Source organism: Apodemus sylvaticus, chromosome 2, assembly GCF_947179515.1.
Source record: "Apodemus sylvaticus chromosome 2, mApoSyl1.1, whole genome shotgun sequence".
NCBI classification, from domain to species: Eukaryota; Metazoa; Chordata; class Mammalia; order Rodentia; family Muridae; genus Apodemus; species Apodemus sylvaticus.
Window position 1 is genome coordinate 147976444 of NC_067473.1, and position 288358 is coordinate 148264801.

A 288358-nucleotide genomic window follows, 5' to 3' on the forward strand; every position below is an offset into this window, starting at 1 on the left:
TTGGAATTTCTGCAGGGTATCGTAGTCTGGGCTGGCCTGTGGTCTCTTAGAGATTGTGAAACATTTGTCCAAGCCCTTCTAGGTTGCAGAGTCTCCACTAAAAAGCCAGGTGCTGTTGTGACAGGCTGGCCTTTCTGTGACTTGGGCTTTGCCCTTTCAGGTTCTACTTTCCTTCTCTTATTCTGCACATTTAGTGTTTTGGTTATCACCTGTCAAAGCGAGTTTCTTTTCTGGCCCTGTCTATCTGGTGTGGTTAGTATCCTGTACCTTGATACTCATCCATTTAGACTTGGGAAATTTTCTTGTATGACTTCATTTCTGTGCCTTTGACCTAGGTTAGGTCAAAGGCCTCTTTTCTTCTTTATAGGTTTGGCCCTTTCATAGTGTACCAGATTTCTTTCATGTTTTGTATCTGGAGTTTACTGTTTTTTTTTGTTTGTTTGTTTGTTTTTTGTTTTTTGTTTTTTGTTTTTTTTTTTTTTTAGATTTAACATTTTCTGTGACTGATTTATCCATTTCTTCTGTCTTCAAGGCCTGAAATTTTCTCTTCCATATCGGTGGGTCTTTTTTTTTTTTTTTTTTTTTTTTGAGTGTGTGGTCTTACTTCCTGAGTATTCCTGTTTTATTCCAGTTTGGATTTTCTTTAGCAATTCTAATTTTGTGTTCATATTTCACTTGGGTTTTTCATTTTATTTAATTGTTTACATTTTTATAGTCTTCATTCTGGCATTTATTCATATTTTTCTTAAGGTCTAGGGACATAGTCATAATTGCTATTTTAAAGTCTTAAGATTCATTTAAATTTCTTTTTTATATTTTATGGAATAACATGAGTGTTAGTTCTTCTTTGAAGATCTGATAAAATTCTGCTTTTTTATCCGTGTGTCTCTGGGCTTTTTCAGTTGGATACTTTTAATTACTGCTTCTATCTCATTAGTTGCTATATATGTCTACTTAAATTGCTGAATCTTGATTTCATTTTTACAGAATATATACATTTATATATGTACATATATGTATATATATCTTTTATCTTTCATTTTAGTAAGATATAGATTTTGAAGGTTGAATTTCTTCAATATCTATTATTATATTTGTCTTTCAATCTCTGGTTTTATGAATTTGATTTTTGTTAATCTTTTCAAATAACTATTCCAATCACTTTTTTGATTGTTCCTTTTATTTCTGTTTCATTAATTTCAGCTCTGATTTTGATTTTTCTGTTTTTTAAAACTTTTTATTGATTCTTTGTGAATTTCATATTATGCATCCCAGTCCTACTAATGCCTCTGGCCCCTGTATCCACTCTCTGCCCTTGTGATCTCCCCCTCAAAAGAAAAGAAAAAAGAAAAGACATGTGCTGCTTGGAATATCTTGCCCCAGGGAATGGAAGTGTTAGCATCTGTGTCCTAGTTGGAGTGGGTCTGGCCTTGGTAGAGGAAGTGTGTCACTTTGAGAGACCTTCCTCCTAGCTGCCTGGAAGCCAGTCTTCTGTCTGCCTTCAGAACAAGATGGAGAACTCTCAGCTTCTCCAGCACTGTGCCTGCCTGCACACTGCCATGCTTCCCGCCATGATGATCATGAACTGAACCTCTGAAAATATGAGCCAGCCCCAATTACATGTTGTCCTTTATAAGAGTTGGCTTGGTCATGGCGTGTTTTCACAGCAATGGGAACCCTAATTAAGACAAGATAGAATAAATAGAATAAAAATAAATCTTGTCATGGAAGCTGTGGTGTGTCACAGTATGTCCCACAGAATTCCCTTTTGTCCACACATTTACTTACAAATGTTCATTGCAGTGAGTCACTGATCTATTTTAAGGTCTCTGGCTTCTGTTACACTATCAATACTGGATCCTCACTGGGACTTCTCTCAGATATCCTGTTGTTGCCCTATGTCATGGAGATTCTGCATCTTTGGATCTGCAAGGCCAGCCCTTTCCCACACTCTAGCAGACAGATGTGGTAAATGTTGGGGTAGCCCAATTCAAAACCCTGAATCTGGGCCTGGGAGGTTGATCAGCCTGCCAGCTCACTTGTGCCTACACCACCAGGGCAAGCTCTGGAGTACTGACCTGGCTAGCTTACCCAATGCTGCAGCTGTCAAGGGCTGGCATAGCTCTCCTGCTCTTATGATCTAGGGGTGGCAGCTCTACTGTGCTGCCCAGGCAAGGTGCAGTGCCTGCTGCAGCTGGTAGGGGCAGGGCCAGCTCTTCCACACTCATGATCTCAGGGTTAGCTGTCCTGCCTGCCCCAAGCAGCAAGGGCACAGAGGGCACCCCCCCTCTCTCTCCCCCTCCCTCCTTCCCTCCCTCTCTCCCATGCCACCTTCTAAGATTTTTGTTTAAGGTTTAACATTTTTTTTTTTGACTGGATTACCCATCTCCTCTACTGTTGTCTTCAACATCTGATATTCTGTATTTCACTTGGCCTAATCTGCTTTCCAAGTTTTTTATTTGGATTTTTATTTCAGCTTGACTTTCCTAAAGAGATGCTTTTTTAAAAATTAAATTCTATTTTCATGTTTTGAATTATTTTTTATTATCTCAATCAGGTGTGTTTTCACAGTCTTCATACTGATATTTATTTATAACCCTCTTGATTTCCCAACTGACTAGGGTGCAGGATGCCATGAGGTTCCCAGGTGGTCTGGTGGGTGGGATGGCTGGCAGTAGGGTTTGACTCAGTGGGGCTAATACCTTGTGTTCAGGGCTACAGGGTATGATGCAAGCAGAGCTGGGTGGCTGGCATGTGACAGACTCACTCCTAGAATATCAATTTTACTCTTTTTCAGTTGTTATAACCTTCATTTGTTGAAAAAACTGTTGTTCCCCATTGAATGGTCTTGACAATCCTCTTGAAAATCGTTTGACCATTTTGATGTAAAGCCGTATTTCTGATATATGCTATTCGAGTCCATTGGTCTACATGTTTATGTTCATGACTGTATGACTCTGTTGTGGTTATTATCATGTATCCTCTTTTTCTGTTAGAAATGTTATTTTCCCTCAGCACACTCGGATCTGTCCTGCCTGCATCATCAGTCTCTGTGAGTCTCTATGCTGTTGTTCTCGCTGACTTGCCTGTGCTCCCAGCACCATTGCACCTTCCCTCCCTTCTGCTCTTCTGACACTGCTGCTAAGCTCAGACCCAGCAGGGTTTTTTGCTTTCATTATCCTCCTGATCCCCTTTTACTCCCTGCGTGATACTATGACCAAACTCAGGGCTTTGCTTCTGCTAAGCACCTGGTTACCACCACATTATATCCCAGGTCTTGTCTATCATTATGGAGCAGTACTTTTGTGTAGATTCCTTTTTGTTTTTATTTGCTTTTGTGTTCTTCTTGGCTAGGGATCAAAGTCAAGGCCTTGAGCATTCCAGGAAAATACTTTAGCAGCAAGCTGTACCCTAACTCCTTTATTAAAAATCTGTTCCTTCTGTACTGTTTGTAACAATCCTTTCTGTCCCCATACAACATTTTTGTTATTGATCTAATTTGTATTTAAGGCATCAACAATCCATGATTCCTCAAAGTAGAGCATGTGACACCTGCTGCTGTTTCCTCTCAGAATAATACTGCTGTCATCCTGGATACCTAGGAGGATCTGTGTATCTTTAAAATAAATTATATATTCTTTCGCATATTCTCTTCGCTATCAGGGTCCCTTAGATGTTTTACCCATTGTGTTAGTTCTAGTCATCAGCTTCAGACAGCTGACTATGGAGCTTGCATTTGGAGCATTAATTTATCACCCTTTGGATTTCTGTTGGGTGAGTGATTATTGCATTAGAGCAAATATTAGCTAGGAAACATGAAAGGAGTTAGCTATTCCAAATACCTTTCATCCTGTTGGAAAGGTAGCTCAGCACCAGAGAATTACCTCACTTTGTTCATGTTTGACACATGGATGAGAGAATCTAGAGAAGGGTAGAGAGTGGATAGTGTCTTACAGGACAAGTATCATTTTACTAGAAGAGGAAATTATGGATGCTGTTTTATCCAAATGCTTAAAGTGGTAAATGCCCAGGAAATGACTGTGGAAAGTTAGCTTTCAATACCAATTAAAAGAATCCCAGAATGGCACATATTAGTAATGACTCTAAGCATGCAATAGATGTCTAATGCATAGTTTATCACTCAGTGGCTAGAAGCATCCACAGAGACTTCTCACAGAAGAGAACTGCCATTCTGTTTTTGTGCCTCTGTTTGCTACAACTGTGGTTTGTCTGTGAGTAGTCATAGAAGCACTTGATGACAAAAACTAAAAAACCCTGAGCTAAGCATTCTGAAAGAAAAGGATGAGCATGTGACTGTTCTGAACCAAGTCATAGCAACGGTCAGTTAGGAAAGAATGGGACAAGCCTGAGATTCAAAATCAGTTGCCAGTCAGTAAGCTCCCATTTGCTGTTCTGTAATAGATCTCCATGTCCTGTATAGGAGCCTCTTCATCTTCCTATTTGAGAGCCGGAGATTGAATATGGGATCATATGAAGGCTTAGCATGTGCTCTACCACTAAGCAATTCCCTCTCTATTTTTTTTAAGAAGTAGAGATTGTTTTATTAGAGTAGAATAATTTTGATATTTCCAATGGCATTTGAGGAAACAGCTTTCATGAACTACATCACAGGTCATTCAGTTGGTTGATTTAATTTTGTGTGTCTAACTTTATGTAAAACCTAGGAGTACCTTTTAGATAGGTAATAAAACAGATTTATTTTGCTAGGCTTACAGCCATCCAGTCTATGCTTTTAAAAAAAGAAAAGGCAAAACATCCACTAATTGAAAATCCAAAATATGAACCCATAAAAGATCTCACAAAACTTTAATTACAAATCAATATTAGATTCCCATGCCCTTTTATGTGATGTAGAAAACGCACCGTGGTCAGTGTCCTGCCCAGTCCTTGTTATCGCTGTCTTTCTTCCTTGGCCTTTGAATACTACCAAACATTTCTGTGCCTTTGTATTACTCTGTTTAACAACTATGAACAGCTGCCCTGAGCCTCTCTGCTAAAGAACTAGCATTTATTAACATCTGGTGTATTTTAAAACTATATAACTTGGCAATTAATGCTGAACTTCTTTCATTATAACAGATGTGCTCCTGTTTTTAAGCCAAAATGTCAAATTGTTACAATTGTATAGAATTTAATAAATATATTTTGAAAGCTAGTACTATGGAATTAAGCTAAATATATCCACTCACTAGTGATAATATATTTTATATAATTATAACACATTTAGAATGTTCAGAGACAGCATGGTGGCACACACCTTTAATCCTAGCACTTGAGAAGCAGAGTCAGGCAGATCTCTAAGTTTGAAGCCAGCCTGGTCTACACAGTAAGTTCCAAAACAGCCAGGACTATGTAGAGAAACCTTATCTCAAAACACAAAACAACAATAACAACACAAAGAAAATAAAAGAAATTGTTCAGAGGCTTTGTAACAGATGTAAATGGAATTACATTTAAAGCACTTAAAACATTGTTTTATTAGTATCTCTTTTAAAGAATTTTTTCTTTATTTTTGAGATTTTTGTGCTTGGATACAATGAACTACAATCATATCTATCCCTTCTTGCCTCCAACTACCCTCTCAGCAGGGACCTCTCCCATGAAGAATAGGGCCAGGATCTTTGTCCTTTTTTTCCTTTGAGAAATAGGGGCAGGCATACGCCATGGTTGAAGTCAGAGAGTTGTGGGATTAGTTTTTTTTTTTCTTTCTACCACTTAGGTCTTAGTTACTGAATTCAGGTTGTCTTTACATGCTAGGACCTTTATTCTGTTATTTTTAAAAGTAATCAAAGTTTTGAAAGAAATAAATAGCTTGTTTATTTGTTGTAAAATTTACTCTCTGTTGTGTAAAAGATCAGTTTCATGATATTTTGGTGGTGCTTCTTCTTTACACACAGGATGATTATATTGCTTCAGGAGGGTTCATCACATAGGATTTTCCATATTTCTCCTTAGCGTTTGCTTGGCTGTATTTAAGTTAGTTACCCTTAGGTGTTATCAGAATGGTATTGATTTGCACAAAAATTGTACAATTCTGTGTTAAAAATCCAAGTTTTAGTTAATAGAAACATGATACACAAAACATCTACTGCCACTTCATTTCATAACTTATTTTAGATATAAAATATTACAAATATAAAAATAATAATATTAATAATATAAAATTTAAATTTGTATAGATTGATAGTAAGACAGGAATGCTTAATAGCTGTTCAAAAGTACAATTTTTTTGTTTGTACTAATAAAGTGTTCTTTCTTTAAACAGGAGAAAGCACCCACCACCTTCCACCTGTGAAAGCCCCTCTTCAAACAAAGAAGAAAATAATGAAACATTGTTTTCTTTGTGGAAAGAAAACAGGACTGGCCACTAGCTTTGAATGCAGGCAGGTGGCCAGCTGGAGAGGCTGACAGGCTTTCTCCGTGGGGACTCAGCATGGTATAATACAGAATAAAACAAATTTAAATGATTATTTATAACATCCAGATGATGTTCTAATAGCAGCCCTCAGATGAATTCCTAATTGGCTAGAGAGAGATAGATAACTCTAAAACATAAGTTTCCAAAAAGCATAAGTAGACACTACACAGTCATTGAACTAGGACATATAGGCTGACTCATTTGTTTTACTAGTGCTAGGGAGAGCCTTCTCCTTTTGCAAACTGTACAAAACTGAACTCAATTGGCAAATAGTTTACTATGCATTTCCACATTTGGTACAGTTATTTCAAAACATATGGATATATATTTTTAAACATTTTTCTTTTTGTAAGTATGTCTTACATTAACATTAACATCTTCCATTTATGTGAGGACAAGCATTGAAAAGAATTGTGGCTTTTTATTCTGTTCACATAAAATAACATTTTGTGGCTGGTCATGTGTTTTAAGTTCTCTCGTGGCATAGCTTTTTGTTGGTTTGTAGGTTTTGTTTTTTTGTTTCTTGTTTTATTTTTTATTTTGAGTCTCATGATTTGCCCCAGTTGTCCTGGACCTTGTTGTGTATACCAGACAGGCCTTGAATTCACAAAGTTCTTCCTCTGCCTCCTGCTGGGATTAAAAACAACAAACTATGTCTAGCCTTACATAGCTAATTTCTATATCACCTAATTTTCTCACTAGACTTAATTTCTTAGAATTCAAATTTTCTAACATAAGAGATATGTTTACCAGCTTTTAGTTTTTCACTTCAATAAGATATATAGCTGTCATTCATGAACAATTATCTTATTCTTCTGGGGGGCTTTATACTGATGTGTGGAAGGGAGGAACTGTTGGTACTGAAATTGCTAAGGAGCTCCAGAGGGCTTTGTTGGACTACCTGAAATCAAGCTAAAGAGATGAGCGCTCTGTGGAAACGTGACTATTCACATAACTTTTTTTGTGCTTTAGATGTGGAAACAACTTCTGTGCATCTCATCGCTATGCAGAAGCTCATGGCTGCACTTATGACTACAAAAGTGCAGGGAGGAGATACTTGCAGGAGGCAAACCCTGTGGTCAACGCACCAAAACTTCCCAAAATCTAATTCTGCTCTGCGCTTTACTGCTTTGCCTGAGGAATCGATTATATTGACAGAGAAATATTGTTTAGACTGCATTATTTTTGTTCGACTCCAAAAGATTTGCCAAATAACAAGCACACATAGTGTGCACTGTTGGAGACTGAAAATGCCTACTGTATTGATGTCTTTATTCTTTGGTGAATCAAAAGTTTTAAAAGTAGTTTTAAAAACTTTACACTATAATGATTTTAGTTTTGTTATTGCATGTCTGTGTTAAGTATTTTATATTTGAGATTGGAATTATTAGACAAATCTTCAAGAGATGCACTTTAGGAGGTTACTATTGGCCACATAACTGGGCTTCCATGTTGTACAGCAGCGAGTGGTTCCATATGGCTCTGTTCAAACTGAGCACCTTTTGCCCTTTTTTCTTTCTTTTCTTATGGGGATGGGATAAATGGGATTTTTTTAAAAAAAATAAATCCCACATGTGACAGTTTATGAGGTTTACCTGCAAGTTCTTTTTAAAAGAACATTTGTTTTTTTAAAACGTGATTTTTTTTAACACATATATTTCTTCCATATTCAGATTGGCATTCATATATGTATCCATTCTGTAGAACACATCATGTTAATATAGTATACATTTTTTTAAAATACTACTTTTTAAATGGTAGTTTTAAAATAACAGTATCTTACATGTTGCCATTGAAAAAAGAATCCAACTTTTTACTTTTCAAAAATGGCTATATATATTTTTAAAAGTCTCACAAACTTGGTTTATTTTTCTTACATATTGAGTGCTTTTACAGGGAAAATTCAAATAAATATTCAACTTCACTATGACTTTATTTGATTATTTACAATACATTTTCTTTTATAAAGTACTTAGATAAATAAGTGATTTATTATACTTGGGGGAAATGACTGGCAGTATAAAGGTATTATTTTAAGGCCTAAGGATTTTGTTCTTAGGTATAATGAATTTTCTATTCAGGACTTTGGAGGGCCATTGAAACTAATGTTGAATGTGAGGCAGCAGCTGCTAGGTGACCAAGTTAGGGGCTGCACCCTGGTCTCCTACAAGGGCTCCCAAAGGCCATTTTGGTGCTTCATAGACCACTCAGTCCACTGAGTGTTGCCTGGAGAACTCCTGATGCTCTTGTCGAATTTCATATAAGAGACTGAATATGGATGGACAGAGAGATGCCATCAGAACTAAAGTAAAGAACATTGGTTAAAGAGTGATAAAAAATTTAAAAGTGTAAAAGAGGAATGAGCCTTACAATTAAAGATGGAGGGCATGCTTTTGTTTGTTGTTTTTATTTTTTGAGATAGCAGACAGTAGCTAAGGCTGCCCTTGGCTCACTGTGTAGCCAGGCAAGGCTTTGACTTTTCAGCAGCTTTTAGGCCTCAGCCTCTCTTGTGCTGGGATTATAAGCTGGTGCTAACACTCTGCTGAAGACATGCTTTGCATATGTGGTGCATGAGTGGATTTGAAGGATACATGAGGCCAGAGCAGGATATCAAGTGACCTGCACCGACAGGTTGTTCTAAAGGTACAGGGGTCCTAAGTGAGACAGGTAAGATGAGAAGACGATAGGAAAATTGGGCTCTGGAGATATTATGCCAAGCAAGCTTATCATTAAGAAGTACAGCATCTTATATTCTTTTTCCACAGGAGAAATAGGACAGAGTTAATAGAAACTATCGAATAATAGTTCATGGGATGAAGTTAGCATGAAGCCAGTCCAACAATGTTGTACTAAAAGGAACACAGGCTTTCTCAAGTTCATCACAACAGAGCACATAGTGGCCTTAGGACTGACTACTCCAGCCTCTTTAAAGGGAAAAGCCAAGTTTCTAGGAACCAAAACCTTTTACTCCTCTGAGGCCCTGTCCCTAGAACCAGCCTGGGCCTTGCCAAGTCTACTCCTGGGCAAGACACAGAAGTAGGTTCCCTTTGTCTTTTTACTGGGGCCTCTGAGAAAGTCCTAGATCTGCCCATCCCTGAACAGTTAGGTGTCTGTCTCCTTCTCTCCACCGAATTGCCTTTGGACAGGGTTTTGCCATGTTGGCTAACTGGCTAACCAGCTCCTGGGCCTTGCCCTTCCCTGCCGGTGGTAACCCTGTCAGTGTTGTCATTGGGCACTTGTAGCCATGCCCAACTTTTTACACGGGCACTGAGCATTGGCACTCAGTTCCCCATGCTTGCTTGCAGTGCATGCACGCAATCACTGAAGTGTCTCCCTAGGCCCTGAAAGGAATGCTTTTAAAGAGGAATAAATAGAGGGTAATGACATGTCTGTGAGAAAAGCTGCCTTTCCTCTCTTACCAAGTAATGAATGTGGGTTAGAAATATAAAAAAAATGCCAGGATGAGGTAGCTCATGCCTCTAAATCCAGAACTCAGGAGGTAGAGACAGGCAGATCTTTGAGTTTGAGGCCAGCTTGGTCTATACAGAAAAACCCTGTCTTGAAAAAAAATACAACAAAACAAAAACAAAGAAAGATAAAAATTAAAAATCTGTATGTATAGGCACTGAAAAATGAACCATAGCATATTTATTATATAAATATGATGATGCAGGTCAGGCTGGATATATGTTTTTCATACTTTTAACTCATAATTATTAGTAGAAATAAATCTTTAAGTTCTATGAATGATTTTGGTCAAAGTTGCATGGTTTTGTCTGATACTGAGGATGAGACCATAGCCTAGTCAAGCACTCTGCCACCAAGCCACACCCCAGCCCACAGGTGAGTTACTTTGTATTTTCTGAGTCATTTAGAAACGAAACACTTTAGTTAATTTTTTTTAATCACTGTTGAGAGGAATTTCAGAGACTTCAGATCTGTCTTTGTTTCAGTGATGAGGAGTGTGCGCTAGCCCTGGGTAACAACCTTGAATTGCACAACTTGTGTAAATTACAAAATTATTTTAAATCTCAGTGCATTTTATACCCAGTTTTTGATTTGTAAAAGCTGCACATATTTGGTTTCACAGCACTGAATGTCTGCGTATTCTGAAGTTTTTGTTGTTTTCAGGTGGGATCACAGGATGGCCTGAAACTCAGTGTAACCTTGGCTGGCTTCAAACTTAATGGTCCTCCTGCCTCAGCTTGTCAATATTTTAAACTTTTAACTATGTAGAGTATTTCAAGTTATCTTTAGGGTCCAGGGACGAGGCTCAGCTGGTAGCGAGCTTACCTAGCATACAAAGCCACAGAACTGGGTGTGGTGCTGCACACCTGTGATCCTATATGTGGACTGGAATCCATGGAGAAGCAGAGACCGGAGGGTCAGAAGTTTCCAGCATCCTTGGCTTACATATTCAGAGGCCAACTTGGCTTGATGAATCTGAATATTAACTATAACAACAACAAAACAAAAACAAAACCCAGAAACATTTCATGCAATTTAATCAGACATTGGAAAATAAAATGCTTATATGCTTTATATTAGTACTGATGAAGTGATTTAATTGTAAAATAGAGACAGGAATTTTCTCTTAGAAATAAAATGGTTTTAATTCTTCATGATAAATCAGGTTTTGTATCTAGAAATACTTTTCAAAGTGTGGCCTCTGTACCACTACTGAACACGAGATGGTTTTAAGATGTTTATGGATGGATAAAACTTTAAAATAATTGGTTTCAAAATAAAACTACAAAATGTTTTAAATTTAAGAAATGAAATAAGTTGATTTAGAATTTTAAAAAGCTGAGTACAAGTTGCTAGGACACAAAACATCTGAATGACTAAGGAGATGAAGGTGTTTTAACTTTCCTATAACACTGGTAATTTTCAATTTCTAGTGAAAGTAATGTATATTTAAAGTTTAAAGTTTATATATTCATATAAATATATTTAAATTAAAAAACTATATATATATATGTATTTTAGAAAAAAATAGAAAAGTCAAATTTTCATCAAACCTGATTTTTTTCTGTTAACCTCTTTTCCTCACAATCACCATCAATATATATAATAATAATCAACATAGGTAGATACTCTGTCATTTTGCATACTGTCACTGGTGAAGACTGTGAGATGACACATTAACTCAGTACCCCCATTTTTTTCAGCATAGTGGTCTGCTCAAGTTGTCAGAATAAAATACCACAGACTAGGCAGCAAGAGTGGCAGTTGTGTTAGGACAGTTCCAGCACCCAGAAATGCTATGTGTAGGTCTAACAGGGTCCATTTGTAGAAGGTTCTAGCTTGCATATAGGCTGTGTTCTTGTTAAATCCTCACACAATTTTCATGTGTATGTGTAAAATTGAGGTAAAATCACATAGGAAAGGAACCAAGAATGAAAAAATGAAAACTCTGCAGTATCTCCTCCTCCTCCTCCTTTTTGCTTTATTGCAATTTTCTAGCCACATGTTACCTTTTCAACATCTTGCTCTGCAGCTTCCTTTGCCCGTTTTGCTCGCACAGGCCACGCGGAGCCAGTGTGAAAAGTGTGAACTTGCAGCTGGACTCCTTGGCGCTGCACGTTGGCCTGCAGTGACTCAGTGGATGTGTGTCGCCTCCTTGTGTCCACAGAGATGCCAATGGTGTGTGCCATTTTCTTGTGCATACCAGCCACTCTGTGTTCTTCCAGGCTGAAGCTCCTGCCAGCCTGGACTTTGGTGTGGTATCTAACTATAGGGCACCTCACCATGGAACTGATGGGGCCGGGTGCGGGACGAGGAGCAATGCGGCACGCTTTGTGGGCTGGGCCTTGAATCTGGGGATCTTGCGTGCCTGTTGGTTGAACCAAGTGTCCACTCACTGCTGCCAATCCTTGTGGAAGTGGGGTTTCGGGATCATGCCATTCCGGCTGAGCGCCATGGCTACTTCCTATACAGGAGGACGGCTGAGCAGAAAGGCTGCAGTATGTCTTCTAATGAAGATACTAAACTAGTCCAAGCAAAGTGTAGGCCCCTTGTGACCTAATCTAATCACAGTTATGTCTTCCACCTAAGGAAAGCACACTGGGGCTTAAGGCATCAATGTGAATTTTGGTCAGAGATATAAATTCATTCCACAATACTCCACTGTTGGTCCCACAAATGTATATTGTTATGTGCAAATGTAAATGGAAAATTCATTTTTATCCCACAGTCCCACACTCTTAATTTGTTTTATAAGACTTGATAGCCTATTCTTAGATGCCATCCACATCAGGTGTAGGTAAGACTGAGTCTGATTCAACCTGAAGCAAAATTCCTCTCCAGCTGTAAACCCGTGAAATCAGAAAATGTTATGCTTCTAAAATCCAACAATAGTCAGTCATAGGATTGACATAACTACTGCAAAAGGGGAAAGCAGTAAGGGATGACAGTTCCTAAAGTCAGTCCCAAGCCTAGCAAGGCAAACCTATCAGGTCTTACTGTGCCAGAGATACCCTTTGTGATCACATGTCTTCTCCAGGCCTCTTAAGATGCCATCATCATCATCCTTACTGCAGTACATCCTGGTCTTGTCCCTGAGGCACGAGACAGTGGTTTGACAGCCTCTGGCATGAAAATACGTGATCTTTTCTATGGAGCAGAGACTGAAGGAAAGGCCATCCAGAGACTGCCCCACCTAGGGATTCATCCCATATACAGTTACCAAATCCAGACACTATTGTTGGTGCCAAAAGTACTTGTTGACAGGAGCCTGATATAGTTGTCTCCTGACAGGCTCTGCCAGTGCCTGACAAATACAGAGGTGGATGCTCTCAGCCCACGACTGGACTGAGCACAGGGTCCCCAAAGGAAGAGATAGAGAAAGGACCCAAGGAGCTGAAGGGGTTTGCAGCGCCATAGGAGGAACACCAATATGAATTAACCAGTACCCCCCAGAGCTCCCAAGGACTTAACCACCAACCAAAGAGTACACATGGAGGGACCCATGGCTCCAGCTTCATGTGTTGCAGAGGATGGCCTTGTTGGACATCAATGAGAGGAGAAGCCCTTAGACCTATGAAGGCTCCTTGCCCTAATATAGGAGAATGTCAGGACAGGGAAGCAGGAGTGGGTGGGTTAGTGAACAGGAGGGGGGTGGCATGGGGTTTTCAGAGAGGAAATGAGGAAAGGGGATAACATTTGAAATGTAAATAAAGTAATTTTAAAAATCAAGATGGATAGAGTAGGAAAAAAATACATGACCTTGGACATGAAGGAATAATAAACTTTGAACCCTGAGCACATGGTGAAATTAACTTCCTTGTTGACCAAGTCACATTTTTTTTAATTTATTTTTTTCAGTGCTGGCATGGAACCCAGGGCTTTGAGCAGGTCAGCAACACTCGACTACACCACCGCTCTTCTCATTTTGGAGAGTTAAACTGTACCTAAGGCTGGAATTCCCAATGCTGCTTCAGATTTCCATCACTAGGATCATGAGCATGTACTCACTATCTGGTGTGGTGAAAGTAGTCTTCTCTTTAAGAAATAGGCTTTTCCAATAAGCCCTAATGAAATAGAGCAGTCACTAAAAGTCTCCCAACCCCCCCCCCCCCCAAATCCCAAGACCAGATGGATTTAGTGCAGCATTCTACCAGATCTTCAAAGAAGACCTAATACCAATATTCTTCAAACTATTCCACAAAATAGAAACAGAAGGAGCACTACCTAATTTGTTCTGTGAAACCACAATTACTCTGATACCTAAACCACACAAAGACCCAATAAAGAACTTCAGACCAATTTTCCTTATGAATATTGATGTAAAAAAACCTCAATAAAATTCTCCTAAACTGAATCCAACAACACATCAAAACAAGCATCCATCATGGTCAAGTAGGCTTCACTCCAGGGATGCAGGGATGGTTCAATATAAGGAAATCCATCAATGTAATCCACTACATAAACTCGAAGGGAAAAAAAACCCACATGATCATCCCATTAGATGCTGAGGAAGCATTTGACAAAATCCAACACCCCTTCATGGAAAAAATCTTGGAAAGATCAGGAATTCAAGGCCCATACCTAAACACAGTAAGTGCAATATATCACAAAACAGTACCAACATCAAACAAAAATGGAGAGAAACTTGAAGCAATCCACTAAATTCAGGGACTAGCCACTCTGTCCCTCCCTATTCAATATAGTACTCGAAGTCCTAGCCAAAGAAAGCAATTAGACAACAAAAAAAGGTCAAAGGGATACAAATTGGAAAGGAAGAAGTCAAAATATCACTATTTCCAGTTAGGATAATATACTTAAGTGACCCCAAAAATTCCACCAGAGAGCTACTAAACCTGATAAACAACTTCATCAAAGTGGCTGGATATAAAATTAACTCAAATAGTAGCCACCCTTCACAATAGTCACAATATAGAATACTTTGTGACTCTAACCAAGCAAGTGAAAGATCTGTATGACAAGAACTTCAAGACTCTGAAGAAAGAAATCAAAGATCTCAGAAGATGGAAAGATCTCCCATGCTTATGGATTGGCAGGATTAATATAGTAAAAATGGCCATCTTGCTCAAAGCAATCTACAGATTCAATGTAATCCCCATTAAATTTCCAACTCAATTCTTCATAGAGTTAGAAAGACCAATTTGCAGATTCATTTGGAATAACATAAAACCCAGGATAATGAAAACTATTCTCAACAATAAGAGAACTTCTAGGGGAACCAGCATCCTTGACCTCAAGCTGTATTACAGAGCAATAGTGATAAAAAAAAAACTGCATGGTACTGATACAGAGAGACAGGTAGATCAATGGAATAGAACTGAAGACCCAGAAATCACCCCACGCACCTATGGTCACTTGATCTTTGATAAAGGAGCTAAAACCATCCAGTGGAAAAAAAAAACATTTTCAACAAATGGTGCTGGTTCAACTGGCTGCCAGCATGTTGAAGAATGCACACCAATCCATGCTTTTTTCCCCACATTCTGTCAGTTTTAGGGTTTTAATTATTGGGAAGATCTACTTTTATTATTCTAACTGCAGTGCACAGATCATCATCAAAAGCCACTTGGGAAAATGGTTTCCTTCTTTTTGTATTCTAACAAAGGTGGGAAGCCATCTACTGTATAGCATCAATCCTTGAGGTCCAATAGGAAGGAAATGGCTGAGCCTTTCCACCAAATATTGCACACCCTAGTACATCTTATAAAACAAAAATAACACATGACATAACCCATCCATTGAAACAGGGAAGAAAAGATCATTCTGTTGGAATATCTTTGGACTCTGCATCAGTTTGTTCCAGCTCATCTTCCATGATTCCTGGGATAGCTATGATGGGTAACGTGCTTCTTATGTCTGCTGCAGGCATGGCTGCTTCATTTCCGGCCTCAGCAGGCTCACCTCTGGACTTGTCTTCAATGTTCCTGGTTTCATATGCTGTTTCACAGGTCTGCTCTTCTAGTAGCTTTTCCATGTGGGGTCACCCCTGGCCTCTGCTGTGTCCACTGGCCCTTCCACTGCAGCGAGGACTTCCTTATGCTCTGCAGCCGCTTCTCCATCCCCCTCTACAGCCCTCACTGCTGCTGTGATCACCTCTGCCAAGACTTCTGCAGCTGCTTCCTCTCGTGTCTCCTCCTCTTCTACATTTTCATCTCCTTCTGTCTCAACATCAGCAGTTTCATTGACAAAAGTACCCTTGAGGTATTTTCCCAGCATCTTCACTATATGTTTGCTGTTCAAAATACTCTTAGCCACGTGGAGACTTGTTTTCTAGACCTGCTCAGCCGCCAACCTTCGATCATGGTTATGGTCAACAGAAAGCAGCTGCTGCTGGAGGGGCTGGTGCTGTGCAGGAATCAGCATGTCACAGGCCAGGCAATATGTGGCTTCAATCTTTTTGAAGAAATGCTCCTGGCCAATCCCTTTGAATGGATCTGGTTTGCGTTTAGGGCTCTCCTTCTCCAACAACTCCTGACGCCATTTCTCAATTTTCTTATTCCTGGAGAAATTCTGTCTTGTCGGGCAGTTTGGTACTTATAAATCACAAGGTCTCTTTGTGAAATTTACTTTGCAGATGCTTTTGAATTTTTTCATGTTCAAAGCTACGAAACTTGCAAACAGAACAAACTGAATCCTGTCAGCTGCTCGGTCCCGCATTCTGTCTCTGCTCCTTCATTTCTCCTGTCTCTTCTTCACATCCTCCTCCTCCTCCCCTTTCTCCTCTCTGCTTTCTGGAGTCACAGAATTCATCCTCCCCCCTGAGTTCTGCATCTGTTAGTTGTAAGTCACCAGCTCTCCCATCATCGTTTTCAGATAGAGCTTCTTAACTGTCAGCATGGGCCAGTTTGGCATCAGGTTCTTCATACAATGTAGCTTCATACAAAGCTGCTTCTTCCTGCCCAAGTTGTCTGGTCCACAGCATTCAAACCCTCTCCTTCTGGGCCATTCCCGTATCTGAGTCTGAGACCGGCCACATCCATAAGGCATCGTGCTTCCAAAACTGTCCACCCTGTGCATGCCATCATGCTGTAGCCAGGGGCCATGGACTGGGAGAAGAGGGAAAGAGGTGGCCTGTTGGTTGAGGGCCCACCTTGACCATGGACACCCATGTAGCTCAGCTCATTCCAGGTGGTGGATAAGAGTGGCATGAAGGGGTCACTACACAGGAAGGTGCTGGAGTTGCTCCAGTCCTGAAAGCGGCCCTGGCCCAGGTCCCAGCCCCTCAATAAACCATCAAGGGAGTGTCACTCTGGGGTTGGGTCCCGACAGTCATTGAATGTCCCACCAAAGCTACCATTACAGTCATTCCCCAAGTCAAACTCATAATCATAAGCGCTAGGTGTTATGCCTAGGTATACAGGGCCTGGAGTCCTAGGACTCATACGGCTGGATGCAGAGGATTTGTCTTGATCCTGCATGCCCTTCCCACTCCTGGTGATGCCCGGACTCCTTTCTTGGACAGCATGTCCAAATGTTGAATGATCTTGGCAATGAGTGAGTCAGAGTTGTTGGTACATGGCTCTGGGACAAAGGAGGCCACATGCATGGCCGAGCTCCCAGCTGCCAGGCCACCATCTTGGGTGTTCCTGCAGGGACACTGGTGTTCTGGGTATTGTGGTAGTTGTACTTTTCATAACCTTGCCAGCTGGTCATACCATTTCAATATGTACCTTGGGTGTTGGCAGGTCCAGCACTCTATGTCACACAGTCTCCATAGCCTTGTTCCATCACTTCTATCCATTCTTATCTCCTTGTATAATGCTCCAGTCCAAGTGGATCAAGGAACTCTACATAAAACAAGATACATTGAAACAAACAGAAGAGAAAGTGTGGACAAGCCTCAAATACGTGGGCACAGGGGAAAATTTCCTGAACAGAACACCAATGGCTTATGTTCTAAGATCAACAATAGACAAATGGGAGCTCATAAAATTGCGAAGGCTCTGTAAGGCAAAGGACAATGTCAATAGGACAAAACAGCAACCAACAGACTGGGAAAAGATCTTTACCAATCCTACATCCAATAGAGGGCTAATATCCATGTCCCATAGTCTCCATAGCCATACACACACACACACACACACACACACACACACACACAAAGAACTTATGAAGTAGACTCCAGACAATCAAATACGCCTATTACAAATGGGGTACAGAGCTAAACAAAGTATTCTCAACTGAGGAATATTGAATGGCTGAGAAGCACCTAAAGAAATGTTCAACAGCCTTAGTCTTTAGGGAAATGCATATCAAAACAACTCTGAGATTCCATCTCATATCAGTCAGAATGGCTAAGCTCAAAAACTCAGATAACATCAGATGCTGGCAAGGATGTGGAGACAGAGGAACACTCCTCCATTGTTGGTGGGATTGCAAGCTGGTACAACTACTCTGGAAATCAGCCTGGCGGTTCCCCAGAAAATTGGACATAGTATTACCTAAGGACCCAGCGATACCACTCCTGGGTATATACCCAAAAGATGTTCCAAGATGTAATAAGGATACATGCTTCACTATGTTCATAGCATCCTTATTTATAATAGCTAGAAGCTGGAAAGAACCCAGATGTCTTTCAACAGAGGAATGGATACAGAAAATGTGGTACATTTACACAATGGAGTACTACTCAGCTATTAAAAACAGTGACTTCGTGAAATTCTTAGGCAAATGGAAAAATATCATCCTGAGTGAGGTAACCCAATCACAAAAGAATGCACATGTTATGCACTTACTGACAAGTAGATTTTAGCCCAAAAGCTCAGAATACCCAAGATACAATTCACGGAACACGTGAAGCTCAAGAAGGAAGACCAAAGTGTAGGTGCTTCAGTACTTCTTAGAAGGGGGAAATAAAATAGTCACAGGAGGAAATACGGAAACAAATGTGGAGCAGAGACAAGGGAAAAGGCTATCAAGAGACTGCCCCACCTGGGGATTTATCCCATATATAGCCACCAAATGCAGACACTATTGTGGATGCCAAGAAATGCTTGCTGACAAGAGCCTGATATAGCTGTCTCCTGAGAGGCTCTGCCAGTGACTGACAAATACAGAGGCGGATAGTTGCAGCCAAGCATTGGACTGAGTATGGTACCTCCAGTGGAGGAGTTAGACAAAAGACAGAAGGAGCTGAAGGGATTTGCAACCTCATAGGAAGAACAATAATATCAACCAACCAGACCCCCTCAGAGCTCCGAGGGACTAAACCACCAACCAAAGAGCACACATGGTGGGACCCATGGCTCCAGCCACATATGTAGCAAAGGATGGCCTTGTTGGGCATCAATGGGAGGAGAGGCCCTTGGTCCTGTGAAAGCTCAATGCTCCAGTGTAGGGGAATGCCAGGGGGTGGGGAGTTTGAAGTGGTTGAGTGGGTGAGCACCCTCATAGGAGCAGGGAGAGTGGGGATTGGATAGGGGTTTTCCAGGGGGGGAAACTGAGAAAGGGGGTAACATTTGAAATGTGAATAAATAAAATATCCAATAAAAATTAATAAGCTTCCATAGTTAAGTGGCCACATTGTGATATCCCAGAAGTACCATGGTCTTTTAGTATTTTTTATTCTGTCCCTTAGGTGATACTGAATGTATATGTGCCTCTTTGGGTATATGCAAGTAATGTAGATAGGATCTCTGTACTTGTGTGGATAATGTTGGATTCACTTCTTCAGATTGTAAAATAGTCATTCTAGAGAATATTGATAGCCACCTTTAAAATGGTTGTTTCAAAAAAATTACAGAAACAAGGCTGTTCTCTGAGTTGAGTTACTGTAAATGGGGTCTCTGATGAGACTCCTAGAAAAATGGAGATTTATAGCTGTGAAGGAAGGAAGACCCTAAGTAGTCACTGAGTTCAAAATCTCAAACAAGCAACTTCACCCATATAATGGGTGAGTAGGTCTTTTCTACCGTTTCCATACTTCCTTGTATTTCTAGCCTTCTTGATTTCTCTTCTGATCCTTAAGTGCCTCAGAAGGTGGAGGCTCCACCTCTTATAGTTGCTTTAGACTTACTATGGACGTTGAACATACCCACTCAAATATCAAAGAGTCTCTGTCTGGACTTATGGGATGTCTTAGTCAGGGTTTCTATTCCTGCAGAAACATCATGACATAGAAGCAAGTTGGGGAGGAAAGGATTCATTCAGATTTCATTTGCACATTGCTGTTCATCACCAAAAGAAGTCAGGACTGGAACTCAAGCAGGCCCGGAAGCAGGAACTGAAGCAGAGGCCATGGAGGGATGTTACTTACTGGCTTGCTTCCCCTGGCTTGCTCAGTTTGCTTTCTTATAGAATCCAGGACTACCAGCCCAGGGATGGCACCACCCACAATGGGCCCGCCTACCCTTGATCTCTAATCGAGAAAATGCCTTACAGCTGGATCTCATGGAAGCATTTCCTCAATGGAGGCTCCTTTTTCTGTGATAAAAAGCTCCAGCTTGTGTCAAGTTGACACACAAACCCAACCAGGACAGGGGGTATGATCTTGCTTGGAGATTGGTAGGCTGTCATTTGAAGGAAATCTAGAAAACAGATGTTAATACTCAAGACATCAAATCACATAAACAAGAGCAGATATATTCAATTGTCATGACTAGGATTAGCACTTAAAATAGCAAGGCCTCTTTATCATGAGTGTGTGCTTACCATGATGTTAGTGAATGATTAAACAGGGCAGAATCAGACAGATTTAATTTAGGCTTGTAAATCTTAGTGAATTGAGGACACATTGTTCTTACACTGTTGCCAAAGTATTGAGTGTGATTAGGTCTTGTGATATAGCTGCCGTAATCTTAAGTTTTGAGTTTAAAAATGATGTCCTAAATGAAAAAACACCATTTAAAATACTGAAAGCAATGTGTCTTTTATTTTTAGTTCATTTCTTCTTATTGGTAATAACATTTCATTGTATGTCTGTCTTGTAGTTTCTCTGAGAAAGCCTAGAAGACATGGTACTCTGGTAGTATGCTAGGATGCCTCATGCCCAGATCCTGGCACAATTTCCCAGCTCTCTGTGGGACAAGGCTTTATAGGAAATGGCAGGCAAGCGAGGGGTTTCATGCTGGCGAGTATCTAACTGTATGGCTATTGTATGCTGACAGCTGAGAGAAAGCAAAACCATGAACCGTCACAAACTGGTCTGAAAGTACATCTGAGACAATCAGTCTAATCTTTGACTGGTGATAGGAAGTAGCTAGGGAGTAACTCTGGGCTATGGTTCAAGGACAAGTGATGAGATTTTCCCTGATACTTGGGTGTATCTTGGGTTCAGCTGAAGGTCAAGTTTTTCTTAAGATGGAGGCTGGTCCCAAGATGGAGTAGGTTTGATCTCTCACTTCAATAATGATGACATGCCAGAAGGACACTAGTCACATTATTGTGCTCTAAGTGGCCAGACCTCAAATCTGTGCAAGAAGATATCATTGAGTTAAAACTCAAAGAATGAAACTCTTCCTAAGAGGCATTAAGGGTTAGAACTTCAACATCATGAATTTAGAGGATAGACTTTAGAATTTAACAGATACCAAATTATGCAGTGGTTTCAAATTAATCTCTGAAAACTGAGTTGTTTGATGCAACAGAGTTTATTTCTTACTCATAAAACCCAGTAAGCTGAGCAATTAGGCAGCTGCCCAATAAAGTAGCTTGGACTCAGGCTGTGTCCCCACATAGCTTCCCAGTGCTCATGAACTGTTGTGGTTGCAGAAGAGAAGCTGGAGGGCTGTTTGTGTACTTAACTGTACTTATCTACATACGTAAGTCCTCAGGCCCTTGTTGTTCATCAGGGGCTGGAATATAGCACAACCCTGGATTTACTGCATAATTGCAACCAAAGAAGGAGATCCAAAGGGTCAGTTATGTGACACTGTCTTCTCAAACAACCAGAATCATGTTTATTAAACAATGAAAGAGAAACTCAAAAATTCTTATGCACCCAACAACCTCCTAAGATCTGCCCTAGCTCACTGTCAATGATTGCAGCAAATTGTTTTAAGATTTTAGTTGATCATATGTATATGTATATATTACATATAAATATACATATATATTTGTGCATACACACACACACACACACACACACACACACACACATATATATATATATATATATATATATATATATATATATATATATATATATATATATATATATATAAACCATAGACAGATAGGATAGATGGATACAGTGTCTTGTTTTGTTGCTCAGGCTAGCTTCAGGGCTTGATTCAACTCGGTGATCTCCAGCCTCAGCCTTTGGTATAGGTGGGGCCACAGGCATATGCCTCCATGCCCACTTTTGGATTTTTTTCTATTCTAGAATTGTCTAAACACCTTATTCTAGAAGAATGAGTCTTCTGCTGAGTTCAAAGAAGTTGGCTTCATAAACAACAAAAACAAAGAAGGAAAAGTGTCCTGTTGTCTAGGACTGGACTCTCTGGAGCCATGAGCCACAAGAAACCTTTTCATAAGCTATCCAAGGTGTTGCACTTGTGGGAAGCTGTCCAAGACTTAAAATCGGGATGTGTGGATTCAAGGGCTGCTTTTCCACAGCATAGGTAAGACATAGCTCTTTAGCTCTTGTTTCTGTTATTCCTCACACTTCAGATCCACTGTGTTCAATGCCATTATGATCATAGACACTAGCAGTATATTTTGTCACCTTTTGTAGGTCAACTATGTAATCTAGGCTTGCCTTTAAGTTCATGATCTTGGAAACCTCCCAGGGGCAGAAATTACATGTGCTCACTGGCTGTAACAGCATCTTTTGTTTGCAACGAACCCGTAAGTGGTAAGTCAGTATGTGCTTCATGTACTTAACCATTTGGAGAGTTGGGTGTGACTAGTTCTAGGGTAACATTGGTCTCCTCACTTATGCCTCATTTGTCATGCCATAATCTACAATCTAGGAGGGGAGTCATCCCCATTAGCATAGACAGGATTTTACCAAAGGTCACAAGGCTTCTTAGATGGAGTATATCGTTACCTCTAAGCAATTCTTTTTCTTTCTTTCTTTCTTTCTTTTTTTTTTAAAGCAGCTTTACATTCTACGTACAGAGGCTTCTTCTCACTTTCGGTTTGTTTTCTTGTTTGGACAGATGCAAGATTTTGGTCTCAGGACTCTGAACTTTGTTTTAGATGAAGAGAGGCTTCAGAAATCTCTTGGGTAGTGATCCTTGAGTCAGGACCCTCTAGCTTTGCCTAAATAATAATAATCTTCCCAGCTCCACAACTACTCAGACACTTCTAAAACTTGCAAGTCTTTGTCACTTCCTATAGGATGGCAGGCTTCCACACCCCCAGTCACTTACTGACTCTTTTTGCTCATCAGCTGTGGGCATATACTACACTAACACAAGTATTATCCTGTTTTATAGGAACGCCTCCTGCCACCGGGGTGGGAAGATTTTCGCTGGTTGCAGCTGCCACTTCTCACAGCCAAAATCTTCATGAAAAATTTCACCATTGCATCTTATGTATGAATGTTGCTTTCAAGGTGATTTACAGGAATGAACCCATTTTTGCTTTGCTGAATGGATCCAGATGTTTTGTCTCTTGACAGTTTGCTCTCTAAACAGCCAAGTATGCAAAGCGACCAACATATTTGAGTATGCCGTGTAACTTGATTAGCTAAACTAACAGTCCTACTTCTAGACCACAGAAAATTGTGGAGTACGGAGGGGATTTCCTTACAAATCTCTTATGAATTAAAAAAAAAAACAACTTTTAATGTACCGTGTAATAAAGGCTATTGAATAAATAAAACTGCCAGTGGCCGAAACCTCTCCTGTAAGGTATGACTTAGAAACATTTGAATGGTAAGAGATAGTAAACGCTAAGAATGAAACTCAGTGATAGCTTCAGTGAGAATCCCTGGTCCAACCAATGGTACTGGGGGGGAACAAGTTACAAAGAACACCAAGGTACAGGTATAATCAGGGAAGAGTTTAATGTAGACAAAGTAGAGTCAAATATTTACTTACACCTGGCCACATGGACAGCAATATCTTTATAAAAATTGTTATGAATATCATTTTTACATATCCACACCATATACAATCAGAATCTCTCTAGGGTAGGGTGTTGAAACAAAAACAAAAAAACGAAAACAAATCCCCAGTTTGCCCATACACGCGTTTTTTACGGCTTAGTTCCCGCCGCTCCCACTTTCACGCACCAGAAGGTTCACCTTTCTCCACACTGAGAAGGTGAAGCCAGGCGGAGTCTAACAGCCTCGCCCAGCGCCAGTCTCCCTGAGCGCCGCCGCCACCCCGCCTTCCCAGCGCCCCAGGTCGCCGCAGCAACGCTTTTGCCTGAGGCGCGACGGGGCACGTGACCGGCGCGTCACGTGACCGGTCAGTCGGCGTCCTCTCGCTGGGTGGTGTAAGCTGCGCGCTGACCCGGCGGCCCTGCTGCGTCCGGCCTGTGTCATGCAGGAAGCGGGCCGCGCGTGGAGCTCCGCGCCCACCTGAGCTGCTTGCACCGAAGCAAGGCGCGTCGTGGCGGGGCCCCGCGCTCCGGGCCGCCAGGGGTGTGGCCGCGGGGAGGCCGCGACAGGTGGGTGCGCGGAGGTCTCGGCCCGGGAGAGGCCGCGTGCTGCGGGGCGGGGTCCGGTCACCCAATCCGAGGGCGGCCGAAGGTCTCGGGTGCTCGCAGGTGAAGCCCTGCCCTGGCTGGGGCCGCGAGGGCGTGCGCCGAGCAGCCCGCCCTGCCTCTGCCTCTGCCTGCGCTTCAGTCTCCACGGCCGAGATGGAAGAGTGGATTCCTGTTCCCTGAGTGCCTGACGTGGCGTCCGGAGGGTGCTGCTCAAGTAGAAGCGCTGGAGGGAAAGCGTAGGTAGGCTGCTTTGCATTTTAATCGCCGCCTGGTTGCTTGTCTTTAAACGTGTTTTTCTTGGCATCAATTTGGATACTCCGTCATCTGAGTCAAGTTTTTAATAGAGAACTTATTAGGGGAGAATCATAATGGCTTATGTTCTTGTTCTCACGCTATCTTTAACGCGACTAAACCTCCCTTAAAAAGAAAACGCGCTTCTCTGAAAGCCCATTTGAGAGAAAAAACAAAGGAAGAAAGAAAGAAAGCCAGCTCTTTTTTGCCTCATTGTCTCCCCCACGTAAAGACACACGGTGGTCATACAGTTGTCAAGATTTATTATGGAGTGGTTTTGTTTTTTTGTCGTTGTTTGCTTTTTTATTTTTGCTAATTTGATGATGTCTCAAGATACATATGAAGTATGGCCCTTCCCATTATTTTTTCTTTATTTTGTTCGATTGTATGTTATGCAATTAGAGAAATAATAAGTATATAACTTATCTCCTGGAAAAAGTACCAGTATTTCTGATCAGTCCCAGGAGGGATTGCAAGTGTGTGTTTATATAGTAGACTTCACATCTACTTGCTTGGTTAGTAACTCAAAATGAGAGTGAAATATTTAGAATACTTCATTTAGAATACTCAAATCACGTTCTGTGAAAAAGAATGTATGGACTACACTTGTCAGAGTTATGGAATACCATGGACACTTTAAAAAAAAAACAAATATTGAACATCTGAAGCAAGGAAATTTTGAATTTTGAGAGATTCAGTGTGTGAGACCCTATGTTCAATAAAATCAAACAAAATATCCCGTTTGCTACAGTGAACGAGGGTATGCAGTGTGAAATTACTGAGGAAGCTAAAATAAAGAGCAGTGTGCGCCTTCCTAACCTTCTTGGAGATTTTATTGATAAGAGGCTTACTGAACTTTGCTGTCAGCAGGGAAAGCTAACTGTGGTGCAGGCCTACAATCCTGGCAGTGGGACGGTAGAGGCAGAAAGCACATTTTCAAAAGTTCATCCTCTGTGAGGGGACTGGCAGTTGGTAGTCTAATGTCTGGGCTACCCAGGTGTAGTATGTCATCTTTTCCGAGACAACTCCTTCGTTTACCTTCGCTTTAAGTTTAGGCAAACTAGGCTTTTGTCTGTTTGTTTACTGTGGCTTGGTTTGGTTGTTAGATTCTTCTCTGGGTGGGGAAATTGCGTTGCATGCCTTGGCTACATCCAGGATTGTCAGATAAAATATAGGATTCATAATTAAATATGAATTTCAGGTTAACACAAAATACGTGGAACATACCTAAACTAAAAACAAGTTTTAAGTACAGTGTTTTAAGTCCAGCATGCTTGCGTTATTTAAACTAGCACTAGGAAAAATGTAGTTCAAGGCCTGAATAGGATGGAACAGATTCTCTTGTTAAGCCTCCCTGTTGGGGGCAGCAGATGTGGTTCTGTAGTAGGGGGAATGCATAGCACACATAGGGCCTTTGTCCAGTCTCCAATACCAAAACAGCCAATGGGAGTGCAAAATGAAGAGCCCTCTTTACTGTCAGATGAACCATCTACTTGAAGGGCATCTTCTATCACAGGGGTTCTGTCCCTCCTTTTCCTCTATCATGTTCTGTTTCTTCACTTTTCTTTCTGAGGATTGAGCATAGAGTCTCACACAAACCAGGCAACTAACTGCTCTGCCACTGTTCTGCAGCCCACAGCCAGTTGTATTTAATATCATACTTGTATACTGTATTGACATCATCTCCTTGCTCTCTCCACTCTCCCTGCGCCCCCACAGCTCCCTCTGGAACACATGGCCTCTTAGCCTCTTATTCTTTATTATTGTTTTACACACACACACACACACACACACACACACACAACCACTTGAGATTGGAGTAACCAGTCAGGGAGCTTATCCCCAGAGAAGATTGATTTGCTCTCTCAGCAGCGATTGATTGCCTGTAGCTCTTCTCCCAAGGGTGGGCCCTTGTGAGCTCTCCCTCATCCACAGTGTCATATCAGAAGTGCTGCCATTGTTCAGGTCTCCCTAAGAAACCATACTGATGAGATTTTGTGGCCACCCCGTCCCTGTCATATACAGAAGACACTGTCTTGTAGCAGACATCCTGGGCATCTGGCTCCTCCATCTTTGCCCTGTCTTCTGATGTGTTTCTTGAGTCATAGTGTTGTGTTGTAGATCTCTCAGTTAGAGTTATTCACCCAACAGTCAGTTGCTCTCTGCATTTTCTCACCTTGTACCTTTCTGTAATGGTTCCTGTCTGTCACAGAAAGAAGCTTCTTTGATAAGGAGTATGACCTTATTTGTGGATATGAGGATAAGTATTTACAATGCAGTTAGAAATTATGCTGATTTACTAACGCAGGTTTTTCTCTAGGATCAGAGATATCACCAGTCAGGGGTAGTTGGCTAGATTTATAATATGAGACATTTCCTCCTCCTGTTGTGCTGGCTCTAAGTCCAATTAGATGGTTATTGGTTACTCTTAGGACATAAGTGCCAGTTCCTAAGTTACTTTGCTATTGCTACTGAAAGACATCATGACAAAGGCAACTTGTAAAAGAAATCATTTAACTGGGGGCTTGCTTACAGTTTTAGAGGGTGGGTTTGTGACCATCTTGGTGAGGAGCCTGGTAGAAGCTGAGAGCTTACATTTGACCCACAAGCACGAGGCAGGGATGATGGGGTTGGGGATGGAGGCTGTGGGGGGAATAGGCAGTCTGATTGACTAGGTCTGGTGTGGGCTTTTGAAACCTCAAAGACCAACTCCATTGACACACTTTCTCCAACAAGGCCACACCTCCTAATCCTTCCCAGAACAGTTCCACAAGTAGAGACCAGACATTCAAGTATATGAGCCTCTGGTGTCATTCTCATTGAAACCACCACATCTCTGATGCACCTTCTGGAATATCTTGTCTTTCTGGTCATTGCTGTGTTTTGTAGGTGGCACAGCTGGGTAGAATTGTTGGGCTTTTCCCTCTATTGGCAGATTGCATGGCGTTTTCCACTACTGTAAGAGCTAGTCCTTAAGGAAGACATTTTCAGGTCATATCCAGCCTAATTCCTCCAAGTCCTGTGTCTGAAATATGTGATTTCTTTAGCAAAAAGGAGTTACCTTCAAACTTTGGGAGGCAACCAAGAACAATGGCAATAGCCTGTATTGTTTTGGTAGACTCTGGCTCCCCTGCCTAACCACTCCAAAGGAAGTCTTCCATGACTGGCCCTGGAGTTTTTGATAGGTAGTCTGTAGCTTTTGAGGGGGAGGGAGTGTTGTTATCCCAAGTGGCATAACTTTGTTTCAGCTAGTACACACATATGCACATATATTTCTATGTATTCTATCTGTTTTAAGTAAACAAAATAATCTGCTTTCCCATGGCTTTTTCAAAGGTCCTTGATGTGATTTATTTCTCCTCCCTCTGTGTAGTGTCCTTGTTTTTCCAGGAGCGTTTGTTGATTTTCTCTTTTTTTTACTATTGATCTGCATGTCTGTTTTTGTGCCAGACTCATGATGTTTTATTATGATAGGTCTGTAATATATCTTGAAATCTGGAGTGGCAGTCCCTTTGATATTGTTCTTTTTTGCTCAGGATTGCTTTACTATGCAGGATTGTTTGTGATTCACAAGAATTTTAGGATTCCCCCCTGTTTCTGTGAAGTAGCATAGGGACTTTTTATTAAGATTATACTGAATCTGTAAATTTCTTTTGGTAGCATGGTCATTTTCACAGTATTAGTTCTACCAATATATTAGTATGGGCGAGCTTTCCATTGTTTAGTGTATAACTCATTCTCTTTATTCAGAGATTTGCAGTTGTTATTGGAGAGATCTTTCATTTTGTCAGTTAGGCTTATTCCTAGACATTTTATTTTGTTTGATAATGGGATTGTGCCTATAATTTCCTTTTCTAAGTGTTTGTTATTGGTGTCAGAACAGCTACTGAACCAAGAAGTGGTGGCGCATGCCTTTAATACCAGCAGTGGGAGGCAGAGGCAGGTGGATCTCAGTTTGAGACCGACCTGATCTACAGAGTGAGTTGCAGAACATCCAGAGCTATACAGAGGAACCCTGTCTTGGAAAACCAAAACCAAAATCAAAAACACAAAAAACCCAAGCAAACAAAAAAGAAAGGCTGCTGAATTTTGTAAGGTGATTCGTATCCAGCCATTTTGCTGAAAGGGTTGATTATTTCTAGAAGTTTTCTAATGAAATTTTGAGATCTCTTATGTATAGTGTATCCTCTGCAAATGGGTAATTTGACTTCTTTTCCTCTCAGTATCCCTTTAATGTCCTCCTGTTTTATCGCTCTAGCTAGTGCTTTGAGCTCTATATTGAAAAGGAGTAGAACCAGTTAGTGGGTAGGCCTGTCTTAGTCTGATTTTAATGTGCTGTTTCTATTTTTTCTCCAGTTGGGGTTATGTTGGCTTCTGATTAATTTTAATTGAAGTCTATTTTGTTTTATCAGAATAGAGACACTTGCTTGCTTCCTAGTCCCATTTGCTTGGAATGGTATATTTGTTTGTTTTCTTTTGCTGTGATTAGCCCTATGACATCAAACAAACAAGCAAACAAAAAACTTCAGGAGAAAATGGTTTATTTCAGCTTATGGCTTAAAGTCTATCATGAAGAAGAGTCAGGTAGAAACTTGAGGCAGGAACCTGGAGGCAGGAACAGAAGCAGAGAAGCCATAGACAAAAGCTGCTTACTGGCTTGCTTCCTGTGGCTTACTCAGCCTGCCTTATTATAGTATCCAGGACCATCTGCCCAGGGGTGGCACTGCCCACCATGGGCTAGGGCCTCTCACAGCAGTCCTTAATCAAGAATATGCTCCACAGACTTACCCACAGGCCAATCTGATGAAAATAGTTTTCTCAATAGCGGGTTTTCCTCCTAAATGACCCTAGATTGTGTCAAGTTGACAAAAAAACTAAGCAGTGTATATATTTTTCCATCCTTTCATTTTAAGATGGCTCCTGTCTTTGAAAGTAAGATGTATTTCTTGTAGACAGTAGATAGGTGGATTTTGTTTCTTAATTCACTCAACAAATCTGTTTTCCAATTGGGAACTGGGTTACTAATACTTATAAAAGTATTTGTTGATAACTGCCATTTTGGGGAGGGGTTTTCATTTGGTTTATTTATGTCTTAGTCCTATTTTGTGTTTCAGTATTACAGCTTCATTTGTTTTATTTCTATATTCTTTTGGATGTGCGTACTTATTTATTCAGTCCTAGGGCAATTCTAGGGCTAATTTGTTGGAAATGAATTTATTATTTATGTACACTGTGTATGTGCCTGGTGCCTGCAGAGGCCAGAAGAGTGCATTGGATCCCTTACACTTAGAGTTACAGAGAGGTATGAGTCACCACATGAGTGCCTGCAATTGAACCAAGGTCTTCTGGAAGAGCATCCATTCTTAACTGCTGGGCCATCTCTTCCATCTTGGAAGTAATTTCTTTAAGCCTAATTGTATAGTAGAAAGTTGTTCTTTGTCCTTCAACCCAGACAGTTTTGCTGGGTACAGTAGTCTAGGTTCTCATCCATGGTCTATTAGAACTTAATCATTGCCTTAGGCTCCAGTGGCTTTAGAAACTTTCCATTAGAATTCAACCATTGCTCGGATGGGTTTTCCTTTACATGTGATGTATGCTCTCTCACCCCACCCCCTTTCCCCCAGAGCTCTCTTCTTGTTGTCTATTAAATACTTCTACTATAATCTGCTGTGAGGAGTTTCTTTTCTGGTCATGTCTACTTGGTTTGAGTGTGCCTTCCTCTATTGTGTGATCTTATTGACGATCTGGTCTGTGTTGTCAATCTAGAACTTTTGTCTTCATCTGTGCCTATAATTAGACAACTTTTCAAGGTATCCAGGTGATTATGTGTTCTTTTCATTTTTTTTAAAACTTTTCATAGTTTTTGTTTGAGTAGTTCACATCTTCTCCATCTTCAAGTCTGGGCAACCTCCTTCTCTTTGATCCCTACTTCCCGGGCTTTCCCCCAGTCATGTCACTGAGTTTCATTTCAGATCATGTTCTCTTCAGTATTTTTAGCTCTTTACTGAATCCAGCTTTTAAATCCCAAATGTCATTGTCATTTCATTTAGTCATATATTTACATTTTCTTGGCTACCACTCAGGCATATATTAGAATCCTCATTAAATTCATGGAACTGCTCTTTCTCTATCATTTTTAAACTCCTTGAAATGTTTGGTAAAGTTTGTGATTGTTCTTTTAAATTCTCTCCTGAAGTCCATCTAGGTAATTCTCACTGGATACCTCCATCTGTATCTCTATCTCCATCTATATCTGTCTATATTTATATCTGTATTTATCTGGGTGTATATATATATATATACATATATATATATATCTCCAGTCCATCAATATATGTATGTATGTATATATATATATATATATATATATATATATATATATATATATATATATTTGGATATATGTATATACACATATACACACACACACATACAGACTGAAGGAGGACATAATGTTTTGGCCTTTCATATTGTTTGTGTTTTTTGTTATGACCTGAGCACCTGAGCATGTAGACTTTTTTTTGGTTGTATGTCTGGTGTGAGATTGTAGCCTGATGCAGAAACTGTTTGAATGGAGCTGTGCCAGGGTCAGCCTGTGCCTCTTGATTGCTGAGTTATGTTTTCATGCAGCTGGACTGTTTCACTTTCCTATTAGAAGTGTCAGAGAATTTCTGTTCTACTGCCTGTATGCTCACCAGTGTTTAGTATTTGAAAATCAATTATCTAATGAGGGTCCAGGATCAGTGTGCCTAAAGAACTCTTCTTTCACATCAGCAAGAGTAGTAAGTACTTTACACTATCTGATTCCACTATTTGCATGCCAACCTAACAATGTAAAGAGAAAACTCAACCAGAAGGTAACAAAGGAAATAAATGGGTATTTCTTCAGATAGAACAAACAACTGACCAGTAACTATAGAAAAAATATGCTGAAGGGAAACACAAATAAAAATTACAGCGAAGATCTAGGATGTAATCAGAAGTCTAACTTGGGTCGTAATCACAAGGCCAAGAGTTCATCCCCACCCCATTTATAGTGAAATAACACATCACATTTACTAGAATTACTAAATATTTTTTTAAAAAGATATAAAAAGTGTTGGTGTGGCTGTGGGGAATTGGGATCTCCATATCTGGTCAAGGGAGAATGTGCAGTAGTATCAGTTCTCCAGTGCTTACATACAGTGATACACCATGGCATTATAGTTGCATTTCCAGGCAATACACCCATGAAGAATATAAATATGACCACACCAAACCTTACACATAAACCTGTGCTTTAGAATAGCTTAAATGGAGAAACAACTTAAATTTTTCATCTGATGGGGGTGGGGGGGTGGGTGCAGGGTGGTGGGGTGGGTGGTGGTGGTGGTGTGTTTGTGTGTTTGTGTGTGTGTGTGTGTGTGTGTGTGTGTGTGAAACTCAATGCCAGCCTGGCCTCATAGTAAAATCTCATCTCGAAGGAGAAAAAAATGTGGCAAAAAGATGGTGTGGATACTTAACTCACTCATGTCTTCCTCTATTGGTAGGCATTTAGTATGCTCCAGTTTTTCCCTTTTATAATGGTGTTGCAGTGGCCGGTCTTGTATAGAGATATTTAAACATTTGTGGGATGATTATTACATTATAGAGCCCTGAAAATAGGACTGTTGAGGATTTGTATTGGGTAGTGGAGTTGTTTGCCTTTAGTGAAGCTCTGCTTCCATTAATGAAATGTAGGTGCTTCATATATCACGTTTTAATTTCCATACTGGAGGACTTGGCCATCTTAAACTCTTCAGTTACCTTTCCTCTACTGTTGAGTTTTGTTATAATCTTATTTTTAGTGAAATCAATAATTAATATTTAATCAGTGACTCATTGTTGAGTCAAAGAGTCACTTAGGAGTCTGTGACTATATCCCGTCTCACTAAAAAATTTTAGTTATCTAATTTTTCCTCTATTTAATTCTTCAAATGCAAATTTTAACTTTTTTCCTGATGTTTACCATTTGTCATCTGTCCTTTTCTGGGAAAGCTTTTTCTCATCCCAGACCAATGAAATAGGAACACAGTGATTTATTTACATCCAAAGTTTGAAAAATGTCTATTATATGGTATTGTAGTGACAATAGCAACAACTACATATTTTTGTAATGCAGAATCCAACACAAGTTGATCTTATCTCCTCCGTTTGTAGCTATGCCAAGATGGCAGAGAGAGAGAGTTAGGTGGAGGGTCTCAGGTGAATGTTAAAAGACATTCCAAGCCAGACCTGAAAGTAGCTGATATCATTCCCCTACAATGTAGTGACCAGGGTTTACCCACATGACATCCAACATACTTGGAAGGCAACGGGAAGGAACCATCTTCTTGATGGCTCAGGAATAGTGAACTCTAGTGAGTGGGAAGCGCTGGCACCAGCTCTTCTCATCTCAGACCATCTCATTCTTCCTGGGACACACAGCACACAATACTCTGTGTGAAGACGGCTGTCCAGAGGCCCTTCCAGTCATGGCTGTCTGCTCAAAGTACAGATGTCTGTCTTGTTCATGGCTGTTAGTTCAAAGTTCAAAGCTCTGCCTTGGAAGAACTTCTAGGAAATGCTTGAGATTATGAAGCTGTCTTTAACTAGGTTTCTCTCAGTGCTTCATGCCATAGCTGAACTTATTTTAAGTACAAATACTTTAAAGAATTACTAGAAACCTTAAGTTTAACACTGTTGTGACAGTTGTAGGGATGTTCTAGGATTTATCCAGATGTCAGATGAGCTTGGAAGGATGACTAGTGTCACTGGTCACTGTGATTTTACCATATCACCTCTGACCTGGCTTTGTCAGTAACATGTGGATTATACTCCTTCCATAGGGGCCCTTGTGACATTAACTGAGTTATTGTAGGCTAGAATCTATGTATAAGAGCACACACTTGCTATTGACATTTGATCTCGGCATTTATTGTAGTGAAGAGTAATTATAAAAATGCAATAGAAGGGGGCTTACGGGACTTTCTGGGAGTGGGGGGCTAGAAAAGGGGAAATCATTTGAAATGTAAATAAAAATATATCGAATAAAAAATGCAATTTATCACAAAATGGGATTTTTAAAAACTTACCATTTTTTAAAAAAAACTTCACCACAAAACTTTGAGAAACTGCAGTCCTGTTACATAATATTTTAATGTTTGGTACAACTCTGAGGCAGGGCCCAGAATCTCCAGTTCACCTGCAGCTTTCCAAAGTGGCTGCTTGGGCACTGTCAAGCTCTTGGTTTTCTTTCTGCCTCATTGTGTATGTGTACCTGTCTATATGCCTATGTGTGTATCTCTCTGTGTCTTTGTGTTGCACCTATGTGTGAACCTATATGTGTATACCTGTGTATATGTGTACACCTGTGTGTATGTATCTCTGTCTCTGTCTGTCTCTGTCTCTGTCTCTGTCTCTGTCTCTGTCTCTGTCTCTCTCTCTCTCTCTCTCTCTGTGTGTGTGTGTGTACACCACGGTACTCTAATGAAGGTAAGAGGGTAGTTCTCATACCATGTCAGTTCTGAGAATCAGACTCAATGGTCTTGTCATCCCTTCGTAATTGTATGACATAAAGGGCTAGGTATAACACTATTCAGGACAAAAGGACATTTTACAACCTAGAGAAGAGAAAAAGGCTAGGAGTTGGAAGATCAAATGAAGTGAGAGAAACTTCAGGGCTGATGTACTGAGAATCATTATATTTTATTCATATGTTCAGATTGAGGGAGCCTCTATTAGTCATCACAATGAACACATTTCTGTGTTTTTATTTCTTAGCTGTGCTGGAGATTGGACTCCTGGCCTCAAGCTGGTGAAACAAGCACTTACTTTATCAACTGTTCCGTAGTTCCTCCAGCTTCATGTTTTATTGCTTTTTTTCTTTTTTAAAGACAAGATGGAGTTTTGTAGCCTCTTCTGGTCTTGAGCTCCTGCCTCAGTGTCCCACTGCTAGGAGTAATGTATATAATACCTTGCTGACTTTCTAAAGGGCAAGTTTCTAATGATTCTTCCTGTTTAGTGTTGAAACGAGCCACTTTAAGCTGTTAGTACTCCCTAATACTGGGGACAAAAGTTAAGTTAGATATGCAAATGATGTTTGGCAGATAGGTCAGAGTTATTCAAGTCTTAGGCAGTCTGGGCACTAAAGGATTTCCCAGCCATGTGGCCTTTATCAGAGGAATTTTTGGTTCAATAAAAACAAAATAAGGAGGACCTGCTGTGTGATTCAGTAGTCATGGTACTAAGCTAGGAGAGCTCTTGAGTGTCATAAAGCTAGACATTAAACTAGAGTGTTCTTGAGTGCCTTCTTGCTTGCATCTCGTATGTGTGGAAGTTCAGAAAGTGTGATGTTACAGTTTGCACAGTTCCACTCCTATAGATCTTTTGTCCTTTTTGATGATTCTCCTGGAAACAGCACTGCTATCTTCTTCATGACTAGCCTTCAATACTTGCTACCTTTCTCCTGACTCACTAAAGCTGGGCTTGTGCGTGAGTCCTTCTGTCCTGATGAGATACTCAGCTTAGCTTGTCATCATTCTGTGGGTCTTTGCCAGCTCTGCAGGAGGTGTTTGCCTGCCTGGGCAGTTTTGATAGTTGTTATCGTCTTACTGTTGCTGCTCGGAAGTAGCATTTGAAGAAACATAAGATAATGCCAAGAGAAGGCATACATACCACTCTTCTTGTGTTTCCCGTGCCTGAGGTAGAATATTGGTACCCAAAGGAACAATTCTCCCATCCTGTTGTAATATCTAATTTAGAGGCGTGTGTGTGTGTGTGTGTGTGTGTGTGTGTGTGTGTGTATTTTAGAGGTCCTAAACTACACAGCTGTCCTAACCCTGCGCTGTCTTTTTCCTGATGAATTGGAATTGGACACTGCCATGATAGTAACTTTTCTTTGGGCAGGGAGCTTCCTTGTGCATTGTAGGATGTCAGTAGCATCCTTGGCCTCTTATAAACTGCCAGCAGCACTTTCAAAGCTGTGGTGAGCAAAGATACCTCCAAAAGTCACTACTGTTGAAGACCACTGATGTACTGATGCCTCTCCCCAACTCTTTGCTAAATTAAGGTCATCCTCCTCCTTGTCTGGTTGTCAGTGTTCCCAGCGTTGCTCCTCTCTTCTGACCTCTGTGTTCTGCTAGTGAGGTGGAAAGTGTGCAAGTGGAAGTCAGACTGAGTAGGTAGGGCAGAGCTGGCGCGGCAGCACACAGATGGGTGTGTTTTGGGGTGGTGGCTAGTGATTAGATGTTAAATGTCTTTTGACCTGAAAGTGAGCAGATGACACTTCACAGAACATAATTAGGTACGTGCTGTCTGTACCATTCAGAGCCGGCCTTGGGGGTTTGGGTTGGGAAAGAAAACTTCAGGGATTGTTTGTCCTAATGTTTTTATTCTAAAGAAGCTGGAAAAATATGAAACTTCTATTTGATAAACTGCCATACTTAAGGTATCTTTAGTATAATAGCTGGAGTCCATTTCTTTGGCATGTAAAAAGTGATGTGGATGCATGGGTAAATATGAAGCAGCCAGTGTTTACTAAATGTAGCTGAGAAAGGTGTAGGCCTTGAGGCGCTGAGGGAGCAAAACGGAAGGTGGGGAGGACCCCCAAAGTGAGAAATGTTAACTTTGTCTGAGCTGGGTAGAAGGGATAAGCAAATTAGATCTCATAGCAGACCAGATTCTCACCCTCATTAATATTTTCATCGATTGCTCACTTCTAGTTCTTAAAATCTAGACTTTAATGAGTTCCTTTTTTCTTAAGATCATCCAGAATACTCATTTTAAAAACTTTAATCTCTTGACATTTTTGTTGCAACTTTTTTCCCATTTTAATATCTTTTAGTGATAGGATGTTGATGTTGTGGTTAATTTTCATATTGCAAACATGTAGATTGTGCTGAATAATTTTACTCCTATAAATATCCTTTGGTGAGTGTCTTTTGTTTTTGGAGTGTGTCCATATGTAGGTATGTGTATGAGTGTGTGTGTGTAGCACGTATTTCTCCCCTCCTGGGGGCTAGAGCTAGAGGAGGATGTCGGGGTCCTGCTACATATGGTCTCTTACTGAATCTGGAGAGATCTGTCCAGCTGTCGTCATGCTTGCACCACATGTGTTCTCTCCAGCTCCTAATGCGTGGATCTGAGTGTGAGTTTCAATCCACAGTTGAGATGATTTCTGTAAGAGAGCACAGACTTAAATGATGAAGGTATTTTTATTTTAAGGTTCTTGATTTATATTGCTGAATCACCTTCCTGAAACTGGCTAGTTAGTTATTCCTCCTCCTCCTTTTTTGTTTCTGTTTTTTGTTTTTGTTTTTGTTTTTCAAGACAGGGTTTCTGTTTCTCTGTGTAGCCCTGGCTGTCCTGGAACTCACTCTGTAGACCAGGCTGGCCTCGAACTCAGAAATCCGCCTGCCTCTGCCTCCCAAATGCTGGGATTAAAGGTGTGCGCCATTACTGCTCGGCTTATTCCTAATTCTAATTTCTGTCGGATGGTCATTTAAGGAAGTCTTTGCCAATTTTTAGAAAGAAAATTACTGATTATGAATAAAGATCTCATTATTGTGTACTTACTAGTGAAGCTGACTTGTTTTTCTTTTTTCTTTGTGAAATTTATAATTTTGTTTTATGAAATGCCTACAAATTGACAACTTCCCATTAATCTGTTGGGCATTGGTATTTTTAAAACTTTTATTTACACAGTGCTTCTTCTTTCTTTTCTACTTTTTTCATGGTAGGCATCAAGCCCAGGGCATGGTCTAACTTCCACTTCCAAAAGCTCTTACATATTAAAGTTTTTTTTTTTTTTTCTGGGGTATTTATTTGAAATATTTTTTTCTGCTTTTCCGATTTGCCTATTGCTATATGATTTCAAGCTTACAGAAAAGTGTAAGTGTATAAGGATCTGCCGTCTGCTCTTTGTTAGAGTCCACTTGCTGTAGTTTACCAGGAGTCAGGCCCTTCTCTTCTTTCTCTTATGAATTCTCAAGTTGTCTTCCTGTGCAGTGGTGACCAAACTCGATGTAGCAAGTCTATGGTTGTCCTTCTGGATGTGGCAAGTCCACAGTTGTCCTTCTGGGTGTAGCGGGTCCATGGTTGTCTTTCTGGTGCTTTACTCTTCTCTCCGTCCGTATCTAATCCACAGTCATCCTGGATTTCACTGTCATCTCAGACCCTTGACGTGCAATAGTTCCTTAATCTCTCTTTGTTCTTGACATCAGTGCCTTTGAAAGGTACTGGCCAGTTATTTTCTAGAATATTTCTACTTGAATTTCTCTGTAAAAGCCTCATGGTTATATTCAGTTTTAAATTTTAGACTGTTAAGAAAAAAACAAAAATATTTCTGTTTTTTACAGTATACCATGGTAGTATCCATGTAATGGTAGTATGTTATATATTAGTGATGACATTGGGAACTTGGGGTGAAATTGGTGCCTGCCAAACACTGCTTTTCTCTTTGAAGTTAAACTCTTCTGTACCTCATCAGACTTTTGCTCATTAGATTTGAATTGTGGGTTTTTTCATCCAGATTTCTTTCTGTATTAATTGCCTTCTATTGTGAGGAAGAACTTCCCCTCCTGCCACCTCCTGCTTGTTTATTCATTGTTATTTATTAGAATGATATATATTCATATTCTTTTAGTAACATAATTATTATAGTTTATGTAGTTGTATACGTGTTTTTACACACATCTATATTTTTGTCTTATGAATCTTCATTTGTTAATCTTTCTATAATGTAAGATTAGGTAGTTTATATTCAGGAATATTAATTTTTCCAATGGGTGTGGTGCTGAGTACCTTTAATCCCATCCATCAAGGTAGATGTAGCTTTATGAGTCTGAGGCCAGCCTGGTCTGCACAGTAAGTTCCTGACCAGATAAGGTTACATAGGGAACCAATGACCCTGTAGTAGTTTTGCTTAATACATTCTTGGTCCTTTTTTTCTCTCTCCAGTTTTCCTAGCTGTCTACCTTTTAATTGGAACATTTATGTAGCCTCTTCATATTTAATGATTATACAGCTAAGCCATATTTTTGGCATCTGAAAAAAACGCAAGATTGATTAGTAACCCTGCAATCAATACTTTTGAAGTGCTTTTGATATCTCTGTTCAAAGCCACTGTCACCTCAGTTCTTACTCTGCAAACAGCAGCCTTCCTGCTCTACCCAGCACTCTTTACAGTTAGTACCTCCCCTCCTCTCCCCCTCCCCCTCCCCCTCCCCTCTCCCCCTCCCCCACCAGCACTCTTTACAGTTACTACCTCCTCCCTCTCCTGCCCATCCCCCTTTCTTGAGACAGAGTCTCACAATATAGCCTTCATGGCCTAGTACATGCTTGTGACCCTTCCACTTCGGCTCCTGAGTGTTGGGATTGCAGACGTGTGCCACCAACCTGGTCTACAGTGTGTACCTTTTTGGTGGTGGCTGGCTCTAAATGACTCCCAATGTTAGGGATTTGCTATAGTGTTCCTGAGTGCAAGAAGATGTGATGTGCCTGAGGAAAAATATTTGTATACATAGAGAAAGAAAGAAAAACTAGGAGTCAAACAGAAAAATAGCAATGTAGATCCCTCTATACACAGATGCTATGCCTGTTGTTTTCTGTTTTCTTGTTATACTTTGTAATATTTCTCTTTATTTCATTGTTTCTCTATATAATTAAAAACTATGTTTAATTATATAAATTATATAGTTAAATATTATATTATTTATTTATTTATTTTACATGCTGACCATAGCCTCTCACTCCCCTCTACCCCCATCTATTTCTCCTCCATTTTTCTTAGAAAAGGGCACGCCGCTGCCCCCCCTCCCCTTTGTGGATATCAACCAGCCATGGCACATCAAATTGTTGTAAGACTAGACACTTCCTCTTCTGTTAATGTTAGATGAGGCAATCCAGTAGGAGCCACAGGTCCCAAAGGCAGGCAACAGAGTTACAGAGTCAGAGGCAACCCCTGCTCCCACTGTCAGGAGTCCCACATGCAGACCAAGCTACACAGCTGTTACATACGTGCAGAGGGCCTGCATCAGTCCCTTGAAGGCTCCCTGGTTGGCAGTTTCGTCTCTGTGAGTCCCTGTGAGCCCGAGTGAGTTGATTCTGAGGGTTTTTCTTGTGGTGTCCTTGACCCCTCAGGCTTCTACAATCCTTCTTCTGTAGGATTCCGTAAGCTCAGCCTAATATTTGACTATGGGTCTCTACAACTGTTTCCATCATTTGTAAGGTTGAAGCCTCTCTAATCTTTGGCCTAGGCACCAGTCTATGAGTATAGCAGAATCATTTCATTGACTTTTTTTTTCCTATTCGTGTTAGGTTCTATCCTATGTCTCTGGACTATCTAACTTCTGGGTCCTGGCTCTGCAGGCAATGTTGGGGTGGGCTCCCTCTCGTGGTGTGGGTCTCAAGTGGGACCAGTCATTGATTGGCCACTCCCACAGTTTCTATGCCATCTTCACCCCAGTACATTTTGTAGGCAGGAAAAATTATAGGTCAAAGGTTTTGTGGCTTGGTTGGTGTCCTAATTCCTCCACTGGAAGTCTTGCCTAGTTACAGGTGATGGCCAGTTCAGGTTACATATATCCCATTGCTAGGAGTCTTAGCTGGAGTCACCCTCATAGATTCCTGGGAGTTTCCATTGCATTAGGTTTCTAGCTTGTCCCAGAGATGTCCCCCTCCATTCTACTTGCTTCTCCTAGAACTCTTTCCTCCATCCTCTCACACCTGATTCCCGTTTCCATCCTCATCCCACACCGAGCCCCTTCCCTGAGCCATTTGTGATGTCTTTTCTATTTCCCCTTCACTGTGAGATTCATGCATCCCCCTTTGAGCCCTCCTGATTACTTAGCTTCTCTGGGTCCGTGGATTATAGCATGATTTTCCTGTACTTTATGACTAATAGCCACTTAGAAGAGAGTACATACCATGTTTGTCTGTTTGGGTCTGGGTTACCTCACTCAGGATGATGTTTTTTTCTAGTTCCATCCATTTGCCTGAAAATTTCATGATATTGTTGTTGTTTAATTGTGTAAATGTATCACATTTTCTTTATCCATTCTTAGGTTGAGGGACACCAGGTTCTGACTATTATAATTAAAGTTGTTGTGAACATAGTTGATCAACTATGTGTCTTTGTGATATGGTGGAGTGTATCCATAGATTGATTCCCAGTTTCTGGAAACCACCATATTGATTTCCACATGCTGCTATTTTCAACATTTTCAGTGTTCTCGTTGTCATTGTCGTCATCGTTGTTGGTGGTGTGTGTGTTTGTGTGTGTGTACATGCATGCTTTGCTGGGACAGTAGTAATATCAGTATTTCATCTTCATTCTTGAATGGTAATTTTACTGGCTATGAAATGCTAGTCAACAACTCATTTGTCATGCTGTCACCTGGGTTTTCTTATTGCTAGTGAGATCCAGTTGTAGAGATCACCTGTCTTTTGGCTATTTTTAAATCCTTTCTTTGTGTTTATTTTGAATTTATCATCGAAAGTCCATGTGTAAAGTTTTTTCTATTTATACTGCTTTGTATGTATTGTGATTCTTTAATTTAGAATGAAATCTTTAATCTGTTTTTTTATTTTTAAATCATTTTCTTTTTAAAATAAAAACATATTTTCTTGTATTGTGTGGGTGTTTTGCCAGCATGAGTGCACCACTGTGCACCACTTGCATGCTTGGTGCCCAGGGAGGCCAGAGGACAGCATTGGATCCCGTGGGCCTGGATTTACAGATGCTTGTAAGCTGCCTCATGGGTGCTGGGAATTGAACCTGGTTTTCTGGAAAAGCAACCGGTGCTTGTTACTGCTGAGCTATCTTTTTGGCCTTTATTTTTGAAAATGCCCAGTGTTTTATGTCTTTACATGTAGCTTATGTTCTCTGTTTTTCTGGTACACAAATAGTCTTCAGGGAACCCATGCCATTTTATTCTATCTGCTTGTCTCTCTTTAATATTTTTCATTTCTTAATGATGAAAAAATTCTTTAGTGGTCTTTTGGCTATGTTAAATCTATTTCATTAATTTAGTTTTGTTTTAATCATTCTTACTAATTTTTAGAAGTAGTGTTTTCTTGTTTAAAATTATACATATTTGTTTATTCTGTGTGTGTATGTATGTGTACCCTATCACATGTGTGGAGTCAGAGGACAGTTCATGGAATCAGTTCTCTCCTTCCATGTGAGTTGGGGGACTGGAACTCAGATCACTAGGCTTGGCAGCAAGTACCCCATCCCATGGAGCCATCTTATTGGCTTTTATTCTTTTTCAAGCTGCCCATTTTTGGTATATTTGTTGTTGTTTTCTCATTTAGTGCTTTTATTTAAATATTTAATATTCTCTGAGAATTGCATTTTCTGAGAAAAGAGCAAGAATGGCTTATGTAGTTTGTGTTGTCTAATGACCCTACTTCATAGAAATTTCTCTGTGAAAATGGTATTTTTATGTTTTCTTTCAAGCCTTAATCTATAGTGATCTAAATGACTTTAAAGAGAGACTATCTGAATTCTGCCAGAAAATCAAGAGCACTTTTATTATGGGTGGAATCAACCACTTAGCAGAGCTCCAGTCCTCACTTGTGTCCTAATCTCCTCCATGGCTTCCTGTGCGAGGGCTTCAGTAGAAGATGGGGAGATAAGACAGGAGATGAGAAGTAATTAAAAAACAAACAAACAAACAAACCTACCCACCTGGACTTTTTGGCTTAAATCAGAAGGAAAAAGATACTTTCGGGACCAACACTGGGCATTTCATCTTGAAATTCAGCCTTAGAAGAGGATAGGCAGCCCCCGAGTTCACCACTCCGCTGCCAGTTCAGGACCGCAGGCTGGGAAGCATTAAGAGAAGAGGGCTGAGATGCCACAGAGCTCAGGGATGCTGGAGAGCTCAGAGATGCTGGAGGTTGGTTCCCTGTGGCCCCGCTTTCGCTGTAGCAGCAGCTCTGACTTCAGCTACGTGATAAATTCCTCCCTTGTCCAGATCTTTCCTTCCACCTATTAACGGCATGAGATACTTCATGAAGACTTGCAGTCCTATGGTGGAAGGCATGTAGGAGGCTGCTGATTGGCTGGATTTACATAGTATTGGGACAGACTATTGTTGTGCTAGGCAGACCCAAATTCATTCTTGTTGGGGATGGCATTCTTTAGAATGGAAGTATTTTTGTTTGAAATAGATTTTCCTGTATAGTACAGGCTGAACAGGAACTTGGAATCTTCCTGCCTCAGTTTCCCAAATTGTGGGAAATTTATGGGCTTAGCCCACTGTGCCAACAATAATTGTGTTTCAAAAACAATTGATGATGCCAGTTATTGTGGGTTGGCTGTGTAGCTAAAGTGTGGGTACAAAAGCAGAGCAAGGTGGGAGACTATCTAGTTCAGGAGGCACATCCTGGTGATTACCAATAGTGTACCAGTGATGACAGCAGGTTCTGCAGGTTGAGCCCAGTTCTGGAGTGACATTTCTGGTTCTGGGCCCATAGGTTCCTCAGGTAAAAACACTTCTTTGAAGCTCTCTGCATTGAGAGGTTACAGCTTTACTTTTTAAAGATGCATTGGGTTGGAATGTTTATTTTATTGGAACAAGGTGAGAATTACTCTGTGTAACTTCTGTGTTAAATTTTATTGTTTTTATCACATATTTCTTCCCTTTGAACCTTAATGTGTACTTTACATATACTTTATTCCTTTCAAAATGGAAATTTTATTTCATTATAACACTGTAAGTGAAGAACAGTTTATATAGAAAAAGCAGAATTGTGTGGTGATTTGGGTGCAGTGTTGGGAGTCTCCTGCTGCAGTTAGTTGATATCAGGTGCATTTATACATGAGAGTGAGGCAGCTGATGTGGGGGCAGAGGTGATCCCTGTGCCACTGCCAGAATGTAGCCTCTATTGTCAGTACAGACATCCTGTGCTGACAGAGCTACTTCCATAACTATGACAGCCAGGGTGGTAATTATCACCCATGCTGCTGGTAGGCCTGTCCAACAGCTGCTGTTTGCAAAGAACTCCAGGTACATTTCCAGTGCTGAGGGAGCCCATTTCTTTTCATCACATATGATAATGTCATGAAAGGATTGTCACCTGTGGATAAGTTCATAGGCCTGGTAGAAGGAAACTGACAGTAAATATGTTGACACACCAAAAGTGCCTGATCCAAGGCATCTTAGGGTTTCTATTGCTGAAAGAAACACCATGACCAAAAAGCAAGTTGGGGAAGAAAGGTTTATTCAGCTTACACTTCCAGATCATAGTCCATCACTTGAGGAAGTCAGGATAGAACTCAACCGGGGCTGGATGCAAGAGCTGATGTAGAGGCCATGTCAGAATGCTGCTCAACCTAATTACTTATAGAACGCAGGACTACCAGCCCAGGGATGGCACCACCCATCCTGGGCCGGGTCCTTTTCCATTGATTACTAATTGAGAAAATGCCTTACAGCAGGATATTGGCGTTTTTTGTTTTTTGTTTTTTTAGCTATTTTATTGGGTTCTTATACCTCTGTCTCTCTTCCAACCATTATTCCATCCTTATCCCTTTCAACTCCCAACACTAGGTAGGAGAGAAAGAAGGTTAGAGGGGAAAGAGGGCATAGACCTCTTTAGGCTATGTCCTGCAGATTAGGGGCTTTGGGTTCCTTGGGATAAGTCCAGTCTTCCTTGTCAGAATATTCAGCAGTCCTGCAGTCCAGCAATAGTAAATACAACAGCAAATGCAGCAACAGGACAAACCAGCAGCAGCATGGGGAGCAGCAGCTGCCACAGGCCCTCTCAGGGCTCTGCCACTTATACCCTTCTCCAGAGTCCTCAGAATTAAACTATCCCCAGCCGGCAGAGATTAGCCTCTGCTACTGTACAAGGCAAATCATAATCGACTCCTGTGAAGCAGCCTCTTATCCCACACCAGATATTTATAGTATGTGTTACTAGACAAGCATTGCTTGTTCCTGACTATTTACTGTCTGCCTGACGTTGAAAACATATACAAGAGGCTAAATAAAGCTTATTTCTGTAATTAAACTACAAGTTAACAAGACTACAAGTAAGATTTATAGGTGACTAACTACTGTCTTGCATTTCTAATTACCCTTTTGCAATAGTAGCTTTCATAAGACTAGAATGTCAAATTACATTCAAATGAGTTACATATGTGCAATACATTAAGCAAGAATTGAACAAAATAACCTTAAATTTTTATCACTATACAATAATCCATACCAGTGCAAAATGTTTGAGACTAGTAGATTCATCTTTTATACTATCATCTTATATCCACTCCCCCCCTTTTTTTTTACTGCTTTTATCATTCCATCTCCCACTCCTTCCCCCTAACACTAGATAGGAGAGAAAGACAGGAGAGAATGAAGGGTGGATGGGAGAAAGAGAACAAGAGAAAGAAATCCCTGATTCCAACCTCCTTTACTTTGTTTCCTTTCTGACCATGACCAATAACAACTAGTAACCAACCCTCTAAAATAACAACAAACATCTATAACTCACCAAATGACTAGAACCCACCTACCTCACTTCTTGAGAATAGGGGCTTCATGTTCTTAATATTGCTTCTAGTTGTCTGGGAGCAAAGTTATCTTTTGGGGATACTAAGAAAATTGGGATGTTGGCCAGGTTCTGGGAGAGCTAGCTAGATCTTTTGCTGTCCAGTTTCTGTGGGACAGGAAAGCTTAACTGAAGACCTGTCTGAAACAGGTTGGACTATGAGGTTGGACCATTCTGAGGCGGTCAGTGAGGCTGGATCAAATATTCTACTTTGCTTTGGGTTTGGTCCTTTTGCTCTGAAAACACAAACTTTTAAAGGTAATATTATAGGCGTTTTCATATTAACATATGTATGGAATGTGCCATGTGCACAAATCAGCTAAAGATGATTTTTCTGCTCTTATGTTTGAGCAGGTGAAAGGCATCTATCAACTTTCTAAGTCTGTTTGAACTGTGTAACCAAACTGTAATATAAATCTCCATCTATGCCAAATTAAAGGTTGGCATGTAATAATTAGTCATGAGGACAGGGTAGCCAAAAGATTCATTGGCTATGCAGAGACATTCATGCCTCAGGTAGCAGGAGGTCTTCCCTGGTTAAATCTAACCTTTATAAGTTTTGATGGTTACCATATTTTTTTCATTTCCTGTAGAAATGAGAACAAACTGCATCCTTATCACAAAACTATTGTAGGCTTCCATTCTGATGTCAGCACATCCTTATAGTGTATAGGTTGATCTAATTCCAGTTTTTTTTTTCTATAACCCAGTATCTCTTAGCTGCTGCTGTTCCTTCATTAACATTGAGAAAATTTAAAGTTAACAAAGCACTATTTAATGTGTGCCTGGGGTGTTTACTCTTCCTTTTTTTTTTTTTTAAATAAGCATCTCTTTTAAAGTGAGATTAGTTGTCTGCAGACAACTGCTTATCTGTAGGGTTGTGTGGTATACTGGTATACTGTGATGTGCTTCATATTATAATATGTAAAGAATTGGTTCATCTTATTGAACACGTATGCAGGGGTATTATCAATCTTAATTTGTGCAGGTATTCCCATAATTGCCATCATTTCCAGTAAATGTGTAATTACAGAATCAGCTTTTTCAGAATTCAGTGCAGTTGCCCATTGAAGTCCTGAATATGTATCAGTGGTATGGTGTACAACCTTTAGTTTTCCAAATTCTGCAAAAATGTAACACATCCATCTGCCAGATTTTGTTTCTTTTGGTACTCCTAAGGTTACTCCCAGGAGGTAATGGAGTTTGGTTATACAGAGAACAAGTAGGACATCTTATAAGTTCCTTGGTTTGTTACCAAGTGATAGAAAGTTTTTTTTTTTAAACCTTTACTGTTAACATAGTATTTTTCCATGAAATTTTGAGACTTTTAACACATTTCCTATTAATAATCAGTCAGTTTCCTCATTTCTTTGTGCCAATGGATCTGGCAAACCTGTGTGAGATTGAATATGAGTAGTACATAATGGATATTTTCTATATCTGATGGCCTGTTGCAATTGTATAAATAACAAAGTTAACTATGAATTACCAGGAATAAATTCAGTTTCTATTCGCAAAACAACTCTATATATTGAGAGTCAGTAATTATAGTAAGAGAGATATTCAGGAAAATCTAATAATTCCATAAGAATTGCATACAGCACTGATTTTTTATTTGATATATTTTTTTATTTATATTTCAAATGATTTCCCCTTTTCTAGTCCCCCACTCCCCGAAAGCCCCATAAGCCCCCTTCCCTCCCCCTGTTCTCCCACCCACCCCTTCCCACTTCCCTGTTTTTCCCTATACTGCTTCACTGAGTCTTTCCAGAACAAGGGGCCACTCCTCTGTTCTTCTTGTACCTCATTTGATGTGTGGATTATGTTTTGGGTATTCCAGTTTTCTAGGTTAATATCCACTTATTAGTGAGTGCATACCATGATTGATCTTTTGAGACTGGGTTACCTCACTTAGTATGATGTTCTCCAGCTCCATCCATTTGCCTAAGAATTCCATGAATTCATTGTTTCTAATGGCTGAATAGTAAGTACTCCATTGTATATATATACCACATTTTTTGCATCCACTCTTCTGTTGAGGGATACCTGGGTTCTTTCCAGCTTCTGGCTATTATAAATAGGGCTGCTATGAACATAGTGGAGCATACAGCTCTGATTTTTTTAACTGAAGTCTATGGACTTTGGAACCTATTTGCTTTATTTGGCTGATTTATAGCCTGCCACTCCCACCTCATTTGCATCAGTATAGAATGTAGATGCTTCAAGAATTGACAGTCCCTTTACAATACATAGGAGAACCAAATTAGTTCTTTTTATAAGCTGCAAATGCTTGCTTTGGGGATATTTGTTATTAAGTTCTCTCAAATAGTTACTACAAGTTTTTTGCCAATCTTCATTGATTACCCATGACATGATCTTAGCATTAGTAAGAGGCATTACAATTACAGTTTCAGCTGGCTATTCCTGACAACTGACAATCCTATTCAACCCTTTACAACGAATTCAGAAACCTTTTCTATGTATGTCTTAATTTTTTTTTTTTACTTTGTTTATGTGCTAAGAAAACTCGTTCCATAACTAACTTCCCTTTGGATAATGAGACCAGTAGGAGAATGAGTTGAAGGCAAAGTAACCAAAATATAATCAAGGTTATGATCAGTTCCATCCAATTATGCATCTTGCAGTCTGTGGCCTACCAGAGTTAACTCTCTTTCTGCTTCAGCTGTTAATCATCTTGGATTGTTTAAGTTGGAATCTCCTTGTAAAGCCTGAAACATTACTTAACTCATGAGTAGTTAATCCAAATGATGGCTACTGCCAATGAGTATATCTCATTAATTTTTGAAAATTGTTAAGATTTGCAACTGATTTCTTCAGATCTGTACCTTTTGTTATCAGTTTTTTTGTTGACTTATTTTATAACCCAAATAGTTAATAGAATCTCCTCTGTATTTTTTCAGGAGCAATCTGTAACCTCCAGCATGGAAGAATTCTTTGTGTTTCCTTAAACATCTTCTCTAAAGTATCTGCATCAGAATCAGTCAACAAAGTCATCATTCATGTAATAATAAATATTAGAGTGAGGAAATTGTTTATGAATGATTTTTAGCAGTTGTGTACAAAATATTAACATAAAGTTGGACTATTTAATATTCCATATGGATGACTTTTCCAATTCTCTTTTTATTGGACCACTGTTGTTATAAGTAGGTACCTTACAACCCCACCAGCAGTGGAGGAGTGTTCCTCTTTCTCCGCATCCTTGCCAACACCTGCTGTCTCCTGAGTTTTTAACCTTAGCCATTCTGACTGGTGTGAGGTGAAAATTCAGGGTTGTTTTGATTTGCATTTCCCTAATGACTAATGATGTTAAACATTTCTTAAGGTGCTTCTCCGCCATCTGAATTTCTTCAGGTGAAAATTCCTTGTTTAGCTCTGTATCCATTTTTTAATAGGGTTATTTGGTTCCCTGGGGTCTAACTTCTTGAGTTCTTTGTATATATTGGATATTAGCCCTCTTTTCCTAGTTTGTTGGTTGCCGTTTTGTGCTTTTGACCATGTCCTTTGCCTTACAGAAGCTTTGTAATTTTATAAGATCCCATTTTTCAATTCTTGATCTTAGAGCATAAGCTATTGGTGTTCTGTTCAGGATCTTTTCCCCTGTGCCCATGTCCTCAAGGGTCTTCCCCAGTTTCTTTTCTATTAGTTTCAGTGTGTCAGGTTTTATGTGGAGGTCCTTGATCCACTTGGAGTTGAGCTTAGTACAAGGAGATAAGAATGGATCAATTTGCATTCTTCTGCATGCTGACCTCCAATTGAACCAGCACCATTTGTTGTAAAGGCTATCTTTTTTTCCACTGGATGTTTTCCGCTCCTTTGTCGAAGATTAAGTGACCATAGGTGTGTGGGTTCATTTCTGGATCTTCAATCCTATTCCATTGGTCCACTTGCCTGTCACTGTACCAATACCATACAGTTTTTAACACTATTGCTCTGTAGTATTACTTGAGGTCTGGGATACTGATTCCCCCAGCAGTTCTTTTACTGTTGAGAATAGTTTTAGCTATCCTGGGTTTTTTGCTATTCTAGATGAATTTGAGAATTGCTTTTTCTAACTATGAAGAACTGAATTGGGATTTTGATGGGGATTGTGTTGAATCTGTAGATTGCTTTTGGCAATATGGCCATTTTAACTCTATTAATCCTGCCAATCCATGAGTATGGAAGATTTTTCCATTTTCTGAGGTCTTCTTTGATTTCCTTCTTCAGAGACCTGAAGTTCTTCTCATACATACCTTTTATTTGTTTGGTTAGAGTCACACCAAGATACTTTATGTTGTTTGTGGCTATTGTGAAGGGTGTTATTTCCCTAACTTCTTTCTCAGCCTGCCTATCCTCTGAGTATAGGTAGACTTCTGATTTGCTTGAGTTGATTTTATAACCAGCCACTTTGCTGAAGTTGTTTATCAGCTGTAGGAGTTCTCTGGTGGAGTTTTTGGGTCACTTAAGTATACTATCATATCATCTGCAAATAGTGATAGTTTGGCTTCTTCCTTTCCAATTTGTATCCCTTTGACCTTATTATGTTGTCTAATTGCTCTAGCTAGAACTTCAAGTACTATATTGAAAAGATATGGAGAGAGAGGGCAGCCTTGTCTAGTCCCTGATTTTAGTGGGATTCCTTCAAGTTTCTCTCCATTTAGTTTGATGTTGGCTACTGGTTTGCTGTATTTTGCTTTAACTATGTTTAGGTATGGGCCTTGAATTCCTATTCTTTCCAAGATTTTTAGCATGAAAGGATGCTGAATTTTGTCAGATGCTTTTTCAGCATCTAATGAAATGATCATGTGGTTTTTTTTCTTTGAGTTTGTTTATGCAGTGAATTGAATTGATGGATTTCCTTATATGAACTATCCCTGCATCCCTGGGATGAAGCCTACTTGATCATGGTGGATGATCGTTTAGGTGTGTTCTTGGATTTGGTTGGCAAGAATTTTATTTAGTATTTTTGCATTGATATGCATAAGGGAAATTGGCCTGAAGTTCTCTTTCTTTGTTGGATCTTTGTGTGGTTTTGGTATCAGCGTAATTGTGGCTTTGTAGAATGAGTTGGGCAGTGTTCCTTCTGTTTCTATTTTGTGGAATAGTTTGAAGAGTATTGGTGTTAGGTCTTCTTTGAAGGTCTGATAGAATTCTGCACTAAAGCCATCTGGTCCCGTGCTTTTTTTGGTTGGGAGATTTTCAATGACTGCTTCCATTTCTTTAGGGGTTATGGGACTGTTTAGATGATCTATTTGATCCTGATTTAATTTTGGTGTTTGGTATCTGTCTAGGAAATTGTCCATTGTCTCCAGATTCTCCAGTTGTGTTGAGTATAGGCTTTTGTAGTAGGATCTGATGAGTTTTTGAATTTCCTCAGTTTCTGATGTTATATCTCCCTTTTCATTTCTAATTTTGTTAATGTGGATACTGTCTCTGTGCCCTTTGGTTAGTCTGGCTAAGGGTTTATCTATCTTGTTGATTTTCTCAAAGAACCAGCTCCTGGTTTTGTTGATTCTTTGTATGGTTCTCAGATTGTAAGATGGTACAACAACTCTGGAAGTCAGTCTGGTGGTTCCTCAGAAAACTGGGCATAACACTTCCGGAGGACCCGGCTATACTACTCCTGGGCATATACCCAGAGTATTCCCCAGCATGCAATAAGGACACATGCTCCACTATGTTCATAGCAGCCTTATTTTTATTAGCCAGAAGCTGGAAAGAACCCACATGTCCCTCAATGGAGGAATGGATACAGAAAATGTGGTATATTTACACAATGGAATACTACTCAGCAATTAAAAACAATGAATTCATGAAATTTTTAGGCAAATGGTTGGAACTGGAAAGTATCTTCCTAAGTGAGGTAACCCAATCACAAAAGAATACACATGGAATGCAATCACTGATAAGTGGATATTAATTAGCCCAGAAGCTCTAAATACTGAAGACACAATTAGCATATCAAATGATTCCCATGAAGAAGGAAGGAGAGGGCCCTGATCCTGGAAAGACTTGATCCAGCATTGTAGGGGAGTACCAGGACAGAGAAAAGGGGGGGGGTGATTGGAGAATGGGTAGAGAGAAGAGGACTTATGGGACATATGGGGAGGGGGGGGAAATGGGAAAGGGGAAAGCATTTGGAATGTAAACAAAGAATACAGAAAATTTAAAAAAAGGAAGAAAAAAATAAGTAGGTACCTTATTATGCTTATGCAAAGGGATTGTGAAAAGGCAATCTTTTAAATCAATTGTTATTATATTAGGTAACAAAGAAGGTAAAGGGATTCCAGGTTATAACAGATCCATTGGTTGAATTACTCTATTCACTGCTCTTAAATCTGTAAGCATTCTTCATTTTCCTGATTTCTTTTTATAACAAACATGGGGGAAATCCAAGGGGTGGATTTGCCTTGGAAACCCAGTATATTGAGCCTCCAGCTGTTCTTGAACCAAGTGCCTGCAGTTTTTCCTTAGTTAAGGGCCTCTGTTCTATATTCACACAGGCTTGTCTGTCAGCTATTTTAGGGGTAAGGCTGTTGGTATTTCAGCACTGGTTCGTCTTATAAATTTGAAAACTTAATCCCTGTGTTGTCTTATATTTGCACAATAGGCACAGATTGTTCTTGTTTTTGATGACACATATTAATACCTTCCCCAAGAACATCTACCATTTCCCCTCTCCTTTCTTCATAAGTGGTCTCAGGGATTGCAGGAATATTAATCTGAGTACCCCACTGTTATAAAAGATACTTTCCCTATACATTTGTGGGTATGTCAGCCACATATGGTCTCAACTTACCTGTTTGCCCTTCTGGTCCAACACATTTAACCCACTGTACACTTTGTCTTATTTGAAATAACTTAGTAATTTCTGTATACTCTATGCAAACCTTCTGAAGTGGCCATTCTGGATTCCAGGATTTTGGAAAATGATAGTCACATCAGCCCCTGTGTCTACCAAACCTTCTATTTCAGTATCATTCATGTGTAGTTTTAAATTGCGTCTCTGATCATTAACCACTGTTTGCCAGACAACACCTTTTCCAGTGCTCCCAAAGCCCCGTCCTTTCTCCTGCAGCAGCTTTGTCCTTAATGCTGGGAGACTGAGCAGTTCTATCCCCAGCGCTAATTTGCATCTCTTTTTTTACATGTGCCATAATTTTAATTTCTTCCTTGTAATCTCCATCTATAATACCAGGGTGCACAATAAATTCTTGGATTTATCGGAACTGCTGGATCTCTCAGAAGCATTTCCTCAGCTGAGACTCTTTCCTTTCTGATGACTCTAGCTTGTATCAGGTTGACACAAAAAACCAGCCAGTACACAAGGCATATGGACCTATGTAGGGTTTTCTCTCCCTTGGGAGAGTGATTTGATTTCCTCTGGTGAAACACAGACTTGTGTTCTGTATTGGAATATTCCTTTTATGATCATGACTAAAAGAAAAATACATTTACTAGTAGCTCTTGTTTATTATTTTCTGGGTTGTAAAAGATTACGGTTCCTGCCACAGACATCTTTCTAGCATAGCCCAGGGACACACATACTGAAAAAAAAAATCCATGTGAATACTAGATAGCTCTGTAAGCACTGGCCTAATGCTCAGATTTATAAGCAGTGGGCAAATAAGTATCAACATTCCCTAGTCTGCCTTGTTATAATGCCACTGTTTCCTTGTTTCCATAGTTGCATTTTGTGAGAAGCACACAGACTTACTTCTCTTAGAAATAGTATGGCATGAAAATAATGGTAAAACTATTTTATGTGTAAAATAGAAAACACAGTCTTTATAACCATTAGCCTTGAGAATAAAATTCAGATGTTGTAATAGCCTTATGAAGAAAGGCAAACTGTTTCTTTGATGCACATTGCTGTTTTTAAGGAGAAACACTTTTCAAAATATTAGAAGAAAGGCTAAAAGTTTAGAACAGAAAGCAAATCCTATCTATACTGGTGGTGAACATCTGCATCCTGCGAGTGTGGCTTTTATTTCTGTAGAAGTGAGTCTCGAGCTTTGAGAGGCTGCCACAAGCAGTTTTAACAGACCTAAACCTTATGCAGTTCCTTGTTCTCACTGATTATTTCTGTTGCCAGCCTGTCTACAAAAACTCAGAGTTTATCCTTATCTAAGAATACATTTTTTAACTTTAAAACTTGTCTTTACCCAGATTTCAGTGGGATCGCTTCAAGTATGTCTCCATTTAATTTGATATTGGCTGTTGGTTTGCTGTATATTGGTTTATTATGTTTAGGTATGGGCCTTGAATTCCTGATCTCTCCAATACTTTTAACATGAAGGGGTGTTGTATTTTGTTGAAGGCTTTTTCTGCATCTAAGGAGATGATCATGTAATCTTTTTTTTCTTTGAGTTTGTTTATATAGTGGCTGATATTGATGGATTTTTGTATATTGAACCATCCCTGCATCCCTGGGATGAAACCTACTTGATCCTGGCGAATGATGGTTTTGATGTGTTCTTGGATTCGGTTTGCAAGAATTTTATTGAGTATTTTTGCATCGATATTCATAAACAAGATTGGTCTAAAGTTTTCTTTTTTGGTTGTGTTCTTGTGTGGTTTAGGAATCAGAGTGATCGTGGCTTCATAGAATGAGTTAGATAGTGTCCCTTCTCCCGAACAACAGAGAAAAAAAATCTCTTTGTGGAAACTGTAGTGTGTCACAGTGTGTTTGTCCACACATCTTTGCTTGCAAATGTTCATTGCAAAAACTTGTTGGTCTAGTATGAGGCTTCTGGCTTCTGCTACTCCATCAATACTGGAACTTCACTGGGACTCCTCTCAGGTATCCTGTTGTTGCCCCATGTCATGGAGATCCTGTAGCTTTGGATCTGCAGGACTGGCCCTTTCATGCGTTCTAGCAGCTCTTCAGTGGGGTAGATGGAAGGGTGGGCCAATTCAAAGACCCGGGCTTCAGCCCACTGGCTTCTCTGCTCTTTACACCCTTGGGGCCGGCTCACCAGCAGCCCTGAAACCAGAGGCAGCTCTACCCTGCTGCCCAGGTGAGGTACAGGGCCTGTTCGCCTGACCCCTGGGCCCATTCTCTCACCTGCCATAGGAGACAAGGGATGAAGGTCCAGGGAGGGTGTCTTAGTTAGGGTTTCACTGCTGTGAACAGATGCTGTCACCAAGGCAACTCTTATAAGGACAAAATTTAATTGGGGCTGACTTACAGGTTCAGAGGTTCAGTCCATTATCATCAAGGCAGGAACATGGCAATATCCAGGCAGGCATAATGCAGGAGCTCAGAGTTCTACATTTTTATCTGAAGGCTGCTAGCAGGATACTGCCTTCCAGGGAGCTAGGATGAGGGTCTTAAAGCCCACACCCACAGTGACAAACCTACTCCAAGGCCACACCTACTCAACAGGGCCACACCCTCTAATAGGGCCTCTCCCTGGGCCTAGCATATACAAACCATCACAGAGGGCATCTCTCCCTTGACATATGGCAGACAGATTTGGGGGCCAGCTCTCCCATGCTCACACCCTTGGTGCTGGCTTACCCATACCCCTGCCATCAGGGTCAGCTCTACTGTGCTGCCTAGGTGAGGTCCAGGGTCTGCTGTCCCAAGTGCCGCAGCAGGCGTGGAGCTGGCCCAGATCTCCTGCTCTCATGACCCCATCAAGACCAAAGGAGGGGAAAAGGTCTCTCCTTTCCCCTGACTCCAGCACACAGCAGACAAGAGGCAGGGCTTGCCTTCTCACACTCATAGCCATGGGACCAGCTCACCTGAAACACATCCAGGGCCAGCTCTGCTGTGCTGCCCAGGTGCAGTGCCCACTCTTGCACTGTGATGGTCTCAGGGCCAGCTCTCCTGCCTGCCATAGGTGGTGAAGGGGTGTATCTCTCCCTTACCCATGACGTATGTCACAAGGCAGACAAGTGATGGAGCCAGCTCTCTCATGCTTACATGCTTGGGACTGGCTCTCCTGGACCTGTCGCCAAGGTCAGCTCAATTGTGCTGTCAGGTAAGATGCAGGGCTGCTCTCCCAAGTGGTGCAGCTGGTGACAGGCCAGCTTGCATGCTCTCATGACTCCAGGGATGGTTCTGCAGCAGGTAGTAAGGGTCAAGAGAGGAGGAGGGTATCTTTTCCTCATCCATGCTTATGCATGGGAGAGTAGTAGGACCAGCTTTCCCATACTCTTATCCTCAGGCAGGTTCACCTGCAACCCCTACGGTGTGCGGGCTGCTCTTCAGTACTGTAACTGGCTGGGGATGGAGCTGGCTCTCCTGATCATCTGCCTCCAAGGCCAGTTCTCCTAAGACACCCAGTTCTGCACAGCCCTTGGCCATCAATTTGTACCTAGACAGCAGTCTAGACCATGATGTCTGCCTAGCATTTGGTGGTTACAGACTTCTGCGGCTGCAAGGTTACTGACCCAGACATGGCTCCCAGTGGTAGAATAGGCCAAAATCCCACCATGGTCTCAAGTGGCATCACCAGCTACTCACACCAAGCTGTTCCTCACTATCCTTGAGTCTACATTTCTGCCTCCCTTCATTGGGCCTACATCTTTCTGCTTCTCTCCTGTTTTCTATTTCTCTACCACTTACTTGTTCCTTTTTGTGGTGTTCAGGATTTCTGAGTGTCTAGAGTCATTTCAGGAGTGGTCTCAAGAGGTCTGCGCTCCCATGTGCATTATGGCACTGGGCAGGGGTCATCTGAGGCATGTCTGCCCTCCAGGCCTGTGCAGTCCCACACTGGTGGTCATCTCAGGCTAGCTCCCTGTCTAGGCCCCATGGCACCTGTCTGGCAGTTGTCTAGGGCTTGCTCCTTGCCCAACCTGCCCAGAGTGCCCCCTTGTGATGGCCATGTGTTTTGGACTGATTCTGGCCAGGGCCCACAGTCCCAGGCAGGGTTCCTCTAGTTTCTGGTGTGCTTCTGTCTTGGGAGCCTGTCTGGGCCTGCCTGACACTGGACTGAGGTTGTTTCAGTCTTGTGTTTTTTTCAGGGAATGTTAGGCTACTAATCGTTCAGATGTTCATAGGTCAGAACACTGAACATAGTCAAACTTCTTTCCTCTCTGTCACCTACTGGTGTGCATGTGACACAGCAGCCACACCTGCAATGCCTCTAGGAGCAGGGTTGATATGTGTTTTACCTTGAGAGCATACTTTATTATATTTCAGTCATCAAATATACTTCAAAGTATGTTTACTAAGATTTTCATTGAAAATTCTTAATTCACTTTGACATTGTTTTCTGTTTCTTGTTTTCTTGCTGTATATTGTCAATAACATTCATGTTATGTACTTTACAGAAGAATTTATTATTGATTTTTACTTTTATTTTTTTATTTATTTTTTAAATTGGAAACTAGTATAGTCTTTATTGAGATTCTATTTCAAACACAGATAGACAAACAAAAACATTATTTTTGGTGAAACTCATTATACCAACAAATAAACTCCTGCACCACATACAAGATTTACTTTTCATATGAGGGAATTACTTATTCCTTGTCCATAAACAACTGCCTTTATGCAGATTGATGGCTATGGATGATATTGTATTGATAACTTTGACCTATGGTTAGTCAGGCATTGAAACAGGCATTAAACAATTCAATTGTTCAGGAATATATTCCATACTTTTACCATATAATATTTTTATTTTATATCTATATAAATATTATTATATTTGCCATAATTCCTATCTCTGTATTTAAATTTTTCAGTGTATTTTATTAGTTTCTTTAGTTACATTTCAAATGTTATTCCCTTTCCTCATCTCCCCTCTGCAAACCCCCTATCCCATCCCCTTCTTCCTGCTCACCAACCCACCCACTCCCAATTCCTTGTCTGGTATTCCCCTATACTGGGGCCTTGAGCCTTCTCAGAACCAAGGATCTCTCCTCCTTTGATGTCCAGCAAGGCCATCCTCTGCTACGTATGCAGCTGGAGCCATGGCTCCCTCCATGTGTACACTTTAGTGGGTGGTTTAGTCTTTGGGAGCTCTGGGTGTACTGGTTGTTTCATATTTTTGTTCCTCCTATGTACTGAAAACCCATTTAGCTCGTGCACCATTTCTCTACTTCCTCCACTGGGAACCATGTGCTCAGTTCAATGGTTGGCTGAGAGCATCCATCTCTGTATTTGTCAGGCACTGGCAAAGCCTCTCAGGAGACAGCTATATCAAGCTCCTGTTAGCAAGTACTTGTTGGCATACACAATAGAGTCTCAGTTTGGTGACTGTATATGGGATAGATTCCAAGGTGGGGCAGTCTCTGAAGACCTCTCCTTGGGTCTCTGCTCCACATTTTGTCTCTGTATCTCTTCTCATAGGTATTTTGTTCCTCTTCAAAGAAGGACCAAATAGGTCCACACTTTGGTCTTCCTTCTTCTTGAGCTTCATGTCTTCTACAAACTGTATCTTGGATATTCTGAGCTTTACTAATATCCACTTATCAGTGAGTGCATTCCATGTGTGTGGGTTGTGTGTGTGTATGTGTGTGTGTGTGTGTTTGCATGTGTGTATGTATGTATGTATGTGTTTGTGTGTGAGTGTGTGTGTGTGTTTGTATGTATGTGTGTGTGTGTGTGTGTGTGTGTGTGTGTGTATGTTTACTCCGGATGATATTTTCTAGTTTCATCCATTTGCCTAAGAGAGATTAAGGCTTTGTTCTAAGATTGTTGTGAGTGTTAAGTTTTGGTTTGAGGTAGGTTTTTGTTTTTGTTTTTTTGTTTTAATCAAAGATTTTCCATTACCGCTTTTTAAAAGTCTTTAAGATTTTGTGGTGATGGTGAATTTTATCATTTGTTTGTAGCACTTTATAATATGAATGACTGATTTTACAGATGTTTTTTAGAAACACCTGTATGTTCATAATAACAAATCTGATGATTCTTAGTTTGCATTGTGAACCATCTTGGGTTTCTTCCTAGGCCTGTAAAGTTCAGTGTTTCTGCACTTGTACTCTCTGCTCTTTTGTGCATCTCTTCCTTGATTCTTAGAATTGATGGAGTGGTTTATGGTGCTACAAGAACCAAACCTTGAGACAAAGGTGAATAGAGTCAGGTGAATCCTTCTTGGGGTGAGGGCCGGGGGGCTGAAACTAGCATTGTTGTCTTCTGATTTCTGAGTTGTTATTTTTAACTCTTCACAGGACATGATTTGAATGAACAGAATCTTGCATTTATCCTGACCATCTGGAAAGTAAATATAATGGTTGGACTGTTAAGCCATGCTGTGTGTTTTCAGGACCAGGCCATGGTACTGATGCTCTAGGCTGGGTATTGTTCTTGCTTTTCTTTCAAGATGTCAGAAGGATTGGAGGCCCAAGTTTTATGAGTTTTAAACCTAAGAAGAAAGGTATAGCTAGTGATGGAAAGACAGAGTGTGCCAACAGGCAGATGGGAAAGCCTGCAGGCAAATGTACTGCATAGGCCTGTGTGTGCGCACATGGAGACAGACACTTGATTTTCATATTAACCGCTTTAACTTCTGAGGGGTTATTACCTTTTTACAGACAGGAAATAGCAGTTTAGAAGTTCAGCATTGTGCCTTACCTCTCATAGTTGGTGACAGGACTTGAACTTTGATTTCTGATTGCTGATTTTCTACTCTTTCCCTTGTACATTGAGGTAGAAGGGAAGGAGAGCGGTGTTCTTCTCTAGGCCTGCCGGGAAAAAATGACTAGGTGTAGCACAAAGGGAAAATTAAAATGCTTTTTTATAGTTCACTTATTTGCTTATTTTATTTATTTATTTATTTTGGTTGTTTGGGACAGGGTTTCTCTGTGTAGCCCTGGCTGTCCTGGAACTCACTCTGTATAGCAGACTGGCCTTGGACTCAGAAATCTGCTTGTATCCGTCTCTCAAGTGCTGGGATTAAAGGCGTGAGCCACCATTGCCCAGCTTTTTAATTTTTATTTTATTTTTTTATTTTTACAAAATAGCTTTATTGATCTGGTTTACATGATCTGGTTACGACTCGCTGACTTCAGTGGGTGTGATTCTGAAGCTTTCATTGCTCATGGATTGTGTGACTTCACCATAGACACTTTTAGATCATGTTAATCACTCTAAAGAAAAGTCCTTCAAGCAATCACACCATCACATTTACCAGCTTTCACCTTGACAGACCCAGATGCCTGCTTTCTGTCTGTGTATATTTATCTATTCTGGATATTTCATGCAAATATTATCAAATATTAGATGGTCCTTTCTGACTGGCTTCACTTAATTTTTTTCTAAGTTCTTTCATATTTTTTATTGATGATTATGGTTCAAGTGAATGGATATGTACTATATTTATTTACTTATTAGCAGTTGATGGATTTTTGAGTTGTTTCTACTTTATGCTGTAATGGATAATATAGTAGCATGAATAAATTTAGGGGCAATGTTCATGAATAGGGCAGATATTTTGATTTCTTTTGATGTGCATTTCCTAGAACATATTGGTTATATGATAAAGTGTATTATCTTGAGGGAAAATTAGACTTTTTCTAAGCAGCCTTATGCATTCCCACCAGTAGTGTATGAAGGAGCCAGCTTCAGCATGTCCTTACCAATGCTTGTCTATATGTCTTCAGTTAGGAACATACTTAGAGTGGTGCCTATGCCTTTGATTTGCATTTCCTGATGGCTGATGATGTTGAGAAACTTTTCATTGAGTACTTTTTTTGTTATTGCATTGTGAGAAATCTGGGTATCCTAGGTACAGGATTATTGCTAGATATACAATTGGCAAACATTTTCTTCTATTTTATGTTTGTTCCTTTCTCCCTCAGTTTCTCCTTTCCCTTGTTTTGTTTCTCAGAGAAAAGGTCTCTCTAAGTATAGCTCTTGCTGACCTTGAACTCATGATCCCCTGCCTCCCTTTGTGCTGAGTTCTGGGATTTAGACCTCCCAACCCTGGTGTGTGTGTGTGTGTGTGTGTGTGTGTGCAAGTACACTGATGAGCTGAATGTTCAGCCCCACTTCTCAATTTCATCATGGCGGCTTTTGAAATATGCACACAACATTATTTTGGTGATTTCTGGTTTTTCTATTGTTTTAGTGTGAGGAAGAGATCCAGGTTTATTTTATTTTTTGCATGCAGCTGACCAGTTGTCCTGGCACTCATTGAAAAGTATATTCTTTCCCCTGTAGAAGTGGAATCTTGTTATTCTATTGAAAGCTATTTGACTGTAGATAGATGAGTTTATTTCTCAACTCTTAACTTGTGATCTGTTGATCTCCAAATCTGAGTTTCAATACCAGTCTTCATTACTGAGCCTTTGAAGTAAGTCTTGAAACTAGCAATTATAAGTGCTCAGACTTTGTTCTTCAAGCCTGCAAAAGCAATCTGAGTTCCTTTAACTTGCATTTTCATTTTGGGATCACTTTGTCAAATTTGTGCTAAACAGTAGCTCAGATTTGATAGGATGACTTTGATTCTGAAGAGAACTCCTCCTCCACACACACCCTTGACGTGGCAGAGGTGGTAGGGATCAAACCCATGGCCTTCCTAATACTCAAAAGCATTCTGTCATTGAGGTAGAACTCAGCCTGTGAGAGTTACGATAGTGTGCACTCTCCTGTTGATGAACTTGGTGTTTCTTCTTGACTTAAATTTTAGGAGGCCAGTTCCTCTAGATACAGATGTTTATTTCAGCTGACTTTGATTTATACCAGTCAAATTCAAGTCCTCATCTAGATGACCAGGCATAATGCCAAGACTAACTATCCATCATTAAAGATGAATTGAATTTATATAAAATAGATACCTGTCTTATGCTTTCTTTCATATGATCCTTCATGTACATAGCAACATAGTCTGTCTGACTGTGTGTAAATGAATGCTTATTTTAAATAGTTTTGCTTCTGGCAAACTTTCAGGTCCATTACCAGGAAATGGTGATATGCATCAGAGCAGCTGGAGTGACTGTAAAGAAGGGGTGGGCTTTCAAAGTTGCAAACATTCTGACTCTCTTGGTTTCTCTTTGGCATAGTCTTCCAAGGCTTGCCATGAGCACATACTAATGATGTGATTATTGGTGATTATATCAGGAGCACCGCAGATAGCTATTGGCATGATAGGTAGTGGGGCTTTGGGCATGGTGAGTTTAACTACTTATTCCAGCAAGTCACATGGGATTTGTCATATGTGACTTTAATGTGTTAGTGATGAAAATGCTCACCACTGTTGTGATATTTCAGAGCATACACAACTTAACAGTAACTGTGTGCCTCTTGTGTGGAATAGCGCTTGGATATAAACATGCAGAACATTTGTAAGGCACAGTGTTACTTCTCTACCAGCTTCATCAGGGCCTGAAGACCAGTAGGGGAAGTGTAATGCATAGATACCGTAATCTACTCTATTTTCTTATTTTTTGATTCTCAGTGATCATTTGCCTATTATAAGATGAAAATTTCTGAAATAATATCCTTGTAGCTCATTTTCTTGTGAGTGTTGGTCTGTCGCCATTCCTCCTTCCTCCCTGTTGCTTTATGATCTGATGTGTGTGTAGGCATGACTCAACCATGTGCAAGTCCCATATCTTCTGTCTGGTTACTGACACTGGTGGAGTTGAGCAGTCCCACAGACACTGCTGTTCCAGAGAAGAGTTTTGAGATAGGTGGGACAAATATTTGTCAAATGAGGCCTTAGGGTGCTCTGGTCTTGTTGTTTACCCTCCCCACTCACCACCACACGCCCACCACATGGTTAACAAATGAAGGACCTCAAATTAGAGACATACTCTTTTGGTTTAAAGCTCTGTTCTGCCAGCATTGAAATGGCATCATAAAACATCATTACCATGGCATGGAGAGCTTGTATGGACCTGTTTCTGTGGGTGGCAGCAAACAGAATGGGGAGGAGAGAACCCATAATTTGATCACTAGCAGTGAGAACATATAGAAAATAAGCAGGGGCTGTGGAGATGGCTCAGCGGTTAAGAGCACTGACTGATCTTCCAGAGGTCCTGAGTTCAATTCTCAGTGACCATAGGGTGGCTCACAACTATCTGTAATGGGATTTGATGCCCTCTTCTGGTGTGTCTGAAGACAGCTATAGTGTACACATAGAAATAAAATAAATAAATATTTTAAAAAAGAAATAAGCAAGTATACTTGGCTATGTAAGACAGCTTATATAGACATTGTTATTTTACATAAAGGCAGCCTCCTTAGGGATCTCAGGAATGTCCATGATGACCCTATCATGGCATGATAGGTAGTGGGGCTTTGAGCATGGTGAGTTTAACTACTTATTCCCTGAGAATCCCTGAGAATCTTCCCTGAGAAGCCCTTTTTGAGCTGTAAGTCATGGGCAAATCTATCCTGCCACCTGTTTTTGCAAATATAATTTTATTTATAAATGATGTCACAATTTATTTTGTTTTACCGTATCAAAATACACCCAAGATTGTTTTTTTTTTTTTTAAAAAGGTTTGATTAAGTCACAGTTCTAGAGGCCTATGAATAGGACATTGGCCTTGACTCCTGGTGAGGCCTCTGGCTGCACTGTAACAGGCTAGATGGCATTACAGGGGTGGGAAAGGAAGTAGTGAGGAGAGAAGGAAAGAAAAAAATGGAGGGGAAGAAGCAGGGTGTTCTTGAACTCACTAGTGAGATAACTTCACTCTTTCAAGAAAAACATCTGTTCTCAAGACTTATTCTTAAAGGGTCAAACTTGCAGTGGGTGAGCCTTAGTGGACAAGCCAGATCTAAACTAGAACAGGTTACCGTTCCTGTTCATTTACCCACTAACCAATGGCTTCTTGAACTCACTAGTGAGATAACTTCACTCTTTCAAGAAAAACATCTGTTCTCAAGACTTATTCTTAAAGGGTCAAACTTGCAGTGGGTGAGCCTTAGTGGACAAGCCAGATCTAAACTAGAACAGGTTACCGTTCCTGTTCATTTACCCACTAACCAATGGCTGCTCTCACAATACACAGAGGAGTCAAGTAACTAGAACAGATTTGGCTTATAATGCCTGAAATATTTATCTTTTCCTTTATAGGAGAAATTGGCAAACAGCTGGTTGTAGAATCTAGACTTTTTGGAAGGTTATGCATGAACCATAGATAATTTGAATTTCAGACTTTTAAAACCCCAGTCTTGCCATTTTATGAATTTGAGGTCAGGTAGATGGACTGACTGACTTCCTTCCTTCCCTCCCTCCCTTCTTCTATTTCTCCCTCATCCATACTACTTCCCCCTCTGCTTTCTTGCTTTCATCATCATCATCATCATCATCATTATTACTATCATTATCATTATTATTATTATTATCATTATTATTAAGCTTCATACTAGGGATTGAACCGGGGACTTGGGCATATAGGTAAGATCTACCACAGAACTATAACTTAACTCTAAGAACAGCAGTGGTGACTTTGCTCTTTTTGTTTGTGTCTGTTTTAAAGTTTGTTTTGTTTTGTTTATATAGGATCTTACTATGTAGATCCAGGCTAGTTTCAAGTTTGTAATCCTCATGCCAAAGGCAGTAGTTTCAAGGAAAGGTTATTATATCAGGATGAGGCTTGATATTATATATGAGATGAGGTTTGATATTCAGGGAAACACACATACACAGGAATACTTGCTCATGAGCAAAAGTTTAACTTCAAAAATAATATGATAAGACATTGTTCTTTTATAGTTAAGAGGACAACAAAAGACTAATCTGTAACCCTTTGGCTTCCTTATCATACTAATATACAAGAAACAAATGTAATTTTCCCTAGTCATTTTCTGTCCTTTTTGAAGTCCAAGTATTTGGTCAGAATAATTTCCTCAAATTAACAAAGTACAGTCTTACTGTTGGAAATTAGGTTATTTTAGCTTAGCTTTGTTTCTTTTCCTTTCTCTCAGCTTGAAGTCAATGGCCCAAAATGACTCTGCTAGAGGAGACTCACTTCCATAAGGAGGAAGACCAGGTCAGAGGCTGGGATGAGCATGCCACTGCACCAGATCTCTGCCATCCCTTCTCAGGATGCCATTTCTGCTAGAGTCTACCGAAGCAAGACCAAAGATAAGGAGCAGGTAATGTGAGCACCTCTTCAGTGCCTTCCTGGGGGTTCTTTCCTGGTAGCTGTGGCCAGGTGCTGGCTGAGCCGCTGTTTTATTTTGAGGGCAAAAATATGGCAGCGAGGAAGCTATGGTGTCAGGAGCACGAGGTGGTTGCAGTCTCTTCATTTCTAGGCAGGAAGCAGAGAAAACATTGGTGCTTGGATCTCTTCTTTATTCTTCAGTTGGTTGTCCCACCTAGGTTAGCTCAGTATCTAAACTCTGTCACAGACACACCAATAGCTTTGTCTCCTAGGTAGTTCTAGATCCTATGGAGTTTACAGTCAGTATTAACCACTATCACAAATACATTATTTGGATACTTATTCACATTGAATTATTTTACATCTGTACTAATTCACATGAATGGTGTGGGCATGCCATGGCCCACAAATAGAGGACAGTGGACAGCTTTGGAGAGTTGATGATCTTCCCCATGTGGGAACAGGCTTGGTGACAGTTGCCTTACCTAATGAGCCATCTCCATAGCCCCAACCATTACAATTATTTTATTAAAATTTCACCAGCTGCAATCTATAGTATATTTTCTAAAGGGCTGGTTCCTCTGGTGATGTGCTAATGAGCACAGTTGACTGTGTTCAGAGGTGATTGTCTTATGCAGGTTTCTGGGTTCTGAAGTTTTTGGCATAGGCTTATCAGCTTCTTAACTATAAGTGACACTCTGGTCTCAGTTGACTAAATCTCCTGAGAGGAAGTTCTTCAGATTCCCAAAACAAGATGCAGGGTATAGATGTATTTGAGCAAAGATTTAGGGGTTTGGTACTGCATGGAGGAGGTCTTTATAATCAGTTGATCTCTGTTTTCATGCTCTGATGGTATGCCTTGACACATATAAACATTAACCGGATAAGGTCAATGATGGAGGAATTTCAGCACTTCCTGTAGAAAACAGGGATTATGTGTAGAGCTAGAGTTAAGGGGAAAGAAGGCAGAGTAGCTCAGGTTGAGGAAACCACAAGGTCCACCCAAAATCTTTAGATGCACTTTGTGACCTGCCTGTGCTGAGAAGTGAAAGAGAAGCTCTGCAAAGGCTCCTCCTGCTCCTGCTCCTGCTCCTGCTCCTGCTCCTGCTCCTGCTCCTGCTCCTGCTCCTGCTCCTGCTCCTGCTCCTGTTCCAACTCCTGCTCCTGCTCCTGCTCCTGCTCCAACTCCTGCTCCTGCTCCTGCTCCAACTCCTGCTCCTGCTCCTGCTCCTGCTCCAACTCCTGCTCCTGCTCCTGCTCCTGTTCCAACTCCTGCTCCTGCTCCTGCTCCTGCTCCTGCTCCTCCTTCTCCCCCCTCCCCCCCTCCCCGAGGTTCTGGGAGCTACAAAGATAAGGTCTTTATCTTGGGTCATACCATAAGGTGACTTTATGAACAGTTCTCTATGGAGTGTACTGCATGACTATAGATGGTAGTCTGTGGCTTGCTAATGACTTGTACTTTGCTATACTATCAGTGGGTGAAGATGGATCTCACTTTCAGTTACATGAGAACTGCCCGGAATACTTTGTAATCCATAAAGGATTTTCTTCCTATCACTTATGAGTAGATAAACTTTTCTTTAAATGGAGTGCTGCTTTTAGGTTTGATTTATTTTTTGAGACAGGGTCTCAGTATGTATCACTGACTGTCTTGGGATTTATTTTGGTCTCATAGAGATCTACCTGCTTCTGCTTCCTGAGTGTTGGGATTAAGGTCATGAGCCACCATAGGACTTTTTAGATTTTTATAACACTCACCCATTACTTTTCAGCCTTTAGTCTCTTTTGGAAACCTGAGTTGGTTCATTTAAAAGCATTGTTTTTCATCTTAACTGTCTTAGAGAATACATTCTTCTTCTCTACATTTTAAAGTTAGTAATATTTTGCTTCAAGGCCTATCTTAAAACAACTTTATGTGCACTAATGTAAATGTAATATAAAAGTCTAAAAGTTTTGTAGTTGGTCTTCAAGTCAGTGTTTGGAAATATACATTTGTTTGACAGTCACTTTCCATCTTAGGACAATATTCCACTTTGTAGTCTTATGGTCAGGATTCTAGGACACACTGTAAATAACAGCAACCTTTCCAAATTAAGGAGAAAATGTTACTATAGAAGGAAATGCTTCTCTGCATACCTAGAAAGCACTGGTTCCCAGTGCTGTGATCAGGAGGCAGTGAGTCACAAACGTTCAATTGCTGCGTCTTGACATTGCCACTATCTTTATTATGACTGAAAAAAAAATGACTCTACTGTGACCAGCACTGCCACTTAAAAACTATTGGCACTGGAAAACACCCCACCACCTTCTGTTGAGAGAGGTTGAGTATGCACTCTGTTGTTGTCTTTTATCTGCCCAGAGGGTAAAGTGGACCCGGGACAAATAGGTTCCATGGGTCTGGGTCCCTCTGGGAAAGCTGGAAGTGTTACAGCTCTTAAAAGAAAAGCGAGAAGGTCTGGAGAGTGGTAGCGGTGGCAGTGACAGCACCAGTGGCAGGGTGGGAGGTGGGGGGTGGGAGGTGGGGGATGGGGGATGGGGGATGGGGGGTGGGGGGTGGATAGCAACTGCAGCCAGGTGGGTGGGTACAAAATCTAGTGATGAATGCTTTGGGAGAGAGAACTCTTCCCCAAGAGTTATATTAGTTCAGTAAAAACAGCCACTCTTGTGAATAACCTCAGTGAAATAACCTGTGTGCTTTATTCCGTGTGGATAGGGATGGTATAAGCATTGCAGAGTAGAGTGGGACTTAGGGGAAGATGCTTCCTATTGGCTTAGTTTGAGATGTTAGTGATGCTCTTTTTGAATGGGAAGGACTCCAGGTGTTTTCCCTATGTGAATGATTGGCATGGTCCTCAATGGGGGTGGCATGGTTCCAGAGCAGGTAGAGGGAGGAAGGGATTCTCCAGGGTCTAAGCTCACTCAACTGTACCAGTTCTGTCTGGTGGCACAGTTCACTTGCCACACACTCTGTAGCCCAGGCTAGTCCCAAACTCCATCCTCTTCTTTTGGCCACATGTGTGTTAGGATTCCAGGTGTGTGCTACTGCTCCTGGTGTACACTTCACTTTTGCCAAGGCTAGCCAAGCTGAGTGGATGCTGCATGTTCTGCCATCTGCCCCCATGCCCTCATGCTCTCCTCTGCACATCATCGCACTCCTGAAAGCGTCATAAAGAAGCTGACCCATGGTTGGTGTGTGTTTAGACAACGACATAGAAAGCAAAAGACGCTTTCCATAGTGTTAAGGAATTCTAGTTCTCACACCATTGCTTTCTGCATCTTCCTTTTGATATCAACAGGGACAATTTCTCATGAAGCATCAGATTGATAGTGATCTAAACAAATTTCAGTTTGCTCTGAAAGTATATGAATGGAGAAAAATGTAATACAAGGAAATAGATGCTTTATATACATTTTATATAAATTATATAATTCCCTAAGTCTATGTTCATCTGTACTTGGCATCTGGAACAAGGGCCTCACAGTAGATGAGTTGACAGCAGTATTCTGAGGCGTATTCGCTGTACTGCACCTCTGAACTATTGTTACTTTAATATACTGGGTAAATAATGAAAACCTACAATAACAACTTGTAGAAAAATCTGAGCTCTAGTATTCTAGACTCTAATTTCCAGCTTAGTGCTGGACATGGCTTGTGTCTCAGGGCAGCCTGTGCTCAGAGCCTCCTCGGCTGCTGCTCCCCCCCCTCCACTTACTGCTCCCTCCCCCTCGCCCTCCTTTCCTGTTTCCTCCCCACTTCTTCCTTCCTTCCTTCCTTCCTTCCTTCCTTCCTTCCTTCCTTCCTTCCTTCCTTCCTCCCTCCCTCCCTCCCTCCCTCCCTCCCTCCCTCCCTCTCTCTCTCTCTCTCTCTCTCTCTCTCTCTTTCTTTCTTTCTTTCTTTCTTTCTTCTTTCTTTCTTTCTTTCTTTCTTTCTTCTTCCTTTCCTTCCTTCCCTTCCTTCCCTCCTTCCCTTCCTTCCCTTCCTTCCCTTCCTTCCCTTCCTTCCCTTCCTTCCCTTCTTTCCTTCCTTCCTTCCTTCCTTCCTTCCTTCCTTCCTTCCTTCCTTCCTTCCTTCCTTTCTTTCTTTCTTTCTTTCTTTCCTTCTCTTCTCTTCTCTTCTCTTCTCTTCTCTTCTCTTCTCTTCTCTTCTCTTCTCTTCTCTTCTCTTCTCTTCTTTTCTTTTCTTTTCTTTCTTTTCTCTTTTCCCATTTCTGTTTTTGCCCTTCTCACATGTCTCCCAGGATAGCAGCATTTGCTAGCTACCACACCTGGCCTGCCTAGGACTTTCAGATGTGTGTGTGTGTGTGTGTGTGTGTGTGTGTGTGAGAGAGAGAGAGAGAGAGAGAGACAGAGACAGAGACAGAGACAGAGAGACAGAGGCAGAGAGACAGAGGGAGAGACAGAGAGAACTATTAAGGACCCAAGGTCTCTTATCAACACAGTTTCTAGTTTTCTCTTATGAGCAGCCCCACTCTTTACTCCCAGGAACTGTAATTTTATTGTGCAGAATAAAAATTGCTTCTTCTGTATATTATAGTTTTACATGTCAGTGTTCAGCCTACTATTTTGCTAGTTCTTGGCTTCTTTATAGAGGCATAATTAAGTGAAGAGAAGTTTTAGGGTTTTTACTGTAAGTTGCCTCCCTGTTCCCAGAAATAATGACTCTGGGGCTTTATAATATTTACAAATACCTTGGCATAAGCATTGGCTTGTTCTCTGACTAGCTCATAACTTAATGTCCTGTTTATCTAATCTAAGTTTTGGCATATAGATGGTTACCTTTGCTCAGGTTTCATGTACCTGTTTTTTTTTCATGCTCCAGGGTGAATATTTATGCATTTGGCTCAATCCCAGAATCCTGTATGCCCACCAGATGTTCTACCTTCTATCCTACCCTTTACTATATAGCCCATAGTGTTTCTTTATTGACAGGTGAAGTATCCATACACTACACATGATTCTTTCTACATAGAGATGAATATGCAGTTTTGAAATACTAAGTTAAATCACTGTCAGTTAACATGTCACTACCTCTGTCATCATTTGTGTGGCTCTTTGAGTTATTAATTACCTTTTAATGTGATAATTTCAGAGCATTAATATTTGCCTCAGCACAGTTTCTGTTGCTACAACAGAATCCCCAAGACTGAGTATATTTAAAAAAAGGCTTATAGTTGTGTAGGCTGATCAGCTTCTGGTAAGGACCTCTTCATGTGCCATGCATGACAGAGACAGGAGGGTGTGAAAAGGAGAAGCAAGTAAAGAGGGGATGGAGTCTCTACAGAGGCTTCACATAGCAACCAAAACGCTTTCCTGGAAACCATGTTCATCCTTGTATGATGGCAGATCCTTCATAACTACATACTTCTTAAAGTCCTACACCTTTCTGTACATTGGGGACAAGGGGGCCAACTATATTCATACCATAGTAACAGTCTCACATCTGGAAATAGGGATCTGTTTACTTGTGTTTGTGGGCCATCTGTGTGACATCTTTCAAATCTGCCTCCCAGAGTGCTTATTCTGTTTGGTAATCACAGCTAGCTAGCGTGGTACTGCACTGGGGGCTCTCCTAGTTTACTCAGCCATATATGGGAGCTTGTAGCCTGCTTGTCGTTCACGAACCAGGAACCAGAGATGACTGCCTAACTAACTGCCATTTCCAACCTTACTGTTGACAGGATGATGAGTTCTGGTGGTTTCCTTGGAGACTGAAAAGGGGGGAGGGTTCGATTATCAAACATGAAATTCAGCTCCGCCAAGTTTGAGCTGTTTTGTCTTTTTCACATGCTTGGATCTTAAAGTATTGGCTGTTTACTTCTTTAGAGTTGAACTCTGGGCATTGGTCTAGGGAGGAGATTTTGCTAGAGTTTACGTTATTTAGATAAAACAGTCAGAGTATACTGTAAGAGAAGCACTTGGCTTCATATGTTGCATATAAATTGAGTGAAGGTGATAGAATTCATTAGTCAGGTTTCACTAATGAGTATGATTTCTTGGCTGTTGCTACCTTCTTGTAGCTGTTAATGAGCCAGGTGGCAAGTAACTTTACAGATATTCTTTTTTTTATTGGATATTTTCTTTACATTTAAAATGTATCCCCTTTCCCAGTTCCCCCCTCCTGGAAACCCCTATCCCATCCTCCCTCCCCCTGCTTCTATGAGGGTGTTCCTTCATCTACCCCACTCCCACCTCCCTGCCCTTGATTCTCCTATGCTGGGTCATCTATGGAGCCTTCATAGGACCAAGGATCTGTCCTCCCATTGATGTCTGACAAGGCCATCCTCTGCTACATATGCGTCTGGAGCCATGTATACCCCTTGGTTGATGACTTAGTCCCTGGGAGCTCTGGCGGGGGGTGGTCTGGTTGGTTGATATTGTTGTTCTTCCTATGAGGTTGCAAACCACTTCAGCTCCTTCAGTCCTTTCTCTAACTCTTCCATTGGGGACCCCGCCCTCAGTCCAATGGTTGGCTGTGAGCATCGGTCTCTGTATTTATAAGGCTCTGGCGGGGCCACTCAGGAGACAGCCATATCAGTCTACTTTTAGCAGGCATTTCTTGGCATCCACAATAGTGTCAGGGTTTGGTGACTGTATATGGGATGAATCTCCAGGTGGGGCAGTCTCTGGATAGACTTTTCTTCAGTCTCTGCTCTACACTTTATCTCTGTATTTGCTCCTGTGAGTATTTTGTCCCCATCTCACAAGAACCCACACTTTGGTCTTTCTTCTTCTTGAGTTTCATGTGGTCTGTGAATTGTGTCTTGGTTGTTCTGAGCTTTGGGGCCAATATCCACTTATCAATGAGTGAATACTATGTGTGTTCTTTTGTGATTGGGTTACCTCACTCAGGATATTTTCTAGTTCCATCCATTTGCCTAAGAATTTGGTTTTTAATGTAGAGATTTCAGAAAATAACACTGTAGGATACTGTTATAGTATTCTAAATGAAATTAGTGCTTAATTTCCTTAAATCCCTTAAGGAAATAAAAGAGAACATGGGTCAACAGTTAGAAACCCTTAAAGAAGAAACACAAAAATCTCTTAAAGAATTACAGGAAAACACAAACGATCAAGGGAAGGAATTGAACAAAACCATCCAGGATCTAAAACTGTAAGTAGAAACAATAAAGAAATCACAAAGTGAGACATCTCTGGAGATAGAAAACCTTGGAAAGAATTCAGGAGTCATAGATGCAAGCATCAACAACAGAATAAAAGAGATAGAAGAAAGAACCTCAGGTGCTGAAGATACCATAGAAAACATTGACTCAACAGTCAAAGAAAATGCAAAATGCATAAAGCTGGTAACCGAAAACATCCAGGAAATCTGGGACACAATGAGAAGACCAAACCTAAGGATTATAGGTATAGATGAGAGTGAGGATTTACATCTTAAAGGCCCAGTAAATGTCTTCAACAAAATTGTAGAAGAAAACTTCCCTAATCTAGAGAAAGAGATGCCCATGAACATACAAGAAGCCTTCAGAACTCCAAACAGACTGGACCAGAACAGAAAGTCCTCCTGGCACATAATAATCAAAACACCAAATTCACTAAACAAAGAAAGAATATTAAAAGCAGTAAGGGAAAAAGGGCAAGTAACTTATAAAGGCAGACCTATCAGAATCACACCAGACTTCTCACCAGAGACCATGAAAGCTAGAAGATCCTGGGCAGACCTCATATATAGACCCTAAGAGAACACAAATGCCAGCCCAGGCTACTATACCCAGCAACACTCTCAATCATCATAGATGGAGAAACCAAGATACTCCATGATAAAACCAAATTTACACAATATCTGTCCACAAATCCAGCCCAACAGAGGATAATGGATGGAAAATGCCAACACAAGGAGGGAAACTACACCCTAGAAAAAGCAAGAAAGTAATCTTCCAACAAACCCAAAAGAAGATACCCACAGAAACATAAAAATAACAGAAAGCAACAATCACTATTCCTTAATATCTCTTAACAACAATGGATTGAACTCCCCAATAAAAAGACATAGACTAACGAAATATTTCTCATGTAAATCTTCAATTTTATCAGAAAATGTAATTCCCCTTTTAATTAATTTAGTAATTTTTTTATGTCTACCATTTTATCTGTATTATTTTTCATGATAATCTTCATGAAATGAATGTCTATATATTTCCTCTATTTTATCAGAAATGTTTTCAATATAAATCTTTGATTTTATTACAAATATTTCTAATTCCACCTTCAATCAATTTAGAAAGAATTTTTATATCTACCATTTTGTATGTAAAATTTTCCATGAAATAGTCAATCTTAATGCATTTGTCTATATATTTCTTGAATTTTACCAGAAATATTTTCGATGTAAATCTTCAATTTTATCTGAAAGTGTTTATAATTTCACCTTCAATCAACTTAGAATTATCGTTATACCTATCATTTATAATTTCCATGATAATCTTTAATTTTAACATATTTTTCTATATATTTTTTCAATTTTATCAGAAATATTTTCCAGGTAAATCTTCAAGTTTATCAGAAAATGTTTATAATTCCACTTTCAACTTAGGAATACTTTTATGCCTACCATTATTATATGTATATAAAATTTTCCATGATAATCTTCAATTCTAACACGTTTTTCTACATTTTTCTACAAATTTATCAGAAATATTTTCCACATAAATCTTCAATTCTATCATAAAATGTTTCTGTTCCATATTTCAATTAATTTAGTAATGTTTTACATGTCACCACTTACTCATTACTTTTCCATGAAAATTGTCAATTTTAACGTGTTTATCTAAACTATTTTCCATGTAAATCTTTAATTTTATCATAAAGTGTTTTTACTTCCCTTTTCAATAAAAAAGGGAAAAAATGTAGAGATTTCAGAAAATAACACTGTAGGATACTATTATAGTATTCTAAATTAAATTAGTGCTTTTGAATGCCTGGCTTCAGCAAGATGACTGTCTCATCTCATACAAGAATAAACAGATCCCTCCCAAATGTTGTCGAAACTTGAGTTTTATTATTTCCCATGTTTCTTCCAAAATAATTTCTTGCAGATGAATATAAATATACTGCACACATTTGTTTGTTCATTTGTATAACTGTAGCAACAGTGTATTGCGTCTTAGAACGAATCTTTCCCTTGGAAAACCTGTGACAGTATACTGTGATAGCTGTCTCAAAGTGCATCAGAGCCTGAGCTATTGATCAGTGATGAGCCTTTCTTGGGTTCCAGAATGCTCTCTGCTATTGTTCCCAAGACACCGTCATTTGTAATCCCTCTGCCCCACTCCTGTGCACTGTGTTCTGACTGTCACCATAGTTTTCTTCTGGGCTCAGTTCTACCTTTATTTTTAATATTTTTTAAAAAATATTTTATATCCTTACAATGTATTTTCCTTTTTATGTTTGTGAATATATAATTATAACCTAATTAGCTCTAGCTTGTTTAATTACTTTTCCTTTTTTTGCCACTGATAACTGTCTTGCATGTTTTGAGCATGGAGAATGCTTCTGCTAAGGGTTTAAGATTCCGTACCAGATGTTGGTGTTGGGCCATGTAAACAGCACCATCTTCACGTGAGCACTAAGAACAACACACTCTTGTTGTTCTCTTCTTTTTATAGACAAGCCTTAGAAAACAGCTGGCATGGTCTCTGTGGTAGTCGGTGTAGGTGGAATTCACATGCACTCTTCACAATCATACTCTTTGCTGGCTACTTAGGCTAGCCTCTGTCCTCTGTGAGGACCTGGCCTGTCGCTACTATCTCTGATTTTGTGTGTTGCTAAATTGTCATGTGCTATTTACACTTACTATGAAGTTGTCTCTGGAAATGGGCTTCCCTATCCTCTCACTTCAAACTGAAGCATGTTTGTCTCAAAAATGACAAGATTCCCTGCTCCTCTTCCCCCAACTCCACCATGGGGAGAGAGGAGATAACTAGAATGGAAATAGTTTCTGACTGCTGTTGTTTATCCTATGATATAAAAATGATTGCAGTGGGGAAACCCAAAGCCCAGCGTTGGAAGCTCATCGTAGAGACCTCAGTCGAGAACTCCTGCTCACCACCCTGTCTTCCTTCCCTGGGGGCTGGATGTCTGTAAGTCCAACTTGAGATGTTAACTTCTGTTTGCTCTCTCAGTCCAGATGTTCTAGTTGTTTGTGTTGGATCTTGCAAACTCTTCATATGACAATATTCTCTGCTGTCTGTCCGCTGCTTGTGATTTCATCTCTGTTTGGATACTAGAACTTAATAAGCTCACTTGTTCAAAACCAAAAGTGCTGCTGTCATAGATCATTTTCTAGATTATACACAACAGTTTGCTATAATGAGTAGAATTTATTTTCACTGGAATTCAAAGGGTGAAGGTGGGAAATAGACAAGGTTGGAGTGGCCACCTGGAGGCTGTGAACACTGAGAGAGACGCCAGTACTGAGGTCAATGAGGTGAGTTAGTTCCCTGACTCAAGGCCCCTTGAAGATAGTCTACCAGTTTGTGTGATGAGACAGTGTTGCTGGGGTCAAGAAAGACTAGTTGATTTCATGAAGATGGACAAGAGGTAGGCTGAGCAGGGCTGGGTGTCCACACACTGAGGTGGTCTGGAATAGATGATCTCCAGTCTAAATAGTAGGGTCACATGCACTGCCATAGAAGCAGGAAAGATGGCAGGTATAACTGTGGACATGGAAAGTCTAATGTTATTGGCTGGTCCAGTTATGGAAACCCAGAATTCAGTTGTATTTGATCTTTAGAGAAGTCCAAGTCAAGCTTTGCTATAATCCCAGCACTCAGTAGACTGAGGTAGGAAAAGCTTCTGTTCCAGGACATCTAGGCTGTATAGTGTGTAGTGTCGCTGTCACAGTGAAAGATATTTTGGAATATAAAAAGCCTGAGGAGTAGGTGAAATTACCCCGCAAGCTGAATAATCTAAAAGAATGATGTGTGACAGGACACCAAAGGACAGTGGTCACTGAGTCATTGAGAACACCTTTCCTACAGTAAGGATCCTTGTCCTCTTGAAACTTTCTACAATTTGGATTATTTTAGTCCACTGTTCTATCCTTTTCAGTAGGGGATAAAATATTTTTTTAATTTATCTTCCTCTTTCTGAATTTGGGTATTTCCCACTTTTAGCAAAAGGAATTCAGTTTGTCACATTTGAGAAGCCTTTCTTAAATCAGGGCAGTGACTACAGTCGGAGTCACCCTATTAGGTATGGTGAGAAGAGCTGGTGGTGGTGTGGGATAAATAGTATAAGGAAGTCCCTCAGATTTCTGCATGAGACACCTGGGATACACTGAGTCCATCATCTGTGTATCAGCTCCCAGGAAGGCTTGTTATAGAAATCCTTAGTCTGAACTTGGGTAAGATTTAAAGTCTTCCTAGAGTGATTCTGTCTGTAGGAATTGTATTCTCAGTGTGTGGAGATACTTAAGAAAAGTAGAGGATAACAGCTTAGAGAGAGGCAATCGAGAAAAGAAAGTAATAGCTTAATAATTTGGAACATATAGGAAATATAGACTAAGTTGTTATCATCTTCTACTGAAAGACTAATCCATCACTTATAGTTAGTATTCCTCAGCAGTCCTTTCTGTTTAAGGTTTGTTTACCCCATGGTCAGTCTGCTAAGGACATGAAGATACAGAGAAGTATTATGACAGCAGAGAGAAATGTGAAAGGAGATGTGATACAAATCTCACTGTGTCATGTTTTTGCTTCTTGTAATACTTATAAGCATTTCTTTTGTTATTTTTGTGCAAAAGGAATTTTGGTTTCAGACCTAAATCAGTAGACCTAGGCCCACATACATGTTTAGCATTCAAGGTAGGACCTGTGCAAGTCAACACATTTCTGCCAGTGAAAAATAAGTTTGTATATTCCTGTCACATAAAAATCCATGCTTTAGGATTTGAGATATTTTTGGAAAGCATTTTCTGCTTCCTATGTTTGTAAAATTGTTTCCCCAGTTGTCAAGATCCTTGAAGAAGTAGTTGCGTGGTAGAGAATAGTGAACGTGGTAGACGACACAAAACTTTGTGGCCCAGTTTGTTCAAATTCTAACGTATTGATTTGCAATGTGTAGTCGGGTGTTGTAGAGAGAAGAACCAAACCCTTTTCATTGACTAGTTCTGGTTAAAATTGTGGGGTTTTTGGTGGATTCGATTGCCTTGTGAGTTGACTTCTGAGATTCTGAAAGTCATGGTGAAAGTCTGGTCTGAAAGACCAGACCAGCAGCAGAACACCATCAGGAAACACAGTTTGGTTTTGATGCAGGTCTGCTGAGAAAGGCTTTGCAGCATCTTAGTCCAGTCACTAAATGATTGTTACCAGGTATCAAATATAACCCACCTTGTGTCACCATCTGATCAAGTAATGGTTTATTGTAACTGTGCTGACTAAAAGGAACATCATGACTGATGCTTTGTCAGTTCCTGAGGCACCTGCCCAGCCTGGTCACCATTCCAGCTCGCTTCCCTCCTGCTCTACATTGGCCACTTCTCCTTGATTGTAAGAGGATGAGCTTCCATGGCTGCTCTCAGCTGGGCACTTGTCAGCTTCAAATGGCAGCCACTACACTTTGAATCCTTTGAAAAACTTCCCCAGCCACCACTACATTTGCAAGTTGAAGAGGTGTTCCTGGTCAGATCACTGATGATGGCTGAGAGCTGTCTTCACTGCTTTATGGCCCTTTGAAACTTAAAACAGAAAATCACTTGATTGTCTAAACTTATCACCACAGATAAAGTAAATATGAGATAAACAGGAAGTAGTAAGTCAGTAGGAAAGAAAAAAACAAAAAGCTATAAAAAATGAAATAACTGTTAATGATGACTAACATAGCCACATTTTTAAGAGTGTGCTCTAATATCAAACAGCAAATTACAGCTGAGAAGAATTGCAGTTATTTTTGCCCTGACTCAAGAGAAGACATTCTTTTTTTATGTTACTCTTATTGTCATAACCCAATCATAAAAGAACACACATGGTACACACTCACTGATAAGTGGATATCAGCCCGAAAGTTCAAAATAAACAAGTTACAATTCACAGATGACAGGAAGCTCAAGAAGGAGGAGGACTGAAGTGGGAGTACTTTGGTTCCTCTGAGAAAGGGAACAAAATGCACATAGGAGCAATAATGTAGACAAAGTATGGAACAGAGACTGAAGGAAAGGCCACCCAGAGAGTGTTCTACCTGGGGATTCATCCTATAAACAGTTACCAAACCCTGACACAATTATGGACGGCAAGAAGTGCATACCAAAAGGAGCATGTCATGGTTGTCTCTGGAGGGGCCCTGTCAGAGCCTTACACATACAGAGGCAGATGCTAGCAGCCAACCATTGGACTGGGCATGGGATTCCTAATAGAGGAGCTGGAGGGTGGACTGGAGGAGCTAAAGGGGTTTGCAGCCCCATGGGAAGAACAATGATGTCAGCCATCCAAATGCCCCAGGACTCCCAGGGACTAAACCATCAACCAAGGGGTACACATGGTTCCAGTCAAAAAGGAATGCCTTGCTGGGCATCAGTGGGAGGAGAGGTCCTTGGTCCTGTGAAGGCTCAATAGATGCCCCTACAAAGGGGCATATACTTGGAGATGGGGTGGGAGGAGGGGTTGGGGGTTTTCGGGGAGGGAGAAACCGGGAAAGGTTTTAGCGTTTGAAATGTAAATGAAGATTATATTCAATAAAAAAACATTAAAAATATAAAAAAGAGAGAGAGGAGGCCCTGAAGCTTGAGAGAGCTGTATGTATCTGTAACCCACAAGGAAGGCATTTAATCCTATTTAAATGCTGATTCATGGGCCTGCTGTTGACTGTTAACTGATGATCTGTGAAACGTGTGTCCACACCATGGCATGCTCATGCCATATTTATTACTGCAGCTACCACTGAGCTAGACCGTGACATCCTTTGAATCTGCTTTACAATTCAATATTTCCATTGACATTTTAAGGGTAAAGTATGAGCTTGTTGGCAACTATGGATACTTTTATTTAATAAATAAATATTTTATTTAAAGCAAAGTGGATAGAACTAGCTGTGTGGGAAGCTGGCTGGAGAGTTGCTACTGGGAGAGCATTGACGGGGAAATAAGTATGGCTATGAAATTAGAGGATGAAGTGGCGTAGGTCCTTACTGGGTTGGACTACACAATATTTATATCTTTGTTGTTAGTTTTCCTTTGAGAACAAGGTTTTGATATATAGCCCATATCATCAACTCATGATCTTCCTGTTTCCGTGGAGTTGGACTCACAGGTATGCTACACTTTGCCCCATTTTAGGTCTCTGTTAATTCTGAGAATCATTGATTTTTCTAAGTATTCTTGGCCATATTTGAATCCTTTATAATGGTTTTGAAATTGTATGCTAAGGAAGGCATGTTTTGCTTACAGTAGTAGATGGCTGTCAGTAGCATTCAGCATGGCCCTTGGCCTTGTGTCGGGAAGTGGAATAGAAGAGAAGTTTCTCATTTTCTTTGTAAGGATAAGGAGGATGTTTTCCAGGGGTCTCTAGCAGCTTTCTCATTAGGAGCTTTGTAAAGTAGGCTCCTGCTAGCCTGGCATACTCAGGGAGTAGGGGTGTTGGTGTCTCTTGGGTACAGAGACAACAACACAGAAAGAGAATATAGAAGAAAACGAAGAGTTGAGTTGAGGGGGGAAGAAAGGGTCAGCAATAAGTAGCTGTCTCTCCACTGTAGTCCTTGTGTTCCGGTACATTTTGATATTGTAAAAAGGTGTGTGTGTGTGTGTGTGTGTGTGTGTGTGTGTGTACGTGTACTTGTGTATGTATGTGCATGTGTGGGCACACTTGCCACAGTGCACATGTAGAATTCAGAGAAAAGTTTTGTAGCATTGGTTCCATGTTAGCACCAGTCTTACTCAGGCATGGCCACTGAACATGCTTTGGGCAATCCCGCAGTGGATATTCCCCCTCAGGTGACTAGGCCAGTGTCAATTTGACAATTAAAGTTAGCTTGGACATGTCACATAAAGAGTAAGAGAAAGGCAGGGGGAGTCTTGCTTTGGGAGAATAAAGTTCAAGTGGCTATGTTTGGTCTTGGGGAAAAGAGAATTTTAGTTTCTGTAATCTGCCTTGGATGATGAAGAGGTGTTTCTAGGCTCCTGGCTCTGCCATTCTTTGGATTAAAGAACCATGCATCCCAAAGCTCCATACTTTGGGTTGTTGTTTTCTCATTCCCAACACGCAGGAGCTTCTTACCCCGGCCTTCCTTTACCGCCTTCCATGGACCCTCACCATATAATGCATGTATGCTGCAAGATTTAGCTCTTTATGTAGGTGGAAAGGAAAGGTTTCCCTGACCACACAGTAACACAGAAAGGCCAGAATGTTGCTGTGGAGCTTGGGCTGATGAGGAGACATGTTGGAATCTTTGAGAAAGGCAAAGGCTTATTAATATGTTCTAGAGTAAAGTATTTGTAATAAAGTGAGAGTGCTGGAGTGTAGTCAGCAGGTAGAGTGCTTTCCTCTTAGGCACAAAGTTCTGGTGTGCAACGTGTGTCTGTAATCCCAGCATATAGGAGGTAGTGGCAGACAGATAAGAAATTTGGGGTCATCCTCTGCTAAATAGACTTGGAGCCCAGTCTGGGATACATGAGAACCTACTGATAGAACAAAAACAATCAGTCCAAAGAACAGGAAGAGACTTCTTGAGCACTACTGTGGAACAGACTAATAAGAACTTGAATTTGGCAGCTGGAAAGGTGGCTCAGTGATTAAAAGCACTATTGTTCTTCCAGAGGCCCTGGATTCAGTTCCCAGTGCCCACCTCTGACTGTTTACAACTACCACCTAGTTCTGGTTCCAGGAGATCCAGTGCCCTTTCTGGACTGTGACCGTAACCACAGTCTTATGCACCTATGCTCACATGTATACACATAATTAAAAAATAAAATCTTTGGAAATTTTTGTTTTATTATCATTTTGTTTTGTCTATGTGGCTATTTTGCCTGCATGTATGTCTGTGCACCATCTTGTGCCTGGTGCCCTTAGAGGCCAGAAGATGGTGTGGAACTGGAGTTACAGACAAGTTGTTGGGTCCTCCTGAAGAGCAGTCACTGTTCTTAATGGCTGATCTATCTCTCTAGCTTCTAAAATTAAACTCTTTTTTAAATATCTATCTATCTATCTATCTATCTATCTATCTATCTATCTATCATCTATCTATCAATCTATCTATCTATCTATCTATCTATCTATCTATCTATCTATCTATCTATCTGTGAAACAGGGTCTCTATATAGCTCTGGCTTGTCCTGGAATCACTATATAGACCAACCTGTCCTCTAACTTATAGAGATCTGCCTGTCTTTTGCCTCCCAAGTACTGGGATTAAAGAATGAACCACCTAAGCATACCACTATGTCTAGATAAAGAAATCTTAAAAAACAACAACAACAACAACAACAACAAAATCTCTTAAATTTTAGAAAGCATAAACTCAGAAGTGATAATATAAAGTAACAAAATAAAATGAAAGACTCAGGGCCAAGGAGATGCATTGAACAGCAGTTTGCAAAGCAAATAAGTCAGAAGCAGCTAGGAACAGAATACTCTCCCCTTCCCCCACTAACTGATAGATAACTCAAACATGACCTGTGTGGAGTGAGGAACAGGTGGAGAACAAGACAGGAGACTAGCAGTCCTAAGGTAGGCTAGAGGGAGGGAGGGGTCATCCAGTCCTCCAGTTCAGGCTTCTCTTGGAATTGTGTTCGGAGTAGTTTTCAGATGCTTCGGGCATTATTCATTTGTAAATATGTAAGCATTGACAGGTTTTGGGAAACAAATGTTCATCAGCTTCCTTGAAGAATAATAGTGAGATACAAGGTTTATTTATAGCCAGAGAGCAGGAAAATCCCTCCTTGAAGCAGTTGTTTCCTAGCATCACTGTTCAGAATGCGCCTCCTCCAGCTAGCATGCTGTCACGTCCTCTGCTGCTTCTCCTACAGCTCAGCCCCAGAAGGACAAGTTGGTGGAAGAAAAAAAATATTGTTCTTTTAGATATCCGTGGTTAATTATTTACCCTTTCAACCCTTTTTTAAAAGTCTCTCAAGTAAGTCTGGGTGATAGGTTAACATACAAGAGCAAACAGATCCAGGACCATTTACTGCCATCGACGGGAAATTGAACTTCAGTTATTTGCAAGCCAGCAAGTATACTTAGAATCTTTATGTTGCATATTGTTGTAGGAGGGCCATAGAACAGAAGGAATGAGATTGGTTGCGGGAAAGGACTTGTTGTGAATTATTCATTAACTACCTCATTCCTTGGAAATCAGCTGGAGGAAGTAGTTAGTTCAGTTTGAGCACAGGAATGTTGCACTGAAGTCCAGCATTAGAGCAGTGTGGTTCTGCTGGCTGCTGCAGGGCAGCTGCAGTTCAGGCACAACTCCCAACCCCTCCCCGCCTCCCCACGGGCAGGCGCAGGGTACAATGCTGCTGGGGAGAGCTGTATTGAGGACAAGCCCATGCATTCCTGGTGGAAGATGACGCTTCAGGTAAGAAGTGCCCTGTCAGCACTGCCCAGGTTGCTCACTGACTTTAGGGATGCCATCCATAACAAGCTCTGGAACCAAGGGAGCCTTCCCCGGAGGCACTAAACAGTAATCCTGCCGTTCATATTGTCAGGGATGTACATTGTAATGGAATTTATTCTAATACAATATGTCCCTTGTGTTTGTTGAACATATTCTTAAGACAATAAACATTTAAATGTCATGTATCAGTTTTTGATGCTATCTTTTGATGTAAAAATATCTTTTTATTAATTAATGTTGACTACTCAATTTCGAATCGTGGAGTTTGGCTTTGAAAAATCCTGAGAATAATAATTTAGTATTGAATCAATAAAGCTACAGATTCTTTTTCTAGAGGAGGTTTTGTTTGCAGAAGCCACCTCCTTTCTTTGTGGAACAAAGGGCCTTTGTTCTGATTGTGGGAGTTGTTACCATATATCCATGTAAGCTTTTGTGTGTGTGCATGCATTTGTATGTGTTACCATGTGAGCATATATACACTTGCAAACTAGACATGTAATTTCATTTGTCAGGGCTGTTCTTGGCTAGTGCTGTTCGCCCTGTTGGATTGTGTATGGTGATGCTTTGTTTGTTGAGACTGTGGGATGTTCCAGAGCTGTGGGACACAAAATTACACAAAGGGAATTGGAACCAAACTTGATAATTCTCTTGCCTTCTCCTGTGTTGAGAAAGAGTTTTGCTGCATAGTTTAGGCTAGGCTTGAACTGATGATCCTCCTGACTCAGCTTCCCAAATACTGTGATTATAGGCAGCTTTCCTACTCCATATTATTAAACTCTCTGAGTTTGAGGGTCTTTGGTTTATTTGCAACTCCATTCTTAAAGACCTTAACAGTACCTGGTTTGTAGTAGCTAGTCAATATGTATGTTTCTAAATTAGTTCATTCTTAACTAAGACTTCTAATACCTTGGGTGCTCCATATAGAATAGAAGAAGTAGTATAATTTCAATAATTTTATAGTAAGTGAATTCTAACTTGCATTCATGTAGATTACTTTAGCTTTAAGGTTTTACATTATTTATTTCATATATCTTTTTAAAAAGCCACTAAGGCTTTTTAAGATTTATTTTTATGTATATGAGTATTTGCCTATATATGCACCATATGTGAGCCTGGTCACAGAGGTCAAAAGAAGGCATCAGATCAACTGAAACTGGAGCTACAGACAACACTAAGCTGCTGTGTGGGTACTAGAGTGTTCTTAACTGATGAGCCATCTCTCTAGTCCCTACATATAATTTTTAAAAAAACAGGAATGTTTATTCATTTGGTTGTTTATATAATTATTAATAAAAATCAATTATGAATACAAAGAAACTTAGTGGAAAATGCATTGGAAAAGATTATATTTTTCACTACATTATTACTCTAGTTATTGTTATCCTAATTATACCATATTATATGTCACAATTTGAAAAGCGTTTGTCAATCTGTGTCACAGAAAACTATTTATTTATTTATGATTTCAGGAGTTTTAAACTGCGTGTACATGCTGCTTAGTGATAATAAGGAAAGTGATATGTTCTATTAAGACACAGTGTTTAGCTGGACCTGATGGTACGTGTCTTTAATCTAAGCACTGAGGAGACAGAGGCAGGCTGATGTCTGAGTTTAAGGTCAGCCAGCCTGCTTCATACAGTACGACTTTGTTTCTTGTTTTTTAAAAAACTACTCAGAGCTTAGAGTTACTACCAGTGTCATCTCCTTTAGTGCATCTCTCACTCATTTTTTTCTTTGATAGTAACTTTTATTATTTGTATGGAGCTCAGTACACAGTCTGTTGTTCATTTAAGATGACTGTTCACAAATATAGCATGTAGTGCAACTTGAGCCACACTGTATTACACTCCAGAAGAGAAAAAATTACATACAAAACCAATATATTTTAAAATTTCAGATAAGGAATTTATCCCCTCACCCATTTGTAAAGCTCACCGTGTAAAAGAGAAAGCTGGAGAGGCTAGAGAGATGCTCAGCTCCCTGCTCTTTCAGGGGATCTAAGTTCAGTTCCTAGCTCATATCACGTGGCTCTTAACTGCCTATAACTTTAGCTCCAAGTGACATAGCTCACTCTTCAGGCCTCTGAGGGTACATGAATACACATGATATTCACATGGACATATCCATATACATATAAGAAAAAGTTAAGTTGTTAAAAAAATGAAAAGAGAAAGCTGAATTCTAGAATCTAGATAAATGGACCCCAAACAAATATTAGCTACTCTGTTGTATGTTTTGTCATCTCACCTACTTTCTGAATGCTTGTCACTTTATTATGACTTGCTTAAAGCTTTAAAATGAATTAAAAAACAAAAGTAAAACAGACAGCTGCATGACTGTTAATGTAGATTACACTGCCTTAAGATGCCTTAAAATACTGATGGTGTATTTTATCTCTAAGTTCACCTTAGTATATTTGTTGAATGTAGTTTTTAAATTACACTCACGTCTCCTATTTGTGTGTGTATGTGTGTGTGTGTATGTGTACATGTGTGTATACATTATGCTAGTGTCCATATATTAAGGAGAACATGTAGTTTTTTCTTTCTGAATTTGTAAGTTACCAATTATATCTTTTTCTTTCCTTAAATGTTTTTAAATTTCAATTAAAGCAGGGTGCCCATTCATAATCTATAATTCTGTTGTTAGGAATTCTCATTTAGCACTCAAAAAACAATACAGACATTGAATGTTCCCCATTTCTTTAATTAAAGCCCCTACACAGTTTTGAGTTGAATTAATACGGTTAGCAACAAAACCAACTGGAGTTAGAAAAAAAAAACTGTTTTTATAGCCATTTCCTTCATCCTTGAATTAGGTTTTGGATGAGTGGCAGGGGAGACAACAGTGTGTTAGCCCATTAACGAACTGAACGAATGCTGGTAATTAACAGACTGAATAGTACCAGTGCTAGTGTAGTGATGCATGCCTTTAATCACCTTTAGTTCCAGCACTCAGAGCTAGAGGCAGGAGGATCTCTGTGACTTTAATGTTAGCCTGGTTTAGAGAGTGCCTTCTAGGACAGCCAAGGCTACTTAGAGAGACCCTGTCAAAACAAAACAAAAAAGCAAACTGAATGTTTGGAAACCAAAGTGCTTTCAGAGTAAACAAACAAATGGCTATCTTAAACCAAGAGCCCTGAAAGCAAACCATAAAAGGTAGCCAGCAATTAGAATCCTAAACATCCATCTCAGAATAAACCACTGAACCAATAACCAAACCAGTGAAGGTTTGAACATCACAAGGAATTCACCAGCCTCCACTCATGACGCCAATGCCATGCAATAGATACAAAATGAATGAAAAAATAAAATAAAATAGGAAGAACATGACTGCTTCTAAGTATGGTGGATAAGAAAGTTTATTGTAGGTAAAAGGGAGAGCATAGCCAGAGGCAGGGACATTTAGGAGAGTCCAGAGGGGACATGGCTAGGTTGAGACAGACTATGTAAGGAGAGGAAAGAAGGGAGAGGCCTGGGCCAAGAAACTGGCCAAAAGAGTAAAGGGTAGACCAAAAAAGGATAGGTAGCCAGAATGTCTGAGTTAGGCAGCCTAGTCTCTGGGCTGGAGACGTGTTTAGGGTAGGGGGCAGCGTATGCCAGCCATACCCTGTAATAGGTAGGGACTAAGGGATTCTGGGAGAACCAGGCATTCAGGTCCAATTTGATATGCTAAATAGACTCTTGTCTAAGTTTGAGACTTAACACAAGGGATCAATCCTGGTACCTACCTCTGATCTGGGTGACTTCTGTAAAGATGGCTTATCCTAGGAGTTCCATATTAAAAGTACCATATAACTGAAGATGCAGCAAACACAGCTCCCCTCTCAGAGAGGGTGAGAATGTTTATTCTGGAGCCAAATTTGAGTGTCTGTGACCCAGGAACACAGATTTATGTTATCCCAAATACCATGTTCCAATATGGTAACAGTTTCATGAAATTTTATAGTAACAAAACATAATAAATTATGACCTTCAAATACATTGGTGGGAGCATGAGTCAGGCAAGAGACATCTGCTGTAGGCCTCAGAGCCTATCTGATGACATTTTTAGCTCTGGGTAGGGAAAAGCTATGAATCTATACATATCAAAATATATGCCTGGTAGTCACTGTTAGATAGACTTTAAGATGGTGGTTCCTCAGAAATCTGGGCATGACACTTCTGGAGGACCCTGCTATACCACTCCTGGGCATATACCCAGAGGATTCCCTGGCGTGCAATAAGGACACATGCTCCACTATGTTCATGGTAGCCCTATTTGTAGTAGCCAGAAGCTGGAAAGAACCCAGATGTCCCTCAACAGAGGAATGGATACAAAAATTGTGGTATATTTACACAATGGAGTACTATTCAGCCATTAGAAACAATGAATTCATGAAATTCTTAGACAAATGGATGGAGCTGGAGAACATCATACTAAGTGAGGTAACCCAGACTCAAAAGATCAATCATGGTATGCACTCACTGATTAGTGGATATTAGCCTAGAAAATTTGAATATCCAAGACATAATCTACATATTAAATGATGTCCAAGAAGACCGGAGGAGTGGCCCCTGGTTCTGGAAAGCCTCAGTGCAGCAGTATAGGGGAATACCAGAACAGGGAAGTGAGAAGGAGTAGATGGGGGAACGGGGGAGGGAAGAGGGCTTATGGGACTTTCGGGGAGTGGGGAGCCAGAAAAGGGGAAATCATTTGAAATGTAAATAAAGAATATATCGAATAAAAAAAAAGACTAGAATGGAGAGGAGGCCCCAGGATGAGAAAGAGATGTGGTCTTTCTTTGGGGAGCTGTGTTAGCAGTCACACTGCAGACAGGCTGCACAGAATAGTCAAATTCTGAAGGAAGAGAAGCTAGGTCCCACCAGAGAAAGCAGGGTGCCAGATCTTCATGGTCTCTAAGGGAGGAAGAAGAGCTTAGGTTAATACATGACCCATATTGTCCAGGTACCTGTGGGATGAGAGTTTGCCAGGAACTTGAAGCTTGATCTGTGAGGGAGCATCTGAAGGGTCTGTGATCTAACAGACAGGGGGAGTTTAGGTCACATACGGCAGTGGGTAATGAAGGGCTTTAGATAGTTTGGCTCTGGTTCTGCAATATTCCAACCTCCTCACAACCACTGACAATCAAATATCAGCCTTGTAGAATGTCTAATGTAGGTGTGGTTTATTTTGGGAAACTTTAGCTAACAAAACAAAGGGGCCCATCCAGTAACCCTTCCCTCCAATTCCCCAGTGTGTCTTGGGGATACTGGCAGTGAGGTTTCTGTTTAAATGGGTGGAGAACAAGTGTTATATTTAGGGAAGCAGTCCTGGTCAAGCTTGGTGTGACCCATCCATGACTGACTCATTAGTGTGTGGTTAACTTGTTAATCTGTTACTTGTTGTCATAATGAGGTCACTAGTCTGCTTCCTTCCTGTAAGATGACTGAGTCTTTGCCAGGATCTCTCGCATACCCTGTGGATTACTGACCTCTTGCAGGGGGCAGGGGCTCTATCTTGGAAGGTTGTACTTTTCCTGGGATTTAAGGTGAAAGGTTTAGCCAAGGTAAAGGTGAGAGACACAGAATGAAGGTGGAGACACCAGCCTTTCGTCTTGTTGCTCTTTAGTTACCTCTGGGCCAAAGTGAGGAGTCAGTCACTTAGTAAAAGCAGCTTCTAAGTGCCTGTTGTAGCTTGGAAATATTCTGGCAGGAGTGACTTAATTACAGAATGTCCCTATTCCTCAGCAGAGACTGTTCTTTTTTTTTTTTATTCAGTTATTTTCTAAGTCAGTGCAATCGTTTATTTTAGGCCTCTTCCGGCACAGAAAGGAACCTGAGGAGAAAGAAAGGCTGGTAGTCGCAGGTTAGAGAGCTAGGGAAAGTTTGAGTTGAGGTGTGGGTCGGAAAAGTACCAAATGAAGGATGAGGTTGGAGGGTGGCTAAGGTCCTTCCAGCCCCACTTACTTACCCACAGTGGTAGCAGCTTCAGTCTAAGCTCGGTAGAGATCGAAAGCCCGGTGGCTGGGGCTGCCCCACTCCGGGTGAGGGGGCGCCGGGGGGCCGAGGGGGCCAGCAGAGACTATTCTTACCCTGGCAATTTGACAATTTCTTACATGAATAAAACTTACCTCTTTTCCTTCAGGCCATAATATTTCCAATATGCTTCATGATTTATGTGTATTTTTGTAAGCTCACTGTCATTTTTACACAGTGCCTTCCTTCCTTCCTTCCTTCCTTCCTTCCTTCCTTTCTCCCTCCCTCCCTCCCTCCTTTTCTCCTTCCTTCCTTCCTTCCTTCCTTCCTTCCTTCCTTCCTTCCTTCCTTCCTTCCTTTTTTTTGTCACCTCAAACCAAAATTGAGAAAAATACCTCTATAAGATTGGCCTGTAGTCAGATCTCTGTGATATTTTCTTGATTAGTGGTTGATCACTGTGGTCCTGGTTGTATAAGAAATCAGCTGAGCAAGCCATGGGGAGCAAGTAAGCAGTGCTCTCCCATGGCCTCTGTGTCAGTTCCTGCCTTGAGTTCCTGCCCTGACTTCCCTCAGTGAAATGGAAGTGTAAGCCAAATAAACCCTTTCTTCACCAACTTACTTTGGGCCATGGTGTTTATACAGCAACAGAAAGCAAAATAAGAGGTGTAGAAATTTACTTTATAGCAGTCAGAGTTTGCCTGTTTACAAAGTGAACCATAGCCTTTATGGATTGTTTTGGAATAAAGCTTGCACCCCAATGCATGTTCTAGGCACCTGTAGTAGCAGAGTAACCTTGGAAGCTTATTGGAAACAGACTCTCTAGGCACCTGAAATCTAGCAAGTCACAATCTGCATTTCAGCAAGGTCCTACCTCAGCAAGGGCACAGAGCTTGAGAAACCCTAGTGTGATAGAGTGAATAGTAAGACAGGATGCTGTCTGCTAGGGACTCTCATGTTTAACATCTGAAAAGAGCCTACCAAACCAGTGTGAAGCAAGGGGAGGATGTGGCATCTCAAGGAAAAAGGAAATGAACAGGAACTTTCCTCTTCCCTGTGGTCAAACATGTTGGCACAATTAAGCAGTGACTGTGTGTGTTAAAGATCTAAATAAAAAGAAATTGCCAACTTTTTTTGGCAATTATTTTGGTGTGAAGCTTAGTTTGGGCTCTATTTTTATGTCACTGATGTTAGACAAACTTTCCATCTTTAAAAAAAGGGAAGGAAGAAAGAAGGAAAGAAAAAAAGCATGGAAGGAAGAGAGAGAGAGAGAGAGAGAGAGAGAGAGAGAGAGAGAGAGAGAGAGAGAGAGAGAGAGAGAGAGAGAGAGAGAGAAGAGAAAGAAAGAAAGAAAGTCAGACAGACAGACAGGCTCCATTCTGTCTATATTATATACTCTACAGGGTACACTAGAGTCATCCACTCTGTTCAGACGTCATTTAGGGATTTTACTTTTTTATGCTGTTCTTCAGCTTTTCCATAGTTTTGTACAGTCTTCATCAATACTCTCTCTCAATGCCGTTTTGTGGTAATATTACCATTAGCCAGGCTAGGGGGAATATTTATTCTCTATCTAATGCAGGCATGTGTAGTAATACCACAGTAAATAAGTGTGGAGGGAAGACGGCTTTGAGTGGAGGGCCAGATTTGGTGTCTAGAAAATAGCTCTGTTGTGCTCCTACTTGTTAGATTCTTCTGTTGTATGCAAATCCATGGACATTAAACAGCAGTGCTTACAGAGAGGTAAAAGAAGCAATCCTTTTTAATATTGGAGAAGCAGCCCTAAGTAGTGAGGCTCAGCCTTTACAATACCAGAGCATTCTGGATGTTTCTATAGATGTAAACTGTTCACTGTTTTAACAAGAAAACAGAAAAAGGGTTTGCATCATCAGATTAATTTTTTTTCTTTTCAAGTCTATACTTTTAGTTTATTATCTTATACGTTCTATCTCTACTGCAGTTTCCTCTTCTTCCTCTCCTCCCAGTCTTTTCCTATCTACCTCTTTCCTTCCTATCTACTCCCCCTCTGTTTTCTCTTCAGAAAAAGCCAGGCCTCCTAGTGATATCAACCGAACATGGTACATTACATTGTAGTAAGATTAGGCACCTCCCTTCATACTAAAGCTGCACGAGGGTCCAGAGAAGGACAAGGGTCCCAAAAGCAGGCAAGAGTATCAGCAACAGTGCCTTCCCATTGGGAGTCTCACAACAACACCAAGCTACACAATTACAATAGATATACAGGACTAGGTTAGACCCATGCAGGCTTCCTGATTGCTGGTTCAGTCTCAGTGAGCCCCTATGAGTCCAGGTTAGTTGATTCTGTGGGCTTTCTTGTGGTGTCTTTGACCCCTTCTGGCTTCTACAATTCTTCCTCCCCCTCTTCTGCAGGATTCTCTAAGCACCACCTAATGTTTGGCTGTAAGGTCTGTGCATCTGCTTCTATCAGTTTCTGAGGCAGCCTTTCTGCTGACAATTGGGCAAGGCACTAATCTATGAGTACAGCAGAATATTATTAGGAACCATTTCATTGACTTTTTTCCCAGTCATGTTTGGTTTTTTCCTAGGTCTGTGGACCATCTGTCCTGTTTTTTCTTCCTTCAGGTAGTGTCAAGGGTGGGCTCCATCATAGTACTTTCGGCTTGTCCTGTTTCCATCTCTTCTTAGAAGACCACCTCTGTCCTAGTAACCCTGACAAGCCAGGCTTGGACACCCATCCTCAGTAAGCTAATTGATGACAGTGGTGAAAAGCAGAAAGAACGTATTCCATGTGGCTACACTGGAAGCACGCAGAAATCCAGTGGTCCCCTCAAGTCCTTCTCTAGGTCCTCGTAGGTTAGGTGCTTTATGCTCCAGAAGGAGGACAAACTTGATAGAAAAGATGGGAGTTGGGCATTTGACAGAGGTGGGGTCACACATCCCACCATCTTCCCCATCTTTTCAGTGGCCTTTCATAGCATGGACCCTATAGACAGGATATATAGGATTTCTCACCTCTGAACTATGAATTTGAAAGTGTCCTAAGACAGTTGCTGTGGCTTTGTTTTTATAGTTCCAAAATACTATTCTTTCCATGATAAGTTCCTTTAGGTCAGAGACCATTGTTTTATTTACTTTTGCCTAAATTTCCAATGTCTTAATACCTAGGAATGTATATCTAATAGATTGGTGTGTGCTTACTTACAAGAATAATTTCTTACTAGAATAATTGATTACTTGTTCTTTGCATATTTTTAATCGGAGCTTAATTGCTACCTGTTTGTCTTTCTTACAGAATGAGAAGACTTTGGGACATTCCATGAGTCATCCAAGCAACATTTCTAAGGTGAAGTGCCACCAAAATAAATTATTTATATCTTGGAACTTTTGTATTCTTTGACTTTGCATGTTAATTCTCATGTTTTTAAAGTGTGTATGTGTGTGTGTGTGTGTGTGTACACACGTTCCTGTGTGCGTGTTAGTGTGTGTAACCTGGAAGCCAGAGGTCACTGTTAGATCTCTTCCTCTATTCCTTTCTACCTCATTGTTTTGAGACCAGGCCTGTCACTGAGCAAGACTGACTGTGATCCAAGCTCACATCCTTGTGCTTAGGAGGCATGCCCTCTGCCACCTGAGCCCCTTCAGCCTTCCTTTCTTGATGCATTTCTACAATCTACTCTGGGACCACATAATATATTTTTCTAGTGAGGCAACTTTGAGTGTGTGCTAGAAGAGATTACTTATGGGACAAACTCTGTCCTCAACCCCTGAAATTATACTTTTCAGGCACAGAAATCTCAGGTAACAGAATCTGCTTCTCCAGTTAGGGATGTGTTTGGCTGGAAATGGATTTGTATGACTCAGGTGACAAGATTTCAGGAAGTAGTCTAGGGCCAAGTTGTTGAGAGATGTTTCCAGGTTCACTCTTTCTGTCTACCTTTCTTTCTATGTTGTCACCATTCTGCTGTGTGTCAGAGTCTCACAGTGCATCTGTGTTTCCTGCAGTGTGTTTATATAGATAGCTTTCTAGAAGCACATTGCCTGCTAGAGTCTGGCCCAGTAGACACCAGCTTCCCACACAGCAGTCTTTCTTTTGGTCATAGTCTCAGCCCAACATTACTCTCTGACCCACATTCTGACACAGTCTTGCAGATTACCTTACAGGTCTGAACCTTTCCCATGGCTTTGTCATGCAGCCAAATAAACAAAACCACATGTAGTGGTTAGTTAACTGATCAAGGAATGGACACAGCCTTTCAGTGAGTTCTGGACCAGTGCAAGCTCTGCAACTCCGGGCCTAGGAACTTGAAGCAGATTCGGCCCCACTGTGCATGGTTCCTGAGGTCATTGGGAACTGCTAGTCAAGAGATTATAATTTCTTCTACACACCAGTATTGCTACAACAGCTGTAGAGCGAGAAAAGGCATGGTGGCAGGACCAAGGGCTCGGTACACCATGGATAGAGAGAAAGGCCAGGGATGGATATGACCCTGAAGCAGAGTTCCCAGCGTGTCTGTGGGTACCAAGGAGCTTCCAGCAAGCACTTTTACCTTCTCCCTTGCTCCAGACCAGTGCTGGAGAGAGACAAGCTGAAGTGGTTCAACACATAGATTAAACGACAAGCACAGTATACCGTGAACAGGGATTATCAGGGCCAGGGGACTTGGAAGCTGAAGTGAACTTTAGGGTACCCTAGAGGACACCCTCACTGTCACATTATTGATGATGTGGGAACCCATGGCTATACAATTGAACTAAGAGTTGTTTGGTATGTGAAACATCTGTAGGAGGGAAAAAGTTCAGAAACCTATTCACTGAAAAAGGAAATACTCACTGGTGTGATGATTTTTTTTTAATCTATATATGAATTTTACTCAGCTCTCTGTTTTTCTTTTGTGTTTTTATGATGCCCACCTAACTTTTAAGAGCCATACTTTAGTTTTGTATTACTCAGGGTTTGGAACTGTTCTGTATGCTTTGTACTCAGAGTTGTATTCTGTACTTTTTACTGTTCTTCCCATCCACAACCCATAGCTGCCTGTCTCTCATCTCTACCCCAGTCTTATTCTTCCTCATGCCGTGTATACACACGCATGCTTGTGTATACACGCATGCGTGTGTGTGCACGTGTACATGTGCCCACACAAATGCAGATATGAGTGACGATGCATATGTCCCATGGCACAGGAGAGGAGAAAGAAAACAATCTCATTTGTCAGTCCTCACTGTCCACCTTGTTTGCCTGAGAGTTTCCAGGGCTCTCCTGTCTCCACCTCCCAACCTCCCAACCTCCCATCTCCATATCCCAAAGCTTAGATGTATATGTTTACACACTCCTTTGCCAGTTTGTGGGGGTTCTGTGGATTCAAACTGGGGTTCTCATGCTTGTGCAGCAATACCTTACGTGCAGCGCTGTCACCCTGATTCCTTTACTTCTTAACTATAACCTTCCCTATCTTTAGTTTTTAAATTACCTGAACCTTAACTATATCTCAGCTTCCCCATTCCTGCTACCCTCTTCTCATTGCTCCCTCAGCTGACACAATACTAATCCCTGCCACAACCCAGGCTCATGTAGCACTGGATGACCTGGAGCTCACTCTGTAGACCAGGCTAACTTCAAAGTCACAGAGATCCTCCTGCCTCTGTCTCCTGAGAGCTGGATTAAAGCATGAGGCACTATGCTGACAAGTAATACTGCTTACTGCTTACAAGTAATACTCCTTACTGCTGTGCTCCTTTTTCCTGGTAGTTATTGAAGTTAGAAGTGATGAGTTTTTTAAATCCTCAACAATATTATATTTTCACAGTGGGTCAATCTAGTAGTTGTGATTCTACATTCTGAGGCAATGCAGGATATTAACACTTAGTTCTCAGAGCATGGAAACTGGGAATTTAGCTAGTGAACTACTATAAATGAACTAGTCACACCTGGACATTGCAAATAATATAATAAATAATATTCAAAAATATATATAGATGATTAAAAACCCAGCCAAGAAAATAATTCCTGATGTTCAAGCCCCAATACAGAGATATAAGAAGCAAGAAAAACTATATGCCTCTTCTGGTACTGGATTCCAGTGCAAGAGAATTAGATGAAATTCCAGACAAAGAATTCAGAAGAATAATTGTAAGAATGTAGAATAAAATCAGAGGACACAAACTTTGGAATGAACTGAGAGAATACAAAGAACTGAATGAAATAAGGTCAGAACAGGATATGAAAGAAGAATTGATCAAAACTACAGAAATACTGAAAAATCAAACTGAAATTTTAGAAAATTTTAGAAATGAAATACTCAGTTTTAAAGCTCACCAATTTAGAATGGATTGAGTGAAAAATAGAGCATTAGGAATGTATGATAAGGTAGATTGATTAGAACATTTAGACATTGACACTAATAAAGTAACAAAATAAAAAAGTATAAAGTTTAAAATGCAACATATGTAATGGATACCATCAAAGACTACTGTTATGAGCCATGGGTATCTTGAGCCAAGGAGAGATCTTCAGGCTAAAGGTCTAAACATATACAGAAAAAATCTTAGCAGAAAACCCTCCAAATCCACGAGAAAAGACTTAGTTTGAGTCAAGGCATTTACAGCTTCAAACAGACAAGACCAGATTAAAATTCTGGAAAGTGAAGGACACTTCTAGGTCCCATGTGAAGTCCATCAGGATTGCTAGGTACAAAAGGAATTGTGTTTCAGACCATGATCTTAAATCATTATAACTAGGCTCAAACACATGTGTTTTAATCAAAGTAGGAAGATTACAGTAAACACAAGAAATAACTTGTTGAACATTATAAAACCATATATATTACACTCAGTGTGGACCTTAAAATGGCTGGTTTTGTTTACCTCCTTCAGACTCACCTGACTTTGGAGTATCAGGTCTAGTTTAAGTCCTGTGTTCTCATTGTCAGCATTCTCAGCCTGTGGTTTAATCTTGAAGTTGTGTGCCCCTTGAACTACATCTAGCAAGACAAGGAGCTTGTACAGAAGCTCTCACAACCTGAGAAGGGTGGGTGGGGCTGTCCTGTGGGAAGGGGTCTGTCCTAACAGGTGGGACCTGTGGACTCACTGTGTGAGTCATCACTGACAGGCCTGCAGAGATGAACAGTCATTGTGATGCTGTACGTGACCCTCCTGCCTTTCCTCTGCTTTTATTTGATCCTTGCAATAGGCTTATGGCTTGACTTGAAAATTAATTTAGTGTGTGTGCACACTTCCGTGTGTACAGTGTGTGCATGCACATGTGGAATTTGCATCTCAGAAGCTATCTACCTTGCTTTGGAAACAGGGTCTCCTACGAGCCTGGAACTTGCCAAGTAGACAGGCTGGCTGGCAGTGAGCCTTGGGGCTGCCCGGCCCCACCTCTCCAGTGGGACTGGAAGTGAGCACCATAATACCAAACTTCTTCCCACCAGCCACAGAGGCTCTAAGAATGCAATTCAGGTCCTCAGATTTGGTTATCAGCAGAGCTGTTTCTTGAGATCCTTAATCTGATGTTTAAGTGATTAAACTCTGCCTGGTGGTGTGTTCAGTGCAGTCCCAGAGCACAGTGACTACTCCAGAGTCAAAAAGCCTCTTTTGCCACCATCCTAAAACTCTGTAAGAATTATTTTTGGTAGGGAAAAATTAACTATTTAAAGGAAGTTAAAATAGTGAAGGGTCCTTTTGAATGATAGACAGATACAGACACAGACCTTTGTGTAACCCATTACTGATGATTTTGAACCTTTATATGGTCACAACTTTAATTTCTGTGTCTCTGAAGACTTCTTTGCTCAGAAATTGTTGCCTTCCATATTCTTTGTTCTAAACATGCATTATTTTGTTGAGACTCCAGCTGTGGTGACTTTAGGAAGGCAAGTCTTAAAGCATTTCTGCCTCAGCTTTCCTACTTGATACTGTGCCCTGTGCCTCTCATTGTACTAAAGACATACTGCTGTCTGCTTGACTGGACGCCAAAAGGCCAGGAAAGAAGAGAGCCCAGTGTTTGTAAGCCTTGCTAGGCAGCATTGAGTCATTTGTAATGCAAATACTTTTTGTATTCAGTAGTTCTTTATTATGCATTCTCTCTCATGAATTCTATATTGTATCTATTTACTTGTAATGGCCAGATTAGTTGATTGTTCTTGGAGGCTGGTTCTTGGCACGGCCTTCCAGCAAGAGCCACAATGCATGTATTAGAGCAGCCACAGAGCGACCTGTCTTTAATTGTGGTTCACTGTTTAGGTTGGATACAGCTGGGTATTTATTTATAGAAGGGAGCAATGGCTTTCCCAGAGTAATTTCACAAAACTGCAAGTTTTCTGAGACATAGTCTCAGTCTGCATATCTCAGTGACTAAAACACCAAGTGAGGCATGTCTACTTTATGAAGTCAGGTCTACTGAGAGGGTGGTGAGCGTAAATCACTACCTTTTAGTTTGGAGTGGGAGGACAGTAACCTTTAGTAACTTCCTGGGAAGGAAACACAAATTAAAAGGTACTCTGATAAACAGGATTCCTAAAATACCATGCTGCAGTGTGTGCCGCCCTGTCTGTGTAAGCATGAGGGGTTCTCCCATTGTCATACAGCACAGCCGCCTTTGAACAGAGACAAGCTTGGACTGTACGCGTGGCCTTAGTGAAATGCTGTGAATACTTAAAAGGAGAGAATTTCCATGAGGGGTCACAGAAAGGGAATTTAGAGTCACAGCATAAGTGGGCCTATGGTAGAGGAGGGTTGTGAGATGGGACACCCATGTGGCCTTGAATGGTGAGCAGCAAACAGTTTGGGTTCTGCGTTTGAAGGACACATTCTACAGAATGACATCCTGTAAGCATCCATAATGAGTGTGAAGCTGCTGTTCCAGGGCAGCGAGCAGAGACTGCTATTACTGTACCCAGGGCTCCTAGGGGGCTGTGACAATAGACTTCTGTAGGTGTTTCTGTTGTCATCATTGTTTGGGGCTGGTTTTGCTTTGCTTTGCTTTGTTTTTACTCTTGCTATAAAGCCCTGGCTGTCCTAGAACTCATCCTCCTGCCTCTGCCTCTGCCTCCTGAGTGCTAGGATATAGGTTTGCGCTACCATGCCCAGCTGATTTGTAATTTTAAGCCACCAAATTGTTTTGATTTGTTGCCCAGCCAAAGGAATCTCACATAGGTGGTAAGTGTCCATGTGGAGGAAAGACTTTTCTCCCTGGGAACTGTTGCCACTCCCATCTGAGGTTTCTTACTGACATCATAACATGATTCTTTTACTCAAAAAAGAAAAAAAAATCTTTTTTTGTTTTTTTTTCTTTATAGAAATAACATTCCTGTAGTTACTTTTAGTTTGCTTTGACCATGGTCTGTAGTGAGATATTTTACATTAAAACGTAGTTCATACACAGATACAAATGAAAAATAACATTGTTTCCAAACAATGTTTAGTCCTTATTATTTTAGATAGTTTTTCTTTTATTTTACTATGTCCTGTTTTTAAAAGGTGTCTTCCTTACTTTTCTACTGCTGTGATGAGGCACCATGATGGAGGCAACTTGTAGAAGAGCTTATTAGGACTCTTGCTCCGAGGGATGCCTTCATGCTGTTATGGCGGGGTGTGGGAGCAGGCATGGCGGCGTGGCACAGCAGCAAGAACTTACGTCCTGACTCGTAAACGTGAGGAAGAGGCTAACTGGGAATTCCGTGGGCTTTTGAAGTCTCAAAGCCAACACTTCCAAGGCCACAACTCATAATCTTTCCCAACTCTTCCACCAACAAGGGGCCACACACGCAGGCCAGACCTGACTCAGCAATAGCCCAACTTTCTGGTACCGGCTTCTGTATTAGTTTCTTTTTGTTGCTATAATAAAATACCATGATGAAGGAAGTTTATTGAACAAAGTGTTGGCTTTGTGGATCCAGAGAGTTAAGGCGACGTGTGGCTAAGCTGGCCAGTAGAAGCTCACAGAAGAAGAGAGCACGTGAAAACGGACCAAGGTTTTAGCTCAAAGGCCCACTTGCAGAGACACTTCCTCCAACAACACACCTCCTGAGCTTCCCCAAGTAGCTCCAACAACTCGGGACCAGATATTCAAATGCCAAGGGTATGGAGGATACCTCATTCAAACCACCAAAACTTCTGGACTTGAGAATCCACTGGGGAAGTGTTAGGAGCTACAGGCTTCTTTTTGTGGTAGTCATACTGTCCTCTGGATACCTGTTAGAGAAATGGTGGATTTTACTGAGCTTGATGCCAACAAGAAGTCAGTCTCTTTAAAAGCATTTTGGTAACTGATGTGTTTATAGATTGGTCTTCAGTTTTTAAACATATGCTCACTTCTTACTGGATTTTCATGTTTTTATTGGAGGAATAGACATCTGTTGAAGTCATTTATGTATAACTAAGTAGGTTTTAATTTTTTTCCTTCAACGTTCTTATCTAACAAGAACATGCATGACAAGCATTACAAACCCTTGTCTTTGGCATTTGGAAGCTTGTTGAGGCTTGGGTGTCACCTGCTGCAGACCAATTAATAGAGGACTGTTCTTCTTTCCTAACTAAAATGTGGCCTTGAGCTTTGCCTCCATGCTTTCCCTGTCTTGCCTTGCTCTTCCTGGTGTCTGCTGCCACGCATGCACAGCACTTGGTGAGTTCTCTGGGATGTACCTGAGATAGAGGCTGTGTAGGCAATGCACAGGTCCCACGGAGTCTCGACAGTCTGCTGCTTCCTCCGTGGCTGAGGCTCTGTCGGCTGCCAGGCTCTACTCTTTCTCTATCCTTCTACCTCCCAGCCTTGCCCCATGCCCTCACTCTGGGTATGCAGAGATAGAGCCATTCCCTCATCAAGCCCTTTTGACATACTTACTTGAAGTTGAGAGGAGAGTAACAGGCATTTTCTTTTAGCTTCAGCTTCCCAGATGAAACCTACCTCTTCCCAGGACACTGATGCTGGTTGGGCACAGATCAGACTTTATCTTCCTCCACATGAGTTACCTTCCTTTCATGATATGGAAAAGTAAATTTGGTTCCATAAGGATTCTGTCTTGCTAAGACAACAGGAGGCACTGACTAGGTAATTCCTCCTGTCTTCTGTCCTTTGGATATGGTGGGTTTTCTTCTATACCTCAGTGCCACCAAGCAATTGAGTTTGACACACAGCACAGAAGAGGTGGTTAATAGGGTGTGAGTACACATTCTGCCAAGTTTTCGTGCCAATGGGGAGAAAGGATTATACTGTGCCATCAGGATGGATTTTTGGCTTTTCCTGTGGCAGCTAAACCAAGCTGGATCATGAGGGTTTTCAGACTCAAAGTGGTTTGGCGACTAGAGAGCAGAGAACACCAGAGTTTGCTGGAGTTTGGACATTGTACGATAGGTCTCACACTGCCTTCCTGTGATGGACAGTAAAGCTTGGTGCCAGAGACCTTGTGTGCTTAACCCAGGATAGCAGGAGCACCCAAGGAATGGATGCGGCCTCTGCTGGCTGCTGTGGTTGAACATGCTGGAACAGAGAAGGATGGTACATGTAGATAGGCCTGTGAGATGTGAGGTACAAACGTGAAGAAATATTGTCCACCTATGTCCTGAGCCCCTCTCACTGTATTTCAGGAAAAGTTCTGAGACGTGACAGAGGCTACTCTGGGACTGTGGCCGTATATCCAAGTAGACCAAGCTTTAGATTCTTGAGAACTCTGTCTATTAATGTGTTTAAAGAATATGGCCTTCTTAGTTTATTTCATGTTGCTGTGAGAAAGACCATGACCAAAAACAGCCTAGGGGAAAAGGTTTGCTCCATTTTACAGTGTACTGTCCCTTCTGAAGGGAAGCCTGGACTCCAGCAGGGCAGAGACCTAGAAGCAGCAACTCAGGCAGGACTATGGAGGGAACACTTTGACTGGCTTGCCCTCTCAAGGATTGATTGCTCAGCCTGCTTTCTTACACAGTCTGTACGACTTGCCCAGGGATGGCTCTTTCTACAATGGTCTGAGCCCTCCTGTATCAATTATTAATCAAGAAAATGCCCTTGCAGACTTGCTTACCAGCCAATCAGATGAAGGCATTTTCTCAATTGTCAATCCTTCTTCTCAGATGACTTTAGCTAGTGTCAAAATGACAAAAAACCTAGCTAGTACAATTGATCCCTTCTTAATTTGACATATAAACACATCACTACTAAACTGTAACCTTTCCTTTCTTTTTTTATCCTCAAGATACCATGTTACTATTGTATTAATAAATTATAGTGTATAATTTTAAGAGTCCTTTGGTCTTTAAAATGCAAACACATTAGAAGTTCAATCTCTTTAAAATGTTCAAGTCTATTTAAAATACCTATTGAAACAAAACCCAAGTATAGATGTTTCAGCCCAATGTCTGAAATCTGGAACTCACAATCTTTTTGGCTCCAAGGGACTTTGTGCTGCTCTGTGTCTCTGGCTTTGCCATCATCAGCATGTGCAGCTTGTTATATAGACTCGTGCCAGTTTCTTTTCCATACCTGCTGCTACTCTTATTAGCCCTCCCGTAGTCCTGGTATCTCCTATATGCTGTGGCATCTCCTATATGCTGTGGCACCCACACTAAAGGCCTCATGGCCTCCCTTTGGGATCTTTACCATGCCACATGTTGCTATAGATTTTCCCCATGCCTCCTTTAATCCTGGGTCTCCTCTGCAACTGAGAATGTACTTTCATCAGTGGCCTCCTGGATTTACACAATGTCAAGCCTTGACCCTTTTAACTCTGTAGCTTTCATGCCATCAAAACCTGTACCATCTAGAAGATTCTTATTCAGATACTAGTCTGAGTTGCAGCCTTGTCCATCTCTGCACTACAACTCTGTGTACTCATCATGAGAAAATGCTTCCCCAAAGCTTTACTTTAGTGATGCTGGACTCTTTAATCCTTGCTGATTTTTTTTAAGCTCCAGCATTAATTGTCCCAGTAAAGCAGTAGTTTTATTTCAATAGTTCTGGTCTCTTGTGGATTACAGCTTATTTTTCAGTCATGGCTGACCAGAAAACACAGATTCCCAACTCAAAGTGTACAGTGAACCATCTTCTGAACTGATCTCCGCATTCTTTTAGCTCATTAACTTATAGTACTAAATGGCTTTTCTATCCCAAAGCTCCAAACATTTTCACAGTCCTCCCCCAAACAACATGGTCAGATCTATCACAGTAATACCCTGTGGTCCTAGTACCAATTTCTATCTTAGTTTGCTTCCTATTGCTATGAGAAAGTCTATAAATAACCATGCAACTTGGGGGAGGGATGGGTTTTCCTCAACTTAGAGTTTATATACAGTTTCATAAAGGGAAGCCAAGACAAGAATTCAAGTGAGGGAGAAACCTGGAGATGGGAACTTAAGCAGACCCGTGGAAGAACATTGCTTACTAGCTTGCTTCCCATGGCTTGCTCAGCCTACTTTTTTCTTATAACCAGAGGCTACCTTGCCCACTGATGGCACCAACCACCATGGTCTGGACCCTTTTCTTTCACTCATTAATCAAAAAAACTTCTCCACAGACTTGTCTACAGGTCAGTCTGGTAAAAGCATTTTCTCAGTTGAGATTCTCTTCTCAAATGACTAGTTTTTCCCCCACTTCAGGATCTGTAGACAGTGTGGACCGTACAGATGAGCTGATGGCTCAGGTGTGCTGGCTGAGTGATACCAGTGATGTTACAGTGTACATACATCATAGTAGCATGCATCTTCTCTTGACATTAAGTTGGATTAGAGATGTTTAAATTTGTGTTACACAACTTCTTTCTTGGCCGGTATGCTTAGGCATTGATAATGCAGGACAGAGGGCAGTTTTGGGGGGTGGCAATGCTGTGTTTGATGTCTGATGTCCCATTGGCAGAGGGCCAAGATAAGAGTATCCTCCTAGGGTACGCTTAGAAAACGAGGCTAGTTCTCACTCTGGGAATTCTGGGCCAGCATGGAGCTCTCTGGAATCACAGGGCAAGTTCTAGGTAAGGTTGAACAGTGATGGGAACTTATTCAAGGAACATGATTCTGTTTGCTGCAGCTTCTTGGTTCCATGGAGCAGATTGTCACTCAGGCTCCCTGTTCTAAGGAAGCATGGAAGTGCTCATAGGTGTGTGCCACACAATGATGTTTTAGGCAGCAGTGGAACTAAATAGTTACAGCAGTGCTTCCATAAGATCGTAATGTAGTTGGAAAATTCCTCCAGTAACACTGTAGCTTTCTGAATACGTTGTACAGCTCCATTATTCATGTGTTTGTGTTGATGCTGGTACAAATACTCTGTGCTGCTGGTTCCACAGAAGTACAGTTCATAAACCAGGTATAATTATAAACAATTCTGTCACTGCTCTGCTTACTATAGTTATCATTACTTTAGAGTGCATTCTCCTGCTGTGAGCCAGGCATGGTGGCACACACTGTAACCCCAGCATTTGGGAGGTTGAAGCAAGAGGACCATGAGTTTGAAGTCCGAGCTATATTGGAAGACAGTAAAAGAGATACTGGAAATAAAGGCAGTACTGTAAAACAGTTCACTGTGTTACACTAGCAGCAGCCTCACCCATCTCATTAGCTCCAGCTCAGGAGGCCACATGGAGTAACTGGCTTGTGCCATCTAGGTCTTGGGAAGTGTCCCGTGAGATTTGTACAACAGTAAAGCCTCATAGATTCCACACCTAGCATGTGTTGTCATTTTCAGTAAAGCAAAGGTATGTGAGGGCACCGGGGGCCCTAAAGGCTAGAGAATGAGTGTTGCTAAACCCAGGACTCTCAGAGGTTTTACATCCTTCTCAGCTCTTCTCCCATCCACTTCTCACTGTGATAACTCCTGTCTAGATCTTTCCCCTCCCCCTGGCCTGTTCACCACTGCTCATAGGCCCTATTGTGTCCTATTAGCTCTTTTAAGTTTAAATTTCTTGAGTATGTTCCTTAATTTACAATTCCAAGATTTGACTTCTTGGCAAGTATCTTTTGATCCATCTTCTCATTAGCCACAGGATCTTTGGAGCCCAGAGTTGATACAGGGCAGTAAGGTTTTGGGGCCCAGCATTTGGGTTCTGTGTGTGAAATAGTCAGGTAGAGAAGCACTTGCCAGCCTTGAGGAGGGTTATCTCAGGAACCAGGTGAAGACAAGACATCTTGCATACTTTCTTTCACATTGGTAGAGTGCCTTATGGACTTAGTTTTCTGATTTTCATGTGAAGTAATTAAGTTTATATGCTTAGGAAAGGCTGCAGAATCTTCAGAGCTTGGACGTGATATGCTGTGGTCTCAAAGTATCTCTTAGCTATATTTTTTTCCACAAGTAAGAAAAATTAAGAATTGCTTTGCCTGGACTTGAAGGGATCTAATGATTATTCCAGCCAGGCATAGTAGTGCACACCTTTAATCCCAGCCCTCATTAGGCCAAGGCAGAGGCAGGCTAATCTCTGTGAGTTCACAGCAGCCTGGTCTACACAGCGAGTTTCAGACCAGCCAAAACTACAAAATGAGAACTTGTTTCAGCAAAACACAGCAAAGAACCTAATAGATACTCCTCTCAAAGCAGTGGGAAATAGCAGATGTTATTTGATTTTTCTACCCTTTGCCATTCACAAGGAGACAGTGTGTCTGGGTCTCTTGGCTTCTTCATAAACACTGACTGAAGGTGTGTCATTGCAGGCTGCGAGTAGTCCTCCATCCACGACGGCTCCAGCTTCTGCCTTCTCTCGCACTTCTGTCACACCATCCAACCAGGACATCTGCAGGTAACACTCTGCTTCCCATGCTCCGTGGCCTGTGGTGGCCCAGAAATCCCAGTTTTCCATTTGCTCGGTCATTCCACCCTTGGTCTGAGCAGCCTTTTTATGTGCTGTTCGCTCCCTGAGCCACAATGCAGTCTCATTCCTACTTTGACGTCTGCTCTCTTTAAACTTGTTTTCCCTTTCTGTGCTTTATCCCACTGTTCTGCATGCAGTTCCAGTGCAGTGTTTTCTGAGTGTTGTTACTACCATCCCGTGCAGTCTGCTGTTGTCTTGAAAGCTCCTCCATACCAGAGTTCTCTGACACAAGGGCTCACTGTGACAGTTGTCTGTAAGGACACATTACAGGCATCAAAGAAAAATCTCTTTGGTTCAGACTGGGACCAAGTCTTGTCACCTGCTAAAAATACTAAGGCCAGAAGAGCGCTCAGATTCTCAAAGTCACTAAGTGATGTGGGTGAGAAGACCCAGGATACTTTGGAAAGCTTTGACTATATGGAAAGAACTTGTTCTGAAGGGAAATTGGTGCTTCCTCAAGGTTCATCTCTCACAAAGAACAGGCTCCATCATAAAGGAAAGAGAGCAGAGCACTGCCCACCCCTCGGCCATTCCAAACCCTCTTCTCTCTTACCCCTTTCTACCAACCACTCAGCTGTCCCAAAGAGGGAAGCTGGCAGGGGAAGTGTGCGCATTCCACTTTTGGAGGAGAAAGCTGATGGCGAGGCCAGGTTGAGAAGCCAGCGACTACTCCGGTACCTGCTCTCCCTCTCTCGCGGCTCGAGTGCGAGCAGCCTGCATAGGTTCCATGAGCTGGAGTGCCATGCCAGCCATCTGCATACTGCCAAGTCCTCCAGCTGGCTGGCAGGGAGCATGGACTTCTGTTCTGATGAAATGGGAGATGACGACGTCTTTGAGGATACATCATCTGCCAGACTGAAGAACAGGGTTCTGCGTGCTCCCCTCTGCTCAGTAGAGAAGGACAGTGACCTGGATTGTCCTTCTCTGCTCTCTGAAAAATGTACTCCCATCTCTCCTGTGTCCACTTCAGGGGATGCCTGCAGGTTGGTTTGCCAGGAACCACCATCTGGCTGTTTCTGCTAATACCTTCATAACCTTACCTTGATTTAATATGTGAAGTTTCTGGAAAGTAGAATAGCAAGACATCTGTTGCCAGCTATAGAGCAAAATTATGTTTTCCATACATGTTTTCCTCCACTTGGAAGCTAATTTCATAAGATGCAGAAACTACACATATTTAAAGGCCATGCCGACTCCTCTCAGCAAAATAAGCAGGCTTTGCCTAAATATGTGGGAAGAAATAGTACCTCCATCTTTCTAGCTTGCCCCTATGAGTGTGGGAGGGGCTTGTCTCCAGTGGCCTGCCCACACCCTTCCTTCCCTCCTTCCCTCCCTCTTACCTTAGGAGTGATGTCCAAGTCCAAATTCTTCTTCCCAACTTTATCTTGCTGTTTGGCATTCTCATTGGTCTCATCTGTCCCCAGTGCTGTGCCTCCCTCAGTTTCCCTTCTCAGTGTCAGCTGTTACATATCTTACTGTTGGATCAGAAAACCTGTTTCTGAAACAAGTAACCCAACACTCTAGCCAGGCTGGGCCAAGCCCTCTTCAGAACAGCTGTCCTACCTGTTGCCCAGCTGTTGGAAAACATCTCTGTTCTCAAAAGCCTAAGTTCTTGGAGGTTAGTGGTTGAATCCAAGATGATTCCTTGGGAATAATGACTGCTATAACAGTTTGCACTCAGTGCTGTGAGAGTCCCCAAAAGAAATGAAGTTGCAGAACCATGGTGAGTTTTAAGTGCACACAAAGTACTTGGTCTCTGCTCAGTCTCCAAGAAAGGGTGGGAGGGTGTGGCTGTTGTGCATGTGACCTGAGGGTGTAATTTCACTAGAGAGCAAGACTTTTAAGCCACTGTAGTGTTTTGGAGGTGAGAGTGCTTGTTTTGGTTTACATGGATGTTTTCCCTTTAATGTTTTATGTTCTGGAAGGTGTCTTTATTGTTGCCTAAATTTTATCTTTGAAAGTTTGAAGTCTTCCCTAAAAATGCCGATCTTGTCATTTTTTTGTATCGTTCTTCCCTTTCTGTTGCCAACTGCCATCCTGACGTTGCTGCTGTGGTAAGCTGACATTCAGCTAATCATGATTATTCTCATTTGTGCTTGTGTGTCTCTGTGCTGACAGTCATTTTTACCGTTTTCATTTCTGAACTTTGGTTTGTGGAGGAATTGGCCTTCTGGTACAGCATCATCTTCCCTCTTAGAGGCCCTTCTTTCACTGACTAGTTTTCCTTCCACCACAGGATCTGCCACTGTGAAGGAGATGACGAGAGCCCTCTGATCACCCCCTGTCACTGCACAGGGAGCCTCCATTTCGTGCATCAGGCTTGCTTGCAACAGTGGATCAAGAGTTCTGACACACGCTGCTGTGAACTCTGCAAGTACGAGTTCATCATGGAGACCAAGCTGAAACCTTTGAGGAAAGTACGTGAGGAGGGAGTGAGACCTTCGCTCATGATGCTTCTCTTTCCTTCATACAAATACTGTTTTCTTCTTCCTCTTCTCTCTTTTGACCACCAACTGTCCTGTGACATCTTGCTCAGCATTCAACTTATGTGTCAACTGTTTTGGGTCTCTCCCCAGCACTCAGCCTAGTTCAGCACAGCTTGTGTTGTCTGTGCTGAGTATTTGCTAGCTGAAAGGATTCCTATATAAGGAGGCCCCTGAGCCACTGCTGCCTTCCTGGCACTGGCTTCCCATCCATCCTTGTCAGTTTCATACTTTCTCTCTCTCTCTCTCTCTCTCTCTCTCTCTCTCTCTCTCTCTCTCTCTCTCTCTCTCTCTCTCCCTCCCTCCCTCCCTCCCTCTCTCTCTCTCTCTCTCCCTCTCTCTCTCCACAGCACAAAAGATCATATTTATAAGGAGAAAAAGGGCTCCTGCTGTGCCGAAAGCATTAAAAAGCATGAATATATAAGTTTCTAGGAAACTTAACATTATGGGGCCGATTCGATGCTAAGTTACCTGGCAGTGGAACACACAGAGGAAGGAGTGATCCTCATGGGGCAGTCTCATGGGAGGAGGGGCGTTGGAGATGGTCTGGCTTGGGGAGTGCTTCTCCCCAGTGCATAAGATTTGCAGGAAGAGTGAACAGGCTTTAAAGGCCCTTTTAAAAGGGCCAGGTTGCCAGTGGAGGAAAGTATCCACTGAGGTGGTGAATGTGAGCACTGCCGGAGTATGAAAGGGTTGAGTCATGGGCATCATAGGAAAGAGTGAGAACCCAAGCACAGAAGACACAGGTGCTGATTCAGGAATTTTGCTACTTCTGAAACCCCAACAGAAAGCAGGTGGGTGTTAGAGAAGGCAGGTACAAACTGCTCGAGAATATGCTTTGCCTGGTCAAAGTCTCTTGGGACATACTCTGTGCTAAACTGTCACAGGATCCTGTAACACTTGGATAGTATAGCTCATTAATGAAGTTGTCTGCAGCTTAGCCTGATAGTCTGCACCCATCGTTAGCAGAAGGTATGCAAAATGTTTACACTCTCTTCTGTCTACTCTTACGTCTTTTCTTCTGATTCAGTAAATGACTAGGTCAGTGTTTTTGGAGTACGTTACTGAGCCTAGAGGGATGGCACTGGCAGAGCTGCTTGTACCAGGAGCACTTAAGCATCAGGTTCGAGCTGTTGCTGCCAAAGTAGCAGAGGACCAAAGAGTGAGAGCCTTCTGCCATTTCCCTTCACAGCACAGATGCACCAGTCCTCCTGTGCTGTGGGGTCATCTCTTTTCTTCCACAGACCTGACCACAGCAGCTGGGGCTCAGCTAACAGTCTCCTTTTGCTTTTGTCAAGCTCTTCATTGTCTGACTGCAGGAATAAGAGATTAGCTCCTGGGAGGTCACCGCTCTTCTCAGTCCCAGCTTCTCTTCATTAAACAGAGAGTTGGCAGTGTCTGCTACCTCGTTGAAGCCAAGTGGCTTAAAGTAGTTTTGGATGTTTAGGGAAATTGATCTGGCCTAGGAGAGGGAGAGAAGGAAAGCCAATCATAGCCATGGGCAACGCACTCCCTCCCTCCCTTCCATTGTGAGCCTTTGCTCTGAGGCTGAGCCTCTTGTCTCTGTTGTCTTCCAGTGGGAGAAGTTGCAGATGACTGCCAGTGAGCGCAGGAAGATCATGTGCTCAGTGACGTTCCATGTCATTGCTATCACCTGTGTGGTCTGGTCCTTGTATGTGCTCATTGATCGCACAGCAGAGGAAATCAAGCAAGGTCAGGTGACAGGTGAGTGCATGGGCCATGAGGTGAGTGCTGTACACAGGTCCTGGGCTTTAGAGCGCTGTTTCTCTCAGGCCACGAACACCTGGGTTTCTGTAAAGGGTCAATACCGAAGAGGAGATACAAGCATCCCTTCAGGTATTTCTCTGTCTCTTTAAAGTCAATGACATTAGATGAAATTTGAGACTCCTGAGAGAGCTGGGTAAACTACATTTGGGTGGGTGGGGGACCAGGAAAGGGGACAACATTTGAATTGTAAATAAAGAATTTATCTAATTTTTTTTTTTAAAAAAACACTTCCTGCTCCTTTTGGGGAGGGAGGATTTGATGAGTCAGAAATGTGCGTTCTGATGGTTGTGGGAGTTCAGAAGCTCTGTCCCATTTCCTTCTGACATGAGACCTGATGAGCTAACCGAGTCTCCCTTGCAGGAATCCTAGAGTGGCCTTTCTGGACTAAGCTGGTAGTTGTGGCCATCGGCTTCACTGGAGGACTTCTCTTCATGTATGTGCAGTGCAAGGTGTACCTGCAGTTATGGAAAAGACTCAAGGCTTATAACAGAGTGATCTATGTTCAGAACTGTCCAGAAACAAGCAAAAAGAATATTTTTGAAAAGTCTGCACTAACAGAGCCCACCTTTGAAAATAAAGAAGGACATGGAATGTGTCATTCCACCACAAATTCTTCTTGCACAGAGCCTGAAGACACTGGAGCAGAAATTATTAACGTCTGACCATGTGAGGGTATCATTTCCTTGATGTCCACCAACAGCTGAAGGAATTTGTTTACTGCCAATTGTGTTCCTTCCTTCTGTCATTTAATAGCATAAACTGGGCAGGTGACTATTTATAGTGGCCTCTTTCTCAGCCCTCCTTGGTGTGAATGTCCTAGAATTCCTGTGGGGCAGGTACCACCGGGTCCCATTCTGCCAGGCTTCTCTGTGGTCTGTGAAGGTGGGAGACCCCATGTATCCATGATGAGGAGCTGGCTGAGTTCTGGCCCCTGGTCTTGAGCAGATTATGGAAGCAAAAAGCTAAAGCAAAAGACAGAGAGTAGCATGGGGGAGACGGGATGGAGAGTCCCCAGAGGATAGAGCAGCATGGTACTGGGAGGGCTGCTGCTGCTGCTGCTGCTGGAGGAGTCCCTCACACTAAAGAGAGCTAGGGGTGGGAAGGGAGCAGTGCTACAAACAGCAGCCCCTGCCCAGCTCAGCTCCTGCTGCCAGCTTTGGGGCAGATAAGGCCCTGGGGCCCTGCTGGTGTGTGAGTCACTGGGCAAACAGCACTTTATGAAAGTTTTTACTGTGGAATCCTGTGTCTAATGGGAGTGACATGTTTAAAAGTGTGTCACACTTAGAAAGGTTCTTTTTATTGCCTGTTATCTCTGCATCAAAATTGAACTGAAACCATTTCTGCCTTATATATTCTGAGTAGTAGATGTCCTTCCATGTCCAGAAAAGACTTAAGACTTAAAGCAAGACAGACAGGTCTGAGGCTCCATGGGAATTAATAGATATTAAGGGTGTAATTCCTCTGGTTTTGAGCCTGTTTCCTGAGAAGTCCTATCTTACAAGCCCAACCATACATTTCTATGTTGTGAGTGTTGAAATGGAAGGGTTTGAGATCTAATGGATCTGAATCAGGGTGAGCATTTAGAAAATGCTCCTTTGACTGACAGATGTTTCCAGATGGAGTGGACACACATTGGGAACACCCCTGTGATCCACTTCTGCTATCAACTGTGCTGAAGAAGTTCTGTGGTGTCACTGCCGAGGGCTGGGAGGTCAACAGGCCAGCTCTGGGATGAGGCCTTGGATGCTGCCTTGAACAGTCAGCTAACTGGGTCCCACACCCACTTATCGCCTTAACCAGCCTTGACAGGATCATCAGGATCTGAGCTCCACATGTGACCTAATCTGTCTTTGGGGCTTCTCCTGCACTAATTTTCACAAGACAGACAAAACCAAGTCACTACTGCTAAATGGCCATTGCCCCTTTAGAAAGTCTGTTGAACATTTTTTTTCTTGAAGGCCATTGTCACAGTGCCAGGCAATAGTCAGCTCACAAGAGGAACTGCAGAAGTGTACTCTCCAAGTGGGTGCTGTTGGCTGCAGGGTCTTCAGAGTCTCCTGAGGTGGCCAGGGCAATGCCTAGGGTCTTGTCCATCTCTCTGAGCTTTGGCTGCTTTCCCTTTCTTCTTCAGAGACTGGGGCAAACTGAAGAGGAATCTTTTGTAGTTCCTCGTAGAAGCCCTGTGTTTAGTTTTCAGTAGCAGGTGGAGGCTAGAAGGTTTGTGGAAGCAAGTTCTGTCTTGTTATCCCCTTGTCTACTCCCTGGAGTCATGGAGTTCAGTTATGGAGCTGTTCTGCCAGGACTGTCAGCCATTATCTAATAGACCCACCACCCCTTAGGTCAGCCTGCCCCTTCTCTCCCAGACCACAGAAGCCTCCCTGTGCTCACTGTGCCCCCAAAGTGCAATTACTCACACTCAGTGAGGACACCAGGCAGCTATAGACTGCCCACTAAGTTCGGACTATTCCTTTTAGCAGCTGCTGCAGCTGAGTCTCTGACCCTGTACATCTGTTTGTGACATGATGCTCCAGCAATGGGTGGGCAGTCACGTGAAGATGGAGGTGTTTGTAGAGAAGAGAACGTACCTCAGTGGGGTTGTCTCTGCACAGCTGCCCCAGGGGGCTTGTACTCCCGCATAGATAAGGTGACTTTGGAACCATGCTTTTCATGTTGTTCCCTTCATGTCAGGAAGGCCTGATGCTATCTCTTCCCTGGCTTCTCTGATGCACTCTGTCCCTCATCCTTCTTCCCCTGCCAGCCACCCCTTGCTCATTTTCCCCACAGGGTTTCTGATCTAAACAACTGCACATCGGTGACTCAGTGCAGCAGACTGGCAAGCATGGCTGTGAAGCATCTGGCAGAGCTATGGGTCTTCTTGGCCTCTGAGTGACTTTTAGGGCTGTGTGTCTACCCTTGCTCCTCACTTTGAGCTTAGATGTAGTGGGAAGATGACGTGTGGCTGGACCAAGCAGATGTAGGATGAGGCCGCACGCCAGGAGGGTCAGATGAGGAAGGAAGTAGTCTCAGGATGCCACTGGCCTTTACCTGTATGTCATAGACCCAGCCGCACAGCTTTGACTTGAGCCGCCATAGTGAGTCAGTAGTAAGGGGTTGTGCTCAAGTGTATCTCAAGGTTTTTCTGGAAATGTACACATTCTCTTAGTCTAGGTCTTTCCTTTCTGGCTTCAGTACACTCTTCAGTCATGTAGGCTTAGTTTCCAAACCTGTGGGTGTGTCTAAGTGGACACAGATGTGCAGGCTCAGGCAGTGGGGGATGGGATAGGTCAAGGCCTGGGGTAGGATCTGAGTGATGGGGGGGGGGGGGGAATGCAGTGTGGACAGGGTGAAGCTACAGTCTTAGGGGTGTGGTTAGATGCACATACATATTTGAAATGCTACCTGTTCAAATCTGGTTTGAAATAATGCAGCTTATAGCTGCAGTTCAAGGAAAGCCCGAAGCATAGGGAGAAGGAAGGCACTTGTCTCTGTGTGGGGAGGGAGGGAGGGAGGGAGTGATAAAGGCGTGTAACTGGTGCACATTTGGATGCAATGTTTCAAGTTGATTGTTAATAAAAACCAAATTTACACTGGTGTGTGTAGTGTAGTTTCTAAAAAGCACTTCACATTTTAAATTTTTCTTGGAAAATTTCTAGTAATCTAAATGTCTAATTTTTTAATCTTTTTGTGTATGTTCATTGTTTCTCAGTATTACTGCTTGAATAATTCTCTGTACAGGGGATTTGTTTGTGCTATACATGGGGTGTCTAAAGGTAGCAATAAACCTTTCTTTACAAAGGAATCTTGTGATGAGAGTGTTTTCAAATGGGGAAGCTAAGATACCCTTTCCAGCCCACACATCAGTAAGGAATAATGAGGCCACAAGGAGAGGGGGTCCAGAAGGAAGAGGGCTGGGAGTGGAAGGGGATTTGAGTTGATGCTGAGATCCATGTGGTAATTGTTTTAGTGTCTGGCTACTTCACTTAGTCCTTACAAACCTGCCTTAAGAGATCAAGCATCAGCCAGATGCCCTGCTGGAAGGAAGAGGAGGAGATGCAGACACTGATGCCTGTGCTAGCCTGCAGCATTGGAATAGATGAGGCGGTGCCCTGTCATTCATTCATGAAGGCAACAGCAGAGACAGGGAAGCAGCGTAGATGTCCTCTGGCTAGTGAATGAACAATGGAGATGTGGTGCCTACTTATAATGGGATTTTGTTCAGCTGCCAAGAAACATGAAATCTGCAGGTAAATGGATGGAAACATTATTAAGTGACATGACCTGGACACAGACACATGGCTATGTGTTCTCATATATGGCTCATAGCATAAATTCAGATCTTCAGATTTGTTTAATTTAGAATACTTGTAGAGTCTACAAAAGCAGAAAGGGCCACTGATGTTAAGTGGGAGCAAAGATCTTGTCAGTTGGGGGCAGTAGTAGACTGGCTTTTTTATTGATGATCGAAAGAGAACAGTGAATTGGGTGGGGGTGGGGGTGACTGGAACAATGCACATGGAACAACACCTGTCTTAACTGAACTTTATTTTCTAACAAACTCTTAATTCAAGAAGTTTCTCTAAGCACCTACTCTATGCAAGCAATTGGAGGTTGTATAAATAGAATAAAGTGCCCCCGACCCAGCCTTAACAGTTGGCACTGTTGCTACCGAGTGAAGAGGCACTGAGCTGGGCTGGGGGACACAGCTGCAAATCCCTGCTCTGGCTGGGAGGTTCCTGAACTGTGTCCACTGACACAGGCAGAGTAGTATGTACTGAAGCTTTGCGATGTCTTCCCATCCTAGAACAGCCTTTAGTTTACAACCAGACCACCTGGGCCCAAGAGCAGCACTGCTAGATTGGAGGAGGCACCAGCTGCTGGGAGATCCACGCCAGGCAAGCTGGGGTCTGGCTCATGAAGCTACTGGCCTTCCCAGAGAGCTGCTTGGGCAGGGAAGCAAGGCCTTAGATGGCCACACTGTTGGGAATCCTGTCTGGCGACAGGTAGTAGTAGGGGAGCTTTTTGTTCTTATTGCGTTCGGCGATCACGCTGACGATGGCCTCCAGGTTCTTGCGGAATCTGATCATGGCTTCCTTCACTGGCTTCTCAATGAAATGCTCCTCTGGGTACATGCCCAGAAACAGCTGAGAGTCAGACGTGGAAAGATAGTTTAAGAGGGTGCCATATAGATTGATAGGCCTTGTCCAACCCTAAGAGGCTTCCTTTGGGGGGAGGAGGGGGAGGGTGGGAACGGGGAGAGGGAGAGTAACTACTCAACTCTGCCACTGTTGACCTTTGCTAGCCACTGAGATTGATGCATGTATACATAGGATGGAACATTACGTGACGTGACCATCCAAAGTCCTGTCTGTGGAACACAAAGGAACTGGGAGGTCTTAGTGTTAAGTAAAAGAAGCAGATGCAAATACCATTTATGGGATACCAAAAACTGCTGTCTCCACAGGTGCACTGGCATTTTAATCTCAGCATTTGGGAGGCAAAGGCTAACAGGTCTCTGAGAGTTCCAGGCCAGCCAGGGCTACATGGTGAGGCCCTATCTAAAAAAGTAAGTCTTGCCTCGTCATCTCAAGGAAGTTACCAGAGAGGAGGAAAAATGGCAAATTAGTGTATTCAAAAGAGGCCTAAGTAATGTTCTACAGCATGGTAGGGTAAATAGTTAATGCTGTAGTATATATCTCTAAACTAGAAGATTGTGAATGTTACACAAGGACGTGACTTGTTTGGGGTGATAGGTCAGATGCCATAACTGAGCAGCATCAATGCATCCGCACGCCATATTCATATTTCATAAACATGCAAATTAAGTTTATAAAAAATTTAGATTATACAAATGCCACCTCCTTTTCCCTGTGAAAGCCTTTGGACTGGAGATTTTAAAGGAAGTTACTTCCTTCTGCCAGGTGTCTTCTTTGAAGACAGGGAAAGGTGCAAAGGAAGCTGGAGGCGCCCAGCTCTGAAAGGTCTGTGACCACAGGGTCCTGCTGGCCTACCCTTTGTCTTTCTCAACTTCCTTTTAGGGCTTGAGACAGGGCGAGGTTCCGGGCATCAAGAGGTGGAGGGTGGGCATTCTGTAGGGTAATGTGTTTACACCAATGTTTGCAAAGTGTTCAGTGCTGGAAGGGGTGGGAAATCTGGGGTTTAGTTTGCAGAAGTTAAGTCAGACTTGACATCCTTTGACCAGGAAATTAGTCTCCTAGGAACGGCTCCTCTGGTCATACTGAGCACAGAACCAGCACATTAGCAGGTCTGGGACAAGCTGAAGGTACTTTGATGGGAACAGCACTGAGACATGGCAAAGGGCCGTTTCCACCAAGACCTTCATTTAGCATAGCTGTGAAGGGTACCAATCTCCCTGTGGGGATCCAGGAAACCACATGGAAGAGATTTGTCAACAACTGGGTGTGGGGTATGGGGTGACATCATACACACACACACATCTGGTGACTTGGAGAACCTATTCCCACTGCCAGCCTGTCCTGGGTTCAGGTCCAGGCTGAGGACCTAGGGTGGAGTAACCCCACCCCCACCCCCTTCTAGCAGCTCCACCTTACAAATCAGGATTCCTGGCTACAGGTTTCCAGCGTGAGCCAGAGTCCTAGAGCTGTGGGCTGGAGAATGGGCTGAGACTAAAGTGCCCTACACCATTTCCAGCAATGCCTGGTCTCACCTCATTTTCTTGAAACTGGCTCAAGGCCCACACTGCACCTAGATGCCAACATGAGCGGCCACGGTCTGGTAGAGTATCCACGATCTGCTCGATGGTGACCACGCCCTTGGCCGTGGGTGGTGGGGCCCGCATAGTTGGAGGAGCGTTGGGGATCCAGGAGCACCAGTCATACTGTGAGAGCAGCACCGACAGACAGCATGGGTGCCCAAGAAACCCAGTGGGTGCCCACCCTCGGCTCCCCATGCCTGCATTTCCTCCGTTCATAGGGCAGCAGCTCAGCAGGCTCCACCCCTCCCTGTGGCCACCACCCACCTCTCCCATGTCCCCACTGCACCTGTCGTGGCCCCCTCCTCTCCTGGTTTCCCAAGCCACACCTTTGACATATCACTATTGTCCCTCTCCTCTGCTGCCCACCCCGCCTTTCTTCCAGGGTCCCGAGGCCTCCCTCCTCAGACCCTTTCCCTCCTTTTCAGGGCCTACAACTGCCCCAGCCTGGTGGGTGCCTTGGGTGCGCATGCAGTATTCATGCCTGCTGCTGCTGGTCCCAGGCTCAGAGTCTGTGTGAGGATGGGAGGGCCAGTAGGGCAAGAGCTTGGGTCAGGGGTGGGGAGTTGGGGGTGGTTCCCTCTGTGTGTTCCCTAAGACAGCTCTCCTCAGAAAGGGCTAGCTAGGCCTACCTGGCCGAAGTTTACAGCTGCATGCTGGGCAGAGGCTGTGAAGATCACCACTGTCAGGTACTCAGACAACTTCTCCCTGCTCTTGATGGACTTGGGGAAACCTAAGACAGAGCCACAGACCATGAGCTCCTCTCTGTGAGAGACACCTACCTCTGCCTCTATCCTGGTTCCCCACCCACCCTTCACAAGACTCTCAAAGGCTCAGAGAAAGGGAGGCTGGCTGCTCTGAGGGAAGCTCGCAGACTGGTGGGTACCTGGGAGCAGGGCTACCTGCCCTTTGTTCCTCATGACCTTGAAATGCACACATGCCCTGCGTCAGAAGCAGGGAGTTGTGGTTGCCTACCTGAGGACTTTTTGCCCCGCATGCCATACACATAAACATCCTTCACGAAGTCCTGCAGCTCCTGGTCCTCCTCCACCACCTGGTCATTCTCATAGTAGATGCTCACCACTTCAGTTGTGAACCTGGTTCAGGAGAGCCAGCAGGGGTGTGTCCAGCAGGTCCCTGTCCCAGTCCTATCAGTTCTTAATGTCTGACCCTGGACGTCCCCTGCCCCCTCCCTCCATCAAGAGCCAACCCAGGATCAGGCTTGCCTCATCCTCCTCTTCTTTAGGGTTTCCCCTTCCCACAGAACCTGGTCACACTCACGACAGAATAGCCTCCCACACGAGCAGTCCATCATCGCGATAGAAGTAGTAGGGGATGTCCTTGGTGCTGTCCATGCCCCGAGCCTTGATGGCCTCCGGGAAGCACAGGGAGGAATAGGTCAGGTCCTGAACAGCCTTCTGCACCATCTGCACATGCCCACCACCTCCGGTGGCATTGGCCTGATAAGAGAGCGGGGAGCCTGAGCCTGGTTGCTTTCGGCCACGGCTGTCCATATCTAGACCTCCTAGATTCATCTGTAAGGGACTTGGAGCTGGGCGTGGAAGGGGCCAGCCTGAGTCCTGTGAGGTGGAGCCAGCGAGTCATTCAGCTTTAAGCAGCCCACACTCCCTCTCCCATGACGGGGTGACATGTCTGAATACTGTAGCTGCAACAGAGAGAGCAGGCTTTTGTGCAGAACATAGCTTTGGGCGTCCAATCAGCTTTGAAGAAGCTGGGAACATCAAGGACATGGGTAGGCAATTATTGGGCAGTTCTGTTCAAATGCCTCCAAGGTCACAGACAGGGTGTCAGGAATATGGTGGTGTGGGAGAAGTCACAGGTGTCTTGTAGAGGTTAGTGGTTTGTGTGGAGGAGGCTCAGACACCAGAACTGGACAGGATACATAAAATGGTGACAGAGAGACAACACAGGGGAGGAGGAGAGCTGGCTGTGATGTTGGTGGAAGGACCAGAGTTTCCCACACTTTTCAGACCTCAGATAGGGATGGAGCCACAAGGCAGAGCTCGTCCAGACACCGCATGAAGAGAGGGCACTCACCTTGTCAAAAAGGCCATACTCGCAGATAAGCTGTTCCCGGGCCTTAGTGTTGATAGCAATGGTGAACCTCACATGGGCGACCAGCAGCTGCGGGGAGGGGAAATCTCACTGAGGGACTCCATCCTCACTCAGTACTTCCAGCCCAGTCCAGGCCAGCCCACAGGCCAAGGTTACTCTGGCCCAGAGAGGAAGTGAAAGGTCTGCGTATAGACCTTCCTGCCCAGTAGCTACAGGAGGCCCGAGGCCACCATGGTGATGCTTAAGAGCACGGGCCCTGGTGCTTGACTCCCACTACACTGTGAACAGACCCTGTCCGGCATTCTCTATGGCAGAGAGGCCCTGATGTACAGTGAAGAGACCAAAACACCTTTTCTTTTCTTTTCTCTTCTCTTCTCTTCTCTCCTCTCCTCTCCTCTCCTCTCCTCTCCTTTCTTTCCTTTTCTTTCTTTCTTTCTTTCTTTCTTTCTTTCTTTCTTTCTTTCTTTCTTTCTTTCTTTCTTTCTTTCTTTCTTTCTTTCTTTCTTTCTTTCTTTCTTTCTTTCTTTCATTTGTTCTATGGTTTTTCTAGACAGAATTCCTCTATGTATATAACCCTGGCTGTACGAGAACTCAGTCTGTAGACCAGGCTAGCCTTGAACTCAGAGATCTGCCTGCCTCTGCCTCCCAAGTGCTGGCATTAAAGACATGGGCCTCCACGCCACCGCCACCGCCTGGCTTAGCATCAGTACTTACTTTTTAGCCTGTTGCTGACCCAACAATCAAGTGCCAGCAGCATTTGGGAAGAAAAGTGTCTTAACTGTTCTTTCAAACTCTGCCTTTGGCCAGCAGGGTTGTGACAGGCTGCTGTGACCCTTGACCCTTGAGTGTCTGTGCTGCCCTCTTTGCTTTGCCCCCTCCTAGCTCTCACCACCCCACCTGCACAAACCCTGGGATGCCAGCTGCCCTCCTAGAGATTCTTTCCCTGTAGGTGGAGCCGAGGGTGGCTGTACCTTGAAAAGTGGGTGCACGGCAGGCAGCTGGCGGTACATGGCAATACCAAACACCTCAGACACCAGATGCGTACGCAGAAGGTGGGTGATCGTTTGATGGACGTGGAAGTCACTGGAACGCACCCAGATTTTGGCCAAAAGCCAGTCGTATTTCGAATCCGTAGGGAGGAAAATCGGGTTCTTCTCTCCGGGGGTTTGGCTGAGCTGGTGTGTTGAAGAAAGAGAACACAGCGCTTTATTTCTCCTTTATAGCTGTGGGAGAGCCCTGCCTCTGTGGAAGTTCTAGAAGAATCCAAACATGGACTGTGACTTTCAGATCACAAGAAGCATGCGGGAGTGGTGAGGGCCCTAGTGATGTATCCTTCAACCTGTTTGTGAGCGGTAGGTTCCTGGTCTGTAATCTGAGGACAGCGGTAGAGACATCAAGGAAGGAGCGAGCAGCTGAAAGGAGCCGTGACCCATGCTTTCCTTCTTGACCCTCCCCAGTGCCTGGTGTCCCCCCCACTCCGCCCACTTCTACTCAGTAACTCCCTCAGTCCTCCTCCCTGAACACCCTGACCTTTAGCTCTGTGCTCCACAGGCCTCATACCACTGAGTTACCTTTCACAAATCAGGATCTGCAGCTGGAGCTCTGCTCTGAGCCCCTGCTTTGAAACCAGGTACACGGGGGTGGGGGAGGGGGAGTCCCGGCTTGCCTTTGCCCTCCCAGTTTTACTCCATGCTTGCTTGGGCCAAGTGATTTTTCTCAAAAATGTAAAGAGTTTGTTATCTATTCTTTGAAAAACCCATTTCTTTAAAGTCAGAAAATAAGGCCCTTGAGCAGACTTAGCTGTATCCCCCTAACTAATATGGAAGAAGGTTTTGCGGTTTAAATGTGATGTCCCTATTACCTCGTGTTCCAACACTTGGTCGCTAGCTGGCAGTACTGTTTTGGAAGGCTTGGAACTTTTAGGAGCTGGATCCTTAGGCTTTGAGGTTCCACAGACTGGTCCCACTTCCTGTCTATTTGCCTCCTGATTATAAATGGAAGCAACCACTTCCTATTTCTGCATCCATGCCTCACCTCCACGATGGATTATATTCCCTTAAACTGAGCACCAAAATAACTCTCCCTTCCTTAAACTGTTCTCATTAGAGAGGTTATAAGTACCTTCCTGATTTGTCTCTCCATCCAAAGTAGCACTAGCCAATAGAAATACAATGCAAGCTACACAAATTTAAATTTCCAGGAGGCCACCTTTTTAAATTATATATTTTTTTAGTCAGTCATATTTTTCAAAAGACAAAGGATACATGTAACCCCAGGATAAATATTTACCTCACCACTTTTCTACAACATGAAACCATTCTGAAACTAGTCCTGGCAGATTTCATTTTTTTTTTTACTCTTCTTCTAAGTCTTTGGATTGTGTACAGTTGGAATTCACACTGGATCTTGGTCTGGATTAGTCTCAAGAATGCCCGAGCAAGGAGTCCTAAGCCTTCTAAGCCTCTTAAGCCACTGTGCCGTGGGGGAGACGGCAGGGCATCCAGAGGAACAGCTGCCTCCTACTGCCCGTGGATGGACAAGGAGGGCAGGGAGACACTGCTGACCCCCACGGAATTCTTACACTTGTTTGTTAATGGATTTGACCTTTACATTTATGAGATAATTTCAGATTACTTTTTTTTTAAAGATTTATTTATTTATTATTTGTAAGTACACTGTAGCTGTGTTCAGACACACCAGAATAGGGCGTCAGATCTCATTATGGATGGTTGTGAGCCACCATGTGGTTGCTGGGATTTGAACTCAGGACCTTGGGAAGAGCAGTCAGTACTCTTAACCACTGAGCCATCTCTCCAGCCCAATTTCAGATTACTTAAGTGATCAGGTTTAAGCCAGAACCTGACTTAACCTGCATCCTAACAGGTCAACACACTTGCCATTTCCAGACGGTCCTAGTGAGCAAGGTCCTCAGAGGACTGCTTCCCACCTCTCCGCCCCCCCACCATGGGTGCTCTGATTCCATAGCCGTGTGGCTCACAGATAGCTGCCCCTGTGGCCTGCTTCCTAGAGCACACGGGCCACCTGTCCAGTTCAGGCATCCCCAGACTCTGACTCTATGACTTCTGCTGTGTCCTAAGGTTTGACTTACGTGTCATCACTAAATCCTCACCACGGCCTGACCAAACAGTTCTTCCTCACCCTTCCTATTTTGCAAAGAAGTAAGTGAGGTTCTGAGCGACTCAGCCACTCTCCAGGTCACTCAGGCTGGGAGCTGAGGAGGGATGCTCATTTGCTCTGCCTGCTGTACCTCCATCACACTGTGGCCCCCTCCTCTCTCCGTCTGACCATGCCACACAGGAGCTCCCCAGTGGGCTTTTATACACAGCCTGCCACACCCCCTTCTACCTCTCCAGACTTGTCCTCGTCCCAGCTCTTCTAGAATATTCCCAGGACAATGTGTTTGCATTATTGTAAATGCTTTTGAAGGAGGCCATCTTTTGTTTCTAAATAGAAAATAATATATGCTTATTATTATAAACTACTCTGGCATTTACAGAAGAGTCTAAGAAACAGTGAGAATGTCACCTCTTGTCCAGCCACAAGGGGTTGCTGCTTCCCTAGGTCTTTGCACATGTGTGTATTTGTGTCTAATTTTCATAAACAGAACCTTACTATGAGAAATTTAGGCCTGTCCTTTCTATCTCCAACCTGTTCTGTACGCAGCCTGGTGACCCTGTGTCCTGTGTGTCACCAAGCCAACACCATTGTCTACCCATGTAAAGTATATGGCTTATGGAATGCTGTGTTCCTGCATCTATTTTGCATAAATGAGCTGATATCATCTATATTCCATGTCTTGCTTTCCTGCTTTGGTACTAGCCCTGGGAAGGACCGGGTCAGCTGAGAGCAGATGCTGTTCTCTGAAGGTGCACAGAGCTGCAGTGTTTCCTGCCTTGGGCATGACTCCAGCCCCTCAACCCCTCCTATGTTCAGTCTGTCTGCAGCCTCACACCCACACCAGAGCCACGATCTCCATCCTCCAGCATGATGCTCTGTCGATGCTCAGAAAGGCTGAGTCAGTGCCACCTCGGCAGAGGACCTCTCAGCGCTGCTTCAACTGTTCTGGCCTTGCCAGCCTCAACACAGAGACCCATGGGCCTCTTACAGCCCAGCCTGGAATCCACCCTGTCACAGCAGCTGTGGGCCCTGCTCAGGGGTTGCTCCAGCAACTGCAGCTACCACTGCCCTGGGCTGTATTAATTCTTCTGGGCAGCCATAGAGGAAGGGTTAACCGTGTCCTGTGGCTTGCCCAATGCCCTACTTCCTGCTGACAATGGAAAGAGCTGACATTTGAGTTAGGCCCCTGCCTCTAATAAATACATGTCTGGAACAGGCTATTTCAGAACACCTGTCAGTGGTAATCCATCTCTCTCCTGGCATCTTCCAGCGGTGATTTCCCACATCCCCTGTGGGAATGAAGATTTGATGCGTCAGTTTCTTACACATAGAACTTTCTCTGATAAGAGGCTCAGAACTCTTGGCATTTAGAGGGTTGGGGGCCTGGGAGGCTGGGGGTATAGATATGCAGCCAATTGATTTGATTGATTAATTAATTAAACATTTTGACACTGGGCATCACTTTGTATCCCTGGCTGGCCTTAAATCATCAACCTGGGATTATAAACATAAACTAAACTTCAGGCTTGAGACAGCTGCCTTGAATCTCAGCCCTGTGGCATTTTATAGGCACCTGAACCTTAGGCTCCTTGCCCGGGGAAGATGATTGAGAGCAGTAAGGTGGCAATTGGAGACAGGTACTGTGTGAAACCCAATGATCCTATGCTCTATGATCCCGAATGTTTAGAATGTCTGCGATGCATACACTTCTTTATGATAAGTTTCTCCTCCAGGTCTGGGACAACAGCATATTTTCTATCTACATTCAACACAGCAATGTTTCTGCAGTGACCCATTCGGGAATCATATTGAATAGAACAAAAGTTCTAAACTGCTTCTCCTGTGGTTTAGAGGTTTGCTTGAAACTAACAAGTTTGCTGGAAAATTTAAAATGTGTTACAGCTTTACTGCTTCTTGGTCTTTTGGCTAAGATCAAGCGTAGTGTCTGTTCTTAGGCATTAAACATACAGCATTTTTCAGGATTTCTAAGCTCTCCCAGGCAAAGGTTTTTGGACTGTGTAGAGACCTGCATGTTACCGATATCATTCCCATTACATCCAGTGTCCAGGTCACAGACACTGTGTGCTAAATGCTTAGCCTTCCATCCCGCACGGGGTCTCTGTAAAGCCCTGTCTCCCAGGCACCTTCACTTAGACTCCCTTTGCCCTTCTTAACCTCTTCATTTCTGCCTGAACATGAGCTCTCACAGTGCATGGAGATGAAACCCTGTGCCCACCTGACCCCTCCCCCACGAGAGTACTCCCATGGCCCTCCACTGTCCTCAGGGTTGCAAGAATCTACTTGTATAGAAGAAAATGTTCCTGGACTGGTGCGGCCCCCGGCCTAGCTCAGTGGCTTCTGTTTCCAAGCCTCACCTATCTGGCTTGTGTGGGCATGTCAATGTGGGAACACTCGTCAGGAGGTGGGACAGCATGTCACTGCAGGACAAGCCCTCCCCACTGCTTAGACTCAGTAGGGAATTTCTCAAAGGTACCCAGGAAAGCCACTGCCTGCCTTTTGTGGTGCAGACAGCATTTTCACAGCAGCGGTGAGCTCCAATACCTCATTTTTCTCTCCCAACCCAGAGAAAGCTGGAATGAAAGCTTCTAGTGCCCCTCTGTGGAGCAGATGGTGCTGTCCCAGAAACCCCCACCTCTAACCCTGCACCCAGCCCTTGAGGTACAAGTCGTACAGAAGGGCTGGAGCTGAGCAGCCACCTACCTGGATGGCAATGGGAACGATCTTGTTGGCTAGGTTCTTATATAGCAGGCAGATGGGGGCAGCCAGGAACTGGTGTGTGCAGGGGTCAGTTTTGTTAGCATCGATGCCGTCCAGTAGCTCGTAATCAACGATGAAAATGTTCCCTTCCTGTGGGAGGCAGCCAAATATATTCAAGCTACTTTAAGCAGAAGTGGACCTGAGAGTCAGGCCAGGGGTGGGATGTGATGAATGGTCTTCCAGACATGCATGCCACACTCCATGCATGCACCTTCCCTGTAACTTGGTGTATAGAAACTGTGTTACTAAGAATGGATGGTTCTTCACTTGACTGTGTGAAGTAACTAAATGCAGGATGGCAGCCTGCTCTCCCTGCCTTTGTCAGACCCCTGCAGAGCCTGCCAGTCAGTGTGCTGATCACTGGAGGAGTCTGTCTAACCTACTTTCCTTTCTCTTCAAGGCCAAGGGCACAAAGGTAAGTCCTCATTCTCTCCTCCTTTATACAATATATTTTACATTTACATTCAACACAGTGATGTTTATGCAGCAACCTACTCATGTATCATATTGAACAGAAAGAAAGTTCTGAGCTTCCTCCTTCATGGTTCAGAGGTTTATTTGAACCAAAATATTTGCTCCAAAAATCTAAAATATGTCACAGTCTTGGGTCCTAGAAACAGGTAAACAGGTAACACCTACCAGGACAGACAGACAGACAGACAGACAGACAGACACACACACACACACACACACACACTTGTACCAGGATAGCAATACTACAGTACTATAGCCTGGGGCAGAAGTAATCATCTTGTGGAAACCAACTCCATCCCACCAATAAGTAATGAAGACTTGTTTGGACTAGTTGCAGTACCAAACCAAAGGTCAAAACGACTGGGACCTCTTATTAAGACACATCTTGTCCCCTGGCTCAGGACTTCCTCTATTTAAACTTAAAACTCATGACAGTGTCCCAAGATGGATTTAGGGGTCACCGGACCCCATTATCTCTTCCTTCCTATGTGTCCATATTGATGAAATCCCTCTCTGCTTTCTCCCTTGTTACCTGTCTCTTTTGTTTGTGTATGGGGCTGAGTGGTCAAACCTAGCCTGTCTGGGCCTCAAGAACCCAGGCTTTTACCTCAAAATTTTGGGTATGAGTGGAATTCAAAACACATGGGTCTGGTTTTCCAGCTCCAAATCTGGTTTACATATTTATTTTCTGCTTTCTTATTATTTACTTTCAAAGCTAAGATGAAAGACTGGACATGACTAACTCAGGTTCATAGTGACTGAAAGTTGCTTGATGCTCAGGAAAGAAGTCAAAAGGCCACTCTGAGGGTACTCTGATGAGGCTAGAAAGCGCTCGTGGGAGAAGCCAGACATGCAGAGGCAGCTGGAGGACTTCATTTAGATCAAGTTCAACACTGGGCAAATTAGCCATTGTCATCCAAGACAGGGTACCCAGGAAAGGAGGAGATGGGAGGGATGGAGCTACTCTCTACAGATTTGGGGAAAGACAGGGTCCTTGAGAGGTTCTTCTATTCATGTCCCCCAAATAAATTTCATTGGAAAAGGTTTAAAAGATATTTAGGGGTCAGTAATGTAGCTCAGTGGAAGAGAGCTTGCTAAGACATGTGAAGCTTTGGGGCCAATTCTCAATACTGAAAACAAAAGCAATTTATGAGCTTTGAGTTTAACATTCCACTGAGGTTGTCAAAGAACAGTGGCAAGGATGATGGAGGGCCCTGTGAAGTGTTCTGGTATGGTAGTTGGGGACAGCAAAAGAGACAAGGTAGTATGAGTCTAATCAGTAGTGGACGTTAGATTATTAGATTACTGCCTTGTGATCAAACCACAGCAGAACATCATCATCATGTGTTTGATGGGTCCGCTCAAAGAAAAGATAACCCATCAGCTGCTTTCCCTGGAGTTGGTAGGGACTTGCCAGGAAGAAGATGCTGCCTTGTCTTGGAGAACAGGCAATGCCCTACTTTTGGGTGTCTAGGGGTGATTGTGGTGGTTTAGGTCCCTCTCAGTTCTAAGATGTGCTTATTTCCTGTGCATGGGATAGGTGTAAGGAATTATTATTGTTGTTGCTGTCTGTCTGCATTCCTGTAAGCATGCCAGATACTACAAAGGTCCTGATGAATGGGAAAGGTCTCCCTATGTGGATCAGGACTCCCACTTCAGTTAGTTAAGTAACCTCTCAAAGTCATGTAGGCAGGAAGTTAGGGCTGGACAATATGTGTTTGGAATCTCCATGTACCTAGACAGCATGAGCAGAGGCAACAGAGGTTGCATAAACAGCTGGAGATGGAGGCCCAGTGGTGCTGGCTGCAATGGGGAGATGGAGAAGACAATATGCTGAGGGTTGCTGGGACTATCAGCAAGCAAAATGAAATCTAGCATGGAAATGCCTGGAAGAGCCCATCAGACACAAGCTGATTCAGCCTTGGAACTGGGGATGAGGGCTTGAGCCTGCAAGAGAGAACCAGGAGAGACTGGCTTGGAAAAGTGTGTGAGGGACAGGTAGTACCTATGCTTCTAATTAGCAATAAATTCTACCTACACAAAGTCTACTTCTTTCTCCAGTTTCCTCACCCTTGCAAAGCAGGTGACAGTTGGGTGACCATGTGTGGAACATACCTGTCACAGGGAATGTCACACTGCAAACCCTCTTGTAACTGATGTGGACATTGAACATACTGATACCGTGTTTGCAGATGTGAGGATTGTGTAGATACAGCCTGTCCTGTGACTGCATGTGCCTTGCACAGTGCCTAAAACCCTCATGGACGCTGCAGCCAGGAGAAGGAAGAAGCTACCGATTTCACACTGTCAAACAGTCAAGTCAGTTGTAATCTGGGGATCAGCAAGCATTGGACAACAGGAAGTGGCTACTGTGGAAAGACAAGGTCTTCAGCAAGCAGGCCTACCTGTACTTCCTGTTCTAAACTGAGCTGCCGCTCTAGGCTGCACTCCACCATCTCTGTGGTCACCGGGAGCTTCTGGGGCAACTCTGTGCATCGCTTGATGAGTACTGGGTTGCAGCCATTCAAGAACTGGTAGCCAAACATGAGGTCCTCCTGCCAGTGGTTCTTGACTCGCTCTGTGGAAGAGAATACCCTCTACATAGGATGGCTGGGCAGGATCCCATGATCCTGCAGGAGGACACATCTTTGTAAGGAGCCCTTGTTGGGGGACATCAGGATCTTCTCACTTGCCATTCCCACTTGCTGTGTCTTTCCTCATTGCTGAGTCAGGCTATGCAGCTAGTTTTCCTAGAGCTATGCCTTAGTGAACTGTAAGACTCCCAGGCACTTGCTCTTCTCAAGGTCTCTGGTCCTTCAGCCCAGCATGAAAAGAGAGGAGACTGCTGGTCCCTTGTGCTGAGGTTAGCATCTTTGTCCAACCATTTCTGCCTCCTTAAAGAAGCTATCATGGCTCTTCATCTATTACTCTTTATCTATTACTGTCCAGGACAGTGCCAGGGCTCCAACCAAATAAACTCTGGTCCTAAGGACCTCATTGCTTTAAATTTCATTTTTACTACTATTAAGTGTGTGTGTGTGCGCGCGCGCGCGCGCGCGCGCGCGCGTGCACAGGTGTCTCCAGAGACCAGAGACTTTGGATCCCTTGTAGCTGAAGTTATTGGTGGTTGTGAGCCACCCAGTGTGGATGTTTGGAACTGCACTTAAGTCCTTCGCAAGAGCAGAATTGCTCAGCCATCACTTCAGCCTCCAATGCTACTTTGATGTAGCCCCAGTTCTGCCTTGGCTCTGTGTAGAAGAGCCACAAATGTCTTATGTTTGTAAAGAAAAAGTCCCAATAGCCTTGAGACTTCTGGTGAGATGACGTCGAGGGTGCTTGGGTTGGATGTTTGCAAGTCTCAGACAGAAAAATAATCTCTCCTGTCCTTAGAGCCCCACGATCCCTCTTACCAGAAATAGTGTTGCTGATTTTGACGAAGATTTTCTCGAAGTCTGCAAAGTCGTGCCAGGAAGACTGGAACATGTGCATGAAGCGATTGATGAACAGGTTCTCCATCCTGCAAACCAGGGGACAGGTCACCTTACTCACCCATTATGCCTTTACAGAGGGTCTTTACTTCAAAGTTGGGGGCCTCCTGATAGCCCAGGCAGTTCCAAAGGGAGATGTTGGCTTCCTGGGACCAGGGCAGAAATTATCCTGTGGCAGATGTTCTGCTTACTGACCCTCAGCTGTGTAAGCGTCCAGGCTGATGCCCTCTGGAAGAGCTCGGAATCCCACCCCTGCATGTGTTCATTCATGCAGAGCATGAACCATAAATGGGGCAAGACCTTAAACTCTTAAAACCTGCCCCTAGTGCATTATTTCCACAGCCAGGCTGCCCCTCCTAAGCTTCCCCAAATAGTGCACTAAATATTACCCACCCCACACCTACGGGCATTTTTCACTTAAACCACACTCAACTCCCTGGCCCCATAGGTTTGGGACCATATCATAATCCAAAATGCATTTAGTCCAACTGCAGAAGTCCCTAGAGTCTTGCAAGCTCAGCTCTGTTTAAAAGCCCAAAGTCTCTTCTGAGACTCAAGGTGATCTCTTAATTATAACCCCCGTAAAAAAGAAAGCTGCACATTTCCACACAGAATATACATTACCGTTCCAAAAGGGAGGAAAGTAGGCATAGTGGGGAAATACTGGATCAAAGCAAGACTGAAACCCAGCAGGGCACACGCCAAATCCTTTAGCCCTGTGACTATAGTCAAAGGGCCTAGATGGCTCCCCTCTTCCAACTTTGCTGACTACAACATATATTTCTCTCTTGGGCAGATTCCGATCTACGTATGCAGCTCTTCTATGAATGTATCTCTCAGCTCTGACATCTGTGTGGTCTTTACACAGGGACACCCTTGACACTCCGTGCCGTGCCTTAGTGGCTTTCTAAAACCATGGAGGAAGAAGCCACAACCCCTTCATTTTTGCATCCTTTGTGTCTCTAAAGCCAGCACCAACTGGGTAACTAAGTGTTCAAATGCCCAAGCCTACAGGGTAATTTCTCATTCAGACCACCATAGTTAGTTTATATATTAATTATGTATTTATATATGGGTGTAGATATCTATGTAAATTATTTTATCTTAACCCACTGGAATCTTGATTTTCTTACCTAGAAATGACCAACAATAGCTGTGAAAACACCCAGATCGAGCAGACTGATTCGTGGCCCTCAGCCCAGGCTGCCTGTTGGGTGTGCAGGTTATCAACTTACTCTCTGGGAGACTTGTCTGAGGTTGTTCTTGGTTCTGGGAAGTACTAAAAGTCCCTGGTGGCGTATAAGACTCAATTGTGCTTAATGAGTTTAGGGTTTTCTAGGTTTGTATGATTACAAAAGTTCTCTAAGAGCCAAAGTATAGCATGAAACGTGTCCTTGCTAATCTTGATGAGCTGAAAGGTGTATTTTTTGGTTGTGTCAGCATCCTAGTGCAGACATGTAACCCAGAGTTCAGTGTCTCTGTTGTTTATTTGCAGAGGACTTTAGGCAAGGTCCACAACCTTCTTATCCCTTCTCAGGTTCCTCAGCTGCAGAGAGGGGACAATATGTGCTGTGGTGGTTTGGATGGTCCCCATAGGCTCCTATATTTGAATGCTTAATCACCAGGGAATGGAACTTTTTGAAAGGGTTACAAGGATTAGGAGATGTTGCCTTGTTGAAATAGATGTGTCCTTGTTGGGGGAAACTAAGGTTGGGTTTAAGTTTTCAAAAGCCCACACCTGATCGAGGTTTCTTTCTGTGTGTGTCTGCCTGTGGATCAACGTGTAAAGCTCTGAGCTACGTCTCCAGCATCATCTGTGCCACCATATTTCCAACCATGATGATAATGAACTAATCTCTGGAACTGTGAGCAAGCTCCCTATTAAATGTTTTCTTTTATAAGGATTCCTTGGTCTTAGTGTCTCTTCGCAGCAATAGAGCAGTGATAAATACATATGCTTGCTTCATGAGGTCCCTAAGACAAATGAACAGGAATTCAAGTCATGGGACCAACAGTGGCATCTGAGTCACTGTCACTATAGACTCTGCCCCTTGGCATCAGTCTGGACACCATCTTCAAGTAGACTGGCTGCAGGAGTGAACTGGAAGTGGAGATGGAGTGTTATAAGTAAGAACAGCCTCTGCTTTGAGTTGAAAGCACAGGGATGTAGGGTTGGAAGACTTCTGGGTCAAGGCTGCTTAGACATAAGTCATCTTGCAATTGTTCCATGACAGACTACCTCCTGGCCTGGATAGAACAAACACAAGGAGAACGGTGTTCAGATGAACTGCTCCCCCAGTTCAGGGTCCATAAAGGAAAGGAATGAGGGTCCTATTATAAGAAAGATCAAATCAAATATGAGTCTTTTCTATCATATGCTCCTAAAACTTGTGTTCAGGACAAGAAATTAAAATCTTTTTACTGCCCCTCCCGATAACCTTGAATTTCTATGGAAATGCTTTAATGTGCCCTCCCACAGCAAATCTTTATTTATACAAAGGTCTACTGTTGTATTCTAGGCATTTGATGGCCTGGATCAGTGACCCCTTTCCCCTTTTTTCATTTCTTGTGTGCCAAATCTTTCCAGATTAGGTTGTTAAGGCTGTGAGTTGGATCCCTGTCAATGCAGAAAAACACAGTCACCACCTGAGTTAGAATAAGCAAGCGCAATTCCTGTCTTGGTGTGTGACCACCCTTCTGATCAAGAGAATGGCTTGCCTTGTCCAGACACTTGAGGTGGAATGGTGTGCTTTTCCATTGAGATCCCCAACTATCAGATGGGCCACCCATACCCTGAAGTTCCTCAAACTTACGCTTTTGAGTAGTTGAGAACAAAGTCCACTCCTTTCTCACTATCAAACTGGATATCTCGGGGCAGATCCTTGTGGCATTTGGCATCAATACTCAGAGGGAATCCTGGGTTCCACTCCATCCATCTAGCATGGGAAAAGTGAAAACACTATGGTTAGAGATGGCCCTTCTGGCTGTCTCCTGAGCGGAGGCTGCCGTGTTGTCACACAAGGTTATTTCCCATTATAAGCTCAATGGACTAGAAGCAGAGGCACCAGGAAATCTTTCCAGCATTGGATGGCAACCATTTGTGCTATGGCTATGGCTAAGAGGGGTCAAAGGAAGAGGGCTTAAGGCTCCTATGACACACTCAGCCAGGGCCAAGTGTCCGGCCAGCTTGGTCAACGAACATCCTGATTCTGTGTGTGGTGACTGGGGAAGGAGATAGTTTTCAGTGGTGGAATCATAGGGCATTAGAGGAAGTGAGAAAGAACACTGGGTGCAGACCACTGAGGGAATGTCCCTATAACATCTGGCCTGCAGCAGGGTTAGAGGTGGTTATAACCAGAGTAGCTCCCTCTGGAGAGAAGCAGACGCCAACTCCAGTGAGAATGTTGACCCTTACAGCCTTCATGCATTGGATACTCTCTGAACACTCTCTGAGAACAAACTAATGAAAACAAAATCATGTTCATCCACTTGGGACAGGGAAAATAAATTGTTTTTGCTTAAATGCTGAAATATTCATTCTGAGTTCAGTTTTCATGTATATCCCTGACTTTCCTTGACATTAAAACTCCCTTTATAGATGCAGGTTTTGGACGTGGAGAAGTCTTTGGGACTTTAACATGACCTTGGCTTCAACTGTGCAGATTCCTCATCTTCTTCTTCTTGATGTCTGGCTGATCCTCTTAGAAATGTACATTTTTGGAAAGAAATTGCGTGCACAAACAGAGCTGATGGAATGATTGAAATTTCGAATGAGTTTGTGGAGTTTGTCATATTATAGGTCCAAGAGCATCGTTTGAAATCTAGTCTCTTCTCTATAACCGGGGGGTCTCTGGGTCTTTGAGGAATGCGCCTCCCCTAATTTAAAGTTCATCCGTTTGAACAAAGAACAGAGGGCTGATTGATAGGCCCTTTTCTTAGGGTAAACAGCCTAATCTAGAGGTGAATTTGTTGACCATTTCACCAGCAGGGGGCGCTACGGTCCTACTGGTGGGAGAAATACTCTCCAGGCCTTTACGGCTTTGTCTCAGGTCAAGAGTGTGAGGAAAAAGCTGGATGTTGGCCTTTGTCTATCAGAGATCTGTCTAACTTCTAGACCCTCCTCAGCAGGTTGTATGAAAACCTTCCATTTGTATTGTTCCTGTGCCCTTTACCACAAGTATATTAGTAAGTATAAAAATAAGAACAGTATAAAAATGTTGTTTATTTGGAAAAATGAATAGAGGTGTCTTCAATACACATCCAAAAGTGAGCCAGCTATTGGGGGACCACCCACCAGTCAACCATCATCAATCACATAAATGCTTTTGCTCTTCATGCTTGGCAGTTCAAGGGATGCAGTGACTTCAAAGGATTGAGTGGAGCTGACCCTGTGTACCAGGTGACATGGGGACCAGGGATAGATAGCATTCACATTTTACTTTATCTTATCTTATTTTAAAAATTATACTTATTATTAACTTAAGTGTAGATGACATGTGTGAGCACATGTGAGTTGTGTCCACTGCATTGAGTGCTGGTTTAAAAATAGACAGGCAGAGCCATCCAGGTGGTGCACACCTTTAATCCAAGCACTCGGGAAGCAGAGGCAGATGGAGCTCTGTGAGTGTGAGGCCTGCCTGCTCTACATTGGCTACTTTCAGGGGGGCTAAGGCTATACCATGAGACTCTATCTCAAAAATAAAAGCAAACAAAAATAAACTCAAAACACTGTTGAGATGTGTTTCAGGTAAACAGATCCTTTAATAATGCTGACCACCAACCATATCGGGACTTAATTCTTAATGCCACTGAAGGAAGAAGGGGGAACAAAAAGGAGTCTTATGTTTTCCTGGAAGGGGTAGGTGCTATGAAGTACTTTGATCCAGCATTCAGGCAAGAGTCGATGAGAAGTGGGCCACAATTCAAAATGTCCCTGTGCTTTGGGAGCTGTGGGAAGGCTGGGCTTGTTTGCAGCGGGAAGAGGGAAAGCGCTTCTGTCAGCGTGCTGAGGCTCTGTGCTGTGGGCGGGGTTTCAGGAGGCGTGGTTGCAGCTCTCCAGGCCGCTTAAAGCTCCAGGTTCCTAAAGCACCCCGGGCTCCTTCTCAGTCAAACAGGACCTCCTTCTGAGGACTGCTTTGGGGAGTTGATTCTCCCAGCAGCAAGTCATGAGTAGAGGATGGACTCTGGTCATCCGGGCTTGCGTGGTGAGTGCTTTTACGAGCTGAGCCATTTCAATTTTTCTGCAGAGTTTGGAAATTGTTTTGTCAGCTCAGAAAGAACGTTCTCAAGGTATCGCACCAGGGGGCTGTCATTTACCTCCTTGGCAGATGAGAGCGTTGTATGAGAACCGAACAATTGGCCAGAGAGCTTCCTACTGGCCTCTGAAACCAGACACCCATGTCCCTTCCACGGAATGAGACATACAGACAAGTCAACCCACAGGAGCCAAAGGCCTCCATACCCACAGACAGCAATAGGCCAGTGGGGGGGGGGGGGGGGAACAAAAACCTCACACTCCATGGAGGAAGGCCACAAAGATCAAGTAGCTAGAAACAAGGAAGAGGCAGAAAAGACATCTGATTTGGAGGGAGAGAGCTTACGGAGGTGTAGACGGTGCAATTTACTGTGAGAAGACATCTGTCCTCACAAAGACAAAGAAATCGAAAAGATTACAGCCAGTGTGGGAACTGATCAGTCTCTTAAAGGACAGAAAGTGTGTTCATTAATGAACTCTTTAAGCGCCTTCTTTGTGCCATGAAAGAACCTGAAAAATTCCAAAACAATTGTCATCCCAACACAGACTGGGGGAGATCTCAGGGGCCCCACTCCTAGATGAAGACCTACAAGCAATTAACAGCTGCAGAGTCGAATGGTTTGTTACGCAATACCAAAAAGTCAGCCCTAGAAACATACACATGCAGGGAACACTTAGGGGACAGGGCTCAGCAGGTTGTATTTATATGTTGACTGGCTTTTATGTATATTTACCAACAAGGGTTAAAATAAAGAGGAGGCTGTGAGTTGGGGGATGGATAGACATTGGAAGGGAGGAGTTAGGAGAGGAAAGAAGTGATGTAATCATATTTTAATTAAATTATAAAAAGACTTCGAAAAATAGTTGTTTTAATTTAATTATTTTAATGCTTTCATTTATTTAATTGACAGATAAAATTATACATATTTGTGGTGAATTTAAACAAAGACATTTTGGCTGGCTAAGCAGCCTGCTTCCCTTCCCTTTTTCTCCTTTAGGCTGTGAGTTTAATTGTTTTAACTTTCAGGATAATATCTTATATGTAAGTGTTCTGTCAGATGCAGAGGGAGGAGATAAGTCATACTGAGCTCGTGATAGCAAGTAAAACTGGAATAAGTAAAGGATGCCTTCCTGAACAACTCTACCTTCCTCTCTCTTCTGAAGACTGGCCTCCTGGCTGCTCTGCCTCCTGTTTATCAGCTCCTCAGAATGAGCCTTCTCAGTGTCAGAGGACATATAACTTGGCTTCTGCATGCACAAAATATAACACTTGCTCGACACAACTGTGAACTAATGTTCCCAGAAAAGAAAGCTGCACTCATTCTAAAGGTTTTACAAGGCTGATTAACTTGTGGGAACTTTGTTATTGTAAAGACTTGGTGTGCTGATCTAGAGAAAAATTATCTTGGGCCACCTTTTGTCTCTTTAATAGCCAATCGTCGCCTGCCTCTATGTCTGATATATCATCCTTCCCAACATCAGGTAAAATCTGTGGACTGTGTGAACGCACCGGCAGCTGCTTCACTCCCAAAGCTGAGACTACCGCCAGGCACCTCTCAAACCGGTAGCAGGTCTCCCCCAATTTGATGTAGCTCATGCAACCAATGTTCCCACTGATGTGCCTGGAAAAGGCTTTGGGTTAAGGCTCTCTCTTATTCTGTGGGTATGGATGCTATGTAGCTGCTTCTGTGTGGGAATGCAGTATTCAGAGCACCCAAGTAAGCCAGGCTGGGATCATTCGCATTTGCATTTGCATCACAATACATAATCTCATTTTATCTGTGAGGTTAAGAGCTGTTCTGAGACAAGAGATTAATGTTCTGGAGACAGATCTGCCAATGATTAAAGGACTTCTATATCAGATATGCAGGCTACTTCTCTGTGTGTAATATTCAAAATAAGTAGGGATCAAGCTGAATGTTCACCAGTAGGAGAGTCATTGGCTCAGTCTGTAGTGCTTATGCATGACCCATGAACACGTAGCAATTTCTGAAGAAGAAATGAGACACCATCCCACCCATTAGGCAGGCAAGAATAAAAATGTCTCATGTTGAATGTGTTGGTGTTACAGGGGAATGGCGTCATACAGCCACACAGGCCAAGGGTGGAAAGTGCCTGGACAGCTGGGCAAACAATTACCAAGATGTAGAGAACTCAGATGATGCACATACTTGGTAATCCCACAGATCTGCGTCTAGACATATTCCCCAGAGGAGTTCTCTCACGAGAGCATGGACAGAAAGCTCACTGTGACTCAGTTTGAAAGCACTAGGAGGCACCCATGTATTCATCAGCAGGTAGCCAAATAAAAATAGTAATGTGGTACCTAAGAATGATGCTTCCAGGGCTGGGGGTAGAGGGCTTGCTTGCTTACCGTTTAATAGGTCCTGGGTTCAGTTTTCAGAACCACAAAACCAAAAATGTGTGATACATTTAATGATACAGAAATTAAAATGAAAGGCTGACTAGGTATGCCAATGGCTGGTCTTCAGAGCATAGTGAGTGAAGACTGAAAGGCACAGATGTATTAAGTCAGGGCTGTGAAAGCCCTCAGACCACCGTACACTGTGTCACACCCTTGGAGGGTGCAGTCAGTGAGGGCCAGGGGCCACGGAGCTCTGCCCTGGGCCCTTTCTCTGCCCTTTTCCAGATGGGCTACTGAGTCACGCCAGCAGAGTTCTTGGAAGTACTCTCTGGCTCAGCTTCTATAATCTGGAAGCCCGAAGATCTGTGTGAAAGGGGAACTTCACGATTGTGCAGACAGTGCAAAGTTCAGCGTTTCCTGACCGGAAATGGGGCCATGGGTGGCAGCAGGGCTGCTGAAGAGAGCATCTGAGTGGAAGGAGGGGGTAAAATAAGTTTTAAGAAAGGCGCGGGATATCGGCTTCTCGTGCTCTCCACAAGACCCAGGTTGTGATGAAGCTAAATGGCCTCCAGGAGGTCAGGCTAGGTTGCCAGCTCTTAGGTGAACGGAGAAGTCTAATTAGGTGTGCACCAAACCACACTAAGAAGTTAGTGGCTGACAACAGATTAAGTCACTCTCGAGTTTTGTGTTAACCCACTCCACAGACTGGCAGTAAGTCTTATAGAACTTTATAGAGGGCTTTGCCACAGGGAGTTGAAGTAGGGAAGGGAGCTGAAGAAGCTCCCTCAGCCCTGTGGGAGGGAAGGAAGACTCTGGGACAATGACACATTGAACTTTTGAATTTTTGGCATGACTATAGTGTAATCAGGTTACTTTCTCATGCCAGACAGTGAAGGTGCAAAAGTTTTTAACTTTTTTTTTTGGTGTTTATGGTTTTAATTCTATCTATCTATCTATCTATCTATCTATCTATCTATCTATCTATCTATCTATTTTTATTGAATATAATCTTCATTGATATTTGAAATGCTAAAACCTTTCCCGGTTTTCCCCCTCCCCAAAAGCCCCCAACCCCTCCTCCCACCCCGTGCTTCCAAGTTTATGCCCCTCCACCCAACCCACTCCCTCTTCTCCCCTCACTGCTTGATTTCCCTTCATTGGAACATCTATTGAGCCTTCACCGGACCAAGGACCACTCCTCCCACTGATGCCTGACAAGGCCTGTGAACTAGGGCATGTAGACATATGCATTTGTCTCTCTCTCTCTCAATCTGCCTGTCTTCCTGTCTGTCTCTCTCCTTCTCTCTTTCCCCTCCCCCTCTCAGAGCCTAAACATCCCTCTAGCTACCTCCCACACCAGTGAGAGTATCCTCAACCCTTACTCTTAGCACTGAAATACTTAATTTTCTTTTTTAAACAGGCTGGCCTTGAACATCTGGGACCAAATGATTCTTCTGTTTAGCCTCCCAAATAATGTAGGACAATAGGCATGGCACCAAGCCCAGTCACCCCTGTGATGTGATGTCACTTCTTTGTTATTGGTCATAGCCCCATTGCCACATGTTTCCCTTAGCAACAGAATTCAGAGCTCAGGGCCAGCTGCAGGTGCTTCTGGCATCTTGCCTTCATCATGTGACCATTCATATTGGTCTCCGAGTGGCTCACTGATAGCTATTACCTGGCAGTATGAAGCAAAATAATCCCTTTTCTTCCCAAGTTTCATTTGGTCATGGTGTCTTATTACACCGATAAAACCCCAAGGAAGACAGTTGCCATGAATATTTGCATACAAATATTTGGCGTAGACATATGGCTTAGTTACTATTGTTAATATCAGTGCAGTGCAGGAGACTGAGGCCATGGCTCTTATATATACTAGGTAAGTAAGTGCTCTGCCATTAGCCACACCCCTAATTCTGGTTGTATTCTTTTTGGAAACACGATAAGAAGTGCTGCTGGGTCACATGGTGGTACTATCTATAATTCTGCGGAAGAACTGATCTGTCTCCCGGAATGGCTGCGGCTGGTTGACCCTACCAGAGTGCTGCGGCTTGATCCCTGTTCCTCCTCTGTCATTTTTACCTTTGTTAGAGTTCTCTATATATTTTGAATTCAAACCTCTCACTGGATGCAGGTTGCATGTGTTGGTCAATCTTTTTACTGTTTTGGTGGAGTTCAGTGAAGTATAGAAGATTTATGTTTTGACAGAGTCCAGTGTGGCAACTGTCCTTGTGCTGTGTGTGCTTAGAGTCATAGCTAAGAGGATTTGCTGAGCCTGGATATGATATTTGCTCTTCCATTCTCTACGTGTTGTGTAGATTTTGTTCCTACATTGAAGTCTATACTACAATTTGAATTAATATTTTTTACGGATTTATAGGCATATAATTTTTATGCCATAAAATTTACCCCATGACAGCCAATAATTAAAGTCTTTTTTTTTGATCTTTATCATAGATATGGGCAACCATCCCCATAGTCAATAGTAGAACATTTTAATGATTCCCCAAAGGAACCCTTATCTTTAGCCATCATTGCTATTACTGGCCCCTCTGTCCCTAGGCAACATCTATAGTTTGGATAATAAAGGCTTGACTCCTGCTAATGGTCTTCCTGGGAAATGGTAGCCAGAAGTTCAGTCACAGGGCACACATTGAAGGGACGTAGGATTCTGGGCCCTTCTGTCTGTCTCTCAGCTGCTGTGAGGTAAGTAGCTTTGTTCTCTATCACAACGACTCTGTAATGGTGTGCTTCTTTGACACAAGGCAAACCATGGGTCCTCCTGGCTGTAAACAAAAACTTCCAAAACTATGGTCTAAAATAAATATTTCCTATTTTAAGTCATTTTAACTCAGATATTTTTCAATCTAAGAAAAAGCTAACAGTGGTGGTTAATGTTGACAGTTAGCTTGATGGGACCTAGGATCACTTGGGTGATAAACTTCAGCACACTTATGAGGCAGTTGCTAGAGTGCAATTAATTGACATAGGAAGGCCCAACCCAAATGTAGATAGTACCATTCCATGAGATGGGGTCCTAGACTAAATACACAGAAGAAAGCAGGTAGAGCACCAGACTTCATCTCTTTCTGCTCCCTGATTATGAGCTCAATGTGATCAACTCCTCATACTTTGCTTCTATGTATTCTCTCAGACTATCCAAAAAAAAAAACCAAAAACAAACAAACAAACAAAGTCCAAGGTGAAACAATCTCATTTCAGTTGCTTTTCTCAAGCATTTTGTCACAACTATGAGAATAGCAGATATAAGATTTGGAAGTAAGGTACCATCCCATGGTACCTTATGCTAATCATGTGGTTCTTTTCCTCTGCATGAATTCTCTGTCTCTCTCTCTCTCTCCCTCCCACTCAGTGTGTGTGGGGTACATGTGTGTGTGTGTGTGTGTGCACCTGCCATGACATGTGTATGGAGGTCAGAGGACAACTTTTGGGAGTCTTTTCTTTCTGCAGATAGTGAATGAAATACTAATAGCTGCTACAACATGCATGGGCCTAGAAACTATCATGTTAAGTAAAAACAAGCCAGTCATAAATGTTATGTTATTGATTGTATCATTCATTGTATAAGGACTGTTCAGATCAGGGTAATCTTTAAAGACACTAGTCTATGTATGGCTGCTATAGTTGAGGTATTATTTACTTCTGCCTTTATTGTGACAAAGTATTTGATAAAAGCAGCTTCTTAAGGGAAGGCTTACTGTGGTTCACAGTTGAAGAGTGCACTCCATCTTGGTGGGGGAAACACACAGAGGAGTGGGGTTCTTTTTTTGGATCAAAGATTGCTTCTATTTTATTGATGTTGGCCAAGAAATTATTTCTATCTTACCACCTCAATTAACCCAACCTGAAATCTCACAGACACATCCAGAGATTTGTCTCCTAGGTAATTATACATCTTAGATGTAATTCCTAGATGAATTCTTGCCCCTTTTAAAATTGTATTTTTGAACAGAATTTGAAGGAAGAGCCAACCAATGATTGGCCCACTTGGGACCCATGCCACGAGAGGATGCCCATCTCTGACACTGTTAATGATATTCTGTTATACTTTTAGACAGGATATTAGCATAACTGTCATCAGAGAGGTATCACCCAGAAACCAATTGAAACTGATACAAAGAACACAGACAAACATTAAGTGGAGCTTGGGAAATACTGCAGAAGATGGGGACGAAGAATTGTAGGAGTCTGAAGATTTAAGGACACTACAAGAAAACCCACAGAATCAACTAACCTAGGCCCATAAGAACTCATAGAGACTGAAACGCCAACCAGAGAGCATGCATAGGAGAGACCTAGGCCCTCTACACATATGTAACGGTTGTGCAGCTGGGTCTTCATGTGGGACTCCTAAAGTGGGAGCAGGGACTGTCTTTAACTACAGTGCCTGCCTTTGGATCCCTTTCCCCAACTGGGATGCGTTGTCTAGCCTCTATAGGAGAAGTTGGGCTTAATCTTATTGCAACTTGAGATGCCAAAGCTAGTTGATATCCATGGGAGTCCTGCCCTTTTCTGTGACGAAGGAGAGTGGGCGTTGGGGAGAGGGAAGATGAGAGGAAGAAGCTGAGAGGAGAGGAGGGAGGGGAAGATGTGATTGGGATGTAAAGTAAACAACTTCATAAAAATAAAATTGTATTTTCTCTCTTGAGTTTTATAAGAGTTCTTTAGATAGTTTGGACATAAATCTTTGGTCAAATAAATGTTTTGCAAATATTCTCTCATTTCTGTGAGTTCTTTATGTGTAGGTATGTTTACGTACACAAGTATATCCATTCATGCAAAGACCAGAGGACAACACAGCTGTCATTTTTTTTTTAGAAGCAATCTACCTTGTTTTTGAAATATGCTCTCTCCCTAGATAGGAGCTCACCAAGTAGGCTTGGGTGGATGGCTCTTCATGCCCGGCACTAGGATTACACATTATATGTTACTGTGTCTGAGTATGTGCATGTGTGTGCATGCATAATCCTGTGTGTGTGTGTGTGTGTGTGTATAGAGAACATAGAGGGTGAAGGTTGAATTGGGTCACTCCACCTTATTTCTTGAGACTGGATCTTTTCGCTGAACCTGGATCCACTGATTTAGTGGATTAGTGAGTCCTGTATTCCACCTGTCTCTGCCCCAACAGTGCTGGGATTATAGAGAATCACTGTCGTTCTGGGCTTTTACATGGATGCTAAGGATAGCACCTTAGGTCCTTCTGGCATTTTATTTACTGGGTGGTCTCTGTGGCCCCCACAGGTTTTTTTAATGTGGATTCTGGGGATTGGACTCAACTCCTCCTGCTCATAAGGGAATTGCTTCACCAACAGTCTTTCATTTTCGTCATGGTGCCCTTTGAGACATAAAAGCCTGAAACTTTGGTGATGTCTAGTCATCTGCTTTTTCTCTTGCTATGTATGATGTGGTGTTCTGTATCAGAATCCTTTGGCAACTCAAGGCCATGGATGTTCACTCTTGTATTTTCATAGGATTGTATGGTTTTAATTCCACCATTTAGGTAATCAATTTGGTGTTAGGTAAGGCTCCAACATCATGTACTTTGTACATGTTTGTACAACATCATGCTTGTTTGTACTTGGGCTATCCAGTTTTCTCAGTACTATTTATTTAAAGGGCTATTATTTACATACAGATTTGTCTTGCTGATTCCACCAAATTCAATTCACCATAAGTATGTAAGTATAAGGTTTTCTTTTCTGGATTTGGAATTCTAATTCATTGCTCATGATATAGCTACATTTCCCTGAATACCATGATTGTGCAGAAATCTGTATGTTGGGAAATTTAGATTTTCTAACTTTCGTATTTTCAAGATTGGTCTGGTTATTTTGTATGCCTTGTATTTCCACATAGATTTGAGGAACATCTTGTCAATCTTGCTTTTAAAAAATACTAGCTAGGATTTTCAACAGCAACTCTCTCCACCATCCATCATTCCTGGGAGAAGGATTGCCACTTTAGCAAAGCTAAGTGGACATGAGATATTTTCAACTCACTTAGATTTTCTTTAATTTATTCTTTTCAACTGTATTCTAGGGTTTTGTCACTAGTCTTAGAATGCTTTTGTTAAACATCTTAATAAATATTTTATTGATTTTGAACTTACTCTAAGTAGATATTTTTTCTTCTTTTGCTACAATGTATAGAATTTTTGATTTAGTTTGTATCTCATAATCTTGTTAATTTATTAGTTTTTCATAAATAATTAAACAATTGTGAATTTATTAGTTATATAAAAGACTATGTAATCCATGAAAAGTGATTGTATAAAACATTTTCTTCTTTCCTAATTGACCAAATAGACCCTTCAGCGAAATACAGAATAGAAGCAGCATAAGGGGACGTCCTATCATTTCCTAGATCTTAGGGGAAAGCAGTTTGTCTTGGGGGTTTTCTATAGATGCTCTTTATGGTGTTGAGGACATTCTCTTCAATTCCAGTATTGCGAATGTTTCATTATGAAAGAATGTTGAGTTTTCTCAAATTCCTTTTTTTGTATCTGTATTATATATTGTATATACATGTATATATATTTAAATGATTATAGATACTTTTGTTCATTTTGTATATATATTAGAGTAACAAAGTTTTATATGTTTAAAAACACTGTATTCCTAGGGAAAATCTTATTTGTTAATACCATATGAACTTGGCTTGCTAATATTTTGCTAAAAATATTTGCAGTTGTATTCTTGTGAGGTATTTGTGTATTGCTTTATTTTTTAATGATGCCTTTGCCTAGGTTTTGTACAATATTGCTATCATACAATACATTGGAAAATATTGCCTTCTCACCTATTTGGGGGAAAAGTCTATATAAGATTAATATTAATTCTTTAATGTTTGTTAGAACTTACCCATGAAGCTACCCGAGCTTTTATTTATAGGACATCTGAAAATTGTCAATTCTATATTACATGGGACTGTCTTATTAAGATCCTCTTATTTCCTTAAAAACAATGTCTGCATGTTTGTGGTATGTATGTGGGTGTCTGAGTGTATCTAGGTTCAGGCGTACACACCTAACACTGTGTGTGGAGGTCAGAGGTCAACTTTTGGGTGTTGGTAATGACCTTTCACCTACTGGGGTTGTTTCTACTGCTGGGCACTGTATTCCAGGATGGCTGTTCTTTGTCACCACGACCATCTTCCTACAGCAGTGCTAGGATTACAGATGTACACTATTATGTCCAGATTTTGTGTGTTCCAGGGGTCAAACTTGGGTGGCCAGGCTTGCATGACTTCTGCCTTTACTTGCTAAGCCAAGTCCCTGGCCCTGACTTATTTAATTTTTAAGTAAGTGATAGGCCGTGCCTTTCTAGGATTTGTCCATTTCATCTTACACTTACATACAGCACATAGCGTCCTTTTCATTCATTCACTTTCCTATGAAGTATTGTTTTTTTTCTTCATGTTTAATTTGAATAATTTGGACTCTTTTCTTGATCACATGTAATGACATCAATGTTGTTGTAGATTATGTGTTACTTTTATAGTTAAAATATTACATGAAGACATAAATGGTTAAGACAGTCCATACAATAGTGGGAAAGGTGACTCACTCTTTTTTTTTCTTTTTTGTGTTTTTTTTAAAGATTTATTATATGTAAGAACACTGTAGCTATCTTCAGACACTCCAGAAGAGGGTATCAGATCTCGTTACGGATGGTTGTGAACCACCATGTGGTTGCTGGGATTTGAACTCAGGACCTTCGGAGGAGCAGTTGGTGCTCTTAACCACTGAGCCATCTCTCCAGCCCAGTGACTCACTCTTGTGGGCCCATTCTCCCCAAGCACAATGTGGCTGTTCTCAAACTTTTTCCTTGACCCCTTTCACTCTGACTGCCTAAAGGTGTTGGTAAGATGGTCCACACGCTCTGGTCGGCTTGTCTCCTACCATGGATCTGGTACGGGAGGGGCTACTCATGGCCACTTGGTCACGCTGTCACTCACCGGTACTGTTTTTGACGTGTTTCCAGTTCTTTACGCCTGTGCTGCTTTAGGATGTGGATTTGGTCATCTCGGGCCAGTTTTGCTGTGAAGAAAGCACAAGTATGAGAGCAACCCGAGGAAGAGAAACAATGTCCACATAATGCCTGCTGGTCAGGCTTTCCCAGACATCGTCCATTAGCCTTCAGAATGCTGCTTATGCAGAAGACACCAGAGCTCTCTAGGTCATTGTATGTTCAGCCTCGAGTACAGAAGTGGTTCCAAAGCAGAACACCAAGACAACAGAGCAGGATCCATAGGCCTGAGGTTGAGATGAGTCTAAAATGTGGTACTGCCTATTGTCACTGACTGTACTGGGCACTGTTGTGAACACTTGACATTTTCGTTGCTAAATGCCTTAGACAGCCAGAATATTCCTGGGACTCCAAGATTTTTTTCTTTCTTTCCTTTCTTTCCTTCTTTCCTTCTTTTCTTCCTTCCTTCCTTCCTTCCTTCCTTCCTTCCTTCCTTCCTTCCTTCCTTCCTTCCTTCCTTCTTTCTTTCTTTCCTTCCTTCCTTCTCTCTCTCTCTCTCTCTCTCTCTCTCTCTCTCTCTCTCTCTCTCTCTCTCTCTCTTTTGGTATGAATAGATTTTCATAGAACTCAACACAACAAGTTGACACAAGAATCTGGCTCAGACTCCCCAGTTATGAGACTCCAGCCAACAATGGATGGGACTTCCCAGGCTGTAGGATAACAAATTCAGCTCTTTCTGAACTGAGTGTGGCAGAACCCATCCCCAGGGGCTTGCATGAGCTCTGGAATGAACCATTTGTACACACATATGCTATAGATCCTGGGATCACAGTGATAGTTCTATCACTTTTACAATTACCGAGGTGAATGATATGCCTCTCCTATCACGATTATGTAGCCTAACAACTTTTGGGCATTAGTGCACCTTTTGAGCAAATTTCCTGCAGATCAACATGAAGATGAACTTTCATGAATTAATGATTTTATATTTTATATAGAACTTGTGATTTGATTAAGATAATTTTAGAAAGAAAGTTCTAAGAGATGGTTTTAGTTGTTTTGCTAGAAAGATATAATAAAGTCAGAATGAAGAATAGAATGTACCCACTCCTCATAATATCAAGTAAAGGCTGCATAATAAGAAATACAATGAGATTTCATAATCACACTAAAAAAAGAAATAGGCTTGGGACAACTTTGTGTTCAAGGAAAAACATTCAGGTCCAAGGATGAAGCCATAGGTGTGAACTATGATAAGACAAGGTCATGTGAAACTGCTGCTTTGAACTTATAATGGCTATGAAATATTGCTTTGAACTTGTTAATAGTACTAACTGTCCTGGGTTTCAAGAGAGAAGGTTTCAAGGTCAGACATCATCAGTCTTTTGGCCTTCGTTCAACTCTGTGTCTCATCTCAGCTCCCCTAAGGCCGAGCAGGCCCCCAGCACTAGTGGGAAATGGGGTCACTTGTGGGGTGGGCCCTTTTCTTGCCACCTTGTTCAAGGCATTGGTTGTGCCATGTAGGTTAATTATGGTCATGAATCCTTTGGTATTCTTTAAATTGAGATATTTTGCCTCCTTCCCCTCAAGGATAGGTAGTGGAGTTACACCATACTGGTTCCAGCACGGGCCTGGGGCCTGGCAGCTTCTAGTCTCTGTTTCTTGGAATACTTGCTCTTAGAAGTGAGCTCCCATGAAAGAAATGAAGCTACCCCGAGTCCCTCATGCTGTGTCCCTCATCTTTACAAATAAGGTGTTACACAGAGATAGAGTCCACAGAGCCCCGAGCCATGGGGGAGAAGAACCATCTTCAAGGTAAAACCTGCAGTCCAATGGCACCGAGGACACAGATGAAGTCCTTGGCAGATCCCTTCCAAGATTCTAGACCTAAGTGATCACTAGCCAAATTAAATGCTTGTCTAAAGTTAAGATGGCTGGTTACCAGCAGTGTTTATGGAACTTGTCAGCCAGACTATTTGTGTCCTTGAAGACCCTCTTCCATTTTATCTTGTCGATAAAACTGATAAGAATGGATTGCATCAATGGGCTTCCCATTAGGCTCAGCTCAGGGCACAGACCAGAGGGGAGGTCCTGGGAGAGAGTGTGTGTTGAGGGTGGGGCTGTTGTTTCTTCTCCATTCTTCTCTTCCTCATCTCAGGGATGACCACTTCTCTACCAAGGTCACCGCTCTGCATAGACTCATAAAATAGAGGCTATCTTTATTATTATTATTATTAATTATTATTGTGTTTTTTTGTTTGTTTGGTTCGTTGGTTTTTTTTGAGAAAGGGTTTCTCTGTATAGCCCTGGCTGTCCTGGAACTCACTCTGTAGACCAGACTGGCCTCGAACTCAGAAATCCACCTATCTCTGCCTCCCAAGTGCTGGGATTAAAGGCATGTGCCACCACTGCCCAGCTGAGGCTATCTTTAAAATGTCAACCTTCTACATTGTTCTTAAACTCTTGCCCTCTCTCAGCTCATCAGAATTGGCCAAGCTGCCTGTCCTACACACAGAAGTGCCCCATCTGTACACTTCCACACCTTCTTGAAGTCCCTCTCTCAACGCCGCCTCAAATCATCCTAGTCTGCCTGGATTATTGTGCATGTTGCTGTGCAGAGCTACAAAATCTGTAGGCAGGAAAGACTTCCCCACTGAGATCTTGGGTGGGGCAGACAGAAGAAAGATTCTAATGCCTGCTAAACCCTGGGTTAAGAGAAGCACCCTGCCCACAGCCTTCCTTGTTCTAGCCACAGGATGACTTGAATGGTGTGTGGGTGTGTGGGTGAGTGGGTTTCCACTGAGCTTGGGGGAGGGGTGGTAAAAATCCTTCTAAAGCTAAGTATCCAGGTCAGGAAAATTCCCAGAACTTGGTTTAAGTCAAATTCCACATCAAAGACAATGGGATGTGATCTGATAGCCAACGAACCCTAGAGGGAAAAGAAGAAGAAGACCACCACCACCAACTTCTTCTCCTTCTCCTTTCTTCTTCTTCTTCTTCTTCTTCTTCTTCTTCTTCTTCTTCTTCTTCTTCTTCTTCTTCTTCTTCTTCTTCTTCTTCTTCTCCTTCTCCTTCTCCTCCTCCTCCTCCTCCTCCTCCTCCTCCTCCTCCTCCTCCTCCTCCTCTTCTTCTTCCTCTTCTTCTTCTCCTCCTCTTCTGTCTCAGTTTTCTATCAAAATGGTGCTTTAATTATCAATCTTATCTGCCTCTCCCAGCTGTGAAGATGAACCATGGAGGGGATCCTTATCTGAGGGGTTCACATTGCTGCCCTAAGCAGTGGCGCCATCCTTACTGCTGAGGCTGTTGCAGGCAGAGGTTTACTATTCCTTTATTTTATTTTATTATATTATATTTTATTATTTTTGCTTTTCTTTCTTTCTTTTTTAATTGAATATAATCTTCATTAACATTTCAAATGCTAAAACCTTTTCTGGTTTCCCCCTCCCCCAAAACACCCAACCCTTCCTCCCACCCCCTGCCTCCAAGTATATGCCCTCCATCCAACCCACTCCCCCCCCCATTTCCCTTTGTTGAGGCAACTATTGAGCCTTCACAGGACCAAGGACCACTCCTCCCACTGGTGCCCAACAAGGCATTCCTCTGCCACATTTTTGGCTGGAACCATGTATAGCTCTTGGTTCCCAGACACGATTATGGACAACAAGAAGTGCATACCAAAAGGAGCATGTCATGGTTGACTCTGGAGGGGCCCTGTCAGAGCTTTACACATAGAGAGGCAGATGCTAGCAGCCAACCATTGGACTGGGCATGTGGTCCCCAATAGAGGAGCTGGAGGGCGGACTGGAGGAGCTGAAGGGGTTTGCAGCCCCATGGGAAGAACAATGATGTCAGCCACCCAGATGCCCCAGGGCTCCCAGAGGCTTCCCATTCCTGATGAGACTGAAAGCAAACACAAGGGCCATGACTGTAAGATAGAATTGCCAAGGCTTAATTTGACCCATGCATATAAGCAGCTAGTGTGCAAAGGGTGTCACTCAGAGGGAACGAGGAGTGTGGGGGGAGTGAGGGGAGAGTGCAAGCAGATCTTTAACATCTGCTTCTCTCTGTATAAGCTGGGTGGGGTGGGGGTGGGGGTGGGGGCTGAAAAAGAATGTCCTCTTATGGAAGTACCAAACTGGATGGGCCTGGCATATCTTGGGAGGCTATAACAGCAGAACGGAAAGTTCAAGGCTAGCCTGAGCTATGTAGTGAAACTGAGGCTTTGTTTCAAAGCAAACAAATAAGGGGACTGTGAACTCCAGCTTGCCTCTGTCCTTTAGAGCTGGCATTATATTGGCAATCTTAGTCCAATCTTTTAGTGTCCAGGCCTTCCGGGGGGGGGGTCCTCTGACCCTGAACACCTCCCCAACCCTCAGAGAGAATAGCCAGAGAATTTGGCTTAGGAGGCCATGTGCTAACCTTCAGCACTCCCCATTTGCAGGACTCTTGTCACAGATGCCTGTGAGTCCCTCATTGCCTAGTGACAAGAGGAGAATGCCTGTCTCCATATTTTTCCAGGACAGTGTGCAGTGGGAAGTCACAGTTGGTGTGACTCCTCAGGCTATTAGCTCTGCTCTAGAGCTTGTTAGAGCAGAGGAAGACCTCATCTCCCATAAGGGAACAAGATACAGAGGTGTGCTCTACCCAAGATGGTATTCTCATGCCCAGAAATACAGCTCTCTGAGAAGGGGAGACTTTATGGTTTCCAGGAAGCCTACAAGTGGCAGGGGTCCAAGCAGCTTACCACATCCATCCCTCAGGACAATCTCGCCATCGCCTGTGATCCAGCGGTAACATGGGAACTCGATGTAGTCCCCGTGGGGTGTCTTCAGTGTGATGTACTTCAGGTACCAGTCGTCGTGGAACCAGTATTTGCGCTTCTCGATTTTGACTAGGTAGATCTCGCCTAGCTCTTCATCCACAGTGACATCATAGGAGTCCACCTGGGCGGGAGAACAGGACAATCAATAGCTGTCTCCTGGGCCTGAATACCGAGGCTGCCGACCATGTTCCTTCCTTAATGTGCTGCTCTATCACAGCAGATATTTGAGTTAAGTGATACAAAATGGCAGTTCAAGATCATTCTAATGTTTGCCTTTTCACAAAGAAGGTCTTCCTCAGAAGGACAGCAGAAACCTGCACAATTAGACCTGGTTGGCCACCTCAAACATTCACAGTCACTCCATCGACATCCCTAGCTCAACTCTCTATCAAATTGGCCTGTTCCCACCCTCACCCCAAACTCCTTCCTGAACATTACTGATTGTGATTCTTTTCTCTATTTCTATGTGATCAGTTTTAAACTGAAGACATTCCTGTGTCACTAGAGCCCATCTGTGTAAAGTCAGGATCCAGGGTCTTGCAGGGGAGGGTTTTAGAGGGGAAACAAGGAAAGGGGATAACATTTGAAATGTAAATAAAGAAAATATATTAATAAAAAAAGAAAAAAGAATATATTTTCCAAAACATGAAATATAAATGTGCAAATGGGTACTTATAAGAAAAGAAAATGTTGGGTTTAAATATGGTCATTAAATAATTCATTCTCAAAAAAAAAAAGAATCTTGGCTACAGGTATATGAATAAGTACTCATCCACAACCCTCCTATCCCATTCCCCCTCCCCCTGCTCACAAACCCACCCACTCCTGCTTCCCTGTCCTTAGCCAAGATCTTAAGGAATCTCTTCATTAATTTAGGTAGCCTCACCCTCTGCAAGACCCTGGATCCTGACTTTACACAGATGGGCTCTAGTGACACAGGAATGTTTTCAGCTTAAAAACTGATCACATAGAAATAGAGAAAAGCATCACAGTCAGTAATGTTCAGGAAGGAGTTTGGGGTGGGGGTGGGAACAGGCCAATTTGATAAAGAGAGTTGAGCTAGGGAAGTCAGATGGAGTGACTGGATCTTTGAGGTGTGTGAATACAATGGAATATTGTTTAGTCTCGCACATGTTCATATGAGGATACGTGTGTGTGTGTGTGTGTGTGTGTGTGTGTGTGTGTGTATGTGTGTGCCCAGAAGAGTTGGGATCAGTGAAGGGGAATTGGGCCAGAGGGTAGATGACCTGCTGTTTGGGACTCTGAGTTCACGTTGTAGGTGCAAACTTGCTGGCCATATGGCTTCATCAATTGTTTTGTTTCCTTCTCCTCCTTTTCTTTCCCTCCTTCAATCTCCTCCCCACATCTTCCCCTTCATAGTTTCCTCTTCCTATCCCTTCTTTCTTACCTTCCCTGTCTTCATCATTTTCCCCTTTCTTCTTCCTCTGCTTCTTCCCTCTCCCCCTTCCTCTTCCTCCCATTCTTTGCCTCCCTTCCCTCTCTTCTTCCTCCTGCCCATCCTCTACTTCTCCTACGTGTTCTACTCTTCCTCCTCTTAGACCTCCTCCTATTTTTGTTTTGGTGTGTTTATGTGTGTGTGTGTGTGTATGTGTGTATGTGAGACAGTGCACAACCTTGGATGTCATTCCTTAGTCACTGCCACTCCCACACCAAATCAGTGCAGTGTTTAGAACTAAGTAAGCTAGACTGGCAAGTCAGAAAACCTCAGAGATCCACCTGTCTCCCTTTCCACAGAGCATGCTTGCAAGGTGAACACTTGACTGCTTGAGTATCTCCCCAGATTGTGTTTCTTCATCTTTCAAGAAGTGATAGCAACAAGATTGCAGCACCATTGAGAAATCTGAGTGACAGGATACTTGAGTAGCTATTTTCTTCAAGGGCACAGTCCACTAGGTTTATATATTAGAACTAGCTGGTCTCCATTCTGACTCTATGGAAGCTCATAAGGCAAGAAGCCCCACAGTATCTGCGATCAGCCTGAGCCAACCCTTTGCACTGCAATTCACTCATAGTTCTAAGTGACTGTGGAGTGAGAGGAACACCCTATGTGTTCAAGCCCTGGACTTGGTGGATGGGGAACTCTTGTAAGGACGAGGGACAGTGGGAGGGACTTATAGTGCATGCAGAGGAGAGGGAAGTCAGCCTGTGGTCAGGACCAAAGGGCAGCCACCAAGAATGCCTGGACCCAGCCCCAGAGCAGCTGCTTCAGGGGAAGTGGTTTTCCTGTGGCATTGGGAGGCTAGAGAGGATGGTCTTGAGGGTTGGAAGGATGACATCAGGAAGGTTAGGGTGAATGAAGAGAAGATGCATTCTAAAGTAATAAGAAAGATCCAAAAGGAAAACCATGCAACTCGAGGCTATCTATGCAGCTACAACTGGTGACCTGTAAGAAAGATACTGAGTAGCTGGGTGGTGGTGGTGCACACCTTGAACCCCAGCCCTTGGAAGGTAGAGGCAGATGAATCTCTGTGAGTGCAAGGGCAGCCTGGTCCACAGAACTGTTGTTCTGAGACAGCCAGGGCTATACAGCGAAACCCTGTCTCAAAAAACCCAACCCAACCAACCCAACCCAACCCAACCCAAACCAAACCAACCAACCAAACATACAAACAAACAAAACAAAACAACCAAAAGACATAAATAAAGAAACTGAGTAGCTCTTCTGGTGGAAGAGAGGCAGACCCTTTAGCACACCTACAGTATAGTCACAGGAAATGGGACCTTACAGGTTCTTAATTCCACCTGGCTAAGGGTCTCAGAGCTGTACTGGATGAGACCACTGTGCAGTCTTAGAGGGACTTAGTCTGTTATTTGATAGGATCTTCTGTAGAAGATGAGGTCAGGCCTGTAGTCTGGCTTATCTCTGGTCAGCTCAGAGACCTTGCTGCCCTGGCCTCAGGCCTGGATGTGACAGGAAATAAACAGAAGTTGAGGGGTTCAGTTAAAACCCCAGAAGTCTTAGAGATAAAGTATGTTGTTTGTGGGTCTAGCGTTCCAGAGCGTAGCTAGAACAAGATCACAGAAAGCAGAGAGAGGCTTCCCTTCAGGAAAATAGAGGGTGATGTCTTACAAAAGAAGTCCTCAGAAGGGCATTTGCAGAGCTACCAAATGTGCTAACATTTTTTGTCCTTTTTTTTGTGGTTGAATGTTCTGGGATGACACTTTACTTATTGTCTATGTCCTTGACATTCTGAGTTCTTTATGGTGGACACTATGTATGTCTGGACTTGGTCCAGGTGCTCAGTGAATGCTGAGCATGTGAATGCTTATGTGGATGGTCACTCCATTTTACAGGTTCATCTGAGATCCAGAGAGGGTAAGTTGCGATGTGTTAGTGATTGACCACCTCAGAGGTGCAGAGAGTGGAGACGAGTGGGCAGGAGATTTCAGATATGGGGAGCTGGCAGAACAATATTCTCAATTCAGGGAATTCACACAGAGGAGGACACAGCTAGATCACAGCCCCCAAGACAGAGATGTCACTGCATTGGTCAGAAAGCTGGGGAGAGGCCCAAGTAGCATGTAGTTCAGCAGCCTAAGTCAGGAGGAGCCAGGAGGTGGATTTCACCTGCTGTTGTTTGTTTGCTTTGTTTTAAAACTCTGTTGTTTATTTAGTTTTAATGTTCCCAAATATATCAGTGACCGAATTACATTCTGGAAAATGAAGTGTAAGGCAATTCTGTCATAGTGCATATTTACATGAATATAGATATCTACCATACTACACATACTACGTACTACATGGTACAGCCTATTGCTTCTAAATAAGATAGATGTACTGAATGTTGATGTATTGAATATATTAGGTAATTTGTAATAGTAATAATAAGCATTTACGTGTTTGAACACACAGAATATAGTAGGCAAAATGAAATTTCAGCTCTGTTATAATCTTATAATAACACCATCATATATCTGGCCTCTTATTGACATAAACATCATCATGTGGTACATGGATATCAGCAAAGTGTAAGCTGATCAGCCTCTGAGCTTTCTATCACCGTTTTATAAACAGTGGTCCATTATTTACGCTTCCTTCTCTGCCAGAGGACAACTCTGCATTCCTTGGGCACTGTCCACCTTCAGTTATGCCAGCCTTCTGTTGATGGGTGGAAGAGAAAATGGCTCTCCTGGAGCAAAGGCATGGCCAACTAGGCTGCCATCTTGGATGGGGTATGAGAAACTGGTGGGAGGAGGAAGAGGGCATAGAACAGAGAAGGAGGGGAGGCTGGAGGGCAAAAGGGAGACAAGGGCAGAGGGAATGAGAGACCAAGAGGCAGCGGCAAGAAGAGCAAAAGTTGCAGAGAATGAGAGCATTGGGAGCAGCAGTCAAGAGGATGTGGGGACCGAAGTGGGAAAGTGAGGTGGCACTGTGGGGACTGAGAGGGGACAGACGCTGCAGTTAGGGGAAGCTGAAGGAGAGACGTAAAGGACATTAGAGTAGAAAAGGAAGGAGAGTTGGAGGGTGAGCAGGGGAGAGAAATTGGCATTGGAGGGATAAAGGAAAAAAGCAGGGGTGGAGGATGTAGGGCAGATGGAGGGGAGACGGGCAGCGAGGGAGAACTAGTATGTGAAGGTTGATGAAGAAAGAAATATTTATTCCCCATCAATATTCTCTTCCTCATGAAGAGGTACTATAGAATTCACTCTCCATAAATATAAGAATATTCGTTAGATATAAAGAAGCATATTATCTGTAAGAAGAACCATATACTCAACAGGTCACCCTATCCTTTGCTTTTCAAAGTACTGTTGAGCAGTTAAGTAGCCAACCAAGATGCCCTCAAAATTTCAAGACTTGTTAGAGCTGTCTTACATAGCTTATGTAACAAAGCCATTCTATGTTCCTCTGGGCTCGCCTCAGCCAGCAACAGGGAACCAGGGAATGCCTGGCACTCACGAGAATTCCATTTGCAAAGGTTCCTAACCTGAATCCCAGAACTCTTGTGGGAATAATGGGGGATGGGCAGTAGTGGAATGTATTAAAACAGGTCAGTGCCGACCCACCATTACTCAGTGGTACATTAGGAGGGGATGCTGGAAGTGACTGGTGGCTTTTATTCATGGAAACACTGTGGCACTTTTCTAAGAACAGTGGGATAGCCTTATCTTCTCAGCTAACCCTTCCCTTAAGGTTTCTTTTCTACCTTTACCCAAAAGGGACATTTGGATTTTTAAAGATGCACTGGCCACAGAATGAGGAAGTAACTCTGGACTGTGCAAGACAAAGCGTGTAGTAACTTTGCATCAACAGGAACTTTCTCAAAGGTTGTTTTCTTTTCCCTTTTTAAGACTCTTTTTTGCATCCAGCCATAGGACAGCAGTTCACTTGAGCTGTGGCTCCCTCCCCACAATGGAAATATGTATGCAAAACTGTCCTGAAATTTGCCTCTGGGGTTCTTGCTAAGGTGTTTAATTAATGTCACCCAACTGACATTTCAGGTTGGGAGACAGGGCAGAAAGGCAAATGATGAACAGAACAGGCCTCTTACTTCCTGTCCAGTCATTTATGATGGCCACACCACTGTTCTCCTCCTGGAGGAAATGAGACATAAGGTGTCCTATGCTGCATGTAGCCTGAGCCCACTGATAGCTAGATTTGTGGAGAAGGCTCCCTGCAGTCCATTTATAAAGAGGAAGCAATCTATCATCTCTCCTAACTCCTATAAACTGGGAGAACCCCCAAATAGTAAAAATAAACACAGGTGCTTTGGAGGATACATAGGGTGTCAGCATCTCAAAGGGATGCCGTGCTAGGTCTTTGGCCGCATTGTTCTTGGGTCAGCTCTCAGACTGGTGAAACCAAGCAAAAGATGTCATTCTGAGACTCAACATCCAGCTTTGCTTGAAGGGAGTTTAAACCTGGTTAGGAACTTGCGAGTCCTGGCTAAGTACCAGGTCCCAAGATAGGCATTAAATGGCATGTTTAGAGTTTGGGACCCAGAAAAGGGCATAACTATTGTTTCCTTGGTCTAATTAGGCTGAGCAGATCAGAAGTGAACTTCCCCAGGAACTCTCCAGTAGAAGCATATGAAATTGTCATTGTGCTTATCACAAATGGTTAATTCTAAGCAAGTTCATGTGGGTCGTCGACTCAATAGTAAACTAAATGATAAGAAGGCAGCCTGGTAAAGTCTAATTTTGTTTTGTTTGTTTAAGATAAGTTTAAAACCTAAACCTAGTTTAGGATCTGGAGGTAGTAGAAGGAAGAAGATTCCCTCACCCCCCACCAAGAGTTTGCAGTGTGCCTATCTATTACAGACTCAGATCAAGTTTGATGTACTAGATATTTAGAGGGTCACTGAAAACCATGACCTCCTGGGGCTAGAACTTACCCACCAGCAGATCCAAGCTGAATGGCCTCACACAGTGCCTGAGTGGGACTGCCAATGCCAAAAGCTTGGGCTGCCAGACTCCAAAATATGTATTAGGAGGAAAAAAGGAAATCTCTCTTCCTTTTTTCCTTCAGAAGTTAAATACCCAAGGAGGAACTGTCCCCTCGCACGCACCCTGCTGACAGGCTTTCCAAAGCCTGCTGGGCCAGACCTTCCTTCCTTGAAATTCCTCCATCGGGGCTGGGTGCAGGAAATATAGGATACCTAAGTGGGGGGGGGGGACAACTTGTAGACTCTTCCTAGCCACCAAATGGGACTGGGTTCCCCCAGAACTCATGGGTAAGATTGGACCTAACCAATTTTCAGTTTGGTAAATGGAGGTAGGGATAGAAGAATGATTAAGCCCAGGTTGACTCACGACCCTGGATCTCTGACTTACACTGGACCACTGTCTACATAAAATGGATAGCTGTCCAACAGGGCTTTCTACACTTTGCAGTAGAACTGGACTTTGGGGCACTGGGACCTCGGAACTCCTGAGTGAAGGGGACTCTCACAAATTCTGGGTCCCGTTGGTGAAAGTTTGTGCCTTCTCTCACATAAGAAGCCAGCTGCAAGTACACCCCACACTGGAAGTCCTTTGTCCCTTAAGAGGTTGAGTACCTCAGGAAGCCTAGGGTGCCTCACTACCCAACTCTCACTTGCCCTGACATGCACCAACTCTTGCGCTGCGTCAGGTTCCCAGATGAGCCTCACATAAGGGTCTCAGGACAGTCACCAGAAGCCTGCCTGCCCAGCCTCGCGGACCGCCCGCTCTTTGCTGCCAGCCCCTCGGTCCCAAGCGCGCGTTCTCACCGCGCCACGCTCGAAGTCATTGTAGAAAGCCTTGTCCAGCAGATGCTTCTCGCTGCAGCCGGCAGAGCCAATGAGGCTGAGGTAGATGTAGTCGTCTGTGCCTGCGAACCACTGGCTGCCGGTGGCCACGGTGACGGTGTAGGAGGGCATGGCTCCAGGTAGTGAGTGCTGCTCGTGTGGGCGCAGGAGCCCGCGAAGCTCAGCGTAGCAGCCCACCAGCTTCTTGACCCTGTCACTCCTTGCAACTCCGTGTCCAGCAGCCGGCCAGCCTTGCGTTTGGGTCTGGCCCCGCCCAGGGACCGGCCCTGCCTTCTGGCTCTGGCTCCGCCCCTGCCCCTTTCCAGCCCCGAGACACCTCACCTTCCAAGTCATCCTTCTCTTCTGTGGCACTGGTGGGACAGTAATCTTATCTCTGATAGGCGGGGCCTTTGTTCTCGTGCCCCATCTCTACCTAGCTTTTATTCCTCGTTCATTTATACTTTAATTAGTTAATCCTTTATTACTTCCATCTTGATGGCTTCCTGCCTGCTTCAAGGTTTCTCACTGCCAGCTCAAGGGCTGAGGACTACCTGTGACCTCATTCAGTTGCAGCACACAGTGTATGCAAATAACTTAGCTCAGGGCATCTGAAGGCCACAAGGAGAGATTACCTGTAGCTGATGCCCGCGGTGGACCCGGCCCACGGAAACTTGAATCTTGGTTTCTTCACAAGATGAGCAAACCCTCTCTTTCTGGGTAAGTTACTGGGGAGGTGCGCAAACTGGGGTAAATGGTTAGTGGTACTGGGAATCAGTCTTAGAAAGTAGTGGCCCGAGTGGGCGACTCCTAACCTGCACCTGTGGGACTGACTGGCACTTTAAGGGCAAGCTTGCCGAGGGCGGGCTTGAGGTAGGAAAGGAGTTTTGTCTTGTCTGGAGATGGCTTAAGGAGCTGGTCAAGACTGGGAGTCTTAGGGAAAAAGAGTGCGTGCCTCTATGAGAGGCAAACCGTGGCTTTTGGATAAAGGTAGAAAAGAAACCTGAGGGAGAATTGTTGAAAGGTGAGAAAGGCTATCCCACTGTGCTTAGAAAAGCCAACAGTGTTGCCATGGATATCAGGGAAAACAGCTGGGCACTAGAAAGTGGGTGGACAACACTTCCCCCTTTGTTTACAGTAGAATAATGGGCAGTGTTAATTTGTCTTTAATAAATTGTATAAATACTTCTTGGTTATTTCTTTAAGTTCTGCTCTTCCTGCCTTCCAGTTGATTGGATGGGGCTCACCAAGATAACGAGACAATGTATAATCAATTAAATCTACAAAATCCTTCAGTAATACCCTAATCATGCCTTGATGGAATGACTATTCATTGGTCATGTCACAGTCTAAGTGAGCACTTTTCTGAAAGTTTGTATTTTCTTCTTTTTTAATTAGATATCTGCTTTATTTATATTTCAAATTGTATCCCCTTTCCAAGTTACCCCTCCGAAAACCCCCTATCCTCTTCCCTCTCCCCCTCCTCCTCCACTCTCCCAATTTCCTGACTTGTATTCCCCTATTCTTGGGAATTGAGCCTTCATAGGACCAATGGCCTCTCCTCTCACTGATGTCTGAAATGGTCATCTTCTGCTACATATGTAGCTGGAGCTATGCTACTCTTTAGTTGGTGGTTTAGTCCCTGGGAGCTCTGGGGATACTGGTTGCTACATATTATTGTTCCTCCTGCAGAGCTGCAAACCTCTTCAGCTCCTTGGGTCCTTTCTCTAGCTGCTCCATTGGGGACCCTATGCTCATTCTATTGGTTGGCTGTGAGCCATGGGTATTTTGATCCACTTTCCAATAAGGATCAAAGTATCTACACTTTAGTCTTCCTTCTTCTTGAGCTTCATGTGGTCTGTGAGTTGTATACTGAGTATTCCAAGCTTTTGGGCTAATATCCACTTATCAGTGAGTGCATACCGTGTGTGTGTGTTCTTTTGTGATTGGGTTACCTCACTTGGGATGATATTTTCTAGCTCCATTCATTTGCCTAAGAATTTCACAAATTCATTGTTTTTAATAGCTGAGTCAGTTTGGCAGTTCCCCAGAAAATTGGACATAGCACTACCTGAGGACCCAGCTATACCACTCCTGGGCACATACCCAGAAGATGCTCCAACATGTAATAAGGACACATGCTCCACTAAATACATAGCAGCCCTATTTATAATAGCCAGAAACTGGAAACAATCCAGATGTCCCTCAAAAGAGGAATGGATACAGAAAATGGAGTACTACTCAGCTATTAAGTTTGTATCTTCTTGTTTCCTCAGATCCTTGGCACATTCCCTTCCCTTCTGGGTGGTTTCACCTGTCTTGCTTTTGTACCTCTAGATCTTGTGCAAACTCCTTCCCAGATATTGCTATTTCTGTGAATCTGTTTGCCTCTCTTTTACTGATATCCCACCACCATAGCTCACACTTACTGTCACACTGTCATTCTGTCCCAACAGGAGCTGCTCTGTCATTTCTCCCATCATATAATGAGCTGCTTGGGGGCTGGTATTTTGCTTATATCCTAGTTCAGCATACAGTGAGCCACAAAAATAGCTGGACACAGGGCCTAGTTATTATTATTCCTCTAACTGGGGAACCTGTAACCTTCCAGAAAAGCAGGTGTTTGTGGTTGGAAAGGCAGAAGGGAAGGGAAGAGAAAGAAGTCTAGCCCGCACTTCCTCGCGGTGGTGTGACTACCTGACTCAAGCAGTGGCAGGTCCCTGGAGCCTCTGCACTCCAGTGCGACTGCAACAGGGCGGCTCTGCCCCTTCCCCCTCAGCAGGACAAAGCAGACCTGGCTTCTGCTAGCCAAGGAAGTGACTAGAAACTTATCTGAGTTGTCACTCACTTTTCTCTACAGGTGTGGATCACATTTTATTTTAGCCAGCTTAAAAAAAAAATCCAGAGACTCACAGTTAGATATTGCGCAGAAAGTGAGAGGGACCTTGGAACATTCAGCCCGAAATGGGATGTCTCCATCAAATCTCTCCCCTGGAGCCCAGGGAACCCTCACATAAGAAGAGGCAGAAAGATTGCAAGAACCAGAGGGGATGGAAGACACCAGAAAATAAGGCCCTTTAAATCCACAGGAGCAAAACTCCTATGAATTCACAGAGACTGAAGTGGGGTGCACAGAACCTGTGTGGCTCTGTACCAGGTTCTCTGAGTATAGAATGTGGCTTCTAGTTCAGTGCTTTTATGAGGTTCTTGCATGTGAGAACAAGTGGGTCTCTGACCATTGGAGCCTTCCCTTGGGCTCTTTTCCTTCAGTTGGTTTGCCCTGTCCAACTTACTGTGATCACTTCTGTTCTATCTTATCATATTTTATTTTGTTGTATTTTAATATCTCTCAGAAGAGCCTGCAATTTTCTAATGAGAGACAGAAAGGGAATGGATCTGGGTGGAAGGAGAGGTGGGGAGGAACTGGGAGAAGAAGAGGGAGGGAAAACTGTTATCAGGATGTATTATGTGAGAAAAGAATCTATTTTTAATAAACGGGGAAATATAGAGCCACATTCAGGGGAAACTAAGATAAGGGAATTAAATGGGGAGCAAGAGGGGAGAGCAAGGTGAAGTAGGAATATAGGAAGGAACAGTTTATACTAAAGGTCCTGCAGAGAAGCCTACTACTGTAAAAGCTTCCTAAAACATGTATGTATATGAAAGGAACACACACACACACACACACACACACACACACACACACATGCACGCACACACATTCCATTCCATATAACCAGAGACACTAGACATCTATGCCCCAAGTAAAACCTCCAATGTCAGGAATGGGTTACATTTTGCTGAATCACTGGCCAAAGGTGTCCCATGGACCCCTGAATACACATGCTATTGCCAAGGCTATTGGCTACTCCCAACAACCTCATGGCAAGACACTATTGCTGAAGATAACACTCACTTATGACTTTTAACATGGAGAAGTCGAGCTGGTGCCCAACCAGAAAGTTCAGCACTAGTGACTGGCATTCCTGATGCTGTAAGGACTTTGCGCACCTCTGGAAGAAAAAGGTAACCATCAGCATCATCCATCTACAAACCCTGCAACCTACAACAGTGACTGACTAGGAGACATACTGGTGCATTAGTGGTATAAATGTTATAGGAATAACCAACTATTTTTAAAAATTGGATTTAAGGCCCACCCAATGAGATGAAGCCATATCCAACTCTAAAGCAGCCAAAACCTGAGGCAAGATAGGTCATGCGCCTAGGGAAAAACCTACTATTGTTATTCTGCTAATGGAACATAGTAATAGATGACTCCTAATAACATATTGCTATACTCAAAGATCAGCACATCTTTGAACTCTCACGAAAGTAGTTTCTTCCTGCAGTAGATGGGAATTAACATAGAAACTCAAAATTGTACCAAATCTTGAGAGTGAGAGACTTTGGAGGCCTCAATCCTAAATGGGATGTCTTTGTTAAACCCCTTCCCTCAAGCTCAGTGATTTAAATGGAATAGATGGTAGAAAGATGGTAAGAGCCAGAGGTGTCAGATGACTTCCAGGAAGAGGATCTTCTAGACACAACAAGACTGTATGTGGAACTCTGCACATGGGAACTCACAGAGACTGTGACAGCCGATTCAAGACCTTCAGGCTCAAGCCAGACAAAAGTCCTGGCACCCAAACAGGGAGTAGACATGGCGACCTACCTCTAACCAATAAGGTATTTGCAAGTGATACCTGATCAAAAAAAGGAAGACAATTTTTTTCCAGTGGAATGTCACTGGGTGTATCAACCACACACAGGGGCAGGCCCTGTGCCCAGGAGTAGTTAGCCAACCCAAAACAAACTTTTGTTTTATGTACATTTTTGTTACTTTTTGCTTGTTTGTTTTGATTTTTTGAGGGGGACATGATGTTGAGTGGTAGGGAGATTGGGGGGATTTGGAGAAAATTGGGAAAGGGAAAATATGACCACAGTATATTGTATTGACATTTTAAATGAAAAATAAAATAATTTAAAAAATTATAGCCTCCGTTTCTTTTGTCCTGTTAACATCTACCAAGGTACACAAATTTTTAAACAAACAGCAAACAAAAAAGCAAAGTAAATAAAATATCTTATGCATTGGGAAATGAGAGGAAACATGTATACCCACTCTTCTCCCTTTCAGCAGTATCAGTTAGGAATTCATGAGAGGAATAGAGCCCAGACATGTGCACTGCATTTCACATTTCCAGATCATGTCTTCCTAGGCCCTGCCCTAGATTGAGGAGGCTCACAGTCTTAACAGGCATCTCTGAAGATGGATGTGAACAGCTCATACCAGTCTCTTGTTTGTCTAGTTACCACTTGTGACATCCAAGAAAAAGTTATAGGGAAAAGGATGATTCTGGAAATGTCCCCATGAGTTTGTAAACATCCTGTTGGAAGGATAATGTTGAAATGCCTATTGTGGCTTCTTCCGTCTGAGGTCAGAGCTCAGTCATTTCAAGGCACAGAATTCTCCATTCTCTGTCTGCCTTCTGCCTATCAAGATTGTGTCAGCCTTTTGCAGACTGGTTACTTCCTCAGGTTTGTGCTGAGAGGCAGATGGGAGTTCCCACACCACTGTACCTTGGCCCCTAGTCTCCTAAGACCCAGGCAGGTTTACATGATGACAGAATTCAACAATTCAGTTTTATTTAGGAAGAAAAAGAATTAATGAACCTTTCCCCCCCCTCCCCCCCCCCCCCCCCCGCCGGAACATCTAGACCAAGTGCACAGGCAACTTCCAACCCCTAAAGCACACGCTCAACAGGACTTCAGTGTGAGTTGCTCTTGGTTCCTATTTTTTCAGAAGGAAACTCAAGTCTCATTCTCAGGCTGAGTTCCCATTGATAACGTCCATTCTGAGGTTAGATAATCTCCACAGGGTATCTCTAGATGAACAAACACAAGAAGAGTAGCTGAGTCCAAGGCTGAGGGTGGTCCTCCCTCTAAGACTTGCTGTGTCATCTGGAAGGGCATTGCTATTCTCTTCTTTCATGGTGCCTTTGTTTTCTTTGTGATGCTCATCACTGCCTAGCATGGTTTTATGATTTTTTCCTTGTTTTTGTTCTGTTTTCCTAGTACAGACAGAGTGCAGCTTTGTTATCACTTAAACAAAGATTTGTGGTGGAGTGTGGGTGAGAAGAAAGGAAACTCACAAATTCTTAAGAAGTCTGTGCTAATAATTTTTAGTTCCCTCTGCCTATTTGTTCACTACAGAAACTCAGGAGGTAAATCTCAAATTACAGAGAAAAGCCAAGTTCAAATATCCCCAAGATGGCATCATGTGTGTAGTTACAAGTTCATGGCAATTGCTCTTGACAACCAATGAAGTGTTACTTAAACTGGAAATGTTCCCGTATGAGACAACAAAGTGCTTCCAGCTGGCTGAGATGCTATTTGAGCTCTCATGCTCTTCCCACTGCTGAGCACTGTGCACCAGATTTACTTAGATACTATTCTCACCCTATTCTGAAAATGTGGAAACCAGCATATTAGCTTTCCAATTACCGCAATAAAATGCAAGAGTTAGTCAACTATAAAGAGGAAACATATAATGAAGTCCCAGTCCATTATCATTGCACTCTGCTGCTTTGTTGAACTGCTCAGTGGTGAGCTGTGCATTGCAGTTACAGTGTGTGGTGGAACAAAAATCTCATGGATAGGAATTTAAAAAAAAAGAAAAGGAAAAAGAAAAAAGAATAGTAGGATACCAGGGTCTTACAACCCCTTCTGCCATCCCATGACCTAAAGGACCTATTAGGGATTGACTTATGTATATGATAGGCAGTTCAGGTAGATAGTTGATAGTATGACTCCTTGTGGCTTCTGTAGACAGCCCTAGTGTTATTTTACCTTCCTCCCTCCTTATTCTGTATAAGATCCACTCAACACCTGGAAACCTAGCCAGTGACCTGAAGCCATGGATCTTGCAGGAGACTCTACAACTATCACTTTACTAAATTAGCATAATCCTTAACTACATTCCAAGTATTTGTCCCCATACCCACAGAAAAGCACAGTTCTCATTCCTCATCAGTGAAACTTCTCTTTGCAGTAGACAGAGACTGTTATAGAAGGCCACAAGCAATCAATATGCAGAGCTGTAGAGGTCAGACCCAACTGGCACATATACAACACAACTCCTGCACCTAAGGCTTAGGATTGCTGCAGACCAGGTGGCAAAAGACCGTAAGACCCAGAGGAACAGGGAGTTTGCTGTGAGACTGTGTTCCCCAGAATGTCCGAAGCTGTACTCATAAGGTCTCACCAACATGGCTCAGGGAACATGAGCCAAGCAAGGATGACAGCAGTAGACATGTTAACATGGCTGGGCGAGGTGTGGGCTGAGGGGCTCAGGAGACCTCAACCTCAGATAAAAACCAACAGGCAACTAAGGAAGGCTGAGAGCAGGAGCAATAGTCTTTCAGGAAAACACAACAATTGGTTACCCAATAGCAAATGTTCATCCTGAAATCATGCATAAAGTAACATTATACAGACGGATCAGGTTGTACTTATATATGTATATGTAGACACACACACACACACACACACACACACACACACACACATACACCAACAAAATAAAAGAGGCCATAAATTTGGAAACTAGCAAGGAGGGGTATATGGGAGAGTGAAAGGAGAGGGGGAAATAATGCAATTATAATCTCAAAAAATAAAAGAATAAACAGTCCAAATTATTAGCAATTCAATCATAACTTAATTTCACTTTCCTCACCAGAACAATGCAAATCCAGGAGTAACAACCCACATCTTCTCAGGGGTGAAGTTAGAGCCCTTTTGAGGAAGTTAGTAATAGTATCAACAGTCACTTGAGGCGAGCACAAGCATTTGTTCCTTTAAGTGCTCAAGAAATGTTGAACAAACAAATTTTGTTCTTGCTTAACTCCCGAAGTTCTTTGATGCTTTTGTATTTGTTGCCTGTCATTAATCTCATGTGAGAAGCTCTAGTGTTTTCTCCTGGGCCAGTGAACTGAAAGTAGACTATTTCATGTCACTCTACTGTTGGGGATTGGTTCTAATGCTTTGAATTAATCGGGGAATCTGCATGTCAAAACTCTGAAGGTCCTTTGTCCCAATTGGTTTTTATTGATAAATAATGGTCAATGACTGGGCGGAGAGAGAGGGGGTGAAACTGAGCTAGGAACTGGAAGAATGGAGGAGGAAATGACCATGATTCAAAGGAAAACGGATCAGATTTAGAGCTGAAATGGATGTAAGAAGGAATGTGGTCCCCACATTCTGGGAAGGGCTGCTCAGAAGTGTTGTGGGCAGCAAAGATTAGGGAGCCACCCAGAAGGAGCCAGGGCAACAAAGATAGAATATAGAATTAGAAGGTGTTAATCCAGGATTAAAGGAGGGAAATGTGTGCTAGCCACAGGGAGGATTAGAACTGCCCAGCCATTGAGCTAGCCAAAGCATCTAAAAATTAACTGGTGTGTGTGTGTGTGTGTGTGTGTGTGTGTGTGTGTGTGTGTGTATGTGTCTTTCATTCGCTAATCCAGATAGCTCCTGGGCAGTATACACATGTGGCCCACTAGGGGTCAAAGTGGCATAGCCAAACTACCACTATACTCTATCAACCTTGTACCTTAGTTCATAGGCACTTAATGCATACCTTTAAGGAAATAGAAAAGCAGTCATTAAAAGACTCCCAATCAAAAAAAAGTCCTGGGCCAGATGGTTTTGGTGCAGAATTCTATCAGACTTTCAAAGAAGAACTAAGGCCAAACTATTTCACAAAATAGTAACAGTAATAGTAATTATTAATAGTAATAGAACCAAACTCATTCTGTAAGTCCACAGTCACCCTGATACCTAAACCACTCAAAGACTCAACAAAGAAAGAAAATTTTAGACCAATTTCTCTTATGAATATTGATGCAAAAATACTCAATAAAATACTTGCAAACTGAATCCAAGAGCATATCAAAGACATCATCCACCATGCTCACGTACGCTTTCTCCCAGGGCTGTAGTGAGTGATTCAATATATTAAAATCCATCAATGTAATCATATAAACAAACTGAAAGAGGAAAACCATATGGCCATCTCACCATATGCTGAAAAAGAATTTGACAAAATCCAATACCCCTTATGATAAAAGTCTTGGAGAGAGCAGAGATACAAAGTGCATACCCAAACACAATAAAGACACTATATAACAAGCCAATAGCCAACATAAAATTAAACGGAGAGAAACGTAAAGAATTTACACTAAAATCAGGGCCAAGACAAGGCTGACCATTCTCTTTCTATCTGTTCAATATCGTAATTAAAGTTCTAGCTAGAACAATAAGACAACTAATGGAGATCAAGGGAATACAAATTGGAAAGGAAGAAGTCAAAGTATCACTATTTGTAGATGATATAATAGTATATATAAATGACCCCAAAATTCTACCATATAACTCCTTCAGCTGACAAACATCTCTAGCAAAGTGGTTGCATACAAAATTAACTCAAAGAAATCAGTATCCTTCTTCTATACGAGTGATAAACTGGCTGAGAAAGAAACTAGGGAAACAGTGTCCTTCACAATAGCCACAAATAACGTAAAATACTTTGGTGTAACTCTAACCAAGCAAGTGAAAGATCTGTATGACAAGAACTTCAGGTCTCTGAAGAAAGAAATTGATGAAGATATCAGAAGATGAAAAGGTCTCCCTTTCTCATGGATTGGTAGGATTAATATATGAAATTGAACATCTTACCAAAAGCAATCTACAGATTTAGTGCAATCCCATTAAAATTCCAACTATCCCAAAGTCACTATCCCTGAAGTCAAACTGTACTGCAGAGCAATAGTAGTAAAAACAGCATTGTAATGACATAGAAACAGACATGCAGACCAACAGAATCTAATTTAAAACCCAGAAATAAACCCACACACTTAAAGACACTTGATTTTTGAGCATGTAGAAAAGTGCAAATAGACCCATATTTATCATTTTACATAAAACTCAAGTCCAAATGGATTAAAGACTTCAACATAAAACCAGATACACTAACAGAAATTTGGGAATAGCTTTGAACTAATCAGTACAGGAGACAACTTCCTGAACAGAATACCAATGACTCAGGCACTAAGGTCAAAAATTAATAAATGGGACCTCATGAAATTGAAAAGCTTCTATAAGTTAAAGGACATCTTTATTAGGATAAAAAGACACCCTACAGATTAGAAAAAGGTCTTAACTAACCCTTCATCTGACAGAGAGATAATATCCAATATATATATAAAGAATTCAAGAAGTTAGACACTAACAATCCAAATAACCCAATTAAAAATGGGGTACAGAGCTAAACAGAGAATTCTCAACAGAGAAATCTTGAATGGTCAAGAAGCACCTAAAGAAATGTTTAATATCCTTATTCATCAGGGAAATGCAAATAAAAAAGACTCTGAGATTCCACTTTACACCCATCAGAATGGCTAAGATCAAAACCTCAAAGGCTAGTACATGAGGCTGTGGAGTAGGTAGAACACTCCTCAACTACTGGAGGGAGTGGAAACTTGTACAGTCACTTTGGAAATCAATTTGGCAGTTTCTTAGAAGAGCTGGGGTAGTTCTACCTCAAGACCCAGCTATACCACTCCTGGTCATATATCCCAAAGATTCTCCACTATCCCACAAGGACACTTGTTCAACTATGTTCATAGCAGCTTTATTCAGAATAGCCAGAAACTGGAAACAAACTATATGTCTCTCAACTGAAGAATGGATATAGAAAATGTGGTATATCTACACAATGGAATACTATTCACCCATCAAAAACAAGGACATTGAAGCTGGAGAGATGGTTTAGTGGTTAAGAGCTCTGGTTGCTCTTCTAGAGGTCCTGAGTTCAATTCTTAGCAACCACATGGTGGTTCACGACTATCTGTAATGGAATCTGATGCCTGTTTCTGGTATGTCTGAAGAGAGTGACAGTGTAAATAAAATAAATAAATAAATAAATCTTTAAAAAAAGCAAAAAAGGACATCATCAATTTCTCAGGCAAATTATTTAAACTAGAAAATACCATACTGAGTGAAGTAACATAGACCCCCCCCCCAAGGTCATGCACGGTATGTACTCATTTATAAGTGGATACTATAAAGTACTGGATAACCATTTTATAATCAACAGACCCCCCCCCCCCAAAGCCAAATAACAAGGAGGTCTCAATGGAAGATGGTTGTATCTTTCTCAGAAGGTGACACAAAATAGATATCAGAGGTTGATAGAAGGAAGGAACTGGATGGGAGAGGGGAGTAGGAGGGTCATATGTAGGGAGAGCAGGAGATAGAAGGAAGATCAGTGGTGGTGGGACAATCTCTGGGATGTGCCAAAGATTTGGGATAGTGAGAGGCCCAAGAGGGTCTATGGGGGTGACCCTAGCTGAGACTCCTAGCAGTGGGGGATATGGATCTTGAAGTGTCACTTCCTATAACCAGCAAGACTCCCAGTAGAGGAATAAGGACAGCAACCCACTCACAAAACCGTCAACCCAAGATGTTACAAGATGTCCAGGGACAAAGACAGAGTAGAGGTTGAGGGAATGTCCAACCAATGACTGGCCCAAATTAAGACCTATCTCATGGGGCAAGAACCTTAACATATTGATGATACCATTATGCTTGCAGACAGGAACCAAGCATAACTGAGAAAGCTCCACCTAGCAGCCAATGGAAAAAGATGCAGAGACTTATACCTGTTTTTTCCTTGTGACCTCCTGGATTTAACCAAGGCTACTTAGATGGAAATTGGTGTAAAGCTATCTACTGGAGCATGAATAACTTGGTGGTGGCTATATCACTGAAGACAATGATTTTCTCCCTTCTAGCAGCCTTAATTGCCATTCACTCCCCAGGTATGGTAAGTCCTCATGACCCTCTCTTCAATCTACTACTGAGTGTTTACAAGTTCAGTATTGTTCAGATTCTATACAGGCAGTGGAAGCTGTTAAGAATTTATGATTGCCACAAGTATGTTAAGCACATATTCATTGCCCTCCTTGTTGTTTTGGTCTTTTGGCTTCCTCTTCCTTGATGGCCCTTGCAGATTGAGAGAATGCTGTGGATTCTGTGTTTAATCATAAAGAGTCAACAGCCACATGCTCTCAGCATTTTGCCCATCTATGAATCTCTGCATTAACCTCGTTCATGGCAAAGAGAAGCTTCTTAATCAAGGTCAAGTGCATCGCTTCCCTATACATATACATAGCCATTCAAAGAACTGTCCGACAACATGTCCATTTAGCAAAATATCAGCAGTAGGTTCACTCTAGTGACTATGACTTCCACAGCCATGGGCCTATATATATAAGGTGGTCCATGGTACCAGCTCTGAACTCACTTCTACAGGTCAAACCTCAAGTCCTATGAGAAATCAACTGGTTACTTCTGTAACAGTTGTGTCACTATTGCACCACACACCTACAGCTACCTGAGGTTTTTTTTTTTTTCAAGGTTGTCAAAAATATACATTGGAGAAAAAACCTTCTCTTGGCAGAGTATGCCTGCTGTTGAATAAGAGGCACTCTTGTTATAGGCAAAAGAGAGCTGGAAAGAGGAACCACAACCTCAACCTGTCTGCAGATGTAATGTGGATGTGGAGCTGGAAAGAGGAACCACAACCTCAACTGTCTGCAGATGTAATGTGGATGTGGATGCCACCCTCAGTGTTCTCAACTTGGTTATTATTTTTTATAAAGGAGAGGAGAATATTCCTGGATTGACAGATACCCCTGTGCCTCAGTGTTGGGGGCCCAAAATAGCTAGCAGTATCAGAAAGCTTTTCAACTCTCTAAAAAAGATGATGTCTGCCAATATGTTGTCAGATGCCCATAAACAAAAAAGGTAGGACGCCAAGGATCAAAGTACCTAAAATCCAGTGTCTTGTTATTCCTTGTGTCTTGCAATACAAACACTGACATATTGCTCTGAAGAAACAACACATTGATAAAAACAAGGAGGAGGCTGTGAAATGCACTAAAATTTGGGTCAAGAGAATGAAGGAAGCCAAAGAAAAACACCAGGAATGGATTGTCCAGGGACATAGGCTGTCCTGGCTGAGAGCTTCTGCTTCTATGTCTGGGCCATGTCAAATAAAAGTCTTTAAAAGTAACAAACAAACAGTAGTCTCCCTGTACTCAAAGGATAAACAAGATGAGAAAGAAATTAGGGAAATGACACCCTTCACAATAGTTCCAAATAATATTTCATACCTAGGTGTGACCCTAATGAAGCAAGTGAAAGATCTATATGACAGAACTTCAAGCCTCTGAAGAAAGAAATCGAGGAAGGTCTCAGAAGATGGAAAGATCTCCCATGTTCATAGATTGGCAGGATCAATATAGTAAAAATGGCCATCTTGCTGAAAGCAATCTACAGATTCAATGCAAGCCCCATCAAAATCCCAAACCAATTCTTCATAGATCTAGAAAGAGCAATTCTCAAATTCATCTGGAATAACAAAAAACCCAGGATAGCAAAAATTATTCTCCATAACAAAAGATCTTCTGGGGGGAATCAACATCCCTGACCTCAAGCTCTACTAGAGAGCAATAGTGATAAAAACTGTTTGGTATTGCTATGCAGACAGGCAGGAAGAACAATGGAATAGAACAATGGAACAATGGTCTTCCCACATTCTTCTTGTGGGAAAACCCAGAAAAGAACCCACACACGAATGGTCACTTGATATTTGACCAAGGAGCTAAAAACATTCAGTGGAAAAAAAGACAGCATTTTTAGCAAATGGTTCTGGACCAACTGGAGGTCTGCATGCAGAAAAAATGCAAATCGATCCATTCTTAATCTCCTTGTACAAAGCTCAAGTCCAAGTGGATCAAGATCTACACATAAAACCAGACACACTGAAGCTTATAGAGGAGAACGTGGGGGCTGAATCTTGAACACATGGGCACAGGGGAAAATTTCCTGAACATAACACCAATGGCTTATGCTCTAAGAACAAGAATCAACAAATGTGACATCATAAAACTGCAAAGCTTCTGCAAGGCAAAGGACATGGTCAATAGGACAAAACAACAATCAACAAATTGGGAAAAGATCTTTATTAACCTTACATTCGATAGAGGGCTATCCAATGTATACAAAGAACTTAAGAAGTTGGTCTCCAGAGAGTCAAATAACCCTGTTAAAAAGTGGGGTACAGAGCTAAATAGGGAATTATCAACTGAGGAAACTCTAATGGCTCTAAAGCACCTAAAGAAATCTTCAGCATCCTTAGTTATCAGGGGAATGCAAATCAAAACAACACTGAGATTCCACCTCACACAGGTCAGAATGGCTAAGATGAAAAACTCAGGAGACAGCAGATGCTGGAGAGGATGTGGGGAAAAAGGAACACTTCTCCATTGTTGGTGTGATTGCAAGCTGGTAAAACCACTCTGGAAATCAGTTTGGCGGTTCCTCAGAAAATTAAACAAAGTACTACCTGAGGACCCAGTGATATCACTCCTGGGTATATACTCAGAAGATGCTCCTACATATAATAAGGACACATGCTTCATTATGTTCATAGCTGCCTTATTTATAATAGCCAGAAGCTGGAAAGAACCCAGATGTCCTTCAACAGAGGAATGGATTCAGAAACTGTGATAGATATACACAATGGAGTACTATTCAGCTACTAATAATAATGAATTCATGAAATTCTTAGGCAAATGGATGGAACCAGAAAGTGTCATACTGAGAGAGGCAACCTAATCACAAAAGAACACACATGGTATGCACTCACTAATAAGTGGATGTTAGCCTGAAAGCTCAAAATAAACAAGTTACAATTCACCCAGCACAGGAAGCTCAAGAAGAAGGAGGACTTAAGTGAGGGTGCTTTGTTTTCTCTGAGAAAGGGAACAAAATACTCACAGGAGCAATAAGGGAGACAATGTGTGGAGCAGAGACTGAAATAAAGGCCACCCAGAGACTGCCCTACCTGGGGATTCATCTTATAAACAGTCACCAAACCCCGACACTACCATAGATAACAAGAAGTATATACCAAAAGGGGCATGCGATGGTTGTCTCCGGAGGGGCCCTGCCAGAGCCTTACAATTACAGAGGCAGATATTAGCAGCCAACCAATTGGACTGGGCGTGGGGTCCCCAATGGAGGAGCTGGAGGGTGGTCTGGAAGAGCTGAAGGGGTTTACAGCCCCATGGGAAGAACAATGATTTCGGCCACGCAAATGCCCCAGGACCTCCAGGGACCAAAACATCATGGTACACATGGTTCCAGCCAAAAATGTGGCAGAGGAATGTCTTGTTGGGCATCAATGGGAGGAATGGTACTTGGTCAGGTAAAGGCTCAATAGATGCCCCAACAAAGGGAAATTGAGGCGGGGGGGGGGCGCAGAAAGGTGGTAGTGAGTCGGGTGGAGGGGCATATACTTGGAGGCAGGGTGTGGGAGGAGGGGTTGGAGGGAGGAAATCGAAATCCGAAAAGGTTTTACCATTGGCAATGTAAATGAAGATGATATTCAATAAAAAAAAGAGTAACAAACAAATGAATGATCAGACTTTGATTTTTAAGAACTACACAAAAATTTCACCTCAGTTCAGTCAAAAAGGCCAATATCAAGTATACAAATGACAACAAATACTGGGATGTTGGGAAAAGTCAACCCTATATGGTGTCAGTGAAGTGTAAACAGCATAGCCACTTTAGAATTCAGTATGAAGATTCCCTAAAAACACCTAGAAATAGAACTACCACACAAACCACCTATACCACTCCTGGTCAAGACTTTATATCTTACCACAGTGATTTTTGCACATGTTCACTGCTGCTTATTTTTTTGACAATAACTGAGAAATGGAACCAGGTTAGATAACTGCTACAAATAAATGGATAATGAATACCCTCATGTAAAACCACATTAAGACCCAACAAATAAAGAAAATTAGAAACCAATTTCCCTTAGGAGCATAGATACAAAACTAGTCAATAAAACAATCTGAAACCAAATCCAAGAATGCATAAAACATATTAGCCACCATGATCAAGTAATCTTCATTCCAAAGATGTTTCAATATATGAAAATCAATAAATGTAATCTACCATATAGAAACAAAACTGCATGATAATCTCATTAGATGCAGAAAAATGTCTTTAACAAAGTCCAACATCCACTCATGATAAGTCCTAGAAATTAGGGATACAAGGGACATACCTAAACATAATAAAGGCAGTTTACAGCAAGTCCATAGCCAAAATCAACTTAGATAGGGAGAAATTCAGAGCAATTCTACTAAAACTAGGAATGCCAGGTGCCAGCCCCCAAGGGGTCTTCTTTCTTGCCAGTTCTTGAGGCAGTGGATGGGGAAGAGTGTTGGTGGAGGGTAAGACTTTTGTCTTAGGAGATGTGGAGGTAAGAGTTTTACAAGATATTTAAGGCTGCTAAATAATAATTAAAGATTTACTTATCTAAGTCTAATCTACTCATCTACTGTAGCTGACCTGTCTTCTGTGTTCCTCTGAGGCCGGAAACTGGAGTCTCTGGCATTTAGCACCTCATCCTAAAACAGCAAGGGTTTAAGTAAAAATAGCCTTTGTTCTATCTCTGCAGGAACTTCCAGGCTCTAACTTTCAGCCTGCTAGTTGAAGTCTCAGGAAGAAAAATGGACACTTTTAAAAGTGATTTTAGTGTTTGTTACTAAGGGGTAAAACGTTTCCTATGAAAACTCTCTATGAAAAAGGAGGGAAATGGATTGAGTGAAAAAGGAGGGTAAGGGAAAATTCTTCATGCTCTTTTTTCCCCCCAGCACTTATACATCTTTCAGAATACATGGCCACATGGTAAATAGTTCATTAAATGTTCACACATAAAATCAAGTCATGAATTGAATAAGAAGGTTACAACAGAGAAGTTTATATGCATATCCATTAAGAGTAATTATCTAGCTAAACATTCATCATCTGTCATCAAGGGTTAAAAACCACAACTAAGTTATAGGTGAAGTTTTGTATAGATAAACCCAGTCAATATGTTTTCTTTACTTTTTTTTAAAAAAATAAGTCAAACAAGTTTATTTAGTAGATTTTTAGCAAGTGATAATAACTATGATAACAAGATATATCAATTTACTTTTGATAATTGTAATATATGGTGATACAGAATCCACCACTTTGGTCATTTATTTTGGAAAAGGAGTCAACTTACTTCTTTACCTCAAAAAGGTACACACTCCTGACCCCTTTTCTCAGTTTCTTTTTTATTATTTACATCTTTTTTTATTGAAAAGAGAAGTAAAAACACTTTATGATAAAATTAAAGATTTGCATGGAAAATATTTCAGATAAAATAGAAGAGATACATAGAAAATACGTTAAAATTGACAATTTTCATGGAAAATTAGAGTAACGTGGTAGACATATAAAACATTGATAAATTAATTGAAATATGAAATAGAAACATTTTATGATAGAATTGAAGATTTACATGGAAAATATTTCTGATAAAATTGTATAAAAATGTAGAAAAACATGTTAGAATTGAAGATTATCATGGAAAATTTTATATAGATATAATAATGGTAGGCATAAAAATATTCTTAAGTTGATTGAAAGTGAATTATAAACATTTTCTGATAAACTTGAAGATTTACATGGAAAATATTTCTGATAAAATTGAAGAAATATATAGAAAAACATGTTAAAATTAAAGATTATTATGGAAATTACACAGATAAAACAATAGGCATAAAGATAATTCTAAGTTGATTGAAGGTGGAATTATAAACATTTTCAGATAAAATTGAATATTTACATGGAAAATATTTCTGGTAAAATTCAAGAGATATATAGACAAACACATTAAAATTGACTATTTCATGGAAAATTTTACATATAAAATGGTATATATAAAACCCTTTCTAAATTAAAGGTGGAATTAGAATATTTGTGATAAAATCAAAGATTTACATTGAAACATTTCTGATAAAATAGAGGAAATATATAGAAAGACATTAAAATTGAAGATTATTATGAAAAAAATGCAGATAAAATGGTAGACATAAAAAATTACTAAATTAATTAAAAGGGGAATTACAAACATTTTCTGATAAAATTGAAGGTTTACATGAGAAATATTTCTGTCTTTTTATTGTCTTTTTATTGGGGAGTCAAGTCCATTGTTGTTAAGAGATATTAAGGAATAGTGAGTGTTGCTTCCTGTTATTTTTGATGTTATTCTCATGTTTGTGTGGGTATCTTCTTTTGGGTTTGTTGGAAGAAGATTACTCTCTTGCTTTTTCAAGGGTATAGTTTCCCTCCTTGTGTTGGCATTTTCCTTTGTATGCCATTATCCTCTGTAGGGCTGGATTTGTGGAAAGATAGTGTATAAATTTGGTTTTACCATGGATTATCTTGGTTTCTCCATCTATGATCTTGAGAGTGTTGCTGGGTATAGTAGCCTGGGCTGGTATTTGTGTTCTCTTAGGGTCTGTATGAGGTCTGCCCAGGATCTTTTAGCTTTTATGGTCTCTGGTGAGAAGTCTGGTGTGATTCTGATAGGTCTGCCTTTATAAGTTACTTGCCCTTTTTCCCTTACTGCTTTTAATATTCTTTCTTTGTTTAGTGAATTTGGTGTTTTGATTATTATGTGCCAGGAGGACTTTCTGTTCTGGTCCAGTCTGTTTGGAGTTCTGAAGGCTTCTTGTATGTTCATGGGCATCTCTTTCTCTAGGTTAGGGATGTTTTTTCCTACCATTTTGGTGACGATATTTACTGACCCTTTGAGTTGGAAATCTTCGCTCTCGTCTATACCTATGATCCTTAGGTTTGGTCTTCTCATTGTGTCTGGAGTTCCTGGATGTTTTGGGTTACCAGCTTTATGAATTTTGCATTTTCTTTGACTGTTGAGTCAATGCTTTCTATAGTATCTTCAGCACCTGAGGTTCTTTCTTCTATCTCTTGTATTCTGTTGTTGATGCTTGCATTTTTGACTCCTGAATTCTTTCCAAGGTTTTCTATCTCCAGAAATGTCTCACTTTGCGATTTCTTTATTGTTTCTACTTCTACTTTTAGATCCTGGTTTTGTTCAGTTCCTTCACTTGATTGTTTGTTTTTTCCTGTAACTCTTTAAGGGATTTTTGTGTTTCTTCTTTAAGGGCTTCTGCCTGTTGACCCAGGATCTCCTGTATTTCTTTAAGGGATTTTTGTGTTTCTTCTTTAAGGGCTTTTACCTGTTGACCAATGTTCTCCTGTATTTCTTTAAGGGAGTTATTTAAGTCTTTCTTGAAGCCCTCTATCAGCATCATGAGATATGATTTTTAAATCCAACTCTTGCTTTTCCAGTGTGTTGGGGTATCCAGGACTCTATGGTGGGAGAACTGGGTTCTGATGTGGCCTTGGTTTCTGTTGGTAGGGTTCTTGTGCTTGCCTTTCACCATCTGGTTATTCTGGTGCTAGTTGGTATTGTCTCTGGCTGGAGTTTGTTCCTCCCGTGGGCCTGTAAGCCTATGTCCTTACTCCTCTGAGCTCAGAAGTGAAAACACTGCTGGGAGATTACTCTCTCCTGGTGGGCTATGCACAGAAGGCTGTGGAGTTTCCTCGCTCCCTAGTACAAATAGTGGCGGGAAGACTTCTGTCCCAGCTGCTCCACTGATCTTATGTCCTGTGTGTTCCTAGCTGTTCCCCTCCAGAGAGAAGGTGGAGATCTCACCTCTGTACTCAGAAGTGAAAGCACTGCTGAGAGATCACTTTCTCTTGGTGGGCTGTGCACAGAAGGCTGTGCAGTCTCCTGGATCCCTGGTGCAAATGGCAGCGGGAAGACTTTCATCCCAGCTGCTCCTGCAGTCAATATTTTATCTTCTGTCCTAACACCTATAATAAATCATTAGTTCCCTTTTTATGACCTTTGGTTAATGGTTTTACAACCTCTTGGAATGTGCTCGGAGTAGTAAAAAGTATGGTTACTATCTAGAAGCAAATAACTGGTGACACATGGGATACTGGCAGAGTTCTCATTGCAGTTTTGACTATCAGAAAGGACCTAATAGCAGTCCTTCTATAAAAGAGCTTAATAAATGTTAATATAATTTTAGGAATTCTTATAGGATCATCATTAAGAATCAAGAAATCATCTATTTGTCTATATAGCATCACTACAAGACAGTGAATCTTCATAGATCTGGTCAAAAGGATGGGCTAATACCTGGTGATTGACATATATGTTCAATAATAACATTAAAAGCATATTAATAGCAGGAACCTTTCCTAAAATGATTTTCTTCTGGGCCTTGCTTACTGGAGTTCTGTCACAGATTTTAATCTAAGGCTGTCATTGCAGGAAGATCACCTGCTAGTTATTAGCTTGTTCTTGACACAGGATCAAGACAAAGATGTTCACTCTTCATATTTATTCAATATAGTACTTAAAGTCTTAGCTAGAGCATAAGTCACTCACTAGAGGATATCAAGAAAATACAAATTGGAAAGGAAGAAGTCAAGGCACCTTTATTTGCAGATGATGTGATAGAATATGTACGTTTCACTAAAAATTCCACTAGGAAACTCCTACATCTGATAAACACTTTCAGCAAAATAGCTGGGATAAAATGAACTGATAAAAATTTGATATGTTTTCTATGTACAAATGAGAAAGAAATGAGGGAAACCACACCTTTCATAATAGCTTCAAGTAACACAAAATATCTTGAGTTAACTAACCAAAGTGAAAGTCTTATATGATAAAAACCTTAAGACAGTGATGAAAGAAATTGCAGAAGATGTCAGAAGATGGAAAGAGCTTCCATCAGTAGGATTGAGATAGTAAAATTGGCCATTGTACCAAAATTGATCTACAGATTCATTGCATTCAGAATTCCAGTGGAATTCTTTACGGATCTTTAAAGCATAGTTTTCAGCTTCATAAACAAACAAACAAACAAACAAACAAAGCAGGATGAAAAATCCTGAACAATAAAAGAAGTGCTGAAAATCTTACCATTCCCACTTTCAATGTGTCCAAAGAGCTATAGTAATAGAATCAACACCATATTGGCATAAAGACAGACATGTTGATCAATGGAATCTAATTGAAGACCCAGATATAAATCTACACACCTATGGGCACTTGATTTTCTTTTAATAAAGAAGCCAGAAATGCACACTGGAAGAAAGCATCTTTAACAATTGGTCCTGGTCAAAGAGGATGTCTGCATGTAGAAGACTGCAAATAGATCCCTATTTATTACCCTGCACAAAACTCAATTCCAAATGGTTCAAAGACCTCAACATAAAACTAGATATGCTGAACCTGACAGACGAGAAAGTTTAGAATGACCTTGAACTCATTGCTACAGGAGATGAATTTCTGAACAGTCTTACCCATAAGATATACACTAACATTAACAATTAATAAATGGGACCTCATGAAGCTGAGAAGCTTCTGTAAGATAAAGGACACAGGGTCTGGAATAAGGGGAATGTTTATCTATTCCTAATGGAACTGCAAACTTGTACAGCCATTATGGAAATAAATATGGAGATTCCTTAGAAAGTTGGTATGAAGCTGAAAAGAACCCAGATGTCCCTCAATGGAGGAATGGATACAGAAAATGTGGTATATTTAGACAATGGAATACTACTCAGCAATTAAAAACAATGAATTCATGAAATTCTTAGGCAAATGGTTGGAACTGGAAAATATCATCCTAAGTGGGGGTAACTCATCACAAAAGAACACACATGGAATGCAGTCATTGATAAGTGGATATTAGCCCAGAAGTTCTGAATACCCAAGACAACTCACATATCAAATCATTCCCAAGAAGGAAGGAGAGGGCCCTGGTCTTGGAAAGGCTTGATGCAGCATTGTAGGGATTGCCAGGACAGAGAAGTGGGAAGGGGTTGATTGGGGAACGGGTGGAGGGAAGAGGGCTTATGGGACTTATGGGGAGGGGGAAACTGGGAAAGGGAAAATCATTTGGAATGTAATCAAAGAATAGAGAAAATTTAAAAAAAAAGTAAAAAAGAAGAAAGTTGGTAAAATGGTTTGTATATGCTTGGCCCAGGAAGTAACACTATTAGAAGGCATGGTCCTGTTGGAATAGGTGTGGCCTTGTTGGAGTAGGTATGTCACTGTGGGTGTGGGTTTTAAGACCCTCATCCTAGCTACCTGGAAGTCTGTATTCTGCTAGCATCCTTCAGATGAAGATGTAGAACTCTCAGCTCTGCCTGCACCATGCCTGCCTGGATGCTGCCATGTTACTGCCTTGACAATAATGGACTGAACCTCTAAACCTGTAAGCCAGCCCCAGTTAAATTCTGTCCTTTATAAGACTTGCCTTGGTCATAGTGTCTGTTCACAGCAGTAAAACCCTAACTAAGACAGTTGGGAACTGATCTACCTCAAGATCGATCTAGTCTACTCTTGAGCATATATGCAAAGGATACCCTATCCCACCACAAGGACACTAGGTCAACACTGTTCCCTGCTGCTCTAGCCATAATAACCAGCAACTGGAAACATCCTAGATGTCCCTAAACAGAAGAATGGATAAAGAAAATCTGCTATATTTACATAATGGAGTATTACTCAGTTAAGTCCATTTAATGTATGATTGTAACATCCTGCATGACTCAAGGGACTTGACTCATTCACTGAGGAAACAAAGAAAGGATAAACACAGGGACACAGAAAAGATGGGATCTGTGTTCTGAGCTATCTGATGGAGAGGCTGCAGAAGCCTGGGGATTCAGCATGTTTACATACAGCTGAACATGGAGACAGGGTTATTGAATACAGCTGGACAAGGATGTGTGGCTCATGGCACACGGCTGAGCAATGGGGGCAGGTTTAGCTATCAGTAAGATAATACTCTTCAGGTTGTAAACATCTAGAATGAGAAAACTAGAGTGGACATTTTCTGCAGACACTGTTAACACTCACACAGGCCAGGAAGGAAGACTTTGGCATTTCCCATGTGGCTAAGTGATAGGCCCTTGACATGGCCGTGCTTGTGGCAACAGCACACATTTGCTAAGGACTCCCTTTACTTAGCACTTCCTCTGCTCCTCACATCTCTCTTTCTTCTCAGACATTCAGGATGGATCTTCAGATTTAGTCCAGAAGCAGTTTGCTACATCAGTCAACATCAAACTGTAAGGATGATAAGAAGGAAGATCAAATAGACACAGTACCCAATAAACACAAAAGAAATGCCCTAACAAGGTAAAGGTATTGAAGACTCAAAAGAACACAGGGAAATCAAGCTAACATCACCTGAAGTCTTCATCCCTAATTGGCTTTTATTGTGCTGGAGGAGAAAAGCAGTCATTAGCCTTACCCAGCTTCAAATTCCAGAAGCAACAATGATGAGTGGCCTGGTAAGGTATACCTGCTGGTGCAATAGTCACACAAATGTCATGGCTGTAACCAAACCTATTTGATTGGACTCACTTTAGAAGATAGAACCCATGTCTGGTACTGTTATCTTTTTTTTTTTAAATTTTTTTATTCAATATAATTTATTTACATTTCAAATGATTTCCCCTTTTCTAGCCCCCCACTCCCCGAAAGTCCCGTAAGCCCCCTTCTCTTCCCCTGTCCTCCCACCCACCCCTTCCCACTTCCCCGTTCTGGTTTTGCCGAATACTGCTTCACTGAGTCTTTCCAGAACCAGGGGCCACTCCTCCCCGCTTCTTGTACCTCATTTGATGTGTGGATTATGTTTTGGGTATTCCAGGTTTCTAGGTTAATATCCACTTATCAGTGAGTGCATACCATGATTCACCTTTTGAGTCTGGGTTACCTCACTTAGTATGATGTTCTCTAGCTCCATCCATTTGCCTAAGAATTTCATGAATTCATTGTTTCTAATGGCTGAATAGTACTCCACTGTGTAGATATACCACATTTTTTGCATCCACTCTTCTGTTGAGGGATACCTGGGTTCTTTTCAGCATCTGGCAATTATAAATAGGGCTGCTATGATCATAGTAGAGCATGTATCCTTATTACATGCTGGGGAATCTTTTGGATATATGCCCAGGAGTGGTATAGCAGGATCTTCTGGAAGTGAGGTGCCCAGTTTTCTGAGGAACCGCCAGACTGATTTCCAGAGTGGTTGTGGTACTGTTATCTTGACCAAGAACATGTAGATAGATTTTTCATGGTCTGTTGAGAAGGACCTACTACTATTCTGTTTAATGGAATTCAATGATTCCTAATGACTTATCATTAAATCCATAGATTAGGTTATCCATCAATTCTTATCAGAGAAGCTTCTTTATTCAGGGGGCAGTGATTAACACAACTGTCCAAGGTGCAGAGAATAAAAGATTGTGGATTGTTCAATATTAAATGAGACATTTACATTTTACACCTCTTCCCCAGGCTTTGGTATCATTGCTGAAGGGTGAGAAGAAAGATTGTAGGAGCCATATGTGGTGGTTGACTATAAGAAAACAATGTCTTCCAGACACAGTAGGACAGTTGCACATATATACTTACAGAAGCTGTGTCAGTATGCACAGCAAGAAAAAATCCTAGTATGAAAACAGTCTTCTCAGCTGAGGAGCCACTAACAATGGATAGCTGGAGGGAGAAGTAGAGTCAGGTTGACTTTGCTTGTTTGTTTTTTGTTATTTTAAAGGTATAACCCCTGGTAGATGGAAAGCCCATATCCATGAGTATTTAGGTAGCACAAATTAGACTTGGTGAGTTAAGAAAAGAGGATGTTATGAAGTAAAAATCTAGAAAAATGAAGATACTAGAAGGAATTTCATGTCATGAATCTAAAAATTAATGTCACAAAAGGTTAAAATACCACTAGTGATCAATACATTTAGTGAAATCCCCATTAAAATTCCAAATGTCATTCATTCCTCAGATAAAACAAGACAATAATTCTACAATTCATATGGAAGTATGAAAGTCTGAATTGCTAAAATAATGCTAAAAAAAGAACCACGCTGACCTCAAGTTACATAACACAGCCATGGTAACAAGACACAATATTTGAACTAAACCAAGAATGTACATCAGTGGAATATTTTAGAAGAACCAGAAATGAAACCACACAGCAACACCCATCTGATATAGTTTATTGACACAGGGTTTCATGTTGCACAGGCTGGTCTTGAATTCACAATGTGCCTGGGGATGAACCTGGCCACTTGGTCCTCCTGTCTCTAACTCCCAAGTGCTTTGATTACAGGTACATGCTACCTTGTCCAGGAAGCCAATGGCCTCATGACAAAGTGTCAAAAGAGATTGGAGAAAAGACTTTTCAACAAATGGTGCTGGGCAAACTGGATATCTACATGTAGAATTCTGAAACTAGATCCTTATCTCTCACTCTGGTCAAAAATAATACAAGATGTTTCAGTTTTCTAAATGTTTTGGATTTTTATATCTACATATGTAATCTGGAGTGCTTACAGAGCTCAGGAAGGTAGAAAAAAGGAGCATTGGGGTAGGGGAAGGGACGTAGAGGGAAGAGATGTAGAGGTAGAGGGAAGAGACGTAGAGGGAAGAGGCAGTAAAACCCATGTGACCTATGTGTGCCACATCCCCAGCTTTGCTCCTCCTGCCCAGTGACTGTGGCCACAGCCTTTGTTGTTGTCTTTCACACACACTTTATTCCATCCCTTTATCAAAGATCTTGGTATAAACAACTGCACATTATTTGAGGTGAGAAACATTACCATCTCAACTAAAGGTGCCAGTTTGAGGATGTCCCCTGTGGGGCTCGTGGGTAGGTGTCACTGGTTGCTTGGAAAAGTGAGAAGACCTGGTCCTTGAGAAGTAATACACAGGAGTTTGTAGCAAATAAACATTGTGATGTACCTATAATTCTAAATCTATTAGTGCAAAGCTAAAGATACAGCAACAGGCAAGGGCTTTTGGAAAAGGACACCAATATAGCTCAGGAAATAAAGCCAAGAATTGACAAGCAGGACATCTACAAAATTAAAAACAAACAACAACCACAGGGTAAAGGAAACAATGAGAAAGGATAGCCTATACAATGGAAGAAAATATGTTCTTAACTATATCTCTTCAACAAATTACTATCTGGGAAATATAGAAGACTCAAATTACTAAATACTACAAAACCAAACAATTCAATAAATCGATGGGCTAATGAACAATCAGTTCTGAAAAGATAACATACAAGGAACCAATAAACATGGAAAAAAGCCCTACATTTTCTTAGACATCAGAGAAGTGCAAATTAAAACTATATTAATAATTCAATTTCATTTTTGATCATAGGGTGGCCACCATTAAAAGCATAAATAACAATAAGTTCAGGAGAAGAAACAGGGAAAGAAAACCCTCATGCATTGTTGGTGGGAATACATATTAGTCCAAAGACTATGGAAATTAGTGTGGAAGTTCTTAAAATAATTTTATCATAAGAAACATCCATAACAGACCTGGGAATATTGTTGAAGGATTGTAAGTCAATGTACCACACAAATATTTATACAATTATGTTTAGGTCTGTACTAGTTGCAAGAGCTATTTATTGGGTACGTCTAGGTTTCCAGCAACAGATAAATGGATAAAGAAAATGTGTTATATATAGACAATGAAGTTTTATTCAGTCATCAAGAAGAATGTAATTACTCAAATTTTAGGAAAGTGGATAAAACAAGTGATTAACAATATATTGAACAAATGTATTTAGATCAAGAAAACATAATGCAACATTTCTAGGTGTGAATGTATAATACTATTCTGAGTAACGGAGCCTGGGTCTTCCCTGACCTCAAGCCTCTGAGCTGGGACAGTGCAGATGTCCTGACATCTCCCACTGGGGCTTATCTTCTGTTCCACACATTTGGCTTGAAGCCCAGATGGCATGTGTGTGTCCACCTATGACAGCCAAATCCCAGCAAAGAGGGATTTAATTTAATTGCTCCTTCTGGGTCCATTTAAAGGAAAGGATGTGAACACCTCCCAAGTGTTTCCCGTGGACAGGGACAAATATTACTAAAGATGTGCCTAGATGTCTTGGCAATATGAACTTAAATAGGAGGACAAAACTCTTCATCTGCCTGCTCAGGAACTCAGTTTAACCATGTCCCCAGCTGTGATCGACAGAGAGACAGTCATCCATGCATTGCATTTGCTGCACAAGGGGGAAGTTTATCAAGGTAACGGCAAGTATTTCAAGAACTGTTTGTTGCACTCAGTGACATAATGCAGTGAGGATAGCTTGACTTGTACCCTGCCTGCTTGACATAGTGAGTGGCACAGACACAGCTGTGCTTTCTTAGCTGTGTGTAGTTAGTTCCAGAGCACCAGTGGACATGGACATATGTCTCCCTGCACTGTCCACCTTACCTAAAACCACTCCTGTACTGTTTGATCCACAAATGTGGCAGTGATGCAGATGAGATGCTAATGTGGCTAAGTTAAAGTTTGTATGCCACAGCACAGCCAGAAAAGTACCCATGCCATTGTTGACAGATGAATCTTCATATCTTGACTCTGCTTTAACATTTGCTAGGCTCTATATAAGTTGGTACTACACAACAAAGAATTCTGGACCGGAGTCCAAAAGCTCTGGACTGAATAATAACCTTTTTCACTACAGCTACATAATTAGGGCAAGTCATTTGGAGTGATTTAATAGATGGGCCAGATGAAGTCATTTTAATTTAAATCTGAATACTTGCAATTTAGCATGTTCTGATTTTCAGTTTTCTGTTCTTGAAATATGTTTAAAGTAGGACTACGTATCTTTATATATAATAAATTATATTAAGTGAGTTATGTATTGTTTCCAAAACCTTGAGTCCGTACAGAGATTTTAAAATGAGGATTAGTAAATTCTTCACTCTTAATTATCATAAGACATTAATGTGTTATTTGTGAAACTAAAATGAAATTGTACTAAAAATAACTTGTGTACTACATAGAATTCATCAAACCTTCAGGGGAAAAAAGGTAAATTTGAACTTCAGAGATTTTGAGTGCAGTTGTGTTTCGAAGTGATGAAATCCTTAATGTGTGTTTATTTTCTAGCTGTCTTAACCACTAGAGGATCTGGCATGTGGGTGAGATACCCCTGTGTGATCAATGTGGTGTCTGAGGGCAGCAGGAGTGTAAATCGCACGGCTGATATCAGAAATCTTGCTCCTTCCACTCACAGCCTCCCTGATAATTCTGAGGCTTGACAACAGCAGAAGCCACCACATTCTAGGATCCTCTCAGGAGAGCTAGTCTGTGCCTTCCAGGGGAAGAGACTGATGAGTGGACCTCATGGTCATTCTCATGGATTTTCTTGGCATCCCCATTCCTTGCCTCCCTGTTGGCTAGCTGGACCAGGACACTGTCCACCTGTCTTAAAAACAGTCACCTGCAGTGGGCAGTTCTCTGCAGGGAATCTGCTCCTTTAGTTTAAGGGGACTAGTTGAAGCTACTCGATCCCATAAAGACCCTTCATTCCTCAGAGGCTTGCTTACATTTTCATGCCCTCACCCTGGACCTGAGGAGAGAGTCAGGCTCCATCTTTCCTGTGTGCTGCTCAGTGCTGCTTTCTTTGCTCAGGAATGGAGACGAATGAAGGGCTCTACTGCTCTGTGAGTGGAGGGAATGGAGGTGCTGGTGTCTTAGGGTGTAGCTGTGACAACACAGCCTGGTCAGTCTGTAGTGTTTGCTGTGGAGGGAACACAATGGCTGGAAGAGTCAGTGTGTATAATTTCAGGGGAGCGTGCAGACACCTTGCAGCAGACGATCAAAGCCAGCAATGTTCCTTTCACCTTGACTCAGTTTCTCAGCCTTTGCTTTTCTGTCTCCCTTGCTGATGAACAGTTTACCCTCTGGATGGTGGTGATGAACACATAATATCATATATTTCTCTTGATCTAAATAAATTGATAAAAGGAATTCTGTTCAGTCTTTTGTTCTCAAACAAAATGAACTCAGTGCAACGGGCATATTGTGTTTATTTCATTCATGCAAATGTCTGGGGCAGCCTGATCCTCAGATTCCAAGAAGGTAGTGAGATGAAAGGCCAGCATGCCGGCCAGCACAGGCTCCATCCTACTTCAGCCTGTTGCTGTAAGTCATTGTGATGCCATGTTCTTCTGCTCAAAGGATACTTGTCACCTGACAGAAGAGCAATATGATCTGACTGAAGCTGGTACTGAGACATTTTGTGTAAGACTTTAATATTTTGGAGGCAAATGCATCTCTAGAAGTTTGGTGGGAAAAAAGGGTAATTCTTAGTTTAAAACAAACTATTCTCCTTTTATTGAGTAAGGGGTTGAGAAGATGGAAAGGGCAAATGTGGCACACACTCTGGCTTCCTCTACAGCCACAGTGTGCAGAGCCTGTACAATCAAACTGTGCTTACCCTCATTGGTCTTCGGGCTAGATGTTCTTTAGCATTGAAATAACAAATGTTGTTGAGTGTCAGGCATAGCACCTGGGACACAATCACGCATGGGCACTTGGACCACTGTCAGAGAACCAGCTCTTTAATCATGTCCGCAGTGTCTGCACTGGGCTCTAGGACAAAAGTCAGTATTCAATCCTGAGGGTTCATAAAAGGGAAAGTGGCCATTTCTCACCAGGGAGATGTGATGTTTGGAAAGAGGAGCAGGTGAGCCATTTGGCTTTTGAGGAGGAAGAGGAGGACCTCGTGGCTGAGGAAGGTGTAGGAACTGCTGTCCCACAAAACCTGATATGATCTAGTGCATTTGCAGAGATGGCTGTGGCTGCATTTGTGGCTGTGGCTGTGGCCGTGGCTGTGGCTGTGGTTGTCTGTAGCTTTGAGAGTTAAGACAAGTCAGAAGAGTCTACTGAAGAGGAAACTTTGAGAAGTACTGTATGGGAGTATTTGTGCTGTCAGCATTGAGGACTCACTGAATTATGAGGAGTTTATCTGATACACCTGCCTTTCAGCAAAGCTATTCTAGAGAAAATCAGAAAACACATTAGCAAAAGCAATGAAATGAAATCCATCTTGACCTCTTATGCATAGGTCATTTTGTCTCCAGATATGTACAGCAATGCCCCTTTAGTGAGTTTTTTGTGCTTTAAATATTAATGATTGTGTGTATTATTTTTACATCTTCACTGTACTTTAAAGGAATCAATAAGAGGCTCTCAACCTTTTGAAAGTATCCAGCACCACACTGATATATAATGATAAATTCATCTTAAGGAGAACAGGTAGTTCTGTAACTAAATTATTTTGCTCTGAGAAAATAGTTTTAAATGTTATTTGCCCAAGAAAATTTTACAGCAATGAAGTATTGTTCAAATGGAAAACTAACTTGTGTGTGTGTGTGTGCGTGCACACACACGCACAATTGTGTTCTGGTGAATTGCATGTGCAGATACCCATGTGCCTGTGTCCAAATGTATGTGAAGGCATGGAACAACGTTAGACATTATTCCTCAAGCCACACCTTCCTTGCTTGTCGGGGTCATGTGAATACTAAGTTGATCAACTTCCTAGGTTGATCATGGATGTCAGAGTAGATCTTTGGTTGAGTTTGCATTTCTTTGAGGTTGACTGAGAATTAATGAGCTTAATTGGTGACTGGCACTTACTTTTGATGAACTTTATGTGGCAGAGGAGTGTTTGTTGTAGTGTATCCCAGTAAAGCTGTATACTGTCATTCATTCATTCCATGTTGTCAGGGAAGGAATCATGGCAATGTCTGTTTTTAAAACGCCTTTCACTTTTTTTTTTTTTTAGCCCTGAAAGCTTATGAAAATGTGGGTCCATAATCATCTCCTAGTCTCTGATATCCTCAGTCAAGGACGATGAGAAACCAGACACTGGTAACAGAGTTCATCCTTCAGGGCTTCTCTGAGCACCCCCAGTACCAGCTCCCCTTATTTATTGGTTTCCTCTCTCTCTACTGTGTGGCCCTCACAGGTAATATCCTTATCATTTTGGCTATTACCTGCAACCCTGGGCTCCACACCCCTATGTATTTTTTCTTGTTCAATTTGGCTACTATGGACATCATCTGTACATCCTCCATTATGCCTAAGGCCCTGAAGGGTCTGGTGTCAAAGAGGAACCCCATCTCCTATGGTGGCTGCATGGCCCAACTCTATTTCCTTACATGGTCGGCTTCCTCAGAGTTGCTCCTCCTCACTGTCATGGCCTATGACCGCTATGCAGCCATCTGCCATCCTCTGCATTACAGCACCATGATGAGCAAAACATTCTGTATCATGTTGGCTGCTGGGGTGTGGGCTCTCTGTGCTTTCAACACAGCCATTCACACAGGACTAATGACACGCTTGAATTTCTGTGGTCCCAATGTCATTACACATTTCTTCTGTGAGGTGCCTCCTCTGCTGCTTCTCTCCTGTAGCTCCACCTATGTGAACAGTGTCATGATTGTCCTGGCTGATGCCTTTTATGGCATATTGAACTTCCTGATGACCATTGTGTCCTACGGCTTCATCATTTCCAGCATCCTGAAGATGAGGACTTCAGAAGGGAAGAAGAAAGCCTTCTCTACCTGCTCTTCCCACCTCATTGTGGTGTGCATGTATTACACTGCTGTCTTCTATGCCTACATAAGCCCCGTGTCCAGCTATAACGCAGAGAAGAGCAAATTGGCTGGTGTACTGTATACCATGTTGAGCCCTACTCTGAACCCTCTGATCTATACTTTGAGAAATAAGGAAGTCAAAGCAGCTCTCAGGAAATTTTTCCCTTTCCTCAGAAATTAATATGTGGTTCTCAAAGCTCTTCTCTTAGGCTTGTAGTTTTGTGGTGGGTTGGCTCTCCCATGAGAATATGAAAGGCTCATTTATGTGCTGATGTTTAGTAAGCTAACCTTTTCTACCCAGTGCAATGGTTTTGTAGATGACCTCAGAGTTCTGGTGACCACTCACTGAGTAATGGAAGTGTGTGGTTGCAGGTGATCTCACATTAATCTGAGTCTGAGGAATGGGGTCTCTGGGCCTGATTGCAGCCTGCTTCAGTACTTTATTGTCAGAGAAACAAAAACTGATCTGAGGACAGAAGTGCCCCATGAGCTTTAGTCATACATCTGTATGAAAATGTCTTTCTTTCTATTTGATGTACAGTATTCATGTGGAAATTTCACTTAGAATTTGTGTGAGCCTTTGACAGACTTAAGTGGCATGTGTGGCCCCCACAGCATTTTGAGAATTGTTTGACCTGAGAATTGGTTCAGTTGACCTCTAGTCTCCAAGAAACCCACTTCTATTTTCCTCCAACTCTTCCTTTTTGATCCCTTTAAGATTTTAAAACAATTTTTGATGTTAATTTGAGCTTTTGTTTCTGTTTTTCCTTTTCCTTCCACTAACATTAGAATCAAAATTTTAGGTCCACTTCTTGGCCTTACTTTTTTTTGTTTTGTTTTGTTTTTTTGAGACAGGGTTTCTCTGTATAGCCCTGGATGTCCTGGAACTCACTCTGTAGACCAGGCTGGCCTTGAACTCAGAAATTTGCCTGCCTCTGCCTCCCAGAGTGCTGGGATTACAGGCGTGCGCCACCACCGCCCAGCTTTTGTGTGTGTGTGTGTGTGTGTGTGTGTGTGTGTGGCCTTACTTGTAAAAACTCCATCTTTATTACTTGGTATTGTGGATTATACACCTGGATAAATACCCAAGGTTTCTCACCTTTTGGGTTAGCTTTTGAATTCTGAGGATATGAGCCACTTCATTTGTCCTAGAATGGGGACAGTGACAGGAGTTAGCTGTAACCAACACATAGTAGAAAGGCAACTCTATCCTTCTATCATTTCTGAATACAGCTGGACAAATCTGTATCAATGCAGAGATTGTGAATCTGTTCATTTATGTTAGAAACCCTTGTGGCAAAGTCCATTCTTTTGGTAATGGTGACAGGAAGAAATGTGACTATTTAGCTGTATCATTGGGAATAAATAAAACCACATATTCTTTGCCAGATCACATGAAGCTAAAAATAGAAGTTAATATTTGATGTAGGAGGGCTGAGCTGTCTTTGAGTCTTCCTGCATATTCTCATTATCCTTTATCAGAAGCAAATTGATTTTAGACCTGAAATTTAAGAATTAGATGACTGTACTTGACTATGGCCTTTATATGTAGAGTTTCATGGGCTAAATCAAATCTCCATGATGGAATGATGACACCCTGATGTTATTTTGATGTTTTCAGTGATCTCCAAGACTTTCAATGAACATGACTTTGTCAACAGCATTTAATGACTCAGTATGATACTAATAAATTTTTAGCATGCCATGAAGACTATTTATTATTTTTTCCACCTTAGTCTCTAATAATTTTTAATCTCCATATTAGTAATAGATTTTAAATGAGTATTTTGATAAATATTGAGAGTTTAAATGAGCCATTAACAGAAATTTGACAAAGTGTGTGTCACACACCCACACTTAGGAAGCAAGTACCCCTATTAAACAGGTATTTAACACTACAAATACAGGCATTATGTTGTCATCCAAGGTCAGAGAGGAAGTGAGAATGTGTCAAGAGCCTTGATCTTGCTTGGCAGAAGCAGGGAATCAATCTGAACTCTAGTTTCCTTTTAAGCATAATAAAGACAAAGATCAACCTGGGCTTGAGTGAGACAACTGACAAAGATATCAAGTATTTTGTGTAAAAAAGCATCATTTTTAGTGGGAGCTCACTGAGGACCAGAGTAGTTGTAGAAAACTGCAGATTACACTCTCTGGTTCCAATTGAATATTGATGGCTGCCTGGATTAACAGGGTTAAGTTGCATGGGACCACAATGAACTCTCTGAAATGATCTGTGGAGAGGGGCAATGAGGAAGGCAGATGGGAGACCTTATCCAGTGGTTTCTGAAGCCACAGCTGAATCTTGGGCAGCTCAGTAATTTTCAAGGGTGATGAATGCCATCATCTCTTTCCAAGAGATGCCAAACGGGAGGGTTCCCTGGAGAGACAGATTCTCAACCTCCTCTTAGTCTCAGTCCTTCTCAGATCCCATTCTCCTCCTCCTTCAGTCTGAACATGGTTTTCCTGTTCTACAAACTCAAACAGGTCCATTTGTGTCCAGACCATGCTTTCCCCTCTTTGCAGTTCAACCCTATTTTAGCCTCCACTTTATCTTGTTGCCTAAGCCTTTCTCTGTCTGCTGAGATGCCTTTATCTTTTTTCCTTGGGTTGCAAGGACACACGTGTCTTTTTCCTCCAACAGCAAAATGGCTGAGACTTCATTCTTTTCCGGAATCATTTCATAGGAACCAGTGACGCCTTACCACAGGCTGGAGAGAACAATTCCTTCCACGAAGTGTCATTCTTTGCTACCTAACAGAAGGAACCAGAGAGAAGAAAGGACAGAATTTCCATTCCACCTGTTTTTCTGACTTCTGTCATGGATTAAGCTCATCATTCCCCAACCACAGGTTTTTATTCTCTCGAGGTTCTCAATTCAATTTAATCACTTCATGTGGTAGAAACCATATTGGTTGGCTAGTACCAGGTAACCCCATATGGCAAGTCTTGATGGAGGACACAGCCTATGGGTCTGTCATATACAGCATAAACTCTCTATAAGCGGCATGTAGACAATCCTAGGTTCCCATATTTCCTTATGCAGTCTGCATGTTTAATTCAAGCACCGAGGTGAGAGGCCTAGGGCTCAGCTTAGCAGTAGATGATTGTAAGGCTCTGGTTTGATCTTCTGGACTGGAAATCAGACAAACAATAAGAAAAATGTGGTCTCTGGGTCCCGCTTTGTCTGTTATGAGGATGTGAATGCCTTGAGACTTTAGCAGGTTTCCAACCTTCTGCATATGAACCTATCCAAAGGAATAGGAAATACTTTGAAAATACTTTATTGTTTCAGTTCATTGAAGAGCCATCAAAGAATACATTTATCCAAGGGATCCGGGGAAAGTGAACAGAGTACAATTATTCATCTTCTCCTTTTCAAATCAGATGCCATGTAACCAGCTGCCTCATGTCCTACCTACCTGCCTTCCATGCCCTGATAGGCTTTGTATCATATTATGAGCCAAAATAAAGCCTTCATTCTGCAAGTTTCTTTTGTCAAATATTCATCACACCAAAGAGAAACGTAGCTACTATAGCAACTCATTAAAATTCAGGAAAGGAAATCTTTTAAATGTACAGTGTGAGAAAGTTTTCATTTCTTTTACAAATTTCCAGAATAAATGAGATGCCACACTGGGGAGAAACTCTGTAAGTATAAAAACTATGAAAATACATTGTTGTTTCAGTTCATTGAAGAACCACCAAAGAATACATTTTACTTACTCAAGTGTAAGACAGCTACAAACATTCTCATATTACTTGTCTTTTTTTTTTTTTTTTTTTTTTTTTTTTTTTTTTTTTTTTTTTGAGACAGAGTTTCTCTGTATAGTCCTAGCTGTCCTGGAACTCTGTAGACCAGGCTGTCCTGGAACTCAGAAATCCACCTGTCTCTGCCTCCCAAGTGCTGGGATTAAAGGTGTGTGCTATTCCCGCCCGGCTAGCTTGTCCTCTTTTAAATTTTATTTGATATATTCTTTATTTACATTTCAAATGATTTCCCTTTCCTGGTCCCCCTCAAAAAATTCCATAAGACATCTTACCTCCCCCTGTTCCCCAATCAACCCCCTCTTGCTTCCCTGTCTCGGTATTTCTCTACACTGCTGCATTGAGCCTTTCCAGGACCAGGGGCCTCTCCTCCCTTTGATGTCCAACAAGGTCAACCTCTGTTGCCTATGCATCTGGAGCCATGGATAACAACATGTGTACTATCTGGTTGATGTTTTTGTCCCTGGGAGCTCTGGGAGTACTGGGTTGCTCATATCATTGTTCCTCCTATGACACTGCAAGTCCCTTCAGCTCCTTGGGTCTCTTCTGTAGCTCCCCAACTGGGGACCCTGTGCTCAGTTCAATAGTTGGCTGAGAGTGTCCTCCTCTGTATTTGTCATGCATTAGCAGAGCCTCCCAGTTGACGGCTATATCTGGCTCCAGTCAGCAAGTATTTGTGGGCAATGATAATAGTGTCTTGGTTTTGTAACTGTATATGGGATGGATCACTAGGTGGGGTAGTCTCTGAATGGTCTTTCCTTCAGACTTTGCTCTACACTTTGTCTCTGTATCTTCTTCTGTGTGTATTTTGTTCCCCTTTCTAAGAAGGACTAGAGTATCCATACTTTGTTCTTCCTTCTTCTTGGGCATCATTTAATATGTGAATTGTGTCTTGGGTATTCCAAGTTTCTGGGCTAATATCCACTTTTCAGTGAGTACAGACCATGTGTGTTCTTTTGTGACTGGCTTACCTCACTTAGGATGATAATTTCTAGTTCCACCCATTTGCCTGAGAATTTCATTGTTTTTAATAGCTGAGCAGTATTCCTTTGTGTAAATATATCACATATTCTGTATCCATTCCTCCATTGAGGGATATCTGGGTTCTTAACAGCTTCTGGCTATTGTAAATAGGGCTGCTATGAACATAGTGGAGCATGTGTCATTATTACATGCTGGAGAATCCTCTGGGTATATGTCCAGGAATGGTATAGTAGTATGCCCAGTTTTCTGAGGAATTGCCAGACTGATTTTCAGAGTGCTTATACCAGCTTGCAATCGGACCCACAGTGGAGGAGTGTTCTTTTTTCTCCACATCCTCGCCAGTACCTGCTGTCTCCCGAGTTTTTGATCTTAGCCATTCTCATTGGTATGAGGTGAAATCTCAGGGTTGTTTTGATTTGCATTTCCTTGATACTAAGGATGTTGAACATTTCTTTAGGTGCTTCTCTGCCATTCGATATTCCTCAGGTGAAAATTCTTTGTTTAGCTCTATACCCCCATTTTTTAATAGGGTTATTTTGTTCTCTGGAATATAACTTCTTGGGTTCTTTGTATAAATTGGGTATTAGCTCTCTGTTGGATATAGGGTTGGTAAAGATCTTTTCCCAACTTGTTGATTGGTGTTTTATCTGTGTCCTTTGCCTTACAGAAACCTTGTAATTTTATGAGGTCCCATTTGTCAATTCTTGATCTTAGAGCATAAGCTATTGGTGTTCAATTCAGGAAATTTTCTTCTGTGCCCATGTGCTCAAGGCTGTTCTCTAGTTTCTTTTCTATTAGTTTCAATGTGTCTGGCTTAATAGGGAGGTCCTTGATCTACTTGGACTTGAGCTTAGTACAAGGAGATAAGAATGGATTGTTTTGCATTCTTCTGCATGCTAGACACCAGTTGAACCAGCACCCTTTGTTGAAAAGGCTATCTTTTTTTTCCACTGGATGGAATTCAAGGCCCATACCTAAACATAGTAAAAGCAATATACAGCAAACCAGTAGCCAATGTCAAATTAAAATGGAGAGAAACTTGAAGCAATCCCACTAAAATCAGGGAGTAGACAAGGCTGCCCTCTTTCTCCATATTTAGTCAATACAGTACTTGAAGTTCTAGCTTGAGCAATTAGACATCTGTGCTCCTGTAACTCTGTAGAGGGGCAGAATAGTAGGCAGGCCAGAGTAGAGGATCACTTAGGACACACCCTGCCAGGACTCCACCTTCAAGCAGAAGCTCTGCAGTACCATGGTCAGTCAGCTGAGCACCTACCCTGCTGGGTCTCTTCTGCCCTGCAAGGAGGCAGGAATAGAGAGTTCCGCACTTGGAGGTGAGGTGCCACCGTTTGTGCTCCTCTTACTATGTAGAGGGGCAGACTAGTAGGCAGGGATCACCAGAGTAGAGGGTCGTTTGGATCACACTATGCCAGGACTCCACCTGTACCCAGGAATTTGGCAGCAACACATCAATCTGTGCCAGGGTAAAGAAGGTCACCCAGGGTTGCTGAGATAGGCTTTAAGGCACACAGGAGGGGCAAGCACCAGCCAGTGACAGCAGGAACAACTAATACCAGAGATAACCAGATGGCAAAAGGCAAACTTAGGAACATTGCTAACAGAAATCAAGGCAATATAGCAACATTCGAACCTAATTCTCCCACAGCAGCAAATTCTGGATACTCCAACACAACAGGAAAGCAAGATTTGGACTTAAAATCAGAGGTCCTGATGGAGGGCTTCATGGAGGGCTTGAAGAAGGACATAAATAACTCCCTTAAAGAAATACAGGAGAACACAAATAAACAGGGAGAAGCTCTTGAAGAACTAAGGGAAAACACAGCAAAACAGGTGAAGGAATTGAACAAAGCCATCCAGGATCTAAAGATGGAGGTAGAAACAATAATAAAATCACATAGGGAAACAACTTGGGACATAGAAAACCTAGGAAAGAAGTCAGGAGTCATAGATCCAAGCATCAACAACAGAATACAAGAGATAGAATAGAGAATCTCAGATGCAGAAGATACCATAGAAAGCATTGATACAATAGTCAAAGAAAATGAAAAATGCAAAAAGCTCCTGACTCAAAACATCTAGAAAGTCCAGGAAAAAATGAGAAGACCAAACCTAAGGATTAAAGGTATAGAAGAGAGTGAAGACTTCCAACTTGAAGGTCTAGTAAATGTCTTAAACAAAATTATAGAAGAAAACTTCCCTAACCTAAAGAAAGAGATGCCCATGAACATACAAGAAGCCTACAGAGTTCCAAATAGATAGGACCAGAAAAGAAATTCCTCCCATCACATAATAATTAAAAAACCAAATGTACTAAACAAAGAAATAATATTAAAAGCAGTAAGGGAAAAAGATCAAGTAACATATAAAGGTAGACCTATCAGAATTACACCAGACTTCTCACCAGAGATTATGAAAGCCAGAAGAGCCTGGGTAGATGTCATACAGATGCCAAGGGAACACAAATGCCAACCCAGACTGCTATATCCAGCAAATGTCTTAATTACCATAGATGGAGAAACCAATGTATTTCATGACAAATACAAATTTACACAGTATCTTTCCACAAATCCAGCCCTTTAAAGGATAATGAATGGAAAACACCAACAAAAGGAGGGAAACTACACACTAGAGAAAGCAAGAAATAAATCTTCTTTCAACAAACCCAAAAGAAGATAAACACACAATCATAAAAATTACATCAAAATAGCACGAAGCAATAATCACTATTCCTTAATATCTCTTAACATCAATGGACTCAATTCCCCAATAAAAAGACATAGACTAACAGACTGGATATGTAAACAAGACCCAACATTTTGCTGCATACAGGAAAGACATCTCAGTGTCAAAGACAAACACTATCGCAGAGTAAAACACTAGAAAACAGTTTTCCAAGCAAATGGTCCCAGGAAACAAGCTGGAGTAGCCATTCTAGTAGCCAATAAAATAGAATTTCAACCAAAAGTCATCAAAAAAGACACAGACAGATACTTTATACTCATCAAAGGAAAAATCTACCAGGAAGAACTCTCAATTCTAAACATCTATGCTCCAAATACAAGGGCACCATCATTTATAAAGGAAACTTTACTAAAGCTTAAAGCACGCATCACACCCCACTCAATAATTGTGGGTGACTTCCACACCCCACTCTCCTCAATGGACAGATCAGGGAAACACAAACTAAACAGAGACACAGTGAAACTAACAGAAGTTTTGGACTAAATGGATTTAATAGATATCTATAGAATATTTCATCCTAAATCAAAAGGATATACCTTCTTCTCAGCACTTCATGGTACCTTCTTCAAAATTGACCATATAATTGGTCACAAAACAGACCTCAACAGATATAAGAAGATTGAACTAATTCCATGCCTCCTATCAGATTACTATGGAGTAAGGGTGGTCTTCAATAACAACAAAAACAACAGAAAGCACACATCCACATGGAAGCTGAACAATGCTCCACTCAATGATACCTTGGTCAAGGAAGAAATAAGGAAAGAAATCAAACGTTTTTAGAATTTAATGAAAATGAAGGCACAACATACCCAAATTTATGGGACACAATGAAAGCAGTGGTAAGAGGAAAACTCATAGCTCTGAGTGCCTCCAAAAAAGAAGTTGGAGAGAGAATACACTAGCACCTTTACAGCACACCTGAAAGCTTTAGAACAGAAAGAAGCTAATACACCCAAGAGGAATAGAAGGTAGGAAATCATCAAACTCAGGGCTGAAATCAACCAAGTTGAAACAAAAAGAACTATACAAAGAATCAACAAAATCGGGAGCTGGTTCTTTAAGATTATCAACAAGATAGATAAACATCTAGCTATACTAACCAGAGGGCACAGAGACAGTATACAAATATACAAAATCAGGAATGAAAAGGGAGAAATAATGATAGAAACCGAGAAAATTAAAAAAATCAGATCCTACTTCAAAAGACTATACTCAACACAACTGGAAAATCTGGATGAAAGCACAATTTCCTAGACAGATACCACATACCAAAGTTTAATCAGGGTCATATAGACCATCTAAATGGTCCCATATCCCCTAATGAAATAGAAGTGGTCATTGACAGTCTCTCCCCCCCCAAAAAAGCACAGGACCAGATGGTTTTAGTATAGAGTTCTATCAGACCTTCAAAGAAGACCTAACACCAACACTCTTCAAACTATTCCACAAAATAGAAACAGAAGCAATCCTACTCAACTCGTTCTATGAAGCCACAATTTTGCTGATAGCAAAACCACACAAAGATCCATCAAAGAGGACCTTAGTCCAATTTCCCTTATGAATATCAATGCAAAAATACTCAATAAAATTCTTGCCAGGAGTATCCAAGAACACATCAAAATGATTATTCATCATGATCAAGTAGGCTTCATCCTTGCATCACTGGGATGAAGGGATGGTTCAATATATGGAAATCCATCAATGTAATCCACTATATAAACAAACTCAAAGAAAAAAACCACATGAGCATTTCATTAGACGCTTAAAAGGCATTTGACAAATTTAACTTTCATGTTAAAGTCTTGGAAAGAACAGGAATTCAAGGCTCATACCTAAATATAGTAAAAGCAATATACAGCAAACCAGCAGCCAACATCAAACTAAATGGGGAGAAACTTGAAGCAATCCTACTAAAATCAGGGAGTAGACAAGGCTGCCCTCTCTCTCCATATTTATTCAGTATAGCACTAGAAGTTCTAGCCAGAACAATTAGACAATAAAAGGAGGTCAAAAGGATACAAATTGGAAAGGAAGAAATCACATTATCACTATTTGCAGATGATATGGTAGTATACTTAAGCAACCCAAAAAACTATATCAGAGAACTTCTACAGCTGATAAACAACTTTAGCAAAATGGCTTGATATAAAATTAACTTAAGCAAATCAGTAGCCTCTTATACTCAAAGGATAACAGGCTGAGAGAGAAATAAGGGAAACGACACCTTTCACAATAGCCACAAACAATATAAAGTATCTTGGTGTGACTTTAACCAAACAAGTAAAATATCTGTATGACAGGAACCTCAAGTCTTTGAAGAAAGAAATTGAAGAAGACCTCAGAAGATGGAAATATCTTCCATACTCTTGGATTGGCAGGATTAATATAGCAAAAGTGGCCATCTTGCCAAAAGCAATATACAGATTCAATGCAATCCCCATCAAAATCCCAGCTCAATTCTTCATAGAGTTAGAAAGCAATTCTCAAATTCATTTGGAATAACAAAAAACCCAGGATATCTAAACTATTGTTAACAGTAAAAGAACTTTTGTGGGAATCAAATTATCCTGGACCTCAAGCAGTACTACAGAGCAACAGTGTTAAAAACTGCATATTAGTACAGTGACTGGCAGGTAGATCAATGGAATAGAAATGAAGACCCAGAAATGAACCCATACACCTATGGTCACTTGATCTTTGACAAAGGAGCTACAACCATACAGTGGAAAAAAGATAGCTTTTTCAACAAAGGGTGCTCTTTCAACTGGAGGTCAGCATGCAGAAAAATGCAAATCAATCCATTCGTATCTCTTTGCACTAAGTTAAAGTCCAAGGGGGTCAAGGACCTCCACATAAAACCAGACACATTGAAACTAATAGAAAAGAAACTGAGGAAAACCCTTGAGCACATAGGCACAGGGGAAAATTTCCTGAATAGAACACCAATAGCTTATGCTCTAAGATCAAGAATTAACAAATGGGACCTCATAAAATTACAAAGTTTCTGTAAGGCAAATGACACTGTCAAAAGGACAAAACAGCAATCAACAAATTGGGAAAAGATCTTTACCAACCCTACATCCGACAGAGGGCTTATATCCAAGATATACAAAGAACTCAAGAAGGTAGACTCCAGAGAGCCAAATAACCCTATTGAAAAATGGGGAACAGAGCTAAACAAAGAATTTTCACCTGAGGAATATTGAATGGCTGAGAAGCACCTAAAGAAGATTTCAACATCCTTAGTCATCAGGGAAATGTAAATCAAAACAACCCTGAGATTTCACCTCACACCAGTCAGAATGGCTAAGATCAAAAGCTCAGGAGAAAACAGGTGCTGGCAAGTATGTGGAGAAAGAGGAACACTCCTCCACTGCTGGTGGGAATGCAAGCTGGTACAACCACTCTGAAAATCAGTCTGGTGGTTCCTCAGAAAACTGGGTATGATACTACCGGAGGACCCTGTTAAACCACTTGTGGGCATACACCCAGAGGATTCTCCAGCATGTAATAAGGACACATGCTCCATTATGTTCATAGCAGCCCTATTTATAATAGCCAGAAGCTGTTAAGAACCCAGATGTCCCTCGATGGAGGAATGGATACAGAAAATGTGATATCTTTATACTATGGAATACTACTCAGCTATTAAAAACAACGAATTCATGAAATTCTTAGGCAAGTGGGTGGAATTGGAGAATGCCATTCTGAGTGAGGTAACCCAATCACAAAAGAACACACATGGTATGCACTCAGTGATAAGCAGATATTATCCCAGAAGCTTGGAATACCCAAGAAACAACTCACATATCAAATGATGCCTAAGAAGAAGTAAGGAGAGACCCCTGGTCTTGGAAAGGCTCATTGAAGCAGTGTAGGTGAGTACCAGGATAGGGAAGTAGGAAGGGGTTGATTGAGGAACAGGGGGAGGGAAGAGGGCTTATGGGACTTTTGGGGAAGGGGGGGTCCAGGAAAGGGGAAATCATTTGAAATGAAATAAAGAATATACTGAATTAAAAAATATTTTCTTATGTATATTCATTAACTAAATTATTATTTTGCATGTATAGATTATTTATATATAAAATTTTTGTTACAAATATTTTATATTGACTCTTCCTAAAAATATTTGATGTATCTTGCTTTTTCTATGGTAAATGAGGACTTCCTTAAAAACAAGAAATAAGCCCCATCTCCAAGCAGTGCCAAGGGCCAGCAGTGCAGCTGGTGGCCGGCCACAGGGAAGCACATTGCTTGGGTGAGTCTGTCTGACCCGGCAAAGTGGAAGATCCATCCAGAGGCCTCTGGTGGGAGCTTTCTGGTCACCATCTCTGGATTGGGAGCAACCTGGGCCACGCGTCCTGTCCCAAGCAGTGCAGAGGGCCAACGGTGCATCTGGAGGCTGCCTGCAGGGAGGCATCTTGCAAGGGTGAGTCCTGCATTGACAACAAGACCAACTAACACCAGTGAGATCTAGATGGCAAAAGGCAAACATAGGAACGTTACTAACATAAATCAAGGCAATATGGCAACATCTGAACCCAATTCTCCTTTAACAGCAAGTCCTAGATACCCCAACACACCAGAAAAGCAAGATTTGGATGTAAAATCACTGTTTGTGATGCTGTTATAAGAACACATGAAGGACATAAATAAATCTCTAAAAGAAATTCAGGAGAAAAATGATCAAAAACTAGAAGCCCTTACAAGGGAAACACAAAAATCACTTAAAGAAATTCAGGAGACTATGGGTCAAATAATAGTAGCCAAAAAGGAGGAAATGCAAAAATCACTTTAAAAAGTACAGGTGAAATTTGATCAACAGGCAGAAGTCATGAAAGAAGAAACACAAAAATCTCTCAAAGAATTACAGGAAACACAAACAAGCAAGTGAAGGAACTGAGCAAAAACATCCAGGATATAAAAACAGAAGTAGAAACAACTAAGAAATCTCAAAGGGAGACAGCTTTGGAGATAGAAAACCTTGGGAAGAAATCAGGGACCATAGATGCAAATATCAACAACAGAATACAAGAGATAGAAGAAAGAATCTCAGATGCTGAAGATACCATAGAAACCATGGACTCAATGGTCAAAGAAAATGGAAAATGCAAAAAGCTTGTAACCCAAAATATCCAGGAAATCCAGGACACATTGAGAAGGCCAAACCTAAGGATTATAGGCGTAGATGAGAGCGAAGATTTACAACTTAAAGGGCCATCAAATATCTTCAATAAAATTATGGAAGAAAACTTCCCTAATCTAAAGAGAGAGATGCCCATGAATATACAAGAAGCCTAGAGAACTCCAAGTAGACTGGACCAGAACAGAAATACATCCTGTCACATAATAATCAAAACCCAAAATGTACTAAACAACGAAAGAATATTAAAGGCAGTAAGAGAAAGAGGCCAAGTAACATATAAAGGAAGACCTATCAGAATTACACCAGACTTCTCACCAGAGACTATGAAAGTTAGAAGATCCTGGGCAGATCTCATGCAGACTCTAAGAGAACACAAATGCCAGCCAAAACTTCTATATCCAGCAAAACTCTCAATCACCAGAGATGGAGGAACCAAGATATTCTATGACAAAACCAAGTTCACCCAATATCTTACCACAAACCCAGCCCTACAAAGGATAATAGGAGGAAAACACCAATACAAGGAGGGAAACTTCACCCTGGAAAATGCAAGATAGTAACCTTCTTTTATCAAGCCCAAAAGAAGGTAACCAATCAAATAGATAACATCAAAAATGACAGGAAGTAATAATCACTATTCCTTAATATCTCTTAACATCAATGAGCTCCATTCCCCAATAAAAAGACATAGACTAACAGTCTGGATAAGTAAAGAGGATCCTACATTTTGCTGCATACAGGAAACACACCTCAGTGTCAAAGACAAACACTACCTTAGAGTAAAAGGCTGGAAGACAATTTTACAAGCAAATGGTCTCAGGAAACAAGCTGGAGTAGCCATTTTAATATCAGATAAAATTGACTTTCAACCCAAAGTCATCAAAAGAGACTCTGAGGGACACTTCTTGCTGGTCAAAGGAAAAATACAACAAAAACAACTCTCAATCCTGAACATCTATGCTCCAAATGCAAGGGCACCCTCTTTCGTAAAAGAAACTTTATTAAAGATCAAAGCACACATTGCACCTAACACAATAACTGTGGGTGACTTCAACACTGCACTTTCCTCAATGGATCGATCAGGAAAACAGAAACTAAACAGGGACACAATGAAACTAATTGAAGCTTTGGACCAATTAGATTTAACAGATATATATAGAACATTCTATCCTAAAGCAAAAGAATATACCTTTTTCTCAGCACCTCATGGTACCTTCTCCAAAATCGACCATATAATTGGTCACAAGACAGACCTCAACAAATATAAGAAGATTGAAATAATCCCATGCTTCCTATCAGATCACTATGGAGTAAAAGTGGTCTTCAATAGCAACAAAAACAACAGAAAGCCCACATACACATGGAAACTGCATAATAACTCTATTCAATGATACCTTGGTCAAGGAAGAAATAAAGAAAGAAATCAAAGACTTTTTAGAATTTAATGAAAATGAAGACACAACATACCCAAATCTATGGGACACAATGAAAGCAGTGTTAAGAGGAAAACTCATAGCCCTGAGTGCCTCCAAAAAGAAAATGGAGAGAGCATACACGGGCAGCTTAATGACACACCTGAAAGCCCTGAAGCAAAAAGAAGCGAATTCACCCAGGAGGAGTAGATGGCAGGAAATCATCAAACTCAGAGCTGAAATCAATCAAGTAGAAACTAAGAGAACCATACAAAGAATCAACAAAACCAGGAGCTGGTTCTTTGAGAAAATCAACAAAATAGATAAACCCTTAGCCAGACTAACCAAAGGGCACATGGATAGTATCCAAATTAACAAAATTAGAAATGAAAAGGGAGATATAAAAACAGAAACTGAGGAAATTCAAAAAATCATCAGATCTTACTACCACAGCTGGAGAATCTGGAGGAAATGGACAATTTCCTAGACAGATACCAAACACCAAAATTAAATCAGGATCAAATAGATCATCTAAACAGTTCCATAACCCCTAAAGAAATAAAAGGGGTCATAGAAAGTCTCCCAACCAAAAAAAGCACGGGACCAGATGGCTTCAGTGCAGAATTCTATCAGACCTTCAAAGAAGACCTATCACCAATACTCTTCAAACTGTTCCACAAAATAGAAACGGAAGGAACACTACCCAACTCGTTCTATGAAGCCACAGTTACACTGATACCAAAACCACACAAAGATCCAACAAAAAAAAAGAACTTCAGGCCAATTTCCCTTATGAATATTGATGCAAAAATACTCAATAAAATTCTTGCCAACCGATTCCAAGAACACATCAAAATGATCATCCACCACAATCAAGTGAGCTTCATCCCAGGGATGCAGGGATGGTTCAATATAAGGAAATCCATAAATGCTATCCACTACATAAACAAACTCAAAGAAAAAAACCATATGATCATTTCATTAGATTCTGAAAAGGCATTTGACAAAATTCAGCATCCTTTCATACTAAAAGTCTTGGAAAGAATAGGAATTCAAGGCCCATACCTATACATAATTAAAGCAATATGCAGCAAACCAATAGCCAACATCAAACTAAATGGAGAGAAACTTGAAGCAATCCCACTAAAATCAGGGACTAGACAAGGCTGCCCTCTCTCTCCATATCTTTTCAATATAGTACTTGAAGTCCTGGCTAGAGCAATTAGACAACATAAGGAGGTCAAAGGTATACAAATTGGAAAGGAAGAAGTAAAATTATCATTTTTTGCAGATGACATGATAGTATACTTAAGTGACCCAAAAAACTCCACCAAAGAACTCCTACAGCTGATAGTCAACTTCAGCAAAGTGGCAGGTCATAAAATCAACTCAAGCAAATCAGTTGCCTTCCTATACTCAAAGGATAAGCAGGCTGAGAAAGAAGTTAGGGAAATGAGACCCTTCACAATAGCCACAAACAATATAAAGTACCTTGGTGTGACTCTAACCAAACAAGTGAAAGATCTTTACGACAATAACTTCAGGTCTCTGAAGAAGGAAATCGAAGACCTCAGAAAATGGAAAAATCTGCCATGCTCGTGGATTGGCAGGATTAATATAGTTAAAATGGCCATCTTGCCAAAAGCAATATACAGATTCAATGCAATCCCAATCAAAATCCCAACTCAGTTCTTCACAGAGTTGGAAAAAACAATTCTTAAATTTATCTGCAATAACAAAAAATCCAGGATAGCTAAAACTATTCTCAACAGTAAAAGAACTTCTGGGGGTATTAGTATCCCAGACCTCAAGCAATACTACAGAGCAATAGTGTTAAAAGCTGCATGGTACTGGCACAGGGACAGGCAAGTGGACTAATGGAATAGAACTAAAGATCCAGAAATGAATCCAGATACCTATGGTCACTTAATCTTCAACAAAGGAGCTGAAAACATTCAATGGAAAAAAGATAGCCTTTTCAACAAATGGTGCTGGCTCAACTGGAGGTCAGCATGCAGGAGAATGCGAATTGATCCATTCTTATCTCCTTGTACTAAGCTCAACTCCAAGTGGATCAAGGACCTCCACATAAAACCAGATTCACTGAAACTAATAGAAAAGAAACTGGGGAAAGCCCTTGAGGACATAGGCACAAGGGAAAAGTTCCTGAACAGAACACCAATAGCTTATGCTTTAAGATCAAGAATTGACAAATGGGATCTCATAAAATTACAAAGTTTCTGTAAGGGAAAGGACACTGTCAAAAGGACAAAACAGCAACCAACTAATTGGGAAAAGATCTTCACCAACCCTACATCAGATAGAGGGCTAATATCCAATATGTATGCAATCCCTTAGGAAGAACAATATCAACTAATTGGACCACCCAGAGCTCCCAAGGACTAAACCAGCCATCAAAGAGTATACGTGGAGGGATCCATGACTCAAGATACTTATGTAGCAGAGGATGGCCTTATCTGACATCATTGGGAGGGGAGGCCCTCGGTCCTGTGGAAGCTTGATGCCCCAGTGTAGGGGAATGCTACAGATGTGAATCAGGAGTGGTTGAGTAGGTGGTATATCACCATAACAGAGGCAAAGTTGAGGGGGAGGAGGGGAGATGGGATGGTGGGTTTCTGGAGAGGTAACAGAAAAGGTGGATATCATTTGAAATGTAAATGAAAATGACTTTAAAAATCCAAAATACCCAATATTATACAATTTGGAAATTTATGAAACTTGGGATATTATATGTACTCCACTTTAAATTATTTTCATGAAGATATGTGGGAGCTCATATTATATATTTGTACACAGTGAAAGGGCAAACATTGCACTTACTAATTATTATGTATTATCAGAAATAATAATTCCTTATATAAGCTCACTATTATTATCATTAATCAAGTGATATTCCATTCACAGCTCTGTTGAATTACCCCAATCATGAAGGATTCTAGAGTGACACAGGCCTCTCAGGGCTTTGTTCCACCATTTAATTATACTTAGTGTCCCTAGGTGCCATACACTGGACCTGGTAGACCCTGACTAGTATCAAGAGACAGTCCAGCACTAAACACATGTTGGAGTGAAGTCATGTCTGCTCCTGGTGGTGTAGCCTCCTTCTCAGTCTGGGAACATGCATGCTTTGGTGGTGGTGGTGGTAAGAGTGAGAAATTCAGTGCCTTGGAAATCATTTAAAAGAAATAGTATCAATGTTGAAGATACCTATGTATGCTTGCTGGATTGAGTGAAGAGTCTCCTGCCTTCAACCCTGACTATACTATGTTCCTAGCAGTGGAGTTTCTTGCAGATGCTGGCATTTCAAGGTAAAAGGATGGGGTGTGAGGACCTGGAGACTCACCAATGCTTTTTTTTTTTTTTTTTTGGAATTCCAGATGAATTCACTAGCCAATTCTCAGAGAACAGTGAGGGAATGTCTGTATTTGTTTTTCCACAGTTACCACTTAAGATTTCCACCAAGATAAGCTTAGTTTAATGCAGTTCTTAGGCTGTTAGTTGATTGGAGAAGAATAACTGATAGATGTTGAATTTACCTCTGGACAAATCATGAACATTTAGATTGGATGTGTTGATTTACACATTTCAGCTGCCAAGACCAATGTGCCGACTTTTTTTTTCTTAGAATGAAAAGAGCAGAGGGCCGAGTTCTGGTTGCTGTGAGCTGCTCTTGGCAAGGGCATGGTCTCAGTGTGAATGGAGCATCATGCTATTTGTTTGCTGTAAATGGCAGCGGGGCTTTCCTTCAGTCTGGTTTCACTTTATGTGTGATAAGAGAGAGCTTTTGTTTGTTCTAAGTCAGACAGCTAAGTCTGAGACCATAGATGGATGCTAGTTGACCAGAGTGACAGAGGGTCACATACAGACTTTGTCCATTTACAGGGAAAGAGTATTTAACTACAGATGTGCGTGTAGTAGCAGAGGTTGATTGTGGGTACCCCTCTCATCACTATTTTTTGAGCTACAGTATCTTCCTGCATGTGTAGCTCTTCGGTTCAGTTAGACTGGCTAGCCTAACCGGTGGGCTCCTGGGACCCGCCTGTCTTTGCCCTGTCTGATGCTGGAGTTACAGTTGTTCTTCACCACTCCTGGTGTTTTACATGGTTCCGAGAGTCTTAATTTTCACTGTCCGTCTGGGGCTCTAGATTAAAGCAGGCAGACGTGAGCCTTTAACCATCCAGCTAGAGTTAATTGTGTGGGTTTTCTAATATAATCCACTTGTAGTACAAAACTGGGAATTTTTTTCTAATAATAATATGGCCAAACATGTAAACAAATGCTAAGGTGTCAATGGCTGGGAGCCTCCCGGCCTTGGGAAGGTAGTTGTGGAGGTAAGGAGTAGGACTCTGGTGATGATGGCTTTGAAGTCTGAGGGTCTCAGGGCTTTCTAACTGTACTAAAATGCTGATGATAACTTCTAAAATGTCCTAGAAACTTTCTTGCTCTTTCTGAGGGCGGAAAGACTGCTGGCTTAGGTGATTAACACCTGTAGCCTAACAGCAGAGGATTAAGCAATGTGGTCTTTGTTCTATCTCAGCAGGAACTGCTGGGCTCTAACTTTCAGCTTGCTTAGTCAGAAGTCTTTGCAGGGAGAAAAATAGGACACTTAAAGAAGTGGTTATGAGTTTATTACTAAGTTGTAAAAGGTTCCCTATGAAAGCTATCTAAGAGGGAAAAGTAGAAAGATCTTAAGGGGGGAAAAGGGGGAAGGGAAAAGTTCTTCTAATTGGGGAAAGGTAAAAAGTGAGAGAAATGGGAGATAGAAAGGAGGAGAAAAAAGGTGCGCATGAGAGAAAAGAGAAAGAAAAATAGTAGTATAGTAGTAGTAGTAGTGCCCTTTCGCTTTTGTCTTTGATACTTACATATCGTTCAGAATGCATCATCACATGTTACAAGTTCACACAAAAATCAAATCATAAATTGAAATAGAAGTTTACAACAGAGAATGTTTACGTGCATATCCATTAGGAGTAATTATCTAGACAGTACCATCTATCACATGTCTTCTCTACAGGTTTGTGGAAAGTTTAAACCATAACTAAGTTATAAGTGAAGTTTTGTATAGATAAACCCAGTCAATATTTTATCTTCTGTCCTAGCACCTATAATAAATTGTTAGTTCCCTTTTTATGACCTTTGGTTAATTGTTTTACAATCTCTTGGAATGTGCTCTGAGTAGGAGAAAGTCTGGTTGCCATCTAAGAGCAATTAACTTTTGACACTTGGGAGAGTGGCAGAGTTCTCATTGCAGTTTGACTATAGAAAAGGACCTAGTAGCAGTCCCATTATAAAAGCTTAATAATCATAAATATAATTTTGAGAATTCTTATAGGATCATCATTAAAACTAAAGTCATCTATTTGTTTATATAGCATCACTATAAGACAGTACATCTTTGTGTATCTGCAGAGATCTGTTCCAAAGGGGTGTGCTATTACCTATTGACTACTATAAATGTATAATAATAACAGGAAAAGCATATAAATAGCAGGAATCTTTCCTAAAATTAGTGCCCCACAGCCTTGTTGAATGGGGGCTCACCTGTCGCATATTATAATAATCCGAAGCAGGCATTTCAAGATGATCATCTGCTAGTATATTAACTTGTCCCATTATGGCTCCTGACACTAAGGTATGATGAAGGAATATGTTTTGTGGGATGAATGGCTTCTGACTTAAAATCCTTTGAAAATTTGTTATTTTATGTGTATTGAGTATATTGCTTGCATGTGTGTATGCATACAACCTGAATGCCTGATGCCCTCAGAGGTCAGAAGAGAACACTGGATCCCCTGGAACTGGAGTTACTGATGCTGAGTTACCAGGTACATTCTGAGCACTGACCCCAGGTCCTCCGCATGAATAACTAATGCCCATAATTGCAGAGCCAGCTCTCTAGTGACTGTGACTGAAATCTTGGTTTGTCTGGCTTGTTTTGTTTTCTTCTATTTTGTTGGTGAGAATTAAACCCATAATGTAACATGTGTTAGATAGGTTCACCACCCCTGAGCTACATCCCTAGATTCAGGTTGACTTTCAAGTTGCAGGTTTTCCTTTGCAATATTTATCTGGACCTGTGTTCCATGAATATGCCTTTGCTAGAAATATGTACCATGACTAAATAGATAAAAGGTTATAACCTGGATTTAAGTTGACAGTGCACCATATGGGAAAATGACCAACATTGGTGAGTGACTTTCTCACTAATGAGCGTGTGTGGCACATGTAGTTCTTCTACAGTTAGCATTTTAGGACACAGGCAATATCAAGGCAGTCACAGTAGTAGTCAGTTAATTTTCCCTAACAATGGGCAAAGTGACACATTGGATGAGCTGTTTACCAAGTCTGATTGCCTTCCCATATCATTTACAGTTTTAGGAACACACAGTTCTCCACCTTCAGTCATGGTTCTGCCATGCCCCTCAGTGACAGACTGAGGAGATGGAATTGCTGACAGCAGAGGAAACCAGGAATGGGACAGCCGTCTGGGAGTTTATCCTCGAGGGGTTCCCCGTGCCCGAGCACCTGAGGATCCTCTTCTTCCTAGTGCACTTGCTGGCCTACTTAGCTTCTGTCATGGGCAACCTGCTCATAATTGCCATCACCTGTGAGGACCATCGATTACACACGCCCATGTACTTCTTCCTCAGCTCGTTCTCCTTTGTGGAGTGTTGTTTTATAACTACTGTTATCCCCAAGATGCTCACCATCTTTCTGTCAGGGAGGCAAACAATTTCCTTTGTGGCCTGCTTCACACAGGCATTTGTCTTTTTTTTCCTGGGGGCAACTGTTTTTTTCCTTATGGCTGTGTTGTGCCTGGACCGGTATCTGGCCATCTGCAAACCTCTACATTATCCAACCATCATGAGCCCAAGGATGTGCTTCTGTCTCGTTACTGTCTGTTTAGTTTTGGGAATCCTCTTCATGGCTGGTCCACTTGTGATGCTTTCCCATTCATTTTACTGTGGCCCCAACGTTATTCCTCACTTTTTCTGTGATTTTGGACCACTGGCTAACCTCTCCTGTTCAGAAACCAGGACTATTGAAATGCTGTTTTTTAACCTTGCTTTAATTGTGCTTTTTACTACCTTCATGGTAGCCATCTTTGCATACAGCAATATAGTGGTCACCATAGTGCGTCTCCCCTCAGCCAGGGAGCGGCAGAGAGCTTTTTCTACCTGTTCCTCTCATCTCATCGTCCTCTCTCTGATGTATGGCAGCTGTGTATTTATATACATGAAGCCAAAGCAAACAAGCAGGCTGGACACCAACAGAGAGGCTGCTCTTGTGAACACGGTAGTGACACCCATTCTGAACCCTGTTATCTACACCCTGAGGAACAAGCAGGTCCACCAGGCTGTGAGGGATGCACTGTCCAGGGTTCAATTCTACAGATATCAGAGGAGCAATGTACTCTCCTTTTGATTTAGTCTAACACCATTTTCATTTTCATTTAAGTGTTCTATATAAATTGTCATGTACGTTACTTCATCAAATTCTCCTTGTTCATTATACAACAATGACTGATGTATCCAGTAATTCCATCTGAAGGCATCAATAATCTTGTGATAATAAATCTTTCTATATCTGCTTTGATGTCAATTAAGACCAAAGCCTCAGATATATTATATACATGTTACCGTATCAACAAAGTGTCTCCAATTATCCATGCATTTATTTGATGTGTGTTTTAGGTCTGATTTCACATATTCTGTTGTAGTGATAGAGGAATAAAGAGGGACTGGGCATAGAGATAGAGTTGGGAATGGAAAATTAAATAAATGTGTACCAAGAATTTAAAATTTATTTGATGACAGGTTTGTGTGATCATTATACCAAAATTTGAATGACCTATAAACAATAAATGTCATGATATTGAGAATAATTTGCTTTACACCACTTACTACAATTGTTTCCCATGATGAATATTTGCATATAAACAGACATCATTATATATCTAGTTTTCAGTAAGTTGTGAAGCATTGAAATAAAAAGACCCCATTGCATTCATTTGTATACCAGGCTGAAATCAGTCTGAATTATTTAAACTAAAGGACCAACACAAGTCTCAGGAATTATGGATCATTAAGCAGAGTAGAGTTGTATGTTGGTTACCATGCTGGTGAAATGTAAATAATTCAGGAGAGATTACCTCAGTAGTGAAAGAAATCTAACTATAAAGTTAGAAGATAATAATGCTTCTTGAGATGAATTTGTGGATGAGGTCAGGCATCCATCCTAGTACAAAGAAAAGACGAATCTATTGATCAATCATGGGTCATAAGGCAAGCTGAGTGGAGAGCAAGACAGCAAAACACTCGGGTCCTGGTTAGTTTTGTTGGTAAGTTGACTCTCAGTTGGTGAATGGCCCCCATCAGATGTCCTGTGGGCATGTCTGTGGGGCATTTTCTTCATTGTTTTATTTTTTTTTAAAACTGATGTGGGTGTGTCTAGCACACGTGTGCCCTGCTATTCTCTTCCTAGGACAGATGGACCTGGGCTGTGTGGGAAAGGCAGCTGACTATGACCATAGGAAAAAGCCAGGAAGCTTCTGCCATTTGTACTTGAAGCTCCTGCCTTTGGTTCCTTCCTTGGCTTCCTTAAATTAACTCTTTTCCTCCCCAAATCACTTTTGGACTTGGTGTTTATTGAAATAACAATAAGCTAAGCATGGCACCCTTATATTACAGAAAGGACAAACTGAAATAAACATTGTGACCACAGAGGTAAATCCAACTTGATCATAATGACAAAGTGTAAGTAGATTAAGACTTTTTTTTTTTTAAATTAAGAGAGGCTCTTACTATATTAGTTGATTATGGCATAAAATTTAAGAACATAGACACAGTCTTAAGTTCATATCTGCATAATTTTAAAAGAAAATATAAGCTAATCATATGAAGTAATAGCACCCCAAGCAGACTGGTAAAAACATGACCCAATCAGAAAGACACAGGAGTGATACCTGTGTGTGTGTGTGTGTTTGTGTGTACCAAATGGTAGATTTAAAGCACAGGGAAAACTGGATTCACTACCACAATAATAAAGAACACATACCTGTGGTTGGAAGTTCTAACATCATTGCTTCAGGTATTAACAGGGAAGCGCAATAGCAAGCCTTCAGACCTGAGTAAGTCCTGCAGTGAACAAACCAGACTGGACTATGCAGCACTTCCTTGTATTTTGCATGTGTAAGATGCACATCACTTTCATGAGCACATGGGAACTTTATCATAACAGAACTTTTATTGGGCTGAAAACTCAATCTCAAAACTCTTTACAGGAATGGAAAGAGGATATAATTAGGCCACAGAGTGAGAAAGAAACAAAAATAGAAACAAATGATCTGAGAGAACTTATTTGGCTGTAAAGAACTCATTGGAAATCATGACTTGTTGACAGACAATATTACAAATATAGTCTAGAAAGTGCTATTACTTGAAAGATATGTAAATTGATTAAACATTTACTTTTAAGATTAAGAGCATAATTTGATTTCAAATGGAAGCTATTTGAGTAAGTTTGCAAATAATTTGTAATCAGTCAATCAAAGAAGTGGGAGGCAGGGTGAAAACAAGCAAAGCTGAATTTCATTCTTTGAAGTGACTCCTAAGATGTTCAAAGTCATTGAGACTGACCAGAAATAGAGTGATGGCTACGGTGTGGACCAGGAACACTTTCTATGAGAAGAATGAAGGGAGTGACTGCACATATCCTGCAGTATTACAAGAATAACAATGTGATATTGTAAACATCTCCATGTTCATATGTTTGATAACCAAGAGGAACTAGCACTGTGAATTTGAAAGACAAACTTACCAACAGAAGAAATGCAGTATCATATTGTTTTTGTCTCTTTGTCATTTGCACATAGTCTAGGCCCTCCTGGCTTTCAGCGTTTCTACTGAAAAGTCAAATGTTTTTCTGCTCTCCTGTCTCTTCCTGTGACTATATCTTGCTTTGTCTCTTGATACTCTAAAGAGCCTTTCTTTCTCCTGTACATTAGGTTTGAGGAATTTTCCTCTATGATTTTGTTAAAAAATATTTTCTGTGCCCTTATCCTTGGTTTCTTCGCAGTCTTCTTCCATATCTATTATTTGCAGGTTTAGTGTTTTTAGTGTTCCATATTTCCTGTATGTTAAATTCTTGGTTTCTTCTTAGATTTAACATTTTATTGGAACAAGTGGTCAACTTCTATCTTGTCTTTAAGACTAGATATTTGCTCTTCTGCATAATTTAATCTGCTGGAGATACTTTCCTCTGAGCATCTTGTTTGACTTCATGAGTTTTTCATTTTAGGTTTTAGTTACTTTAGATAACATTTTGGAGATCTCATCTTTTATTACATCCTATTTTCATGCCTTGAAGTGTCTTTTTTATTTTATTGCCCCGTTTCTATCGTTTCTATTTTCACAGGTCCTCATTGAGGCATTTGTTTACCTCCTCTTCCATTTCTTGGAACATAGTCAGGATTGTTTTGAAATTGTCGTCTAATAAATTATCTAAGTTATTTTCTTGGCTATCAATACATTGGAAATTCTAATTTCTGAAGGAGTCATATTGACTTAGTTATTCTGTTTGCTTTTTGTGATGGCATACAGGGATCTGGAATTGGATCTTTGATACTAGTTCTTGGTATGGGTATCTGGTTTCTCTCTTTTGCTGAGTACTTGTTTGAATATTTGCTTGGCATTACCCCTAAGATGTCAGATTGTGGGCCAGCTGATTGGTGATTGGTATTTAATCTTGGGCTATCCTTTTGATTTGTGAATAGGTATCTAAATCAGACTCAGCTTGGTAGTAGTTCTGGTCAGACTCCCTGTTGGGGAGATGCCTGGGTGGCTGGTGGGCATGGCAACTAGTGGCAAACTAGGGAGTAACAGTGACAAGAATAGGGAAAGTCTCTTCTGGTGGGGAGCTGCAAGGGTGTTGGTACCTGGCTGGTTTGTAGAGGGGTGACTGACAGGCAGGTGGGAGAGGGTGTGAGGCCAGATACTTACAAGTTCGTTATGTCGGAAGCTCCACATTCTAAGTGCTATGTGGGCTACCTCACCTTTAAGTTAAGTTTGCTTATTATTTCTTTCTCATTCTCTGACACTTTGCTTTATTTATTTACCTATCACCATCTTCACCTTTATTAACATTTAACCTTATGGTTTATTTTATATTGTTTTTGCCAATGCCTTTTCTATTGTGAATAATGTAATAGTTAACAGACTTTCTTTGTCTTTGTTTTTAGCTGTTTGCTTTTTATGAGATCAAGCACATGAGATTTTGGTGGTTCCATGTGTAGAATAGCAATGTATTCTTACTTTGTTGTCCCTTTGGGTAGAATGACGTATCTTTTATGTCTTTTAATTAGTTTTAGTTTGAAGTTTATTTGTCAGATATTATAGTAGTAATGACTTCTTTGTTGTCCCAATTGACTGGAGTACTTCTGTCCATCCTTTCATCCTAAGGCAATGCCTATTTGTAAAGCTAAGGCAATTTTTTTTGTTTGTAGACAGCAGAAAGATGGATTTCATTTCTTAATTTATCAACCAGTCTGTGTCCTTTGATTGGAGAATTGAGGCTTTTAATTCATTACTTTAATATTTAAAGATGGTGTTTATTGCATCCGTTCTTTTCTTTCCTTCTGTTTTTTGCTCCTAGTTATACTTTTTGTTTCATTAGTTCTAACTTAATTTTCCTTTGTGGGTTCTCTTGGCTTTGTTTATTCCCCCTTTCAGGCCAAAGAGATGCTTCCAGTATTCTCTTTAGGATTGGTTTGTTGGGCATGAATTTGTTAAGGTTGTTTGTATCATAGAAAAGTTCCCCCCATACACCTATGGCCGATAGTGTTTGTTGACAGTCATGGTCCTTTAGAACTTGCAATTCATAGCTCTGGGCTCTTCTGCCTTTTGGAATTTCCATTGAACAATCAGCTGTTATTCTAGTGGGCTTTCCTTTACATGTGACTCGTGTTTTCTCTCTTTCTGCTTTCAATACTCTCACTTTGTTCTGGATAGTGTTTTTCCAGGATATGCTGTGAAGATTTATTTTCTGGTCTTGTCTATTAGGTGTCTGGGTTCTTCTATCTGTATATGTGTTTCTTTCCTTAGCTTAGGAATATTTTCTTCTATGATCTTATTGAAAGTCTGGTGTATGCCATTGATCTGGGATTCTTCTTCCTTGCCTATGCCTACAATTGGAATATTTGGAGGTTTCATAGTGTTACATAGTCCCTGCATGCTTCTTTCCTAGGAATTATTGTTTCTTTTTATCTTTTTATGTTCATGTTGTCTCTTTCTCCTACTCTATCTTTGACTCCTGAGATTCTGACTTCACTTGATCCATTCAGCTTGTAAGGCATTCTCTTGAGTTTCCTAACTGAGTTACTGTGTTTTTAGTTCCAGCCTAATTTCAGCTTGAATTCCCCCTCTTCCCACTCTTTCTATCTCTTTACTTAATTTAGCTAGAGGCACTTCCCCGATTGAAGGTCCTTTCTCTGTGATCACTCCAGTCTGTGTCAAATTGACACACAAAACTGGCAAATTTTTGTGTGGGAACAATGGGAAAGATAAAAGTAAACATATTCTTAGTAAATAAAAATTTCTATTCACAGATGGCACAGTTTAACTGGGCAGCTAAGGGGAGATAGACCCTGTAGAGATCACCTCCAGTAGATAGGCACTTGCCCCAGTAGAGGGATGGGGCCACCCATCCATCTCAAAGTTTTTAACCCAGAAATGTTCCCATCCAAAGGAAAGACAGGGACAAAACATGGAGCAGAGACTGAAGGAAGGGCCTTTTGGAGACCACCCCACCTAGGGATCCATCCTGCTGACACTAAACCCTGAATCTGTTTCTGTTGCCAAGGGGCGCTTGCTTACAGGAACTTGGTGTGGCTGTTCCCTGGGAGGTTCTGCCAGCACCTGACCAATGCAGATGTGGGTGCTCTCAGCCAACCATTGGACTGAGCTGGGACCCTGGTGGGGAGCTGGGGGAAGGACTGGAGGAGTGGAGGGGATTGCAACCTCATAGGAGGAACAATGTGGGCTGTCCAGACCATGCAGAGCTCTCAGGGACTAGACTACCAACCAAGGAGTGTACGTGGAGGGGTCCATGGCTCCAGACACCTATGTAGCAGTGTCTGACAACAATGAGAAGGGAGGCCTTTGGTCCTGCGGAGGTTTGATGCCCCAGTGTAGGGGGATGCTGGAGCAGTGGGCTGGGAGTGGGTGGATGGATGGGGAGCACCCTCACAGAGGCAAAGAGGAGAGGGGAGAGGTGGATGAGATGGGGTACTGTGGAGGAGTAACCAGGAAGGGGAATATCATTTGAGATGTAAATGAATGAAATTGGTAACAAAAAAAAAAAACTGAAATAAAGAATAGATGCAAAATAAGCTCACCAGACTAGTAGCTTTTCCATACTTCAGTAAGCATGAAATGAATGCTGTCCACAATAGCTTTGCAGCTACTTAGGCATAAACGTAGGGTATGAAACCATCTACAGCAAAAACATCAAAATTCCAAAAAAATTGAAGACACAGAAAATTCAAAAGACTACTCATGCTCCTCAGCCAGTCGATCTATATTGTGAAAAATTTTATATTACAAAAATAATCTACCAATTCAATGTGATTCTTATAAAAATCTTACTGACATTTTCACAGAAAGTTAAAAACTATCCTCAAATTAACACTGAGGAACAAACAACCTGGAGCATCTCAAACACTTCTGAGCCAAGAGAGCAATGCTGGAGCACCAGAGCAGGGAATTTACACTCCAGGACAATAACAACCAAAACCTCATGGTACAACCAGACAATAAACACACAGTCCAGTGAAATAGAATAGACTAATGTATACAACCACAGCCATCCGACCCTGACAAACGTGCCAAAAACATACCTGGATAAAAACAGTCTCTGGTGCCCAAATGTGGAAGAATGATGTTATAACTATATCTCTCCTTTTCCACAAAAATCAACTGGTATTAATCACAAACTTCAATGGAGGACCTGAAAATTTGAAACTTGTAGGAGTAAGCACTGACATGTAGGAGAGGCAAACAGAACAACACAAACAAACAAAACCAAAACACACAAACAAAAAACCTTCTGAAATTACTCCCATATCCCTGGGGATAACAGCAAATAGTGACAAATGGGATCTCATCAAATTTATAAGCTTCTGTGTGATGAAGGGATGAATTAATGGGGTGGCAGAGACAGTCGGCAGAATAGAAAAATTATTGTCTGTGTATCTTATGGGGATGAATATTGAGAATATATAAGGGGTTCAAAACATCCACCTCTGGACAGACAGAGATGAGAGAGATACAGAGATACTAGATTGAGATAATAAATAAAAGACAATAGAGTTGACTGACACAGAGAGGTGAGAAGTGTTCTCTATGTGTTCTGTTTATGTGTGCTGTTTCCCACTGTTTCTTCTTTGCTAGGAAATTCTAACGCACCCACTACTACTAGGTCTAGGATTCAAATGTCTCTGGGTCTGATTTCCAGAGCTTAAATACTTTTCCTGACATCAGAAAAAAGTCAAACTATTACAGACGATGAATGCAGGGAGTTTCTCAGAAGAAGAAACTCAAATGGCCAATAAATATATGAAAAAAAACTTCCAATATCTTCAGCATCAGGAAATTATTACCCAAAACCACATGGAGGCTCCACATCACTCAAGTTATATTGGCAATGACCAGATAAACAACAAATTCTGGCGAGGATGTGCAAAGGGAAGAGTCTTGGTAGGAATTTAAGTATTGCATCTGGTAAGTAAGAATGAGATTTCCTGAAAGGGTCTAAAAGCAAGCTGGGTGTGGTGGCCTACGCCTGCCATCCCAGCATTCAGTAGGCTGAATTAAGAAGGGGGTTGGCTGGGTGTTCAAGGCCACTCTGAGGAAAGAGTAAGATCCCTTCTCCTAAACACAAAACAAAGGCCCACAGAGGCAGAACTAACACATGATCCAGCTGTGCCACTCTGAGCAACAATCCTGAAGAGATCTCGGTTAGGATCCTACCAAGATGTCTGCACATGCATGATTGCCATAGAACTACCAGCAATGGAAAGTTCATGGAATCATCTCAGCTGTCCATCAGAATATGAGTGGACAGAAGATAGTGTGCCATGTCGTCGCAATCCTGCTCTATTTGCTAACAGAAAGTAAGATTCGTATGCCATTTTCGCGGGTGGAACTGGAGATCACCATGTCAAGTGAATCAAAGCAGGCACAGGCAAACATTGCATGTGTTCTCACATATCCAGAATCTTGGTTTGAAAACAAGGGTGTATGTAAGAAAGGAAAGCATAGAAGAAAGGTGACCAGCAGGCATGCAAGGGAGAGTAATGGGGCAGTCTTGATGGGTAAAGTATATGATATGCAAAAATGCTGTTATGAAAGCTGTAACTTTGTACAATATACAAAGATCCAGCCCATTACTTAGAACTTGAACATGTTAACTGAATTACATGTGAATTACTCAAGAGCATCAACTCCCATTTTCAAATGATTTGTATAAAAATACCATAGCTTTTGGCACAGAACTTGTGAGAGTGTCCACTCAATGACTTCTCTAATTTGAGGCCCATGCCACATAGAGGGAGCCATGCCTGACACTGTCTCGATGACAAAGAACCAGAGGCTGAATAGCCCAGAGGCCTTGGTTAGAGCAAATACAACTGGTGAAATCCAACAACAACAACAACAACAACAAAAACAAAAACAACAACAAAGGAACTGATTCCTAATGATGTTCTGCTGTACTCAAAGGTCAGCTGTGGTTGTCATCAGAGTGGCTCCCGCCATCAGCTGATGGGACCAGATGCAGAGACCCACAGGCAAACATGAGGCAGAGAGAGGCCAGGCTGGAAGTCTCTGTCAGGTCCTTCCCCTGAAACCTGAGGGAAACCTGCTGAAGATGGGGAGAAAGGATTGTGGGAGACAGAGGGGTCAAGGACCCTGGAAGAAAGAACACTGCCTTCAGAGTCAATTAAGCAGGGCTCATGGGGGCTCGGAGAGACTGAAGAGGCAATTGCAGAGCCTGCATGGGTCTGTGCTAGGGAGGTCCTCTGCATATATGTCATGGCTGCTGGTTTCGTGTTCTGTGGAAACTTCTGACAGAGGGAAAATGGGTGTCTCTGACTCTTTCGCCTGCTTTTGGGATTCTTCCTCCTACTGGATTGCTTTGCCCAGCCTTGATGAAGGGCTTGTGCCTAGTTTTACTGTATCTTGCGCAGTGTTTGATTGACACTTCTTGGGAAGTTCTTGGGAGGCCTGCTTTTTCCAGGGACAGGAACTGGGGGTGGGATCTAGGGTACAGGGTTGGTTTGGAGAGAGAGTAGGGAGAGTGGGGGAGGGAAAGCTATGGTAGAGATGCATTATATGAAGGAAGAATGGTCATAGCGTCTTCACTCAGTATTAGCTATATCTCGACTTAAATGTCCTTCACTGGAGAATGGAGAACTGTGGTTTAAGATAGTGAATATAGAAGAATAAACCACTAATTCTGAGGCAGCATAAATGACCTCAGACACCCCTTGATAGGAATTTAAGTATTGCATCTGGTAAGTAAGAATGCGATTTCCTGAAAGGGTCTAAAAGCAAGCTGGGTGAGTAACAAAGGCTAAGAGAGAGGGACACCTGCTATGCCATGGGCATGAACAAGAAAAAGTGATTTTTTTTCAAGAAGAAATATTTAATTTGATCCCATACTCTGGGATCTCCAGTACCCATTTCAGAAAAAAACAAGGATTATATTCTGTTATTAAATTTCAACATTCTTGCAGCTGGACTTTAGATATTACAGCACCATAGAAACTGTAGTAATTGTTTTCTTATGGTGAGAGCTCTTTCCTGTAAGGGGACAAAAGAATTTGTAGCAAGATGGGAAATGTCACAGTCTGAGAGGTGATTACATGAATATCCTTTGTGTCAATCCCACCTGTACATTTAAATTTCTTCACTTCAGAGTATCTAAACTGTGGGGTTGGAGAGATGGCTCAACAGTTAAGAGTACTTATTCTCTTACAGAGAACCCAGGTTCAGTCCCCACGATCCACGTGTCAGGTCACAGCCATTTGTAGTCACACAGTTCCAGGGGACTCTGATCCCTTTTCTGGTATCCAAAGGCACCAGGCTTGCACATGGTACACATATGTACATGTAGGTAAACACCACATATAAAATAAAAATAAGCAAATCTTTGTGGAAAATATACACAGTGTAATCCTGTGTTTTCTCACATGTATTTTTGGGAGACATGCCAAATATACCTGTAAAGACTTTCACAGAGGATCATGCAGGTTATTGAGAACTAGGTCAAAAGGTTTTAGAATGTTAATTAGAATATTCTCCTGAAATTTTCCATTTCCAGCAAACAAACAATGAAATGCCTCCTGGGATTTTGTGGACATTTTACTTTTGAATCCCTTTCCCATATTCCTCTAATGAATGTCCTAGAGGATTGTCCTTTTGAACCCTGTGTGACCTCACCCATGACAGTACACAATGCTGTAGTAGTCTATAATAGTGCATAATAATAATAGTGTCTATAAATGTGTCCAGCGTGGTCTTCCATAATTAGTTGATAAGAAAGTAGCTACCATCCTCCACAAACAGGAAGATTTAAGGTTACTGTCCTTTCCCCTAAGTGTCTGTGAATGGATGTACAACCTGCCAGGTGTGACATCCATGTTAGTCCATACCTCAGCCCCAATATAAATTTAATGCACTTTGTGGCATGAGTGTCCTATAATAATATAATATAATATAATATAATATAATATAATATAATGTAATGTAATGTAATGTAATGTAATGTAATGTAATGTAATGTAATGTAATATAATATAATATAATATAATATAATATAATATAATATAATATAATATAATATAATATAATATAATATAATATAATATAATAGTCATGCGTCTGCCATTGGTCAAGGATCGACAGAAAGCTTTCTCCACCTGCTCATCCTACCTCATCGTCCTCTCTCTGATGTACAGCAGCTGTGTGTTTATATATGTGAAACCAAATCATGTGAGCAGGCTTGAATCCAACAGAGAGGCCTCTCTTGTCAACATGGTAGTGACACCACTTCTGAATCCTGTCATCTACACCCTGTGCAACAAGCAGGTCCACCAGGCTCTGAGGGACGCACTGTCCAGGGTGAACTTACAGAGATAGCATCATCTGCTTGGGAAGGTGAGTCTTCTTGGGCATTTAACAGAAACGCCCCCACACTGGAAACCCTTTCTATAACATCTGTATGGTGATTTAATTTATGCCAATTTCACTCGATCTGTGCTACCTTATCTTTCAATGCCATTTACAACCCCTTGGGTTGAGAAATATCTTCCCTTATTTTTATTCCTTGGCCTCATATTGATTCAACCCACACAGCATTTATAGAGAGCCCATAAATGGATTAAATAAAAAATGTTAACAAAAAAATTCCCTCTTCATTTCTGTGAATCATACGTGCACAGGTTCAGCCAACAGGGATACAAAAATATTCGGATAATGAAACATGTATGCTTACATATAAGTTAGACTTGATTTCAAGATATATGGAGATTGAATAGATTTCATGCAAATTTTATGTCACTTTACATAAGGATCTTGAACATCCATGGATTTTCTTATGCAAGCAGTTTTCTGGAAATGGTCCTGAAAGGATATTGATAGATAAGTCATACAAAGACATTGAGCTAAAAATCAGCTGTCAGTCAGAGTCAATATGTGATGTGTATGATACATTCTTTGGTTTGAATTTTCTGATACTTAAAACAAATAGGTAAAAAATTTTCTTTAGCACTTTACTGAAGTTGACATTTAAAACTATCAGAAACAAAGTGAGTTTGAAACAAATCAATAGTAAATATATTGCTTTCTCTTTTTGGATCCATTTGTTTTAGCGACATAAGTAACTTAGTATGACTCTGGATAGTTGATATGCACACTTTAAAGTTACCTTCATCTTGATGTATTGCATAATATTAATAATTTGCTTTGATGTATTCTTGAAACAAAAATACAAAGCCTCTTAGTATATGAATATTTTTTTTTAGACTTTAGATGGCAAAGCCTGTACAATTAGCTTGCTAGGAGATGGTCCCCTATATGTTTCTAGCTTCTCATTTTAGATATTTTCACAAATGTAATCTTAAGTGTCTGCGAGTTATGTTTTGGGTTAAGTAGAATTCTGGCTGCCATTTTATACCATAAATTAATAGAACTCACAGTAATAAAAGTTGACACACACACACACACACACACACACACACACACATTCATTAACAAAATATGCATTAAAATTGAGCCAGTTATGGTTCTTAGGTTCCCCATAGACGTGGTTTGTGTCTATGGGGACAAAGATGATTGAACCTAGGGGGAAGGATACTTGATTACCCATAGGCATGGTCTGTATTTGATCTCTCTGTTTCTCTGCCTCTGTCTCTCTCTGTCTCTCTCTGTCTCTCTGTCTCTCTCCCTCTTTCTCTTTCTGTATGCATGCGTATGTGTTATTTACATATACAATTCCCATCACATATATTTGAAAATTCGTTATATTAACCCATAATCTGATAAAAATCTTTGACTTTCAAAGACTCAACAGTTGCATAACCTGTAAACAACTTGATTATAAGATATCCTGAAAGTTATGCCGGCTTAGAGACAAATTTATCTGTGCCTTTTCTTTCTCCAAACAAATACATTAGATATTTATAAATAAAAAAATAACAGCAAGGAACTCTCACGAGCTCTGACGATGTTCATTGCTTGAGTGTAAGAAGTCTGGTTACTTTCCAATAGTCTTACAGTCCAGCTGGAAGAGGGAGTATCATCCTCACAGATGAGTCCGCCATTCAAAGATGTCTCACTCAGATCTTGTGTGCATTTGTTATTTAACAGGCTCTCTTTTCATGGGGTATCTACCAGACACCTGAGTTGGAATCTCCCAGGGACCAGGAAGTCATAATGGATTACATCCTTCTTTGTGATGTTTTGGGAAATGCTGAATAGAATTCTGTCTGTTATATCAGTGAGCACATCTTGGCTCACATAGAAGGTTTCTATAAATTATACTAGAAAATAGGATGAACTTTGAAAGTGATTGTATATTAGTTGATCCAGTTACCTAGTGGGTAGAGGTGCTTCTGCCAAGTCTGATGGCCCAAGTCTAAAACCACTCAATGATGTCCTCTTACCTGGCACATGGATTGGAACAATTATGCCTTCCACTAAATAATTAAATGCAATAAGAATAAAAAATATTTTTTTAAAAAAGCAATCTTTTAGAGAGCTTATGAGATGGTTATATGGATAAAGACGCCTGACATCAACACTGATAGCCCAAGTTTGTTCTCTGGAAAGCAGGTGTTCCAAGGAAAGAACTCACTGCTGCAGGCTGTCCTTTGTCCTTGACATACTTCTTGAGGAATGCATGCATGTGCCCCTTCCCCCCTAAACCCCCCTTCTCTCTCTGTCTCACTCTGTCTCTGTCTCTCACATACATACAAAAGCAGAAAACTACCTACCTATCTACTTAAATAAATAAATAAATAAATAAATAAGTTTTTAGATTAAGTATAATTATATGTGTGGTTTTAAGAACTAATTCAAAGTGGGTTTGTGCTCTCTTTGTTCAATTTTTACCAAAAGTCACATTCAATGTACACAGTATATATCAAATATTATATATATATATCTATATTGATATTCATATGTTTGTATCTTGCATATTGTGGTCAGGACACTGACATTGAAGAGGTCAAATTAAGGTCATTTCCATCATTTTTAGGATGCCTCCTGAGGTCTCACAGGAGCTATGATCACTTCTCCTGATATAATTACTATTCAGGTCTCCAATTTGGTAACTTTCCATTTTAACAAATATGTATGTGTTTATGTTTATGTTTATAATAAAATGTATATATGTATTTTTGTAATGATATAGAATGAAACCTTTGAAATTGGTTTTTTATTTTACATAATTACCTGGAAATTCATTCATTTAAGACATAGCGTGCTTTAATATTTCATTCTTTTTTATTGTTGAGTGTTGATCCATGGTGTGTGTATATGTATGAGAGATATATGATATATATCACATTTTGTATAACAGTCTATGTTTTGAAGGACATATTGTCTATTTTCAATTTTCAGCTTCCACAAGTTAAATTTCTCTAAATATTTGAGCACTTATATTTAAATTGTTAGCTTTTATTTCTCTATAATAAATGCTTAAATATGGAATTGGTGGTTGCATTTTAGATGCATATTATGTTTTATGACAAATTGAAATGTTTTCAATATTATGTGTTAGTTTGCTAACTTTCTGCATTACTAATTTTCTTATACTGCTACCAGATATCAAGTTTCTGTTTCTAGTAGGAATTGTAGTAAGTATTCACCGCCTTTCTGTCAGGGATGAAGGGTAAAGGGTCCTTGAGCCTTCAGTTGCCCTACTGTCTTCTGCTCCCAGCAGTCATAGGTAGAGATCCTGAACCCTCTGACTCCAGCATACACTTCTGCTTCCTGTCCAGCTCTTGACACAGACAGGTGTCTTTTCTCCCTCTTCCACACCCACAATTTCACAGCGACATACTTAGCTCCGTATCTGCAGCCGAAGACCAACATGTATTCATCAGCCACATTTGCCTGCTATCTTAGATTTTCTATTGTGGTAAACCACCATGATCAAAGCAATTTAGGAAGAGATGGGTCCTTTTCTTTTTCTTTTCTGTTTTTCCTTTTTGTTTAACTGGAAGGTTTGCTCTTAACATCATGCATAAGAAGTTCTTTTTCTTTTATTGAAAATTTTGGAAGTCAGTCTGGAGGTTCCTCAGAAAACTGGGCATGACACTTCCAGAGGACCCTGCTATACCACTCCTGGGCATATACCCAGAGGATTCCCCAGCATGAAATAAGGACACATGCTCCACTATGTTTATAGCAGCCCTATTTGTAGTAGTCAGAAGCTGAAAAGAACCCAGGTGTCCCTCAATGGAGGAATGGATACAAAAAATGTGGTATATTTACACAATGGAGTACTATTCAACCATTAGAAACAATGAATTCATGAAATTCTTAGACAAATGGAGAACATCATACTAAGTGAGGTAACCCAGTCTCAAAAGATCAATCATGGTATACACTCACTGATAAGTGGATATTAACCTAGAAACTTGGAACACCCAAGAAATAATCCACATATTAAATGATGTCCAAAAAGAATGGAGGAATGGCCCCTGGTTCTAGAAAGACTCAGTTAACAGTATAGGGGAATACCAGAAGAGGGAAGTGGTAAGGAGTAGATGGAGGAACAAGGGGAGGGAAGAGGGCTTATGGGACTTGCAGGGAGTGGGGACCCAGAAAAGGGGAAATCATTTGAAATGTAAATAAAGAATACATCAAATAAAAAAAAATGGACTACAGAGCTAAACAAAGAATTTTCACCTGAGGAATACTGAATGGCTGAAAAGCATCTAAAGAAATGTTCAACATCCTTAGTCATCAGGGAAATGCAAATCAAAATAACCCTGAGATTTTACCTCACACCAGTCAGAATGGCTAAGATCAAAAACTCAGGAGACAGCAGGTGCTGGCAAGGATGTGGAGAAAGAGGAACACTCCTCAACTGCTGGTAGGATTGTAAGCTAGTACAACCATTCTGGAAATCAGTCTGGCAGTTCCTCAGATACTGGGCACGACACTTCCGGAGGACCCTGCTATACCACTCCTGGGCATATACCCAGAGGATTTCCCAGCATGTAATAAGAACACATGCTTCACTGTGTTCATAGCATCCCTATTTATAATAGCCAGAAGATGGAAAGAACCCAGATGTTTCTGAATGGAGGAATGGATACAGAAAAATGTGGTATATTTACACAATAGAATACTACTCAGCTATTAAAAACAATGAATTCATGAAATTCTTAGGCAAATGGTTGGAACTGGAAAATATCATCCTGAGTGAGGTAACCCAATCACAAAAGAACACACATGGTATGCACTCATTTGTAAGTGGATATAAACTCAGAAGCTTGGAATACCCTAGACACAATTCACATATCAAATGATGCCCAAGAAGAAGGAAGGAGTGGCCCCTGGTCCTGGAAAGGCTCAATGCAGCAGTGTAGGGGAATTCTAAGACAAGGAAGCAGGATGGGGTTGATTGGGGAACAGTGGGAGGGGAGAGAGCTTATGGGACTTTCGGTGAGGGGGGAATCAGGAAAGGGGAAATCATTTGAAATGTAAATAAAGAATATAACTAATTAAAAAAATAAAAAAAAACAAAAAACAACAACAAAAGAAAATAGAACTTTCCTCATATATTTTGCTTACATTTTCCCTCCCTTTACTCCTCCTAGTTTTTCCCTATCTCTCCTCCCATCTGATTCTTCTCCCTTTCTGTCTCTCATTAAAAAAAACCCACAGATGCCAGACTGTGGTGGCACACACCTTTAATCCAAGTTGTAGGAAGTCAGTATGAGGCTAGCCTGATGTATAGAGCAAGTTCCAAGGCAGCCAGGATGGTTACACAGAGAAGACACCCCTCCCCCAATCTACGGGATAATAATAGAATCAAAGAACTCAAAACAAAAATATAGAAAGACCAAATAAACAGTAGGAAAAGAATCCAAGAAAATGAACAAAAAATCAGATATAGACACATAGGCCCACTCTTTTCAACACTCAGGAATCCTCTAAATACACAAAACCAGAAGACATTTTGTGTGTGTGTGTGTGTGTATGCAAATGACCTGTAGAGTAAGAAAAATTAAAAATTAAAAAATAACATTAATACTAAAACAGAAAAAGGCCAGTGGTATTTAGTTTTACCATGGTCCCTGGGCTATCTAGTCTCAGGTTCTTGGCCACCTGAACAATGTGAGTATAGGTTCCATCTCATAGAGATAGCCTTAAGTCAAATCAGATATTGGTTGCTTATCCCTGTACACTTTGTGTCACCATTGCACTAGTGTGCCTTGCAGGCACGACATCACAGATAGCTATGTAGCTGGGTTGGTGTTTATGTTTCTCTTTTGGTAGCTTCTTCCAGCACCAAGAACATGACCAGTATGTATCATTTAGCTGTATTTTCTTGGTTACTTTTTTGGTTGATATGTAATGTTTTTTCTTTATATTTTGGCTTGAAGTTGACTTTATCAGATATCAGAATACCCATGTCAGCTTGTTTTCCATTTCCATTCACCAGAAGGACTAGTTTCCACCTGTCGACTCTTGGTCTGTGTGTCTTTACCAATAGTTATGGTTTTTGGAGACAACTAATTGTTAGAGCTAGTTTTTAATCCACTCAGACTGTCTTCCTCTCTTTGTTGGTGAGTTAAGATACTTCATTCCCATTGAAGGCTGTTACTCAGATGTATTTTCTGATCTCTGTATTTTTGGAGGTCATTTTGCTGGTTGAGTCGATTATTTATTGTAATATATTGTAATGTTATTTAGGTTCCTGTCTGAAAGAATAATAAGGTATCATTATTGGTTCTTGCCCATGGGATGGGTCTCAATTTGGGACAGTCATTGGTTGACTATTCCCCCCATTTCTGCTCTATCTTTTTCCATGCACATCTTGTAGGCAGGACCCATTTTAGGTAGAATGTTTTTATGGATGGGTTGCTGTCCTTATCTATGCACTGGGAATTCTGCTTGACTACTGGAAGTGGCCACTTCAGAATCCATATCCACCACTGCTAGGAGTTTCAGCAACAATCATCCCCATAACCACTCTAAGGCCTTCTTTCTGCTTCCTCCTTTCTGAACAGTATTACTTTAAATTCCCTTTGTAGTGTAACTTTGAGGTCACAAACTGTTTTATTCTGGGCTTGACCTGAATTATCCTCTGTCTCCACATTTAAATATAGCTTTTGTGGGCATAGCAATGTTTGTTAGCAGATACGTTCAGGTGGACATATATATCCTCTTTTTTTTTGGATTTCTGAAGGGAGCTGGTGTTTTGCCTTCAGATGGAAGTTGGCATTTTGCTTTCACAGATATTGATATTGTTTCTTTTGCTTTGTATTTATGGTGTCTTGGCTCTGAGATACAGAACTCTTCTTTGCTGGCCATGTGTTTATAGCTTTACATGGGTCTTATGTGTGAATATCCATTTTCTTTAATTTTGAAATGTCCTGCTATCTTTTCAGTGAACAGATACCAGTCATGTCCAGCCTTTCCTCATTGCCATATTTAAAGTCCATAGTCAATAGCCACACAATTGAGTTAAAAACATTATACATTGTTTATGTCTATAATTTTGCATTTGTCATATGTAGTCTGCTGGACACAGCTGTGTACCTTTTAATTTTTTTCAAAGCCTGCTTTTAGTGATTGTTCTCAAACTCTTTAACCTCCCTTCCACCTGAAGTAGTGGGAAAGAAATGACACAGGGCAAGTGGACCTATTTGGAAATGGTTCTTTGAAGCAGTTCCCATCTCTGATGTCAGGAAATTTGCAGTTCAGTTCACAGGTCAGGAGTGGTAGCTCATTCCACTCACAAACACTTCATGGATATAACAGCACTCCAGTTTGGTAGAGTTGGAATAGCAAACATGAATCAACAGCAGTGACAGTACCCAGCAGAGGCAGCCAGGCCTCAGCCTCAGCACAAGGGAGCAGGAGGGACCAGCAGGAACACCAGGAGAAGTTCTAGGCTGTGCCTCTATCAGCAAAGTGGAAATCAGTGAAGATGAGTTAGTTGTACCAGCAAGCCAAGCTCAGCTCAGCCTCCAACTCCTAGTGCTGACTGTTGATTACTATTTATACTTCCTTGAAACATCACATGTCATCCATGGGTCTTGTCCCAGCATGTGCATCTGTCTCAGCTGACATCACTTTGCCAATTGAACAGAGTTCAAGGAAGCAGCAAGAAGCAGCAAGGAAGCACCACCAGAAGTTTTTGATGAGTTTCTCTCTATGGAGTTCCAAGAAATGAAGCTCAAATATGCCTATAAGGTGGACCAATACATGGGTGTTGTTAGCAAAAAAATCCTTTATCACGTGCCCTTTCATGTGCTTGGTTTAGCACGACATCCTTTCAACTGTATCTGTTTCAGTCAAACATTTCTCCAGGAGTCTGCCTTAGCCATTTACACTTGTGTCCACTTCAGAGTTTGCCCCAGCCAAACACCATCCAACACAACTGACTTTCCAAAGAACCCTTACGTTTTCACTTTTTACCTGCATGCTCTCAGTCCTCATATCTGCACCTTCTCCCATTTGTGAATTCTTGTGTTTAATGTCGTTAGCATACACCAGCATTCTTGGATATTCTAGTCATGCCCTTGTTAGCAATTCATGAATGTAAATTCTCATGAACTTTTATTCTCCTTGGTTATCTGTGATACTTTCTAATGTGCTTATTTGTTTTGCTGAGATTTGATTTTGAATATATCAAATTGGCTTTTCTTTTCAATATCTCAATATTCATGATGAACTTATTCTTCATTGCTGATTTTATCCAGTTTTTTTTTTTTTCCATTTTGTGACCTTTCTCTGTGTGTCCTGACTTTTCCTCCCTGGGTTGAATTCTTCTGAGCATTTGTATCTTCTTGCAGGATCTTTGTCATTCTTAACAGAAAATGTGTGACATTGTCCTGGAGCATCTTGCCTATCGCAGTACCTCTGAGTTCAGCAGGTGTGAAGTTATTATTCTGGGAGGAGTGATGTTGCCTGCATTCTCATGCCACGTAAATTTCTTCACTGTGACATGCCCATCTTTTGTTTTAGATTTCCCATCAGATTTTTTGGGGGTCAGTCTTCTGGCTGATCAGCCTGCCCTTGGAAGCTCAACCCCCAGTACTACTCAACAGTAGAAAACCAATGCTTGTATTGATAATAACACCTATCCACACACCATAGTGAAATACACTGAAAATTATTACAAGTCACTAGCATGCCTCTAGTGACAATGAAATCGAATGCTAATACTAGGATGGAATGAAGTTAAGCCTCACTTTGGTTAAGGGTAGAAATAGTGAATAAAATAAAGAAAGGGAGATGGTTAGTAGGGAGCAGGGTTATAGAGATGAAAGAAGTAGAGAAGAATATTATGTGAGGATAGAGAAGTTAGCAAGAAATTAGAAAAAAATTCAATACTGAAAAAGTTAAAAATGAGGAGGGGGCAGGTAAAGTAAAGTATTGTTTTTACCAGTAAAGTAAAAACAATAAAGCAAAAATAAGAACATTACTAAATATATGGAGCAAGAAAACACAGAAAGCAAAGATAAAGAGAAAAGAAAAGAAAAAAGAAAGAAAAACAGAAAATGTGCAAAGAAGGAAATACTGTCCAATTATAAATATAATCCATAAACAAAATTAGATGGCTATATGAAGAGGAATAATCGATTGAAAATTTTAGAAATGAAAAAAAAATCCTGCTAAATGTGTAGTTTATGAAAGTGGGACTTACTGGGGAGAGAAAGAAAAATGAAAAGGTAGGTTCATAGAGAACTGTTGTGTCCTCAAAACTTGAAGACTGGGAGTTATGCATGTTCATGTATGTGCGTGTGTGTATGCATGTGTGGGCACATGTGTGATGTTCACCAGAACTGTTTTCAAGCTGGTAGATTTACTTTTTGTTTACCAGTGACTGCTACTTGTCATATTTATTTTTGCAGCCTGTAATCTGAAGCAAGTTTTCTCATAGATAATGTTAAACTGGGGGTGTCTGGAGAGTGTGGGAATCAAACTGTAACCCTGAGGTGATTGTCTTGTGTTTGTACTTACAGAGTCATCACAATACTGGAGGTTTACAGGTCTATCAAACACATCCATTGGATCAGAGCTTTTGGTTTCTACAGTTTGGTCCACTTACGGGCCCCAATTCAGAGCTATCAAACTCAGGATTTTTATCCCTTGATGAGATCTGTTTAGGATCACCAAGGCTGGAGTATCTGGCATTACAAACTCCCCAGCCTGATTTTACACCCCTTTATCTCAGCATCTGGCCCTCCAGCGGTGAAGACTTGATCCAAGAGCCTTTCCTCACCCAGAGGCAGTAGCTATTCAAACTGAGGCCCCACGATCTGGGGCAGTTAGTGATCTTCAGCCCCTGGGCTGTCTCTGCTTTATCGAGATTTTTCTCTCAAGATGACACTTAGCTACTGCCCTCCGAATCATAGAACAAAACAAAATGGGCTTTTCCTCTACTATTAACATGTCTGCCATAGGAATACCATGTTACCAAGGCCCACAAACAGATTCAACTCTTATAGGTCTTTCTTGAGAGTTGATTGCCCATTTTCATTTAGCTTACACTAAGGGAAGATTCCATTTCTTCTCTTCCTACAGGAGACTTTGATGAGTTCATGTCCTGCTTATTCATCTGCATTATCTTCTGCTTTCTTCCCTATTCTGGTGTCCTTTTAATTCCCTGTGCCTTTCCAATCCTCTTTCTCTATTTCTTTGTGATATGATTGTTTTTCTTATTCCAACTTCCTGCCCCACTGGCTCATGCAGAGCCAGCATTAACTATCTTACCCACAAACCCTTTGCTTCTGATATGTAGTCATGGATATGTATGGGCACAATATTATATTATGCTTTGATGCATATATGCATTGTGTTGACCAATTGAGGAGAATTATCACATTGATCACTTCAGATGTTTATTTCTTACTAAAGGCATAGGGGTACAGCTTGGAATAGTGGGACAGGTTCTGCAGATCAAACCTTCATACACAAGGTTCCTCCCTCCCCTCTGAGAAAGACTGTTGGTCAGACTCCAGCATCTTCAAGCACACTGTATCCCATAAGGCTCAAAGTTATGTTTTTTTTTCCTAGTTGCTCTGGATTCAGACATCACCTTCCTCCAAAATTATTTAAAGAAAAGGCAACACTGGGAATTATTGCCATAGGTTGATACAAAGTACTTTTAGCAATTAAAAAATATTTTATAAAGTATAGACTCCTACTAGCACGTAAACTCTTGAGCATATCATCCTATCTACTTATGTGTTGTATCCATTGATCAGTCTCTCTCCATCCTCCTGTTACGTCCAGCTTCTGAAAAGTATGATTTTTCTTTTATAATTTTCCTTCATTTGTGAGAATTTCATACACGTGTACAATGAAATATTATCATACCCACTCTGTATTTCCCTCCTCCAACTTTCCCCATCCTTCCAACATGTCCCCATCAGCTTAATCTCCTCCTTTTCTTCCTCCTCCCCACCGTTTATTTTTTCCCCTTCCTTGTCCTTCTTCTCATAATCTACTGAGTCAAATTAATGCTGTCCACATGTGCATGAGTTTTGGACCATCCAATGGATCATGGGAAACTGACCAGTGGGAGCTTTCTGGAATAGTCTGGTTCTGTCTCCCCATGAGTTTTCAATGACTCGCAGCTCCCTGTAAGTGTTGGGACCTGGAGAGTACTTCTCCCTTTTTTGCCAGAATTGTGGCTAGCTTGCACAGTTAACCACAACTGCTGTAGATAACCACAGCTACTATGAGCTCATGATTACAATAACCATGACCTGTCCAGAAAATAGCATTTCACAGCATCCCTTCCCAGCATCCTGCTTTTACACTCTACCAGCCCCCTCTTACAGTGTCCCCTGAGCATTGGTTCAGATGTGTCTCCCTGCAAATTATGCTCTTGTTTTCCAATGCCATATTTTCAATTTCACATCATGAATTAGATTGTATGATATTTTCCATACATTTATGAATTATTTCACTTAATGTGCTCCCCAGGTTCAATTGTATCCAAATGATAACATTGCATTTTTAATGCCTGAATATAATTCCTCTGTGTATATATAGCACATTTTCTATACTGGCTGATTTTATGTGTCAACTTGACATCGGCTGCAATTATCACAGAGAAAGGAGCTTAAGGTTAGGAAATGACTCCATAATATCCAGCTATAAGTCATTTTCTCAATTAGTGATCAAGAGGGAAGCACCCATTGTGGGTGTTACCACCTCTGGGCTGCTAGTCTTGGGTTCTATAAGAAACCATGCTGAGCAAACCAGGGGAAGCAAGCCAGTAAATAACATCCCTCCATGGCCTCTGCATCAGCTCCTGCTTCCTGCCCAGCTTGAGTTCAAGTTCTGACTTGCTTTGGTGATGAACATCAACTTGGAAGTGTAAGCTGAATAAACCCTTTCGTACCCAACTTGTTGGTCATGATGTTTGTGAAGGAATAGGAACCCCGACTAAGACATTTTCTTTGTCCATTTTTCTGCTGTAGATATTTCTTGGTTGTGTATTATGGTGATTGTTTATAGTGATGGATAAAATATGAGAATGCAGGTATCTCAGCATACTGACTCCATTTTCTTCGGAAATATACCAGGCACTGTAATTCTTGGCCAAGTTGGTAGCTTTGAGTTTGTGTGAGGAACTTGCACCCCATGCTGTGTTCCATAACATGTATAAAATTCCTCATACCCACTCACTAAGGGAATACCTTACTGTGATTTCTTCTTCTTTTTTTCCTCCTCCTCCTCCTCCTCCTCCTCCTCCTCCTCCTCCTCCTCCTCCTCCTCCTCTTCTGTCCGCATGTACTTCTGCTTCTGCTTCATGTGTATGAGTACACTGTCTCTGTCTTCAGACAGACAAGAAGAGGGCATCTGATCCTATTATACGTGATTACAAGTTACAATATTGTTGTTGTTGGAAATTGAACTCAGGATCCCTAGAAGAACTGTCAGTGTTCTTAACTGTGGAGTCATCTGTCCAGCCCCAAGCAGGCTTTTTTCTTCAAAGATGTATTTGTTGTGTTGGTCATATCTTCTCTGAATACATTTTAAAACTGGATTATATGGAAGTATCTTTATGGTATTAAATTTAAGTCCATTAGAGTAGCTATTGGTATGTGGTAAGAAATAGTGTCTAGCTTCATTCTTCTGCATGTAGATACTGATTTGTCCTGTCATTATTTATTAAATGCACCATCCTCTCACAAATGTATATTTTTTTCAATTTTGTAAAAAAAAAAGGAGTTGTCTTCTATTGGGTGAGTTTCATTTCTAGACTTCCTGTCCTATTCCATGTGTCTAGATGTAGGTTTCTGTGCCACCTCCATTAATTTGGTTACTATTGCTTTGTAGTATATTAGAAATCAGGTAATATTGTATCTTCATCATTTTTCTTACTAAAAATTGTTCAGAATTGCTTTGTCTTCTCAGACTTTTAGGATTTATTTTATTTCTGTAGACAATGCCAGTGCCATTTTGATATGGATTACATAAAAGCTGTAGAATAGTTTGGGTAATATGAATATTTTAATAACATTTTATTTTTAATTCATACATATTTGATATCTTTTTATTTATTTTTATCCTCTTTAATTGCTTTTCTGTTTGTTTTGTGTATGTATAATATGGTGTATGTTCTGTATGTCTGGATGCATGCATATATATATATATACACACACACACACACACACACACACATATATATATACATACACACACATGTAGAGCTTGAGAACGACATCAGCTGTCTTTTGCTATTGCTTTAAGATGGAGTCTGTTACTGAGTCAGAAGGAACTCCCCCCATTCTTCAGCCCTGGTCCCTCACCACTGTGAACTGTGCTCAGATTACTGGCCCTCACAGCCACACATAGCTTTTTAGGTGAGAGCTGGAGATTTAACCTCAGGTCCTCATGTTTAGGGTCAAGTGTTCCTACCCACTGAGCATGTCCTCAGCCCTCTTCAACTCTTCATCATGGTTTTACTTTTCCACTTTAGTAGTCTTCCAGCATCTCCATTAGGTCCATTCCCAAATATTTGCCTTATTCCCTTTGAAGCCAAGGTAAGTAAGGGAAATCTCAGCCTAAAAAGCACATTTTCTCCTTGAGAACATCATCAAATTATGAATAGTTGTATTTTTGACACTGGGTTAGCAATAGTACTTGACTCAAAGGGTATTTTTCAGCACCGGATTTTATTTTATTTTATTCGATATATTCTTTACATTTCAAATAATTTCCCCTTTCCCGGATGCCCCCTCCTCAAAAGTCCCATATGCCCTCTTCCCTCACCATGTTCCCCCATCCACCCCTTCCCACTTCTCTGTTCTGCTATTCCTCTACACTGCTGCACTGAGCCTTTCCAGAACCAGGAGCCACTCCTTCCTTCTTCTTGGGCATCATTTGATATGTTGATTGTCTTGGGTATCCAAAGCTTCTAGGCTAATATCCATCTGTTTATCGGTGAGTGCATATCATGAGTGTTATTTTGAGATTGGGTTACCTCACTTAGGATGATGTTCTTTAGCTCCATCCACTTGTCTAAGAATTTCATGAATTCATTGTTTCTAATGGCTGAATAGTACTCCATTGTGTATATATACCACAATTTCTGTATCCATTCCTCCGTTGAGGGATACCTGGGTTCTTTCCAACTTCTGGCTATTATAAATAGGGCTGCTATGAACATAGTGGAGCATGTATCCTTATTACATGCTGGGAATCCTCTGGGTATATGCCCAGGAGCAGCACTGGATTTTAAATGATTCTTCATTTACTACACTATTGCTGACTAGCTTAGATACATAGACTCACTGGTTGGACCTCAGGCTCCTGGTTTTTTTTTTTTTTTTTTTTTTTTTTTTTTTTTTTTAACTTATTTTCCATTACGACTTACCCATGGAGTTCCACACATGAATTTGTTGTTAGTTTTTTTTTTTTTTCTTGATTTTAGCCTTGCTGATAGCAAGGATGAAATCTCAACATTGGATTTGCATTTCTGTTGGGAACCATAATGGGACAAGCTAATATACTAGCAGGTGATCATCCTGAAATGCCTGCTTCAGATTATTATATAATCTGCGACAGGTGAGCCCTCATTCAGCAAGGCTTTATGGGACTAATTTTAGGAAAGATTGCTATTAATATGCTTTTCCTGTTATTATTAAACATATATAATAATCAATAAGTAATAGCACAACCCTTTTGAGCAGATCTCTGCACATACAGGAAATATACTGTCTTATAGTGGATGCTATGTAGACAAATAGGTGACTTAAGTTTTAATGATGATCCTATAAGAATTCCTAAAACTATATCCGTGATTATAAATTTCTTTTATAATGGGACTGCTACTAGGATTTTTTCTGATAGTCAAAACTGCAATGAGAACTCTGCCAGTCTCCCAAGTGTCAAAAGTTAATTGCTCTTAGATGGCAACCAGACTTTCTCCTACTCAGAGCACATTCCAAGCGGTAGGGAACTAGAATTTACTACAGGTGTTAGGACAGAAGATAAAATATTGACTGGGTTTATCTATACAAAACTTCACTTATAACTTAGTTATGGTTTTATAATTTCTATGAACATGTAGAGAAGACAAATGATAGCTAGATAATTACTCCTAATGGATATGCACGTAAACATTCTCTGTTGTAAACTTCCATTTCAATTTATGACTTGGTATTTTGTGTGAACTTGTGATGAACTTCATAACATGTGATCATGTATCCTGAAAGATGTTTAAGTACTGAGGACAAAGAGAAGGGAGACCAAAAGAATTTAGGTGAGAGGAACAGAGCTGAGAGAAGAACTGAACTGAAGAGAAGTTTTAGTCAGAAGAGAACAAGATTAGAAGGAGAATGCAGAGTGGAATAACTTAGAGACTATAGATAACATAAAATAACTAAGAGACCCAATGTACAGGAAGCAGAGAGAAAGAGGAAAAAAGAAGATGTTGCAGAGAGCAGAAGGAGCAGGCAGGGTTCTCCTTACCAGGGGACAGGACAGGTTCCATGGTAAGGACAAGACAGGCTTAGTCTTATTAAGAGAAACAAAGCCGTTTTCTTACAAAACTGGATTTAGTTCATTTAGCATTAAAAGAGTGGAAGCTTTTACTTTCTCAATGCAATAAATACTGGAGTCCAATTTTCATCATGAATGAGTGAGTTCTTTCTGCACCGGTGCTTGGTCTTTTGCTCCATATGCATATGTAAGTATGGATGTGTGTGTAAGTATGTAATTGTGAGAATGTATGCATGTGTGTGTGTGTGTAAGTATGAAATTGTGAGAATGCATGCAAGCTGGGCCCAACTGACTTTGTCTGAAAATATGTATGTATGAATTTATGTGAGATTATGCATATTCACTTATGTAAAAGTTTTTCTTTCTGCATGTGTTATTCTCTGCTCCTGGTTCAATAGAAGTTTTTGCTCCTAACTTCCCCCTAGACTGACAAGCAAGAGGCATCTGGACAATAGGGAAGAGGCTCTAGCAACTAATCCTTTACTTAATCTCCTGCTGTTTTAGGATGAGGTGTTAAGTGCCTGAGACTGCAGTCTCTGGCTCCCAAGGAACACAGAAAGCAGGTCAGCTACATTAGCATAGTAACTTAGACTTAGATAAGTAAGCCTTTTATTACACAGCAACCCTAAATTTTCCATAAGACAAGTCTTACCCCAGAGTTAGTACGACCCCAGAAGACAAAGTTTGAGTCATCTCTCTACACCCTTATTCATTCTTTCAAAGAACCTGCTCGTAGGTTCATTCTTAGTATTGTTTTTTTTAATTCTATTTCATTTATTTCTGCTTTAATGTTTGTTATTTTTTCCTGTATGCTAGATCAGGGTTTGGTTTGTTCTTATTGTTTCCAAAATCTTGAGTTGCATCATTAAGTCATTTATTTGTACTGTTTCTGATACTTAAATACAGACTCTTAGAATGATAAATGCCCTGTGCAGGACAATGATGGATAGTACAGGTCAGTGTGGGACAGTGCCAGACAGTGTGGGTCTGTGGGGAACTGTGCAGGACAGTGCAGGACAGTGCAGGACAGTTCAGGACAGTGAATGACTGTGCAGGACAGTGCTGTACAGTGCTGTACAGTGCAGAACTGTGCAGGACAGTGCTGTACAGTGCTGTACAGTGCAGAACTGTGCAGGACAGTACAGGACTGCTTTTATTGTGGCTCAGATGTTTGGTTGTCATTTTCATTTAATTCCAAGAAATGTTTAATTTGTTAATTTCATATTTGATTCAATCATTCAAAAATATGTTTGTGTAGTTTTTAGAGTTTCATATGTTGTTGATTGTAAGCTTTATTGAATCATGGTCAGGAAGAGTATATAGGATTATTTTGATTTTTTCTGAATTTGTTAATTTTTTTTTCCAGGATACAATTTGTTTTAGAGATTCTTCTTTGGGCTTCAGAGTAGAACATATTTTCTTTGGTTTTTGAATAGCATATTCTGTAGTTCTATTTGATGCCAATTATTTATTTCTGATGTCCCCCCCCCCCCCCCCCCCCGATAACCTATCTTTTGGATAAAGTTGAGTATTGAAATCACCTATTGGATAAAGTTGTGTTGGACTTTACCTGTATGTTTAAGTCTCATAGTGTGCCTTTTATGACATTGAGTGTACCAGAGTTTGGTTCATATGTGTTTAAAATTGCAGTGTCTTTTTGGTTGTTTCTTTGTTTAGAATAAATTGCCCTTTGTCTCTCCTGACGAGTTTTAATTTGAAGTCTATTTTATCAGATATTAGGATATCTACAAATGCTTGCCTCTAGGTTCTCCTACCTTGCCATCAGTTTAAGGTAGAACCTATCATTAAAACTAAGAGACATTTCTTGGAGACAAACAGAAAGCTGGATTTTATTTCTGTCCATTGAGTTAGTGAGTGTCTTTGATGGGTGAGTTCAGTTCACTAACATTTAAAGTTATTGAAAGGTACATAATGAGTGTATTATTACTTGATTCCTGTTCATGTTATTAGGAATTGTAGCTTTATTTCTTTGCTTTATGAAGTGTCTTCTAGCCATGTCTTCAGTCTGAAGGGTGGCTTCCAATATTCTCTGTAGGCTTGGTTTGATGGACATGCATTCTTTTGACCTGTTTGTATTATAGACAGGTTTTTCTTTTCCTTCGACTATGGCAGATAATTTTGCTGGGTAAGGTCATTAGGTTGACTAGGATAAGGTAATGGCTATTCCTGGTTGTCAACTTGATTACATGTAGAATAAACTACAATCCAGAAATGGAGGGCACACCTGTGATCCAGATCTCGAGGCTGTAAGATACAGGCTTCTGATCTGGGTCTTGACATGGAGATCTTGAGGCATAGTGGCCTTGAAAAGCTTAGCCCCAGGCAAGGTAATATAGGCCTCTAATCCCAGGAGACTGGGGCAAGCAGAACTTTGAGTTCAAGACCGAACAAGGACAAAGCAAATTCCAGACCCATCTGTGGCCACATCTTCTGCTGGAGGCCTACTTAAGGACATTGGAGGAAGGAAAATTTGTTCTTCTTCACCTGATTGGACTTATTTGCCATCACATCTGTTGGAACCTACCTCTTCAGGATTCCAGCTTACGTAGAAGAGCAGCTGAAAGACCTAGCCTTCTGGGCTGAGCAACGTTGATTTTGTGTCTTTGATATCTTTGATGAAGTTTATGATTGTTCTCTTTAACTCTGGTTCATGGGCTTGATCTAGGTAATTCCATTCAGAGAGCCTTCTTATGGAGTTAGTGGGTTTCAGGTGGGACACACCTGACATGTCTTGTCCTTTCATGTTTTTGTGCTTTTGGGATGTGAACTTTATTCATTGGACATGTGTCTGAGGTGAGGATCTAGCCTGCCTTAGGTTGGGCAGGAGCCTATGTACAGTTACTATAGATGTTAGATTGGGTCTAGGCCTGCCAGCATGGAGATAGGACATGGGTAGTCTAGGGTCAGGGAAGGTCATATGGAAGTCCTGGTGGGTGTGTGAGCTGAATTCCCAGAGTTGAGCCTGGGACTCACGGGATGGCAGGAGCAGACTTGGTTCTGAGCCTCACTAGGCAAAGCTATAGAGGAGTTGTGTGCTCAGAGCTAGGTCTGGGGGCATGAACGTGGTATAGAAAGGCTTAATTGTAAGATAATCCATAAGCAAAGGCAGTGCTGGAGCTGTGCACCTGGAGTTTGTGAGTTTGGGCTGTGATTATGAGATTGGAATGAAATATGAACTTTGAATTATGACATTCAGGGTCCATCATGAACCTGAAGGAATTTCATAAAATTGTATTTGTGATTGTGCAGTGACTCAGTTAATATAAGCTAAAGGAAAGAGGCAGGTATGACACCTCAGTTCTGTTATCACTGAACTCCGGTGTCTAAAGCAAAGGAATAAGGGGTGACAGTTCATGCCTATCACATGGAGAGACCTTATTTCAAAACAAACACACAGTTATGAACCATAATCATTTCTGAGGCATTTCTTCTAAAAACAAGACATTATATCTTAGAAATTTTGACTAAAACCATACAAGGTTTAACACTGAGCAACAGAAACATTGTCTTTAAAGTAGGTCATTCATTAGGAAAACCCCTCTCAGCTTACTTGGTAAATGGTACTCAGTAACCAGTTCAGAATAGAAATTAATCATATGTAAGCTTGACTCTGAGAGACTAGCATGCAATTGCAAATGTTGAAACAGTAACACTTTGCATTTCTTTAGGACAGTAGTTCAAGTCCAAGTTGATCAAGGACCTCCACATAAAACCAGGCACACTTAAAGTAATAGAAAAGAAACTGGGGAACAACCTTGAGCACATGGGCACAGGGGAAAATTTCCTGAACAGAACACCAATAGTTTATGCCTAAGATCAAGAATTGACAAATGAGACCTCATAAAAGTACAAAGTTTCTGTAAGGAAAAGGACACTGTCAAAAGGACAAAATGGCAACCAACAAATTGGGAAAAGATCTTGACCAACTCTACATCCAACAGAAGGGTAATATCCAAGATATACAAAGAACACAAGAAGGTAGACTCCAGAGTGCCAAATAACCCTATTAAAAGGGGATATAGAGCTAAAAAAAGAGTTTTATCTGAGGAATAGCGAATGGCTGAGAAGCACCTAAAGAAATGTTCAACATCCTTAGTTATCAGGGAAATAGAAATCAAAACCACCCTGAGATTTCACCTCACACTTGTCAGAATGGCTAAGATCAAAAACTCAGGAGAAAACAGGTGCTGGTGAGGATGTGGAGAAAGAGGAACACTCCTCCACTACTGGTGGGGTTGCAAGCTGGTACAACCACTCTGGAAATCAATTTGGTGGTTCCTCAGAAAACTGGGCATTATACTACCTGAGGACCCTGCTATACCACTCCTGGGTATATACCCAGAGGATTCTCCAGCATGTAATAATGACACATGCTCCACTATGTTCATAGCAGCCCTATTTATAATAGACAGAAGCTGGAAAGAACCCAGATGACCTTCAATGGATGAATGGATACAGAAAATGTGGTATATTTACACTGAGGCATACTACTCAGCTATTAAAAACAATGAATTCATGAACTTCTTAGGCAAGTGGGTGGAACTGGAGAATATCATCCTGAGTGAGGTAACCCAATCACAAAAGAACACACATGGTATGCACTCACTGATAAGCAGATAGTAAGTAGCCCAGAAACTTGGAATACCCAATAAAAAAATTCACCTATCAAATGATGCCCGCTGCACTCAGGAACTGAGCACATAGGAGGTTTGTGTGCCAGTCTGCCAGATGTGGGGGCCTGTGTCCTGCCCAGAGAGCAGCAGAGGAAAAGATTCCCAGTGGCCATATTCGCTCCCTGCTGGGACAGAAAAGTGTCACTAGGAACTGTATCACCCTGAGCTTTAGATCTCTAGTGGTGCAAATTTCCAGGGGTCTGCCTGTGCCAACGAACTGAGCACATAAGCGGTTTGTCTGCCAATCCCCTGGGCGTGGGGCCTGTGTCCTGTCCGGAGAGCAGCAGAGGAAGAGATTCCCTGTGGCCATATTCGCTGCCTGCCAGGACAGAAAAGGGTCACTAGGTACTGTATCACCCTGAGCTTTAGATCTCTGGGGGTGCAACATGCCAGGGGGTCTGCCTGCACTCAGGAACTAAGCACATAGGCAGATTGTCTGCCAGTCCACCGGACATGGGGCCTATGTCCTGCCCAGAGAGCAGCAGAGGAAGATATTCCCCGCGGCCATATTCGCTGCCTGCCTGGACAGAAAAGGGTCACTAGGTACTGTATCACCCTGAGCTTTAGATCTCTGCGGGTGCAAACCACCAGGGGTCTGCCTGCACTCAGGAACTGAACACATAGGTGGTTCATCTGCAAGCTGGTCAGTCGTGGGACCTGTGTCCTACATGAGAATCAACAGAGGGAGTGTCCCCCACCACACCATCTTCGCCCCATAACAGAGCATTCAGAGAACACCTAGTTCACCTTGACAACCCAAGTATAACATCACTTGAGGCAAGACTGAGCAGGGCTCCAAAGGCACAAAAGAGGAAAGCAGCATATCAGTAATCTGTGCCAGAGGAAACTCAGTCATCCAGTGTTGCAGAAATAACCTTAAAGATCCACAGTAGGTTGAAGCACCAGCCAGTGAAAATAGGACCATCTAACACCAGGGAGAACTAGATGGCTAAAGGCAAACGTGGGAACGTTACTAACAGAAACCAAGGCATTATGGCAGCATCTGAACCCAATTCTCCAACAATAGCAAGTCCTGGACACCCCAACACACCAGAAAAACAAGAGTTGGATTTAAAAGCACTGGTAAGGATGCTGTTAGAGGAACACATGAAGGACATAAATAAATCTCTTATAGAAATTCAAGAGAAAAATGATCAAAAGCTAGAAGCCCTTACAAGGGAAACACAAAAATCACTTAAAGAAATTCAGGAGAATATGGATCAGAAGTTAGTAGCCAATAAGGAGGAAATGCAAAAATCACTTAAAAAAATACGGGAGAAGTTTGATCAACAGGCAGAAGTCATGGAAGAGGAAACACAAAAATCGCTCAAAGAATTAGAGGAAAACACAAACAAGCAAATGACAGAACTGAGCAAAAACTTCCAGGATCTAAAAACAGAAGTAGAAACAACTAAGAAAGCACAAAGGGAGACAACTTTGGAGATAGAAAACCTTGGGAAGAAATCAGGGACCATAGACGCAAATATCAACAACAGAATACAAGAGATAGAAGAAAGAATCTCAGATGCCGAAGATACCATAGAAACCATGGACTCAACAGTCAAAGAAAATGCAAAGTGCAAAAAGCTTGTAACCCAAAACATCCAGGAAATCCAGGACACAATGAGAAAGCCAAATCTAAGGATTATAGGCATCGATGAGAGTGAAAATTTACAACTTAAAGGGCCAGAAAATATCTTCAACAAAATTATGGAAGAAAACTTCCCTAACCTAAAGAGAGATGCCCATGAATATACAAGAAGCCTACAGAACTCCAAACAGACTGGACCAGAACAGAAATACCTCCCGTCACATAATAATCAAAACCCCAAATGTACTAAACAAAGAAAGAATACTTAGGGCAGTAAGAGAAAAAGGGCAAGTAACATATAAAGGAAGACCTATCAGAATCACACCAGACTTCTCACCAGAGACCATGAAAGCTAGAAGATCCTTGGTGGAGCTCATGCAGACTCTAAGAGAACACAAACGCCAGCCGAGATTACTATACCCAGTGAAACTCTCAATCACTATAGATGGAGAAACCAAGATATTCCATGACAAAACCAAATTTGCACAATATATTTCCACAAACCCAGCCCTACAAAGGATAATAGGAGGAAAACACCAATACAACGAGGGAAACTATATCTTGGAAAAAGCAGGATATTAAGCTTCTTTCATCAAACCCAAAAGAAGATAACCATACAAGTCTAAAATTAAAATAAAAATGATAGGAAGCAATAACCACTACTCCTTAATATCTCTGAACATCAATGGACTCAATTCCCCAATAAAAAGACATAGACTAACAGACTGGTTATGTAAACAGGACCCTACATTTTGCTGCATACAGGAAACACACCTCAGTGTCAAAGACAAAAACTACCTTAGAGTAAAAGGCTGGAAGACAATTGTACAAGCAAATGGTCCCAGGAAACAAGTCGGAGTTGCCATTCTAATATCAGATAAAATTGACTTTCAACCTAATGTAATCAAAAGAGACATGCAAAGTCACTTCTTGCTGGTCAAAGGAAAAATCCAACAAGAAGAACTCTCAATCCTGAACATCTATGCTCCAAATACAAGGGCGTCCTCATTCATAAAAGAAACTTTATTAAAGCTCAAAGCACACATTGCACCTAACACAATAATTGTGGGTGACTTCAACACTCCACTCTCACCAATGGACTGATCAGGAAAACAGAAACTAAACAGGGAGACAGTGAAACTAATTGAAGCTTTGGACCAATTGGATTTAACAGATTTTTTTATATATATATATATATATATAAATGTATATATATGTATATATATGTATATGTATATATACACACACACACACACACACACACACACACACATATATATATATATATATATAACTTTTCATCCCAAAGCAAAATAATATACCTTTTTCTCAGCACCTCATGGTACCTTCTCCAAAATAGATCATATAGTTGGTCACAAGACAGACCTCAATAAATATAAGAAGATTGAAATAATCCCATGCCTCCTATCAGATCACTATGGAATAAAAGTGGTCTTTAATAACAATAAAAACAACAGAAAGCCCACAAATACATGGAAACTGAACAATACTCTACTCAATGATCCCTTGGTCAAGGAAGAAATAAAGAAATCAAAGATTATTTAGAATTTAACGAAAATGAAGGCACAACATACACGAATCTATGGGACACAATGAAAGCAGTGCTAAGAGGAAAACTCATAGCTTTGAGTGCCTCTAAAAAGAAATTTGAGAGAGCATACACTAGAAGATTAACAAAACAACTGAAAGCCCTGGAACAAAAAGAAGCTAATTCACCCAGGAGGAGAAGAATACAGGAAATCATCAAACTCAGGGCTGAAATCAATCAAGTAGAAACCAAGAGAACCATACAAAGAATCAACAAAACCAAAAACTGGTTCTTTGAAAAAAAATCAACAAGATAGATAAACCCTTAGCCAGACTAACCAAAGGGTACAGAGAAAGTATCCAAATTAACAAAATTAGAAATGAAAAGGGAGATATTACAACAGAAACCGAGGAAATTCAAAAAAATCATCAGATCCTACTACAAAAGCCTGTACTCAATACAACTGGAGAATCTGGAGGAAATGGACATTTTCTTAGACAGATACCAAATACCAAAATTAAAACAGGACCAAATAGACCATCTAAACAGTCCCATAACCCCTAAAGAAATAGAAGGGGTCATAGATAGCCTTCCGACCAAAAAAAGCACAGGACCAGATGCAGAATTCTATCAGACCTTCAAAGAAGACTTAACACCAATACTCTTCAAACTGTTCCACCAAATAGAAACAGAAGGAACACTACCCAACTCCTTCTTCGGAGCCACTATTGCGCTGATATCAAAACCACACGAAGATCCAACTAAGAAAGAGAATTTCAGGCCAATTTCTCTTATGAATATCGATGCAAAAATACTCAATAAAATTCTTGCCAACCGAATCCAAGAAGACATAAAAACGATCATCCACCATGATCAAGTAGGCTTCATCCCAGGGATGCAGGGTTGGTTCAATATAAGGAAATCCATCAATGCAATCCACTACATAAACAAACTCAAAGAACAAAACCACATGATCATTTCATTAGATGCTGAAAAAGCATTTGACAAAATTCAGCATCCTGTCATGCTAAAAGTCTTGGAAAGGACAGGAATTCAAGGCCCATATCTAAACATAGTAAAAGCAATACACAGCAAACCGGTAGCCAACATCAAACTAAATGGAGAGAAACTTGAAGCAATCCCACTAAAATCAGGGACTGGACAAGGCTGCCCCCTCTCCTCATATCTTTTCAATATAGTTCTTGAAGTCCTAGCTAGAGCAATTAGACAACATAAGGAGGTCAAAGGGATACAAATTGGAAAGGAAGAAGTCAAACTATCACTATTTGCAGATGATATAATAGTATACTTAAGTGACCCAAAAAACTCTACTAGAGAACTCCTACAGCCGGTAAACAATTTCAACAAAGTGGCTGGCTACAAAATCAATGCAAGCAAATCAGTAGCCTTTATATACTCAAAGGATTAGCAGAATGAGAAAGAAATTAGGGAAATGACACCCTTCACAATAGCTACAAACAGCATAAAGTATCTTGGGGTGACTCTAACCAAGCAAGTGAAAGATCTATTTGACAAGAACTTCAGATCTCTGAAGAAGGAAATCAAGAAGATCTCAGAAAATGGAAAAATCTTCCATGCTCGTGGATTGGCAAGATTAATATAGTTAAAATGGCCATCTTGCCAAAGGCAATCTACAGATTCAAAGATATCCCCATAAAAATCCCAACCCAGTTCTTCATAGAGCTAGAAAGAGCAATTCTCAAATTCATCTGGAATAACAAAAAAACCAGGATAGCCAAAACTATTCTCAACAGTAAAAGAACTTCAGGGGGATTCAGTATCCCAGACTTCAAACTTTACTACAGAGCAATAGTGATAAAAACTGCATGGTATTGGTACAATGTCAGGCAAGCGGAACAATGGAATAGGATTGAAGACCCAGAAATGAACCAAAACACCTATGGTCACTTGATCTTCGACAAAGGAGCTGAAAGCATCCAGTGGAAAAAAGATAGTCTTTTCAACAAATGGTGCTGGTTCAATTGGAGGTCAGCATGCAGAAGAATGCGAATCGATCTATTCTTATCTCCTTGTACTAAGCTCAACTTCAAATGGATCAAGGACCTCCACATAAAACCTGACACACTGAAACTAATAGAAAAGAAACTGGGGAAGACCCTTGAGGACATGGGCACAGGGGAAAAGTTCCTGAATAGAACACCAAAAGCTTACGCTCTAAGATCAAGAATTGACAAATGGGACCTCATAAAACTACAAAGTTTCTGTAAGGCAAAGGACACCGTCAAAAGGACAAAACATCAACCAACAGATTGGGAAAGGATCTTCACCAACCCTAAATCCGACAGAGAGCTAATATCTAATATATACAAAGAACTCATGAAGTTAGAACCTAGAGAACCAAATAACCCCATTAAAAAGTGGGGTATGGAGCTAAACAAAGAATTTTCACATGAAGAACTTTGGAGGGCTGAGAAACACCTTAAGAAATGTTCAACATCATTAATCATTAGGGAAATGCAAATCAAAACAACTCTGAGATTTCACCTCACACCTGTCAGAATGGCTAAGGTAAAAAACTCAGGAGAATGCAGGTGTTGGTGAGGATGTGGAGAAAGAGGAACACTCCTCCACTGCTGGTGGGATTGCAAGATGGTGCAACCATTTTGGAAATCAGTCTGGCGGTTCCTCAGAAAACTGGGCATGTCACTTCCTGAGGACCCTGCCATACCAGTCCTGGGCGTATACCCAGAGGATTCTTCAGCATGCAATAAGGACACATGCTCCACTATGTTCATAGCAGCCCTATTTGTAGTAGCCAGAAGCTGGAAAGAACCCAGGTGTCCCTCAAGGTAGGAATGGATACAAAAAATGTGGTCTATTTACACAATTACTATTCAGCCATTAGAAACAATGAATTCATGAAATTCTTAGACAAATGGATGGAGCTGGAGAACATCATACTAAGTGAGGTAACCCAATCTGAAAAGATCAATCATGGTATGCACTCACTGATAAGTGGATATTAGCCTAGAAACTTTGAATACCCAAGACATAATCCACATATTAAATGAGGTCCATAAAGAACGGAGGAGTGGCCCCTGGTTCTGGAAAGACTTAGTGCAACAGTATAGGGGAATACCAGAACAGGGAAGTGGGAAGATAGAGGAACAGGGGGAGGGAAGAGGGCTTATGGGACTTGCGGGGAGTGGGGACCCAGAAAAGGGGAAATCATTTGAAATGTGAATAAAAAAGATATCAATAAAGAAAAAAAAAGAAAATCTTCAGAAAAAAATGATGCCCAAGAAGAAGGAAGGAGAGGCCTCTGGTCCTGGAAAGGCTCAGTGCAGCAGTGTAGGGGAATACCAGTACAGGGAAGCAGGAAGGTGTTGATTGGGGAACAGGAGGAGGGAGGAGGGCTTGTGGGACTTTCTGGGAGGGGGATCCAGGAAAGGGGATATCATTTGAAATGTAAATAAAGAATATATCGAATAAAAAAAGAATAGAATTCTTCAATTTTTAGAAAGTGGATAAAATTGACTGTTATTATATTGAACAATTGTATTCAGATGGAGAAAAAATAAATCCAAATTCCTAGGTGTGAATGCATTATTCTGTGTATCTGAGCCTGGGTCTTCCCTCACCTCAATGCTCTGAGCTGGGAGAGTGCAGAGGTCCTGACATCTCCCACCGGGGCTTATCTTCTGTTCCACACATTTGGCTTGAAGCCCAGATGGCATGTGTGTGTCCACCTATGACAGCCAAATCCCAGCAAAGAGGGATTTAATTTAATTGCTCCTTCTGGGTCCATTTAAAGGAATGGATGTGAACACCTCCCAAGTGTTTCCCGTGGACAGGGACAAATATTACTAAAGATGCGCCTAGATGTCTTGGCAATATAAACTTAAATAGGAGGACAAAAATCTTCATCTGCCTGCTCAGGAACTCAGTTTAACCATGTCCCCAGCTGTGATTGACAGAGACACAGTCATCCATGCATTGCATTTGCTGCACAAGGGGGAAGTTTTTCAAGGTAACGGCGAGTATTTCAAGAACTGTTTGTTCCACGCGGTGACATTATGCAGTGGGGATAGCTTGACTTGTACCCTGCCTGCTTGACATAGTGAGTGGCACAGACACAGCTGTGCTTTCTTAGCTGTGTGTAGTTAGTTCCAGAGCACCAGTGGACATGGACATATGTCTCCCTGCACTGTCCACCTTACCTAAAACCACTCCTGTACTGTTTGATGCACAAATGTGGCAGTGATGCAGATGAGATGCTAATGTGGCTAAGTTTGTATGCCACAGCACAGCCACTAAAGTACCCATGCCATGGTTGACAGATGAATCTTAGTTTCTTGACTCTGCTTTAACATTTGTTAGGCTCTATATAGTTTGGAATTACACAACAAAAAATTCTGGACTGCCTTCCAAAAGCTTGGGACCCAATAATAGCTTTTTCCACTATAGCTCCATGATTAGGGCAAGTCATTTAGAGCGATTTAAGATGGGTAAGACAAAGACATTTTAATTTAAAGCTGAATACTTGAAAGTTTAGTATGTTCTGATTTTTAGTTTTCGTTTCTTTATATATGCTTAAAGTAGGACTATATTTTTTCATATGAAATAATATATATTAAATGAGTTATATAGTATTTCTAAACCCCCGAGCCCCTACAGAGATTTCAAAATTAGGATTAGTAAATTCTTCACTCTTAATTATCATAAGACATTAATGTGTTATTTGTGAAACTAAAATACAATTGTACTAAAAATAATTTGTGTACTACATAGAATTCATCCCACCATCAGGGAAAAAGAAAGGTAAATTTGAACTTCAGAGATTATGAGTGCAGTTGTGTTTTGAAGTGATGAAATCCACAATGTGTGTTTATTTTCTAGGTGTCTTAACCACTAGAGGATCTGGCATGTGGGTGAGATACCCCTGTGCGATCAATGTGGTGTGTGAGGGCAGCAGGAGTGTAAATCGCACAGCTGATATCAGAAATCTTGCTTCTTCCATTCACAGCCTCCCTGATAATTCTGAGGCTTGACAACAGCTGAAGCCACCACTATTCTAGAATCCTCTCAGGAGAGCTAGTCTGTGCCTTCCAGGAGAAGAGACTGATGAGTGGACCTCATGGTCATTCTCATGGATTTTCTTGGCATCCCCATTCCTTGCCTCCCTGTTGGCTAGCTGGACCAGGACACTGTCCACCTGTCTTAAAAACAGTCACCTGCAGTGGGCAGTTCTCTGCAGGGAATCTGCTCCTTTAGTTTAAGGGGACTAGTTGAAGCTACTCGATCCCATAAAGACCCTTCATTCCTCAGAGGCTTGCTTACATTTTCATGCCCTCACCCTGGACCTGAGGAGAGAGTCAGGCTCCATCTTTCCTGTGTGCTGCTCAGTGCTGCTTTCTTTGCTCAGGAATGGGAGAGGAATGACGCGCTCTACTGCTCTGTGAGTGGAGGGAATGGAGGTGCTGGTGTCTTAGGGTGTAGCCGTGACAACACAGTCTGGTCAGTCTGTAGTGTTTGCTGTGGAGGGAACACAATGGCTGGAAGAGTCAGTGTGTATAATTTCAGGGGAGCGTGCAGACACCTTGCAGCAGACGATCAAAGCCAGCAATGCTCCTTTTTCACCTTGACTCAGTTTCTCAGTCCTAGCTTTTTTGTCTCCCTTGCTGATGAACAGTTTATCCTCTGGGTGGCGGTGATGAACACATAATATCATATATTTCTCTTGATCTAAATAAATTGATAAAAGGAATTCTGTTCAGTCTTTTGTTCTCAAACATAATGTACTCAGTGCAACAGGCATATTGTGTTTATTTCATTCATGCAAATGATTGGGGCAACCTGATCCTCAGATCTCAGGAAGGTAGTGAGTTTCAAGGCCAGCATGCCGGCCAGCACAGGCTCTGTCCTACGTCAGCCTGTTGCTGTAAGTCATTGTGATGCCATGCTGTTCTGCTCACAGGACACTTGTCACCTGACAGAAGAGCAATATGACTTGACTGAAGCTGGTGCTTAGACATTTTGTGTAAGACTTTAATATTTTGGAGGCAAATGCATTTCTAGAAGTGTGGTGAAAAAATGAATTCTTAGTTTAAAACAAACTATTCTTCTTTTAATGAGTAAGGGGTTGAGAAGATGGAAATTGCAAATGTGGTACACACTCTGGCTTCCTCTACAGCCACAGTGTGCAGAGCCTGTACAATCAAACTGTGCTTACCCTCATTGGTCTTTGGGCTAGATGTTCTTTAGCATTGAAATAACAAAAGTTGTTGAGTGTCAGGCATAGCATCTGGGACAAAATCACACATGGGCACTTGGACCACTGTCAGAGAACCAGCTCTTTAATCATGTCCACAGTGTCTGCACTGGACTCTAGGACAAAAGCCAGTATTCAGTCCTGAGGGTTCATAAAAGGGAAAGTGGCCATTTCTCACCAGGGAGGTGATGTTTGGAAAGAGGAGCAGGTGAGCCATTTGGCTTTTGAGGAGGAAGAGGAGGACCTCGTGGCTGAGGAAGTTGTAGGAACTGCTGTCCCACAAAACCTGATATGATCTAGTGCATTTGCAGAGAGCTGGCTCTGGCTGCATTTGTGGCTGTGGCCATGGCCGTGGCAATGGTGGTAGCTGTGGCTGTGGCTGTGGCTGTGGCTGTGGCTGTGGCTGTGGCTGTGGCTGTGGCTGTGGCTGTGGCTGTGGCTGTGGCTGTGGCTGTGGCTGTGCCTGTGGCTGTGGCTGTGGTTGTCTGTAGCTTTGAGAGTTAAGACAAGTCAGAAGAGTCTACTGAAGAGGAAACTTTGAGAAGTACTGTATGGGAGTATTTGTGCTGTCAGCATTGAGGACTCACTGAATTATGAGAAGGAGCTTATCTGATACACCTGACTTTCAGCAAAGCTATTCTAGAGAAATCAGAAAACACATTAGCAAAAGCAATGAAATGAAAACCATCTTGACCTATTATGCATAGGTCGTTTTTGTCTCCAGATATGAACATCAATGCCCCTTTAGTAAGTATTTTGTGTTTTAAATCTTAATGATTGTGTGTATTATTTTTACATCTTCACTGTACTTAAAAGGAATCAGTAAGAGGCTGTCAACATTTTGAAAGTATCTAGCACCACACTGATATATAATGATAAGTTCATTTAAAAGAGAACAGGTAGCATTGTATCTAAATAATTTTGCTCTGAGAAAATATTTTTAAATGTTATTTGCCCAAGAATATTTTCCAGAAATAAAGTATTGTTCAAATGGAAAAGTTACGTGTGTGTGTGTACAAGTGAGCGTGCGTGTATTCTGGTGAATTGTGTGTGCAGATACTCATGTGCCTGTGTCCAAATATATATGAATGCCTGGAACAATGTTGGACCTTATTCCACAATCCTTTTCCTTGTTTGTTGGTGCCTTGAGAATGCTAAGTCGATCAACTTCCTTAGTTGATCAAGTCATGGATGACAGAGTAGATCTTTGCTTTAATTTGCATTTCTTTGAGGTTGACTGAGAATTAATGAGCTTAATTGGTGACATGAGGTTATTTTTGATGAACTTTGTTTATGTGGCAGAGGAGTGTTTGTCGTAGTGTATCCCAGTAAAGCAGCTGTATGCTGTCACTCATTCATTCCATATTGTCAGGGAAGGAATCATGGCAATGGCTGTTCTTAAAAATTTTTTCACTTTTCTTTTTTTAGCCCTGAAAGCTTATGAAAATGTTGTTCCATAATCATCTCCTAGTCTCTGATATCCTCAGTCAAGGATGATGAGAAACCAGACACTGGTAACAGAATTCATCCTCCAGGGCTTCTCTGAGCACCCGCAGTACCAGCTCCCCTTATTTATCGGTTTCCTCTCTCTCTACTGTGTGGCCCTCACAGGTAATGTCCTTATTGTCTTGGCTATCACTTGTAACCCTGGGCTCCACACCCCTATGTATTTTTTCTTGTTCAATTTGGCTACTATGGACATCATCTGTACATCCTCCATTGTACCCAAGGCCCTGAAGGGTCTGGTGTCAAAGAGGAACCCCATCTCCTATGGTGGCTGCATGGCTCAGCTCTATTTCCTTACATGGTCTCTTTCCTCAGAGTTGCTCCTCCTCACTGTCATGGCCTACGACCGCTATGCAGCCATCTGCCATCCTCTGCATTATAGCACCATGATGAGCAAAACATTCTGTATCATGTTGGCTGCTGGGGTGTGGGCTCTCTGTGCTTTCAACACAGCCATTCACACAGGACTGATGACACGCTTGAATTTCTGTGGTCCCAATGTCATTTCACATTTCTTCTGTGAGGTGCCTCCTCTGCTGCTTCTCTCCTGTAGCTCCACCTATGTGAACAGTGTCATGATTGTTCTGGCTGATGCCTTTTATGGCATATTGAACTTCCTGATGACCATTGTGTCCTACGGCTTCATCATTTCCAGCATCCTGAAGATGCGGACTTCAGAAGGGAAGAAGAAAGCCTTCTCTACCTGCTCTTCCCATCTCATTGTGGTGTGCATGTATTACACTGCTGTTTTCTATGCCTACATAAGCCCTGTGTCCAGCTATAACGCAGAGAAGAGCAAATTGGTTGGCGCACTGTATGCCATGCTGAGCCCCACCCTCAACCCTCTGATCTATACTTTGAGAAACAAGGAAGTCAAAACAGCTCTCAGGAAATTTTTCCCTTTCCTCAGAAATTAAAATTAAAATGTGATTCCCAAATCTCTTTTCTTGGGCTCCAGGTTTTGTGGTGGATTGGCTAGCCAACGAGCATGTCACTGACTAATGGAAGTGTATGCATGCAGGTGAGCTCACACAACTCTGAGCCTGAGAAACGGGCTCTCTGAGCCTGATCGCAACAAGATGCAGTACCTTATTGTTATAGAAACAAAAACTGTCTTGAGGACAAAAATACCCCGATAGCTTTAGTCTGACAGCTGTATGAAGATATCTTTCTTTTCTTTGGATTACAGCAGTCATGTGGAATTTTCACTTAGAATTTGTGTGAGCCTTTGACAGACTTTAGTGGCATGTGTGGACCCCACAGCATTTTGAGCATTGCTTGACCTGAGAATTGCTTCAGGAGACCTCAGGTCTCCAAGAAACGCACTTCTATTTTCCTCCAATTCTTTTCTGTGGATCCCTTTAAGCTTCTAAACCAGTTTTTGATGTTAATGTGAGCTATTGTTTCTGCATTCCTTTTTCCTCCCACTATCATTAGACACAAAATTTCTGTTCCCCCCTCTGGCCTTACCTGTAAATACTCCATCTTTATTATGTGATATGTGGCTTAGGCACCTGGATAAATATCCAAGATTTCTCACCTCTTGACTTGGCTTTTGAATTGTGAGCCCCATCATTTGTCTTGGAATGGGGACAGTTATAGGAGTTAGCTGCAACAAAGCACAGTAGGAAGAAAACTTTCTGTCATTTCTGAATAAAGTTGGACAAATTTCTATCAATGTAGAGAGAGCTTGAATCTGTTCTTTGTGTTAGAAACCGTTGTGGCAAAGTCCATTCTTTTGGTAATGGTGACAGGAAAAATATGACTATTTAGCTGTATCTATGGGAATAAACAAAACCATATATCTTTGCTAGATCACATGGAAGCTAAAAATAGAAGTTGGTTTTTGATTTAGGAGGGCTAAGCTGTCTTTGAGTCAGTCTTCCTGCATATTCTAATGATCCTTTCTCAGAAGTAAACTGATATTAGACCTTAAATTTGAGAATTAGATGACTTGTAGTTGACTATGACATTTATATGTAGAGTCTTATGGGCTAAATCAAATCTCCATGATGGAATGATAACATCCTGATATAATTTTGATGTTTTCAGTGACCTCCAAGACTTTCAATAAACATGACTTTGTCAACAACTTCTGATGACTCAGTATACTAATAGATTTTCAGCATGCCATGAAGACTATTTATTATTTTTCTACCTTAGTCTTTGATAATTTTTCTAATCTCTATATTTACAATAGATTTTAAATGAATGTTTTGATAAACATTGAGAGCATTAACATGAATATTAACAGAAATTTGACAAAGCAGATATCTGAGACATATGCAATATACATATATACATGTCTCTCTCTCTCTCTCTCTCTCTCTCTCTCTCTCTCACACACACACACACACACACAGAGCAAGCATGTATCCCAATTAAACAGGTATTTAACACTACAAATACAGGCATAAATTAGTGATGCCTCTCAAGTGCCAAGCAATCTTGTCATCCCAGGTCAGAGAGGAAGAAAAGAATGTGAAAAGAGCCTTGATCTTGTAGCAGAAGCAGGGAGACAATTTGAACTCTAGTTTCCTTCTAAGCATAATAAAGACAAAGATCAACTTGGGATTGAGTGAAACAACTGACAAAGATACCAAGTATTGTTTGTAATAAAGCATCATTCTTTGTGAGCATCCACTAAGGACCATTGTAGTTGTGGAAAACTGCATATTGCACTCCCTGGTTACAAACCCAATGGCTGCCTGGGTTAATGGGGTTAAGTTGTATGGGACCACAATGAACTCTCTGAAATGATCTGTGGAGAGGGGCAATGAGGGAGGCAAATGAGAGACCTTATCCAGTGGTTTCTGAAGCCACAGCTGAGTCTTGGGCAGCTCAGTATTTGCAGGGTGATGAATGCCATCTTCTCTTTCCAAGAGACACCAAAGGGGAAGGTTCCCTGGAGAGAGAGATTCTCAGCCTCTTCTTAGTCCTTCACAGAGCTCCTCCTCCTCCTCTTTCAATCTGAACATGGTTTTCCTGTTCTACAAACTCAAACAGGTCCATTTGTGTTCAGACCATGCTTTCCCCTCTTTGCAGTTGAACTGTGTTTTGGCCTCCACTTTATCTTGTTGCTTAAACCTTTTTCTGTCTGCTGAGATGTCTTAACCTTTTTTCCTTGTGTTGCAAGAATATCTGTGTCTTTTCCTCCAATAGCCCCAATGGCAAAGACTTCATTCTTTGTGGATCTTTTCTTTTTTTCTTTATTTTTTATTTCTTTTTTCTTTTTTCTACTTTATTATATGCTTTAAATTTTTTTCTATTTTTTTAAATTTATTGATATATTTATTTGCATTTCAAATGATTTCCCCTTTTCTGGACCCCCACTCCCCGAAAGTCCCATCAGTCCCCTTCCCTCCCCCTGTTTTCCCACCCAACCATTCCAACTTCCCTGTTCTGATTTTGCTCTATACTGCTTCACTGAGTCTTTTCAGAACAAGGGGCCACTCCTCCGTTCTTCTTGTACCTCATTTGATGTGTGGATTATGTTTTGGGTATTCCAGGTTTCTAGGTTAATATCCACTTATTAGTGAGTGCATACCATGATTCATCTTTTGAGTCTGGGTTACCTCACTTAGTATGATATTCTCCAGCTCCATCCATTTGCCTAAGAATTTCATGAATTCATTGTTTCTAATGGCTGAATAGTACTCCATTGTGTAGATATACCACATTTTTTTTGCATCCACTCTTATGTTGAGGGATACCTGGGTTCTTTCCAACTTCTGGCAATTATAAATAGGACTGCTATGAACATAGTTGAACATGTATCCTTATTACATGCTGGGGAATCTTTTGGGTACATGCCCAGGAGTGGTATAGCAGGATTTTCTGGAAGTGAGGTGCCCAGTTTTCGGAGGAATTGCCAGACTGATTTCCAGAGTGGTTGTACCAATTTGCAACCCCACCAGCAGTGGAGGAGTGTTCCTCTTTCTCCACATCCTAGCCAACACCTGCTGTCTCCTGAATTTTTAATCTTAGCCATTCTGACTGGTGTAAGGTGAAATCTTAGGGTTGTTTTGATTTGCATTTCCCTAATGACTAATGAAGTTGAGCATTTTTTAAGGTGTTTCTCTGCCATCCGAAGTTCTTCAGGTGAGAATTCTTTGTTTAACTGTGTACCCCATTTTTTAATAGGGTTGTTTGGTTTTCTGGAGTCTAACTTCTTGAGTTCTTTATATATATTGGATATTAGCCCTCTATCTGATGTAGGATTGGTGAAGATCTTTTCCCAGTTTGTTGGTTGCCGATTTGTCCTTTTGATGGTGTCCTTTGCCTTACAGAAACTTTGTAATTTTATGAGGTCCCATTAGTCAGTTCTTGATCTTAGAGCATATGCTATTGGTGTTCTGTTCAGAAACTTTCTCCCTATACTGATGTCCTCAAGAGTCTTCCACAGTTTCTTTTCTATTAGCTTCAGAGGGTCTGGATTTATGTGGAGGTCCTTGATCCATTTGGATTTGAGCTTAGTACAAGGAGACAAGGATGGATCAATTCGCATTCTTCTGCATGCTGACCTCCAGTTGAACCAGCACCATTTGTTGAAAAGGCTATCTTTTTTCCATTGGATGTTTTCAGCCTCTTTGTCGAGGATCAAGTGGCCATAGGTGTGTGGGTTCATTTCTGGATCTTCAATCCTGTTCCATTGATCTGCCTGCCTGTCACTGTACCAATATCATGCAGTTTTTAACACTATTGCTCTGTAGTATTGCTTGAGGTCAGGGATACTGATTCCCCCAGACTTTCTTTTGTTGCTGAGAGTAGTTTTAGCTATCCTGGGTTTTTTGTTATTCCAGATGAATTTGATAATTGCTCTTTCTAACTCTGTGAAGAATTGAGTTGGGATTTTGATGGGTATTGCATTGAATCTGTATATTGCTTTTGTCAAAATGGCCAATTTAACTATATTGATCCTGTCGATCCATGAGCATGGGAGGTTTTCCCATTTTTTGAGGTTTTCTTCCATTTCCTTCTTCAGAGTCTTGAAGTTCTTGTCTTACAGATCTTTCACATGTTTGGTAAGAGTCACCCCAAGGTACTTTATACTGTTTGTGGCTATTGTGAAGGGGGTCATTTCCCTAATTTCTTTCTCAGCCTGCTTATCCTTTGAATATAGGAAGGCCACTGATTTGCTTGAGTTGATTTTATAACCTGCTACTTTACTGAAGTTGTTTATCAGCTGTAGGAGTTCTCTAGTGGAGTTTTTTGGGTCACTTAGGTAGACTATCATGTCATCTGCAAATGATAGTTTGACTTCTTCCTTTCCAATTTGTATCCCTTTGACCTCCTGAAGTTGTTTATCAGCTGTAGGAGTTCTCTAGTGGAGTTTTTTTGGGGTCACTTAGGTAGACTATCATGTCATCTGCAAATGATAGTTTGACTTCTTCCTTTCCAATTTGTATCCCTTTGACCTCCTTATGTTGTCGAATTGCCCGAGCTAGTACCTCAAGTAAAATATTGAAAAGATAAGGAGAAAGGGGGCAGCCCTGTCTAGTCCCGGATTTTAGTGGGATTGCTTCAAGTTTCTCTCCATTTAGTTTGATGCTGTCTACAGGTCTGCTGTATGTTGCTTTAACGATGTTTAGGTATGGGCCTTGAATTTCTGTTCTTTCCAAGACTTTAAGCATGAAAGGATGCTGAATTTTGTCAAATGCTTTTTCGGCATCCAATGAAATGACCATGTGGTTTTTTTCTTTGAGTTTGTTTATGTAGTGGATTGCATTGATGGATTTCCGTATATTGAACCAACCCTGCATCCCTGGGATAAAGCCTACTTGATCATGGTGGATGATCGTTTTGATGTGTTCTTGGATTTGGTTGGCAAGAATTTTATTGAGTATTTTTGCATCGATGTTCATAAGGGAGATTGGTCTGAAGTTTTCTTTCTTTGTTGGATCTTTGTGTGGTTTTGGTATCAGCGTAATTGTGGCTTCGTAGAAGGAATTGGGTAGGGTTCCTTCTGTTTCTATTTTGTAGAATAGTTTGAAGAGTATTGGTGTTAGGTCTTCTTTGAAGGTCTGATAGAATTCTGCACTGAAACCTTCTGGTCCTGTGCTTTTTTTGGTTGGAAGACTTTCTATGACCCCTTCTATTTCTTTAGGGGTTACGGGACTGTTTAGATGATCTATTTGGTCCTGATTTAATTTTGGTATTTGGTATCTGTCTAGGAATTTGTCCATTTCCTCCAGATTCTCCAGTTGTGTTGAGTATAGGCTTTTGTAATAGGATCTGATGATTTTTTGGATTTCCTCAGTTTCTGTTGTAATATCTCCCTTTTCATTTCTAATTTTGTTAATTTGGATACTTTCTCTGTGCCCTTTGGTCAGTCTGGCTAAGGGTTTATCTATCTTGTTGATTTTCTCAAAGAATCAGCTCCTGGACTCGTTGATTCTTTGTATGGTTCTCTTTGTTTCCACTTGATTGATTTCAGCCCTGAGTTTGATGATTTCCTGTCTTCTACTCCTCCTGGGTGAAATGGCTTCTTTTTGTTCCAGGGCTTTCAGGTGTGTCATTAAGCTGCTGGTATATGGTCTCTCTATTTTCTTTTTGGAGGCACTCAGGGCTATGAGTTTTCCTCTTAGCACTGCTTTCATTGTGTCCCAAAGATTTGGGTATGTTGTGCCTTCATTTTCATTAAATTCTAAAAAGTCTCTGATTTCTTTCTTTATTTCTTCTTTGGCCAAGGTGTCATTGAGTAGAGTATTGTTCAGCCTCCATGTGTATGTGGGCTTTCTGTTGTTTTTGTTGCTATTGAAAACCACTCTTACACCATAGTGATCTGATAGGAGGCATGGGATTAGTTCGATCTTCTTGTATTTGTTGAGGTCTGTCTTGTGACCAATTATATGGTCGATTTTGGGGAAGGTACCATGAGGTGCTGAGAAAAAGGTATATTCTTTTGCTTTAGGGTGAAATGTTCTATAAATATCAGTCAAATCCAATTGGTCCAAAGCTTCAATTAGTTTTAGTGTGTCCCTGTTTAGTTTTTGTTTTCCTGATCGGTTCATTTAGGAGAGTGGAGTGTTGAAGTCCCCCACAATTATTGTGTTAGGTGCAATGTGTGCTTTGAGCTTTAGCAAAGTTTCTTTTACAAATGAGGGTGCCCTTGCATTTGGCGCATAGATGTTCAGAATTGAAAGTTCTTCTTGGTGGATTTTCCCTTTGACCAGCAAGAAGTGTCCCTCGGTGTCTCTTTTGATGACTTTAGGTTGAAAGTCAATTTTATCTGATATTAGAATGGCTACTCCAGCTCGTTTCCTGAGACCATTGGCTTGTAAAATTGTCTTCCAGCCTTTTACTCTAAGGTAGTTTTTGTCTTTGACATTTAGGTGTGTTTCCTGTATGCAGCAAAATGTAGGGTCCTGTTTCGTTATCCAGTCTGTTAGTCTATGTCTTTTTATTGGGGAATTGAGTCCATTGATGTTAAGAGATATTAAGGAATAGAGATTATTACTTCTTGTCATTTTTGATGTTATTTTTATATTTGAGTGATTATCTTCTTTTGGGTTTGATGAAGGAAGGTTACTATCTTACTTTTTCCAGGGTGTAGTTTCCCTCCTTGTATTGGAGTTTTCCTCCTATTATTCTTTGTAGAGCTGGGTTTGTGGAAAGATATTGTGTAAATTTGGTTTTGTCATGGAATGTCTTGGTTTCTCCATCTATTGTGATTGAGAGTTTTGCTGGGTATAGTAGTCTTGCCTGACATTTGTGTTCTCTTAGAGTCTGCATGAGATCTGCCCAGGATCTTCTAGCTTTCATGGTCTCTGGTGAGAAGTCTGGTGTGATTCTGATAGGTCTTCCTTTATATGTTACTTGGCCTTTTTCTCTTACTGCCTTTAATATTCTTTCTTTGTTTTGTGCATTTGGGGTTTTAATTATTATGTGGCGAGAGGTATTTCTGCTCAGATCCAGTCTGTTTGGAGTTCTGTAGGCTTCTTGTATGTTCATAGGTATCTCTCTCTTTAAGTTGGGAAAGTTTTCTTCCATAATTTTGTTAAAGATATTTGCTGGCCCTTTCAGTTGTAAATCTTCACTTTCATCTATACCTATAATCCTTAGGTTTGGTCTTCTCATTGTATCCTGGATTTCCCGCATGTTCTGGGGTACAAGCTTTTTGCATTTTGCATTTTCTTTGACTGTTGAGTCAATGTTTCTATGGTATCTTCGGCATCTGAAATTCTCTCTTCCATCTCTTGTATTCTGTTGTTTATATTTGCATCTATGGCCCCTGATTTCTTCTCAAGGTTTTCTATCTCCAAAGTTGTCTCCCTTTGTGATTTTTTAGTTGTTTCTACTTCTGTTTTTAGATCCAGGATGGTTTTGCTCAGTTCTATCATTTGTTTGTTTGTGTTTTCCTGTAATTCTTTAAGAGATTTTTGTGTTTCCTCTTTCATGACTTCTGCCTCTTGACTCAAGTTCTCCTGCATTTCTTTAATTTTTTTTTGCATTTCTTCTTTATTGGCTTCTATCTCTTGAGCTTTATTCTCCTGCATTTCTTTAAGTGATTTTTCTGTTTCCATTATACGGGTTTCTAGCTTATTCATGTTCCCCTGTATTTCTTTAAGAGATTCATTTATGTCCTTTTTGTGTTCTTCTAGCAGCATCATGTTCAGTGATTTTAAATCCAAATCTTGTTTCTCTGGTGTGTTGGTATAACCAGGACTTGCTGATGTTGGAGAGTTTGGTTCAGATGCTGCCATATTGCCTAGATTTCTGTTAGTAGCGTTCCTGCATTTGCCCTTTGCTATCTTGTTCTCTGGAGTTAGTTGGTCTTGTCCCTGGCTGGTGTTTGGGCCTCCTGAGGGGCTCTGGGGCTATTACTGCAACACTATATGGCTGGGTTTCAGATTGCTGATGTGCTGTCCTCCTCTTGGGTGCCCTTGCAGCTCTAGTGTGCTTTGCCCCAGATTGTCTGTGAACCAGATGGAGCCCGTGTGCACCCCCAGGGAGCGCAGATGGTGTATGCTGCCTGGACCTCCCCTGCGTGCTGATCACTCTGCTGGGCAGCTGATCCCCCAACCGGGCTGGCGCACACAAGGTTAGCCTGGCCGCCCAGGCCCTGGGTCCAGGCAAAAGCCTGAGAGGCCAAGGTCCGAGCAAAGTTCCCCTTGGGCTATGACTGTCAACGGGGTCCGCCAGTTGACCAGGATGTCGGGCGTGCGAGCTTGCGCTCCCCAAAAGCGCCAGGAGAGTCTGCTGGGCTAACAACCTCCTAGGCGGGTTGACACACAGATGGCCCACCAAGCCGCCCAGTTCTTGGGGTCAGTCCAGGGCCTGTTGGGGCCTAGACCCCTGCTTTGTTAGCCCCTGGCTATGCTTGTTAGCTGGCTCTGCCCGCCAGAGCTCTCTGGCGTCTTGTAGGCAAAATGAATGCGCGCGCGCCGGCCAGGGCAAAAAAACCTCCAGGGCCTGGGTGCAGGCCAACACCCGTCGGGCTCAGACCCTCACGATGTTGGCCTCGGGTTATGTTTGTGTACCTCAGTCTGTCCGATCTCTCTGGAGTCTGAAACCAAGATGGAGGTGAGCCTCTCCTGACTGGCGGGAGGCAGAGTTCTGATGTGGCTTCCGTGCAGCAAAAGGCACCGCAAATCCTCAGCTGCTTGTAGCCCGGCTGGCCAGAGAAGTCAGTGGTCGTGGGCGCAGGGACTAACTGGACCTTGTTTTGCCTTGGTTCCACTGCTGATAGCCCTTCAGCTGGACCAGCCACTGCTGCACTGCCGCTACCGCCGCCGCCGCCCGAGTTTGTGGATCATTTCTTAGGAACCAGTGACATCTTCCCACAGGCCGGATATAACAATTCCTTCCATGAAGTGTTATTCTTTGCCACCGATCAGAAGAAGCCATAGAGAAGAAAGGACAGACTTTCCATTCCACCTGTTTCTCTGTCTTCTGTCACTGATTAAGCTCATCATTCCCCAACTACAGGTTCTTATTCTCTGAAGGTTCTCAATCTTTTTTTTTCTTGATTTTTATTTCTTTTTCTTTTTTTATTAGATACTTGCTTTATTTAACTTTCAAATGGTATTCCATTTCTGCTTTACCCCTCTGAAAATCCCCTATCCCCCTGCTATACCACTCCTGGGCATATACCCAGAAGACTCCCCACCATGTAATAAGGATACATGTTCTACTATGTTCATAGCAGCCCTATTTGTAATTGCCAGATGCTGGAAAGAACCCAGGTATCCCTCAACAGAAGAGTGGATGCAAAAATGTGGTATATCTACACAATGGAGTACTATTCAGCCATTAGAAACAATGAATTCATGAAATTCTTAGGCAAATGGATGGAGCTAGAGAATATCATACTAAGTGAGGTAACCCAGACTCAAAAGGTGAATCATGGTATGCACTCACTAATAAGTGGATATTAACCTAGAAAACTGGAATACCCAAAACATAATCCACACATCAAATGAGGTACAAGAAGAAAGGAGGAGTGGCCCCTGGTTCTGGAAAGACTCAGTGAAACAGTATTCAGCAAAACCAGAACGGGGAAGTGGGAAGGGGTGGGTGGGAGGACAGGGGAAGAGAAGGGGGCTTGCGGGACTTTCGGGGAGTGGGGGGGCTAGAAAAGGGGAAATCATTTGAAATGTAAATAAATTATATCGAATAATAAAAAAGAATATATTTATGAAACTATTTCAAAATAAAAATAAAAAAAAAAAAAGAAAGAAAATCCCCTATCCCATCTCCCCTCCTCCTGCTCATTGACAACCCCTCCCCATTTCCTGACTTGCATTACCCTATTCTGGGGAATTGAGCCTTCCCAGTGCACCAGTGTTCTATCCTCACATTGATGTCTGAAATGTTTGTCTTCTACTACATGTGAAGCTGGAGCCATGGGTCCCTCCATGTGTTCTCTTTGGTTGGTGGTTTAGTTCCTGGGAGCTCTGGGGGCATTGGTTGGTACATAGCATTGTTCCTCCTGCAGGACTGCAAACCTCTTCAGCTCATTGGGTCCTTTCTCTAGCTGCTCCACTGGGGACCCTATGCTCATTCTATTGGTTGGCTGTGAGCCATGGGTATTTTGATCCACTTTCCAATAAGGATCAAAGTAGCCACACTTTGGCCTTACTTCTTCTTGAGCTTCTTGTGGTCTGTGAGTTCTATCTTTGGTATTCTGAGCGTTTGGGCTAATATGCATCTATCAGCGAGTGCATCCTGTGTGAGTTCTGTTGTGATAGGGTTACCTCACTCAGGATGATATTTGGCTCCATCCATTTGCCTAAGGATTTCATTAATTCATTGTTTTTAATAGCTGAGTAGTACTCCATTGGGTAAATGTACCACATTTTCTGTATCCATTCCTCTGTTGAGAGACATCTGGGTTGTTTCCAACTTCTGGCTTTTATAAATAAGGCTGCTATGAACATCATGGAGTATGTGTCCTTATTACATGTTGGAGCATCTGCTGGGTATATACCCAGGAGTTGTATACCTGGGTCCTCAGGTAGTGCTATGTCCAATTTTCTGAGGAACCGCCAAACTGATTTCCAGAGTGGCTCTACCAGCTTGCAGTCCCATCAGGAATGGAGGAGTGTTCCTCTTTTGCCACATCCTCCCCAGCATTTGCTGTCCCCAGAGTTTTTGATCTTGGCCATTCTGACTGTTGTGAGGTGGAATCTCAGGATTGCTTTGATTTCCTTTCCCTGATGATTAAGGAGGTTAGACATTCCTTTAGGTGTTTCTGAGCCATTTGCTATTCCTCAGTTAAGAATTCTTTGTTTAGCTCTGTATGCCATTATTAATAGGGTTATTTGGTTCTCTAGAGTCTAACTTCTTGAGCTCTTTGTATATCTTGGATGTTAGCCCTCTATCAGATGTAGGATTGGTAAAGATCTTTTCCCAATCTGTTGGTTGCCATTTTGTCCTATTGACAGTGTCCTTTGCCTTACAGAAGCTTTGCAATTTTATGAGGTCCTATTTGTCAATCCTTGATCTTAGAGCATAAGCTATAGGTGTGCTATTCAGGAAAATTTCCCTTGTGCCCATGTGCTCCATGTTCTTCTCCAATATTTCTTCCATTAGATTCAGTGTATCTGGTTTTATCTGGAGGTTCTTTATCCATTTGGACTTGAGCTTTGTACAGGGAGATAAGAATTGATCAATTTGCATCCTTCTACTTGTTGACTCCCAGTTGACCCAGCACCATTTGTTGAAAATGCTGTCTTTTTTCCACTGTAAGGTTTTAGCTCCTTTGTCAAAGATCAAGTGACCACAGGTGTAAGGGTTCATTTTTGGGTCTTCAGTTGTATTCCATTTATCTTCCTGCCTGTCTCTGTACCAATACCATGCATTTTTTTATCACTATTGTTCTGTAATATAGCTTGAGGTCAGGAATAGTGATTCTGCCAGAAGTTCTTTTATTGTTGAGAATAGTTTTTGCTATCCTGGATTTTTTGTTATTCCAGATAAATTTGGAAATTGCTTTTTCTAACTCTATGAAGAATTGAGTTGGAAATTTGATGGGGGTTGCAATGAATCTGTAGATTGCTTTAAGCACAATGGCAAATTCTACTATATTAACCCTGCCAATCCATGAGCATGGGAGATCTTTCCATCATCTGAGATCTTTTTCAATTTCTTTCTTCAGAGACTTGAAGTTCTCGTCATACAGATCTTTCACTTGCTAAGTTAGAGTCACACCAAGGTATGCAATATTATTTTCGACTATTGTGAAAGGTGTCATTTCCTGATTTCTTTCTTAGCCTCTTTATCCTTTGAGTATAGAAGGCTGTTGATTTGTTTGAATTAGTTTTACATCCAGTCACTTTGCTGAAGGTGTTTATCACCTTCTCTGGTGGAATTTTGGGGTCACTTAAGTATACAATCATATCATCTGCAAATAGTGATAGTTTGACTTCTCCCTGGCTCTCCCCTGTCACAGAGTGCTGTGGCACTGCCCAGCACCTGGGTGCATGTGGGGCCCTGGAGGACCGAGTCCCAACTGTTCTGACACTCGGTTGTTCCCTGCGTTCTTGGCTGCACCTGTCCTCTCAGTCACAGGAGCAAAGATAAGGTTCTCAATTCACGTGGTAGAAACCAGTTTGGTTTGGTAGCTAACCACATATGTCAAGTCTGGATGGAGGGCACAGCCTATGGCTCTGTCATATACAGCATAAACTCTCTATAAGCAACATGTAGACAATCCTAGGTTCCCATATTTCCTTATGCAGTCTGCATGCTTAATGCAAGCACCAAGGTGAGAGGCCTAGAGCTCAGCTTAGCAGTAGATGATTGTGAGGCTCTGGATTGGATCTCCAGGACTGGAAATCAGACAAACAAGAAAAATGTGGTCTCTGGGTCCTGCTTTGTCTGTTATGAGGGTGTGAATGCCTTGAGACTTTAGCAGGTCAGGATTCCCAACCTTCTGCATCTGAACCTGTTCAAAGGGTCCAGAGAAAGTGAACAGACCACAATCATTCATCTTCTTCTGCTTTCCAAATCAGATGCCGAACCAGCTGCCTCATGGCCTGCCGACCTGCCTTCCATAACCTGATAGGCCTTGTATCATATGCAAGTCAAAATAAAGCCTTCATTCTATACATTTCTTTTGTCAAATATTCATCACACCAAAGAGAAAAGTAACTACTATAACCACTCAGTAAAATTCAGGAAAAGAAATCTTTTAAATGTGCAATGTGAGAAAGTTTTCATTTACTTTACAAATTTCCATAATAAATAATATGCCACACTAGGAAGAAACTCTGTACGTTTGAAAACTGTGGAGATACTTTGTTGTTTCACTTCATTGAAGAACATCAAAGGATGTTTTGTGTTTTGATTCATGCTATTTGGATTGCCTTGTGATAAAGATAAATTACTCTTTTCTCTTGTTCTAAATTCATTTGTTATGTCCAAATGCTCTTGGATGTGGAGCTGAGATGCCAAATCTTTCAAATTTAGACTCCAGTTTAGGGAACCTGACCTAAGTTTGAACTAAGGTAAAGTAACAGTCTGGTTCCTAGCATTAGTTTCCAAGTTGCTCCACCCCCAACACCAAACAAAACCAGAGCCTAGCTCCAGTCTCTAGACTACTCTCCAACAAGACCAGCATTTCCAGGTTACACCCTCAACAAGAACAATGCCTCCACGTTATCTCCCCAACAAACCTGCACTGCAAGGTTGCACATCCACTCCCTGCCTAAGGACTACCAATGTGAGGCAGAGCAGAGCAGAGCAGAAGCTAAATTTGTGATGTGACTGCCAGCACCAGGCAGTTGTGTTAAAGGCCACAGTAGCTTTCCAATTCTATGCTTGCACATATACTCCCTGTTTGCTGCTTAGTATAAAGTCTTGCTCTGATAGACATTCAGGGCCCACCCACCAACAAAATCATTCTTGTGAAGGTGATGTGTTGTGGGGCAGGGGCGAGCTAGTTAGGATAGAATTAAGACCCTGCTGTGAGTTGCATCAGATAAGCTCCTGTGTGTGGTTTTGGTGATGATCACTAACACTTCCCTGGCACAGCAGAGCCTGTAATGGAGCACAGCTATCCTACCATGACCTATCACATACTTAAGAAGAACTGAGTTTCCCTCCTCCTGCAGCTATACATTGCCAATCTCTCCTCAGCTACAGATGGCACTACATGCTCACTTCCCCTCTTCTTGCTGGGATTTTGCCTTGTTTGATCTTGTGCAGGTCACAGCCCCTGTGAGTTCATATAGACAATCGCCCCGCTGTGTCCAGAAGATACTTTGTAGTCACCCACCATCTCGGGCCTGAACAATCTTTCCAAACCCTCTTACATGATGGTCCATGAACCATAAGAGGAGGGGTTTGATATAGACATCCCATCCATTGTTGAGCACACTATAACTCTCATTCTTTGTATAATGATCATAATGTGGTCTGAATATTTAGTAATAGGTTTCCATAGGACCTTTTCTTTCTTTCTTTTTTATCTTTTTTATTTTTATTTTTGTTCTTTAATCTTTTTTTACAGTCCAGTTTTCATCTGCCTCCTGGTCTGCCCTCTGACTGCTTCCCATCCCATAACTCCTCTCCCACATCTCCAAGAGGATGTCCCCACTCCCTACCGATCCTCCCCACTCTCTGGGACCACAAGTCTCTTGAGGGTCAGGTATATCTTCTCTCTCTGAGACCAGATCAGAATGTCCTCTGCTGTATGTGTTTTGGGGTCTGCAAATCAACTGGCTCAAGTGTCATGGAAGTGCCTGGCCACTTTCTGGTTTGATTTAGAAACTTCTCTTCAAAAGTCAAGACAGAGAAAACAAGATAAGAGTCTGGCATAACTACCCTCTGTAGAGGAGAACCTATTATTATTATTTTGATATGTCATCACTTAAAATAATTCCTGATGGATTACTATTATACCCACTGGTTGGTGAAATAGTGTCTAAGAGATTGAGGGGGTGGGGAGATGGTCAGTTGAGACTGCTGATCCTCCCATGGGGCTGCTTTCCATCCCAGCTTCTTCCAGCTTATCTCCAGTTCAACCACAGATGTCCCCAGCTTCCCACCATTGATTGGGTGCTAGTATCTGCATCTGACTCTTCCAGCTGCTTGTTGATCTTCTTGGAGGGCAGACATGCTAGGCTCCTGTCTGCAAGCACACCACAGCCATCAGTAACAGTGGAAGGTCCAGGGGCCTCCCCTTCTGCTACAGCCCAAAGTGGACCTGACACTAGACCTCCTTTCTCTCAGGCTCTTCTCCACTTTTGTCCCTGAAGTTCCTTCAGACAGAAACAGTTCTGGGTTAGAGCTTTTGACTGTGGGATGTTTGTGGGATGGCAACTCCATCCCTCCACTTGATGTCCTATCCTTCCATGAGATGGACTCTACAAATTCCCCCTCCCCACTGTAAAGTACCTCATCCAGGGTCCCTCCATTTGAGTCCTGAGAGTCTCTCATCTCTCAGGTCTCAGGGACATTCTAAAGGGACCCCCACCCTCCTACCTCCCAAAGTTTCCATTCTTTCTGCTGGCCCTCAGGGACCCAGTCCTGTTTCCTCCCAAATACCTGATCATGTTTCCCCCTTCCCTTCCCTGTCCCCTCTCCCATGCAGGTCCTTTCCTCCCTCTGCTCTCCTCATGATTGCTTTCTGCTCCCTCCCAAGTGAGATTGAGGCATCCTCACTTGGGACCTATGACTTGTTAACCTTCTTGAGTTCTGTGGATTGTATCCTTGGCATTCTGTATTTTTTGGCTAATATCTATGTATTAGTAAGTACATACCATGAATGTCCTGCTGGGTCTGAGTTACCTCACTCAGGATATTTTCTAGTTCTGTTCATTTGTTTGCCAAACTCATGATGTCCTTGTTGTTAGCAGCTGAGTAGGATTCTATGTGTAAATGAACCATATTTTCTGTATCCATTATTCCATTGTGGGACACCCGGGTTTTTTCCAGCTTCTGGCTATCAAAGACAAGGCCTTTATGAATATAGTGGAGCATGTTCCCCTGTGGTATGATGGCATATCTTTTGGATACACACACACACACACACACACACACATATGTATAGGTATAGGTATAGGTATAGGTATAGGTATAGGTATATATATATGTATGTATAATATATATTCCCAAGCATGGTATACCTAGGTCTTCAGGTAGATTTATTTCCAGTTATCTGAGGAACCTCCATATTAATTTCCAGAGAGTTTGTACCATTTTGCAATCCCACTAGCAATGGATGAGTGTTCTTCTTTCTTCACATCCTTGCCAACATGTGCTGTCACCTGAGTATTTTATCTTAGCCAAGAACTTCTCCTGGTGTTTCTCTTGGTCCCTCTTGCTGACTCAAGCTGAGACTGAAGACCAGCTGTCTCTGCTAGATCATGCCACCACTACTGATAACCCCACTCTAATAATCTGGACTGCTGGTGTATCTAGGAAATATTTGTGATTGGATTGAGTGGCCACTGTTATCCTGTGAACTGAACTATAGATTTCCAGACAACATAGATGAGAGTTGCTCCAAAAAACCCTTTCCAACCAGGTCCACTTCCACCATATTCTTTCTTCCCCACTACCTCTAGTGGGTAGTGGGCTACAAGGGAGGTTAAAGCACTTAAGAACAATCATTAAAATAGGTTTTGAAAAAATTAAAGGTAAAATATTCCAATCCTTCCACAATACTCCCCAAAATACATGTTCAGGACTGTCACAATCATTACACTGCTTCTAGTGCTAATTCTTGTCTTAGTTACAGTTTCTATTGTTTTTAGATAAAATTCCATGGCGAGCTGCAATCTGTGAAGGAAAGGATGTGTTTGTCTTCTACATCCAGCTAATGGTTCATCATGGAGGAAAGTAGGGCAGGAACCTAGAGGCAGGAACTGAAATAGAAGCCATGGAGGAGTGTTGTTTACTGCGTTGCTCAGCCCTTATCTTTATAGTCCCCAGGACCACCAATAGGTCAATCTGGTGGGGGCATTTTCACAGTTGGGGTTCCGTCTTCCAAAATGACTGGTGTTAAATTGAAGTAAACCTAGTCAGCGCAATGCAATATTTGTGTTATCTTAGGTGTAAGTATGATGTTATTGTGTTCCTTTGGAAGCTACTCATGACATAATATTGTATTGGATGTTATGGTGGCAAAGGTGGACTTGTGGTTAACTTGACAACAGGAATCAATTAAGATATGTACCTCTTAGTAACTCTGTGGGAATATTTACTGGTTTAACTGTGAGACTAAGATCCTTCCCAAGAGCCCATAGCATCTTCTTGGTGGATCCAATATATAAAGAAGAATAAAGGAAAAACAGTTCTTTTGCCTGATTTCCTTCACTTATTGCTGGTAAGAGCATCAACTCTGTTGTTGAACAACTGAGTTGACATCAGAACTCAGCTCCATCAGCCTTCCAATGCAGACTGAAGACCAGCAGGTCTCCAGGAATTAATCCAGGCTTTCAGCACCAAATTAGAACTGCAAAGGCAGCATGCATGGTGGACTGAGAACTGTGTTCTCAGCCTCTGCAGTGTTTGACTTGCCAGCCATTGCTTGACCACTTAAACATATTGTGTAAGCCAATCTAGTGAATTCTCTTTGTACCATGTGTTCATTCTATTACTTGTCTTTCTGTAGAAAAACCTGACTTATGTAGTGGCTCAGGGATCCAATTCTTTATGTGATTAAAAAAAATAGGTCAAGTCATGCTATTTAGTTCTTCAGTTCTGGTTGGCATGGTACTCATTGTGAATTGGAGACTAGCCTCAAACTCACAGGAATTTGCTAACTTAGTCTTTTGAATGCAAGGATTATAGGCATGTGTGGTGTTAACTAACTTCATTTGATCTTTCACTCCTACATTAACAATATTATGGGGAACCACTCCCACTCTATCAACATCCAAAGGCAGCTTGACACCTAGGAGTTCTGATACATCCAGGATAACAGGTGAGGCCCCAACCCCATCCCAATACTTGGCCTAACTGGGACCCCTGGGTTCCAGGTGACACAGGAAGCCCCACTTTTCCAGAAGCACATTTTCCTCCTGGTTTGCAACTGCACCTGGAGCATATCATGTGCTGCAGCCTCCCCACAACCCATCCACACCTAGAAATAGCTTGACCTCAAGGATTTCAGACACACCAGTATCACAGTCTCACAGGGAGGGCAGGCTCCAGTCAGAGACAGCAAGTCCACTTAAAACCATATATAACCAGACGTAGAGAGGCAAGCCCAAAAAACGTAAGCAAGAGAAACCAGTGCTACTTTCCAACATCAGAACTCAGTTCTCCCACCACAGCATGCCCTGGATTCTCCAGCACACCTGAAAAGCAAGATTCAGATCTAAAATCCTATCTCATGAAAATGATAAAGTACTTTAAGCATGACATAAATAACTCCCTTAAAGAAATACAGGAGAGCACAGGTAAACAAGTAGAAGCCTTCCTTAAAGAGGAAACACATAAATCTCTTAAAGAAATATAGGAAAACACAATAAAACAGTGGAAGGAATTGAACACAACTGTCTAGGATCTAAAAATAGAAATAGAAAGATTAATGAAAACACAAAGTGAGATGGGAAACCTAGGAAAGAGAGCAGGATTCACAGATGCAAGTATTACCAACAGAACACAAGAAATAGAAGTGAGACTCTCAGGCATAGAAGATACCATAGAAGACATTGACAAAACTGTAATTAATGAAAATTAGCAAAAACAAAAAAAGCAAAAGGCTTTACAGAAACTTTGTAATTTTATGAGGTCCCATTTGTCAATTCTTGATATTAGAGCATAAGCTATTGGTGTTCTGTTCAGGAACTTTCCCCTTGTACCGATGTCCTCAAGGGTCTTCCCCAGTTTCTTTTCTATTAGCTTTAGAGTGTCTGGCTTTATGTGGAGGTCCTTGATCCATTTGGAGTTGAGCTTAGTACAAGGAGACGAGACGGATGGATCAGTTTGCATTCTTCTGCATGCTGACCTCCAGTTGAACCAGCACCATTTGTTGAAAAGGTTATCTTTTTTCCATTGGATGTTTTCTGTCCTTTTGTCGAGGATCAAGTGGCCATAGGTGTGTGGGTTCATTTCTGGATCTTCAATCCTATTCCATTGATCTGCCTGCCGGTCACTGTACCAATACCATGCAGTTTTTAACACTATTGCTCAGTAATATTGCTTGAGGTCAGGGATACTAATTCCCCCAGAATTTCTTTTGTTGTTGAGAATAGTTTTAGCTATCCTGGGTTTTTTGTTATTCCAGATGAATTTGAGAATTGCTCTTTCTAACTCTATGAAGAATTGAGTTGGGATTTTGATCGGTATTGCATTGAATCTGTATATTGCTTTTGGCAAAATGGCCATTTTAACTATATTAATCCTGCCAATCCATGAGCATGGAAGGTTTTTCCATTTTTTGAGGTCTTCCTCTATTTCCTTCTTCAGAGTCTTGAAGTTCTTGTCATACATCTTTCACATGTTTGGTAAGAGTCACCCCAAGGTACTTTATACTGTTTGTGGCTATTGTGAAGGGTGTCAGTTCCCTAATTTCTTTCTCAGCCTGCTTATCCTTTGAGTATAAGAAGGCTACTGATTTGCTTGAGTTGATTTTATAACCTGCCACTTTGCTGAAGTTATTTATCAGCTGTAGGAGTTCTCTAGTGGAGTTTTTTTGGGTCACTTAGGTAGACTATCATATCATCTGCAAATAATGATAGTTTGACTTCTTCCTTTCCAATTTGTATCCCTTTGACCTCCATATGTTATCTAATTGCCCTAGCTAGTACCTCAAGTACAATATTGAAAAGATAAGGAGAAAGTGGGCAGCCCTGTCTAGTCCCTGATTTTAGTGGGATTGCTTTAAGTTTCTCTCCATTTAGTTTGATCTGTAAAGCAAAGGACACCATCAAAAGGACAAATCGGTAACCAACAAATTGGGAAAAGATCTTCACTAACATTACATCAGATAGAGGGCTAATATCCAATATATACAAAGAACTCAAGAAGTTAGACCCCAGAACCAAATAACCCTATTAAAAATGGGGTACAGAGTTAAACAAAGAATTCTCACCTGAAGAACTTCAGATGGCAGAGAAACATCTTAAAAAATGCTCAACTTCACTAGTCATCAGGGAAATGCAAATCAAAACAACCCTGAGATTTCACCTTACACCAGTCAGAATGGCTAAGATTAAAAACTCAGGAGACAGCAGGTGTTGGCGAGGATGTGGAGAAAGAGGAACACTCCTCCACTGCTGGTGGGGTTGCAAATTAGTACAACCACTCTGGAAATCAGTCTGGCGGTTCCTCAGAAAACTGGGCATGTCACTTCCGAAGATCCTGCTATACCACTCCTGGGCATATACCTAGAGGATTCCCCAGCATGTAATAAGGATATATGCTCCACTATGTTCATAGCAGCCCTATTTATAATAGCCAGAAACTGGGAAGAACCCAGGTATCCCTCAACAGAAGAATGGATGCAAAAAAATGTGGTATATATACACAATGGAGTACTATTCAGCCATTAGAAACAATGAATTCATGAAATTCTTAGGCAAATGGATGGAGCTGGAGAACATCATACTAAGTGAGGTAACCCAGTCTCAAAAGATCAATCATGGTATGCACTTACTAATAAGTGGATATTAGCCTGGAAAACTGGAATACCCAAAACATAATCCACACATCAAATGAGGTACAAGAAGAACGGAGGAGTGGTCCCTGGTTCTGGAAAGACTCAGTGTAGCAGTATAAGACAAAACCAGAACAGGGAAGTGGGAAGGGATGGGTGGGAGAACAGAGGGAGGGAAGGGGGCTTATGTGACTTTCGGGGAGTGGGGGACCAGAAAAGGGGAAATCATTTGAAATGTAAATAAAAATATATCGAATAAAATTTTAAAAAATTAAAAAAATAAAGCAAAAGGCTACTAAAACATTATAGAAATTCAGGACACAATGAAAACACCAAACCTAAGAATAATAAGTATAGAAGGGAGCAAAGATTCCCAACTCAAAGGGCCAGTAAAGATCTTCAACAAAATTATAGAAGAAAACTTCCCTAATCTAGAGAAAGAGATGCTAATACGCATTCAAGAAACCTACAGAACACCAAACAGATTGGAACAGAAAAAGAAATTCCTCCCATCACATAATAATCAACACACCAAAATGCACAGAACAGAGAAAAAAATATTAAAAGATGTAAGGGGAAAAGTTCAAGTTACATATGGAGCAGACCTATCAGAATTACACCAGACTTCTCAACAGAGACTCTAATAGCCAGATCTTGGGCAGACATCCTACATACCACAGGAGAACAAAAGTGCCAGCACATGCTACTAATTCCCACAAAACTCTCAATTACCACAGATGGAGAAACCAAAATATTCCATGAGAAAACCAAATTTAAACAATATTTTCCCACTATTCTAGTTCTACAGAGGATACTAGAAGGAAAACTCCAACACAAAGAGGGAAACCACACCCAAGAAAAAGCAAAACATTAATTTTCTCACAACAAACCCAAAAGAAGAGAACCACACAAACATAATTCCACCTCTAACAAGAAAAATAACAGTAAGTAACAATCATGGGCACATAATATTTTTCCACATCAATGGCTTCAATTCTCTAATATAAATATAAAGTCATAGGCTAATAGAATGGATACATAAACAGGACCCAGACAAACATACCTCAGTAACAAAGTCATATACTTCCTCAAAGTAAAAGGCTGGAAAAATTTTTCTAAGCACGTGGTCCCAAGGAACAAACCATTCTAATATTCAATAAAATACGTAATCAACCAAACCTTATCACAAAGATGGGGAAGGAAACTTCATGCTCATCAAAGCCAAAATCCACCAAGATGAACTCTCAATTCTGAACATCTGTGCTTCAAATGCAAGGGCACCCATATTTGTAAAAGAAACATTACTAAAGCTGAAATCACTCATTGAGCCTTACACAATAATAGTGAGAAACTTCAATGCCTCTCTCTTACCAACAGACAAATCATGAAAACAGAAACTAAATAAGGACATAGTAAACTAACAGAAGTTATGAACCAAATGGTTCTGATATTTAATAGATATCTGCAGAACATTTCATCATAAAACAAAAGAATATATCTTCTCGGCACCTCATTATACTTTCTCCAAAATTGACCGTATAATTGGATACAAATCAATTCTCAACAGATATAAGAAGATTAGAATGATACCATGCATCCTATCAGATCACCATCTACTTTATCATCTACTTTTTTAGCTGGTCTGGACCACTAAGGCTGGTCTTCAATAACAATAAGAACAACAGAAAGCCTGTATACACATGGAACATGAATAACTCTTCATTCAATAATTTGGTCACAGATGAAATAAAGAGAAAAATCAAAGACTTTTTAGAATTTAATGAAGATGAAGGCACAACATACTAAATCTCATGGGACACAATGAAAGCAGTGGTAAGAGGAAAAGTGGAGAGGTCATACACTAACAGCTTAATAGCACATGTGAAAGCTAGAACAAAAAGAAGCAAATATGTCCAAGAGGAGTACATGGCAGGAAAAAATTAAACTCAGGTCTGAAATCAACCAAGTAAAACAAAGAGTCCTATACAAAGGATCAACCAAACCAAGAGCTGGTTCTTTGAGAAAATCAACAAGATAGATAAATCCTTAGCCAGACTAACCAGAGGGCACCGAGACAGTATCCAAATTAACAAAATCAGAAATGAAAAGCTAGACATAACAGAAACTGAAGAAATTTTTAAAAAATCATCAGATCTTACTACAAAAGCCTATGCTCAACATAATTGGAAAATTTAGATGAAATGGATGATTTTCTACACAGGTACCAGGTAACAAAGTTAAATCAGGTTCAGATAAATGATCTAAACAGTAACATAAGTCCTAAGGAAATAGAAGCAGTCATTAAATTATGACCCCCCCCCCAAAAAAACAGCCTAGGACCATTTTATTGTTGAGGTCTATCAATAAGACACAATACCAATACTTTGTTAACTATTATGCCAAATATAAAAAAGTAGGAAGACTACCCAGTGGTTCTATGAAGCCACAGTTATGCTGGTAACTAAGCAATATAAAGACCCAACAAACAAAGAGACCTTCAGATCAACTTCCCTTATGAATATCAATGCAAAAAATACTCAAAAAATTCTCACAAACCGAATCCAAGAACACATAAAAGTGATCACTCACCATGGTCAAGTAGGCTTCATTCCAGGGATGAAGGGATGATGCAGCATATGGAAATCCATCAATGTAATCCACTACATAAATAAACTCAAAGAAAAAAAACCCATGATCATCTCACTAGATGCTAAAAAAGTCTTTGACAAAATACAACACCCCTTCATGTTAAAAGTATTGGAAAGATCAGGAATTAAAGGTCCATATGTAAACATAATAAAAACAATAGTCAACATCAAAGTGAATGGAGAGAAACTTGAGGCAATCCCACTAAGATCAGGAACAAGTCAAGTGACCTAAAATCCTATCTTAGGATACCCTAGAGTTGGGCTGCCCACTCTCCTAATATCTATTCAATATAGTGCTCAACATTGTAGCCAGAGCAACTAGACAACAAAAGGAGATTAAAGGGATAAAAATTTTAAAGGAGGAAGTCAAGATATCAGTATTTGCAGATGATATGATAGTATACATAAGCGACCTCAAAAATTCCACCAGAGAATTTCTACAGCTGATAAACAACTTCAGCAAAGTGGCTAGGTTAAAATTAACTCAAACAAATCAGAATTATTCCTCTATTCAAAGGATAAATGGGCTAAGAAAGAAATTAGGGAAACGACACCCTTCACAATAGTCACAAATAATATAAAATATCCTGGTGAGACATTAACCAAGCAAGTGAAAGATCTGTATGACAAGAACTTCAAGTCTTTGAAGAATGAAATCAAAGAAGACCTCAGAAGATAGAAAGATATTCCATCCTCATGGATTGGCAGGATTAACAACATAGTAAAAATGGCCATCTTACCAAAAGCAATCTACAAATTCAATGCAATCTCCATCAAGACTCCAACTCAATTCTTCACAGAGATAGAAAGAATAATTATTAAATTCATTTGAAATAACAACAACAAAAAACACCCAGTGTGGCAAAAGCTATACTTACAATAAGAGAACTACTGGGGGAATCACCATCCCTGACCTCAAACGGTACTACAGAGTAATAGTGATAAAAACCACATGGTTTGGGGACAGAGACAGGCAGGCAGATCAATGGAATAGAATTGAAGACCCAGAAATAAACCCATAGAACTATGGTCACTTGACCTTTGACAAAGAAACCAAATCCATCTGGTAGTAAAAAGACAGCATTTTCAACAAATGGTGCTGGCAGTCAGCATGTAGAAAAATGCAAATTGATTAAATTATTATCTCCTTATATAAAGCTCAGGTCCAAGTGGACAAAAGACCTCCATATAAAGCCTGATACACTGAAACTAATAAAAGCGAAAGTGGGAAAGAGCCTTGAACACATTGGCACAGGGAATAATTTCCTGAATTGAACACCAATGGCTCATGCTCTAAGATAAACAATCTATAAATGGGATGTCATTATATTGCAAAGCCTCTGTAATGTGAAGGACACTGTCAATAGACAAAATAGCAACCCATAGGTTGGAAAAAGATTTAACAACCCTATATCCAATAGAGGATAATATCCAAAATATACAAAGAACTCAAGAAGTTAGAGTCCAGAAAACAAAATAACCCTATGAAAAAAATGGGGTTTAGAGCTAAACAAAGCATTCTCAACTGGGGAAATCTCAAATGGCTGAGAAGCACTTACAGAAATGTTCGACATTCTTAGTCATCAAGGATATGCTTATCCATGGGTTATCAAAACGACCAATTAGAATGGCTAAGATCAAAAACTCAGGTGATGGCAGATGCTAGAGAGGATGGGGAAAAAGAGGAACTCCTCTATTGCTGGTGGAACTGCAAGCTGGTAAAACCACTTTGGAAATCAATCTAGTGGTTCCTCAGAAAATTGGAAATCTTTTGACCTGAAGACTCAGCTATACCCTTCCTGGGCATATGCCCAAAAGATGCTCCAACTTATAACAAGGACACATACTCCACTATGTTTATTGTAGCCTTATTTGTAATAGCCAGAAGGTGGGAAGAACCCAGATGTCCCTCAACAGAAGAATGAATACAGAAAATGTGGTACATTTACCCAATGAAGTACTATTCAGCTATTAAAAACAATGACTTCATAAAAGGCACAGACACATGGATGGAACTAGTAAATATCATCCTGAGTGAGATAACCCAGACACAAAAGAGCACATATGGTATGCACTCACTGATAAGTGGATATAAGCCTAAAAGCTCAGAATACCCATGGTACAATCAACACTATATGGAGCTTGAGAAGAAGGAAGACCAAAGTGTGGATGTTTCAATCCAACATACAACAAACATGGAGCAAAATAATCACAGGAGGTAGAGAGAGTGAAGGATCTAGGAGGGAGTGGGAAGGGGGAGGGAAAAGGGGGGAGGATCAGAAGTTGGAAGGGACAGAAATACAGAGGGTCAGGAAATTGAATAGAAATATGTAGTAGTGGGGGATGTGTAACTGGGGGTAGTCACTATAAAGTTTCAGATGCCAGGGAAGCAAGAGGCTCCCAGGACCCAGCAGGCATGCCTTCAACTGAAATACCCAACACAGGGAAGATTGAACCTGTAGAGACCACCTTCAGTAGATAAGCAAGACACCCGATTGAGGGAAGTAGTCACCCACCCATCTCAAAACCTTTAACCCAGAAATGTTCCTGTCCAAAGGAAAGACAGAGACAAAATCTGGAACTGATACTGAAGGAATAGCCATCTAGAGACATCCCCACCCATCTGCAGACACTAAACCCCAACACTATTGCTGATGACAAGAAGCACTTGCTGACAGTAGCCTGGTATGGCTGTTCCTGAGAGGTTTTACCAGCATCTGACAGATACAGATGCAGATTCTAACAGCCATCCATTGGAGTGAGTACCAGAGATCCCAATGGAAGAGCTAGGGGAAGGACTGAAGGAGGTGGGGGGGATTGCAACTCCGTAGGAAGAACAATATCAACTAACTGGACCACCCAGAGCTCACAAGGATTAAACCTCCAACCAAAGAGTACATATGGAGTGGTCCATAACTCAAGATACATATGTGGCAGAGGTTGGCCTTATCTGACATCATTGGGAGGGGAGACCCTTGGTCCCATGGAGGGGGATACTATAGATGTGAGGCAGGAGTGGGTGAGTGAGTGGAGGAGCAACCTTACAGAGGCAAAGTCGAGGGGAAAAGGGGGGAATGGGATGGTGGGTTTGTGGAGAGGTAACAGGGAAGGGGGATGTCATTTGAAATGTAAATGAAACATGACTTTAAAAATCCAAAATAACCCCAATATTACGCAATTTGGAAAATTATGAAACTTGAGATATTATATGTACTCCACTTTAAAATATTTTCAAGAAGATAATTGGAAGCTCATATTATATTTTTATACACAATGAAAGGGCAACCGGTATACTTACTAATCATTATGTGTTAGCAGATATAATAATTCTTTATGTAAGCTCACTATTACTATCATCAATCAAGTGATATTCCATTCACAACACTGTTCAATTACCAATCATGAGGGATCCTAGAGTGACACAGGTCTGTGAGGGCTTTGTTCCACCCTCTAATGATAATTAGTGTTTCTTGTTGCCGCCCACTGGACCTGGTATGTCCTGATTAGTATCAAGAGACAGTCCAGGAGTACAAAGTCATGTCTGCTCCTGGTGGTTCAAGTCTCCTTCTCAGTCTGGGAACATGCTTGCTTCAGTGGTGGTGGTAAGATTGAGAAATTCAGTGCCTTGGAAAGCATTTGAAAGAAGTAGTATCAATGTTGAAGATATCTATATATGCCGGATTGAGTGAAGAGTCTCCTGGCTTCGACCCTGACTGTACTATGTTCCTAGCAGTGGAGTTTCTTGTGGATGCTGGCATTTGTAAGGTAGCAGGATGGGGTGTGGAGACCTGGAGACTCACCAGTGCTTTTTTGGAATTCCAGATGAATTCACTTGCCTATTCTCATTGAACAGTGAGGGAATGTGTGTACTTGTTTTTCCATAGTTACCACTCAAGATTTCCACTGAGATATGCTTGGTTTAATGCAGTTCTTAGGCTGTGAATTGATTGGAGAAGAATAACTGGCAGATGTTGAATTTACCTCTGGAAAAATTGTGAATGTCTAGAATGGAGCCATATACATTTATTGATTTATATACATTTCAGCTGCTGGCACCAATGTGTTGACTTTTCCCCTTAGAATGAAAAGAGCAGAGGGCAGAGTTTCGGTTGCTGTGAGCTGCTCTTGGCAAGGCTATGGTCTCAGTGGGATCGGAGCAGCATACTATTTGCTTTCTGTAAATGGCAGTGTTTTTTCCTTAAATCAGTTTTCACTACAGGTGTGATAAGAGAGCTTTTGGTTGTTCTAAGTCAGACAGCTAGGTCTGAGACCATAGATGGATGCTAGTTGACCAGAGTGACAGAGGGTCACATACAGACTTTGTCCATTTACAGGGAAAGAGTATTTAACTACAGATGTGTGTGTAGTAGCAGAAGTTGATTGTGGGTACCCCTCTCATCACTATTTTTTGAGCTACAGTATCTTCCTGCATGTGTAGCTCCTTGTTTCAACCAGGCTGGCTAGTCTAACCAGTGGGTTCCTGGGACCCGCCTGTCTTTGCCCTGTCTGATGCTGGAGTTACAGTTGCTCTTCACCACTTTTGGTTTTTATATGGTTCTTGGAGTCTTAATTTTCACAGTCTGTCTGGGGCTCTAGATGAAAGCAGCCAGACATGAGCTTTAACCATCCAGATAGAGTTAATTGTGTGGGCTTTCTAAGATAATCCACTTTGTAGTATAGAACTACAGGGTTTTTTTTTTTTTGCTATTAATAATATGGCCAAACATGGAAACAAATGCTAAGGCATGATGAAGGAATATATTTTGTGGGATTAATGGCTTCTGACTTAAAATCCTTTGAAGATTTGTTATTTTGTGTGAACTGAGTATTTTGCTTGCATGTGAGTATGCACACAACCTGCATGCCTGGTGCCCTCTGAGGTCAGAAAAGAGAGCTAGATCCCCTAAATCTGGGGTTACTGATGATGAGTTGTGTACATTCTTGGAACTCACCCCAGGTCCTCCTTATGAATAACTAATGCCCATAACTGCTGAGCCATCTCTCTAGTGCCTAGGACTGAATTCTTGGTTTGTCTGGCTTGTTTTGTTTTCTTACATTTAGTATCCCTGGGAATTAATAGCGTCACACTTGTTAGGTAGGCGCACCACCCCTGAGCTACACCCACAGATTCAGGTTGACTTTCAAGTTGTAGGTTTTCCTTTGCAATATTTATCTGGATCTATGTTCCTTCAATATGCTTTCCCTAGAAATATGTACCATGACTAAATAGATAAACCTTGATTTCAATAGGCAGCAAACCACATGGGAAAATGACCAACATTGGTGAGTGACTTTCTCGCTAATGAGTGTGTGTAGCACATGCAGTTCTTCTACAGTTAGCATTTTCAGGCACAGACAATAAAAATGCATTCACAGTAGTAATCAGTTATTTTTCCCTAACAATGGACAAAGTGACACATTGGATGACCTGTTTACCAAGTCTGATTGTCTTCCCATATCATTTACAGTTTTAGGAACACACAGTTCTCCACCTTCAGTCATGGTTTTGCCAAGCCCCTCAGAGACAGACTGAAGAGATGGAATGGCTGACAGCAGAGGAAACCAGGAATGGGACAGCCGTCTGGGAGTTTATCCTCGAGGGGTTCCCCGTGCCCGAGCACCTGAGGATCCTCTTCTTCCTAGTGCACTTGCTGGCCTACTTAGCTTCTGTCATGGGCAACCTGCTCATAATTGCCATCACCTGTGAGGACCATCGATTACACACGCCCATGTACTTCTTCCTCAGCTCGTTCTCCTTTGTGGAGTGTTGTTTTATAACTACTGTTATCCCCAAGATGCTCACCATCTTTCTGTCAGGGAGGCAAACAATTTCCTTTGTGGCCTGCTTCACACAGGCCTTTGTCTTTCTTTTCCTGGGGGCAACTGTTTTTTTCCTTATGGCTGTGTTGTCCCTGGACCGGTATCTGGCCATCTGCAAACCTCTACATTATCCAACCATCATGAGCCCAAGGATGTGCTTCTGTCTTGTTACTGTCTGTTTAGTTTTGGGAATCCTCTTCATGGCTGGTCCACTTGTGAAGCTTTCCCATTCATTTTACTGTGGCCCCAACGTTATTCCTCACTTTTTCTGTGATTTTGGACCACTGGCTAACCTCTCCTGTTCAGAAACCAGGACTATTGAAATACTGTTTTTTAACCTTGCTGTAATTGTGCTTTTTACTACCTTCATGGTAGCCATCTTTGCATACAGCAATATAGTAGTCACCATAGTGCGTCTCCCCTCAGCCAGGGAGCGGCAGAGAGCTTTTTCTACCTGTTCCTCTCATCTCATCGTCCTCTCTCTGATGTATGGCAGCTGTGTATTTATATACATGAAGCCAAAGCAGACAAGCAGGCTGGACACCAACAGAGAGGCTGCTCTTGTGAACACGGTAGTGACACCCATTCTGAACCCTGTTATCTACACCCTGAGGAACAAGCAGGTCCACCAGGCTGTGAGGGATGCACTGTCCAGGGTTCAATTCCACAGATATCGGAGAAGCAATGCACTCTCCTTTTGATTAGTCTAGCACAATTTTCATTTAAGTGTTCTACATAAATTGTCAGGTCTGTTACATCATCAAATTCTGCTTGTTTGTTATTATAACAATAGCTGATATATCCAGTAATTCCATCTGAAGACATCAATAATCTTGTGATAAAAAAATCTTTGTATATCTGCTTTGGTGTCAATTAAGACCAAAGCCTCAAATATATTACATACATGTTACAGTTTCAAAAAAGTGTCTCCAATTATCCATGCATTTATTTGATGTGTGTTTTTGGTCTGATTTCACTTATACTGTTGTAGTGATAGAGGAATAAAGAGGGACTTGGGATAGAATTGGGAATGGAAAATTAAATTAATGTATACCAAGAATTTGAAATTTGTTTGATGACAGTTTTGTGTGATCATCATACCAAAATTTGAATGACCTATAAACAATAAATGTCATGATATTGAGAAGAATTTACACTACTTACTGAAATTGGTTCCCATGATGAATATTTGCATACATCAAGCAGACATCATTACACATCTAGTTTTCACTACGTTGTAAATCATTCAAATAAAAATTCCCCATTACATTCATTCATTTACCAGGCTGAATTCAGTCTGAACCATTTAAACTAAAGGGTCAGCACAAGTTCACAGGAATTATGGATGATTAAGCAGAGTAGAGTTGTATGTTGGTTACCATGCTGGTGAAATGTAAATAATTCAGGAGAAATTACCTCAGAGGTGAAAGAAATATAAGTGTAAAGTTAGAAGATAATAATGCTTCTTGAGATGAATTTATGGACAAGGTCAGGCATACATCCTAGCACAAAGACAACATGAATCTACTGATCAATCATGGGTCATAAGGCAAGTTGAGTGGAGAGCAAGACAGCAAAACACTCGGGTCCTGGTTAGTTTTGTTGGTAAGTTGACCCTCAATTGGAGAATGGCCTCTATAAGATGTCTTATGGGCATGTCTGTGGGGCATTTTCTTGATTGTTTTTATTTTAACTGATGTGGGTTTGTTTAGCACATGTGTATAGTGCTATTCTCTTCCTAGGACAGGTGGACCTGGGTTATGTGGGAAAGGCGGCTAATTGTGACCATAGGAAAAAGCCAGCAAGCCACAGCCTTCTGCTATTTCTAATTCAGGCCTTTGGTTCCTTCCTTGGCTTCCTTAAATTAACTGTAACCTGGAAGCCAAATAAACCCTTTTCCATCCCAAATTGCTTTTGAACTTGGTTTTTATTTAAATAATAAAAAGCTAAGCAGGGCCCCCTTATATTACAGAAAGGACAAACTGAAATAAACATTGGTACCACAGAGGTAAGTCAACTTTAGCATAATGACATAGTGTAAGTAGATTAAGACTTTTTTTTTAATTAAGAGAGGCTCTTACTATATGCGTTGATTATGGCATAAAATTTAAGAACATAGAGACAGTCTTAAGTTCACAACTACAAAATTTCCAAAGAAAAAATAAGCTAATGGTATGAAATAATAGCACTCAAAGCAGACTGGTTAAAACATGACCCAATCATAAAGACAGGTATGATATATGTGTGTGTGCATGTGTGTGTGTGTGAGTGTGTGTTTGTGTGTTTGTGTGCATGTGTGTGTGTGTGTGTGTGTGTGTGTGTGTGTGTGAAATGGTAGATTTAAAGCACATGGAAAACTGGAATCACTAGAACAAAAACAAAGAACACACAACTGTGGTTGTACATTCTCATGTCATTTCTTCAGTTATTAACAGGGAAGAACAATGAAGCCTTCAGAACTGTGTAAGTCCAGCATGAATGAACAGGCTTGACTGATTAGCACATTCTTGCATTCTGCATTTGCAGGATGCGCATTGCTTTCATGAGCATGTGGGAACTTTAACAGAGCAGAACTTTTATTGGGCTGAAAGCTCAATCTCAAAACTCTTTACAGGAATGGAAAGTTAGGATGTAATTTGTTTACAGAGTGGATGACAAAGAAACAATGAAACTAGCAACAAGTGATCTGAGAGAACTTATTTGGCTGTAAAGAACTCATTGGAAATCATGACTTGTTGACAGACAATATTACAAATATAGACTAGAAAGTGGTAGTACTTAAAAAGATGTAAACTAATTGTTTAAATATTTAATTTTAAGATTAAGAGCATAATTTGAGTTCAAATGGAAGCTATTTGAGTAAGTTTGCAAGTAATTTGTATTCAATCAATCAAAGAACTGGGAGGCAGAGTGAAAACAAGCAAAGCAGGATTTCTTTTTGAAGTGACTCCTAGGATGATTAAAGTCTTTGAGACTGACCAGAAATAGAGTGATGGGTACCAGGAAATAGAGTGGACCAGGAAAACTGTGTATGTGAAGAATGAAGGGAGTGGCTGCACATATCCTGCAGTATTACAAGAATAACAATGTGATATTGTGAACATCTCCATTTAATATGTTTGATAACCAAGAGGAACTAGAGCTGTGGCTTTGAAAGACAAACTTACCAAGAGAAGAAGAAATGCAGTATCAATATTGTTTGTATCTATTTCTCATTTGTGTTCCAAATATAAATTTGGAGCACAGTCTTGGCCCTCCTGGCTTTCAGTGTTTCCACTGAAAAGTCAAATTTTGCTTTGTCTCTTGCCACTCTAAACAGCCTTTCTTTCTTGTGTTCATTAGATTTGAGGAACTTTCGTCTATGATTTTTTAAGAACTATTTTCTGTGCCCTTGTTTTCTTCTCTGTCTTCTTCCATATCAATTATTTGCAGATTTAGTGTTGATAGTGTTCTGTATTTCCTGTGTGTTAAATTCTTGGTTTCTTTTTAAACTTAACCTTTTCTTTGAACAAGTGTTCTACTTCTATCTTGCCCTTGAGAGTAGATATTCGCTCTTCAACATAATTTCATCTGTTGGAGATACAGTCCTCTGAGCATCTTGTTTTACTTCGGGAGTTTTCATTTAAGGTTTTAGTTACTTAAGATAACATTTTACAGATCTAATCTTTCATTAAATTCTTTTATATTAATAAAGACACTGGTCCATGGCTCCAGACACCTATGTAGCAGAGGATGGCTTTGTCTGACAACTATGAGAAGGGAGGCCGTTGGTCCTGTGGAGGCTTGATGCCCCAGTGTAGGAGGATTCTGGAGCAGTCAGTTGGGAGTGGGTGGATGGATGGGGGAGCATCTTCATAGAGGGAAAGAGGAGAGGGGAGAGGGTAGATGGGATGGAGGATTTAGGTGGAGTAAGCAAGAAGGGGGATATCATTTGAGATGTAAATGAATGGAATTGTTAATAAAAAATTAAAATAAAGAATCTAGATACAAATAAGCTCACAAGATCAGTAGCTTTTTCATACTTTAGTAAGCATGAAATCAATGCTGCCCACAATAGCTTTGCAGCTTCTTATGAATAAACCTAGGGGATGAAACATCTACATCGAAAACACCAAAATACCAAAAGAAAAAAATTGAAGACACTGAAAGGTTGAAAGTATACTCATGCTCCTCAGCCAGTCAATCTATATTGTGAAAATTTTTATATTATAAAAATAATGTACTAATTCAATGTGATTCATATGAAAATCTGACTGACATTCTCACAGAAAGTTAAAAACTATCCTCAAATTAACACTGAGAAACAAATAACCTGGAGGCATCCCGGAAGCTTTTCCGAGCCAAAAGAGCAATGCTGGAGAGTCAGAGCAGTGAATTTACAGTCCAGAAAAGTATCAACCAAAACCTCATGGTACAATCACACAATATGCACACAGTCCAGTGAAATAGAATAGATGACCTAGAAACTAACTTATACGACCACAGCCACCAACCCTGACAAATGTGTCAAAAACATACACTGAAGGAACACAGTCTCTGGATACCAAATGTGGAAGAATGATGCTACATCCATGTATCTCCCTCCCCACAAAAAGCAACTGGGAATAGATCACAGACCTCACTGGAGCAGCTGAAACTTTGAAACTTGTAGGAGTAAACACTGACATGTAGGGAGAGGCAAACAAAACAAACAAACAAACAAAAACACAAACAAAAAACCTTCTGAAAATTACTCCCATAGCCTTGGGGATACCAGCAAAAACTGACAAATGGGATCACATCAAATTTATAAGCTTCTAGGTGATAAAGGGATGAATTAATAGAGTGGCAAAGACAGTCGGCAGAATAGAAGAAATTATCATGTGCATGTCTTGTGGGGATGAATATTGAGAATATGCCAAGGATTCAAAACATCCATCTCCAGACAGACAGAGAGATAAGAGACAGATACAGAGATACTAGATTGAGATAATAAATAAAAGACAATAAAGTTGACTGACACAGAGAGGTGAGAAGTGTTCTCTATGTGTTCTGTTTATGTGTGCTCTATGCATCCCACTGTTTCTTCTTTGCTAGGAAATTCTAATGCACCCACTACTACTAGGTCTATGATTCAAATGTCTCTGGGTTTGATTTCCAGAGCTTAAACTCTTTTCCTGACGCCAGAAAAAAAAAAAAAAGGCCAAAGTATTGCAGATGATGAATTCAGGAGCAAGGACTTCTCAGAAGAAGAAACTCAAGTGGTCAATAAACACAGCAAGAAAACCTACCAATATCCTCAGCATTAGGAAATTATTACCCAAAACCACATGGATGCTCCACATCACTCAAGTTATATTGGCAATGACCAGATAAACAACAAATTCTGGCGAGGATGTGCAAAGGGAAGAGTCTTGGTAGGGATTTACGTATTGCATCTGGTAAGTAAGAACGAGATTTCCTGAAAGGGTCTAAAAGCAAGCTGGGTGTGGTGGCTCACGCCTGCTATCCCAGCATTCAGTAGGCTGAATTAAGAAGGGGGTTGGCTGGGTGTTCAAGGCCACCCTGAGGAAAGAGTAAGATCCCTTCTCCTAAACACAAAACAAAGGCCCACAGAGGCAGAACTAACACATGATCCAGCTGTGCCACTCTGAGCAACAATCCTGAAGAGATCTCGGTTAGGATCCTACCAAGATGTCTGCACATGCATGATTGGCATAGCACAGCCAGCAATGGAAAGTTCATGGAATCATCTCAGCTGTCCATCAGAATATGAGTGGACAGAAGATAGTGTGCCATGTCGTCACAATCCTGCTGTATTTGCTAACAGAAAGTAAGATTCGTATGCCATTCTCCTGGGTGGAACTGGAGAACATCATGTTCAGCAAATCAAACCAGGCACAGGCAAACATTGCATGTGTTCTCACATATCCAGAATCGAGATTTGAAAACAAGGGTGCATGTAAGAAAGGAAAGCATAGAAGAAAGGTGACCAGCAGGCATGTAAGGGAGAGTAATGGGGCAGTCTTGATGGGTAAAGTATATGATATGCAAAAATGCTGTTATGAAAGCTGTAACTTTGTACAATATACAAAGATCCAGCCCATTACTTAGAACTTGAACATGCTAATTGAATTACATGTGAATTACTCAAGAGAATCAACTCCTTCTGTTTTCAAATGATTTGTATAAAAATAATCACAGCTGTTGGCACAGAACTCGTGAGAGTATCTATCCAATGACTGGTCTAATTTGTGGCCCACACCACATAGAGGGAGCCATGCCTGACACTGTCTCGATGACAGAGACTGGATAGCCAAGAGGCCTTGGTAGACCAAATACAACTGGTGAAATCCAACAACAACAACAACAACAACAACAACAACAACAACAACAAGGGAACTGATTCCTAATGATGTTTTGCTGTAGCATAGGTCAGCTGTGGTTGTCCTCAGAGTGGCTCCCGCCATCAGCTGATGGGAGCAGATGCAGAGACCCACAGGCAAACATGAGGCAGAGAGAGGCCAGGTTGGAAGTCTCTGTCAGGTCCTTTCCCTAGAACCTGAGGGAAACCTGCTGAAGATGGGGAGAAAGAATTGTGGGAAACAGAGGGGTCAAGGACCCTGGAAGAAAGAACACTGCCTTCAGAGTCAACTAAGCAGGGCTCATGGGGGCTCGGAGAGACTGAAGAGGCAATTGCAGAGCCTGCATGGGTCTGTGCTGGGGAGGTCCTCTGCATATATGTCATGGCTGCTGGTTTCGTGTCCTGTGGAAACTTCTGACAGAGGGAAAATGGGTGTCTCTGACTCTTTCGCCTGCTTTTGGGATTCTTCCTCTTAATGGATTGCTTTGCCCAGCCTTGATGAAGGGTTTGTGTCTAGTTTTACTGTATCTTGTGCAGTTTGATTGATGTTCTTGGGAGGCCTGCTCTTTTCATAGGACAGGGACTGGGGGTAGGATCTAGGGTACAGGGTAGGTTTGGAGAGAGACTAGAAAGAGTTGGGGAGGGAAAGCTATGGTAGAGATGTATTATATGAAGGAAGAAAGGTCATAGCATCTTGACTCATTATAGCCTTTAACTGGACATAAATGTCCTTCACTAGAGAATGTAAAATTGTGGTTTAAGATAGTGAATATAAAAGAATAAATCACTAACTCTGAGCCATAATTGACCTCAGACACTCCATGAAGAGTAACAAAGGCTAAGTAAGAGGGACACCTGCTGCACCATGGGCATGAACTACAAAAGTAATTTTTTTCCAAGAAAGAAAATTTAATTTGATCCCATACTCTGGGATCTACAGTGCTCTTTTCAGATAACCAAGGATTATATTCTGTTATTAAATTCCAACACTCTTGCAGCTGGGATTTAGACATTGCAGCACCATAGAAACTGTAGTAATTGCTTTCTTATTGTGAGATCTCTTTCCTGTAAGGGGACAAAGGAATTTGTAGGACCACAGGAAATGTCACAGTCTGAGAGGTGATTATGTGACTGTCCATTGCATCAATCACATCTGTACATCTAAATTTCTTCATTCTAAAGTATATAAACTGTGGGGCTGGAGAGATGGTTCTGCACTTAAGCATATTTATTCTCTTACAGAGAACCCAGGTTCAGTCCCCACGATCCATGTGTCATGTCACAGCTGTTTGTAGTCACACAGTTCCAAGGGACTCTAATTCTCCCTTCTGGCATTGAAAGGCACCAGGCTTGCACATGGTACACATACAAACATGTAGGCAAACACTACCTATAAAATAAAAATAAGCAAGTCTTTGAGGAAAATATGTATAGTCTAATCCTGTGTTTTCTCACATGTATTTTTGGGAGACATGCCAAATATACCTCTAAAGACTTTCACAGAGGATCATGCAGGTTATTGAGAACTAGGTTAAAAGGTTTTATAATGTTAATTAGAATATTCTCCTGAAATTTTCCATTTCCAGCAAACAAACAATGAAATTCCTCCTGGAATTTTGTTGACATTTTACTTTTGAATCCCTTTCCCATATTCCTCTAATGATTGTCCTAGAGGTTTGTCCTTTTAGACCCTGTGTGACCTCACCCATGACAGTACACAATGCCGTAGTAATCTATAGTTGTGCATAATAATAATACCTATAAATGTGTCGCATTTATGACTGCAATTATTTTCACCTCTCCAGCTTGGTCTTCCATATCTAGTTGATAAGAAAGTAGCTACCAGCCTCCATAAATAGGAGGATTTAACATTTACTGTCCTTTTCCCTAAGTTTCAGTTCTGAGGGTTGGCTGGAAGTCACTAAGAGATGGAGATGAAAGAATTACGTTGAAGAACTGGGGCTTGGTGGGTCCTCACCAAGAGGCCAAATCTCTAGTGGTCCACAGAGTTAGGCTGGGCGGAGGTAAAACCTTTTTCATATATCTTCTTCTTGTCAGTACAATCAGGTGCCTTCAGCAGCTTGATCAAGCAGTTTAGAACACATTTCCCCTTATAGTGTGGATTAGTTCTGCCTTTCAAGGTCAGATAAGGCTATGGAACAGTCTCAGTCAAGAATCTAGAAGGGCTTTGTCAATTCTTAAAGGGGAAGAGTGGTCTGAATCTCCCAGCATTTTGTGTTGGATGGAGAGTCCTTTGTGAGAGGTAGTCTGAAAAGTACTGAGTCTCAAAAGGAGAGAGGTTTGGAAGAAGTCATAGACCCTATTAAGCAGCCACAGGGCTATCAGGTTGGATGGGGGCTTTGAGGGGAGCACAGGTAACCTACTTGTGTTTCTGTGCCATGTGAGAATGCTTCAAGGTTCCCACTGGGAGAAGTCTGAGATCTAACATGTTCCAAAGGAAATAAAAGAGTCTAGGGCCATCACAGTTCTTGGCAGCAGCCACAGGGTGAACAGAAGTGGAAGGACTGTGAAGGAGCACACAGGTAGCTTACCCATGTCTTCACAATCTGCTGGAGGAAAAGAGATGAGATTTGGTGAACATGAGAGAGAGGGAGACAGAGCTGGGATGGGGTGAAAATCTTAGAAAATGTCACCACCAAAATATATCATGTCAAGAACAGAGTCAAAGATAAAAGACAAGATAGACAAGTTGAATGCCTGGCTAGAGGTCATTGAATAATTGAATTGAACACAGGAAAACATTGGGACGCCAAAAAGACCCATATCTACATTTTTGGAACAGAAGAAGGTGAACACCTACCATACAGAAGGCACAGAGAATATCTTCAGAAAATCAAGTTTTTCTGTTATGTACAATATTTATTATTCTTTTATTGAAGTATTCCCAGATACATGTTGCCTCCTTCATGGTTTTACCTTAATTGTCTGTTTACTTGGACTATGGTACATTTAACACTCTTGTTTCTTGTTGATACTTTACACTGGATGATCGGCATGGGATGAGATGTGAGCACTGACACTGACACCTCTATGACGTAAGGATTGCATCATTTATATTCATCCCCATGTGAGTAATTTTACTGAGAGCTGTAACACTTAGTGCATGTTTATTATTTAGTTGTATTTTCTTGATTACTTTTTTTATGATACCTTACAAGATGAGGTCTTTATTTCTGGTCAATTTTATTTAGCATGATTTAATGAATCATCTAT

General features: G+C 41.3%; 6 protein-coding genes, 1 non-coding gene and 3 pseudogenes across 25 annotated transcripts in view; 7 read left to right on the forward strand and 3 right to left on the reverse strand.

Annotated features, from left to right (window-relative positions):
- Positions 1-8152, forward strand: part of Zfand4 (zinc finger AN1-type containing 4) — an 86375-nt gene extending 78223 nt beyond the window's left edge. For 7 of the 8 annotated variants that reach the window (XM_052174635.1, XM_052174634.1, XM_052174633.1 and 4 more), the window contains 2 exons: positions 6287-6404; positions 7412-8152. In XM_052174635.1, coding sequence (XP_052030595.1) covers positions 6287-6404; positions 7412-7547 — 254 coding nt within the window. In that variant the 3' untranslated portion in view covers positions 7548-8152. Of the gene's footprint in view, positions 1-6286; positions 6458-7411 lie in introns of all 8 variants that reach the window. The other variant, XM_052174637.1, reaches the window with a different exon arrangement.
- Positions 8153-15683: 7531 nt separating this feature from the next.
- On the reverse strand, positions 15684-17653 carry LOC127677590 (A-kinase anchor protein 8-like; annotated as a pseudogene).
- A 6746-nt stretch (positions 17654-24399) lies between these two features.
- On the forward strand, positions 24400-111740 carry Marchf8 (membrane associated ring-CH-type finger 8). Of its 12 annotated transcripts, none has more exons than XM_052174646.1 (9): positions 36056-36116; positions 58502-58608; positions 64209-64379; positions 91175-91225; positions 103513-103598; positions 103808-104653; positions 105907-106087; positions 107731-107878; positions 108302-111740. In XM_052174646.1, the coding sequence occupies exons 3-9, from the start codon at positions 64287-64289 to the stop codon at positions 108601-108603; spliced, it is 1707 nt and encodes a 568-aa protein (XP_052030606.1). In that variant the 5' UTR covers positions 36056-36116; positions 58502-58608; positions 64209-64286; the 3' UTR covers positions 108604-111740. The 12 variants fall into 12 exon arrangements, with proteins under 12 accessions (XP_052030607.1, XP_052030612.1, XP_052030604.1 ...); XM_052174650.1 differs by having other exon boundaries at positions 58502-58551; XM_052174642.1 differs by lacking the exons at positions 36056-36116; positions 58502-58608 and adding exons at positions 36180-36260; positions 74385-74484.
- On the reverse strand, positions 56350-56480 carry LOC127679543 (small nucleolar RNA SNORA17). Its single transcript, XR_007976842.1, has one exon. It is a non-coding gene; the product is annotated as a small nucleolar RNA SNORA17 (small nucleolar RNA).
- Positions 111741-112270: 530 nt separating the features above from the next.
- On the reverse strand, positions 112271-154563 carry Alox5 (arachidonate 5-lipoxygenase). Its single transcript, XM_052174655.1, has 14 exons — positions 154266-154563; positions 146977-147175; positions 142222-142303; positions 129439-129561; positions 126548-126654; positions 125543-125715; positions 122607-122753; positions 117719-117922; positions 116730-116816; positions 115953-116131; positions 115647-115768; positions 115304-115404; positions 114627-114797; positions 112271-113082 (listed from the first exon to the last, which is right to left on the reverse strand). The coding sequence occupies exons 1-14, from the start codon at positions 154413-154415 to the stop codon at positions 112903-112905; spliced, it is 2025 nt and encodes a 674-aa protein (XP_052030615.1). The 5' UTR covers positions 154416-154563; the 3' UTR covers positions 112271-112902.
- An 11514-nt stretch (positions 154564-166077) lies between these two features.
- On the forward strand, positions 166078-182453 carry LOC127678080 (40S ribosomal protein S6-like; annotated as a pseudogene).
- A 2546-nt stretch (positions 182454-184999) lies between these two features.
- LOC127677591 (olfactory receptor 13A1-like) lies at positions 185000-185982 on the forward strand. Its single transcript, XM_052172641.1, is given in 2 exon segments — positions 185000-185036; positions 185039-185982. Coding segments are annotated over 2 exon segments (981 nt in total).
- A 20357-nt stretch (positions 185983-206339) lies between these two features.
- Positions 206340-207323, forward strand: LOC127678082 (olfactory receptor 49-like). Its single transcript, XM_052172891.1, has one exon. It carries the CDS (start codon positions 206340-206342, stop codon positions 207321-207323), a length of 984 nt encoding a protein of 327 aa, XP_052028851.1.
- A 41869-nt stretch (positions 207324-249192) lies between these two features.
- On the forward strand, positions 249193-250175 carry LOC127677592 (olfactory receptor 13A1-like; annotated as a pseudogene).
- A 28323-nt stretch (positions 250176-278498) lies between these two features.
- Positions 278499-279482, forward strand: LOC127678083 (olfactory receptor 6C4-like). Its single transcript, XM_052172892.1, has one exon. It carries the CDS (start codon positions 278499-278501, stop codon positions 279480-279482), a length of 984 nt encoding a protein of 327 aa, XP_052028852.1.
- The last annotated feature ends 8876 nt before the right edge of the window (positions 279483-288358 follow it).

What these genes read in the sequence shown, in the direction of transcription:
- Marchf8 (XM_052174642.1), top strand. Translation starts at nt 64,330, where the DNA reads ATGCCATTTCTGCTAGAGTCTACCGAAGCAAGACCAAAGATAAGGAGC. An exon ending in AGACCAAAGATAAGGAGCAG is followed by an intron (nt 64,380 to 74,384) that starts GTAATGTGAGCA and finishes AAATGATTGCAG; the next exon opens with TGGGGAAACCCAAAGCCCAG. An exon ending in ACTTCAGGGGATGCCTGCAG is followed by an intron (nt 104,654 to 105,906) that starts GTTGGTTTGCCA and finishes CTTCCACCACAG; the next exon opens with GATCTGCCACTGTGAAGGAG.
- Alox5 (XM_052174655.1), bottom strand. Translation starts at nt 154,415, where the DNA reads ATGCCCTCCTACACCGTCACCGTGGCCACCGGCAGCCAGTGGTTCGCA. An exon ending in ATGACTTCGAGCGTGGCGCG is followed by an intron (nt 147,176 to 154,265) that starts GTGAGAACGCGC and finishes TCTCCCGCCCAG; the next exon opens with GTGGACTCCTATGATGTCAC. An exon ending in CCGTGCACCCACTTTTCAAG is followed by an intron (nt 116,817 to 117,718) that starts GTACAGCCACCC and finishes CCCTCCCCGCAG; the next exon opens with CTGCTGGTCGCCCATGTGAG.
- LOC127678082 (XM_052172891.1), top strand. Translation starts at nt 206,340, where the DNA reads ATGGAATTGCTGACAGCAGAGGAAACCAGGAATGGGACAGCCGTCTGG.
- LOC127678083 (XM_052172892.1), top strand. Translation starts at nt 278,499, where the DNA reads ATGGAATGGCTGACAGCAGAGGAAACCAGGAATGGGACAGCCGTCTGG.